Source organism: Leptosomus discolor, chromosome 8, assembly GCF_034619465.1.
Source record: "Leptosomus discolor isolate bLepDis1 chromosome 8, bLepDis1.hap2, whole genome shotgun sequence".
Classification (NCBI taxonomy): Eukaryota; Metazoa; Chordata; class Aves; order Leptosomiformes; family Leptosomidae; genus Leptosomus; species Leptosomus discolor.
The window spans coordinates 40,744,072-41,005,644 of record NC_141398.1 but is presented as its reverse complement, the minus strand read 5'-3'; the positions used below and the strand labels follow the sequence as shown (position 1 = coordinate 41,005,644).

The 261,573-nt window shown below is 49.8% G+C and overlaps 13 protein-coding genes across 19 annotated transcripts; 8 read left to right on the top strand and 5 right to left on the bottom strand.

Annotated features, from left to right (window-relative positions):
• Positions 1-4,510: 4,510 nt before the first annotated feature.
• Positions 4,511-24,432, bottom strand: BBS2 (Bardet-Biedl syndrome 2). The gene is made up of 17 exons (XM_086469078.1): positions 24,316-24,432; positions 22,603-22,830; positions 22,091-22,216; positions 21,838-21,900; positions 18,713-18,790; positions 16,407-16,511; positions 15,381-15,467; positions 13,982-14,117; positions 11,469-11,608; positions 10,545-10,689; positions 9,791-9,962; positions 8,618-8,747; positions 7,655-7,786; positions 6,998-7,135; positions 6,428-6,540; positions 5,544-5,692; positions 4,511-4,880 (listed from the first exon to the last, which is right to left on the bottom strand). The coding sequence occupies exons 1-17, from the start codon at positions 24,430-24,432 to the stop codon at positions 4,774-4,776; spliced, it is 2,166 nt and encodes a 721-aa protein (XP_086325204.1). The 3' UTR covers positions 4,511-4,773.
• Positions 24,433-33,023: 8,591 nt separating this feature from the next.
• LOC147415006 (metallothionein-1) lies at positions 33,024-34,147 on the top strand. The gene is made up of 3 exons (XM_086469290.1): positions 33,024-33,082; positions 33,376-33,441; positions 34,034-34,147. Exons 1-3 carry the CDS (start codon positions 33,052-33,054, stop codon positions 34,126-34,128), a joined length of 192 nt encoding a protein of 63 aa, XP_086325416.1. The 5' UTR covers positions 33,024-33,051; the 3' UTR covers positions 34,129-34,147.
• A 3,328-nt stretch (positions 34,148-37,475) lies between these two features.
• Positions 37,476-38,398, top strand: LOC147415005 (metallothionein-2). Its single transcript, XM_086469237.1, has 3 exons — positions 37,476-37,547; positions 37,631-37,696; positions 38,166-38,398. The coding sequence occupies exons 1-3, from the start codon at positions 37,517-37,519 to the stop codon at positions 38,258-38,260; spliced, it is 192 nt and encodes a 63-aa protein (XP_086325363.1). The 5' UTR covers positions 37,476-37,516; the 3' UTR covers positions 38,261-38,398.
• An 11,294-nt stretch (positions 38,399-49,692) lies between these two features.
• Positions 49,693-126,201, top strand: NUP93 (nucleoporin 93). Of its 2 annotated transcripts, XM_086469641.1 has the most exons (23): positions 49,693-49,881; positions 50,411-50,528; positions 93,572-93,634; positions 95,937-96,065; positions 102,953-103,027; positions 105,131-105,220; positions 106,580-106,719; positions 108,888-109,020; positions 110,024-110,181; positions 111,896-112,061; positions 112,873-112,966; positions 114,054-114,245; positions 114,488-114,614; positions 114,717-114,789; positions 115,117-115,161; positions 116,510-116,626; positions 117,273-117,391; positions 119,375-119,492; positions 119,869-119,952; positions 120,732-120,860; position 121,656; positions 123,833-123,903; positions 126,003-126,201. In XM_086469641.1, the coding sequence occupies exons 1-23, from the start codon at positions 49,703-49,705 to the stop codon at positions 126,111-126,113; spliced, it is 2,532 nt and encodes an 843-aa protein (XP_086325767.1). In that variant the 5' UTR covers positions 49,693-49,702; the 3' UTR covers positions 126,114-126,201. The 2 variants fall into 2 exon arrangements, with proteins under 2 accessions (XP_086325767.1, XP_009948865.1); XM_009950563.2 differs by lacking the exons at position 121,656; positions 123,833-123,903.
• Positions 126,202-132,218: 6,017 nt separating this feature from the next.
• Positions 132,219-140,974, top strand: SLC12A3 (solute carrier family 12 member 3). Of its 3 annotated transcripts, none has more exons than XM_086469491.1 (26): positions 132,219-132,518; positions 132,764-132,910; positions 133,151-133,226; positions 133,428-133,523; positions 133,691-133,830; positions 134,043-134,153; positions 134,345-134,456; positions 134,688-134,818; positions 135,080-135,164; positions 135,547-135,701; positions 136,034-136,141; positions 136,398-136,521; positions 136,614-136,715; positions 136,803-136,958; positions 137,036-137,135; positions 137,539-137,650; positions 138,206-138,346; positions 138,540-138,646; positions 138,813-138,895; positions 139,081-139,152; positions 139,343-139,444; positions 139,641-139,752; positions 140,005-140,091; positions 140,181-140,316; positions 140,428-140,495; positions 140,833-140,974. In XM_086469491.1, the coding sequence occupies exons 1-26, from the start codon at positions 132,219-132,221 to the stop codon at positions 140,972-140,974; spliced, it is 3,105 nt and encodes a 1,034-aa protein (XP_086325617.1). The 3 variants fall into 3 exon arrangements, with proteins under 3 accessions (XP_086325617.1, XP_086325616.1, XP_086325614.1); XM_086469490.1 differs by having other exon boundaries at positions 139,340-139,444; XM_086469488.1 differs by having other exon boundaries at positions 133,428-133,566; positions 133,629-133,830.
• A 678-nt stretch (positions 140,975-141,652) lies between these two features.
• On the bottom strand, positions 141,653-145,927 carry TMEM170A (transmembrane protein 170A). 2 transcript variants are annotated; one of them, XM_086469022.1, is made up of 4 exons: positions 145,804-145,927; positions 145,542-145,717; positions 145,322-145,337; positions 141,653-144,933 (listed from the first exon to the last, which is right to left on the bottom strand). In XM_086469022.1, exons 1-4 carry the CDS (start codon positions 145,925-145,927, stop codon positions 144,803-144,805), a joined length of 447 nt encoding a protein of 148 aa, XP_086325148.1. In that variant the 3' UTR covers positions 141,653-144,802. The 2 variants fall into 2 exon arrangements, with proteins under 2 accessions (XP_086325148.1, XP_086325147.1); XM_086469021.1 differs by lacking the exon at positions 145,322-145,337 and having other exon boundaries at positions 145,547-145,717.
• Positions 145,928-146,385: 458 nt separating this feature from the next.
• CFDP1 (chromatin remodeling protein CFDP1) lies at positions 146,386-212,301 on the top strand. Its single transcript, XM_086469220.1, has 7 exons — positions 146,386-146,440; positions 146,515-146,620; positions 147,236-147,464; positions 149,266-149,384; positions 166,337-166,441; positions 206,539-206,697; positions 212,169-212,301. Exons 1-7 carry the CDS (start codon positions 146,386-146,388, stop codon positions 212,257-212,259), a joined length of 864 nt encoding a protein of 287 aa, XP_086325346.1. The 3' UTR covers positions 212,260-212,301.
• Positions 212,302-220,531: 8,230 nt separating this feature from the next.
• BCAR1 (BCAR1 scaffold protein, Cas family member) lies at positions 220,532-226,894 on the top strand. 3 transcript variants are annotated; one of them, XM_086469252.1, is made up of 8 exons: positions 220,532-220,543; positions 221,615-222,301; positions 223,607-223,768; positions 223,996-224,106; positions 224,144-224,155; positions 224,538-225,686; positions 225,919-226,008; positions 226,379-226,894. In XM_086469252.1, exons 1-8 carry the CDS (start codon positions 220,532-220,534, stop codon positions 226,892-226,894), a joined length of 2,739 nt encoding a protein of 912 aa, XP_086325378.1. The 3 variants fall into 3 exon arrangements, with proteins under 3 accessions (XP_086325378.1, XP_086325379.1, XP_009958391.2); XM_086469253.1 differs by lacking the exon at positions 224,144-224,155 and having other exon boundaries at positions 223,996-224,100; XM_009960089.2 differs by lacking the exons at positions 220,532-220,543; positions 224,144-224,155 and having other exon boundaries at positions 221,555-222,301; positions 223,996-224,100.
• A 1,006-nt stretch (positions 226,895-227,900) lies between these two features.
• LOC147415004 (D-lactate dehydrogenase, mitochondrial-like) lies at positions 227,901-231,545 on the bottom strand. The gene is made up of 11 exons (XM_086469386.1): positions 231,483-231,545; positions 231,203-231,315; positions 230,684-230,825; positions 230,444-230,585; positions 229,756-229,915; positions 229,483-229,682; positions 229,278-229,406; positions 228,508-228,635; positions 228,341-228,431; positions 228,141-228,252; positions 227,901-228,066 (listed from the first exon to the last, which is right to left on the bottom strand). Exons 1-11 carry the CDS (start codon positions 231,543-231,545, stop codon positions 227,901-227,903), a joined length of 1,446 nt encoding a protein of 481 aa, XP_086325512.1.
• Positions 231,546-232,330: 785 nt separating this feature from the next.
• On the bottom strand, positions 232,331-234,336 carry LOC147415003 (chymotrypsinogen B-like). The gene is given in 4 exon segments (XM_086468821.1): positions 232,331-232,493; positions 232,587-232,719; positions 233,154-233,319; positions 234,220-234,336. Coding segments are annotated over 4 exon segments (579 nt in total).
• A 115-nt stretch (positions 234,337-234,451) lies between these two features.
• On the top strand, positions 234,452-236,651 carry LOC147415002 (chymotrypsinogen B-like). Its single transcript, XM_086469487.1, is given in 5 exon segments — positions 234,452-234,651; positions 234,685-234,763; positions 235,664-235,829; positions 236,264-236,396; positions 236,489-236,651. Coding segments are annotated over 5 exon segments (741 nt in total).
• Positions 236,652-237,436: 785 nt separating this feature from the next.
• Positions 237,437-241,075, top strand: LOC147415001 (D-lactate dehydrogenase, mitochondrial-like). Its single transcript, XM_086469385.1, has 11 exons — positions 237,437-237,499; positions 237,667-237,779; positions 238,157-238,298; positions 238,397-238,538; positions 239,061-239,220; positions 239,294-239,493; positions 239,570-239,698; positions 240,341-240,468; positions 240,545-240,635; positions 240,724-240,835; positions 240,910-241,075. Exons 1-11 carry the CDS (start codon positions 237,437-237,439, stop codon positions 241,073-241,075), a joined length of 1,446 nt encoding a protein of 481 aa, XP_086325511.1.
• Positions 241,076-242,196: 1,121 nt separating this feature from the next.
• ZNRF1 (zinc and ring finger 1) lies at positions 242,197-261,351 on the bottom strand. The gene is made up of 5 exons (XM_086469383.1): positions 260,910-261,351; positions 243,943-244,038; positions 243,127-243,232; positions 242,934-243,024; positions 242,197-242,574 (listed from the first exon to the last, which is right to left on the bottom strand). Exons 1-4 carry the CDS (start codon positions 261,349-261,351, stop codon positions 242,967-242,969), a joined length of 702 nt encoding a protein of 233 aa, XP_086325509.1. The 3' UTR covers positions 242,197-242,574; positions 242,934-242,966.
• Positions 261,352-261,573: the final 222 nt, after the last annotated feature.

Below are 261,573 nucleotides of genomic sequence, written 5' to 3'. Positions count from 1 at the left end.
CAGCAGGAAGGTGGAAACTTGCCTCTCCCTGGTGTGTTTGCCACAGGTGGCAGGAGGGTCACCAACAGTGTGGCCTCATGTCATGTTTATTTTGTCCTGCTGGGCTCCAAGGTGGCTTCTGTCACTGGACATCAGCTCTTTCCAGGCAGCAGCCAGCCAAGTCCTTTGGTAAAGAGTCCAAGAAAGGCAGGGGTGTCAGTGTGGTACCTCCCCCCTGCACACACTTTCCAGACTGCTCACCTCCCCCAGGTTCACTGCAAGCATGACTGTGCCAGACTGTCACCTCTGAGGCAGCCGGCCCAGTGAGAGGTGCTGTTTCAGAGCTGTGCTGGTTGCTTTAAGAGGCAGCCAGACTGCAGAACACCCTGCTGGAGGCTCGGCCCTGGCCTGAAGGCTTTCCTGTGCTTGCCTGAAACTTTTTTTTGGCAATGAAGAGCCACAGCTGTACTTCCAGCTCATCCAGGCCAGACAGTGCTGGCCACAGGCTTGCAGTGAGCTAGGGAGAGTGTGCACGTTTCATTCCTCCTGCCTCTCCTGGGCTGGGAGAGGGTAGCTTTGGGTTAGAGGCTGCTGGTCCGCTGGTGTTGAAGACCAGTGCTGGCAGCAGAGGCGCAGTGGGCTCAAAGCAGGGCTAGCTGTGTCGGCACAGTACCCTGCACCCTTCGCAGGGCAGGGTGTCCTTTGGGCTTGCCTTCATGAAGATACAGGAGCAATGATCAGCTGTGATCCCAAAGCACAAGGTCTGAAAAGGGAAGCACTGAAGCGTGAGGCTGCTGCCATTGCTTCCGAAGTGGGAGTCTCAGCCCGCGCTGGCACCACAGCAAGGGGACGGCACAGCCGTGGAGAGCACGATGTGCAGGACTAGGTTCAGCGTCAGTTCAGTCCTGGACTACAAGAGAGGGGCTGCTCGGTTCTAGCTGTTCCCTCCTGCACTGCTGGGCAGGGACAGCAGGTGGTTGTGCCGAGTTGCTATGCGAGATCCACACCATCTTGTTCGCACTCTGACTCGTCTCCCTAAGCTGGCTTCTCTGTGCACTACTGAGACTTTCTTGCCTGGTTTTAATCTTCGTTTGCTGCTGGTTTATGTTACTTACAAAGACAAGGGGATGGAGCTAGAAACAAATCCTGAAGTGAGGCCAGGAATCTCTGCAAATTGCTGGTTTCTGAGGCACTCTGCCTCCTATCAGGGCAGCAGCGAATCTTGGGGAGAAAGTAGTTCTTATTCTGAGCTGCTCCAGTAGAGAGACAAGTAATGGGGGTTGCAAAAGGGGGGGGGGGGAGCAAAATTATTTGGGTAGTTTCAAACAAAGGTGACACATTCACAGCATAGTCAGCTAGGCAAAGTCAGGAGTAAATTAACTAATGAAACAAAGTTACTTATTTTACTGCATGGTGAGCCTAAGAATGTCCTTGGTAGATCTTGGAACAGCCTCCCAGAAGACTGGGAAGAAGCTGGGCTCTCTGAAGCTTGCTGCTTTTTAATAATAAATAATAACACTAGAGGGCATACCAGCCTCTACTTGAGCGAGCCCCTATCTACTGATCACACACAGAACCACCCTTCTGCTTCCAGTGACTGAGATGAAGTAATTTAAGGAGCCAGCCAAATTTGCAGTTAGCATTCACAGATTTGAAAATCAACATGTCTCTGCTCTCCAACATTTCCTACCTGGTCCCAAAGGCCCAAGACTGCCCCACGCATGCGCTGCGGGTACAGGGGAAAGACTCCGCTCACTGAAATTTCAAATAACATGAGCTACTGGGGGAAGAGGGCTCTTCATTTAGACTGTGCCAACAATGACAGCTCTCTCTACAGATGCTCTTGCTGGATACAAATCTATATTTACAATTAGGCGTAGCTGCTTGCAAAGTACTCTGATCATTATGGAAAAGAATATGAATATGAAATATATACATACCCACAAAATGAGTAAGCAGGAAAATATAGAAAACTAGGATTGAGAACAGTAGGCAAACAGAGTGCGAGCAACAGCGAACAGAAACTTCACACCAGGCGAGATGGCCTCGTGCAGACGTCGATCAGCTTGGCTGTACGAGGATGCACATTTCCCACCAGCTGACTGCACCTCCAAAGCCTGGCATTCAATACAGGGCACCAGCAGCTTTCAGTTACTGAGCTGCTGAGTTGTTCAAGTTCTTCACAACAAATATTTTGGCATTTGGCTGTTATCGGTTTGCCAAGTAGCTGAAAACAGGAACAATTCAATATGGAGTGAGATAAAACAGTTTAGGTTAGACCCCAGGCTAAAGAAACGGTTTTGGCATTCCCTAACACACAGTGAGGAAGTTCCGACTGGATATTCAGCAAATTAGTATGAATTAAGATAAGCAGCAATCCCTGGGACTTGGAAAAAGAGGGGCTAAAATCAGATAACCTGTCGTCAAGTGTCAGTTCCAATTGTTTTGGTGTTTCTAAACTCCAAACCAGAGTTAGGACATTGAAAACCACTGCTATATAGATCCTTCTTCAGCAGGCACTGAACCCCTGCAGCATGTTTCCCTGGCAGCGAAGGGGCTGTATGAGGAAGGCTCCAGCCCAAGCAGAAGTTTGAGGCAGGCACTGAAGCGTCCCAGCGGGGCAGGACAGTGCTGTAGACCAAATCCCCAGCGCGCATACCAAGGCATGAAGCCATCTAAGCAGCCTTGCCCATGAATTATTAGCAACACGTAGCTCTACTAGTGTGGTTTCAGAGGTTATTCTGTACTCAACCAGTAGCTTAACCTGCTGTGACCAGTTCTCCTCCCATAACTGAGAAGGGGATCACTAGGCATTAGTCCTGGGCTGAATAGTACCAGCGGGGACCGTTTGCCACTGATCTCCTGGTGGGGGTTCAGCTTATGCCAGCTGGCTGCTGGTACCAGCCAAGGGCAGCTTTATTTCAATTATTTATTTCAACTGCAAACCTGGTATCACTTCAGCTTACAGGATGTGGATTTTACATTTGGCAAAGATAAAAGTTGTTTTTACAGGAAAATAAATGACAAGTTTGTTGTCAGAAACTCAGCCAGGGGAAATCAGCCTTATCAGAAGTCTGGACTGTGACCGAAGGACTGACCTCACTGTCAAGAGCAAAACAGAGCTGGGACTGGAAGTGCCTGGTGTGTAGCCCTGAAAAATCAGGCTGATGGGAATGCTGCTTTCTGATCAAAGCCACTCTCTTATCATTGAACAGACTACATAAACATAAGTAAGCAAGCGTCAGGATTCTGAACATAAAGAGGTTGAAACAGTGGGAACAGGTACAGCAGGTGGCAGAAAGCCCAGCACTTATGCCAGGAGACTGTTCCATAACCAAGTCTCGAAGCTCGCCTGCTTAGAACAGCATGGGTGGCTCACCACCCCTTCACCAAGGAGCTGGATTTGACTAACAACCGGGTTCTTAAAAGCATTCAAATGATCTCCTGCTGCAGACCTGAAGCGACAGGGATCTCTGCTTTCAGCAAGGGGCTGAAGCAGCGGCAAGGGGCCATTTGGGGGACTACAACACATTGCAAGAGCTACATTCCCCATTCAACTCGTCGTATGCTCGCTGGTTGCTCTGTAACAATGGTGGGCTGCTGGCTTTAATTCAGTAGTGGCAAGTGAGAGACAGACTAGTGACAGGATGCGAATACTCCCGACAGCCCTGAGAAGGTGCCCAAGAGCTTCAGAGACAGACTGCCTCCTCCCTGCCTGCGTTGCGAACACCGACCCATGCAGCTGGAGGTGCGACCAGCGGCGCAGGAGCTAAGAGCACTAGGCCCAACCTCTGTCCGTGTGCAAGATATTTTTAGCTTTCTAGAAGAAATTTGCTTTGGCAAAGGTTCTAAAATATCTTTAGATCTCAGATACAGCCTTACTGTAATATTTTAATCCGATTCTAAGAGATCCCACAATTAATAAACAGGTTTGAGCCAGGAGCCAAGACATTTTTCAATACCTTCTTCTTTTGATCCCATTAAGTACCGCCAGCTCTTCATAAGTACGCGCCCAGCTTAGGTGTGCAGTTTGTTTTTGTTGTTCTTGAAATGCACCCTTGCCCATCTCAGTATCTGCAGTTTTTTCCAGCAGCAGCTGGAAGCAAAACTTCCTGCAATCCAGGTGTGGGGAGAGTGTTGGATATGAAACAGACCACTTCCTACCTGCGTGGATCCTGGAACTGGGCGGCTTTCAAAGATCTTCTGGCTTAAAAGCCAGCAAGGAGAGGTTATCCCTTTGGTGCTTCAATCGCACTGAATTGCGGTTGACCTAGAAGGCAGTACACCTCTGCAATGAAACCCAGGGTTCTCCAACACAGACAGTTTAAGTGCTTGGTGTGCATGGAGACTACGCAGCAAAACCAGAAAAGTGGTTTGGGTTTTGGTTCGGTTTGGTTTTTTCCCAACAAAAACTTAACTGTACACATCTCCCCAACTAAATCAGACAAAAGCAGTCAAACTAGTCTATGTTTTAATGAAAAAGGCCAATGCCTTAACTACAAAATGTATTGAAATACATAAATAAGTTACTGTAAGAAAAATAACTGTTCCAATGTTATACCTTTGTCTTGCATAAATACCACATCTGCACTTAAACTCTGATGCTTTCTTCACAAAGCTTTGGCCCGCATAACAACATTTCTCACCCGATGGCTTAACTAAAATGCTACTTTTGTGATTACTTCCACCTACAGTGGGGATGGGGACTGAATTAACCACTGGTCGGGACCAGTCCCGTATCTGCCTGCTGAATGGAAGCTCTGCCTCTGGGCAGCTGCTGCTTCTCCAGCTGCTTCAAGAAGAGGCTGTTCCCACACGCATTATCCTGAACAGCACATTAAAGTTGTTGCTCCTTATCGCATCCCGACAAGCACTGATCACTTGTGTTTTAGGCTTGCCGACTGCAAAGAGAAAAAAACAAAAAGGGAAGAAAAGAAAAACCACTTCAGTTACTAAGGAACTGATAAAAATTCTTATTTTATCCAGTCCCAAAATGTAGGGGTTTCTTTCAAATATTTTTTAAATATGTGGTGAAATGCCACCTTTTTTCTAATAGGTAAATAAAATCCTTTCTTTAAAGAAGAATCGTCTGTAGCTCTATTATAGGAGAGATCAAAGGAATTGTTGAAAGGGGAATGCTATGAATAGGCAAAAAAATACCTCCTTCCCCAAAGACCTACAGAACTAATAATACAAACAGCCCTGCTTAAGTTGATAGGTTTTTTTTTTTAAAGCAGAATTATAAATTAAGCACTGAAACACTACTATAAAAATGTTTTTTAAATTGTTTTCAACAAAACTAGCACTTTCTATACCATCCAGAAAGCTGGAAACTGCTTTGAACTGATCTTTCTAAAACTGCGATCCCAGATTATACTGGACACTCACAGTTGACTGTCACAGGCAATTGGCTATGACTGAAAAATGAGGGATTACTTCTGCTGATTTAGTTTCAGGCCAAAAAGCCTGAAGTCACTTAGCTAATGCAGGTGGCCTCCAAGACACATCTTATCTGCCTCACTGGGGTCCCAGGTTCCCCATTCCCTCCAAACACACATACTTACCACGTAACCGCCCAGCCCTCTGGATTGCCTGATTCACAGCTTTCAGGTTATTCAACAGCTCTGTGTGGTTGTTGCAACGAATTTTGTATTGATTTATTAAATCTCTGTTAAGGTCATACAGCTCGACATACCGTGTCTTCATGTTTTTCCTGGGGGAACAATCAGTCCAGTTATTTGCATCTCTGGGGACAAGAAAGTCATTCCCGGTTTGTCAATATAAATGTGTAGCGATACATGGTTGTGATGGCTACTGCGGCTACCCACAGGTCTGCCAGCTACAAGACAACAGACTTGTCTAGGCATGTTGGTTATACTCATTATTTTACTGAAAAAAAAAAAACCCACACCAAAAAACCTGTTTTCACAGTTACTTTATCCAGCAACCCAAAGAGGAGACACCACTTTCCCCAGCAAGTGTAATGCTGCTTTGCAGTAGCTCAGATCTCTTTACTGCTGCTCTTGGCAGTCAAGATAGGACATTAGCAGAACCCAGCAAATCAGAGTGAAAAGACTGTCACCTAAAATTTCTTTCCTGGTGTTCCCAGAAGTTCACACGCCATAGACAACTTTTACTGCCCTCTTCCCTTAATGTATCTTTTCCAAAATATCTCACTGTCTCAAGGCAGATTCACCCCACTGGCTCCACACTAACCTCTACCCTCATCCCTTTTGCATTCCCCAGACTGGTTTTCCACCTAAAGAACAAGACAAGGCTCAGGGAGAGCTCATGGTGGGACCAGAAAAGGTACCAATTCTACATCAAGGGTTGTAACTAGGCGACCCCTATGTCACACAAAGGTATTTTTTTGTGTTCTTTTCTGCCTGACAAGCAAAGACTGACTGTTCTAAACCCAAACCACACAAGCTAAGCAGCAATTGCTCACATGTCTCCCAGGAGTCGTGCATCTTCTGCCTGAACCAGCATGCTGCGGATGAGGTTGGAGTGTTCAGCCATGTCAGCAGTGAGCTTCTGATTCACCGCGTGGTGTTCATCCACCTGTCCAAGGCAAAGTCATGAGAAAGGGGCCTGCAGCACCCTGAGCATACAGGTAACTGTTCAAGCTAAGTGTAATGGGAAATAACATCCCAACTTAACCGACCAGCATCTCTGGGACCATTCTCCTTCCCCTCACCTGCTGGCTGCCAGAGGAGCACCTTGTCCTCCAGAAGAAGGTGATCAGGCAGAGATACACACCTTACACTCTGACCCAAATCCACACCTCAGTCTCCCAGACAACGTATTCGCATTATTCTAAACAATCAACTGCTGAGGACCAAGGGCCTGTTCTACAGGACAAACAAAATTGAGGGTGTCCCACTGTCCTTTGCGCAGAATATACAGCAAGCCATTGCTACCGATTTCCACGAAGATAAAGCAGTTTAGAGATCCTCTCATATAAATGCCCCCAGTGACTGCTTAGCTGCCAATCCAGAAATGCCCGATGCCTCCTCACCTTGACCAACACTTTTCGCAGCTCCTCAAAATATGCAGGGAAATCTGCTTCCACCTGCAAATCTTCAATGGCCAGAAAGGAGGCCATTGACTGGATAATGTCACCAGCTAGATCAATATCATCCGTGTTGATGGAAATCTGTCAGAAAGGAAAACAAGCACTTCAGTGCTCTTCCGTGCCAAGAAATCTCCCAGAACTGCCCAGCAGGACCGCCTCTCAGTTACGCAGGCTCAAAGCAGTTCATTCTATCAAGAAGCAAAATCGTTTCACGAGCAAGCTCTGGGCTTTCAGTAGATAAGGAGATGCTGATTTCCAAGGGGCTTTTGTTCAGGCCTGGGGCATCTGTGCACACAGGACCAGTGTAAAAGTTACAGGCAGCCTTTGTGTGTCAAATTATGGCTCCCCGAAACCACTCTGTGGGAACAGATACCTTCCTACAGACCTGTAGCCTAAGCAGCTTGCTTCATTAACGGGGCCTGGAATTTTACCCACTAACAGTAAACAGATCCAAAAGATTCCAGAAACATCCATAGAACATGAGTGTTTCCTCTGCCTGTTCAGTCGTTCTTCATTTTTACTGCCTCACATTGGCACAACCCTTGAGTTTCACCAGAGTATAATTAAATGGGTGTTCCCCTTACCCACGAAGGTACTCACCTCTCCGCCAGGCTTGATTTTGATGTAGAGCTGACCTGCATTACGAAGGGAGGTGAAGCAAACCTGAAAGGGAGCGCTCTGAAACTCCACATCCTCAGGTAGCAAGAAGCTCTGATTCAGCCACATAACAATCTTGCAAAAATAAAATGAAGAGCATCAGCTGTGTGGAAACCCTGGAGAACCACACAATGTCCCTGCACGTGGTGCGCACCAGGACACTGTTCAGGGTACCTTGGAAGTTTCATTTACTAAATTTCATCTCCTAAACCCACGTCATGAACTTGTCAGAACGAGGACGGTTGAATCTTTGCTCCAAAGCCAAATATTCCTAAGAAAATCAAATCCAGTAACCAGAGACCACAGCCCAAGGTCAAAACATAAGCCCAGGCCCAGAGAAAGTTGGGAAGCAAGGCTTCGTTCTACTGCAAGAAGTTAAAGGAAAGTTTGACTGCCTCTTGTTTTTTGCCTTGGCCATTTAATGCAGTAAAGGTCACATAAAAATGTCAGAGCCCTACAGTTACAAGGGAAACGACCAGCTTTAATTACAGCCACCCCACAATTTAGATCTTTTAGAACCAGAGCTACAGCGCTGCTGCTCATCTGTTACGGATCTGAGCCATTACCTGGGCACTCTACTGCCTTTTTCCTGTCCTCCACTCATTTACAAAATTCCTCACTCACTACAGGGCTCCTGCACTAGCATTCCATCAGCCCAAACAAGATAATATCTGATTATTAGTTCCTGCAGGAATTCCTCAAGCAGGGAATGCCTCAGTTGAGGCATTTTTTAAGGAAGGAAAAAAAGCACTGAGTCAACTTGTAATGCACAGACTCCAAAGGCCAGCAATGTAGCTCACTGCATAATTTCTCCTTTGCTCTCAGACATCTCCAGCGAATTACAAACCTTCCACTTGCAGTATCTGTATGCAGGACCGGGAAATAGGAAGCAGAGCAGAAACTCACCCTTTGTGGCCTCTCGCTCGTTGTACAGTTAACAAAGCTCAGGGGCTCCGTGGCCGAATCCAGGTTGCTCAGGGCATACATTGAAAAGCGGGGAAGTTGTCTTGTCAGCTCAAATACATGGAACTGTGTGCTAGAAGCAAGCCAAAGAAAAAAAAAAAAAATAGAGACAGTTACTAATGTACCAGGGATTCACCAGGGATTCACCTATTGCAATGGTTCCTGGTTCTTTTTTAGCTGGCTAATGACATCAGCAGCTTCCAGCTATGTAGTCAGCCGCTTACCGTTTCCCAGAAAAAAACACTAGAACTTGGAAATTCCAGGCTTATCCCATCATGAGGTTGAATGATTCTTCCGCATTGCTTATATTTTCCATAATCCTTCAAATGAAATATATTCTCTAGGCTAACACATTTACTGTGTGATTGGTTATTTTCTTTACAGGTTCGGTGAAGTCTTATTAAAAGCAAAACCAAAGACAAATAGAGAAAACAAAAAGGAAATTCAGTCCCATACGTTCTTTCTGCAGTGGCTGGCTAGCTCTCAAAATATGCCTCCCTGGTCAGGGAAAGGATGCTGCTTCCCAGGGCACCACCAGTTCTAGCAGATGTGAGCAGGGAGAAAGTTGTTTTCAAGTGTGCGTGAAGAGACATTTTATTTTTATGGGAAACTGGAAAAGCATTGTCTTGAAATCAGGCATATGCTGCTTCCTACCTACCCTGAAGGCAAACGGGTTCAGGGTTACTTTGTACCTTGAAAGACATCACTGTGCCTCCAGGCTTGCTCAAGTACTTCATCCAGAGCTGCCACTGTTCCAGGCCCTGGAGAGACAGCCACTTAGAGCAGGCAGCCTGGACACAGCCTCCACCTCTCCTCATTCCCTCCGGAGACCCACAATGTGGCATCCTCTGGACAAGAAGTGCTCACTGTTCCCCTAAAGGCAGAGCCACAGCTCAGCAGGTCCCACTGACTCCAGAGCATTTAGACCTTGTCTGGAGGAGAGCTCAGCATCACAGCTGCAACGGTGTTTTTAAGAAAGCATCCAGCTCTCCTTCCAGGGAAGTGGGGCACCAGGGAACTAACGGTGCCCTTCCCAAGGGACAAGCCACATCACTGCTATTTCCTGGTCACACAGTTAGCTCTGGAGACCAGCAGAGATCACAACACAAAACTCACCTGTTCCTGTAACCCACAAAGGCTTTGATGTGCAAATCCACAGGGACATCTTTGGGTGGAGTAAGGGGAACACGAACACAGCCTGAGAGGTTCTGGAGACTGGGGTGTACCACGTGGCTCTCTCCTTCAAATATGCCCTCAGCAAAGATCAGCACAGCACGGATGATTGTGTCTTAGCAACAGGAAGAAAAAGCAGTTCCTAAATTAAACAGCTGTCCTCTGGCAACAAACCACTACTGTTTCCACAATTAAGCACAGTCAACTCTTTACACCCCTCCTCTGAATTGTTAAAATATTCCAGACGACCAGCACTACCCCATCTGGATGTTGACTGCATCCTCAGTCTGCCTGGGGCTACGGCAATTTGCTGTCTCGGGGTAGTTCCAGTTTTGCACGTAAAGCCAGCTGAAGTCCAGCTGCGTTCACACAACACCCTCACTAACACGGCTGTAGGTTAATGTTTAGAGCCGACACAGGGAGCGTTGCAGTGATCACCAAGACTCGTTTCATCCAAGTTAAATGTTAATTGCCTTGGAAAATAACACATAACAAGAAACAAATTCCATCAAACTCCTCTCCCCCGAGACCCATCAAAGGAACACAGCTTGATTCAAAACTCTGTGAAAGGAAAGTAACCACAAAGGGGAAATTACAGACAATAAAGGAGAGACAGGCAAATCCTCAGCTAAATATAACTAAACACTTGCATGGATTTACATTAAATGAATGTCAATGGTTGCAGCTTACCACCCACCATTTGTGGTGGAAATACACAGCTCCACATGGGCAGACTGGCTGTCAGAGCCCAGATTAACCGAGAGGGCTGTCTGGAGTTGGGTATTTGCTGGAATCACACCTCTCTGTCCACCAGCTTCCTTCAACTGAGCGTTCAGTTCAGCCTGTTGCAAAACACATATGCTTCAGCAACAGAATTTCAAAATTTTCATTCAAGCAACCCAGAAAACATGCATGTAAGTCAGTTCTCTTTTCTAGGAGAAGGCTGCTTTACAGCAACCCCCAGACACTTCACATAGCTATGAACAGCAGCTGGATTAGGCATAGAGCTGTGGACACTTGAGCTACATTTGTTCAAGTGCTTTACTGTTGATGGAGATCAGCTCTGTACCCAAGAAAAACACTTAGCATACTCAATTTTAAGCACAAGCATATATAATTCCATGCTTTTGCTATGGTAGGCATTTACTGTTCAAATATGAAGTTACCCTTTCCTCAGACTATTTTTCAAAGCTCTTTATTTCTGCACCTTCACCATCAAGCCACAAGTGTGCTTCCTACACACTGGCAGTGCTCCCAACCCTCACCCAATTTCCTGATCCTCTCACAGAATCCCCTCTTACCCCTGAGTTGGTTTATGCATTGAAAATTACACTTTGCAGTCATAAGCCAAAGCAGAGGGCTGAACAGAATCCAGCTCCAAACACAACTGCTCTGGCAACCTGAAGGAGCAAGGAAAATGTTACTTATTAAAATCCAAAGAGCAAGCTCTGAACTTGCACAAAGAGCAAGCCAGCAGGAAACCCCAGCAGACAATCTCGCTGCATCCTAACAGGTTACAGCTCTGACTTGTCTGGACCGCCCCACAACTGCTTCCCCGATTACTCTGGGTTTACAGCAATAGGAAGGTATGTTTTGGCCCTACACATTGTTTAAGTAGTACCTTTGCATTTTCCTCATAATTTCTTAATTCCAGCAGCAGATTTTGTTTCTTTTGACTAAGTTCTCGGATCAGATCCTGCTCAGCACTTGTATCCATTAGGTTTCCTTTCATCTCCTCACCTCCTGGCAGATAGCCCCGGACTGTACAGAAACAAAACAGCCAATTTCAGCAAAGCCTTTCACAGCCTCTCCAAAACTTTAGCTTCTGTACCAAGACCCCCTTGTACCACCTCAGCAGCAGACACTAGTTCTGGTCTTCAGCTGGTACTATTCAGCTGAAAACCCGAGCATTGATTTAGACCCACAGAGGCTCTGACTTTCCTGGTGTGGGAAGATAACGGAAGATTGGAAAGGATTGCAAACACGCTCAAGTGACTTGCAGCTGGGGTGTTGAAAAACACATGTATCATTCTAGTTGTTGTCTGTTCTTGTGTGTTTGACAAGCAGAACATCTGTGTCCAGATAACACAGGCCTGTGATAGACCCAGAGACACCTTATCGAACATGCTTGAGATTTCTGCCCTGCTGTGGGAAAGATCAAAGCACAGTGGAAAACCACACTGCAAAAATCCCTGATATACAGGTGAAAGCAGGAGGTTTGAAAGTTCTCCATCTAGCAAGGACCGAGCTCCGCAGTGCCTGCGTCCCGCTTGCGTACCTCCGCCCGGGTGCTACTGCGGGGATCCCCCCGTTCACGAGCTAATGAGAATAAATTTACTCTTTGCACTTCATCCATGTTTTTGTGGTTGTTCCTGTGTCAGCTCACACGTCTGGTGATCATGACAAGAGAACTGCACATTTAAAAAAAGACAAAAGGTAAATTTCCAATCTGTCTTTAAGCTGTCTTCACCTGACCAGACAAGCGCAGCACCTGGTCCTTTTGCAAGAGGATTCCCACCGCGATCAGTCTTTCAGGTGCTTAGGCAAGTTTGCAACTGTGCAAAATTAATAAAACATGTACCTGGATTTCTAGAGCTGGTCAGAGGAGTTGTTACTGTCTGCAAGTCACTGTAAATCACTGTCAATCAGCCAAGTAAACAAGATTTAGCCACATTAGTTTTTCCCCAAATCAAGGGAACTTCACTTCAAGGGGTAAGACCTGTTTCCCAGAAGCCCATGAAGCACAGAGTTACAGAAATATCTCCAGCTGCTTGTGGAGACAGAAGATCTGAACAGATAATGAGACAAAGACGCTTGCTATAAACTCCTATTTTGCTCTAGGGCTGTGCGCTCTGATTGCCACTGACAACGAAAGTCAGGGACAAAAATCTTATACCTGCGAAGAATATGCTGCTTGACTGCACAACGTCTGTAAAAAGTTGCAGGGAACTTAAAAAGCATTCAGCATGCATACTGTTCTCTGACAAGAGAGTCCGCTTTATTATCTGTGAGTGAATCATTCACTTAAAATGAGAGCAAGACAGAAAACACACTGAAACACAGGAGAACACCTCACATGAAAGGATGCTGGCCCCAAACAGAACTCTAATGACAAGGCCCACGAGAATGTATTGTCCACATAACCCCAACAACAGGGTTCTTACTACTTAGTAACGACTAAAGGAATGCCCATTGTGCCAAGGTTTGTTTCTAATGGACCCATGAGAAAAGGATGATCACGTTCAGTGATATTAACCTACACAGCTCTGCTAGGACAAGGTGTCTGAGGAACTGTGTACAATGTTCCCCTTCTGTAAGCTTGGGAAAAAGGTTTATACGCTGAAGCCGAAGCACAGCAAATCCCCACAGCCTGTGATTAAGACAGACAGCAAAACACCGTGCTATTTAACAAGGACAGGCTTTTGTTCCAAATGGGTTGTGCCAGACCTGCTTGTCTCAGGCCACTGACGCCAAGCAGTCGGATAATCACACCAGTGTCTTTCCTGGAGCCATCCCTGTAAATTCATGCTGGGCTTATTTAAATCATCTGTGATCATATTTGTTTCCACTCACAGAAACCAGGTCTGACTTCTTGAATGCATGGTGGGATAAATCCACCAGTTCTCCAGTCTCAGGATGACGTTTTCCAGGAAAAAAAGTGCTGTTAACATCTAAAATTTCTAATATAAAAACTACTCATCTTCAGAAGTAAACCAAAACACACACTTCCTTATATCTCTAAACACCTTGACCCACTGTAAAGTGACCAAAGAATTATCACATATAGGAAGAAAGATTTCCTATATGTTCATCTACAATAAAGTTGCCTGAAGAACCAGTCTGTACTGAATATAGTTATCTTTGCATTATTAGGATGGGACTTCTTCCGTTAGGCAAACGAATTTTGATGGCTTCTTGGATCATAATGAAATACACATTGATTATCACAGAGAAGGTGATATTTAAAATCCTGTTTGCAGATAGCGTAACTCAAAATTCCCTTAACTCGCATAAAGCCAAGGGAATTTGGCAGACAAAAATGCCCGTGGAACCGAAACAACGTTTAGCTAATCTGAGACAATGTGATGTGCCTGATATTGTGTATTAAATTAACATCTTGAACAATGCTCTTACCTTCACCGTCAACTGAACAGCAGATTAACTGGGTACTCCCATCCATTCTGTAATCCCCCTCCACCACTCCTGCAATTGAGGAAGCAAAGTTGTCCTTAAAGATGACCTCCCCAGTTCGGTCACTGCGTGCATCAACCTGGAACAACAAAGAGTTCCAAGGCACAGCATGAACCAAACTCCAAAATATGCCATGCCATACTCTGAGCTGTTAACCGAAAGCCACTACCGCTCACAGAGCTGCAGCTGAACTTGCAGCTCTGCTGATCAGAACACCACACATGAAAAAAATACCACCAAGAAACGACCTCTAAACAGACTCAGCTAGCAGGAACTGCTCTTCAGAGATGCTTCCCTAAGTTACAAACAAGAGGAAGGAAAGAAGGGGACTGCAAGTCTGCACTGGGAAGGTTAGGCACACATGAATGCAGCAGTGATGGGACCAAACCAGAAATAACCTTAATGCAGTATTTATAACCTCTCCTCTTAGCTGAGCCCTTGCGTGGTGAGTAATTTCTATACACAAATACCACAACCTTTCATTCTCTATCACTGGAGAAGAACGGTGAGGGGGGCTCAGTTCTGTGCAGTGTCTTTTCCACAGCACAGGACCCAGCATTACTCTTTCTAGGAGCTAAGGACTGTTTCAGACCAACAAGCAGGGTAGAGACTGCCAGTGGAAAACAGAGAAAGGAGTAAAGCAAGGAGAGGTTCTGTCTTTAACTATGTTATACACCTAATACAAGTAAATTACAACATATCTGGGCTCTAGCCTGCCAGCTTGATACAAAGTTAATTAAATTCCCCCAGGCTAATGAGAGTAATGACAGGTGTGAAGAAAAAAAAAGCATAGCTTTACGAAAAAGAAACGGGCAAGCTGTGTCCAGGAGAGATTTGGCAGCTGGAAGAGTCATTTCTGGCAAAGGGGAATACCAAGCAACAGGCTTAAGAGACTAAGGCTGAGATGCATAGAAAGCCTTTACATAAAACTAAATAATGCTTGATTAATCCTGCCACAGTCAAGGCTGACGCTGCTCTCCTGTTACATAACTGCTTTGTCTTCCCTGTAGTTTGAGAACATTCAGGAAACATTGCAGAAGACACAGCTGAAAAGAGACTCTCAAGAGCTTTAGGATGTGGCACATGATCTCTGCTGCCATAGAAACAACTTACCACACCTTAGCAATTGACTCTGAGCTAAGCAGAGGAGCAGGTTTTCCCTGATCTTGCACTTGGCACAGGATTCACCAGCCAAACTAGGTTTACTGCAATAGCTCTTCAGTGCTCAGTTTTCAACAGTCTTTTTAATTTTTTGACTGTTCTCCTTCAGACTATTTAACAGGCTTGTTCAAATACAGCTTCCAGACCTACAGCTCCTCATTTCTCCCCTGTATAAACTCACCTTCCCATTGGACCAGCCAGTGATCAACTCACACACACCATCAGAGTTCAGGTCAAACGCATGTATGCTCATGGCGTGGTTCTTAGACTGAAGAGAGAAAACAAAGAACAAATTAAGAACAAATTAAGCTTGGGTATGTTTTCTAAATTGCACACGCTTGACACATGCAACACATGGAGTACGAGGCGACAGAGATTACAGAAAGGAATACAAAAATGTCTCTTAACAGGAAGTTTAAGCATCACTATCTCTAAGGTCACACACGTCTGAAATCTTAGTCCTTGCATTACAAATCTAGTCCACTGCTCTCAAAGGACCTGGCCTTTCCTTTAAATACATTTTCAGCCAAGCAGATGATTAGAACTCACATAAACAAAGTGTAAAAATCCAAACTCTCTATGAAGAAAGAAAAATCTAGGGTTCAACGTTGTCATGAAATGAGACCACTGAGGAAAGCCGTTAGTCTCCTTCTGCCACCTCATAAGGAATCCTTTCTCTTATTACTATTAAATACTGTTCTAATCTGTGTTATATTAAGAATATTAAAACGAGCACCAGGAAAGGATCTTGCCAATACGATTTGCTGCAGTAAATTGCTCTTGACGCGAAAAATTAGCTTCAAATATAGACAATGCAAGATTCATTCAGTCTCTGAAAAAGAGTTCATTGATTCAACAATACAGCCAGATGCATTTTCTAACAGTGAACTCAAATTTCCCTGTTGCATGTCTGTTGCTTGAACAACCCTGCGAAGCTGAAGCATCCCTAGTCGTACAGTTTATCAGTGCTGTTTAAGCCATCACCAACAGTCCCAAAGGCACTGAAGGAACTGACACAGATATATTGCATGTATCTATAAAAATAGGTAGATTTTGTAAGAACAAAATTACATCCAGTTCTGTGCTCAGCAGAAAATTTCAAATTCATCTAAGGAGTCAGGGTAACATCAGAATGACCTGAGATTAGGTACCAAATCTTGTAGCAGCCTTCAATCTTTCAGTGATGATATTCCAACGTTGGACTAACCTTAATCCTCCAGTAGCGGGCCGTCTTGTCATAAACTCCAACCGTCCCGTTAGAGAGAGCATAGCCAAACCGACTGCCATACATGGGGCTAAGTGCGGTAATCGTCTCGAGGGGGAGGAAAGAGGGAGAGAGAGGATACAGAAGTGAAAACCTCTGCATCTTCAAGCAACAGAGAACAGACTATACAATCTCTCTATCATATGAGCTGCACAACAGTTACGTGGCAAATAAGTCTATTGTAGGAAGCATTAAGTACTGAAGTAACAATTTTTTAAAATGAGTTTGAAATCACCAAAGGCCTTGTAGGATCTTCTCACACAAGGTGCATTGGCAGTGCTGATACACTTCAGCAAAGGTTGCAGAATTGCCCTCAAACTGTGTACTTTGACCAAATGCTTCCTACCACAAGCAGCAACACAACTGCTCATAGGATTCCTGTGGTCATCAGTGCGAACACATTATCATTGAAAACCTACTCCAAACACACAACATTCCTTAAGCTTCAGGAGCTGAGGATGCCAAAGAGTTCAGCTTGACATGGGTTGGGAAAGCCCTAGAGATATTATTGGTAGAAAATCTTTGCCCAAGATTAGTGAGATAAAAACTAACAGCTCCCACAGCTGGGCTTCTGTGGAAGACAATTAGAACACCATGGTAGGTATTACCCGAGTAAGTAAGAGCTCCAGGGAAAGGCCCGAGAGTCATAACTCAGCCTGTTTCTCACTCCTTTTAAGACCCATTACCTTACAAGTCTTCATTGAGCTAAGGCTCTCAGTGCTTGCAAATGCAGGTTTTTCCATGCACTAAGACTAGAGATTTTAATGTCAGGAGGAACAATTGCAATAATCCATCTGGTCTTCTGTACAGCGTAGCACAGGAGACTTCCTTAAATTAAATCCTTCACCAACTTCTTATCTAAATGCAGCTGACTGTGGTCCTTGATTTGTTTACCCTAAAACATGGTTTCCAAACCCTTTATCCTTCCCTCTCACAATCTCCTCCAAAGCATCAAAACCCTCTAAATTACCAGCACCCAGTAAGGACAGAAGACCCCAGCAACAGTCAGAAACTCAGAAAGGCGGCAATACTCCATTTACATCTGATTGTCCATTTACAAATTCAAGAATCACAACCGTCTATGGCTTCAGTTTCACCAGAGTAAGTGATTAAACACAGAAAATGCAAATTGATCCAGTACCCAAAACAAGCACAATGTATAAAGCCAGTGTTCCCTGAATTTACCCTCCTAAAAAGAAAGGTTTAGGTGCAGCTGGGTCCTTTTAAACTAGAGGATTGTAACAAGCCTCCTAAGACTCTGCAGGCATGAATTCAAATAACTCTACTGTGAAAATAAATCACACATGAGAATGATGGGCCTTTAGCTTCCCTTTAACTAGAAATCACAACTCTAGACTGGCTACTGTACAGATAGCAGAACGTATTATAGGCCCAGTTCTAATTCTAGCTATAGCAACAGCTTCCTCCCCTAGAACACTGCCCGGATTTGCCTTTTATAGCTTTTCATAAGTGGTTTAGTAGCTAACTAAGCCTTTTAGTCCCAACTTGGGCAGCAAGGAGACCTCAGATCTTCAAGTACAAAGGTTTGTAAACGTGTCCTTACTCTACCCTGGGCCCAGAAGGATCAAGAGAAGCCTAGAAAACTCCTAAATGCAATTATAAGGGTATTATACCCTTCCAAGCAACCAAAATTTAACAGTGGGGATCCTCTCGCAGTTCTTAAGCTAAAGAGCAACTCCCACACCTTTTCTTTATGCCTCTGTAAACCTATCTGCCCCATACTTTACTTTAAGCACTGCAGCCCTGTTTATATAGCCAGTGTGTAACTCCAAGTGCAATATAAATCTCCAGTTTTGCCTGGGCAACCCCCTCACACTGTCTGGATACACATAGGGGCAAGTTACTTCACCGTGACTGTGTTAATGCATTTGAGGAAAACTGCAGAAGCCATTCTTTCGGTCAGAAGGCACCAAGAGCTTCACAATCCCAGTCCGGTAACCTTAATCACCCTGGGACAGGGCCCTGACTTTCAGTCAAGCAACAGTTACATTTCTTAACCCGGTGAAAGGTTTGTAAACAAACAAAGCAAAAAACCCCACATGCATAATGAAAGACATTATTAAACTCTAACTTTTGCAGTTCTAGCAGAATAGATACTGTGCCAAATAGTTAAGTAACTATTTAACTACACAATAAATTTGAACCAGAGTAATCAGAGAAGCTTTACAGTACATAATACTTTCAGCTCCATCAGCAATTATAATAAGCATTAGCTAGAAGTAATTTACCTCTGTCTCTGACATTTCTGCCACTATCTCATCTTCTTTAAACACCCGGATGTCAAAATCTTCAGAGCCAACAAGAAGCTAGGGAAAAAAAAAAAGTCTACCTTAAAAATAGTTATTCAAGCTAAGGAATTAAAAGGACATACTCCAGGACCCAGAGGGCAAATAAATATTCCAAGTCCAGCAATGAAGAGGTTTGAACAGCTGTTTGAAAAGTTGCCAGTGGAACAAAAGGTACCCTCTGCCAAGACAAGATTTCAGAAGTCTCCCATTGAGTCAAGTTCAACTAATGTTCTACCTTGTTTTGGCAAGCTAGACTCTACAAAAGCATCGTGAAATATCTGGGGTAGGAATGAGAAAAGATACTTTGGAACTCCAGGGCTACGCTCTTTTCTTACTGTAAAAAATTCAGTGTTACAATTTGTAACTGCAGTTACACACATCAAAAATACGTTGCCCATGTTGGAGCAGGAGACCTGCAGATCAGTTCTGACTTGTACTACATGGATCCAGAGAAACAGCAACTCCCAGTTACTAGCCTGTGAGCAAACAGCTGGGGAAAAAAAAGAAGTCATTGCTTAGCACTCAACATCCCTCATTCAAGAAAACTCAAACCAAATGAATCCAAGTATCGAGCCATCACTGCTGCTCCAGCCTAAACAGTGGCTGCCACTACTGCAAAGCATGGGTAAAAGGGGCTTTAACTGGATGTAAATGGATATACAAATAGGACAACAGCACTGAACTGGGTTTTCTGCATTCTCATGCCTTATTGTTTCTTACATCTTAGTTCTCTTCCTGTTTCCTAACTGAGCAGGTAGAAGATATTGAATGAAAAGGAGCCCCATGGAAAAGCACCTTCTAAAGATGGTGACAAGTCGTGGCTTCTGTTTTGCAAACTGAGAAACCAAGAAACAGATCTGTTTAGAGCCTTGCCCATGAAGTCATCCATCAAATCAATGACAAACAGAATTATAAATGAAAGTTTAAAAACTGGTACTACCTTTCCCCACTGGAACCAATGAGTCTTGCATCTTTACTTGGCAGAACAGACACAAATCCATATCAAAGCTGGATTTTTAAAAAGATTAAATGCTTTTTTTCTTCCAAAGTAAAGATGCTAATGCTTCCAATTATGACATACTAAATTTTACTAAGCCTACTGTATCTATTGAAATAATTTATAACACATAACATCTGAAAGAGGTACAGATCTCTTGACAAGTTGCAACTACCAGCAAAAAGGGACCAGCAGCAGAAAGCACAGAATCCTGAAACCATTACTGGTGGTGCTGCATTTCCCAGAGATGCCTAGAAGATGTTTGTTTCATTTAGTTTGATTCAACACGTCCACCTCAGTAACTTTCATTCTACTGGACTGGAATTTGAAAAAGCAAGGAAAAAGTTCCCCCCGCCCTGAAGTCTTTGGCAAGTTGGGAGAAAGTAACCTGAATCAATCTAAAGTCCTGAGGAATACAGAGCATACAACAAATCAGTTTTGTTAGCTACTAAATGACAGGAGTATACCCACGAAGTTTTAGAATCGGTCAATTTTAAATGCAGACATGTTCTTTCTGGGGTGGGAAGAACGGAAACAAAGTTAGCACACCCATTTATCAGATAAGACACAAAGCGATGTTCCTGTGCATCTTCTCAGAACTTCAATTTTAAACCAGAGGCAGTTTCACAAAAGCCACAAATAAAACAACAAAAAACCCTAAAAAAGAATCATCTAGATAATTAAGGTTAAAAAGAACCCTAAAAAAAAATCTCAGCAAATGCATGCTGGGCTAACTGGCAGGGTAAGTTAGTTGGATAACGCATTCAATGCTGCTTAGCTTGAAGTAGCAACAGATTACACCAACTGCTGAGAACGAACCTTTTGCAAGTAAAAAAAAAATAGCAAAACAACAAAAAAACACTCAGAAGCACAAGTGGAAAACATTTACGGTTAGTGCCACAGATCAGTTTCCTGGTTTCCGAATCTTTATACGCTGTCTCCACTTATTATAACCACCTCTCAGCACATTAAAAAAAATATACCCTAAAAGGAGCCATCCAGAAATTGATCGGAAAACTTGAAATTTTTTCACTTCTTGAAGATCCCAATCAAGCAAACGGTCTGCATCAGTTCACCATTTACAAAAACCACCTAAAAGGTGTAGAGGCCCTTTACACACTACTGTAAATATTACATAGCCCAAGGAAGCATTCCAAACAAGGATTTTTGGGGAACTAAACAGAGAAGCTTAAGTAATTATGATTAAAACTGAGAGTCAGATGACAAAATCAAGTATTTTTAGCATGGTGATTTAACATCGTATTTACTAGTATCTGCCGTATACCAGGAAGCCATTACTTTTCTTAAAGATTCATATTTCTAAGCACAATCCTCCAATTCATCCAGGAGGGAAGCACATTTACAAGAGAATGCCATACAAATTCACACCTTCATCCATCCCTTATAGCCTGCATGATCAGAACGGCAGCCTATTGACTCACATCTTATCAGCAAGATGCTTGTGACAAGTTATCTTCATTTTAAACCAGAACAGCAAAGAGTATTTCATTTCCCCATGTCACTATGAAGAAACAGGACGATTGGATGTGAAGACAGATTTCTTGATTTTACCAATCGTAAGTGAAGCTCTCCACAGCACAGCTTTTTAAGGGCTCACTTTTACATCCAAGATGATTGCAAGTTGTTTCTCTGAACTTTACAAAAGTATTTATAACCATATTCAAGAAATACCACTGAAATAAATGCCACGTCACTGATGATCACAGGCATTTCATTGTATTTCTCCCAGTGTAGTTAGGAAAAATGAGAGCAGTTTTCCATTATGGCCAGCAATCGATTGACCACAGCAAGGCAGTAATACCAGCAGGACTCCAGCTATGCCTAGTTTTACACACTCTGAGTAGTGCCAGACACCAGTGCTGCTCCCTATAGTGGGCTGAGCATTTGTGCACGTCTTCACCGGACTGGAGCCTGAAAAAGGCACATGTCCCACGCAGGGATCACTTTAACGGGTGACTCAGTCATATTTGATAACCCATGGGTTTTTATTATCATTTCACTACAAGACCATGAAAACAGCTGAATTCACACATAAATGGTTACAAACCTCATTTTTCCCATCACCATCAAAGTCACAGAGTGCTAATGAACGAACGTTGTCTCCAGTAACCTAAAATGAGAAAGATAGTCCTCAATATTGATGGTAGCCGTCAGAAACTAAACTATTTTATGATGTCAACCGCAACAGAATAATTGGCATAGTCAACAATCAAGCAAGACCTGAGAGCACTGAATCAAGAGGATTTAGTGCCATTGGAAGAATCTTGTAATAACATCAAAAGCATTATGCATAGTCTTACTGTCCAAAAGAGGTCGTTTCCTTCATAATCAAAGCCTTGCAGGGCACAGTTCCCACCAATAATAGCAAGTGGAGATGAAATATCTCCCAGCTTTCCAAGAACTATTGCATTGGCTCCATCTGAAACCTACAGAGAAACATTAAAGGAAAAAGAAACAGCAGACAATGAGACATCAGAGCACACAAACCAAAAAGAGCGCTCCCAACATCATCACTATCAGTTTAGCTCTGAATGCCTATTAAATTTTAAAAATTCTGTCTTGCTAGGTGTTTTCTGTTTGACACATCATGAAAATTTGCTCTCACACGTGCATACACAGACACACATCATATTCATGTTTTTCTTTTGAAACATTCCAGATATTCTAAAGGCAAAATACAGCAATATAACTACTGCAAAGAACAGAAGCATAATTAATCGACAAAGTAATGTAAAAACTGTGATCTTTAGAATGGAACGAAAAAGAAAACAATGAAGACACTAAGAAGCAGCAGATAGTTAAATTAACTTGCCTCTCTGTAAAACAAATCCGAGTTGTTATACACATCATAAGCCAATAAATTAGTCTGTGTTCCCACCAGAATACAATCATAACCAAGCTGAGGGTTCAGCACTCCCGAAGCCAGACAAGTGATCCCTTGATTAATGTTGAGAAGAGAAATGTCTGAATCTTGGTTACTTTGCACCATTCGGTTTGTGCTTGTTCTCTGCCCTCGAGCATGAGGATTATGAATAAAAACCTGTAGAAACAAAGATATAAATATTATCACAAAGTGCATACATGTTTGTATACAAATGTTAAAGACTACTGTTTGGATAACAACTGCCACGGGGAAGGGCGGCATTCACCCAATCAAAGTGAGGGCAAAAGACTGGGGTTTTTGCTGACAATACTGTTTCTAACAGTTATGCTTCAGTTTTAAACTATACCAAAAAAGGTAAATGGGAGGAAAACTCCTGCTCTGGCCAGCGGAGCTGTGCCACCATTGTTCTGTTTCTGAAAAGGACAACTGACATTGGTGAAAAAAGCAAATCAAAGGGAACAACAACAAACTAAACAAATTACATCCAGCTGGTAACAGTGTTACCAAAAAACCCCAAACACTTCAGGTAATTTCCCTGGTACCTATCTGCCACCTCCATCTGCAGGTGAACATGGCTAATTTAAAAAGCGGCCTGTGATAAATAAATTTGCATTCTTACTGACCATTATTCAGTCACTGTAACTGCCCGGAGCAGAGTCATAAGATCACAGGCGAGCATGCTTAACAGCCTTTGCTTTACGGCTGCACAGTCTGTCTCTGGAACAAGCCCTTGTTCTAGGCTGTTCCTAACAGCTGCAAAATAAAATTAATAATAATGCTAGGAAACATCACAGGCGAACCACGTTTGTATTTACAGCCACCCAAATGCCTCTGTAAGTTTATACTTCAACCTGTGTTTTGTTTATTAGTGTGGCTGTATTTAACCCTCTTTTGTTTGTATCTCACACTCCAACAGAGCACTCACGATGCTTTCGGTTCCGCGACGCAGTCTTTGCATCGCCCACAGACACCTCAGCACTGCTCCGTTCATCAGCACCGAGCTTCATCCCTAACAACCCTAAGCTTCACCACTGTGACCGAGAACGGTGCGATAAAACCCGCGGCTTGAAAAAAAATCCCACCCTCCCCTCGAAAATGGGAAAAATTCCTCGGCGACTGGGGTTACCAGCCACTCGTTTTCGCAGACGCCCTGCTGCCACAAAGCAGGGCTTCGAGCGTCGCGGCCCGCCGCCTGCAGACAGCTCCAGCGCCTCCGCCGCAGCTCTGGGCGCAGGGACGGAGGGGAAGGCAGCAAGCCCTCTCCCCCTCGAAGGGCTCCCGCCACGGGAGGCGGGGAAGCCGACGGGCCCTACCAGGGGTTTCTGCTGCGGACTCCACCGCGGCACCGGGGCTGCTCAGCCTAGCCAAAAACCCCAGAGGAACGCTGCGACCTCTGCCACCCCGTGAGCCGCAGGCCCGCTCCCAGCACGGTGTGCAGGACGCCGCGGCCGAGGCGAGCGGGGCCTGCCCCCGGGAGGCGCCCTGGCAGCACCACCACAGCGCCCGCCGGCCCCCAAGAAGAGCCTTTCCCCCTCGGCCCGGCGGCCGCACGGAGCCCCCCGCCCCGCCCCGCCCCGCCCCGCCGCGGCCCGGCCCCGTGAGGGGAGGCGGGCGGGATGAAGGGCCGCGCCGCCCCGTTACCTTGCCCGCTTGCGTGGCGGCCGCCAAGCACGGGTGCGTCCCGTCGTACCGGCCCAGCGCCACCATGCGGGGCAGGATCTTGTGGTTGAGCTTGAGCGTGAACACCGGCACCAGCATAGCGGGGACCGGGCCGGGGGTCCCGCCGCCGGACGCGGGTTCCGCCGGGGCCGGGCACCGCCCGCTCGCGCGCGCCGCCTCTGCGTCGGCGGAGAGGGGCGGGGAGGGGCGGGGCGTGCTGAGGCATCCGGGGCGGCCGCGGGGGGCGCTGTGGGGTGACGAGGGGGGTAAATGGGGGTGAGGGGGGCAGAGAGGCTGAGGCAACTGTGGGAGCTGGGGTGTGGGACTGGGGGCAGCTGGCGGAGCTGGGGTGTGGGACTGAAGAGGCAGTTGCAAAGGTCAGGGGAGCTGGGGGGCAACTGGGGGTACTGGGGAGCAGCTGGGGTGTCAGATTGGGAGGCCAGGAGGGCAAATGCAGACGACAGGAGAGCTGCAGGGTCTGTTTGGGATGCAGGGGGCATTTGGGGGAGCGGGGGGCAACTGGAGGTGTAGGACTACGTGGGGCATTTGCAGATGTCAGGGGAGCTGGGGCAGTAACTGGAGGTACTGGGGGGCAGCTGAGGGGCAGTGGGGGTCAGTGAGGGGAACCAGGAGCAGGGAGGCAGACGCGATTGCCCCCCAGGCAGCAGCCCCTAACACCCACACCGCCATCCCAGTCCTGGCTCCCCCGAAGGGTCAGCACCCAGTTGGGCCAAGGGGCGTCCCCTCCCTGTTCCCAGCCCCCTTGCCTCACCCCTTGCTGCTCCTCCAGCTGCCACGCTCGCTGTTACTCACACTTCACTGGCAGCCCAGTGCTCAGTTGTAAACCGAGAGTATCTGGAACTGAGAAGCAGCAAGGCAGTAAAACCAAATGCGGTGTCAGAACACTCCATGCTGCCTGTGAAAAAGCAACCTCGGAGCATTGATACTGCTGTTTGCTGGTCTTAAGCACTGATTTGTACAGAATCCAGCCATCAGGGAAGAGGTTGGAAACTGGGGGGACGGGGGGCAAACCCTCACCAAGTATAAACTCCAACGCTGTTCCCTGTCCCAGCGTGGGTTTTGGTACCCAGACAGGTCCCCTCTCCCTGCAGCAACCACTCCCTGCCTGTCCGCAGGCTGGATAAGGAAACCCTGGCTCAAGATTACCACTTTAGAAATTCTTAAATTGTGCTGGGTTTAAGAAATAATTTTAACACAGTAACCTCCACAGGTGCTATAAATGCACCCCGCTCTCCAACCAGCACCTGAATCCAGCACCTGCTATCCACTGGCATGTTATCATCCCCATCCCAGCAAGAGGCAGGTTTAGAAAAGGATGCGCTAGGACAACAGCCCTTCCCCGCAGAGGCCACCGGATTGAGGCAAAGATTCATTTATTTCTAGGAAATCTGGCAGGCACATTCCAGTTGGCATTTACTTGTGCATCAGCCAAGCCCCAGCTGGCAGCAGCATCCCTGCCCTGCATGTGAAGGAGGGCTCTCAAAGGCAGCGCTCAAGCGGAGATCATGAGACTCCGAATGTGACAACCGCCTTTTTCTTTTTAATTGTTTTTACGAAGTTTTTCTGGCAGCTGAATCAATGAGCCATTATATTTGTGGATAACGAGGCAGCAATTGCACACGGCATATTAAAGATGGGTTTTTTTTCCCCTTTGTGGATCTGTTTTGGGCAAGCGTGGGTCTCGGTGCCAGCCTTGCAGTGTGTCTCCCCTCCTAGATGACAGTTTGGGTACCAGAGCACAAAGGCAAAGCACCAGCATGAACTCAGGCAATGGCGTGTTGCTCAAGTCCAGCAAATGCTGCTGCCCTCTCAGGGAAAACCCCCAGCAGCGTTGAGCATTGCTTTGTCGGGCTCTACAAACCCAACCAAGTGAAATGGGGAAAAAACTGAGCTCAGAGACCTTTTTAGGCTAGTAAAATTGTAAACAGATGAAAATTCCAACTTATTGCTAAATATGTGTGATCTGGGCTGTAAATATTATTTTGCATCTCTAATTATGGTATTGGGTTTGGTGAGTCTGCAACACAGTTAAATTATGCTGCCTGTTACAGCTGCCACTTTGAATTTGCTGGCTCTGAAACTCTTAAAATTGAAATCATGACTTTCAGTAGTACTAATTTCCCTTCGTTTGAAAGGCATGTCACCTATATTACATATAGCACCCAGTCCTGAGTTCAGCGACCATCCCACTCACGTCACAGCCGCACTCAAGACAGGGGTCCTTCCCTTTCCCCACCTTTATAGGGGGGATAATCCCATATAACCCTCACTGAGCATCCGGGTGTTGCTGCTGCATAGCCGGGGGCTGCTGTACAGCGGGGGTCGGTGTCACTGTACTCGAGGGATGATTCACCTGCATCACCAGAACAGGGGTCTCAATATCCAGCGAGAGATCATCATTGTCCTCCTTCCTGCATGACCCCAGAGCTGCTCTGCACAGCCTTGGCAAGGCAATGCCTTATGACCAGTGTTTGCTCTTTTCTAGCTCCTAGGGGGATACTAACATATATATATAAATCATAATATAATATAGTACCGTATAATATAATGTAATATATTGGAGGTGGACTCAATGATCCTTACGGGTCCCTTACAACTTGAGATATTCTACAATTCTATGAATATAATATAACATAACATAACATAATATAATATAATATAAATAAATCATGCTTGGCACAGATTGCTGGCTTTCTAGGCAGGTTGCACGGAGAAGGTGGCCATGACACCACAACAGGTACAAGGATCATCACCCACCCAAGAGCTGTTTCTTGGCAAAGACTTCAAATCTAGCCAAAAATTCATGACACCTTCATCTGCCTGGCAGGGGATCCTTCTGCTTGCTCTCCCCTGAGACACTAAACCCTGAGGAGCGCTCAGATAGTGAGTTTGGGAAAATGTTGGCAAAACTCACCACCCCAAGCCCTCCAGGAGGGGATAATATGGCTGGAGGGACTGGGGAGGGATGAGCAACTGCATATGCATGCCTAAATACTTCTTAAAATGAAGATGGAGCCTGGCTGAGCAGCAGCAAACCAGCTTTGTTATCTGCAGGGGCTTTTCTGTTTCCCCTTCCCAAGTTTGCTGCCCAAGCTGGAGCAGCATTTCTCCCCCCATCCCATGCACATCCCTGGGATGGTAGATGCCTTTGGATGGGAATGGGAAGAGCCACTGTGCCGGATCCTGCCTCCCCCAAGACGCTGCTCTCGGGGGAGGTAGGATTGAGCACAGTGTCTGCATGAATCATTCCTGGGACAGACAACCACGATCTCTGGATCTCAGGAGCAGGGCTATGAAGACATCAAGGAAAATATCACATCCTTTTATTTCATGCCTTTATACCGGGGGGGTTGGTGTTTTCTTTGCAAGCTCAGGCAAGTGTCTACTCAACATCCTAGGGGATTACTCATCCCCTCTACTCTCGGCTTCTAATTAGCAACTAAAGGGGAATAAAATAATTAAATATGCCCAAGGTAACGATACTTGGAAACTTCAGGTCACGTTTCAGCCAGGGGAGGCGGCGAGTAGTTGGAGCAGGTGAGTTTGAAGTCTGTGGGAACCTGAAAGACACAAAAGGGAAGGGAGGATGTGGGGAAAAAAAAAAAAAAAAAAAAAAAAAAGGAAAAAAAAAACCCAACAAAATCCAAATTGTACACTGGGAAAGCACTAGATTTGTGAGTTAAAATGATGCCTAGAGTTAAGACGATGCTTAAAGCCTGTCTCTGCAAGTGTCAACAGTGTTGGGCAAGGCAGGGGACACCATTTCCCGGGAGAGTTTGCAGGGATGCAGGGCAGCCCTGACCCACCAATACTCTGCTCTCGCAGGTGGGGAACGAGGTAAATCCAAGCTCTTTTATTTCCCAGCCAAAGCTTGGTTGGTCCTCACCCCCTTCCTTCCCTTGGGGGGCTGCAATTCTGCCCTCGTTAGACCTTGAAGTAATTCCCATTAACATTTATGAGAATTTCATGATCAAAAGAGGAATCAGCCCTTTCATCTTCCAGACGTGCCTGAACACACATCGCCCAGCCCCAAAGCCCCATACTGCCAGGCAGGAGCTCCTGCCTTGTGCCAGGGTCCCTCGAGATGTGCACCCCAAAACCGACAGTGACTCTGCAGGGTCAGGCTCACCCTCCCAGCCCCAACTGCACGGCATCGGTTCAGCATTTCTTCCTTTCTCTTCCCCCTAAGAATAAGTAATTAGCAAATCAGCACCCTCCGCACACTGTTTTTTCAAGGGGAAGGTAATATTGATAGCTCAGTTCCAGATAAGAAATATGGAATAAATTTCAAACCCTTGCCTGGAGCCATAGGATGAGCTGGCGGCTGAGCCCGGCTCAGAAACCTGGACTTGGGAGTCCCAGCCCTAGCGCAGCCGGCTGGGTTGCAAGGCGGCTCCCAAGCAGCCCACATCAAAGCACTCTGCAGTGTTGTGAAAGCATTGCAGCATTGCACGCGGTGCAACTCCTGCTTAATGAAAATCTGCTCATCCCCCTCCCTCTGCGAGCAGGCCCTCGCCAAGGGGGTGTTTCTGTTGCTACAGACGTGATCAGGGGCCAGCAAAGCCCACCAAGGAGGCCATTTACCCAGGTAAACAGAGACACGCTATGTTTTGCTGTTAGCCAAGCATCCAGAGAAGCACCGACTGGGACATATTTTCCTGAAGCTGCGATCAAGGTGCAAGCAGGGGTTTGACTCAAAAGCAGGTGATTCCTGGGGAAGGAGCAAGGGGCGAAAGCAGACAATGGGCTTAGCTCACGTCTGCCACTGAGACCAGGACATGTCTTTGCTCCCCGTTTTCTGGGAAAAAGAAAGAAGCCTCCACAACATGAAGTCACCCCACTGATCCGGTTTCAATCCCAAATGGTTTCCAAGGCTTTGCCTATGCACATGGGGAGCGGTTGGGAACGGCTTCCTGGGGCAGGTGAGGGGTGATTCATCCTCTTCCTCCTCTGCCAAAGGGCTGGCAAGCTCTGGCAAAACAAAACGACGTCAGCACCTATTTCCCGTGTTTTAAACACTTGTTTATCATCAGCAAATAATAACCTGAGATACCTGTCAAATAAAAGCCGAGCCTGCTTTCTAAGCAGTGATTGCTCCCATGGCTTCCTGCTGGCTTTCAGCATTTTGAACCTGCTGTGTGTTTGCTGGGTGCTATGGGGGATGCATAAGCCCCCTTGTTTTCTCTATTTTGGTTTGAAAGTCTGGTCCCAGGTGGGTTATGGCTCCTTGTATGCCTGGAAACTTGGCCCTGGCCAGCCATGGCTCTCCTGCCCAGGGTGCAACACAAACAGGCAGCTGGCGTGGAAAGAGCTGAGCTGGCCTCACTGCTACCACAGCATCAGGGGCACCCCTGGGTGCCCTGCACAGCTGGAGTGCCACAGAGCATCAGCACCCTGCACAGCAAGCAGTAGGCAATGGTGGGGAGCAGTGTACCCCTAGGGACTGTCCCCTGGGATCTCTGTGCTGTACTCACACTGGTTTTGTAGCTCCCTGGCTTCCCTGCCCGTGGTCTGTACTGACTTGAGCTGTGGTGCTTTGCCAGCAGAGCCTCACAGCTCCATGGGACATTGTATCTGAGCAAAGGACCAGCCACTGAACCCAGCACTGCTTGAGAGGGGATGACGAGCCCGGAGCGAGTGCTTTGGGGAGACACATGTCCTCGGAGAGGGGAGAGGGATGCCTGTAGCCATCCACAGGGTCCCCTGAAGGCGATGTGTTGGGGTGGCTGTAGAAAATTGCAGGCAACCAGAGGCAGAAGCAGGTTCATCACGTGCCATGGCGTGACCGTGGGTGGCTGGAGCTGCACGTCCTTCGGCAGACAGTCAGGGCAGACCTGTGCCAGGTCACCTCCTCGGGAGCTGGCTGCTGCCCCTTCCTCCTCGCCTGCCTGGCACTGGTCTTGAGTCACTGCCAGTCACCAGCACCAGTCCTGGCACTGTCCCCTGGTTTTGGCAATCAGCCATAGGCTCCCCAGGTGTCACAGGCACCTGTCGCAGGGATGGGTGCCTCCACCACATCTTCCTGAAGGTTGTCAGCCTCCTTCACTCCTTTCCAGGGAGCCCCAACCCTGCCATAACCTTCAGAGCCATTACCCAGCTCAGCCACTGCCATCCCACCAGTGAGCATCATCTCCAGCTCTGCCTGGAGCGCTGGAGTATCCTGCTGACTCACCAGTGTTAATTTGCTCAGCAGTCTTGGGGTGATTGCCACGGATGTGCCTGGGGACAGATCCAGGAATCCCATGAAGGGAACAGAGCCACCAAGGGGTACAGCTCTGGCATGGCAAGGGCTGCTGAATAATTGCCGCACAGAGACCCTGCCCATTTTGCTGCGCTCTGGGGAGCAACATCAGGCTTGTTTCAATGACAGGGAACCCCCAGGCTCTCCCAGCAAATGGAGGGCAGGGGCTGGAATGCAAACTGGGGCTCCAGGGCCTTGTAACAGAGGGTGATTAAGCAGCGGGAAGGTATCCCTGGGGTCCTGGCTCTGCAGCTCATCAACCCAATTACAGGCTGCCTCTGAAGGTGGCCCAGCTGATGCATGTCCAATTGAAAAGCCCCTGCTCCAGCCCTCTCCCAGAGTAATTACAGAATGGGCCAGGAGCAATACAAGACATCTCAGAGCCCTGACCCTCAGTCCTGCATCAAGTGGAAGATGTTTTTTTCCTTCGTGCAAAGACAGGAAAGAAAGAAAGGAAAAAGGGCTGAGGTCCGAGCTGAGAATAGGTGCTGGAGAGCTTTTCCCCTGCTCTGCCCTTTCATGGCATAGATCACACAGCACAGCCAACGTTCTGTTCCCCCAGTGTGGGCTTCGCCTTCCTCTCCCCAGGCTGAAGGAGAGGGACCACTTTGGAGGGGCTGCCTGTCCCTGCATCCCTGGGCCACCATCAGTTGGGGAGAGGGGCACTCTGCCAACACCATGGCTTTGGTGGCCAAGGGTGCCAGATGGTGTGGGAGGACACAGTGGATGCTGTGGTGGCATTGCTGTTCCTTGTGCTTCCACCATGACATGGCTGGAAGCATTTCCCTGGGCATATTCCTGCACTGTGGGAGCACTCAGCTCATTATTTCAGGAGCAGAGCACGTACAGGACCCCGAGGAAGTGTCCCCACTGTGCTGTGACACCCACAGCACAGGGAGCCGTAGCCAGGGCCGGCAGGTGGCCGCTTGCACGTGTATTGCCCAGCACGTTTGTGTTTCCCTGCTCCCGTCAGAGCAACTGACACCCTTGGCACACGCCTGGTGCCTGGCACCATCCCCGCCATCATGCCTCGGTGCATCAGCAGCAGTGTGACGCTCACATGACTGCAGGGCTGGCACGTTGGGGCACCAACAAGCCGCTGCTGGGGCGAGGAAAGGGCCCATCGACTCTGCCTTCCTCAGGCTTTTATATACCGATTTCCCACCCTGGCCTGGCTGGGCTGGAGCAGACATCGAGTCAAAGCGCTGGCACCGCTCCCCACCAGGTCACCCAACAAGCTCCAAACATGCCCAGACAGCTGGGTGGTAAAAATACCCCCTGGCCCACTGTTTTGGCTGGATTAGTATCGCCTCCAACAAACCACTGCAGGCAAAAGCTCAGGCAGCATAAAACGCCAAAGCAAAGGAGTGTCGGAGCATGGGGTGGCCGGGATAGGGTACCACTGACCCTGGGGAGCACATGAAAACCCCAGAGGTGAGGAGGAAGGATGCTCCACGGCTGGCAACACCTCCTGGCCATGGGGCAGTCCCTTCCCACACCCAGAATCTCAGAAAGTATGATTTTTTTGTGCCTTCCACCCCAAACCCTCACTGCTCTTTCGAGTGGGTGGGTAAAACTTGCCGGAGGAGTTGACCAGGGTGATGGCAGCTTGCCCGCCACCCTCCTCCTCTGCACACCCAGCTAATAGCGCGCGGAAATTAATTCAGACGAGTGGGATGAAGAACCGCAGCTGGGAAGGAGACGAGCGCCCCGAGGTGCCATGCGCGGCGCCGAGGGGACGTGGGTGCCGTCATCCTGGGGCGCTGGGAGGGCATGGCAGGCTCCAGCCAGGCCAGTCCAGTTTGTTACTGCTCCCACTCGAGGGGAGGGTGTCGGAACCATGGGACAGGGTCTGGGCCAGGGACCGCATCCCTGTCACCCCGCTGTGCCAGCTCCCCATCACCTCACCGTGCTGGTTCTGGGAGGAGAGAGTTGAGAGTTCCCGGCAGTGGTGACAGCCCCGGGACCAATGCACTCCCCTGAAACATCCTGGGGCTTAGCAGATTGATTTTGGCAAAGGGCTGGGCTGGGGGAGCCTCCCTGGGTGCACCCCCCCCAGCTCCCAGCAGCAGAGCAGCGCTCCCAAGGCAGGTGCCATCTGTGTGATGAGAGCTGGCCGTTCTCTGCACACACACGCCCCACCACCCCACCCCAATATCTCAAGCAGAGAGGGGTGGTCACCCAGACCAGCCTTCCCTGCTGCCTGCCCCCAGCACCCCGGGGAGGCGGGGGACGCGGGAGCCCCAGGTCCTGCCTGGCCGCCCGGTGAGTGAATCAGCAGCAGCGCCCGGGGCAGGAGCCGGGCCGAGCCGTGCGCAGGCTGCGGGGGGCGGAGGTTTTGCACTCGCTCTTGCCTGGCCAAGGATAAATAGGAGGCGGCTGCGAGCCCCGCCAAAGCCGCTCTTCCCATCGCCCAGCGCCTCCGCCAGCCAGCGCCCAGCCCAGCCTCAGCAGACATGGACTCCCAGGACTGCCCTTGTGCCGCCGGTAAGGCAGCGCTACTCTCTACGTCGGTCCCGGGAGCGGGGGCGCTGAGGGAGCCGGAGCATCCCGGCGGGACCACCAACGCTCCCTCCTCCGCCATCCCCGATGCTCTCGTCCTGGCTGAGATCCTCTCCCAGCGTTGCGGTGTCTCACCTGGAGCATCTCACCGAGAATGCCGGGGCCTCCGGTGATGCTCCGGTGATGCTCCGGTGATGCGGCAATGCCCTCCCTGCGGCCCTTACCCCGAGCACCCCCTCCTCTCAACAGGTTTTTTCCTCCTTTTCTCTGTGTTTTAGGTGGCACCTGCACCTGCGGGGACAACTGCAAATGCAAAAACTGCAAATGCACATCGTGCAAAAAAGGTAAGGGGGGTCCCCGAGCCCCACGAGGCGGGGGGGCGGGGCAGAAACACTTGTGGGGGTTTCAGTGTGCATCCCTGGACACACGTAATCGAATCAGGCTCAGCATTGCCAGAGTTGGGTTTATTCCTCTCATATTTTTTTGCCCCTGAAGGAGCACAGGGTGAATTACCACCACCACCACCAGGCAATAAAAGCCACCCAAAAAAACCCCAAAACTCAGTCTACCCCTCACTGGTGCCTCAGGCTCAGCACAGAGGGATGCTCTGGGAAGAAACCGGCACCGGGATTTCTTCCGGCTGCTCCTGATACCGTCAGTGCCAGGCAGAGCTGTGTGCAGGAGGGTTTGCCGAGAGAGGGGCTGGGTGCGGGCCCGGTGAGCCCCTGGGGGTTCCGCACCCTCCCGTGACTCCCCAGTACCGGCCCTGGCTGCAAAACCACCGTGGGAGACACCACTGGGGATGGGGATGCTGCTAAAAGCGGAGCCCACAGGGGTTGGTGGGGGGTCTCCAAACCACACACACCCCACACCCCCCAAACCCCACCCTGACACCACCCCTGGGAACGTCCCTGACTGACTTGTCTCCCTCCACAGGCTGCTGCTCCTGCTGCCCGGCCGGCTGTGCCAAGTGTGCGCAGGGCTGCGTCTGCAAGGGCCCCCCCTCCGCCAAGTGCAGTTGCTGCAAATAGGGACCCCTGGCTGCACATCTGGGGGTGCTGCATATCTGGGGGGCTGAAGAAGAATAACCTTATTGTGTATGTTGTGGGTTTTTTATATGTGTTCAGATATCTTTAGTGTTTGTCACACATGACATGTAATAAGCTACCTAAATAAAGTGATGTGTATATAAAGGTCTATAAGGAACCTGACACTTTTGTTGGATGGGGTAGTTTCCCTGGGGAGTGGGAGGGCAGCACGTTTGGGGGGTCTTGGCAAAGAGCTCTCGTCTTATTTTTGCTCCTTTCTTCCAACCTTGGCTCTGCCACCCCTACCAGCAGCTCTGACTCTTGTTTTAACACTTTCCCTGCATAACAAGGTAATTTATAGGGATTCCACCCCCCCCCCCCATCCCCCGCCCTGTTGTTACCCGAGGGCAAATCCCATGCTCTCTCCTCCACCAAAAATCCCTGGGGCTAGTGAGCAGCTCGTTATTACAAGCCTTCACCGACAGCATAATCACCGCTGCCGCCCTGCCCATTTCCAGGGGTAACGTTCTACAGCAGGTGGGGTGGTGGGGAAACAGGTTTAGTTTTCCTCCCAGCAGTTTAGTTGAACTGGCTGGAAGAACCACCCTGCTTATCCCTCTGCCAGTCTGGCAGGGCATCCAGGTCACCTTGGGCTCCTTGCAGAAGCGCCCTGCAACACCCATGATAGGCTACAGTGCCCACAATGGGATGTGATGCTTATGCCGGGGTGCAATGCCTGTGAAGGGTTGCAACGCCTGTGCCAGGGTGCAATGTCCACAATGGGTTGCGATGCCCGTGCCGGGGTGTGATGCTCACCCTGCCCAGTCACAGCCATGCCATTGCCAGAACGCCGCACCCCAGGTGCCACGTGGCACTGTGCTGCTTCCCAGGACACACGAGGGGTCCTGCCTGTCCCTGCGCTCCCCAAACACAGTTTTTATGACCTCCTCTTAGCTGCAAGACCTTTCCTGACCCGTTCAGCCACTGCTGCCAGGACTCAGTCAGGAGTTTGGCATGGCCAAGGGCACCCCTGCCCACTGGGTGCTCAAAGTGCCAGTCCCCAGGGGATAATCCTTTTCTCCAGAAGGGGTCTTCCCCCAAGGTGTCCCCTGAGATGTCATCATCACCTCATACTTCTGACGGGCGTGAAGCATGTCCCTACACCAGCCAAATGTAGGGCAGGGCAGGCATGGTGTAGGCAAGGTGCAGCACCAGCTCTGGAGCTTCAAACTAAACTCTGTTCTACAAATAGCAGTGTTATCTTTATTCCTGCCTAACCAGAGAGATTTAAGTGCCAACCATGCAAAAACATAGTTGGTGAGCCACAACAAGCATGAAGGAGAGGTTGCTAATCAGATAAATCACCCCAAACGCATGATTTCACCAGCAAGGCTGACAGCATCCTTTCAGCCTCGCTGTCCCTGGTGGCTTTGCATTGGTTCTGCTTTGCCTTGTGCCCATCCCTGTGCTCCACAGCAGCAGCATGATGCAGAGAAGCTACTGGATGCTGTCCGCTGCCTGTGTGGGAAATGGGGGGCAGAAGGGGCTCCCAGCAGCCCAGCTCCGAGCCCTGAGACCTGTGCTGGGCAGCTGTGGTTCCTCTGCTCACTGCACAGCTGCTGTAAGATGAGCGTTGGACCTGGCACTCCTCTTACACGGGCATAGCCTCGGGATTAACTATTCCCAGCCAGCCCCAGGAAATCAGAGCCCCAGCAGTGACATGGGAAAGCCCCCGAGGTCCCCTCTCCCCTGCTGATGCACGCTCCGGAAAGACACGTCTCACCCCTCCCTGTCCTGCTGGAGTATGACTTCATTATTCAGTGGGAATGCCCCAACTGGGAAACAGGGAGTTTTCTGGGCTCTCTTCCTGTCCTGGCTTCACGCACGGTCCTGTGGGGATGTTGTACTGCCCCTTCCCGCTCACAGCGACGGGGGCCCAGAGCCACGTGCCCCAAGATCCAGGACAGCTCCTCTATGGGTGACATGCAGGATTCCCAGAAATCTGGGAATTCTACCTCCCCCATAGCCTTGCCCCTGCACACGCACCCCTCACTTTTGGTATGGCCCCGTGTCGGGGTGCACATCCTTATTTCGGGTGGTGCAGGGGGCTTTCCTTTCTTCAAACAGGGATGTAGCAAAGCCCACCCCTGCTGTAGTGGGGGGCGGCGCCGGCCCGCAGCACCGCGCTGGGGGGTGTCATGGAAGCGATTTCACAACCCATGTTTATGTGCAGTAAAACCACACGTGCACCGTGATTTCACCTCTCCTCCTTTCCCGCTCAGCCAGTGGCGAGCACAGCTCCTGTTGGCTCAGCCTCCTATTTACACTCCCTCGCTGCTGCCTGCAAAACACTGCCGGGAAAAAAAAAAAAAAAAAAAAAAAAAAAAAAGTTTTTGCAAACAAGCACGAGCCGTTCCCTGGCACGATCTCTCAGGGTCACCGACCTCCTCCTTGTCCCAAGGCCCACTGGCCCGGGCTCCAGGGGGACAGACCCCATCCGCAGCGCCAGCTCCGAGCCCAGGCTTGCCCCGTTTGCAACACTGCCACCAAAACCACCGGGCGCAGGCGTGGGGACGGCCCGTCCCTGGCCCAGCCACTGTTTTCCGTGCCGGGTGCCGAGCTGGCCGCGGGCACGAGCGGGGCAGTGGAAGCCAGCTGGCACGTAACCACCATGACAAGGGGGAAACCCCACAGGCACCAGCCGTGCTACGAAGCCGTGATTTCCAGAAGACCCCGGCCAGCCGTGCCACGGTCCCACACTGCATCCTGGTGCTGCACCCCCATGCTCACCCCTTCTAGGCGAGCCAGCCGAGCACCCCAGCCTCACGGGAGCTGCCTTGGGGCTACCCCGGCAGGATGCTGATCCCCGGGGAGAGCCACGTAGATCCCATGGCCTCCCCAAGGGTGGGGGGGCACGGCCGCAACCCAGCGCTGGGTACACGCTGCCCCGAGCGTGCGGGAGCTGGTGGCCAGCGCTGTCACACCCACCACTTTGGCATCTTCCAGCACTTCGGTCCCCCAAGATGCAGCACCCTGCCGGGGGGTGGCAAAAAGGGCTTGCGGGTGGGACCCCCCCGGCTGGTTGGAAGCCGGGGCGGGGGGGGGGGCGGTCAGGGCCGTGACCCGGGGTGAGCACGGCACCGCGGCACCGCCCCGGAGTGAACACGGCCCGGCCCGGCCCGGCCCCCGGCTGAGCACGGCCCCACGGTGAGCACGGCCCCACGGTGAGCACGGCCCGGCTGAGCCCGGTCCCGCCCCGCCGTGCGCAGTGCCGAGCACCGCCCCGCGCCTCCACCCCGTAAATACCGGGCGGCAGGGGCTACTCAGCACCGCTGCCAGCCCAGACGAGCCTAATTGTGCCTAGCCGAGCGGAGCCGAGCCGAGCCGAGCCATGGACCCCCAGGACTGCACGTGTGCCGCCGGTAAGTGTCCCCGGCCCGGTTGTGCCCCGTCCCGTCGGTGCCGTCCCGTCGGGTCCCGGCTGACGGCTGCTCTCCCTCCCCAGGTGACTCCTGCTCCTGCGCCGGGTCCTGCAAGTGCAAGAACTGCCGCTGCCGGAGCTGCCGGAAGAGTGAGTGGAGGGGCTTGGCCCGGCGGGGGGGGGCGTGGCGGGTGGAGGGGCTGCTCTCGCTCGGTTGGACCCTCATGGGAACTTCCCTGCCCCCCAGGGGAAGCCCTCCTTGCCCTGGTCGACCCCAACGTGGACCCCCTGACCCTTGTCCCATAGAGAACCCCTCCCTTGACCTGTAGGACTCCTTGTGGAGACTCTGCTGCTCCCCTGTGGGTGTCCCTGCCCTGTAGGACTCTCATGGGCACCCTTTCCTCTTTCCCTGTCCCCTAGAGACTCCCCCTCGCTCCCCTTTGCAGGGGTGTCCCTGCCCTGTAGGACCCCCAACCACTGCCCCACTGGGATCACAGCCCAGCCTGTGGGGTGGAGGTGTGTGCAAGCGTGTGTTTCCCACTCTCCATAGGGTACCCCAGCCCCATAAGACCCCCACCCCTTCCCACCTCCCCCCCTAACTCTTGTGTCCCCCCCCCAGGCTGCTGCTCCTGCTGTCCCGCGACCTGCAGCAACTGCGCCAAGGGCTGTGTGTGCAAGGAGCCGGCCAGCAGCAAGTGCAGCTGCTGCCACTGAGCCGCTCGCCGCTGCCTGTAAATAGCTGGCATGCTTTGGGGGCAGGGGGGCGGGGGGCACCAAAAAGCCTATTTTTTCATGTTTTGTGTTTTTTGCACCAGTGGTGAAACTGGATGGAAATAAAGGAGTTTGGCTGGAGGTATGAGTGCTGCTGTTGGGCTGGGCTGGAGGCTGAGCCCTGTTGCTGCTCGTGACTCCTGTGTGGGAATTATCACCTTGGGGTGGTGGAGGGGCTGCTCACAAACACCCCCATGGCCTTCCTGGAGTGGGCTCTGTACCTCTCTGGGGGAGAAAAAGCACTTCCTGAGGCTGGGGACAGACCTTAACCTGCATGTGGGGTGGCTCTGAGCATATTTAAGATGTTGGCCCATTGGTGAGGGTGGGGACAGGGGGAACATGCCCAGCCCCCTTTCTCTGGCTTCATGGCAGGTGTCTTTGTACCACCCTGGGCTTCCCCTGTGTGAAAGAGCTTGTGGGAACAAGCGTGGTGGGTGAGCTGCTGCTGGAAGGCACCTGGCCAAACCCCACTGAGGATGTGACTGTCCCATGGGCAGGGACACACCCCCCCTCCAAGAGACTGTGCTTTGCAAACCCCAATCCATTTGCAGAGCAGATCCATCCCCAAAGGGATGCTTTTCCTGGAGCTTCCCCATGCCAGGTACTTCCAGCTATGGTGCCTGGCTCCTCCTGCCCTGGGCATGACCTCCAAGCACTTTTTTCAGCCTGTTTTTGGGGATCACGTTCCCTGGAGCTGTGATGACCTCCAGGCCCAGGAGGCCAGACATCCATAGCTGTGAATAAGCTCTGTGTGTCTTAAATGCAGTGCTTGCCTGTCCTGACAGTGGGTGGCTGGTGGGTGCTGTGAGCATGGCGGGGGAGACAGGAAGGTGTGTGGGCTGTGTTTTGTTTCTGAAAGTCTCTGCCAAGTGAAAGAGTCACTTTTTATGCAGAGGAGCCCCTGCCTGCCTGTACGTGCCCCTGGGTGTGCCCTGCTTCCGAGACAGGTTCCCAGCCCCGCTGCCAGCCCTGGCACCCTGCTGTCATCACCCCTTCCCTGTCTCTCTGGTCAGGGGGACAGCTCAGCCTGGCAGGGATATGTCCCCTCCAGCCCTTGATGGCCAGGCACCAGGGACAGGATGAATTTAAAAAGCAACGTGCTGGGGCAACCCTGAAATGGAGGTGCTTGCATAGGCATGCAGTCCTGTCTGCCAGGCTGGGTAGCACAAGGTGGGGGGTCTGCAAAGTGGAAGCATGACAATACCAGTCCCCATCACCCAGGGATACTCCAGGCACCCAGGGGAGCTGCTCACCCTTTCCCCAAAGGTTACCTTGGCTTTGGCACATGGGTGCCCAGCCTTGCTGGTGAGCAAAGCGACACCCTGCTCAGCAACCATTTGCCTTTTAAATGCGTTGCCTTATTGCATTTGTGTCTGTCTTTTGCCTACGCAGCCTCCCAGCACCGCTTGTTGTAACAGAAGCTTAGTGCTTGAGATGGGGTTTAAGGGCCTGCCTTGTATTTAAAACCCAATAAATCTCATGGAAAGATGATTTGCTGGAGAACAAGAATGATGGGGAGGGTGACGCGGCCCTGGCCGGTGCAGTTGAGGGGCTGCGGGCTGAGCCTCACGGGGGCTGGGTGCCTGCATCCTGCACCAGAAAAAAAGCTGGGGCGCAGATGGGGTTTCCCCTCCCAGGAAGCGCCCCAGGCGTCAACCGCTCCCTGTTCCCACTGGCATGCCAGGGTGGTCCGTAGGCATGCACCTCCATGTACTGCTGCTGCCAGCCTCCCCTACCTGCTCCTGGTTCTGCCTGTGCTCCTTTTTGGCAGCACCAGCTGCCTGAGAGCTGTGGACCCCCAGCCTCTGTGCCTGTTCCAGCCTCCCCAGGTGTGATTTGGGGTGAGGAAAGCCACCAGAGCAGTGGGACGGGTGCAGGCACCCATGGGAAGCACCGGCCTGGGATGTGCCCAGCACCTGGCTTTGACTTGTAGCTGCTCTCGGTGAGGTGGCTGGGGGCTTTCTGGTCCCCTCGGGAGTATTTTCTACGGAAAAAGGCTACTTTTTAATGAAGCAGGAGCTGCTCTCAGCTTGCACACAGCTGTGTGTAGCTGGATGGTGATAGGAATAAAGGCTTGACGCAAGAGGCTGATGTGCTTTATCCAGCCCCTTGAAGAAAAGCACAGCTCAGCTTGCAGAGGTGGTGTGGGGCGACTGCGTGTCTCCTCTGGGCACCCGGGGGAGCCAGGGCAGGGGTGTCCTAGGCGCACAGCCAGCCGGGCAGCCCTGCAGCGCGGTGCAGCACCCCAGGGGCTGCGCTCAGCACCGCTCCTGGTGCTGCATGAGCCCTGCAAGGCTGATGTGCCTCCACGGGGCTGGGTGATGCTGGCGGAGGCGCTGTGCAGAAGGCACGGGCACCGTGCGCAGAGGCAACGTGCGCCCTGTGCAGAGCTGTGCACTGTGTGCAGAGGGGACAGCGCCCTGTGCAGAGGGGACAAGCGCCCTGTGCAGAGGGGACACACGCCCTGTGCAGAGGGGACAAGCGCCGTGCGCAGAGGGGACACACGCCCTCTGCAGAGGGGACGTGCGCCCTTGTGCAGGGAGTAAATACACCCCGAGCAGAGAGGACGTGCCCCGTGCGCAGAGGGGACAGGCACCCTGTCCTCAGGGGACCTGCACCCCGTGCAGAGGGGATTGGCACCCTGCGCACCCTGTGCAGAGGGGACAGGCACCCCGTGCAGCCCACGCGGAGGGGACAGGCACCCATGACAGGGCAACCCGTGCAGAGGGGACAGGCACCCACAGCATGGCGGAGAGCCGCCCGGTGCAGAGGGGCCGGGCCCCGCCGCTCAGGCCCCCCCCGGGGCGGAGCCGGCGCTCGGTGCCGTGAGGGTTTGCTGCCACCTGCCTGCCCGCTCCCGCTCCCGCGCCGCTCCGCACTCCGGCGCCCGGCTGGTCCCGCCGTCCCCGCCCGTGCCCGGTCACCCCGTGTCACCTGACCCCGCCCGGCCTGGGGGGCGCCGCACCTGGCCCCGGGCAGCTCGGGACCCTCCTCCTCCTCCCGCTGGAAAGCTGTCCCGGGAGCCTGGACAGGCTCAGGGAGAGCTGAGGTGGCACGACCACCGTGCCTGGGCACCCGTCCTGCCAGGACATCCACTGCGCTGAGACATCCATCCCACCAGGACACCCATCCCACCATGGCATCCCACCAGAGACCAATGCACTCCTCAAAGTGGCTGCCCCAAGCACTCCAGTGCCACGAGCACTCTCCCCCTGCTAATTTTTGTGATGAAGCTCCACAGAGGGCGTAACTGGGCACCTGGGGCCAAGGCCAAACACAGCAGACCCCAGGGCATGGCTCAGCCCATGGCACAGGGAAAACATGCCTTTTCTGTGCGAGGTCTCAGCACATAGCGCTAAAGACATCAGAAAGAGTTAAAACTACAGATTTACAAAGAACACAGACTCCATGGAGCCAGGCAGGCCACAGCATTTTGGTGATACTAGGCAGTCGCTGAACAACTGGTGAGTGTCACAGCACAGGGAAAGCAACCTAACCACCTGGGTAAATCCAGTGTCTGCACTGGGTATTTTGTTGTTGTTTTGTTTTGTTTTTCTAGGGAAGGTGGCTGAGCTGGAATGACTGCGAGTCACCTTCACCACCTTGGAGACCTGAAGCATGGCCGGTGGAATTGGGGCAGCCCCCGTGGGGCTGTAATTTATAGCAGAGGTGCTTATGGGCTGCCCTACACTCTGATGGGGTCCTACATCTCTGCCAGACGTTAGAGATGCTCCTGCCCTGGAGACACCCTTGGGAAAATCTGGATTTTAGTGTTGGGGTGGGCTGGAATGTAATTTGGCTGAATGCATGCCAGTGGGGGTAGATTTCTACAGAGCTGCTTCGGGGGCCATGAATCGATGGGCAGGGATGCACCCTGCCCCCCCTGCCTGTGCTTAGCAATGAGGGGTAGCGACTGCAGCTCATGCCAGAGCTGCCCCGGGGCTCAGAGCTGCCTTAGGCGTGGGAACTGCTTTTTACATAGGAAATCTTGGAAATAGAGGTTGTATTAATGGGGAAATCTATTCAGCTTTGAAGGGCTGTAGAAAATCTTGGTGCTGCATCTGCTTCCTTTGCTGGATATCACGAAACGGGATCAGAGGGGGTTGCTGCAGTCGGACTGTGGTGCCAGGGGTTTCCTCAGCAGGAATAACTTTTCACTACAGAGAAAGGCAGCAGGATATGGAGAGAGCTGGGCGAAGGGGAGCAGGGGGGTGTTTCTTGCTGCTGTTAAAACAAGCCTGAAGGAAGGCAAAGACATGATCAGAGTTATGAGGGAGGGACTTTGATGGGTGACATTTGAGAGCAGTGCTGAGATCCATCCACCACTTCTCACACAAGCAGCCTGTTGGATGTGCCCTATCGGGGCCCACGAAATTCCCAGTTCCCAGATCTTGCCCTACAAATCCCAGGTCATCGGAAATATCTGCTCTAAGGCTTGTGCTAGCGTCCTGTCTGCGCCCCCCCACCTCCCATACCCGTGTGCCCACAAGGGCACCAAACACAGCATACCACTGTACACCTTCGGGGGACCATTCTGCTGGTGATGGAGAGAGTACCTGCTGGCTGTGGGTTTGTTTGCTGGTGTATTTGGCCATGGGAGGGAAAACCGAGATGAATTCTTTACCCTCATTTTACCTCCCAAGGAATCACCTCTCGGATGGGGTTTGTCAGCATGAGTTAGCAGTGACTATGAAAGGAGAGGGAGGACAGAAAGGAAAAAAACATCATGCACTTTCTTTCTGTATTTCTCTTGTTTGTGGCGACTCGGCCGCGGTGTGGCGTGCGCAGCGCCGAGAGCACGGGGAGGAGGGGCGGGGGGCAGCCTCGAACCTGTGGACTCCGGATCCAGCCGCCGCGCCCCCCCCCCCCCCCCCCCCCCCCCCAACACGCTGTCCGTGTCTGTCTCCGAGTGCCTCAATAAAGTTGTTGTCGCGAGGGGGCGGGAGCCGGCTCTGAGCTGGACCAATAGAAGAGCACGGCGCCGGGAAGCGCCGCGGATCCGCCAATGGCGGCGCGGGAAAGAGCGTGAGGGCGGCCAATAGGGGCGCGCGGCGCGGGGACGGCAGGCGCGGCGGCCGGAGCGGCGGGCAGGTGAGAGCGTCTCGCGGGCGTGTCATGGCTTCGTTTCCCGCCGCCTCCTGTGCTTGCTGCAGTGGGCGGTGCGGGCTTCAAACCCCACTCTCCGCCGGGTCCTGAGCTCTCGGCAGCCTCCCCTCTCCCCGGGCTCCCCCTGCGTGGCCGCCGGGCGGGCCCTGCGGCGGGGCCGCCCCTGAGGAGAGGCCCCTCAGGGAGGCGGCTGCCCGAGGCAGGCCGTGACCGGCCCCGGGCCGCGGCACGGTCTCTGGGGCTTTCTGGCGAGTCCAACGGCCGCTGCGGCGGGAGGCTGCTGGAGAGCGCACGCAGGCCTCTCCGTGAGCCTTTCTGGGGCTCCTCGGGGGGTTCTGTATATATTTGTTAGAAAAACCACCCGCGTTAAAGCAGCAGGGCTGGCCTTGTATGTGCGAGGAGTAGTCGCTTCATTCAAGCTCGTTTGTGCTGGTCGGCAGTGCAAAGCCCAGCTGTAGAAGAGGAGCTTAGCGTTTAACTAAGGTGCTGCGTTGGTGCTTGAGGAAGTAGGAGCTCATTGCTCGAACGGGGAGGTGTCAGGAGAACGGGTGTGTGTATGCGTGTGATTTGACGTCTCTGTTCATTGGGGGCATTCCTTGCCACGGTGGGGTTACTGGTTGGTTCCTGACTGGGGGAAGAGCACCTGCTGCTAGGTATCTGGTGGTAGGAGCTTGTGGAAGGCACAGTTCTCTGCAGTGTCACTGGCTCAACTTCTGTTTCACAGCAGGTTTTGGTAAGCTCATGTGACCTCTTAGTTGCCAAACGTAGCTTTCATATGTGCCTGGCAGGATATAGAAGACTTTTGAATGCAGAAGGTAAACCATATATGGTACTTGAGACTCGTGTTTTTCAGATCAGTAAGTTTGATGCATGACAGGATAGCTTAATGCTTAACATGGACCCTTGAGACTATCCTTGAATGAGAGTAATGACTAGCTCTTTCCCCCTACCCCAGCTCACAAGTTCTTTCTACCAACAGCAGTGCTGGCTTCTTGTGCCAAACAAGTGAAAACAACTATAAGGATTTCTTACAGAGCATCTTGGATGTGGAATTCTATTTCTGAACCTAAAGAATGCCATTTGTTAGTCCCTCCTAGGCAAGATTCACTCTATGTTATGGTTTTGATTTTCCTAGAGTCATCATAAAGTGTACAACGTATACGGAGTAACTTGCTCTCGCTGGTTGGTTCCCATCTGCAGGCAACAGCCAAACATCTGACATGATGTTGAACTGTATTTGTGCTAAAACTTGAGCTGTGGATGCACTGAGTATCAATATTTAATTAGCAACTACTGTGGAGTGCTGGGTGCCACCTGTGTCCCAGCATTATTCTAAACCAGAATATATTAACAGCGGGTGGAAGGGGTTGAGTTAAAGTCCCAAGTGCAAACAAGGGCTACTTCCCTTCTTGAGTTTGGTCAAGTTGTCTTATGGGACAGTAGTTTGGTTACAGAGAACTAAGGTGAGGGTGACAAAGAAAAGCCAGTTCCTGTGTGCTTTTCTGCTGTTCACTTATGTTGTGTCTCTAAAAGGATTTCCTACTCCTTGGGAAAACTTCTAGGAGCTTACAAACAGGAAAAGCCTAAAAATTGGTTGGAGAATGTCTGTGATTCTGTCATCTAAATCCGTAATATTCCTGTGGTGATAATATCACAGGAAATTCAATGAGGGGGGAGGATCTAGGTGTTCACTGCAAGCGATTTCAAATACTGAACTAAATGCTGTGTTTAATGAGAGCCAGTTTGCCACCCTGTGGAAGTTAGTGCCCTGCTGAGTTGGTGCCTAAAATAAGTGCTTGGAAAAGAGGGAGAGGGATAAGATGGTGAAACTGCCAGGTGAGTCAGTTATTCAGGACAGTGGGGACCTGAGACCACTGTGAGGAAGTTTGAAAGTCAGGTGGCAGATAAAAGTCAGTGTTGACAAATCCGTGATAGAATATATTGGAATGGAAGAAATCATTTTATGTGCCTGCTGTTTGGTTCCAGGTTAAATAATGAACAGGATAGAGAAGAGTCGCGTGCCCTTATTTGTCCTTTCTCACAGTGCAAGAGCAAATAACTGAATGTTACTGGCTTTAAAGCTTTGGGAAAAAAAAAAAGTTTTGTTCAACATATGTACTGTAAGAGCTCTTTGAGATCATGAAAAGGTTGGACTTTTGCATGTCTACCTGCAGATGAGATGGAAGAACAAAACACGCAGGACTGAAAGTCTTTATGGGAGGCAAGGGAGGATTAAATGATGGGTGGTAGAAGAAACAATAAGTTTGGATGATTGTTGTGTGGCTTATTCAGGATTTTCCTGCATCAGGCTTTTGTTGCTGGGGGAACGGGTTGTTGTACCAGATGGAGCACGTAGTATAGCTTGGAGCTTTTAGGTATTTATTTTTAGGCTGGACTGTCCTGATTTTGTATGCTTTTACTGTAGTTAGGGTATGGAAGTTTTCCCTTTGCTAGGTTTGATTAAACATTTACTGTTGTGCTTTACATATTAGAGGGTGATCTGCTGAAAGTGGGCAGCAGGTATTTGGGTTGTACTTGGTCACTTCCACTTGTGGAACGTGGAAAATAAGGCAGGAAGTGACCTCAAGATTTGACCCCAATGATGTGTCTCTGCTCCTGGTGAGGGGTCAGTAGGTCTATGCCATTTCTGCTTTATGCCTGTTCTACCCTTAAAAAGCTCCAGTGACAGAGTGTCTGCATCCTTAGAAGGCAACAGCGTCTAACTAATATCCTATAAATGTCACTGTGCTTTCCTTTAAAAACAGACAAACAAAAATTTGGCCACCTGCTCTTTGATTTCCATCTCTGCTTTTCTTAATCACTTCTCCTGGCTGTAACATGGGGATTATGTTGCTGACGACTTCTCTGAAACGTCTGGATGTCTGCTTGTGCAAAGTGCCATGCGAGAGCAAGGTATTGTTACTGCTGTCCACACAGAATTCCTTAGGCTTGCAGGATGGGCCTTTTACTTGCTTAGTAGACATTATCTGTAGCAGCCCAGGCTTGGAGCCTATTGAAAAAGCTCTTTTGCCTCAGATCTCAGCTGCAGCAAGTAAGGCACTGCCTGCTTTCTCTTACTAGTGTGCTCCTGTGTCTTGCTTTCAAAAGAAGCTGATCCAAATTTGTCAGACAGGGTCTCTTGAGTGTTCTGGGGCAGGAGCCTCTGCGAGAGGGCAACGCTGGATTTCTTCCTCTTCATTTCCTATTTTGAAGAAGCTCTTGGCAACTTGTGGAATCATATTGGTCCATCAGCTATTCTGAATGTAGTGGGTGAGGCTTTCCTTCTCCCTTGAGAACTCTTCCTCCTTTCTTTTTTTCAAAGCACTAGAAAAATTAATTTTTTTAGTCTGTTTCTCAGTGTTAATTAATTAGATGATACAAAGCCTGTCAGTATGTGAAATACAGCAGACGCTTGTGCATGCATTGGAGTATTTCAGCTTTGTGTCTTTCTGAAGCTAGTACAGTAAAACAATCATTGTGGCCATATTTGAATTATAATAGCTACAGCATTCTTCATTAGATAGCATTGTAGTGCTCTTGAGGAGTTTTTAGGGGTTTTTTAGGTAATAAATCATCATTTATATTCAGCCTGAATAGACTTAAGAAACCTGTCATCATCTCTTCTAGTTTTTTTGGCTTAAATCCAGGCAACTTGTACAATATATAGCATTTATTTGTGGTTTTAAATGTTGGGGAAGCATTAAACTGGGGTTTAATGGGATAGTAGTCTAATGTAGCAGCTTCTATTGATAAGTCATCAAAGTTGTTTTACAGAAGAACCTTTTCAGTCCTGGCTTTTAGCCCAAGGTCGATCTGGTTTCACCGAAGTTAGTTTAATTTCTGATGTATTTTCTTTCCCTTAGGTGTCAGTTTTTGCTCCTTCCCCAACCAGACATGAAAATCTGCCATCACTCTGCTCGTTACTGTGGTAGCAGTTTCCATCTTGCACAGCAGCATTAAGAGTCAGACTGCAGTCTCTTGAATGCAGTAAATTCTGTCAGGGTGGAGACGAAGTTGTTAGTGCTGTTACTCAGCCTAAGTATTTGGATTCTGTCCCTTAGAAAAAGCTGTTTAGCGTTGGCACTTTAGGTAAGTTTTGAGCTGTCATTTCCAGTGCTTGATTACAATCACAGGTAGTTTAACTTGCTCCAAAATAACTAGTTTATTCTATGTTTGCTGGGTTCAGTTCAGTCTCACAGAGCTGTTGCAGTTGTCCTACATCGGCAGATTTATGGGACAGACCTTGTATGGTACTGACTTGTGGAGTCTACAGCTAAAATATGCAGGTTTGAGAGCAATTTTATAATGCACTGATTCCCCGTGCTTTTGGTTCCAGTGCACTGAGAAGTGTCAGCCTTATGCTCCTGGCTTTCTATCTTGTCGGTAAGAGGAAGTGGACCGGATCGGGTCAAATTGAGCTGAAGCCTGTGCTGGTTTGCAGTCGCTGCTCCCAGAGGATCTGATCAGTTCTTAACGGTGCGGGAGTGCGGCTGTTCTGGTCAGTGCCTGCCAACAGAGGCTGCTTCTGGCAAGGGCGCACCTGAGTTATCGCAAGTAAATACGGGGAAGATGTTCTGTGCTGCATTGCAGGGCATGAAACTGCTTATTTCCGCCCCCCCCCCCCCCCCCCCCGCCCTGTTCCTCTCCATGTTGGTTCAGACAAATCCAGTCTCTGCTGTCTCACCTGATTAACAAGTAGGTGCAAATCTGATCGCTGCCTCCCCCAGCAGCTCCCAGCTTTCCAGAAGTGGGTGGGGAGAGCTTGTGAAATTCTCCATTCCTGGATGCCGGCTGTTAAGGGTTTGTCCTGGCACCCAGGCGGTAGGGATCAGTTTCTTTTTCTAATAGCGTGTGTCTGAATGAATCATCATGCGGTGCTTTTAAATCACTTGTCCAGACAGACGGAAGCAGTGCTATTGCCACTGGTAGTTGTACTTGGGAATGGCAGTGAGACTGAGAACGTGGGGAATATTGAAATTGTGCTGTTAAACTGCTTTGGTATGGTTGAGGGTACCAAGAAATAGTTGAATTGCAGGCTATTTTTGGTCTGTAAGAATGCCCTGTTTTCTTCTTGGTGGGCTCCCTTGAACCAGATAGTCTTCATTGATTTTACTTTTGAATAAATGATAAGGAGCTGGAGTTAATGCTTGAGATCTGGTTTGTCTTACTTGATCCCGGGCACTTTAGATTAGGGTGCAAATGCTGTGAGAGAGATTGTGCTGGTGATTCCCATGTCGGTAGCACCATTCAGCAAGATTAGATTTCTGTGTTGTTCTGTGGCTTTACGGAGGTGCCAGGTGCTCGTAGTGTGTGGCTCATTTAGCTGCAAATCATGGATTTGGTGCATGAAGTTGAGGGTTTGGATTTCATATTTCATTAATGTGGACACCATTGCAGCTATGTGTCGTTTTTTCCACATTGATCCCAAGCATGTACATTTTTGTCCTTTCTGTAAATGTAACAGGCTCCATTCTGAATGTGGAACTGCAGGATGCACTAGAGACCTCATCTGTTGCAGCCCTTGCCTTATGCTGTATAGTCTCTTTAACTCTTCCCTCATTTGGTCTATACAAGCAATTCTCACAAACACTGGTAAAACTCTGCATGCATCAAAGTTCGACACACGTTTTCTACGTTGGAACAACATGTACTTGTTTCTTTTGACTTTGGGGGTTGATGACATACAGATTAACACATTTTAATAGACAGCTAGTTATGGCTGTCTATGTGCATACACTCGTCTGTGTTGCTGTTAATTTAACCTCATGTTTATAAGTTATGTGTTTTCAGCACTCCTATATACCCATGCATGCGTATGTATGTGTCTCCATTTATAATATATAAAAATACAGAGTCTTGGAATATCTTGAGTTGAAAGGCACCCATAAGGATCACTGAGTCCAACTCTCTAAACTACTTATATGTGTATACAAGTAGTTTATAGCTAAATTAACACCAAGTTCTTCACAGGGACTTCTCTGCTTTCCCTCTCCTTTGTATGAAGGCATATATGAATTGCCATATGGCATCTGCATCCCACTTCTGACAGGTCTTTAAGGACATAGTCCTCCAAGGCAAAGCTCTCTGAGACCACTTGAAAGTATTTCCTTGATGTTTAGCACTTGGGGAGGATGGGCAGAAGAGCATCCTGCTCTAGAAGACATGCTCTTGCTGGTCTGTCTGTGCCCCCGTAGGTACAGAAACTGATTATAGCTGAGCACGAATTTCCTCTCTTTCCGTGAAGGTTTCTGTGCATCTTGAGTGAAGCCTGCAACAGAGATGGATACCGAAGGCTTTGGAGAGCTTCTCCAGCAGGCAGAACAGCTTGCAGCTGAGACAGAAGGTATCTCCGAGCTCCCTCACGTAGAACGCAACCTGCAGGAGATCCAGCAGGCTGGGGAGCGTCTGCGTTCCCGCACTCTGACCCGCACCTCCCAGGAGACTGCAGATGTTAAGGCGTAAGTACAGAGCACCGACACTGGAAACTCTATGCAGAGGGTAGAAGCTGTTTATGGGTTTGATTTCTAATGGTGGGGAGTCTTCCTGGGAGGACGTGCCCAGGAGAAACAGAATGATCACAAAACTGGTCCCTGCCCCCTCCCCTTTCTCCTACTTACAAAAAAATAAAAGTAATCGAAGGATTTATCTAGGAGTTACCATTCCTGATTCCAGGCACTAAAGCCAGAAAGTGCAGTACCTTGTTCTGGCTGTTGCTGAAGACATTTACCAACATGCTACGGAATTTTTCTGTCTGGAAGGACTTGGCAGCTGTGCAGTACTGCAGTGGAACAGCAGAAAGAGTTCAGCAGGGCTGAGGTGGTTAGATATACACATAGGGCTGTTCAAAGCTTGTACAGTTTTTATAATGCAGCTGAGGGTACTTGTCTGTACATGGCTAGCTGCTGCCCTAAGTATTGGCAATGATTTGGGTTTAGAGTTCTGTCTGTTCAATACTAACTTCATACCTGTACAATTTCTTCCTTCTAGGTCTGTTCTTCTTGGGTCTAGAGGGCTTGATATCTCTCACATTTCTCAGCGACTAGAGAGTCTAAGTGCAGCCACTACATTTGAGCCTCTTGAACCTGTGAAGGACACTGACATCCAGGTAGGGACATTTCTGACATGTGAATTAGCATGCCCTTGTAACTGCCATTCCTGTGTTGTGGTTTAAAGTTCTTGTAAGGCCATTGTGGGAATAGTCTTGCCCTGTGTTTAATTCACTGGCTAGAGGAATTACAGAGGAGAGATGCTGCTTTCCGTGATGGAAGATGTTTGAGTTAGCCATCAGAAGCAGCATTAAGTACCAGATTGGCAGAAGTACTTTAAGTTCCAAACTCTTGCTGAAGGCAAGAGGAACTAGATTATGTACTTACTTTGTGGACCTGTCTTCGTTGGCTTTGCAAGCGTGAATTGCTCGGGGATACCTCTCCCTCTTAGTGTTGAGATCTCTTTTCTAATCTGGTTGGAAGAACACATGTGGAACCACTTAGCAATTTTGAGGTGTTGGAATAGGGGACATTTAAGTCAACATGCAAAAGAGGTGAGTATAGCTGTTTCTTTCACTGTCTGTCAGATGTTATAACCTTGCCTTGGTGGTACACTGACTTTACCATGTTTTATGTGCTTTACCAGTGTGATTTAATCTTGTAAATTTTGCTGTAGATCATCTCCCCAGGTGTCTTAGAAATTAATGTGACCCATCTGTTTGTGCTTTGTGATAGTTGCCTTGCTATCTTCATGCCGCAGAAATCTGCGGTATTCATTACTCAGTTAAGAGCTGGTTGTGGAATTGATGTTGTGGATTGTACTGAAGATTAACAGTCTGAGTTACTGGTTTATAATTTTGAAGCTTGTGTTCTCTCCCCTTACTGGCAGATGGCTAAGTTAGGAGGGTCAAAAGAGTTGCAAGCTGTTCTTTTTCACAGAAGTAGTATGTCCTGGACTACTTAACTTCAGAAGGGAAAAGGAGGGAAGGGAGGCATGTGAAGCTACCCCATTTTATCTAACGGTGTGTTTTATTTAAGCATTTGGTGCTGTCCATTTGGGTGGATGGGCTCTTAGTCTAGTCTCATCCTAGTGTTAGGAGCCCTGTGGTCTCCTGTCTTCAGGCGAGTTTATGTAATCCCTTGTTCTCGAAGACCGGTTGCCTTTCCAGTGGCTCTGTGTGTGCCCTGGGGCCTGTGGCAAGGAGCTGTTTCCTGGCGGTGCAAGCAGTACTCCTCCGCGTTGAGGCTGCCTTCAGGCCTCTGGGGCTGGCAGTGCAGCCAGCGGGGTGAGTGTGTGTGTCTGAGAACTGACTACTTGGAACATCCAATGTGATTCTCAAAGATGGGATTTATTCTTGTGCTATTGCACCTCTTCACCTTCTGGCAATTCCTAGCATATCTAGCTATCTTCTGTCACCCTCCCCAGATGATCTTCCCCTCGTTTTCACTAAAAAATTAGCACACTGGAGAATTTACCTATTGCATGTTCATAGAGGTCATAGAGTGAGAGGTCTAAACCGCTGGCATTGTTCACTTTCTGTCTATTCTCATTTTATTCCTTTGTTCCAATTTCTAATGTTGTATTTTTAATTGGCGATGTTACACTTGGTACATGTCTTCCTTGACCCCATTGTGTCAAGATTTTTTTCAAGAATTTTTTTTTTTTTAGGTTTACTACTGCTGTTAATTCTTCTTTGATTTCTGGTGTTTTTCCTTTCTGCTTTCAGAGCAATCTCACTGTAGATTCTCAAGCCCAGAAGCAGTGGTGCTCTTGACACTTTGGATCTGAAATCTGTGGTGTATGAGAAAACAGATAGGACTGTATAATATTCACATCTGCTTTATTTTCCTGGTTACCTAACCAAAGCTTTTCTTAATTGTGCCAGATCTCAAGCTCTTATCATTTGGTATGGTGATCCTGGTATAGTCTGGTGATCATCTCAGTATATTTTCTCATCTCCAGTATATATATTTTTTTTATGACCCATGTCAATTTTTGAATGTTTTTCATTAGAATGCATTTATTTTCTTAAAAAAAGGAAGTGTTGAAGTTGAAATTCGTGGCAGTTGATGTTGTGGACTAAGCTTGCTATAAGCTATTAATTGTTTAAATAAAAATAAGTGTATTTATTTCTTAAACAAAAAGTGACAGATGAGTTTTTTCCTTGGAAAAGGTTGAAGGATGTGGGAGGGGATTTTTAAAAAAATGTCTTACCACCTGAAATCAAGGGACTTTCAGCCATGTTTAGACAAATTTGGTATCTGAGACCCATTGATTTCAACTCCAGGTGATTTCACTTACCTTGCATAGGCATTCTTGAAAGTTTAAGTACTGGTCTGTTTGCATGTCTGGGTGCTGAAATGCCGCTGTGTCTAGCCATAATTTTCAATCTGTCTTTTTGCTACTAAAGGTAATGATTTCCTTGGTCTCATAGAGACAATTTGAAATGCAAACATTTTGAAATACAAGCTGGATACTTTTTTCTTTATATAAGGCATTTAAATTGACTGAACATTTTCATATGGTCTATTTCTCACAGTATTCTAGTCCATCCTAGTGGAGCTTGACACAAAGCATGTGTGTAAAAGCATTATAAGTGTCATCTAGTAAATAAGAAATTTCTCATTCATTGTTTTCAAGCTTAATAAAAATGTTTAAGGTTCTGAATAAAAACTGTGCTTTTAAAGTAAGTTTGTATTATGAATATAGATGCAATTGTGTCCTCCTGTTTAGGAAAAGCTTCACATTTAGCATAAAACCAGTGGTTAATTGCAATCAATGTATTTAAATGGCCAAATCGGCCAATAAGATTCCACCCTTCCTTTAAGAAAACAGCTAAAAAGTACAAATGAAAAACAGGATTAAAACCAATCATTTAAATTTCCCTGCCTGCTGTTTGGAATCATGATTAACACTGGTGATTTAATCAGTGATCACTTTAATTTAAATCTGGCTACTCGTGTCTGAGACCTAATACATGTGTACTTTGAATCATAAATTTTTTTGCAGACCACGTGCAGAAAATTCATAGTAAGTTAGCTGAAACTGATTTGCAGTGGGAAGCATGGCAAGGTGCTCCATTTTAGATCATGTTGCAGGCACATGAGTAAAGCATCAGTTTTAAATGTTTTGTCTCCATTTGTTTTGCAGTTACCAGGTGCAAGGATTTCTGTGTTGTTTTGCAGAATATCATCCTCTGCTCTGTCTGAGGATATTTGCAGTTGAATCTCGAGCTGTTTGATGTCGACAGTGGTCTGTTACGTGAAAGTAACTTGCTTCAAGTATGGACAAGTCTCTGCACTCTTCTGTAGGTTCTGATGCGCAGTCATCAACAACAGGATCCTGTCCTTTCAGGGCAGTTTTTTATGAAGGTTTTGTTTGGTTACGTAAGGGGACCTTTGTGTTGTACACTGCTGATTGTCCTTTAATTATGTTTGTTAATCAAGTAGGTCTTAAAATTATTTGATGCTTTAGATAAAGATGTGCTACAAAAGCTTCTTCCTGTGTTGCTTTTTGTTACACCTTCCAATGATTGTTGGGGTTTGTTTTCATTCTTCCTAGCTAATTAGTTTCATGAGGCTTCTTCAGGCTTGCTGTGGTTATTTATTTCAGGCCAGATGTAGCCATCCCTTTACGCTGTGCAGAATTCCACCTCCATGAGCTGCTCCCTCTGTATCCTGGAAGGCGTGATGTAAGGAAGGGATCCGGTTTATTGTTTTACTGGACTTTACTATTCCTCTACTGTTACTTGGTATTTACACAGACGTACTGCTAGGCTTTAATTCTGCCTATTGGGAAGGGCTGTTCTGTTCTGCATCAAGCCTGGAGCCTGTGCTTTCTAGCATTACCATTGCTTGTTTTTTAACTGACAAACACTTCTTCCCAAATACTTAGTGGACTTGGTTCACAGTTTATGGTCAGTATTGTAGGCTCAGCTGTCCTTTATCAGTCCCATCTTTTCCTGATGCTCAACACACAAGTACGCTTGTACTCACAAGCCTGTGTAGTTTCCAGCAAATTTCTTTAGGTAAGTCCTGTCTGAAACTTACTTGTTGTTTGTAGATTCTTTAATGCTTTATTTTTGTGTGTGTGGTGTCCCTCAAGCTTCAGTTTGAGCGGGTAGTGTTATCAGTTCATAAATACTTTACAGCATCATTTGATTAAGAGCTTGAAACTTTTTTTCAGGTGAGCACTTGAAACTGTGAGTCTATGCACTCTTCCTCCCTGTAAAGCTGCGGTGGGACTGTGCGTTGGTACAGCCTGTGTACACCGCAGCCCAGGAGAAGGTGGTGCCTCTGGAGGAGAATGTGGGCACTTGTGCCAGAGGCATAGACCTAATGCTTAGCCTTTGCTGACTGCTGCAGTTATGTGAAGGTTACAAATATAATTAAGTCTTTATTGTATGGATTTTAGGTTTCTGCTGACTTGAATTCTATCAAAGCTCTTGCAGCATGAAAGTACTCCTTAGACTTCCTGCCATGTGTTCCCGTATTGCTCCTTTGCTTCCAGTGATTTCTCTGAGAGTTTGCTTGAGCTTCTCCAGCTTTCTTACCCAATGTATTTACTTGTTCTCTCTGTTCTTCCTTACATTGAGGTCCATTCTAGCAGCATGTGTGTGGGCAGCATAGAGAGATATGCTAGAATCTAATTTCTCAAATGATGGCAGTCAGCACTGCAGAATGAGAATTCCAGAAAATATCCTGGGTTTTATATAGAGACTAAAAACACAGCAAGAAAAGGGCATGAAGCCCTAGGACGCTCATGTGAGACATTGAGAAAGCGTTAAGAGAATCTAGGAATTCACCTTAATAGAAGCCTCAGCTTGGGTTAACAAGCAAGATGGACTTTCTGTACAGAACCTCTTTTAAATGGTACTCTGTAGCGCTGACTAAAAAGTAGTGCACCAAATTGCAGCTCAATTAATTACCTGAATTATTTATCAGTTGTAAAATGTAGATTGCTTGCACATAAAAGGGTTGTGAGTCCAGGAAATGTCTCCCATTAGAGCAGTAGGCCGGGAAGATTATGAAAAAGATTCTAGGCTTGCCATTAAATTATAGGGATTTGTATTTTTCCTCTAATTTCAAAGATTGTGTTCTTAAATTGCATGCAACACAACAAATGTGTCTTGCAGCAAATGCAGTTCATATCAATTCCTATGTCAAGAGTTTATAAAGGTCAAGATTTTTCTAAATTGTCAAAAAGCCCTATTTTGGCAATTTTTTTCCAAGTTGAATACGGTAATCAATCGATTCTTGATGTTATTGATGCCATATTTAGCACATAAATGCATGTTGGATTTTTTGTTTGTTTCTTTGTGGCTTTTAAAAATCCCGGGTAAGGGTTGATCGTGCAAGCTGGTATCTCAAAGGTGAGGTATATGTGTGTAAGCATAATATTGACATTCTGTACAGGAAAGGTATTACTTAACTCATCCAAAGATGCAAACGATGATGTCCTCTTCTGGTGAGCGTTGTTGTAGCAGACTTCTCTGAGGTCACGGTAATGTCAGCCAGAGGAAGATTTACTACAAGTGTATGGGAAGGCTGCGCTGTTGTAACACATGAGCTAGGACCTGACTGTGGCACGTGTGCTGTTTGGTTTCCATATGGGTGTCAGAGGGCGTTCAGTGCTGCTCTGGTAGACTTGTGTGGGGGACCTGTTTGGGGTTAGTTGCAGGATCAAGGCCTGATTTATACCTACTAAGAGAGTTGGACTGATTACAGGCTATGTTATGCTTTACTGTGTGCTTTGTTTTTTGAACATGTCCTGATGGTCTGACACTAGATTTAGGCCCCTGTATGCCTGTTTTGAAACCTCTAAGCCCAAAGTCATGGTGGTAATTTTGAGAAATGGTGTGGTTCGCATTTTTAAGGTTTGGTGCAGATCTGTGAAATGTATGCTAGAAACAGTCATGAGCTCTCCTTGCATACATTGCTTATCTGCTTAGAAAGTTTGAGGTGAAGTCCTGGCTCCATTACACTGAAGAAAAATTTTGTCCAATTGTCTCATTTGTACAACAGTTTCACCTTGGCCTTCTGATCTAGGCAGAAATTAAAGGTTGCATACCAGGGTTTGGTTTTGATTTCTGGGTGTGGATGTTCGGAGTATTGACTGAGTACCTTTCTGGAGGTCCAGATACAGAAACAAGAGTTTTTATCTGAATGAGGGTAGGAGGTTAGACTGCAATCTGTCAAAGTGGCAGCTGAGGCAGACTGAAATTAAGTATCTGGGATATTTTCAAGTTTTCAGACTACTGTAAACAGGCTTTGTATCAAAGGTGGTTTTGACTTCTGTTTTAGTGTTGGTAGACCTTGGGTCCCCTTGTGCTCACCCCTGCTTCTCTGTTCTGTTTGTGTGTAGGTATGCATGTGACTCACGGTTTAAAAATGCTTACTCTGACATCGGGTACTGAAAGGGTGTGTTACCCAACCAGTGAGCTCTTACTGCTATTTTGTGTTACCATTTGTGATCTACTTAGAGGTATCTGCTAGAATAATACCAAAGCCTGTGGTAATCTACTAGAGTGTAACTAAAATCAGAGTTTATAAATGGAAATGCTGACACAACCTTAAAGGGGCAACCTCAAGTGCTGTTCACCATCCATTGTTTGCATTAGCTTAGCCTGAAAATGTATTTCTCCTTTTGCAGATTTTGTCCTTTCCCATTTGCCAAACATTGATTTCTACCCCCCCCCTTCCCCACCCAAGTCCTTCAGTTCTAATGGAGCTTGAAATTAAGGTGGCTTTATTTTTCTGTAGCTTCCTTGTTCACTCTAATCGATGATGCCAGCACAGCTGTGGGGACCTTTTAACCATTGCAGAGCCAGGACAGTGAATGCACGAGGACAACCTTCTACCTTGTTTTTTGTAGGGTTGGTCACTAGCTGTTGGTTTCTTTGCATTGCTGCAGTCTGATTGAAAAATATTTGCGGTCATAGTTGTGAATGCTTCAAAACCTGTAGAAATCTTATGCTCTAAAAATGGCTTCAAAAATACCTCTCTACAAAGGTTCTCAGAAGTAATTTTTTTCATCCCATTTCTAGTGCATGCTGGTATCAAACCCTACTATCTTCTTTGCCAAGATTGTGTGATTGATTTCAGTTAGGGTTTGACCTGTAACGTGTATGTTTAGGCATGTAAATAAAGAATATAAATATCCTGGTAATTAAATGTGTTGATGCAGTTTTAACATACTTGAAGAAAACGGTGATGTGGAATGGATGAGTATTTTGACATGGCAGCAGATGGAGTTAAGGGATGTGGACCTTAGAAATATAAATTACAGAAACTTCCTTATCTCATCTCTGACATGTTTGCAGGTCTCCCTTCTCTTAGGTAACGTGGAATGGTGGAATGATTTTACATAAACTTCTAAAGGAAAACTGCAGCCTATCTGTGTTTCTCTGCTGGGTGACGAGACTTGCAAGGGCTTCTGCAGCACACAGCCTTGGCAAGGCAGCTGGCGATTTGGTGGTCGGTCTGCCACCTTCCTGACACTAGTAGTCCCCAGGGCCCCTCTGAATGAACGAACAGGTTGGCCCCGAGCCCCCTAAGGCCTGTGCTGATCAAAGAATGCCCTGAGGAATGCCAAGGTCTGCTTAGACTGGGATGTGCCTATGGTTTGAGAGTGCAGGCTTCTCTGTTTCATAGCCAGCGTGGGGCTTTTGTTGGGGTTTTTGGGTTTGATTTTTTTTTTTTTAAAGTTTAAAAAAAAATCCCACACCAAAAAAGCTCCTTTTAGTATCAGGTAGGTGAGTGAATAACCCTGTATAAAAAGTGGGGGGAAGAGAAGCCCAAAACATTAGGAAAGTATTTGGGGTTTTGGGTGTTATTTTTTGCTTGTCACTTTTTCCTCTCACATGCTTTCTTTATATCTAAGTAGTGGTTTTTTTCTAGTTTTTGTTACTGGCTTAACAGCAAGATTTAGTAGTGTAGTTTTAAATTACCCTGTCTCTAACCTTAAAAACAAACACATGCACCCCCCCAAGAAACCCAAGCCACGACACATTTAATGTACAATACTTTATGGTGCTTTGTTGGTTGGCTAGATTACAGTCACTCAATAAATGCTGTGTTACTGAATTATTTCAGATTTCTTTTGTTTCCTTGGTTGGATGCTAACTGAAGTAATTATGTGGTGATCTTCTGATTCATCATGGTTCTGATCATGGATTCCTAAGCATAACCCCTAAGGAGTTAGGAACAGGGAGAGAAGACATGGTCTGCCTTTCTTTTTCATCATGGGTAAACAAGAGCATGAAAGGGACATTTCAAAACTTTATGCTAATGCAAGGTCATGAGATGGAAAAATTAAGAACTCTTGTTCTAGTAGCTATGTTTATTGATCTATTTAAATTCTGCTATGTCCTGGCACATTTTATATTTCCTGTCCGCTTAATCCAGATATGTTCTTTGCATCTTAAATAGGTACGACTGTAGACTTTTAATAAACATCTTTGAAGTATCTATCATAGACATCTTTAAACAGAGACCAGATTTTGAGTCATAACACTTGACTTCATTCCTTCCCCTTTTTTCTTCCTTATGCTATGTAGCTCTGCCCTTTGAAAATTGTTCCAATTCCTAATTGAGTGTTAACTCATACTCCTGTGAAGAGGTAAATATGGTATAAAAGGCAGTTTGGAGATCACACATCCAAAGTGCAGCCTCTCCTGTGCTGAGGTGTAGACATCTCTGCCTCTCTCGGTAGCATTGCAGGACCCTTTCAAACACCATGTGTAGCTGAAACTGTAGAGTGAACCTTGACTGGTGGACTGTGATTATCTAAGTCATAATTTCACCAAGACCCTGCTTGGAGCAATGTTACTATTGCAGAACTACTGTGGGATCATTAATGACTTTCAGGATCTGTGGTGCATCTTGCCAGGAGGACAGCACTTCTGGCAACACCGTACTTCTTAATGTCACATTGTTCTGTTAATTTAGTGCTCGCTGAGGTCTTGTATTGACTACTGAACCTAGACAGTGTGTGCTCAGCATGTGCAAATGGACTATTGGAATTAGTGTTTTCATGGTGCTGGAAAAATTTAGCAGAACGGTTTCATCTCTGTGGTTATACAGGTTGGTGAGAAGAAACAGTGCTGAGATGTGAATTCTTGGAACCTGGCTATTTGCTGCCTCCATGTATCTTGTGATAGATCGATTACTTGGGCTGAAGAGATGGCTTTATTTGAGGCTCAAATGTAGCTTTTGCAAAGCACCACTCCATTTTGTTTTGTAATATATTGATATTTCCATCAATTTCGAAACCATTATGAAGAAAGTGTAGACTTTACAGGACAGAATTTGGAGATTTCCAGTACCTTGATTATAGCTCTGAAATACAAGATCTATGGGCTCTGCTGGAATTTAACAGTGGAACTTGTTACAGAGAAGTGAACCCAATTCATCTTTGTTGCATTTAAGGGGAAAAAAGTGTGGAAAAGTAACAAGGAGGAGAATAAGGTTTCTAAAATATTAGCAGTGTTTTGGGTAGTAACAGTGTAAGATCAGTTTGGAGTGGTGCTTTTTTTAATGTACTTATCTTTGAAGTAATCCAATTCTTTCCTGAGTGGACCATGGTATGTGCTTCTAGTGCCTCAGTGGAAACTGGAAATGGAAACACTGGGCTCTGGGAAGCCCTGATCATAGCCACGCAGAGGTCTCTTTGCAGGGACTTTTAACTTTTCACAGCTGGCAGAAACTTTCAGTGCCAGCGTTGCAGTGGGTTAATGGATTGAAAAATTAATGTTTTTCTATTTAAGTCAGTATGGCTTTTCGGTTCTTACTTCTGAAAAGGAGAAATAAAGAAAATTTCTCAACTGCAACAGGAAAAAGAATTCTGATCTTCAGTAAAATTTTCTGAAATGGGACAAAGTGGCTTGGAGCTGACCTATACAGAGAGGTGGGTTTGTTACCTTTCTTCTGAACTATTGTTTTTGCAGGGCTTTTTGTTAGTGTCTTTATTACTTAGGCATTGTCTTGAGCATTTTTCTCAACCAATCCCTCTTGGTGCTGTGAGCTGTACAAAACAAATCACTCTTTCATGAGGAAAGTTTGTAATGTGAGCAGGCCAGACAGTCTCGCCAAACTGCTGTGGTCACAAACAGCAGAAAACCCTGGACAATTTCTCTTCAGCAAGGCTGTTAATCAAATCTATTAGAAAAACCAGCAGCTGCTACAGCTCTTCACTCCCTCCCCTCCTTTCAAGCCCCCCTAATTTACTGAGGCCTCTTGAAAGTGTTGCTCCACTGATAAATTCCATCGGGGTTTATTACTAAACCATTTGCGTAATTTAGCAGTCTGGGAAAGGCCACAGGTACTTTGTTGTGCATGCCCTCCTCTCCACTGTAGTAATTAGTCAGTTTGACTCCACATCTAAAATCTTAATCCTAGGCATTATCAAGCTTTGGTTTAAAATAGTAATGAACTAATAAGTGTGTAAACTGTTTACCAATGCCTGGGTATCAAACTGGATGCACTTAAGCTTCCCCATGCAGAACGGCAGCCTGACAATTTGGCAGTTTGCAGAAGAAATGTTTGGGTGGTGTGTATGGATGTTGTTTAACTTTCTTTTTTGAAGTCAAAATGAATTCTTATTCCTGCCAAGATATGCTCCTGAAAGAAAGTTGCAGCCTTTTGAGGTGGAACTAAGGACACATGCATTTGCTTCACTCATTTAGATTTTTGGCACAACTTCAGTTCTCGCTGCCTCCTTCCTGGTTTTGTTTCCTGTCCTTTATTTCTCATCTTTCTTCCACTCTTTCCACACCCCACACACCCCCCCTTACTCCAGTTGTATTTATTCCATTTATTCCCTTTGCTTCTACTTTGGATTAGTTTATTACCTCCTGCCCACTCTTTACTGAGGTCTATGCTTTGATAATATTTTGGGTACAAGAGCGTTATTTACTTACTTTGAACTAAATCATTAAACTCCTGCTTAAACAAAAAGCAGTTTTTGCAAAGTGTCTCATGTTGGTTTTCTGTGCACATGAAAATGATCAAAAGAAGCTTAGGGAGATGAGTTGTAAATTTTCTATACCATTTCATTATTTGTATCTCAGCAAGCACACAAAATGCTTGGTGCTTCCACCAAAAATGCTCTGCTTGTGCAGCACTTAGAGCCACGGCTAACAGATTATTTTTTAAACCTAATTGGAACAGCATGCTTCATTGTTGCTTGGTAAAAATGTTTTGAGAAGGTTGTAGAGGCTTAGTTTTAAAGTAACTTTATAGAGAATAAAATAGCATGTTGCCAGCTTTTTTGACTGCAGTGCAAGCCTCTGTGGACTGTCCTTTTCAAGCACCAATTTCTGGATTATGATTGGCACTGGATAATTCAGGGGAGAAACACTGACAGAGATGTTTGTGGGGATATCTGCTTGCTGTATTAGGCTTCACCCTGTTCTCTAATGGTTAGAGACTGGTTAAAACTCTGAAGCATAAGGGATAATAATTCTTTCCACAATTTTAGTGTTAAACACAGCTCTAGATATTGTCAATATCCATATATGTACTGAGTCCGTTTTTAATCCCATTATGTTTTTGGCCTTGCCATCTTCCTGTGGTAGTAAGTTCCACAATTCAGTTACAGAGCGTGTTAAAATTTATTTCCTTTTATTGGTTTTGAGCTTGGCATCATTTAAACAGACATCCTTTCCTTGTTGTTCAGACCTGTATGAACTGGATTTCTGGATCTGCCTTTTCTGGATGGTTTATTTCACATGCTTTTAAAGTACCAGCTCTTATTTGGCTCCTTTTTTTTTTTAATGTTGCCCATCCCAAAAGCGTTCCCATCTCGTGTCATGTGAGGGGGTACACGTGCTTTTGCTAATTCCCCAAATCTGTCCTGCAGTTTTTCTTTTGCGGGTGGCTGTCAGCCTTAAACAGTGTTCTTGATAAAGCCACATCTTTGGTTTCGCTGATACTAAAGTTCAGTGTAGCCAAACTCTGTGTGAAAAGGCAGAAAGAAGTAGCAATCTGTGAAGGATTTGATTTTAATCTCAGATAAGTGGGAGTGCACAGGTGGGGATAGTGTACAGTATCATGACAAATCCTTATTTCTAAACGTGTTTGCAAGCCAGCAGGATTCTTTGGGCCAGATTATAATGTATGAGAAGACATTTCTGAAGAGAAGTGGGGGAGGAAATGGAGAGGAAAAAAACAAACACATTTCAAATAGATGAGTGGGAACCTGCATTTTAACTCCAGATCCTCTCAGCAGTAATTGATTTTGCCTGCTATGGTTACCATATAGTAACTCTGAAACATTTGTTATTTCTTTCCTCTCCTGCCCCAAGGCTTGTAACAGAAAGTGGCATGTTTGAACCCTTTTACTCTCTCTGTTAAGTAGATACAAAAACCTAAAGGCTTTAGTGAGCCTGAAGTAAGCACTAATTCAGTAGTCAAAAGACCCACTATTGTCTTGACTAAAAGAGACCATGCTCATCTTGAAGTCCTAGTGGAAGCTAAATGATGGAAGCTGGATGTGAAGACCCGTCTCGCTGAGGGATTACACATTTGGACACTGAACTGCTATGTGGGTGTTTTCATAGAGCTAACCTTGCTGTATTTCTCTTCTTAGTCCCTGCTTAGCTTGATTTAATTTTTCCAAGGTTAAAGATGGCTTATCTCGAAAATTTGCAGCTTGTTTCTAATGGTAAGGAGTTTGATTACTCAACAGATACAGTAAATCAATATCACTTCTCTTATTTTTGTTTTGCTATTTGACCTTGAGGTTAATGTTTTGGCTTCATATTTGCTGGTAGGATGAAGTGCATGATAGTGCTGTACATAATTAGTTAATGCGCTATGCTAAGTGTTTTATTGTTTGTCTGTGGTTTTGTACCCTTAGATGCCTTGTTCTCTGCCTTTTCTAATGTCCTCTTGATTCTACACCCCCGCCCCGAGGAAAAACTTTGTTCTCAATGGTTTCTGTTTTTAATAAGCTTATGATTTAGTGAGTTATGGAAATAGGCAGTCAAGATGGACACCTCTGGCTGGAACGGAAGGAAGCTGAGCTGGGAAGGGATTGCCATCGACTAGTTATGTAAAATCTTTGGCTAAGAGTTGATTTGTAACTTGTAACTCAGTTATATTCCTTTTAGCAGAATTAACTCTGTTCTTCTTTCCTCTGGGTTACTGTATTTGCTGGCTTTTTCCTTGCTTTGACTGAGCCTTTTGCATTTTCTTTCAGAGGAATCTCTCCAGCATGTAAAGTGTGTTATGCTGTGTCATTTGAAAGCTGTCAGAAGGCAGCTAGGAACCTCTAGGCCTTGTCCTGCCCCTTTGTTTATGGTAGGTCCACTATGCCAGTGGGGCAGTCTTCTGCGTGAAAAGAATCCAGGGCTTGTTTTGAAGGCTGGGTGGTTCTTGCTGACATTTAGGGGTACTGGGTTTGGGGAGGAAACGTTACATGTGAGTCCGTCCGTCCCCAGGAATGCCAGAAATGCAAAGCATCACCAGGAAAACAGAAGCAAGTCTTGCTTTTCAGTCTGAAGTTATCCCTATAATAAATACCCAAAGCTAAGCTTTGTGGAGAAATAACGTCCTTTTGCAGCAGAACAGATCTCCTTCCAGCAGTAAAATGAGCATCAGGGGACAGAATCCGCAGTCTGGCTTAAAGGGTGGGATTTAGTTGTTTGTCTCAATAGATCTAGCTTTCCTTGGTTATAGGCTAGCTCCTGCTTGTCTCAAGATTTCTTCCTCAAACTCTTCTGCATTCATTGCCTCTTAAGAAGTGCCTGTAACATTTTTCTCTCAGATGAAATACTAATTCCAGCCAGTATATTACATATTAGCAATGCATCCTGGCAACAAATGTTTCTTGAAACCATGTATTCCGAGAGGAAGGTGGGAAGCACAATTCAAAGACTCACGTTGTTGCAGAGACTGTTCAGCAGAACATGTTGCATGTGGGAAGTGCCCATGGATCCATAGAACGTTCATCTTGCCACCTCAGGGGAGTTGTTAAATCCATTGATTTTTATGCAGACCTCTGAGGCAGATCCTTTGGCCATTAGCACCCCTGGTTGTCATCTACAGGAAAAAACCCACGCTTTGGTACTGGGATACACAAATCCAATGTTTGTCTTGTTGCAAGCATGCTGGATGGTTATGGCTGTCTCATGCCAAGGAAGAGAGTGTAAGCTTTTCCTCTGTTTCTCTAAAGCCTGTACCCTTTACATTAATATACTTTGCAGAAGGTGTTCTTTTCCTGGTCCATGGCTGCATGTATCTCAGTTTGCAGAAGCAAGTGTTTAACTGGTTTCTTGAAACAGAATTTTTCTCTCGTACTTTATATAAACCTTACCATGGAAACTTCGAAATTGGAGTCAGATGCTGAAGCAGGAGAAGGATGGCTACCACTTATAATGGAAATGTTTTTACTGGTACTATTTTATGTGCTGATTAATTGACTTTTAAGCAAGTTAAACAGGCAAAGGGTCACTTTTGCACTGCATCTGGTGCAACAGTTACAATCTGGTTGTACATGCCACTGAGGAGTGTTGGCAGCCGGGCAGGCTGTGCCTTTGCATTAGTGAGGCTCTCTTGCTGATGTCAAAGGCAATGGCTTGCTTGATTTCATCCTTTTTCTAACTGAAGTTCTAGAGTGATAAATTGAAAACTATCATACTGGTATCCTGTCCCTATCTGCCTTAAATAAAATGCATGCAGTAGACAGTGAAATTGAATCACCAACACCTGTGACTGAAGAAAAGGGCTTTTTGTTTCTTTCACAATTTGTTTTTCAGTGAATGTTGCAATTTATTTTTGTAAGCTGAATGTGTAGTTAATGCACTTCCTTTAGAAGCTGAGGAGTTCTGTTTAATGTGTGAATTCATGGAGGCTTTTGTTCTTGGGTAGGGTAGGTAGGACTTCATAGTTTAAATATAATTCTTGAGCTTATTAATCTATTTTACTCCATTTTTTTCTTCCATCTTGAAACAACCCTTTGCCACAGTTGTAGCACCAGATCTTTGGCCTTGCTGTATAGTACCAACTAATTATCTTAAACTAACTTAAAGCTTCCAGAACAAATCAGGAGTGATATATCCTTGGCACCAGGAGTGGCAACCTTTTCCTCTGATAGAGAGGCCACAGTAACGGTGGTCACACAGTAATGCTGCTTAGAGTGATGCTGATGGCACTGAAAAGTGCCAGATGTGAAGGGCTGAAGTATTGGCCTTTCTGGTACTATTTGTGAAAGCAGTGTAGTGTATTAATAAATTTAGCTTTCACTGACGGGCACAGCTTCACAGTCTAAGTCTTGTTTACTCAGACTGACAGTCTCACAGCTGATTCTGTTAGACTCTTCTTGTTTTCCAGGGCCTTCATGAGTGTAAATGACTCAAGTGCAGCGCTACCCTTCAGAGTCTTTGTATGAAAGCAGTGCCTTTTGATACACTGTGGTACATTCAGAAGGAGTAATCTTATCTGTGGAATCACCGGAGCTTCCTTTTGCGTTAATACCAAAGATTTAGTTGCTTGTTACTTCTGGTAGCCCAGCAAAACGAGAACTGTTAAGGAAGAGCTGTCTTTCGTTCCATGTTTTTTTTGGGTTTGGTTTTGGGTTTTTCTTTGTTTACTAGGAGCATCTGCTGAACAAGCTATTGCTACCAGTAGGAGAAACAAAACTCTGCAGATGTCGGATGCTACGTCAAATTTCTGTGGTCAGTAGTTAGATGTGTTTATTCAAAAAAAACTTAGTGACTCTTAGAATGTAAGGGTTATTGAAGTATCTTTTAATAGAGTTTTTAACTTTATATTCAAGAGAAGCTTAAGCTGTTTTGGATCACAGTTACACTGGCAGGCCTAGGATATAGAAGCACAGGGAAATCAAGGCTGAAATAGGAGCAGGTTCTGCTAATCAGTATTGAGTGTAACTGTGGAGATCTTGGGACTGGAATATCCAGCAGAGCTGCAATTCAGTGGATTGAACTGTTAGCGTGTGCAGGCAGGTGGGGGTGTTGGCAGTGCACATCTGCATAGCTTCTACCTCCATTTACAGCAACTTCTGTCTCATTGAATGTTGCGTAGTTTAAAAGCAGGGGTGGGTAGGGCAGCACAGGTAGTGACTATTGATAAGAAAATTTTGCCCTACAATATTGTAATCGTAACTTATATTAATGATTGGTTCTAAGTTTTTTTTTCTAAGTCAAGCTAAAATAATTAAGAGATTCAACTGCACAAGGAATATCAAAATGCATTTGTCACTGTGCTTTGACTACTTGAGGTTTATCTTCAGATCTAAGCAAATATTATGTATCCTCCATAGTTCAGAAGTGTCTAATGACAAAAGGTGTCATATTATTTTATAGCATGCATTGTGAGAACAGCTAAAATGGAGCCCAAGCATTTAGCTTTTGAAGCCAGAGGTTATAAATGATATAAAACTGGAGTGTGTGGTAGAGTTTTAGGTTGGTTATGATGGTTTTGGGTTTTTTTGTTTGTTGGTTGTTTTTTGTTGGGGTTAGTTTAGAACAAGGCCTCAAAGAGCCAAGGATATAGGATTTTAGCACTTTAGATTTATGCATTTGTACTTGCTGACTGAAAGGAGTATATTCAAAACAAACCAGCAAACTGCTGTCAGATGTGCTGTGGACGAGCAGGGAATGGGTTTTTTTCAGAGGTTCCACAGGACAGAAGGAAGAAGGGAATGTCTGTTACAAACTTTGAAAGCAAGCGGCTGAAATATGTTCCAAGAGTATTTTGGAGCCGGAGTGCCAGTTTAAATATTTATGCAGTGTTTTATTGCACTGATTCAAATATTGAATAGCGCCTGACCCTTGAATTTTTGGATCCTTGCCTGACTGGCACCCCATGATGGGTATATTTACTTAGAAAACAGCCTTCTGTGGCAGCTGTTTTTCAGTGCAGGAAATTGGGAAAGCTGGAATTTGATCCAATTTTTGTCTTCATTTTCATGCTTGACTTTGAGATCAAGAAATGCCTTCCCATGCATCAGTATCTTTACCTGAGAAATAGAAGTTACATTTACTACTGGCTCTTACAGGATTGTGATATTCTGTAGTGGAAGCTTATATGGATGTTTTCCTTTTTACTATTTCCTCAGACCTCTTTATTGTTCAGAGTCCTGATCAGTATTCAACAGTGTTTAACTGGCCTCTACCTTCCCTCCCTCAGATACCAGACCTTGTTAAAAAAAAGGTGGTTTTTCTCTATCAGTAGTTGTCAGTTTTGGCAGTGCTGAGAAGCACAGCCCTTGGCTGTCCCTGTGGTACACTGTTAGCAGAGCTCCTTTCCCCACCTGAAACAAGAAACTGAAGCTGTGCTGCGAACACCTGTCTGCTAGCAGCTCTGCTGAAACCACCCTTCTATCGTAGACACCTGCAGGGGCTGTCACCAGTCTGGGCTGGAGTTCTTCAACTTCTCTGAGCTGAAATTGTGCTAAGGCTGCTGTTAGTTGCTGCGCTGAGCTGGAATTGTGGTCACGCAAAAGCCCTTTAAGCTGGCAGTTGATTGGAGTCGTAGGCTAAAACTTCAGTCAATACAGCTACTGCCTGGCACCTGATATAATCGCTTTGTGCAGCAGTATTTTGTAGTGTGACGGACTCTAGCTTGAGATGGATTATTTAGGATGTGCCTGATGGAGAGAGAGAGAGAGATGCAGTAGCAAAACCTGATGATTGGAGGTCTGGCCTACCTATTGCTGGATGTGTACCCAGCTGCTGAGCTTCGATCATGCACCTGCAAGCTGCTTTGTGGCCTGTGAAGACTTGGTTATACCTGTTCCTTGGCTGCTAGACCTGCAGTGTTGGGTCCCTTTGCAGAGCTCAACCTCAAGGTGCAGAGGCCCTGACTTCAAAATAGCAGCAAAAAGTCTTTCCAAATTCCCAGCCTTGCTGTGTGCTTGTTTATAGCTGAAACCCCAGGGATGCAAGATGGTTTTAGCAAATAAATGTAAGGGATCTGTGGAGGGTCTGAAACAATCATTCTCTGTTTCCCTCTGTGTATTTGCACACTCGGAGAAGAAAATGGAGAATTTGGTTGGCTTGTTTACCCAAGCTATTATGCTGGCTTAACTGTTCCATGATGAAGTTCTGTTTCAGTACTGAGCTTACTAAGCTGTGGAGATAAAAATGATCAATCTGATTGTTTTTGTCCTCCTGTTTTTACATTCAGGTTTCAGAGGATTGGATCGATGGCTGCCACCATTTCTTCCTGAGAAACAGGCTTACTCTGAACGTTTCTGCGGACATAGGCAGCTGCTCCAAGTGCCCATAAACCGTGGGGTTTTTCCGCTGTTCAGAAATACAGCAGTGGCTCAGCATTATGGCCATGGCTCAGGATGGGAAGCCAGAGTTAACTACATTTAAAGCATTTGTTCTATTGCAGAGCTGTACTGCCTGATGCTCACGCTTTCCAGAGGGTGTCCAAACCTTGTACTCTGCAGAGCTTGCCTTTGGCTTCATTTGATGAAACCGACAGAATACATTGAGGGGAGGCATACAGGACTGATGCTGTGCAGGCAATTAAAATCTATGAATTGATTAAAACCTAACGTTAGTATGCTTTGATGTGGGTCTTGTTTGTTTTCTTTTGACTGAGATGGTTTTTGGAGATAAAGTTGGAACCAGGCTCCTAATCTGCAGTTGCTTGGGGCTTAGCTATTTGAGGTTTCTTTATTTTGCTGCTTTTACCTATTGACCTGCTTGATTAATTTTGTGTCTGAACTTCTGTCCTTTTTATTCCTGACTTTTCTGCCCTGTTAGTACACAGTTGAAAAAAAAAACCACACCAAAATTTGTACAGTCCAGAGGACCAATAAGGTATAGACTTGAAGATAAATGTTTGGTGGCTGTGAAATAACTTCATTTCTTGCTTCAGAGTCTGGGTTTTGGTTTGTTTGTGGTTTTTTTTTTCTTTTTTTTTTTTTTTCTTAGAGCTGAGCTTGATAAGAAGAGGCCAAGAGGCAGCTTTAAAGGGTACATTGTATTTTTACTGTAATACTGAAGTATTGATTGTTGACTTATTGGTAGGCTTAATGCACAACCATTTCCTTAGTTAGTGTTTGAATGTCCATTAAAATGTTGGCTTAGTGCCAGAATATTGAAATCCTGCATTTTATAATATAATTTGGCTATCCAAAAGTACTAATGTGGTTTGGATTTAAAAAAAAAAAAGGCAAGTCTTGAGTTTCCTTGTTGTTTTGTATTTGTTAACCTTTATATACTGAAATGAAGCTCTGAAGTAGGAGATGCTGAAAAGAAGACAGAGGCAGGCAGGAATCCTGATGTTTTGAGGTTTGTACCTCTTAAAATTTTCCACCTTTTATCTTTGAGATGCCCAGTGCTTGCTGAGCTGCTGACAGACTTTCAGGGATGCAGAGTGATATTTCTGCCTTTAATTTATTAGTTTAAAACTAGTCATTGTTTTTTCTAGAGGAAAGTGGCGTTTCTATTGCTTCACAAGCGTGTTTCACATTGGTAGCACTGCCCGTAAAAACATGCCTGTTGTCATCTTGTGATTCTTCTCAGATGTGAGATAGGGCTTGCTCTCTCTTCCCTCCAGCACCATCAATAATCTGTGCTCAGTTCCCAGAGGTGCTTCCCTGTATTGTTTAAAGGTACATGTTCCACTTGGTCCCCTCTGCTGAAGTCTCAGGGACATGCTACTGACTGGACTGCTTTCCTGCTTGGAGAAGAGGCTGCATCAGGTTTTGAAGAGATGGGTATGGAAGGCGTGATGCGATTGCTCTTGTATAGGAACAGTGTTTGTACAAAGCAGCTGTCCTGATCGTGGTGGTGGCTTGCTTGTATTGGTAAGGTAGACAGGGCTGGAAACTTTACTTGCTATGAACTGTTTGCTGCTGCAGCGAGCCAGCAGTTACCCCAAGCCCTTCCTTTCTAACTGCTCTCTGGAACAGGTACCCAGTGCTCCTTCAGGTACATCTAAAGTTTTCTGTCTGCCATGTCTCCATCCTCTTCTGTATCCCTTTGATAGAAACATAAACCTTCACAAAACAAAAAGGATTAAGCTTGCTTTAGTTTATGCATGTCTCTGGGTTCTGGTGGTGACATGAACACACTTGTGGTTGAAAATGACGTTTTCTGCTATCTGGTTCTATTGGGTAGTGTTGCTGTTTGTTACAGCCTGCTATGAAGAACAGTAATTACATGAAGCATAAATACTTCATTACAGCTAAAAACAACTACTGGAAATTAAGGGAGACTGAAACAGCCTTCTGCTCTACCAAATGTGAGGGGAAATGCTTGAGAAAAGGTAAGGAGCCAAGAGTTTGCCCTCTGGCTACTGTCCTGAGTGTTACTTAATCTTTCTTACTCAAACTTGTAGCCAAGACTTGCTGCAGTCCCTTTTCTGTCACTTCAGCTTTCCATTAAATAGTAAGATTTTGTAAGGTAGGATTATTGCCTGTTAGAGTCTAAATTTTTAAAAGAAATTAGCATGATACTTTTGCCAAAAAAAAAAAAAAGATGGTGTTCTCTCACTGGGAAGTAGCAGCAGTTGCTCCATCTCTGAAGCAAGTCCCACTCTGAGTGGTACAATTACCAAAATGAAGCTTGTGCTGGTATTTGTGTTAAAAATGACTTCTTTTTTTTCTGCCATGGAACACTTTGGGTGCAGTGTTTCTTTCCCCACCTGTCTGACCTTCTACATTCCCCTATTTGAGTAGTCTGCCAGATCTAATCATTCTGTGCAAAGGCAGCCATTGTCATTGTTCAGCTGACTTTCCAAAACATACAAAGATGCTGGAGAAAACCTCTCAGTTTTATTTTGTCTATGCAGTTCATATCCATTGAATTATTGTAGTTGGTCTGTGGAATTTTATGGTGACTTTTCAATATTTTGAGTTTGGGTGATGGATGATGAAGCAATTTGGAAATGAATGTCCTTTTTTTCGTACTACATGAGAGAGAGAGAGAACCTAACAAGCTACTTTAGATTTTTGGCTCATCTTTGTGTGGAGTGCAACACAATTTCTAAGCACTCATACTCGCTTTCCGTGGGCTCTTGCACGGCATGGTACCTGCTTACCTGACTTAATCAGAGTTTAACTTTGAGGTAGAAAAGAAAGGATGTTACCGTATAGCAATTTAACTTACAGTTTGGCATCAACTATTTGCAGACTTTAAATAATTGCAATGCCAATTTAAGTTGGTCTGTTCCACTTTTTCAGATACTAGCAACTGCAAGAGATGATAACTTTCTGTCTACAGGAGGGTGAATTAATAGGTGTCCCAGCAGGCCTGGAAGGGGCAGGATTTGATTGCGTTCCTTGAATGCTTAACACTTAAGGCTCTTGAATTAGATAGCAAAGAGAATCTGTTGAAAGAACATGTGGACTTGCAAGAAAGGCCTTTGCTGGTAATGGAGGACCCTAGGGAAAATGCAACTGGAAGATGTTGTTTGGAACAAATATTAATAAAGTTTTCTTTAAAAAGGAAATCAAGTATTCTTTATCTTTGCCTGCAGCATGTCCTTACTTCCCAGTAAATATACACAGGAATTAACATTACTTGCAAGACCCTAGTTCAGTAATAGTATGTGAATGCTATGTTACATCATAATTGATTAGCAACTAATATTTTAATATAAAAATATGTGTTGGTGTATTTTATCATCGCCATGCTACTGACACTGCTGGTCCCCAAGGAAGTGTTTGCTTAATGAATAGTATGTGGAGAGTGGTTTGACCCCAAACTGCAAGTAAATACATCTGCAGCCTGCATTACTGTGCCAAATAATAGTGAGAAGGAAATTGCTTCACTGGGTGCTTGTATTATACAGCACGGTGCAGTAGTAGAGCTACAATTCCCCATGAAGATGAATGGGAGACACTGAAGTATGATGACCAAAGTTAAAGCAGTTGCATTACTGGATGTACCTCCTGAGTGCTAAACATTCTGTGTTTACTACTTTTCATTAGTGAAATGTATGTTTTGGAATCCTGTCTGCTCTCTTTGGGCGTCTTCTGGAAGGATGTTCTGCAGTAAGGCATCTCGTAATGTGCATTTTGGAGCTTGCAGTGCTGTAAGACCTCTGGTGATAACTGGAGCCTCTTCTGATCAGTGTTGGGGAAAGGATAACTGGTATTTGGTGCGTCTCTTTCATGAACATGTGAGTTATATGATTTTAATGAATCGGCAAAGTAATTTTACAGGAAAATTCACTGACAAAATAATGCCCTCGAAACCTGCGCTGTGATCTTTATGCTTGTTTATAGATGCGAAGTGGATATCTTTAAGTGCAGGAGCTGATTCTATGTATCCAGCAACAAACAGGTAAGCACATTAAGGTAGAGAGTCATAACTGAAAGAAATAGCTTACCTATTTCAAGCAACTGGAGCAGTGCAGCCTTCATACTTCTGCAGTGGCTGTGGGGACACTCTGGGTACCCACCGAAGCCCTGTCTGTCCCTGCAGGGCTGGGACAGAAAGTAAGTTCCATGTTACTTTCTGCAGTGAACTTTCAATATGGGCATATGTGTAGCAGGAGCTGAAGGAAGATGAATAACATGTTTTTAAACCACTAATCAGTGTTTAGATGCTTTAGTCTTGGCCACCACTGATCTGGTTCGTGTTTGAACTAGTGACCTCTATTTGAAAGTCAGTTTATCCTTTTAACAGTTTTCAGAGTCAGCCTCTGTCCCTTCCTGAGAGTCTCTTTATCTATACACTTGAAAAGGTTCTTTTTTTTGTGAAAGACTAATCCCCATTTTGTATGGCTGTACACATTGCATTAAATGAAAGCTGTATGTATTCCCCTCACTCGCCTTGAATAAGTCCTTGCTTCTCTTCTAATCTGACAGTTTGTAACAAGTTTCAGTGGGTTTCTGTTACCTTCAGTTTTGGAGGGTTTGGACAGACAAATGGGGAGAAAGTGGTGGCAAGGGTCTCCTCCTCTGCAGCCCACTGTCTCTAAATACCTACCAAGCTTATGTTCTTGACTTTGACCTTTCCCCAGACATTAGCTTCTACTGGAAGTGTCTGCCTAATCACAGCTAGCTGTCCTTAAGACTTGTAGCATTGTTGATCCTTCATCATCTTGATTGACCTCTAAGATGCGATCCCTCCTAGTTCTTTTCCTCCTAGTTCTTTCCATTCTCTAGCTATCTCAGTACTCGCCACTGTCTTTGCAAGGAATTACTGGATGATAACTTGGAAGCAAAGTGATGTAAGTACTTTTCAACATAAAAAAGATAGACTTGCACAGATGGAGGATCATCGGGAAAGGTGAAAGGCATGTGAGCACAAAAGAAATAAAATCCCTGGCCTCAGTCTCCTAGTTTTGATATTCCAAGTGAAACCTCTGTAGCTTTAAGATATGGGGTGTTTTGGGAGGGATTTAAGGGCAGGATAAGCTGTTCATGCCTTCGTCTTCCTTTTTAGTCAAATTCAAGAGATGGACACTTTTATTTCCTCTGCTGGAAGTTGTATCCTCAATATTGTCTAATGTAAGATGACAAGACAAGGAGAGTCAGGCAGAGAAATGAAGTGATAAAACTCCAAATTACTTGATTTGGTCCGCAAAGGACATATTTTTGTTTGTCTTCCAATTCTGTCAGTCCTGCGTAGACGTGTTACTGGAAGGAGACTTGGTGCTAACACATCTTTTAATATGTCAGCTTCTTAATCATTTTGGTGATAATGGTATTATTAAACCATTAACCAAGCAGGCATGGCCAGCATGCGCTGTGTGTGAGGAGGCTGAGCCAGGGCTGGAGGAAGGTCCCTTCCCAGTTGTTGGCTGTTCTGTGATCCCCTTGAATGCTATGTTTCCACTCCCCCAGGAAACGGAGAAGCGAACAAACAACATGTGACAGATGTTAGTCATGTCACTTAATGCAGGACTGGAAGGCACTTGGATATTAATGTGATGAGCACAGTATAAAGACCTGAATAGAGTAGACCTGACTTCTAATTAAGCCTGCCAAGATGCCAATACTGATTTCAGTTGTACTTTCAGTATGAAAAATACAAGCAAGGTTTGACAAGGCAGGCGTGCACCGCTGTAGTCAATTTTTAACCATTGAGCTTGTGGGTGTTCATTTCCCATGCAGGCCAGTAGTTCTAGTGCCACTTTCTTCAGAGCTGGCAGCTATAATTAAAGGAAAAGCACAAATTTAGCTTCTTTTCGTCTGTCCACTGTTGGTGAGCAGGCTGGGAGCCACAGCTTCTTATGTATATGTGCCCATTGGGCCCTGGGCTGGAAACAGCCTCCACTATGTGATGTAACACGGGAAAGGATGGTTCTGAAACTGCTGGCAGGTTTCTGTGGCTGCATGGGTTGAATTCCTGTGGAAATTAAGAATACTGGGTTGATTCTGCGTGTGTCACTCTTCTTCCAGTGATGCAAGTCCATGTATAATTGCTGTAATGCAGAGGGAAAGACAGAGCTTTCTTTTCTCAGACCATTCACAATTGATAGTGCAACCTTGAAGAAACAGAGGTAAAAGCACAGGATTGTTTCTGCTTTCTTATGTGTGAGTGTGTTTGCCTGCATGGTGCCTTTTGGGCTTTCTGTGATGGAGAATTCACAGACATTTTGTGGGAAGCTGGAGCATTGATAATTGCATTCTGGTTAATCATCATAGAAGGATCATGATTGCCGCTAGCTGATGCTTTGTGGCTTCCGCCAGAGTTAATAATTCATTGCCGGACTATGTCAAAGTGTGCTCTTAAGTCAGGTCCCTCCATGGATTGCAGGTATCAGTAGGAGTCTGAAAGATGGGCTTAGTGTTTGACAGCCATTAAGTTGGTGCGGGCCCCTAGGCAGCATTAGGTTAACTTCCTTGTCCTGTGCTTCCCTGTGTTTGGGAATGTGACAGATGCGGGAATTCAGCTGCTTGTGAAATTGTGTTAAATTCAGTAGCTAGCCAGAAGAATGCTGAAACAAAGGTGTGAGCATCAGCGATCATACGGTTCTGGTTTAATAGGCTGTGGGGTTGAGAGGATTTTGCCTGCCACGATGCTGAGGTGGCAGTTCTATAAAAGAGCTATTTTACTACGGAGTTGAGTTGCTTTCCAATGCATAGTGCCTAACCTCCCAGGGAGAGCGTGCTTTTACCACCGAAAGTTGAATTTGGTCATGTCAGTGCTCACAGTCATCTGTGAGAGGGATTGACATTCAGGGCTTGTATATGAAAAAGGGGTTAGTGTTCTGAATTAAAAATTAACATGTTCTCTGCATAATTACAGACTTGCAGCATGCACTAATGCTGTACAAAAGAGGGCTTTCCAGGCAGAGTTTAATGTCCCAAAAGCAGAGCCATCACTTATTTCCTTTTAAGTTAGTATTGGCATGTTTAAAATACTCTGCAAATTCTGCTGCAAAATAGCTGTTTGGCTTCCAGTTGTGTTTTTTGTAGGTTGTTTTTTTTTAAAGGTGATTATTCTTTTTAATGCTAAAGAGGCTAAGTGGTTTCCATATTCATGGCACATTATAGTTTTGAAAATACTCTCCTAGTAGATATTTAACAATGGCTTTGGGTAAATGGACACTTGTTGCGCTTTGTTTAAACGACTACATCTCAATTATCATTTGATGGTGAGAGCATGGGTAATACCCTCAGTTCTTTGTTAAAAAGGCTCTAATTAAAACTGGTTCCTGCTCTCGCCTCCTGGGTAAATATGGACGTGAGGTAGTTCGGTGACACTCTGTCAAATTGCCGAATTGAGTGCAAGTTCCCCATTCATCCTGACAAATGATACCGTTAATTGGGGTGTGGGGTGCGGATGGGAGGAACAGCACTGCCAGTGTTGGTGTTAATCCTCTCTGCTTGGCTGGGCTTCCCCCTGCCTCTGCCCTGCTTGGGACTGTCACTCTTTTAATTTTACAGGATTTGTGTTTCTCTTCACGTGCACATTCCCCCCCCCCCCCCCCCCCCCCCGAGTCCACCTGGTCACAAAAAGCAGTGCTCCTCAATCGGTGCTGTCAGGGGTCTTTCCCACTCTGTGCAATTACATCCTGCCTCTTGTTTGGTGCAAATTTAGCCCCAGAAAGCTGTGTTGAAACTCGGATCTCCTTTGAGCTCTGTATAAGCCAGCAACTCCCAGTCTGAGTTACTTGGTGGGTTTTCCCCTGCAAAGGGATGGCTTTCTGTGATGATGGTACTAGGTGTTACTGCAGCTGGACACTTCCCAGTTCTAATTTTGTGCTTTGACTCTGGGTAACTCATGTTCTGTTAATCCATGAAAGATAGTCTTTTGCCACAAAGCCCAAATTCCCTGCTAGATAGGCCAGCAGCATAATAATATACTCAGCCCAGCTGACTTTTTGCTCAGCACTGTTTGTGTGTGAATATAACTGTATTGATGTGAAAGTGTTAGCCTGGATTTTCTTCCTGTCCTCCTCAGGGCAACCTGCTTGAATCGGACTCCTGAACACTCCAGCTCCTCTTTCTGCATCCCTCTGACGGGAGAGGATGAGTGTGCAGAGCTGAAAACAGAGGCAGCATGCTGGGTATGAGAGCCCTCCTTCTGAAGAGACCTAGCGTGTCATTAACGCTGGATAATCACCCTGCCAGCCTTGCAGAGAGAAAGGGAGCTAATGCTTTAAGGCGCTCTCCAGACCCAGTATGACAGTGCAGTATTTGCTGCTGCTACAGTGCTGGATTAAGCAGAGAAGAAAAGATTTTTGGGAAGGAGCTATCTATTGCTGTTTTGACTTGCTGCCAGTGATGTCTCTTGCTTTTGCTGGCTAATGCTCACCAAGGATAGCAGGCGTCACAGCTGTAGGACTTCAAAAAAGGAGCGAATACAGGAACAGATCCAGGGATGCTGTTCATATTCTTCCCCTTACTCCTGCCCAGTGTGAAAGAAAGGGAGAAGTGGTTGCAGACTAGTATGTTTATGGGTTTTTATTGAATTTAAGGCAGAGGTGATAGCATCTTTGATTTTTGTAGTTATAGTGAAGGGATCTACTTCACTCCAGAGATGCAGCTATACCTAAGAGGGAAGGAGGTTATTGTGAACACTCAGAGATGGAGAGAGGGAGCAATCCTCACACACAGGAGGATACTCATATTGCAATGGCTTCTGCATGGTCTTTGCATCATCATTCTCTTGGGGATTATATGATGCTTTCTGCTCAGAAGGAAAACTTTTACGTTTTTCCTTAGCTGTGGCCCAGCAGCCCTGAACAGTGGTTTTTTCCCTTCTCCCACAGTCACATTTGAGCACAGAGGTGGTTGATGCATGAGGTGACTGAACACTCCACTAAATTGACTGCCAGTGAAACAGATAGCAGTTCCGACGTCTTAGCTGGGTTACCACTCGGAGGTGTTTACACTAACAGCCATTTGGGGCGAGTAGTGTCTGTTTGTATCCCTCAAAGCTGTTGCTTTAAGAAATCCATAGGTAAGGGGAGACAGTGCTGTGCTGAGCCGCACTGGGAAAGCTTTCCCTGCAACATTGTGAGCTGGCAATGCAATTGTAAAACAAACAAACAAATATATATAAACTGTGCTGATCTATAATGCGTAGCTCTGCAGTTGGGAGTAGCTTCTGCAGTAATATTACATGGCCAGAAAATAACAGAGAATGTCTGCTGATAAAAGTAGTATCTTTAAAGTTGTGGCTAGCAGCTCCAGAGAGATCATCACACTCCTGAAATCCCTGACAACGCTACAGCCTGTCCTGAAAAGCTGACTGTCTCTCCAGGTACCTTTACCTGTTTTAAGGTTTGGCTAGAAAGCAAAAGCTCTCTGTGCTCCTGGCTCTGTACCACTAGTGGGTTATGCAAACTGGAGTTAAGTAGGGGGAAAAGCCATCCAAAAATGGAACAGTGTGTGTGAGGTGAGTGGCAAGTTACTGAGGCGAGCATGGCTGCAGTGACACTGCCAGGCCTGGATGCTCAGAAATGCAGGAGGCATGCCAGAGTTAAATTGTTCCTGCAAATGTATACCCTTGCTCTCCTGAAAGGGACTTTGCTTGCCCTTTTGGGTGTAACTGGTCGTGATCAATGGTTTTCTGTGCAATGCAACTGACTGCAGTTTTCCTCTAAGAATGTCGGTGGGTTTGAACCTGTCTCTGCCCCACATGAGGCTACTGGTATGAGGATTTGGGTATTCAGTACAGTGTTCCTTTGGTCACAAGTAGGAGAGCTTGCTCCTTGCAGTGGTTTGAGGAAAATCACCCTTAGGATCTAGTTTGCTAGTTTCAAAACCAAAATACGCTGTATTTAGGAGACCACTTAGCCACTTGTGAAGCTCTGAATTATGCAGGGTGCCCAGTGATGCCTTTGGGGTAGATGAGCTCAAGTCACAGAGCACCTTCTACAGAAGTAGTGCTGTTAATGAGAGTCACTCCCAAGCAATTGAGAGACTTGTTTTTTTTTTCTCTCTATTATATAAAATATCCTGCACCATTTTTACTGATACTTTGTGTCCAGCTGATACCTCTGCAGTGATGTTTAATTAAAAACAGAAGTGAAAATAATGAATTGGTGGTATTGGTGGTGATTCTGCAGATATGTCAATGTTAACGCACAGTAAAATGCTCTCCTGATAGCTTTCTGTGCTTCATTAGATTAGAGGTAGATATCCCAAGTCTGGATTTTCTTGTGTATGTGTGTTTGCAAATACAAGACGTGCTTTCGGTAATCAGAATTATCAAACTCTGAAATGCAGTACTATTGCAGCAGGGCTGTCGTTCTGGGATTTAAAAAGAAACAACTTTGAGTGTCCCCAGCAGTTTGCAGATGGACGGGAGCTGTGTCGGCACCGTGGGTTAAATGTGCATTTTGGACCTGTGGAGGTAACCGCCTGATAGTGTTACGCTCACGTTTTGTGAAGTGCTTCTTCATGGTTGTACATTTTGCGTATTAGCAAATGCATTCCTTATTTCTTTCTGCTTCTAATTTTTTTCTTTAAGATGGGGGTGGTCCGTTTCTCGATTTTTCTCAGGCTTTCTGCACTGTAATGATGGCACCATCACCTGACTGCTGGAATATACTGGCCTGACTTTAATCATCGGGTGACTGGCTCTTAGCATGGCTTCATCTCTGCTGTTTTACATCCCCTCTTGTAATTGCGTGATTGCTTGCAGCATTGTTTTTCTATTGGTGACAACGAAAGGCACACGTTAGTATTTTACGTAATCTTACACTTTTTGTTTGATGTTTAAAGTGTAGGCGAAGAACTGGTACTTTGCAAATAAAATCCTCTTTATTTGAAAGCAGCATATTTTCACTTGTGTGCAATCACTTGTAAGACACTGTTATATATAAAACCACGTTGGTAAGTGTCATGGGGGAAGAAGTAGTTGGGCTAAGCCTGTATTAGTAACAGGGCTGCATTTCTGTAGTGCTGACAGTTTCATTGAGGTATATATGCTTGCAATTAAATAACCTGTTCAAAGCTACAGAAAAGAGCGATGTTTAATGTAAATCGTATCTAAGTCTTTTAACTCCTAAATAACCAAACACGGGAAAACAATAGAGAATCAAAGCTCTCCTTTAAAGAACATTGACACCAATTAATATGCAGTAAAATTATCTGCCTGTACAAGTTGTTTTAACAGCTCTGCAGGTCTAAAATGGCAGAAGCCTTTCTGTTGCTGTATAAAAATCAAACTACCATTTATTTCAGCCTCATGGTATGTGCAAATTCATGCAGCTCAGTTAAGGGAATAGCTTCACAACTGGTGTTACAATCTGTGGCTGGAGTGCTGCATCACAATGCAGCAAATGCATTTTCCACATTAACCAAACATGACAGCTGAAACGATTATTAACCATGCAATATGTCGGAAGTCATCAAAAATTCACATCAGAGTAATTGCAGTGGCTCGGGGAAAAAAAAAAAAAAACAGTAGCATCTCTCTCCTCTTGCCTGCCTGCTGCCTCACCCCCTCCTAATTCTTACATGGTACAGTCCGTTAACAATAAAATATCCTTCTGTAACCTATAAACTGTTACTCCCATCAGTTACTGGTTTCAGACTGATGCTTTCCCTTAGAATTTGAATAAACCACCACTGGAAAAAAAAATACATAGATTCTTTACAGGCAGTGGTGTTCAGCCGTGGAAAGCAGCTGCTTTCTTATTGTCTTGCTGGACTCTTGACTGTCTCAGCCATTTCGGGACTTACAGGTTTGATTTATATATATATATATTATTTTTTTTTTAAAGATGAGAAAACTTGAGCGTTAATACAGAAAGATACAGCTGTGTAAGCCTAAATACCAGGCAACTGAAGTGTGGCAGTTACAGCCAGCATTAACAGGTTTGTAACTCCTCAGTACTGAGATCTACAGGTAGGAATGCATATATTGAAAAATATATAAAATGAGGGTTAAAATCTTGCTTTGATAAGAGAGTTTTCCTTCAGGTGTCTTCTGTGATGGTTTTTCTTTGTGCTGTTGCTGCAGGTTGTTTAAATTTGTAGGTGAGTAATTAAAGAGAACAGGTGGGTAGTTTTGGAGAAATCATCCTTTGCTCACAGAAGAGAAACCTTAAGGTCTGTGCCTTTACCTTCTAATATTCTTCACTAGAGCAGCTGTTGGGTGGGGCAGTCCAGTGTCTGCTTTGGGTTTTAGTCGTGTTGCCTTTTTAAAGACCCTCTTGACATTGCTGACTTTGCTTTTCGTTTAAGCAGAAATACAGTAGCATAACTTTCTGAATGCCTTTATTCCTGTTTTCTCTTCCCTAGGCTATGAAATGTCTACGGAAGTATCTTAAAAAATAAAGATGCTACTTGATTATATGATTTTTTTTCTCTTAGATTTGTAGTGCAAAGATACCTGTCCACTCGGTTTCCTCTATTCCTACAGATGCAGTTATGATTTATTTAGAAGACATACTAAACTTTCTTTAATTTTATTTTGAAGTAAGGATTTCAAATGTGGGATGAAAATGAAAATAAAATAGAAAATATTTCTACTTTCCCAAAGTAAACGAAGATGCTTGGAGATTTGCTTCTTTTGTTAGTGTCTTAAATGAGGTGGTGAAGTGTATTTGCTTAGTCAATTGGAGTTTGCAGCCTAGACCCCACCTCTCTTTCAAGTGAATAGGATACGTTATGAAAGGGGTTAAGCCAGTAAAATCATAGTAAAGGAAGCAGTCAGGGAATTAACATTTATATAAATGTGGTGGCCGTGACTAGCTGGGTGGGTGGCAGCTGATTTAATACTCTCCTAGATAGGGACTTGGAGGCTGCATGCGAACTGGGAGCTCTGCCTGCCTTGGGTATGGGGACAAAAGTATAGAGTGGGCTGCTTTTTCTTGTTTCTTCTTGGTTCTGTTTCTCTGTATGGAGAAAAGCAGGTTAGTGAAACATGCTGTGCCAGGACGGCACCTGGGCTTTTGCAGCAGAAAATGACTTGCCTCCTTCAGGGCTCCCTTCCCAAATATTAAGGTGCCTCTATGCCGTCTTCTGCACCCTTCCTATTGTCAACTGAGAAATGCTCAGAATGGGAGACGTGGGAACAGTGGCATATAGCATGGCCAAAAAAGTTGCCCCTTTTAAACAAGATTACCTGTGCAAAGGGCAGTCTTGCCCCAAAAGCAGCTCAGGAAGAAATCAGGTAAAAGACAATGATATGTGTAGTTTGCATTATAAAAAGATGGAGGAAGCCATCTCCACTGACCCCATATGGGAGACGGCTCAATTATCCTTGCAGTTGGTACAGTGTGGCAAATTATTTCCTTTGTCTGAAGTGGGTGGGAGACAGAGTTCAACTAAGCTCCATAAATTAATGTATGGAAAAATGGCTGAGCCACTGTAATTAATAATGAGCTGTAGGTCTCTTATAGCAGGGTTTTCCATGATATCTCTTGGCAGCATCTGGACTTGGCATTTCATTTACATTAAAGTCTGAAAGCTTGTGTGCCTTGTTAATGCAACGCGCAAATAAAGGCATGCACTGCTAGAGAGTTCCTTAGCAAGGGTGGAGTACAGCCGGAGGAGAAAAATGGAAACCTTTTGTCTCCGGTGTATCCTCAGCACAGTGGTCTTGTGCCCCAAGTCTGGAAAGTTTAAACCTTAGGTTTATTACACAATAGGAGAAATAAGCTGAAAAAGGATAAAGTGTTTATTATAACATATCATTTTTTGCAGCAGAGAATTTTAATATGTGCCTTTCTCTCCGAGCTTGATAATGTGTAACACTTTTAAATATAAATTGTAAAATTATAACAGGCATATCCCAGACTTCTGTTTTTATTTTAATGATCTGTAATTAATAATTCATAGGTAATTTAAATAATTAACTTTGTGAAATGTATCAGTAATGTAGTAAGGAAACATCATTTCTAAAGACCACATCATGTTTAAATTGAGGATTTAAAGATATCATGATGTGTATGAACTCCAAATTGCTTGCTTTCATTGTCAGTACTATATTTATTCCAAGGGACACGCTGCCATGTTGAAAATTACCTGTTAGGTGAACAAAGTAGCTATGATTTATTTACAAATATTTAGGAGGAATGGGCTGGCTAGTTTGGACTTATTTTTCTGACTCAGGTGGATGATTTTGCCAAATTATCTGACCTTATTTAAGAGGGCTGAACTTCAAATTTGTTAATTTTCTTGAAATTCCAGTGTGTGTTTAAAAAAAAAAAAAAAAACCAAACCAAAAAAACCCCCCCAAAAAACCCAACAAAACCCAAAAGCAACCCAACAAAAAAAAAACAACCCCACAAAAAACCCCCCAGCTTATATTCTTCACACTATAATGCATGTAACCTTGGCTCTTTCTTTGTAGTACAGCCAGCCACTGTGAGCGATATACAGTAGATTTAACTTCGGAAAGGTTTTCTTTCCCCATGTGCGTTTTTCTGGGAGACTTCAAATTGCAGTAGAAATATTATGGGGAAACCCCACTGTGGAGGTGCGGCACTAAGGAAAGCCGCCTATGCTGGGGTTTAGGATTTGCATCCTGGTTAACTTGGTTATCGCATTTACAGTGCTGACAGGATTTTGATGTCTCTGAACCAGGCGTTGTCCCTTCGAGGCAGTGAGCGTTTGCTGCATGCATCACTTTGTGTCTGAAATACAGATGGAGGCTGGAAGATTTTTGCATGGCGCTTTTTTTTTTTTTTTTACCCAAGCAGAAAGAAAAGTAGTGCTCCTGAGGAATGTTCAGGAAGGTGGTACGTGGGCTTTCAGCTGTGGGATGGGGGGCACAGCAGCTGAAATCCTTCTGCTTGAGTCAGCCTGAGAACAGGGAGAGTGTCAGGCTCAGCACTGCCAGGCTTGCTAGTTGCATCCAGAGGAGGTAAAGAGAACCAATTTCATTACTATTTTTTTTAACATACAGTTTCAGACTAACTTGAAGGCATTTAACTGTTTTTATGCATCTGAAATTGTGAAGGAAGAGATAAGCAAATATGAATAATGCTTTTGCTTTCCAAAAGAAGCTGAGAATGTCCCTGTTTCTCGCAAACAGCAAGGTTACGTGTTCCCAGACAGGCAGAAGGATAAAGCCCTTACAGGGGCAGGGGAGACTGAAGGATTGCACTAAAATTTGCAGGTTAGAGAAGACCGGGTTTTAATGACTAGCAAGTTTGTGTGATAATTTGCCCTTCTTGCTGGTGTTCATTCAGAAATGTGCTGTTTTAGGCTGGGGAATACTTCATTGACTGATAGGGGTGGCAGTTTGGCTTTTGGATGGGATCCTGAGAAATTAGTTTTCTGCTGCCAGGTTAAGTGTATCTGCCTATATGTTGATGTTAATGTACAATTAGTCCAGCAACAGACACTGCAAGCTTGTCAGTATGTCTCCTTTATGACTTTTTTCTTTTCAAACTACTCCCTTATTAGCTAGTGTTTTCTTTTGTATTTGGAGAGAAGCCTATGTTCCTGTAACAGGGCTGGACACTCTTCTTTGGCTTTATCAATTTTTCATGTGGTGCTGAGAGATTTCCAGTGGCTGGTTTCTCAGCTTACACCATCTCAGGAGACTCCTCGCCAGCTCTCAGTACAGTAAATTGAGGTGTGGTCTGCAATGGCTACTCTGTGCTTCGTCCCTCCCATGCAAGGACGTGACACGGGCAGAAATTCGATATAGAGGTTTTATTTGTCACTGTGTTATCTGGGCATGGCTGCTTCTTAGAGGGGGGAGAACAGGAAGCTACTTCTCGAGGAAAATATGGAGTAAACCACAATGCTAAAATGGCAGCAAAAGAAACAAGAAAATGGCGTCATCAGTGAAATTAGTTTCGATGGCCTGATTTCAGGGCATCCTGCCTGGTGCGAGGATGTTTTCAGCAAGAGGTATTACATCACAGGTTTACTTATCACTACACAATGAAGATTATAAACTATTAAACTCTGCAGTTTTTTCTCAGTATTCCCTTAAAGTTTGATACCAGAGATGTAGATCCAATGGCTTATTCCAGTGGATGATCAGAAATTATCTTTGCATGCTATAAATATTTTTAATAGAGAGTTGGACTGTGGATCTCAAGCCCATTGGAATTACCTCATAATTTAATTTATTTAAACTCCAAAAAAGAGCCAAAGCCCTGAGTCTTGCTTTGATTGTGAATCTCTTGATGCGTTTATGATCTTTTGTAAGATTGTATATTTTAGTCAGGATGCTAATACAAGGACACTTACAGTGCAGAGTGAGACTGTAGTCACTTGTCATGGCGCTGAGCAAAGCCCCATACCAAGGTCATCCCTCTGCATATAAAAATCTTGAGAAAAACAGATAGCCATCCATTTGGAAACTTGACAAATGAGCTCAGGTTTCACATTGTGTGGTTTGTTTGCTCTATGCTGATGCTATTGCTGATGGTGAAATGCCAGTGCCAAAGAAGGTGGGCTTCCCATGCGTCCTGCCACTGGTGCTGCTGGCCTGATCTGTGTGGAGATCTGCCCTCGCTCAAAAAATTGTATTCCAAGTGAGGTGACGTTGCATTTAATTGTCTTTGTGACATTTTGGTTTCTTTGTCTTTAAGACAATCAGAAATGCTGTCTGAGATGCTTTCAGGTGTGATGTACTAGCATTAGCCAGCTGAACAAGCTCCTTCTGGTGGCTCTTGAGTAACATTTCCTACTGCTGTAACTGGCTGGCAAGACTCTGTCCACCTTCTTTCTCCAGTTCAGATTTTTTTTTCTTGTTATTTTTCTTCCCTCTGTTCTTTGCGTGACCTCTAAGCAGGTGAGTTATTCAAGACTTTCTATTCTGTTATTGCACAGATTTCCTTGGTGCTTTGTAGCTTGGTAGGACCTGGGATTCTTGTTGAACAGCCCCTAGTGTGCATCATAGGGAGAAAGAAAATGAGTATATGCCTGGCAAGGAAGAGAGGATCGCTAGAGAAGGTAGCACTGTTGCTTATGCTATTTTTCTGTTGCATTAAAAATGCTGTCAAAAATTATCTATGCAGTGGAGGCTGGTAATTGTATGTGGAAGAGAACCTCATTCTGAGCAACCACTGTAAAATTTGAGAGTGAAAAAGGTATTGTCTCAGTTTTATGCCAATAAAATGTTTGTGACTTTGAAAAAAGCCTACTAAAACCTCTTCTGTGCTGTGCAGCCCAGCATGACATGGCAAAGATTTTTAAAGCCCAAGAATGAGAGACTAATCTCTGTAATTGAAGTTATTTTGGTTTCACTCTGATGAAGAGGAAAGACACAACAAATAGTATGGGTAATTACTAATATTTTAATAATTAGATACAGTGTATAAGTAATATATAAATTACATATATTGTGATGGTTGATGTACTTGGTGTTTTTTAGAACCAAGTGTCCTACTTCCCTCAATTTAATCATTACGCTTGGGTTTGTTAAATCTTGCAAATTTCTCTGACATACTTCATGAAATCTTAAAAAGCACAGGAACACTGCAGTGAATTTCCGTGTTATGTTAGGAATTAAACCACTTTTACAAGTACAATTTTAAGTGAAATGTTGAGATCTCATAGGGCATGAAAGCCTGAACTCACTGAGCATCCTATGTTGAATTAGAAGAAACTAAAATTGAGCGGAGTCATGTTTCGTGCCAGCAGTGATGATCTTTATATGCAGAACAAGCAGTGGCACATAGCAGAGAGTTTAATTTTGAAGCTGCTGTGTGAGCACCTGGCACAATATTCCAGCAGGAAATCTGAGCAGTGGTGTTTTTCTAGATGTTTCCAGTGTGATAAAGCTGTGCTGCCTGTATATTTCACGGTCGGTGTTGCTTATATTTGCTGCAAACACCTTGCACTCTCCTTGATGGCCGCATGCTGCAAATGCATTTTGGTGGGCTGCAGTTGGGTGTGGGATATGATGATGGTGGCTGTCAGTGCTGGGGGATGGTTTGATATTAACTGATGGTTTGATATTAGTCTTCTGTGCTTAATGGGTGGGTCTCCTGGCTGAAGCAGGCGCTAAGAGGTATTTGTATTTCTTCCCTTGAAGCCTGTATGACTAAGGAGCACTTTCTCAATCTTCGCTTGCCAGATCCACATGGTCCCAGCAAGAGTCAAAGAGCATGCACCATCTGCCCCTGCTTCTGTCAGGAGCTGATCTGTGATTTCCTGAGGAGTGCTTCTTTCGGCAGTTGCAGTTTGTCCTGTCACAGCTAGAAGGAATAATGATATTTATCCAACACAGCAAAATCCAGTGTTCCTGGATACGGTCTGAAGATTACTATGAAAACTGCATGAGTTTCACAGGGCAGTCTAAAACAGTAAAATAATACAAAAGAAAAATTGTACTAGATTTTTGCATTGCCAGCGCTAACCTGCGGCGGAGCGCATTTTGTAAATATTTGCCCAAGTCTTGCTCTGCAACACAGATTAAAGGCTGTATTCAAAACTGAGCACTACATCAAGGGCATGCCAACAGTGGGGCAGGGAAGCCCTGTTCCTGCTCCAGAACTTGTCTCCAGCGAAGGTTGCCACTGTGCACCTTCCATAATGCACGTAACCTGTCGAAGAGGTTTTGTGGGCGAATGGCGGCGCCCCTTCTTCATTCCGCAGTGCCTGCTGCCGCCCACTGAGCATGCACGGGGAGTTGTATGCATTGCCAGCCCAGGCAGGCTCTAGCACGGCATGCATCGACTCTTGCTGCTGCCAGTGAGGACCATGTTGCTGCTTCTCCATCATGAGAGGAGTCAGGATTGCAGCTCTAGAGCAGAAAGCTGCTCTAAAAAAAGTGAAATAATCTTTAAAATCATTGCTAGTCACGCATGGAGCGGAGATCAAGCCAGGGTTTCTATATTTTAATGACTTACTGCCACTGAAACACTATCTGCTTGCAGGGTGGGGAACAGCTCTCTTACCTTGCCTTTCAAAGATGAGTATTAGCTACAAGTGGGGAGCACAGTCATGGTGTGTGGGGGGATGTGTTTGAGACCCCTGTGAAGGCATGTAGTGGAGCAGCAAATCTTCCCCAAGCCCGGTGTTTGGCTATATTAGCACAGTTTTGTGTTACAGCTATTAGTCTGCATGTTTTTCCCTCTTAAGCTTCAACATGGCTGTTGCTTTGAAAGTCTCTGATGCGACAACTGGCTTTTGGGTCTTAGCAAACTGTAGAGCCTTCTGGTTTTCCCTGCTTTTTCTCCTGTTTAGTCAACAGTGAATTGTTTAGAAAAAATATTGCAGGATTTCCCATTCTAAACACAGTGGTAAGGAACTTGAGAAATACGTATTGTAGTTTGACAAGCTCAGCTGTCTTAGGCTAGGAAAATTTTGTATTGCTAAATCCTTGAATTGAATTGAATGAGCCTTGTCAGACCTTCCTTTTCAGTGGACCTTGGTGTCTGCGTACAAGGATTCATTCCTTGTGTCTCATGCAGCTTTGAAGAGATGCTGACTGGTAATTATTCTTCCTTTGGTTCTCTTCCTCTCTGAGGATGTCTGCATTTGGGCCCTTGGTCTGGTTTGGCCCCATAGCAATTTTGCCATCTGAAATCCTCTAAGGAGACAACCAATTTCACAAATGCTCTTAGCTCATTGCATTTGGTAGCTGATCTTTGGGCAGCTGCCATGCTCCTTTGAAGGACACTGTATTGCACAGGCCAAGGTATGTAGTGAAGCTGCTTATCTGCGTATTTTTTAGCAAAAGCTGATTCTTTCTGCAAAATAAATCTTAGGAGATCTACAGAAGCTTCCAAAAGATGCTGGTGTGATGCATGCAAAAGAAGAGTCTGAATAGAGAAAAATACTGCCTGTGCTACGCTGGCATGTCCCCATGCTCAGGAATACATTAGTTGTCCACAGCATTGCTGATGGGCCCATCAGCCTGTCTGTTTAAAGCCACCCAGCAAGCATTGATGCTTTTGTCAGCATAAACAATAATTTGGATTAAAAAAAAGCAATAATATATAATATGATTTTTATCATGGCAGTGGATTCCAGGCAGTTTTGTTTCATTTTCTGTTTCCAGAGAACATGGCCGGGAGGGCTATGCCAGGGTGCACCACCCCAGGAGTGTGCTCAGACATGTACATGTTTGCAGTAGGATTGATTGTCTTTAGCAAATAACTTCTTAAAATTGCTAGTAGAGGTAATAAAATCAGGTGCTACATCTGGAGGTACTGTTCCCAAACGATTGCTGAAGAGTGATGTTTTTTAATTTTTTTTTTTTTGGTTAACTGTAGTCATCATCCCTGCTGGTCCTTTGCAGGATTCACTGAATGTACTGGAAATCCAGCACTTGGAAATATTTTAATCAAAGAGCGATTGACTTGAAATGGCCCCAGATTGTTCATTTCATTTTCTCCTTTCTTCCCCTGCCAGTGAAAAAGTAAGCATTGTTGTCAACATCCAAGGCCTCAGTATACTATTTGGCAACATTCACCTTCTCTTGACAGCTTGAATGCTAACATCAAGTATTAAAAGTATGGCCTGGCTGATGGAAGTAATTAAGAGACTTCTATCAGCCAGGAGAGAGTTTACTAACCTCATTTACTGTGGTAAATGGAAGAGACTTTCAATCTCCTGTCAAGAAGAGACCATCAGTGCATGCATGCCCTTTCCTACCAATAATGAATTAGTTACTGGAACACTTTCTTACTGGAATTCAGTCAGGAGCAAGACAGGTGCTGGTTACTGTTGCATCAGCCTATGTCAGGCAGTGGTTGCCCATGATGAGAAATGACAGTGGAGCAAGGAGCACGGCACGAACAGGGAAGTGGCATGGCCTCCTAGGGGTGCTGCCCTTCTGCTGGTGGGGCCACTTTTACAAACGATTCTAAAGTCAGGCAGAAGGGGGCTGGACTTCAGTAGAGTGGGGAGAATGTGAGAAGATCACACTGGAATCCAAGGGGTAAGAGATCCAAGAGGAACTGGGATATACTGGGGAAAGATGCTGGGAGCCAGTAGATATGCATAAGTGGGACTAGCTGCAAAATGGAAACCTGAAGGTGGGAGAGTGCCTGCGTTCCTGTCTTGCAAACACCATCTCATCAGGTATTGTACAAATTGTGTGTAGGAAAACATTCAGCAGCGAGGTTGCAGAGGACCTGTGATGGAGAAGGGTTGTGCTGTTTCCCTTCCAAACTAAACACAGGAAGAATGTGTGGGAGTCCCACAGTAACAGAGAGGAAAATTAAATGCCACTCACTAAAGCAGGGCAGCGTGATGTGACACTAGGGCTCTGTGAGCTTTTTGCATAGACCTGCCTCAGGGAAATAAGAAAAATTCAAGCAAAATCCAGGCTATTTTGGGATCCCTGCAATGGCAGAGCTTGTGCATGGTGAGCTGCAAGGTGAGGATTTCACCTCTGAGGTTTTAGTGATGCTCGTGTTAGCTATTCCTATCTTTGCCATCTGCTGCTGTGAAATAGCCCTTTGTCTGCTAACAATATCTCTGTTCTCCTGCTTCTCTCTTTGGATACCAAATATGAAGCAATGTCTCATTGCTCGTTGTACAATCAGTAGCATCTCCCCTGAGAGGGCAGCTCCTGTGATATGGGTCGTGTACTCCTTGTGCTTGCTGAATGCCATACCTCCGTATCCTTGTTACAGTCTGCAAGCGTTCGCGGCAAAGTCAAACCTTGCCTCTGGGATTGCAGAAAGCTTTTAGGGCAGATGTAAGTCGGTGAGCACAACCAGCACTGTTCAAGGCCCAGACTTAAGAGATATGTGAACCCTTAAAGCTGTTATGTGGCCTGGGATTTTTGAGGACCAAAATTCTCTAAAGTATATCTCTTCTATCTTTCTGCCCATCCCTGTTCCAGAGAGCTCTGCTTTTTCTTGTAACAGACATATGTGTGCATTTATATACATCCATGAAATCTAAATGTCCAGTGACCAAAGCATGGTGCACCACTAGGTGGCAATGAAATAAACCCAGGGAATAAATACTGTTAGAGCAGCTGGACACTCCTTGCTTTCTTAACCTGTGAAATTTTGGCCACCAAAGCCTAGAGTGGCAACCCCAGGAGCTCTTGTTTGGCCTAACCAAGCAGAAGCTGTCTTGTGAGCAGTAGCAGGAGCCCCAGTGTCAGCTGCTGAAACTCCCTCTTCTGAGGTTTACCAATTAGCCTGTAATTAACTGAAGCAGCAATTGTCATGCTACAGTCATAATGTTTAGCAGAAGGCATAGGGCAACCTTTTTAAAATGTACCTCTCCTCAGTGAGGCATTTGCAGATATTATTTGGAACGTGTGAGGATTTTCATTTGCTAAAGGAGTAGTTTTTGAGATTGAAAAAGACAATTATCATTCCCTAATTGGCATTTGGTGTAATGTAATCCCTTAAACGGACCTAGTGAACTCTCTGGGAGCTGAGACGTTTCATTAAGATACTCAGCCTGGATTTACTGACTTCAAGGGAAGTTCAAGCACATCTTAAATTACTCTGCTGCTTACTAACATTGCTCTGTACCTTTCTAGGCAGGTAGCTGCTCAGCTCAGGGCACATAACCCTCCAAAGAGACAGGAGGATCAAGGGCAGTAAGGTAGGACTTGTTTCTCTCTGGGCTTTCAGGAGCCTAGTGCTCTGAGAGCAAGCAGAGAGCCAGGGCACCCAGGACCTCTGTGAGCTGTGGTGCCTGGCTTGGTGTGCTCAGCACCTCCCGTCACATCCAGAGAGCTGTAGGTCTGTGTCTTCGGGATGGTATGCTATTTTTGCCTGTAAAATTAGCAGCATTGTTGGGATATGGCAGTGTTCTCTGCAACACCAGATCCCTGTGGCTGTCATCTGCTCATATGTTGGTGCATGCTTTGAAGGTCTAGAAGCACTGCTTGTTATAATTCCAGATAATTTTTCTCCAATTTAGGCTGGAGGCAGGGAAATAAAAAATAAAAAAAGCACCTTGCTGCCCTCCCAAAGTCTTCCTGCCCATGCAGACATGAACAAACCTTACAAAGCAGTGTCTTTTCCTGCATGGAGCCAAGACTGGGTCTTGGCCCTGTTAGGTGGCTGCAGCAGCCCTTACCTTGGTGACAGCTGCTGTAATAGTTGGTCCCCAGACATGTGCAAGGATCTCTATTTAGCTTCCCTTTTTACAGATTGTAACTGCACTTTCTCTGCGGGCATTGTCTAAAAATAAAGTGGGACATGGACGATGAAATGAAGAACAGGCTGTGTGGAAGTGGCTGCGCTCTTTCATATGGAACTCAAGGGCTGTTTCTGGGGGGACCTCATTGCATGTCTGTCTCAGAGGGTGGCACTTCATTCTCCGTCTGGTATACAGAAAGGGATCACGTTCCTATTTCCAGCTGAAAGGGGTCACTGGCTGTCCATACCTCAAATGCTTGCCCTATGTATTTCAGAAGGAAATGGTGCAATGCCCTATATTTCACGCACTGGTGCTGGGCAGCAGAAAGGCAGGCAGCACATCTATGTGGCAGTTTCCTGCCAGATTTCTCCAGTTTGGGGAGATTTCAAACCCTCCTCACCTCCTAGAGCTAAGTAGCAATCTGTGGTTCCATGTAGTGCTGCTGCAAGACTAAGACCTACCATAAATACATTTTCCCAAAGGTCTAAATTGCTATGACGGCAAGTTTCTGTCCTGCTACAGGATCAGTGTTCCTCTGGAGATCTTAAGCTCCACCTAGGTTGTATAGATCAATACTCGTACTGTCAGATCACTAGGGCAGCAACCATTTGTTTGCAGGAAGATGGGAGAATGAAGGGCACAAAAGCCTCCCGATTCCTGACAAGTTCGGTCGAATGCTGCTGTAAGTGTGTGTCCTCACTGTAAAAGCATAAACCGTAGTACACTGAATTCCCACTCCCCACATTTGTTAGTGGCTCTTAGTTTTAGAGCTGTGGAGTGAGTGTACAGACTCTTTAAGATATTAGCACTTAATGGAGTTCATAATGTTATAGTTGATTACTTCAGAGGGAGACAAAGGCTTCTTTTCCTTTTTTTATGATTTGAATAATGACGTTGCAGTCTGGGAGTACAAATCAACTTGGTTTGTTTAATTGACAATATAACAGTGAGAATGTAAAATAAAGATGTTCAAGTTAGGGTGTAATAAATATTTCCTGTTTATTGTCTGTGTGTGTTACTGCAGTTTACCCCATGGCTATTTGTTTAAAATTCAAAATGTCGTATGTTTCCTAGTAGGGGTCACAAAAGTAAGCTAAGGAGCCAACGGCTCATCTAACCCAGTCTGTTAATGTACACCTGACCTCTTTGAGATTTACTGATCTACTGAAAATTGAAAATTCAATTCTTACATATTACTTTTTACCCGCTCCAGCTGTATGCATAGAGGCTCTGCAGTAAACTTTTCCTATATGCGTTCCAACTGTTTAGTTATTTCCATCCTTCCTTAACTGACTATTTTTAAAGCTCTTTTTCACAGTTCCTATCGGGCCTCCAAGAGCTCCACTCCTGCCTGAAGCTGCCAAGTCAAAACCTCTTTTATTTTTTTATTTTTTTTTCAACGCACTCAAGTCCAACAATCTTATCTTGGCTTATCGTTCCTACCAGCTTTCATCCTAGCTCCCTCAAACGGAGAGCAAGAGGAAGCAGTTGCTGGGACACAGAGATAAAAGAGAGTAGAAGCAGGACATTTCACTAGGATTTAATGCATATTAAAACAGGGTATTAAGGCATTTTCATTTTCACATTGCTCTGTATGGGCATCTTACTGTACCTCTGGTGAAGCAAAGTGACCTTTAAACTTCTTGGGAGTGGACTGAGGAGAGAGCTCCTAGCACTTCTCAGGTGAAAAAGCGGGGTACTACTCTGTGTATCTGATATTAGTGCAAGGCTGATTTTTTTTTTTTTTTTTTTTCCTTTGACTGAAGTGCTGTTTCTTCTTTTTTGCAGGGATTCCTGAAGAATGAAAAAGATAACGCATTGCTGTCAGCCATTGAAGAGTCTAGGAAGAGGGTAAGTTGGAAGCAAGCACTGTTTTTTCCTTTAAAAAAACAAAGGGGGGGTCCCTAAGGAATTAATAAATTAAATATTTAATAAACTAGTGGAATTTAAGAGGACTGTATTGAGAATACAGAGAAAATAGACATAAGGAAATACTTGCTTAGAATTTCCAGAAGAAATAGTTGTCAGTTGTATTTCAGCTGCAATATTCTGTAGGGTTAGGAGGCTCACAGTGTTGAGTCTGTTTGAACAGAGAAGCTATTGTTCGTAAGGCACAGCACATTTGCTCCAACCCTCTCCGCACAGATCCTGCCTTTTCTAGAGGTGATAATGCCTAGGATGTGGTGGTTTTTTCCTTTTTTTTCTCTGAGAAATGCTTGTGTCCTGACTTCCCATACAGTGATGACTCTCAATTTATTTATTGTAGCTATTTCTCCAGGTTACAGGAGTTGTTGAAGTACATACGGTCACATTCAGGCCTGTGCAGCTGAAGTGCTGCAGGGTTTAATTCTTGTGGCTGTAGAAGAGCCAGTACACCATACTGCATTCCGTTGCCCAAAGGAAGTCTCTCATATAAGAAAAAAAAAGGTTTTTTTTGAAGCAGTGCAAAGGAAAACGCTGTAATAAGAAAGTAAGAGCTGTCATTTAGGCTCGGGGTTTGCCGAGTCCAGTTTTCTTCCCTTGAAAGGGACCAGTACTTAGCCCATAAGAAGAAAAGAGAGAGTTTTCCTTCCCCTGTTCATCACCTGTCTCTTCACCTTCAAGCAAGTAGTTGTTTTGAAGATTTTTGGAGCTGGAAGTTGTTGTCTGATGTAAAATTCATCAGATCCTCTTTCTGAATCTACATATATAGTTTTGGTATCTGTCATGTTCTGGGGCAATGATTTCCACAAGCGAACTATGCAATGTGGAAAAAAGCTTCTTGTTGTTTGCCTTAAAACTGCTGCTTGGAAATATCATTGCATGCTGCCTCGTGCTTATGTTACAATTGTTTCCCTCCATGTACGCTTGGGGCATCAGGTTTAGAACTGAGCCTGTGTTTCTTTCAAGGGATAAGAAATAGTACTTAAGCATTGTCAGATTATTTTAATTACATATAATTGTACTGTCATTAATGAAGTATATTTAACCCCCTATTGAAATGGTTATAGTGAAGGTAAGGATAAGACCTATATTCTACCATGAAAGTATAAAGTGAATTTATGTAACAAAACAAAGAAACACAAATCTTATGCTCTAGTTGCATGCATGTAGCGTAATTAAATATTTGCCAAATGTTACTGCCTCTTATCAATTCATGCATACTGGGAGACGTTTTGCCCCTTAATTGACAATATCCTAACGGTGGTCTGTAATGAGATGAAAAACTTGTTCAGCCAACCAAGATGTTTAGCTATGTACACTGCAGCACAAAGCTATGTGAGACACAGAAGGTTGGGAAAGGGAAAGTGGGAGATCTAGTATAGCTTACTCTCTGTTTTGAATTAGTGAAATACTCTTTATTTCCTGCCCCAGTATACTCGAGGCTGCTAGTTAGCATCACCCCAACAATAACAGGAGATGCAGTAAAGCATCTTCTCTATCCTAATGCTATTGCTGAAATAAGGAATATTGAGGGAAAAGCTGTTTCCTTCCATGAGTTCCGCAGTTGGGTCTGAAGACAATGTAGCACATCAGCCACTTTAAAGGTAAAAGGATGTTTTTTCTTGGGATGTGATTTTCATATGTGCTTTCCTGAGTTACATTCCTAATGAGAGTGACTTTTTGATTCTTTGGCACTGGTTATTTTTTTTTTTATTATTATTTTATCCTATTTCCCATTTAAAAGAAGAATATACTGGTAAAGAACTGAAAATAAAATATGAGCAATAAACCCACACCTCTCTTAAGAATGCAATGAGTCAAACCTTTAGAGCCTCCAGGGAGGTGAAAAGCTGGTTGACATTAGAGAAGTTAGTCTCAACAAACCACGTGGGTCAGTGCTGACCTGGATATTGTGTGCATGCTGCTAAATTATCGATTTCCAGCTTGCTAAGTTTTGAGGTACCATGGAAGTGGTGCAGATTCCCTGTTTTACCAGCTGGGGTTATGTGAGAGGTGTCTTAATTCCACACACACCTACTTTCTGAATCCCCTCGCACCTGAACAGGAAGTCTGTTAAAATAATATGCAGCACATCATTAGCTCTTGAGGGCTGACCTGCTTGATTTACCTGGTTGCTATTTTCTGTTCATTTTTGAGCTGGCCTGTTAATAGCAGAGCTAGGCTGTTTGGTGTTTCTGTATGTTCCTTGGCTCTTGTTCTTCATCAACAGACTTTTGCTATGGCTGAGGAGTATCACCGAGAATCAATGCTTGTTGAATGGGAACAGGTGAAACAAAGGATTCTTCATACTTTGCTTGCATCAGGGGAAGATGCTCTCGATTTCACCCAGGAAAATGAGGTAACTGTCTTTCTAAACACTCTGCATAGTCACACACGGCATGCGCACAGCTGGCACTCCAGCACTGCTGAAACCACCTCTGGATTACTCTGTAGCTACAACTGTGTGAAAATGAGAAATATCAGAGCTCTGTTTAATTCTGGAATGGCTGTGGCCAGCAGAATGCATTGTCTAGTAAATTATCAAACCTTTGTGATTATTTTTATTGACCGATGGGTGCAGGCAGTGGAGCTCCTATTGCTGAAGCTGTGTTTTTTAAGCAACATAGGTGCAAGCTGGAAACTTTGTCACGTTAATGCGTATTAGGTGAATATAGCCAGGGGACAGAAAACACACTGGGGTGAACTTCACCTTCAGGAAACCTTTGCAGCACTAGTGAGACCAGACAGTTTCTCAGGTGCAACTGTGCTCACACATAGGTCTTAGAGTATCTTTTTCTGTTATCACTGTGTGTTAGCCAGGATTTATGGCTTTTCTTAGGAGACTGATGAAGTCTCTCAGGTTTCTTGGTAAAACCAAATGAATATTCAATAACAACAGTAACAACCAAATAAAAAGAGTATGCTTTGCTTTTTACCCTGCTGTCTCGCGCAGTGCGGATGAAAATTTTGTGCTGTTAAGACCTCTAGTGTTCAGCAATTCAAGGTTAATCCAGCAGTAAACAAATCCTTTGGGCAAGACTGACCCCATGTTTAATGTGAAAAGGTATTGACTAGCAGCTTAAAACATTCCTTATCTTCTGTTATAACTGAAAACTTTACAGTTTATTCTCTTAAAGAAAATGCTCCAGTTACATGAGTAAAGAGCAGTTAGGTGCAGAACTGTGGGAACTCCACCCCTCTGAGCTAGAGGGATCAGACATCAGCTGAGATCCCTGGAGCACAAAGTTACATCACAGTCCCTGCGCAATGCTCCATGAAAACTGTAACCTTGAGAGGAGAGGCGATAGAGGGTGGGGGAATGCAAGTTGCTGTGCTTTTAGGCCAGAAAACAGGCCAAATTTGTTACAGTCATGTTGCCCATGCCCCGCTTTAAAAAATAAATAAATAAATTCTTATTCATTGGAATGACTTATACAGCTGCAAAGTACATTAAAATAAAAAAAGCCCTTGGTGTTAATGGGGTATGACCTGTATAGGGATTTGAAAATAATTAAAGTTGTTAATGAAATGTCTCTTTCTGATTACTGTTCTTTTAAATATAGGTTAATCCCAGTTAGCATACATCTTTTTATAGAAGCTGTCTTCCCCAGAAAGTATTTTACTGATACTTTACTGTGACTTCTCAGAAGGTTGTCCAGCTTTCTAATTTTAGATATGCTAAATAATGCAGGCTGAATTAATTTAAAACTAGGAACAGCCATCCCATTATTTTAGGATGTGAGTCTGAAGACTTGGCAGCTATTCTGGTAGCTTCTAACATCTTTGATTTATATGTCAGTTACTGGTGTGGGGTTTTCCTTTCAAAGTGGATATTAACTGCTAGGAGAAGCAATTTAATAATCTACTCTGAAAAGGTAAAACTCCTTTTCTGATGTTTCAGTGTCAAATGGACACTATCCCCAGTCCATGGCACTCGAGATGCCAAGCATCAAATTGGTGGGAGGGAGGAGGGGGAAAAAAAACCCTCTAATGTTTTTCATGAATGATTCAATATACACTATCACTCAGTCATACTCCACTCACCGTTTCAAAGCACTCGTAGTATCTGTATGTCATTTCAAGAGCATTTAAAATCCTTGATATATTCTAGTCTTAGCCTCAAGAAGTCAAAGGTCTGAGAGGTTTGAAGTGCATCTACTGTGTTAAAAGCCTGTTATCTAACCTCCCCACAGCAGGTTGTTCTTCTAAAGCCTTGTTCCAGTCAAATAAGTTTTTTGTGTGTGTGTGACACAAACAGACACAGCCTGTAGAATATAGTAGAGGTTTAATTGATATCCTCTGGAGTTGGAGAATCAACTGAAAAGGCACAGATCCAAACGCAACAGGGGGCTGGTCTGCCTGTGAGCCAATTCTCAAGCTTTGGGCAAGCTAATTTGGGCAGAGTGAAATACCAACACATTATTCATGGAAATAAGACCAATTAACAGGCAAAGCTCATGATTCAAAGAACCTAGCACAGGACTTGCTATTAGGGTTTTCTGCTCCCCCTTGTCCTCCAGCCTGGCGTTCTTCCCGTAAGGGAAAAACAGAGCTAAGAAAAAGGTGCTTCTTGGGGGGGAAGAGGGAGGAAAGCCCAAGTTCTGTTTTCAAGGTAGCAAACACCTATGCTCTCAAGGTGTTTGTTGCGAGTCTTGTTCCACTACGTTCCGAGGCATTTCTTACGTCCTTTTATTCCAGTTTTTTCTTTCTTTCCACCCCACCCGAAGCTCTTCCACTCCGCCTGTCAAGCAGTCCACTCCCACAGTGACGGAGACACTGTCGCTCTCAGTTTCTGTTCTGCCCCTCTGTATCATGGCTTCATATCCCTTAAATCCCAAGGATGCAAGATGCTTTCTGCTGCGCCACAGTGTATTTTCATGGTGCTTCTCCAGCTCAGTCTCCTGCCTAGTTTTTCACTGCATCTATGGCCAAGCCATTTGGAGTGCTGACAAAATGTCTGCCCAGACTTCTGCTGAGGAATGTGCATATGCATATGAGGGTGATGAATAATGCATCTTTAGATGCACGAGGTTTGGTGTGCAAGTGAGGCTGAGTACAAATGAAGGAGGACTCCTTTGAAAAGCAGCATCGTTAGGCTAAATGAATTTAAAAGATAAAAGTGTGACAGCAGCGCAGTATAGCTGCAGCTTTCACGAATGGATAATATTCAGAATTAAGTATTACAGTTCTGAAGAATGTTTTGTAAAGACCTAAATTCAGGGCAGGGAGAAGCAAATGTGGTTGATAAAAACAGCACAAGCTGTTTTAAGCAGTATCAGACTAGAGATGGAGAGAGATGTGTGTGCATGCACTTGTACTTCTGCAGTCCTTTGTACATTACCCGTTTTTCTGTATTTCCTTTTGCTGCTCCAGTTAAGCTTAAGAACCTGACCTGAAACACAATTCATCTTGTATGCACCTTGCTGCTGTTTTAAACACATCTTTTGTAATCTTTTCCTTGCTTGAAAACTTCCTAAGTTCTGACTTGCCACCAAAGGATATCCTCCCCCTTCCCCAAATCCCCCCTTAGCTTGTAGGGGATGTCTCTTCAAACTCTGGTTACCAGCTACAGAAGGATTGCCTGTGCAATTCTCCCTTTCTGCAATTCAGGGTGAAGAGTGGAAACGGCCTTCCCCATGCTGACTCACTGCTTTAGCTTTCCTTTTGAAATTCCCTTTTAGCACAGCCATCAGATAGTTCAGTGAGCTAGTGCTTTTTTTTTTTTAAGTTTAATAATTCAAAGATGAAGCCAGAATGCAAGTGTGAGATGGAAAAACCAGGAAATCAGCTTGCTTCTGTGGCTCTTGGCATAGAAAAGAAAAGCAAAAGAGAAACAAGACAAATTCTGGAGTTCCTGATTTTTTTAAATTTTTTTTTTTTTTCCTGCTGAAGTGCCAAGTCGGTAGTGGGCATTTAAAGGATTTAATTTCAATGTGGCACTTCTTAGCTGGGGCAGATTGTCAATAAGTGATCCTCAAAGCATAATGGTTAGGATAAAATTAAAATTGGAGAAAAGAAAGGAAAACCCAAACCCCAGAGCAGTTGTGTGGTTTTTTGGTTTTTTTGTTTGTTTGGGTGTTGTTTTTTTTTTTGTTTCATGTGTGTACTTTTGAATTCAGATCCTTACCTGTGGGGTTTAACCTGTCAGTCGTACACCGCTTTCAGGAGTGGCAGCCACGTGGATGCTCTTTGGTGCTGCAAAGCGGCAGCAGGAGAAAAAGGAACCAGATTCACAAAACAAAGCCCCAGTCCTTGTTTCTGGTGTTTGGGCACTGGTTGAAAAGTGACACTAAGTCACAATGTACCCTTCTTCACTTGCTTTAGAAGATGAAACCTCATCAGTAATTAATGACAACGTCCATAATTTAGCGTTACTTTAAATAACTGCAATTTATCTGGCACAGCATAGGGGAAGACTGCAAAGCGCTATTTCTGCCATCATGTCTGTTTCCCAGGAAACCTGCTTTAACAGCTTCTTTGTTCTTTAGAACAAAGAATTTGTCGGATTTTAGGTGGGTTTAAAGGAATTTGTGTCAGATGATTTGGCACTGAAAGAAAAATGCAAATGTTTCTGAATATCAGTATCCATTAAGAGTGACTGTAAAGAATATTTTTAGTGTAAGTTCAGTTGGAAAAAGAAAAAGTGGGATTTCTTTTGATTTTTTGCAAGGCATTTTTATACTTCCTAAGGTCTAAATGCATTTGCCTTATTTTATAATCAGGTTGGACATAATTTAAGTAGCACTATTACAGAGTAATTAATGCAATGATAAACTAATTCTAGCAATTTTAAAGGATTGTCCAGGTTCATCTTTGATACCTTAATTCATATATTTTTCACCATATCGGGGACAAACACAACTGAATTTTAATTCTGTAATTAACTGTTGTACGCTACACGAAAAGCGGTGATCACAAATACCACAAAGTTCTTCCAGTTTCTCAATAAATGTCAATGCTCTCACCTTCACATATAAATTCCTGGCTAACTCGGAACAGCTTCTTGGCCGTTGCAATTGTGTCCCTTTATTTGTCTTTGAATTTTCCTGTCCAAAACTCCTGGACGAGGACAGGCTAGCCGTTGTCTTTGCAAGAACATACACTCTTGAGTGTAAGGGAGGTCCTACACAGTAGAAGATAACCTGGGTTAAACTGCTCTCCAATTAAAATTATAAGCATTTGGGAATGACTGAGACTGTTCAGTGCATCAACTGATCAGTAACATGTCTGGAAGTTCATATGTTTGTATTATCTAATTTCAAAGTTGGGATACAGTTCACCAGAAAAGTGAGATTCTTTTGAAGACCCTGTCAGCGTTTCATCCTCATGTGAAACAGGCAACTGAATGATGACACCAGCTGGAGAAAAGCAACCCATTTCTCAGATCTGTTCCTGAAATCCACACAGGCCAGGTCATGGCAGGAACACTGGTCCTGCTGTGCTGTGGCCCGACAGGTCTCAGCAAAGCTGAACTCTAAAGCTGATTAAACCCAAAGTGAAAACAATGATTTTTTTTTTTTTCCATTGCATTTGGGCTTTGTTATTTGTACAGGTAGCAAGTTGGTCACATTTAACTGGACTCCTCCAGAAAAGACTAGAACATGTCCTGAAGCAATACTTAAAGGTGATCCTGCCTATAAAGTGAAGTACTGACATTCTGGCTAACTGTCCTAAGAAGAAGGAAAGCTGTTTGACTGTATTGCTGAGGTGCAGTATAATAGCTAATGAGGATATGCAGCTGGCTGTAACCCCCTTTGATGGGAAAACGTTTTTAAAACTCTGGACGTACCTGCTCTTTCTCAGAAAAAAGTTACTGATTCCGGTTTAGAGGAATACCGATGGATGCGAGTTATATGATAACAAACGAAGGCACCACAATGCCCCTTCTCAGTGTTTGCTCAGCCTCTTTCAGTATTTAGCGTATGTGCTTTGTATCATCTCTCCTGGTGGAAGTAAACAACCATCTTAGATCCTTATAACTGTACCTAAACTAGACGCCTGAAGTAAGTGGAGCAAGTTTGTATGAAGAGGGGACATCTTGTTATCAGACCAGCTACACCTGGGAGAGTCAAATGAGCTTTTGGGTTCAAAGTCTGATATTCAAAGGCTGGTGCTTAAGCTGCAGACCTGAAAACATGCTTGCTTTTCTGAAAGCTTCTCTGTTCCTCTTTGCTTGCCCCAACTATGTCAGTTGGCTTCATAATAAATATGCTTGTCTTGCTTTTATCTTCAGACCATCATTACTGTAGCACTGCTTATGCAACAGCTGATATTAAAGGACTGTTTACCTCAAAGGGATCTGTCTTTAAAATTATTGCACTTTATTTTTCAAACCCAAGACTTGCAATGCTGTTCCTGAAATGAAGAATTACATTTTTAAGAAGCAGGAAACATCAGACAGTATTGAGTACTTAATTGGGAGTATTCTTTCCTCTAGAGTGGTGAGCATCTCTGTTCAGTGGTGGCTATACTGAAAACATAACTGTGACTTGTAGTGACCACTTACAAGAATAGCTTTATACAGCATTTGACTGCACGTTATGGCATGTTATATTTTAAGTTTTACAAAAGAGTACAAATTTTCCATGCCGTCGTTCCTTCAGCTCCCTCACTGCTCTACACTGAAAATATCTCAATCCTAGCATAGTCTCCATGGGTAGAAAGATGATTTTTTCAGGCCAGGATATTGCTAGCATCCTTCTTCCTCCTGCAGCAGACCAGCAGTGGGGCACTTTTCAGCACGTAACTGAATGCTGCAGTCCTGTTTTGTGTCATGGTACTGGGACAAAACCGGAGTGTCATATTTGCTAGACTGGATCCATTTGAGTGGGCCCATTGAATTGTGTCCTTGCTGTGACAAAGGTTCAGACTAGATGCTTTGAAGCAAGACACTGACGTGACAATAAGCAACCTTTCAAGAAACAAAAGGAAAGAATTAAAACTATAAGATGCTATTGAGAGACACTGATGTCCTGATTCTAGAGAGCTAATGGTTGGTTTGTGCACTGAATAAGAAGGATTTCTGTCACTTTAGAAAGTTTAAGCTGTATTGGGAAGGTAATGGGGTATTGCAGTGAGACTGTGCATTTTACTCTGTAGATTGTTCAAAACCTTGTTCTTGGTTCTGTCAGGAGCATGGTTTTGCTGTTCTTTAGGAGCAGACACATTGTGGTATAGATATATATGGTAAAATGCATTGCAATAATTTTATACCTTACACCTTCTTACATGCTTCTCATTAAATAGCCTAGCTACGCTGGGGAGTTGGGTCCTCCAGGTCGCAGCTCTTTGGACAATGTGGAGATGGCGTATGCTCGTCAGGTGAGTGGAAATGAAAAAATGGTTAAACATTGCTCTCTACAGAGGGAGAGAGGTGGGGAAAATAAAGATCTGTGAGCAAGTGTGTAAGAAGGTACAGTAGGTAAAATGTGGAAATACCTACCTGGAGTTAAAATGTAATTAGGAAATACAGAAATTTAGCCTAACTCCTTAGACGTGTACTTGCCTGTCTGCTACAGGATTTATTTTTTTTGTCAAAAGGAGATCCTGAACACCATGTGTGACTGTAGAAATAATTTATGCTTGTACAGTAAACTGCAACTCTTTTAACCTTTCGGAAAAAGTTTTTTAGAACTTGTGTCAATGCGTAATTGTGTGCAAATGAAGACTTTACATACTGAAGTCTTAATCACTTTCTGTGTGTGCATGTAGGAAAAAGCATGCCGAACTCTTAATCCTGATGTTTGTCAAATTATATCCCATTTTAGTGGCATCGCTTATGAGAAGCTTTAGTGCCTCAGCTATGAATTAATGTCTCTGGTAGTATTAGACTCCTTCTGAAAATTTTTAGGGAAAACTGATAAACCTTTATATATACATAACCAATTTGTTACTTTTGTTATTCGAGATGATCTGTTTACCAGCACTGTTGGAAACAAAATGAAAGAGAAGGGCTTGATTTTTCAAATGGAATGTGTGAAACGATAAGGACAAAGCGTTGCCTAATTTGCACACAATTACTGTTATTGTGTGCATTGGCTCAGTCTTTGCTGAGCCAGATAGCAGCTTGTACATCTGTTTTTCTATGTCTGCATTCAGTTATGATAACTGCAAAGGAATGAATTGCAAAGTTAGGTGCGTGTTTATGCTGATAAATTGTGCATTTGATTTAGTGGTTGTTAATAGTACATTAATTTGTTTCATATCTACTGTAATATACCTGCATTAAGGGTCTTCCCTATAGCATAATTATGTCCATACTTTGAAGCTATCAACGTTATTCCCTGATGTTTTGTGAATATGGGAAGCCCAGCCTCTCTAGCAGTGCTGGTGCCCGCGGTAGCTACAGAGCTCTCCTCAGGTTTACAGGCTGCGTGCAGGCTGCTTGCAATGCGCCGTGTAAATGTGGCATTCGTGGCCAGGCTTCTGCTACCAAAATGCTTGGTGCGCTCTCCATGTGCTCCCAGCAAGCCCTCTGGAGAAGCTGGCCTGGCTGACCTGTTCTTATTGTCACCCTACTTGAGTGCAAAAATACCTGGGTTTCAGTACTGGATAGGGGGCTCATGTGGTTTCAGTGGGTAGTTAGGAGTGCTGAAGATCAGGCAGCCCTGTTTCAGTTTATCATCAGCCATGAAATGTGTTTTAATTACACTGAAATGATGTAGTTGTTCTTCATTAATAGTTCAAACTGTTTCACAGAAACACAGTGAAGTCCACATAACGTGATTTCACAGATGCTAGATTCTGGCCTCAGTCCTGAGCTCTGCATCTTGTTGGCACACTGAGCATCTTGGAGAAGTAGTGCGTGCAAAAGGGACTTAAAGTATGATGGCACTGCCTTTCTAGCAGTGAGAATTATTGTTTCCAGACCTAACTGGAAGGTATTTGGGCTGAGAGTAGAATAAATGATAGTAGAAGAAGCTAAATTAAGACCAAGATTTAAAGCAAAACTGGTGCTTGTGCGTGTATATACGTTTAAGGGCAGGTCATTTCCCTATGTAGTACTGCCGCAAACCAGGAAAATTCTGTTTCTTTTCTGTCAGCAGGTAGGAGACTGCCATGCAGGGGAATATCACAGCCATCCAGTTGTCAGGTCTCTTCTGAATCTTTGTCCTCCAACAATTAGCTGTAATTAGTCTAACAGGGCATCCTGCACAGTGCTTTGCCATGCAGAACCCCTGAACAGCTGGATTGCTGCCTGCCTTCAGGCAGCCCTGGGGCTTTGGTGTGTTGTGGAAGCGAGGCTGGTACTGATGCCCCTTCCTCTTGTGTTGGATTAGAAGCAGCTAACATGAGAGGGAAGCAGAAGGGACTTGCTGGGGTTGCTCTGTTTTTTAGCCTGGTCCAGATTCTGCTGCTGTGGCTGGAGAGTAGGAAGGGGAGTCGTATGTATTGTTAAACTTGCTTACTTTCAATGTGTTTCAGATTTATATTTATAACGAGAAGATAGTGAATGGACATCTGCAGCCTAACCTGGTGGACCTTTGTGCTGCTGTTGCAGAACTGGATGATAAGGTACTGCCAGTGAGTTAACATAAGGAAATGTAAAATGTATTTATCTGTTTTCAGCTGTGATTAACAGCCTGCTGACATTGGTGGAAAAATACTGATATTGCCAAAAAAAAAAAAAAGCACGCCTCTGCAGAAATAGAGCCAATACTGGTATTTTCTCTAGTCCAGCAGGGCCCACCTGTGATGAACGTGGTCATGGTGAAAGTTTCTTAACACAATGAGGAAGAAAAGAACCTGGTTTCACTGTTGTGTGCCATCATGAATGATGAGCTGTCGGGGAAGAAAAATTGCTTTTAATTTTAAACGGGTTCTATTGTCTTTGGTTTTCAAAATGTGGTCTCCGAATATCTTTTGAATGTATTTAGCTGTAGGTGAGAGGTTTCTGAATCAGACCCTGCTAGAGCTGAAGTAAGTTTCCATAGCAAAGCATAGAACCCCTAGGATTGACTTGAAGTGAATGATCTGCCTGCTTTTCTTTTTTTCCACTCCTTTAATTGTGTTGCCTTGATCCACCCCAAAAAACCCCAAATGTACAAACCTGGCCACCTTTGAGAAATGCTTGGAGAATGCTGCAGGAGAGTCAAGTCGTGAAAAAAACTTTGCAAATGGGGAGAGCAGAAAGCTGTTCAGAAGCTGAGGGGCAAATGCTTCAGTCAGATCTGAATTACAAGTGTGCATCTTTCCTCTGAACAACTCTGTTCGTTTTGCTAGAGCCAACACGGTGAGTTTGAATGTTCTTGCTGCTTTGAAGCACCAAGATCAAATGCCTGCACTTGCTGGAGCTAACAATGCTGTTACTTCTCAGTGTTCAGCTGTTTCAGCAGGGATATTCTAGTCCTGGAGATAATGATACGATCTTGTCCTTACGAATGAGCAGACCTGGATGGCTTTCAACATTTTTATCAGACCTGAGTCTTTGTCCAAGTCATCAGTGTCATTTAGAATTTCTCATCCCAGCTGATTGCACAGATTTCTAATGGCAGCCAGAGCAGTTGCTTATATGGAAAGGTGATGTTGTTGGGGCATTTATTGAGTGGGATGTACAAGCTGGAAATGGGGAAGCAGTCTGAGCACCAAGTACGCAGCCTAGTTTTGGAAGTCATTGTTGATCCTGGGTTACATCTTCAGGTACAATATTTATAACCATCTTCTTGCACAAGAATCATGTATAGAAGCCTGGGAAATTTGAATTCTGCAGGACAGAAGTGGTTTACCTTTGTGACTGCATCCAGTATCTCCATTACAAATCTAAACAGACATTACTATCCTGGTTTTATGCTTTTCTTAAGCATCAAAACATCAAACAGCGTTGCTTGTTCATCTCTGGACTAATCACTGTTGCATGGGACGGCTTGTTTATAGAACATCTCTGAGATGTGGGCCATGGTGAAGCAAATGACCGATGTTACCCTGGTTCCTGCTAGCGATGCCTTGAAGGTCCGGACCAACATGGAGGTGCGTATGGAGTTCGTGAGGCAGGCTCTGCACTACCTGGAACAAAGGTAAGGTGAATGCTCTGGGTAGCACAGTTTAATAGAGTTCCCTAATAATAAGCCAGAATGATTTTGTAATGCACACAAATGTATTAACAAGTCAGCTACCTCTTGCTGCTTACAGAAGTGTCTGTTGTCTGTCTTTTCTGTTCTACAGGGCTTAGAGCAGCCATTTGAGTATAAAACTGTCTTAGTTAAAAACTTCTAGTTAAAAAGGCCTTGAATCCATGGGGAGGTTGTTTAGAAGATGCAAAGACCTTTATTCTTCCTTCTGTCACCTTTATCATTATGACAGGTACAGAATATTTATGTGAAGATGTGGAAAGAGATCTATTTGCCCTCCACAAAAAAAAATTCCACTTTTTTGTACTCCCTTTCTGGTTGCTGATCACTTAGGAAGTGAGGACAGCACTGGGGACCAACCTGGTGCAGTGAGTCAGGGTCTGATCGTGCTATTTCTACACTGAAAGGTTTTTGTAAAATTTGAAGAGACTGAAGCTGAGACATCTAGCAATGATTTTCAGACTCTGGGAAGTGGTGTACTGTCTGTATCAGCAACCATCAGCTGTATCAGCTCCTTGACCAAGAGAATGCTTGGAGATGTGCAGGCTATGGAGCAGCCCAAAGCTGAATCCCCGGATGGCTGTATTACCTATTCACTGCACATGTGGATGTTGCAGTGTTTCTTATCTAGTAGCTGCAGATATAATGCCAACAGACTAGTTCAGCAGTGGAAAGCAAACAATAGCTGCAGTGTAGTGCATGGGCATTTGTTACAGATACAGATCTGCCATCTGAGCACGGAAAGTGCTGCGCTCTGATCCAGCACACTGGGAAGAGATGTTTTTGCCTCCTGGCACAGCCTCTTCTTGGCCCCTGACAGCTGGTTGACATGCCTCATCAGCACTCGTTGTCACCCAGGGGTGGTGGTGGTGTGCCTGCCTGTGCACACATGAACTGACGCGTTGGAAGGATCCTCTGTTTCCAGTGCTTTGGTCTCATCAGTGTGTGATGAGCCAGTGACTCTTAACCTGATTTGCCAAATATCCAACTTGCTAAATTTTTACAGAGCCATTAACTGCTAAGTGAAATTAGGAATTAGGTACATATAGTTCCTCTGCAACCCTCCCAGTTGTGGAAATTGGGTCCTTCAGGCTTGATTTTTTTTTTTTTTTTTAATTGATTATTTTATTTAAAAAAACCAACCAACCAAAACAAAACAAAAAAAAGAAACAAAATCAAAAACTGTGCCTTGCTTTGTAGCTTTTCTTTCCTAGCAGGAATTGGCTGATTGGCTGGTATGTTTCCATGCCTCACCAGCCCCTCACACGTACGAGGAGGAGACGTAATGCTGCTCACTGCTGTTCTTGCATTAGTTGCTTGGGAGCAACTGTGATCTTAAGCCCTGAGGAGCATGTGGTTAACTCAGCCATAATGTTAGTTAGGAAGATACACTGATACTTGCCCACGTTTAGCATAGCCTTTCAGTTTTGTAGTCTGCTGGTGCACACGTCTGTCATGTGCTGCAGAGAAAAAAAGAGCTTCATGTAATCTATTGCTGCTGCTTATATAGGTATTCCCTCAGTGTACAGACTTCTGAGAATCCTGCTTCTAAACGTGAATATCTGTTAAATCAATCTGCCTTGATTAAAGGCTTTGATGGGTTATTTTAGAAGGTGTTCTCAAAGCTGCCTTACCAGTTGATTTTCTCTAAGTTCCCTTTTTCTTTGTGATTTCCTTCTGGTAAGTCCGTGGCCGTAAGGTTTGTATTTGTCCGTAGTGCAGGGAGGAGACGCAAACACATCTAAGAGGTTTAACTGTTCTTTTGTGGCAGAATTGAGAGTTAAAGCATTAGGATGGAAAGGCTTTTTGCCGGTTATGTAATTGAGTTTAACTTAGTACTAGAAGAACCTAATGAGAGGAACCTCATAATAGGGAGTTGAACCTGGGGCAGTACGCCACAGACTCCAAACATGGTGTCTCTTGAGACTGCTGAGTACAAGGATCTTCCTAAATGGACAGAAGTTTTTCCCTTGTGTTGTTGTAATGATAATGTTCGAACATCAAGGTAATTTGCTTTAAATTGCTAATTCTGTTGGATCTGAAAGGCAGCGGATGTTTTTGTAGTGAGTATTTGTCAGTCTGTTCACGTTTGTTTTGCTTGTGTTGTTTTTCAGTTACAAAAATTACACCTTTGTGACAGTCTTTGGAAACTTGCACCAGGCTCAGCTGGGTGGAGTCCCAGGGACCTACCAACTAGTCCGCAGCTTCTTGAACATCAAACTCCCTGCACCTGTCCCTGGTCTCCAGGTATGTCCATCACTTTCAGCAACTGAGCTAAAATAACACAAATCTGTTTGCTCCAGCACAGCCAGCAAACTAGCGCAGCCTCCAGTGGTTTTTCTATCATTTAAACTGCTTTTAGGGCAGCAGGCTCTTATTCTTCTCTAGAATTTTTCATTAGGAAATGGAAGATAGTAGACAAAATCACTCTGAGTTCAGAGCTAGTCCTGAAGCATGGTGGTGCTCAGTAGTTTGAGTTCTAAGTTGTAGAAATTATGGTCTCTTCTGGTGGTCTTTTTAGAGATCAACAAGCAACTATTAAAATACGTTATGATGTTTCAAAAAAGTAGTACCTTAATCTCGCTGTTTAGCTTTTTCTCTTTTTTTTTATGCTTATTGTAAGATGGTGACACCTGTTGTGGATGACTAAATATGTTATGAATTAATCTGAATTGTAGCCTGAGCTTTTTATTTAGGAGTCTGAATAAAATCCTGCTCATCTGCACATAGTAGAAAGTGCTTAGCTCTGCACCTGCGAAATTACCAGATAAACAGGCAAGCTGGGTTAAAAAATTAAAGTTAAAAATTTAATGTGAAATAATAATAAGTTATAAGATTGGAGACTGCATAGCTGAGTCTAGCTGTCCTTTTTGTACCTACTGAGATCCATGATTAGTTTGGTATCTTTCTGTTTCAATACAAATGTTTGTAATACCTTAGTGGCCTAATCCGAAGCCACCAGCGTGGGGAGGATATCTGTATGGTGGTTCTGGGATTGTCAGAACCTCACTCAGAACTGAAATCTAGGCAAGCAGAAGAAAGTCCCGCCCTTTGCTGCTAGGATGTGCACAGCTTTCACAGGACTTAAGCCTCATGACCTCTGGCTTCTGTAACACAAACAGAATTTTTTACCAAAATCCGTGGGTGGGTATAAAGGCAGAAATAATGAATGAGGCAGATGATAAAGAAAATGAATTGAAATATGCTGCTTTAAAAAAAATAAATAAATTATTTCTTACTTTATTTTCAGGATGGTGAGGTGGAAGGCCATCCTGTCTGGGCACTGATTTACTACTGCATGCGCTGTGGAGACTTGACTGCCGCCATGCATGTGGTGAAACGGGCACAGCACCAGCTGGGAGAGTTTAAAACCTGGTTCCAGGAGTACATGCACAGTAAAGATAAAAGGTAATTGGGAACTAGGAAAGATCTTTGTGAGGGGTGGGAATTGCTGTGGAGTAGGGAAATAATCAGTGGCTTTGTAGAAATATAAGCAGTTCAGGTCTCAGCTGCCGGTGATGGCTGCCTGATGTTTGTATTGCCTAACTAAATTACATGTAAGAAGTTTGCCTATTTTAATTTGTGGCTTTGAAGTCTAGAAATCTGCAGAGAAAGAGTTGTTTGAAAATACACAAAAAATTTACATTTGAAAAATAATACAGTAGTGTAGTTATGTAGGATCTGCCCTGTGTAATGGCAGGATACTGCATACAATAGATCAGATTTAGTGTGCTGTCACGAATCCTGTGTCTTTTTATTGCCCCCATCATTTATTTTAGTTGAAATTCCTTTGGGGAATGCTTTCTACTACACCTGTTTTCGTAAGAATGCCACACAATAAAAGCAAGTAGTGTTTGTTAAACACCTTTAGAGGCATTCACTCACATCTTGTGCATATTCTCCTCTTCCAGTTTTTGCTGTCCATCACTTGACAGAGGTCACTGATTATCTGGTTGCAAGCAGGTCATTTAGTGCATCTTAAAGTGTGCGCTGAACTCTGCTGTGGTGTTTTAGGTTATCTTGTTTATCTTTCAAACAAGCACATGGTCAGCTATTGCATCGTTGCTGTGCTCCCTTCAGGGGAAGGGCACTGTGCTAAGGTACTGGCTGAAATGGGGGGAAACCCAGGTAAGTGCCAGGACGTGAACCTGTAATGTCCCACCTTGGCCTATGACAATTTCATTCATATGTGGGAAGCCCTCATCTTGCAATATGTTGAGTGTATTTGGGCTCCACAGGTATGAAAATGTGAGCAGGAACATGCCGGATTGCACGTCTTTAAAAACAAACAAGCAAACAAAACAACAACCAAAAAACATCACTCAGGGAAAAAAAATTGAAGTGCCACTTACTGAATAGTGTGCACCATGTTATTAGTCTGTAAATTAACCTGGTTTGTAGATAATCTCTAGGAGTCCTCATTATAATAAGATTGTTTCAGAAACCTTAGTGAAGGTACTGTCACTGTTTTCATTACAAACACTTTAATGAGATACAGTATAATTAATTTATTTTGTTTTCATTACAGCTATGAAAAGGTACTCTGCCTACAGATTTGCCAAACAGTTTCTTAGTCTAGGAGAACATTTCATTGATTACGTTTTGTAAAATCTTCTACAAAAGGGTACAAGAAATAGAATGACAAAGAACATTATGACAGTATTTAAGGATAAAGATGAAAGAGTCTCTCCTAAAGGGCTTCCTGGTACAACGACCTGCTCTCTTCTTAGTTACTCACCCAAAGCGTTCCAAAGAGTCTGTGAGCTCTTTTTCTGAAATGATGAAATAGCAGAGTCGGACAAAAATAGCTCATCTACCACAATATTAATGCACCCCTGAAGAGATGATCATCTGATTTGTTGACTTTTTTTTTTATTTATTCCTGCAATGGGTGTTTGAAGATGATCCTCCATAACTTATTAATATGTTTAAATTCACGTGTGCTAAATTTTTACCTACAGATGTAAATAGGAAGTGCAAGAAATACCGGCCAGTGCTTACTGTCATTGGGCCTTTGCTGTGAATATGCACCCATTTACATTGATTTGTATCCGGCTTTCCTCATGCAGGTAAAGAGGGGTTTCATGTCTTTTCCTTCAATCTTTTTTTTTTTCCCTCTTAGACTGTCTCCTGCCACAGAAAATAAACTGCGCCTTCATTACAGACGAGCTCTGAGAAATAACACTGACCCGTACAAAAGGGCTGTTTATTGTATTATTGGCCGTTGTGACATTACAGATAACCAGAGTGAAGTTGCTGATAAAACAGAAGATTATCTTTGGCTAAAAGTAAGTGTGGTATTGGGGTTGTGGTGGTGTTTGTTAGTTTTTCTTTCTTTTTTAAGAACAGGTCTAAATGATATTGCGTCTCCACACTGCTCTGCTAACCTCCCCGCTTCCAGGTCTGGTGTTTTGCATCAGTATGATGCACGTGACTTGACCTTGCACATAGTGAAGGGCTGGGAACCTGAGTCCCAGGGCTGCTCTGTTACCCTCTGTGCTATCCGGTGTTAATTTGGGGACACTTGTCTTTGGAAGTGTCATCTTCATTTGACACTGATCTTTGTCAGCTGTTTTTACAAGTAGTGTTAGCTTGCTACAGTGAGGATCCTTCGAATTTTCCTTTCTGGATAGAATATGGCTGAAATGTTGGTGTCAGTTGGCAGAAGATGACACTGTCAATGTCTCTGTAGTCCAAAGTCCTTACAGTTTTGGTGGGGGCATGATAGATACTGGTCAGTACCCATTTCTATCCTTTACCAGAAAGAGGGAGTAGAATGATGTATTTGTTAAGACCGGGTAAAAAAATACTGCTTTCAATTATTGCTTAGTGAGTATTCAGAGCCCCAGCATCGGAGTTTGATGGCATGGACAGGTACAAAAGGACCCCTGGGTTATGTTTGCGTGGATTTCTGCTGTTGCTCCGTGAGAGATCTTTGATAGCCAGCAGTGGATGGACCTGATAGTGTGACTAGAAGTAGTTTCTAGTCAGTTGGTCAAATCTTACAAGGGGCTTCAGGTGGAATGAATGTCTTCTGGGTGCATCCCTTGTGCAAGGTGAAGTTGAAATAGCTGTGCTTTTTTTGGATGTGTTTTTTAGCTGAACCAAGTGTGTTTCGATGACAGTGGCGCAAGTTCTCCACAAGACCGACTAACATTATCGCAGTTCCAGAAGCAGCTGCTAGAAGACTACGGTAAGAAGCCACGGAGAGATGTGTTATTTGGGGCTCTGCTTTCCTGCTTAGGGCACTTCCCAATTGTTACCACACAAACCCCAGACTCCATGTAAAACCCAATAGCTCTCCACTAGTGACAGGCACCTTCAGGGCATTCATGGACAGCCTGCTTCCCTAGAGTAATGGCAGACTTCAGTAAGACATGATGATTGAGTCCTGTGTGTTCCCAGCAATGCAGAGACTGAATATTCATCTGTGAACAGCACTGCTGCTGTTTGTACTTTATCCATACTAAATTATGGATTGCTTTCTCTCACCATAAATATGCTAAGGTCTTTTAGCAAAACTTCCAGCTTTTGGAATACAGAACAGAAAAGCAATCATTGCTTAATGTAGGCATGTATTTCCAAGGCTTTTCTCTGTGTGCATCCATTGTTCATTGTTTCCCTTAAATTACTGTTTCAAGTAACTTTCTGGGGACCCAAATCACAGTTCCTTCTGCTTCAGAAAGTTTTAGGAACATCCACAGCCCAAGAGAGTACCTTTCCCTGTAATCATCTTCCAATCAATCAAAATTAGGTCACTTGGACTATCCAAAACACAGAATTTCATTTCCACTGCCTTCTAGTTTGTAAGATCGCTCATGCCCAGATAAAAATGCCTGGAAAAGAAAAACAATAATGTACCATTGGTGTCACTGAGTAGGAAAATCCAGGGTTTTAACGTTATGTGTACCACTTGGCATAAGTATAAATGAAGACAAAAAGTTGTGATCTTTAGCATATCTATTGCAGTCTGTCAGAGTTGATGGTTTGTTGTCTGAAAAGAACAAAGCAACTGTTTATTTTCTTTCACTTTCTAAATACGTCTTTATGCTCTGGTCTCTTGTGATATATTTGCAGTGAAACAGATATAGATAAGCCACTGATGTGTGATTAGGTATTCAGTTTTGTCTAGTGTGTTTATTTCTGTTGGGATTGAATAAACAATAGTGATGCACTGTGACAGGAAGCATCTGCTGTCAGTGATCTCTGATTGCAAAATCATTTTCACTTACGCTCTCTGTGTGTGGTGTTGTTTTTGTTTTGGTTTGTTTTTTTTTCAGGTGAATCACATTTTGCAGTGAACCAGCAGCCTTTCCTCTACTTCCAAGTATTGTTCTTGACAGCACAGTTTGAAGCTGCAATTGCTTTTCTCTTCCGGACAGAGCGCTTGCGTTGTCACGCTGTTCATGTTGCATTGGTCCTGTTTGAGTTAAAACTGCTTCTGAAGTCTTCTGGGCAGAGTGCACAGCTATGTGAGTCCTGTGCATTTTACTTTACAATAAAGGAGTATTTTCTGTGCCCTTAGAGTACCCTGTAGACACTGCAGGTCTCTGTCATTGATCAAACAAGCAGCATTTATCAGAACAATCTCCTGAAAGTTAATTGTTTTAGTTGCATTAGAGCTCTGGATCATGCTCTGACTAATTTGAGGTGAAGATCAGAGCAACATTTCCTGGCATTAGATTCTCTGATAATGTTGTTTCTGACGTTGCAGTAAGCCATGAAGCTGGTGACCCTCCTGGTGTCAGGCGTCTAAATTTTGTGCGGCTTTTGATGCTTTACACCCGTAAGTTTGAATCAACAGATCCAAGGGAAGCTCTGCAGTACTTTTACTTTCTCAGGTAGGAGCTAATGTATGTCTTTAGATTTAGATTCCTGCTTAATGGCTTATCTGGGAAGTCCTCAGAAGCAGGAGTACCTTCCTCTTTCCCTTTCTTTTATAGGAATGACAAGGACAGCCAAGGAGAGAATATGTTCTTGCGTTGCGTTAGTGAACTAGTAATTGAAAGCAGAGAGGTATGTTTGGTCATGTTTTGCCTTCCTCACTTAAACTGAAATTCATTTCTTCATTGAAATCTTCATCTTTGTTAGGCAGGATGGTCGTAACAGTTGTTTACTCTTACTGCTTCATAACAGATGCAGGTGAAGGGGGATCTCACAATGACTGTTATGTTTAAGATAGTTAATCGTGTCTTTTTGCCTGTTATTTATATACAAATAATTTTGAAATCAAACACTGATTTTCATTCATCTTTGTACTTGGTAAATATGTTGTGAAATACGTGCAATTCATCTCTCTATTTTTGTTTCCCTTTTTCTTACTGTATGTCTGTGTGCATATAGTTTGATATGATTCTTGGAAAGCTGGAAAATGACGGTAGTCGGAAGGTGAGTTGACAATTTATGTTGATATTTTACATTAAAAGTACAAACCATGAGTGATTTCCAAAGTAGTCATGAGGCTAGCTTGCTTTTCTTTATTTTTCACTAGCCAAATTATTACAGTGTTTAAATACACACAAGTTCTCCAAATATGAGATCCTTCTACAGAATAATCTAAACAGAAGGCAGATCAGGAACTGCAGGATAAACTATGTCCCTGTAGATAGCCAATGTAACTGAAGAAACAAATGGCATCAGTTACCTTCAGTGAGGTCAGAATGTCATCTTTACAGTAGTACACATTAGTAAAAAGCAATTAGTAAAAATAGCTTGCTTCTAAGTGGGTGTGAGATTGTTCTGTTAACTGAGGTGTGCATGTGAAAACTACCTGTATGACATCCTCATTCACCTCAGGGGAGAAATGTATTGCAGCCCATTAAAAATTCTTGTAATTAAGGGAGCAAGGGCTAACAGACCACAGGCATAGCCACAACTGACCTGTCCTCTCCATATAGATAAGGGTAAGTATTGGATCAAAGATCAGCCATTTTTAGTTGTGGTGGATCTTACTTCTGCTGTGAAAGCAGTAACCTAAAAGTAAAATGTAAGCTTGCATGGTAGAAGGGAAGGGAAGCCTTAAGGTTTTACCTGAAAAGAGGAGAGTGCATGCAAATGACTAAAATTTTAGGTAATTTAAGTTGTTAGATTATACCATTAGTGGTGAAGCCTATTTTCTTGTCTTTACTCAATTCCTTTTAAATGTAACTGTATTCTTATGTTTCTTTGGTATGAAACCAGCAATCTTAGTTTTAAAATAATTCTTCTAGATGACATAGTCTTATTTTTACATCCTCAACTACATTAAAATCCTTTCCAGATATCCTTGACTCTTTCTTCTCTTTTATTCTACTTGTGTTTATTGTTTCTTTTAAAATTCTTCTTGCCCTTTCATTTATCCGTGTAAGATTTCACTTGCAGCTTGTCATGCCAATATACACAAACAGTGTCCCTGGAGACCCTGGCACATTTTGTGCTGAAGTCTTTCGTGTTTCTTCTCCTCTGTAATGTGTCATCAGCAATTAAAATAATTTAGAATTTGACCTGTTATCTGGATCATTCTGAATGAATTAGAAACCGCAGATGTCTGAGTGCTGACTCGGTTTTGGAGAAAGTCTCTCTCACAAGAGCTCTTTCTATTTTTAACGTGTCCCTTTTGCACGTTCCCATGGAAATGTACAGGCCATTCTAATCATAATCCAACATGTAAAATATTCGTTGCCTTGACAGAATATTCAGGAGTTTTTAGGCATTCTTATTTCTCTTCTCTCCTTTCGTTTTTGTCTCCCCTCTCTAGCCTGGAGTGATAGACAAGTTTACAAGTGACACAAAACCCATTATTAACAAAGTGGCGTCTGCAGCAGAAAATAAAGGATTGTTTGAAGAAGCTGCAAAACTCTATGACCTTGCAAAGGTAAATATTGTGTATGTGCTGCCTTAAATATGTACCTCGTTCACCATTTTGTTTTCCAAACATTCTCCTTGTGATTAGCAGGTTAAATTTAATCTCGGAGGTTGAATTGCCCTTATTCAAGGTGATTCTTTCTGCTGCTGTTAAAGCAGAGCCATTGGCTGCACAGGGAGGGGTTTGCAGTGAGCAAACCCAAACGGATTGCACTCCAACACGTTCTGATTTAAGACATCCTGGTTCTTGATCAGTGTGGTCTTTTTAAGAGATTGCCCCATGCATGATTTTATTCTGGCTAGTGAAGTTATTTACCTGGAGTATGCTCTTCCAATTTCATAGGTGTTGAATTGATGTCTAAAATGGTTGGGCTTTATAGTGAGTACTCTTGTTTACTTTTGAAATATATTTGAAGTAAAAGTGGATACAACCGTAGCCACTGTTTTAGAGGAAAATTAGGGGAAAATACTTTTTCACATGAGCCAGCAGCATTATGTTGCTTATAGCTAATATGACCTTGGATCTTTATGGGAAAGAGACATCTCTGAGCTTGCACTAGGCACCGCTGCCTGAGACCTTTCTGCTTTTTCAGTGAGTTCAAAACACTGAATCCCGTCATACACCTTTTATTTCTGTGTGATTTTAATACCAACAGAACCCTGACAAAGTTTTAGAACTGATGAACAAGCTCCTTAGTCCCGTTGTTCCCCAGATCGGCACTCCCCAGTCAAACAAAGAGCGGCTGAAGAACATGGCCCATTCCATCGCTGAGAGGTAAGATGAAGGGGCAGGACTGGGTGATTTGCCTGGACCTGTCAGTTCAGTAGGTATTAGTTCCTGGGTTTGTTTCTGCTGGCTAGACCGCAGCATCCACAGCAATGCATTCAGGAAGACAGAGAAGAGGTCAGAATTTCCCCTGTCCTGCTCATGATGGCTTGTAGTACAGAAACCAGAAACGTTGTCTTCAGTGGCAGGTCAGGTAAATTTACCAAGAAGCTTTATCTATAGATGAATCGGGAAAAGGGAATTGCAGGGTTGCCAACCAGAGACAGAGTCTAGTAAGGAGCAATAAATATAATGACTTGTATGTTTTAGATTATTTTTAAAGCAAAATATCGCAACAGGTGCAGAATTATTGAACACAGTTCACTTGTTTGAAATAGTATTGAGAGAGCTACAGAAATAATTGAGTTGTAACAGCAGATCAGCGAGTTCAGTAGCTGTCTGAAAACTTCATTTCACTGCTGCTTTCTTGAAAGCTAAAAAGGGAACATTTAAGAGGAGGTGTGTATATGGCCAGTGTAACCAGTGGACCTCATTTCCACAGCCTGTTACTTTAGGAAAGTACCATGTGTTTAGAAGGAGAAATGCAAGTAGCCAAAAGCAATGTCACCTGCAGTGTTGGTGTGCTAATTAGGGTACATGTTTGAGAGACATCAGTGCTCAGGATTCATTAGCAGCCAGAAGTTAGGAATAACCTGTTTCTGAAAGGCTGTAATTGCAAAATAGCTTTGGGATTTTTTAAATCGTCTTCTTTTGGTGCATCTTGTCACAGTGACTGCCACGGACAATTCCTGTATTTTACTAGAGCAAAATATGGGTGCCTGTGAGAAATGTCTTCCTGGCTTTTCCTCAGCTGTTCTGGTGGGGAGAGAACAAAAATAAACCAAGCACGCTTGCTGGCACTTCAGAATTGGGAAGACAAATACAGAAATTTATTGATTTCAGTCAGAGGTCTTTGCCTTTCTTCTTTTGACAAGCGGCATTTGCCAGTCACTGCTTCGGTCAGCCTTTCCTTCCTTTAGCGAGGCTGCGGACTGAGTGAAAATTGGTGCCTCAGTGACTTCGGGAGAGACTCATTTGGTAGCAGACATGAAGGAGAATTAAACCTATGGCTTGAGTTGAAGCTTTAGCAAAGGCCGTAATGGGCTTTATTTTGCTGCTTGCTTTGATCTGTATGAGAGCGCTAAATATTACTGTTCGGTAATGGCACTGTACAGCTGCAAACCTTCATGATTGCAAAGCCAGAACGGTTCTGATTAGCTCATCTTCTTGCCAATTAAGTGTAATACAGGGCTTTTCCTCAAGTACCGTGCAGCAGACAGTATGTAGCGACGTAGCTTTCCTCCTGTGCGTTCTGGTGATGTTTTAGGAACAGGGGAGACGCCTGACGGAAAAAGCCGAGAGGCTGTCTGGCTTCCCCCTCTGCAGCAGCACAGCGCGTAGTGGGTACCATGCACTTGACCACTCTTACTGTTACCTTGAGGACGGAGATCCTTTCTGACCTTGTGCTGTTAGGAGTGAGAGCAGACAGCCCTCCAGTTCATCTCCTCGCAAGTGTAGCTAGCGAGAGCATGCAGAAACAGCTAATCCTTTTTTAAGTCTTAACTTCTTGCCTGAAGCAGGCAGTTGTGCTGGAGAATTGTCTGCTGTAAAACAGCGTGTTAAACAGGCTTGCACAGCGCTTGCCTTGCAGGTCTCTGGTTCCTGTCAGTGTTTTCCCCATGAATGTGGGAAGCATAAACATTTAAAAGGAAACAAATTCTGGTTTTGATGGAAAACTAGAAGGGAATAAAAGTACTTTTAAAAAGCCACGATGTGTGAAAATTCTGCCTCCTGGTTAAGGAAAAATATAGCTGTCCTTTGTTAGATGCTTTCTGTCCTTGTGCTTGATGTCTCCGCGTCCAGGAATTGCAAGAGCACATTTATAAATGGTTGCTATTTTGTACAATAAAATTGTAAACCAATTTCTTTCAGGTACAAAGCTCAGGGGATAACTGCAAAGAAATCCATTGACTCCACGTTCTACCTTCTGCTAGACTTAATCACTTTTTTTGATGAGTATCACGCTGGTCACATTGACAGGGCCTTTGATGTAAGTTTCAAGAGTTCTGTTTGAAGTGCAGCCTTCCTAATGCCCTTGAAAGCCCAGAATGTCTCAAATAACATCACTTAAACCAAAAAATTATATTTAATGAATTAGAAGGTGCCGCAATACTATAGGAATTTAAAAATATGTTTCTTCCTGGTTGCTTGATAATCAGGAAGATCTTTCTGGAGCTATTTTGTAGACATTGAACAAAATATTCCTGCTGCTCAATGAGGGGAAGTGATAAACCAATAAATAACAATGAAATTATTGCTCTTTAATGGAATTAGGAGCATTTCATTAACACTTCAAAACCAGACTTTATTAATATATGGTACATAGACATCATATCTACCCTGACTCCTGCTTTTTCTTTTTGAAGATTATTGAACGCCTAAAGCTTGTACCTCTTAGCCAAGATTGCATAGAGGAGAGAGTTGCTGCCTTCCGGAATTTCAGTGATGAAGTAAGTAAGGTCTCTTAGTTTTAGCTTCCAGAAGCCTTTTGCTTTCTTAAAAGGATCTTAAAACTTTGGCATCTATCATTCTTGTTCTTTAACGGAGAAATAGGTTGGAATTATTTTGCATTCATACAAGTAGACTCTTGCCTTGCAACTTTTTGTCTGTAGTGCTCCTCTTTGGAGCACTAGAATTCTGTACCCAGAAATCCTGTCTCCATTTTGTAGAAGGCATTTGCCAATCTGAATCTCTGAACTTACAAAGTTCAATTCAAGAATTTGGAATATTGAAAACTTTCAACTGTGCTGCTGACTTAATTCTGTGCTATTAATGGTCACTGAACATTTGTAGGGTCTTTTGTTTATTTCCCTCCAAATTAGAGGAACTCATGTATTTGGGCATTAGCAGATGAAGCATAATGAAGGCTATTATTGCTCTTGAACTGCTATAACTGGAGGGTGACGCTTCTTTTTTTAGACAGTGTTTGTGTGTATTTGGGTGCTTTGGAGTTTTTTGTTTTCAGGCACTTTGGGTTTTATCTGAACTGTTGCTGTCAAACATGAAGGTACAGCCATTATGCACATCTGTCTCAAAACTCTGGTAACTTTTTTTGCCAGATGCTGCAGTCACAGCAAGGGCAATCATTAAATGTGGGACTGTTATATGAGTAAATATCATTACATCAATAGTTATCGTTGCTTGGTTTTCTGATGTCGTATTGCAAGGGTAATGATTCTGTCAACCTGCTCTTCATTGCAACATGTCTTCCCCCCCCTTCTTTGTGTAGATCAGGCACAATTTATCTGAGGTCCTGCTTGCAACCATGAATATTTTATTCACCCAGTATAAAAGGATGAAAGGCACAAGCCCAGCCACTCCTGCCAGACCCCAGCGGGTAATGGAAGACAGAGATTCGGTAAGATTATACTTCTCACTGTCTGACAAGTTTTCCTATTTCCTTTTTTCCCCTGATTTCAAGGGATTTGGCTTCAAATAACTGTGAGTCTCTGATGGTCTTCACTTTTGACTTGCTCAGTTTAAAGTCTTGAGACTAGTCTCTCATAACTTCAGCTTTGTGTAAGGAAAGGATGTTGCTCTAAATGGCATTGAGCTAATTAAGATATATTACACTATATATCCACCTCCTAGCAAGAGAAAACAAGTGTTCAGTTTGCTTCTTGGTGGGACCTTAGTTAACAGATGTGAACAGTGCAGTGTCTTTAGGAAGGCTCATGTTGCTGCCTTGACAACTGAGCTGTTGTTTTTCAAGAACCTGATTTCCACTCCTTTCATTTGAATTAGTGCCCTGATCGTGCAAAGCTGATTTCTGGTGGAAGGGCCTTGCTCGACTCCTCTCCTTGGCCTGCTTCTGTAGTGACGTGGGCTGACGTTTTCAGAGTCTCCTTGGGCAATACACCAAGTTGCTCAAGTACATTTCCTTGATGAATGGATGTAGCAGTTTGCCGGTGTCGTTCTGCTGCCTCTGCAGCAGAGTGGGCAGCTTCCAGATGCGGTGGTGCATGGTCTGGCTGCCTGGTTTAAGTAACTGACAACAGTGGGTTTGACTTAACTGCTGGAGTTGGTGCTGAAACGTTCCCCCTACCCACTGAGAGGAGCCTGCGCCCCCAGCAAGCCTCAGAATAGGTGCCACTTAAAGGACACAGCCGGATTTGCGGGCGCTCACCTGTCAACGTGCTGTGCTGGGCAGAAGGGTTCTCAGCTTAGCTGTCGTCAGGTTTGGTCTTGTAGCTCCTGTTAAGTTAAAGCTGCCACAGGCCCTTGAAAACCAAGGCCAAACCACCCATCCCCTCTTACAGATTAGGAAATGTCTACCAACTCCTTTTGAGAATGAAAACCAACCTGGGCCACAGCCAGCTTTAATCCAGGCTTTAGTCATCTGCAAAAGTGCCTTTGATCTGTAAATTGCAACATCGGTAAAAGCCTTAGTAGCGTTTTTAAATGACATCAGAAAATGAACGGCTCAAGTAATAGTACAGCTTTTGTTTTTGGGGCGCGGGCGCGGTCTGTGTGTGAGCTACAGGATCCTGCCTTGCAACTACACTTGTACTCTAGACAGGCAGAGTGGAGAAGGGTGCGTGCTGCTTAGGCTTCTTAACCGTAAAATCTGCACGTGTGAAGAAGTCCCAGGCTAATGCAATCAGTTACTTGCTCTGTGTGTTCGCGAGGTTGGCACTGAGCAAACAGCCTCAGCTCCTTGCTTTCCAAGTGAGCCATTTGGTTTGGTTTTATGATTTCAGTCCTGTGCCTTATGTAGAAGCATTTACAATCTCCATAGCAGTGTAATGCTGTCAGGTGTCATCTCAGTATGAATATTGTGACCGTGGCCTACCAGAGATGGTTGGGCTGATTGGCAGTGGGATCAGCAGCTTTGCCGGCAGGCGTTTGTGTAGAAGGAAGCCACCGTGACATCGTATCGTATCCATGGCATTGCTGTTATCCGAGTGAGTGCTCAGCGTGAGCGCCCTTCATAAATGTGCTCTGCACTCTCATCTGTTACAGCTGTGGAGATCAGCTGATGATGTACCTTGCCAAAAACCCTTGAAAGTTTTCAGTTTTCAGGCTTCAAGTTTTGTGAATCAAGATTCTGGCCCCGTGGTGGGATCTAATGGCAGCAGGGTATCAGTGGTGCTGGAGACACAGGCCTTCTGAGTCATGGATCTCTGGCTGCCGTGTGCAATAAAAGCTGTGCTTAACTCTCAGAGGGGAGAAGTGCCTGCTGTCTTGGCAGTCAGGGAGGTGATGAGAGCACAGCTATGTGACTGTAGTGTCACAAGGGAGCAGAAATCTGCTAATGGAGGATTAGCTAGAGAGAAAAAAAAGTCTCAGCCCTGTAGCTCCCAGCTGCCTAAAGATTTGCAAGTGCAGAAAAATGCCAGGCATGGGCACGTGGAAGGTAGGGTAAGAATAGCTTTAGCCTGTGATCCTCTTTTTTCTTACCCTGAAGGATTTCCCCCAAGCCTGTGGGAGCAGGGGATCTAGATCACTTGAGTTTCCCTGTCTGGGAAGCGACTTGGGTGATTTTAGTGGTAGGAAGAAACACAGGCATATCAAATGTGAGAGGGAAGAGAGGTGTTTCTTCAGCAAAATCTCCCCATTCACCTGAACAGAGGTGGCAGATACGAGCCTCTGCAGGCTGTGCTTGGCAAGAATTTTTCCGTTGAACTTCCCTGGGAGAAAGACAGCTCTTCCTTTTTTCATGGGGAAGAAAATTTTAGGAGAAATCAGGCTCTTCCAGAAGCTTTAACAATCTCAGCACATTGCCCAGTAGACAGTGCAAGCAAAAAATACCTTTCCTTGAACAGGTCTTTGAAATCCCTGGGTTTTCTCTAGATCCATCAGAGCAGACAGATTCAATTCCCTCTGTTCATCAGAAGAGTTCAAAAACGTGAGATAGTGGCTGCTCGTAAGTCTGAGGTTTATTCCGTGCAGCAGGGAACAGAGTCCCCCAGAGCAAGAACACGTGGCTCTTGAATTTGCCTGCTGGTGCCAAGCACTGCTCTGCTAGCTGCCTAAGCAGGGTCCTGCTGTAATGGGTAGGGAGCAGAGGGGCTGTGGCAGGAACTGTGTGGACCCAGCAGCAGGGGCAGGATGGAGCGGAATAATACCTCTGGAGCCCCCTGAACCCAGTACTGCTCTCTGCTAGAACGCCTCCTGTCCCGCTTCGGAGATGAAATGGGCTTTATTTAGAAATGATCAGGTTTGGAGTCAGAACTGACTTTTTATGCATTTTGTTTATTTCAGAATGAAATTACCTAATCTGTGTTTTGAGTACTTTTTTTTTTTCAATGTATATACATTAATTAGTTTGGGGAACGAAGGAGCGAAGTCCTGTCCCACTTGGCCTGATCCATTTTGTCAGATTTCAAGCAGAGATTGCAGCGAGCCCGGACTGCAGTGCTGAAAACCATGGCTGCGATGACAGCCCTGACCCAGATGCCGTGGGTGCACAACAGCAATGTCATATGCTTCACGCCCCGATCCGGGGTGGCAAACTCTCCGGAGCAGCCCGAGGGCGTTATCTCGGCGGCAAAATTAGGTCATGAAAGGAATGGAATTTTTTTTTTTTTAATTTGTGGTCTTATTTTAAATTGCAAGTGACTCTAACATTCACTAAGTAATTACAGCCAATAGAACATCTAGACCTCCAGGCCGCTCTTAACCTCTGCAAACCTCTGTTCATTCTTCCTGAAGTATTGCAACCTGTCATGTTTTGATTTTTAAAAGTAGACCAGCTCTAGTGTCATTGCTACCGAAAAGGTAAAGGGAACAGTAGCTCACACTGCTCCTAAGCCTTTCCTGGTCACAGTGAGAGTTTTTGCCTCTTAATATTTTAATTCCAGAGTGTCAAACACCTTGACATGCTTTTTCTTTTTTTTTCATCTACCACCTGTTTTGACCTCCACTGAACAGCAGCAGGTCAGACATAATTACGCGACCTCACTGTGTAACAGATTTGGAAGCAGACTAGAAGTGTTGACTGGAACTGGAACTGAACAAGTAATTTTCAGGCTCCCTTGTTAAGAAGCCAGTGCATTAGTGTTAACTGGGTGGTAACTTACAGCTAGGGAAACTGCCCCGGGAGCTGGTAGCAATTGGGTCAGTCTCAGTTTTGCCGCTTTCTCTGCTGATGTGCTGTGCTGGCGATGCTCAGCTGTGGCGCTCGAGGTAGGGAGGAGTGCCTTCCACCGCATCGCTGGCCCTGCCGTCGCTGCTCCGCCTGTTCATCCGTCTGTGCCTGGGCGGGAATACAGCGTGAGGTGGGAACCCTGCTCTGGGCGTCAGCCCAGCCACTGGGCTTTGTACACAGTCATGGCTTTCTTTCAGACAGGATGACGGAAACAGAAAATTATGTGGCTGTGATCTCAGTGCTAAAGAAAACTTATTTTTCTGCCCCATGCGTAAAGTTGAAGGTATTTTGCACAGCTGAAGCAGTAGCCTTCAGACAGTGTCCTCAAACAAACAGATGACCACCCAGCTTTTCCATTATCAGCTTCCAAAGCTCCTCTGTTGCCACTGAGTAACTGACTGGTCTAACATCCCCCTGAAAAAGGGGCAGAATTGCCCAGATGGGCATCGGGGATGGTGTTTGTGGCCGTTCCCAGCCATGTAATGGGCTTCGGTCACTTCTCCATTTGGGGGTTCCTGCTGTCAGATGTACCATCCACATCCCCACAGCAACCAAAGCTGCTTCAGCTATCCCTGCAGTCAGCAGATTAAAGAAAGATTTGAACAGTGGGATCTTCTAGTACAGTAATTTAGAGATGCTTAGTCTTTGAGAAGAAAACACTGTGAGCAATCAAAACGATCAGTCTGCACAGTTTTCCATAAAGATTCGGGCTTTTTGTATTCTTCTGACCGCTACCAGTTACAGGAATTATTTTCCTTTTAATTTACTAACAGTTTCAACAAATGAAACAAGTTATTCCTGAATTCCTTCTGTTGTTTTCTAGCCTTCTGGTACACAAGAAGGGGTTTGGTTACTTTAGGCAAAGGTCTCTGAATGCACTTGGTACATCTGCTTTCCTGGTGTTACGGCATGAAGAGCCTTCAAGGACATTGGTGTGTTGTAGGTTATGTTGGAGGCATCCAGGTGCGTGTGGCACCACCAGTTTGTTTCTGGTGCTTGTGCTTTGAGAATGTTAATGCTGCGTTTCAGCAGGGTCAGCGTTGTATTTCACAAGGTGAGAAAGAAGCCCGTTGCCCTGGGAAAGCCCGCTTCATGTGGAAATTACAAGATTGCTGCAGTACAGCAACGCCCCACATTGTTAAAAACATTTTTTTCTTGGGTAATCTTAAATAAATGGGATTTTTTTTTTTTTTAAGCAAAAAGGTAACTCAACATGCTTTTAATGGTTGGAAAAGGAAATAATTGGATTTCCTTCCAGCTGCAGAGATACATTTTCCGAGAGCAGCTCTGAGAAAAAAAGATTACATTTGCTTGTTTGAAAAGGCAAGTGTTTTAACCCACGTCTAACTCAGCTTTCATTGTGGGATTTTTGATACTAAAGGCACTGCACTTTATTTTTCTGTGTTTTAGCAACTTCGATCTCAAGCTCGTGCACTGATAACGTTTGCTGGAATGATCCCGTACAGGACGTCGGGAGACACCAACGCAAGACTGGTGCAGATGGAGGTCCTTATGAATTAGCAGAGCAGCTTTTGCCGAGGGTTGCAGCAACCTGTGCCTGTCACTAGGACGTTCAGAGGGTGGGACCAGCATCATTTTGTATTCTGTATTTTTGTTGATGGAAATAAATTTCTTTGATTTCTATTTGGTTTTGACATTTTCATTTTCACTGATTTTTGTGTTTTTCTGTTTTTATTTGTTTTGTTTCAAATCTGTTTCTATTTAGAAAAGTCTTCTTGAGTAGTTAATGGGCTGTGCAGAAAAAGAAGTCATAGATTGGCAGTAGGGAGGTGAAGGAGCAATTTATAGCAGAAGAGCAAATGGAGAAGAAAACTTTGATGTAAAGCTTGCTGAACTTACAGCTTCAGATGTTTAGGGGGTTTGGTTATGAATGCATGTTTGGTGTTGGAACTGTGTTTATGGTACACCACGCAGGTGACACGCTGCTGCCAGTCCGTAACGTTGTCTTGCGTGGCCTGCGTGTCCACGCAGTGCAAGTGAGCTTGTGTGCTCCAGAGGCTCCTTTGTGCTTAAACAAGTTTCATCTCTTGGGCCGGTGTCTCAGGTGTGTGTGCAAATCCTCGAGCTCCGCTGAAGCTTTTGCAGGAGCAGCTGGGATTGGAAACAAGTAGATTTTGGTAGGAGAGATTTTTGTGATTGATACATAGGTTTTCAGCCAGTTGCATTCAAAATGATCCCATACCGAGTGTGAAGTAAGGACGCTGACCAGAGAGGTCCAAGTGTGGATGCATTGGGCATGGGTCGATGTTACCGTTGGTTTAGAGGGGAACCTGGGTCCTGTTGAAGCGAGGGGCGTTAAGAAGTGGTTAGCTTTAAATGTTCTGAGCTACAGCTGCATCGGTGTGAAAGCCCGGGGAGCTTGTTGTGTCATAAGCTTTTCTCTTTAGTGTAGCTGCCCATCTTTGAAATGAAATGGGCAGAGTGTTGGTTGCTCTTTCTGCTCGCTGCACACACACACTGCTGTCTTACCCTCACGCCGTTTGTGGGATACGGGAACGTGAGTGGTTCTGGGTACTGAACGGGCAGCAAAACCTAGGGGCTGATCTCAATCTTCGTGTGTTGATGGCTGTTGTGGGAGAGAATTAACCTCCGTTTTGCAATGTCTGAGTGCATAGAGGGATGTTTGACAGACTTGATGACAATTTCCTCATTACTTTTTCCACCAGAAATGTTGTAGCAAAAATTTTGTCAACCGTTTTGGACAGGAAGCAAAGGGATGGCTTCCCAAGCCCCCCAGACCCATGTCTTGTGGCGTTAGAAAACTGGCTGCTGGGGCTCCCAGCCCACAGAGCTAGGGGTTGTGTCTGGCACTGAGCGATCCTGTAGCATGGTCAAGATCGTTTCAACTGAAGGCTGAAAGAGACCTGGACAACACCCTGCAAGGAAAGGAGGTTTGGTGAGTTACCAAGGAGTTACTTGGGGGTGGGAGTTGAATTGCCTAACAAAATGTCAACAGGTGAGTGTGGAAACCTTTATGAGCTCTTAACATTTCTGGCATATTCGTGTGGGAATGCTTCTTGGTATGTCTCAGTTGACAATTCATCCAATCCCCTAGAGAACAGGTTACCAAAAAGTAGGTGGCAGAGCAAGGTGTCTTTCCTGACGCTTGCCGGCAGTCCTGGTTGGGCCAGGGTTGCCCCACGTACGGTCCTGCAGGGTAAACCCCACTCCTGTGGTTGTCTCACTGGCACTCGGCCCCTGTCCTGGGGCTACTCCTAGCATCAAACTGCCTCACATACAGAGAGGCTGGCGAGTCCGTACCTGTCCTCAGGCATCCACTGACCCCAGCAAGAGAGGGACAGCATCTGCCGGAGTCTATTTGGGAAGGGCGAAGGCCGCCTTCCTTGCTGTAATTCCCTCTCCACCCTCCACCTTCGATCAGGGACCAAAGTCCTTTGGGGCTCAGCTCTTGCCGCTGCCATTTGCAGGACCTCGTTCTCCTGTCTTTTGCCCATCCCCTGCTCAGCTGAGCTATCATGCTGCCTCACTGGCATGTTTCTGATGCCAAGCGTTGAGCCTAGGGACCTACAGCAAGTTGCCCTTTCTCTGCCCTTTGAGGACGGCCGTAGCAGATGCTTTCTGGTGCTTCTCAGCCTTCATGGATGTTAGTAAAAGAGAAAATTGATGGCCGTGTGCACTTTACTCCCTTTGTGCTCAGTGATTGTGACTCCAGCCTCTGATCCCTCGTAAGCTAAGCAGAAACGTAAATATTTCATACTTTCAAAAGCCAAGATGGTCTTTCCCTGATGGATGGACAGAGGAAGTAAGCCCCAGGGAGTCAAAGCCCTGAGACTAACCCTGGAAAGGTAAGACCCAGCCCTGTTTCAGACAAGCTGTGAGAGGTGGTGAGTGTAACAGAAGGTGCCTTGGATAGTTGGAATTTAATTATTTCTTGTTGAATGCCTCGTGATTTTTTCTTAGGTCTGTGCAGGTGGTGAACGTTGCAGCCCATCCGTCTTCCCCTGTTCCCAAGAGCGGCAGATTCCAGCTCTGCGCCTAGGCTTGGCTTTGTCAAACCTGGCTCTCCTCCGCACGACTTTGAGGGCTTTGCTGCATTGAGGTAGATGCTGACACATGTACTGGTGCTTTGCTGAATGAGGCACCCCCGTGGTTTTCCAGATGTCACTGTCTTCTCTGCAACCCCACACTTACTCTGCTGGAGAGAACAACCTGGTTCTGTTCCCTCAGAATTTGGGATAATTCCATCTCCTTTTTCCTACTCTGAGACTAATCCTCACCGATAAAGATCCTCCAGGTAGATGAGATGCATCCTAAGGGTCGCACACTAGTTTGAGTCAAGTGCAGCTCATGCTTGTGTCGCTGGAGGAGGTTTGAGGAAGAAGTGAAAAGGAGTGTGTGTGGTATTCTGAACCGGTGTGGATGCAGCAGAGACATGCGGAGTCTCCAGGTCTGTTTTCCAGGGTTTGCGTGGCTCGTTGGTAGTGACATGTCCACAAGTGCTGCGGTGTCAGTGTAGCAGCTCTTAAAGCTTTACAGTCAGCATGTCCTTCGATGACCAAGGTCTGAGCTGATGCGGGCTGGATTTGCAGGGGTATCCAGAAACACTCACTGGAAACTTCTGCCCTATGGTACCTGTCCCGTAGCAGGGGGGGAAAGGTTAAAGTTCTGCACAGAGGTTAACCATGAGCTACTGGTAAAAACTAAACTGAGCTAATGGAAGATGATCAGCTCGTGTGAGGACTAACAAGTTTTCTGCCAACAAGCAGAAAAACTGCTGAAACATGCCTCAAGGCCCCTTCCTAAATGCTGTTGTGGAGCTGGTGTCAGTGAGGCCTGTCTTCTCAGCTCAGTTTCTTTGGTGTTTGTGGTTTGTTATCCCCACAACAACATTCATTCTTGTATTTTCACCGTGGTGCCTGCACTGTTACCCTGGTGTACGCTTGGCTTAGCTGGTTGTACAGTCAGGTTACTGCCTACAGCCTGCGAGATCCGTTCCTACTCCTCTGCCTTTTCTTGGATTTCCCCACTGACTGCACATTCTGCACCTTGATCCTGATTTTTTGTTTTGTTTTCCAGACTCTGTGACTGGAGCAGACCTGCTAAATTAGGTGGCTCCTCTGCTCTCCACCATGGTCTCCCACCACTGCTGCGTTTGTCTAAGACAGTGCTTGGGCCTAGTTGCTTCCAGGAGCTGAAGGAATTGCATTCAGCAAAAATGAATTTAATTAATTTTTTTGTTCTTGTTACTCTTTCAACACTTGTCTCCCCAACCGTAATAAACCCCAGCCTTTGAAGGAAGCAAGCTGTTTTCCTCCCAGCCTGGAGGGAAGAAGGGGATATTGGTAATTCCAGTTCTGTGTCCCTGGGGTGGGACAGTGCTCAAATGCTGCCACTGTTTGTGTCCCTGTACCAGCATTTTTGTCTTGTTTCTGTCTGGGTCTGAAGCTGGAAGGATGGAAATGGTATCTGGAAGAGTAGGTGGGAGATGTCCCCATTGGGTAAGGTTGCCAGCAGTTGCCTGAATAAACACCTGTCTTCTCTTTCCAGGCTTCCTTCCCTGCAGTGCTGAGAAAATGAGTCCTGCCCCGCATGATGGGTTCACTGAGCCTCAGCATTGTTTGTGTGGCCTGTGTCACCCAGGGCAGTAGGTTCCCTCTTCCATGGGAATGGAAGCAGGACAATTAAAACTTCATTAAAGGCCTGTTGCGCTTTGGCAGACTAAGAAGCCATATGTAAAGCATTGCACCATTCTCTGCCTAACTCAATTCAAGTTCATTTGATGTGTTTGATAGACAGAGTGAACTGGGGGATCGGCTGGAGGTGAGGCAAAGCCCTGCAGAAGCAACTTGGCATCTCTTCGCCGTGTAAGCAAAGGGGCTGGAGGGACATGCCACTGAGCTCTCCTCTCCTCGCAGCTCCCAGCGCTGGATGGCCCTGGTATTGTTGCTGCAGCTGGTGTTGTGAATCAGGCCGACGACAAGCGCATCCTACTATCCGGCTATTTCACTACACCAGGGTTGCATCATACCACTTGCTTCGCTCTTCACCCAGCAGCTGGATCCTCCTGCCTCTCCTGGAGCATCTTTGACTGTGCAGTGTTTAACAGAGACACCCCCTCCGTTTAAGAGACTCTGTGATCGGTGCTGGTTTGGGCAAGTAGGCGGTTTTGATGAATTAATGAGGTTCTAAAATAAAGCCATTTCTGCTGGGCATGAGTCTGCTGCTGCCTCTGTTACGAGATAAAGCTGGTGCCCACCTTGCAGGAGGTGCTGGAGCAAGACTTTGTCCTGTCCCCATCTCACCCTTCTCCCTGTTCGCCGGCTGTCCCAGGAATGGCAGTGGCGCAGCCTGTGCCGGTGCATTTCACAGGGCGGTGCCCCGGCGTGCCGAGCTGTGCCGAGGGCCAAGCCATGCCGGTGCAGGCAGGGAAGTGCTGCAGGCAGGGCTGCCTGTCCTCAGCTTCCTGGGTAAGCGGGTGCGCACTGGGGCTTAGGCAATTACGGAGGGCATCTGCTGCCGCACAAACACCACAATGGGGCTGAAGCGAGTCCTCAAAAAGCAGGTGAGAATTTGTGTGTGAGTGCAAAAGACAGCCAAAGGCGGCAGGGCAGGCAGCCCGAATTTTCCATTAAAAGTACTGGGAGCTGAAATTCAAATGGGATCTGGTGCTGCCCTCAAATTTTATTGCCTGTCGTCTTTGGCGATCTTATCTGGAACTGCTTTTAAGGGCGCATGTGACACCGGGCGGCAGAGGTATAAAAGACGCCGGTCCCTCCCCCTGTCCTCGCCTGCTGGTGGCTGTAGGGTGGACGCTGAGCAGCAGCACGGCCTCAGCTGGTGTTTGGTGTCATGTGTTAAGTGGCTTATTAAATCGGGGATGGGGTTTAGGGGAATTTTGAACCCTGAGTACTCAGCCATTCCCCCTGCCTGGGGTGGGGAGCGGAAGGGGGCTGTGGGACCGTGGGTATCTCTGCTGCCCAGCACTGGAGAGCTGCCAGCTCCCAGCCCCGGGCAGTCACGGAGGGACAGTGGCTGCCACTGCTCTGTGTCCCCCAGCCTCTCCAGCCCCCTGGCATCCAAGTCCTGGCAAAGACATCCCTCCCAGCCCTTGATGTCACGCTCTCCCCTTTCCCCTGTTTTCACTGAGACATAAAGGGGCTATTTCCCTCCCCACGTCTGGCATAGCTCGGTGCCACAGGCAGCAACTCGGAGGCTGGCCAAGATGATTTACAAGATTTGCCAGGTCTGGGGCAGTATCTCAGGGAAGGGTGAGGGTACGTGGGAGTCTTGCTCCCATTTTCCATAATAAATCCCAGTGGGAACTGAATGTTCCTGGGTTGGAGCCGGGGGCAAACTCAGCACCGTGTTTCTCTGCGGATCTGTCCTTGGGACTTAATCTCAAATCCGTTATCGCCACTGCCATCGAGCACTGGGAGGCAGCGATACCCATTACAGTGGGTTTGATATCCCTTCCAGCTATTTTTTTCCCCCTGACCAGCTCAGGGTGGTTTGAGCTGATTCCTTTCCCCCATTAGCAATGGTGGTGGGGGGGTGCCAGTTGCCTCGCTCCGGTTTGGCAGGGTATAAAGCTGGTGAGCCCCTCTTAGCCCCGTTCCTCGCCCAGCAGGCACCTGGGCAGGGGCAATGGCTGAGCTGCCCATCCCAGAGCTGCCCACTGCCCTGTCCCGCTGCAGCGGCCGCTTCACCATCAGCACTCTCCTGGGTATGGAGGAGGGTGGCCGGGGTCCCTGCGCACCCACAGAGGGGGCCGGCTGCGACAGCGCCCACCCCACCCACCTCTCCGTCAGCACCCTCTGCACCAGGACCTTCGGTTACAACACGGTGGATGTCGTGCCTGCTTACGAGCACTACGCCAACAGCAAGGGCGTGGGTGATGCTGGGAAGGGCAGGCCCTCGCTGGCGGACCTGCACTCCATCCTTAAGGTAAGGTGGGGTTTGGCTGTGCCACTGGCATCTCTGGCATCCCCTGGCCATGCCACTGGTCCCTGCGGTGTGTCCGTGGTGTGGCACTGGATGTGCACATCCCTGGGATGGCCCCAGGAGAAGCCAGAGGGGTAACCCAGCTGTTCCCAGTCAGCCAGAGCTTTCCCTCCTGCCTGCACCTCCCGGGGGTGGCTGGCTGCCTTGAGCCCTGCCCACCCTCACCCACCTTCCCATTGTCCCTGCAGCCCGAGCCGGCTCGCCTCCACACGCCGGTGTCCGACCCGCAGCAGAGCAATGGCCTGCCGGAGGCTGGGCTGGAGGAGGTGGCAGAAGAGCTGGGCAGAGCCCCTGCACCGGAGCCCGTCCGCTTTGGGTGGGTGAAGGGTGTGATGGTGAGTGCAACTCATCCCACAGGGAGCATCCTCCTGCCCTCCCACCCCCCCAGGTGTTTGCCCCCCATCCTTGTATTTTTCTCAATATATGTATTTTTTGCAAGTGACTGCACTCTGGGAAATTCCCTGCCCTCCTTAGGAGGTTGGTTTTAGCTTGGGGGAGCAGGAGAGCCAGCGTGGCCCCAGCTGTCCCCAGGTGCCTGCATGCTGAGGGCTAGTCCCCCTCTCTGTCCCCCCCAGATTCGCTGCATGCTCAACATCTGGGGAGTCATCCTTTACCTGCGCTTGCCCTGGATCACTGCCCAGGCAGGAATCGGTAGGTGCAACGGCACATTGTGGGCATGACGGCGGCATCGGGCTCACCATCACCCGAACACCTGGTGGGGTGGTGGAGATGCCAGCAGCAGCGAGCATGGAGTGATGTGTAGGGTCCTTGTGGGTCTCCTAGGGAAGGGGGGGGGGGGGTGTCTATGGGGCTGGGGGGATGCAGGAATGAAGTGGTGCCCTCTCCCCGCAGCCCTGACATGGCTCATCATCCTGATGTCCGTCACAGTGACCACCATCACCGGTTTGTCCATCTCTGCCATATCCACCAATGGCAAAGTGAAGTCAGGTAGCATGTCCTCTCATGGCACAGCCTCCGGCCACCCTAGGGGGTTTCGTCCACCCTGGGGCTGCCCCATGGATGTGAACTCCTGGCACGGGCTGCAAAATGCAGGGGGGACCCCAAAAACACGTGGAGGAGGCAGGTAAGGCCATGGGCTGTTCCTTCTGCCTCAGGGGGTACCTACTTCCTCATCTCACGGAGCCTGGGGCCAGAGCTGGGCGGCTCCATCGGGCTGATCTTTGCCTTTGCAAATGCGGTGGCCGTGGCCATGCACACAGTGGGCTTCGCCGAAACCGTCCGGGACCTGCTGCAGGTAAGAAAGCAGCTCTGTGTGTCCTCTGGGTCCTGTTCTCTCCATTTCCTCCCGCCCCACCTCCTCCCTGCACAAGCTGCGTTAATTATCAACATTTGTGTTAATGTTGGGCCACAGATAATCAACCACCAGCTGCTAAAACTCATGGCAATCCTGGTGGTTTGGTAAGGGAAAGGGTTATTTCCATGTTGTGGACGGTTCCCCCTCCCCAGGAGCACAATGCCCTCATCGTGGACCCCACCAACGACATCCGCATCATCGGGGTCATCACTGTGACGGTGCTGCTGGGCATCTCCCTGGCTGGCATGGAGTGGGAGGCCAAGGTAACGCTCACTTCTTCCGCTCACCTTATTCCCTTGGGCTGGTAAGAGCTGTCCCTGCTGCTCGCTGGGCATCCAAGGAGCAGAAGCTGCTCATAGCTCCCCAAAAATGGGCGAGGGTTTCTCCTATCGAGTTTTTCACCCTCTCAGCACCCAAACCCCCACCCCTCAGCTGGCTCTTTCTGTTCTGGCAGGCACAGATACTGTTTTTCCTGGTGATCTTGGTTTCTTTCATAAATTACCTGGTGGGGACAGTGATCCCAGCCACTGCGGAGAAGCAAGCGAAGGGCTTCTTCAGCTATCGAGGTGGGTCCGCCAGGGGTTGGGGTTACACTCAGCAGGTCCAAGTGCATTGCTGGAACCTGGCTCTTTGTTGCCCTTGGGGGAGAAGTTTTCTATGGGAAGGTGCTCTTTGCTGAAAGATGTCATTAAAAGCATGGGGCCTTCCCGTGGGTTACCTACCATCAGTGGTGGGCCTCCATCCAGGAGAAAGGCATTTGGGAGGCCCCAAATGCTTCTCCTCTGCTTCCTCCCTAGCCGAGATCTTTGCCCAGAACTTTGTGCCAAGCTGGCGTGGACCCGACGGCTCCTTCTTCGGCTTGTTTTCCATTTTCTTCCCATCAGCAACTGGCATTCTGGCTGGGGCCAACATTTCGGGTGACCTGAAGGTAGGTTTTGACCATTGCTGCCTGAGATGGTATTTCTCGGGGGTCAAGCCATGTTTTCCCTAGGGCTTTGGTTTTGATCCAACTTTTAGATCCTCTGTTATTTCTTCTGGAAATGTTGGGGTAGGCTCATCCAGGAGATACTCTGCAGCTTTGTGGTGCAATGAATTAAAATTACTCTTGTATGGTGGCTGCAATTAAAATGCCATTTTAGTGGTGCTGCTGGAAAGCTGTCTTATGTCTCTCTGCGACTCCATTGGGCAGGATCCCGCTGTGGCCATCCCCAAGGGCACCTTGATGGCCATTTTCTGGACCACAGTGTCTTACCTGGTGCTTTCTGCTACGATCGGTAAGCAGCACGTCCTCAAGTAAGCTGGGTTGGACACCCCCAAAACGGGTGGCCTAGGAGGATGCAGGTGATGGGAGCCAGGAGCAAGCCACGGGACTCAGGAGCAAGCTGTGGATGCCAGCACCGATACCCCAGGCCAAGTGTTGCCTGAGGTCCCCAGACCTCAATCCTACCCCCATGGGGGGCAAAGTCCTCCTGGTGGGCAACGCAGCTGATGGCATTGCTCACAGCCACCATGCAGGGGGGCAGGCCCATGGCAGGGACTTGGGGCATGTCACAGGCAACAGGACGTGGGGCTGGGTTGCATGAAACCGTGGAGATGCAGCCCAGGAGGCATGCAGGAGGCGAGCGGGCACTGAGCGGACACTGCGTGTCCCCCCAGGTGCCTGCGTGGTCCGGGACGCCTCGGGCAGCCTGAACGACAGCGTGGTGGTGGGCTCGCCAGGCTGCGAGGGACTGGCCTGCGGCTTTGGCTGGAACTTCACTGCCTGTGCCCAGCAGCAGAGCTGCCAATACGGGCTCAGCAACTACTACCAGGTGCTGCTCAGGGCCACCGCCCGCCCCGGTCCCTGCTCCTTACTGGGTTTGTGCTGCAAGGGATGGGTTTCCCAGGGCAGCCCATGCCCCGCATCTCCCCAGCATCCTGGGAGGCACCCGTTCCGTCAAAGCACCCATGTAACGGGGATGCACCAAGGATCGGGTCTTCCTTAGGCTTTTGGTCGCAGCTGGACTTCGCTGCCTGGGTAATGTTGATGGAAAAGCACTGAGGGCAGCAGGATGGGGCTCAGGGGCTGGAACCCCCTTAAGGCCAGGGTGGAGGTTGATGCGCTGTGGGTGCCGGCGTTCCTGACCGCCTGGTTTTTGGGCAGAGCATGAGCATGGTGTCTGGATTTGGCCCCCTCATCACAGCGGGGATCTTTGGTGCTACCCTCTCCTCAGCACTGGCCTGCCTTGTCTCAGCCCCCAAAGTCTTCCAGGTGAGGGCTTGGTGCGTCTGAGTCCCCCAGCTCCTGTCCCCAAGCCCAGCAGCAGGAGCAGGTCGTGGTCCTGGGTGTGTGCTCAGCACCATGGGGCTTTGTGGCCATGAGCAGCCTGGGGGTGAGGAGGATGCTGCCGTCGGCGAAGGCATGAGGCCAGTTTGGCCGTTGCTCTTATGGGTGCAAGAGCCACCATGGCACTGCCATCCTATGTCCTCAGCGAAGACTGCTGTCCCCAACACGCCTCTCCCCACAGTGTCTCTGCAGGGACCAGCTCTACCCTCTCATAGGCTTCTTCGGGAAGGGCTACGGGAAGAACAGTGAGCCCATCCGTGGCTACATGCTCACCTACGTCATCGCCATCGGCTTCATCCTCATCGGTAAGTGCTTGCTGCCCTGGCACCCCCCTGGTGCCCGCTGCCAGCCAGGTGGCTTGGTCTCTGCCACAGACAGCTCGCTCTCCTCCCCACAGCTGAGCTCAACGCCATCGCCCCCATCATCTCCAACTTCTTCCTCTGCTCCTACGCCCTCATCAACTTCAGCTGCTTCCACGCCTCCATCACCAACTCCCCAGGTGGGCTGTGCCGCGCCGTGCTGTGCCATGCTGTGCGGCGGCCAGCTCCCCGTCCCGGCAGCAGCCGCTGTGTGTGTTTACGTGCAGGCTGGCGACCCTCCTTTCGGTATTACAGCAAGTGGGCTGCGCTCTTCGGGGCCACCATCTCAGTGGTGATCATGTTCCTGCTGACCTGGTGGGCGGCCCTCATTGCTTTTAGCATCGTCATCTTCCTCCTGGGATACGTTCTCTACAAAAAGCCGGGTGTGTGGCAGTAACCCAGCACCGGCGATGCCCCAGGAGGTGTCTGGCCCCATTGCTAATCCATCTTCCCTGCATAGACGTCAACTGGGGCTCCTCCATGCAAGCCAGCTCGTACAACATGGCCCTCAACTACTCGGTGGGGCTGAGTGAAGTGGATGAGCACGTCAAGAACTACAGGCAAGGGCGGCTCAACGCAGAGCTGGGCATGGAGGGAGGGGGATGCAGAGCCAGCCACTGCTGCTGGCAAACCCAGGATGGCTTCATTCCCATGGCCATGTCCTCACCATCATCCTCAGTAACTGGGAGCCCTGGCAAAACGTGGCTGTCTTCAAAATCCCATGGTGGAAAGCAGGGCAAACCTTGCCATCCCTGTACAAGGCAGACACGTTAGCCTTACCTGATATAACAAAACCAAAGAGTGAGGCTGAACCCCCAGCCACGTGACTTTTTGTCTCATCCGAAAGATGCTCCCTATAGTTGCCGCTGGCCAGAGATGGCAGAAGAGATGTGGCTTGCTCTGGAGAGGCTCAATGCCTTCTAAATCCCAGCCTGTGCCCCCTTTTTCTCTCCCTGCCGGCAGACCGCAGTGTCTAGTGCTGACTGGCCCTCCCAATTTCCGCCCGGCCCTGGTGGACTTTGTGGGGACGTTCACCAAGAACCTCAGCCTGATGCTTTGCGGCAACGTGCTGATTGTGAGTCACCTGCAAAAGCCAGTTGATTCCTTGTCCTGGGGGCATCGGCCACCTGTGGGTGGTGGGCTGTGAAATCCAGATGCATCCTGGTGGGCTCATGGGGTGGGGACTGAAATATGCTGCTGGATGTTGAAATGTTTTGTCTAGAAGCCTCTCCAGCTTGTTAAGCAATATTGATGAAGCACTGGGATGTCCCTCTGGGCCAATGGCTTCCTCTTGCCAATTAATTGTCAAAGCAAAGACACGGTAGGACGAGATGGTTGCTCAGAGGACAGGAGTGGTCCTGCAGCCCTGAAGGCTCAAGAGCAACTGGGGACATGTGGTGTAGCAAATGCCAGCTCAGCTGCAGCCACAGGACCACTGGCATCGTGTGTGTCAGCCGTTGACTCCCAAAACTCGCTGGTTTTCTTGCTGTGATTGCAACCTCTCACATGTGCAGCAGTTACACCCAGGTCTTCCCAATGACTTGGAAGGAGAGAGGCTGGAAGTCCTTGTTGGCAATCATCAGCTGGAAGGGGCCGTCTGTGCCTCAGCCCCTGCCTCTGCTCCCCCTAGGGACCACGGAAGCAGAAGATGCCAGAGTCCCGGCTGATGGCAGATGGCCACACCAAGTGGCTGACGAAGAGGAAGATCAAGGCTTTCTACACGGATGTGGTGGCTGAGGATCTGAGAAGTGGTGTCCAAATGCTCATCCAGGTGGAGCCACCCTTAGCCATCAACTAAGAGCTGGGGATCCCCCAGGGTCCCCCCTCTTCCATCATGGCTCAGGGGGCTCTGACCCCCATCCCCGACCTCCAGGCACCCCCCTTTGCATTGCTCCCCTGCGGACTGCCATCACCCGTGTCCATCTGTCCCTGCAGAGGGGTCTCATGGGGACATCTATCCATAGGCTGCCGGCCTGGGGAAGATGAGACCAAACATCCTGGTGCTGGGCTACAAGAGGAACTGGCAGAGGGCATCCCCACAGAGCCTGGAGGACTACGTGGGCATCCTGCAGTACGGCCACAGTGGCTCCTCCAGCCCTGGGGACGGTGGCACCCAGCGGTGGCCCCGCAGTTGGGTGCAGAGATGCTGTGGCCACGTGCACGGGGTCCGGCCAGGCTAGCAGTGCTGGCAGACACGAGCCGGCCACCTTTAACTGCCTTCTCCTCCCTCCTTCCAGTGACGCCTTCGATTTCAAGTACGGCATGTGCTTAATGAGGATGAAGGAAGGGCTGAACGTTTCCCGAGTGATGCAGGCTCATGGTAAGCGGTTTTGGGCAGCCAGGGATGCTCAGACATGTGCTGGAGCTGTAAGACGTGCCAGCTGGCACCGTGTCCCCAGGCGAAGATCACAGTCCTGGGTGGATATCATTCCTGGGCTGGGACAGAAGGGGATGGGGAGAGCAGGGTGCTGCCCTGCTGCCTGTGCTCTTCTCCTCCCTCCCCAGTTAACCCCACGTTTGAGGCAGCAGATCACCTCAAGGAGAACGGCACCGGTGGCAGAGCGGCCCCGGGCACAGGTTGGTCCTGGCTCAGGGCCACCCAAAGCATCCCCAGCTCCAAGGATTATTCCCAGGGAGTCAGGTTTGCAGGCAGGGCCGTGGGTTTCAAGCAGTGATGGGGAATAGGGCTGGGACCAGGAGGAAGTGGTGCCTTTAATCCACGACCAGCAGTGCCCCTCGCCAACATCAGGACCCTCTTGCCCAGCAGTGGACCCTGCCGCCTTGACCGGTGAGCAGCAGGCAAGCAGCATCTTCCAGAGCGAGCAGGGCAAGAAGACCATCGACATTTACTGGCTCTTTGACGACGGAGGTAACCTTCACCTTTGGCTGCTGCAGCTCTTCCCTGTCTGTCCAGCTAATGCGAACCCAGCACCTCCATCACGGTGCCCAGGAGGCCCTGGTCCTTGCCGGACGGTGCCAGGGCGACCCTGGCGTCTGGCATCAAGAAAGCGCTGGTGAGCCCACGGGGTCACTGCTGCATCTCCCATCGGGTGTTTTGGGGACAGGTCTCACGCTGCTCATCCCCTACCTCCTGGGGCGCAAGAAGCGGTGGGGAAAGTGCAAAATCCGGGTGTTCGTTGGCGGGCAGATCAACAGGATGGACGAGGAGAGGAAGGCGTAAGTGCTGGCAGCCCCTCAGCCACGCAGCCGCTGCCACTGCCCCCAGCCCCTGGGCTTTGCCGTAACGGGATCTGTGGGCTCCGATGTGGCTGCTTTGCCTTGCTTCTCTGAAAATCAATGTGATTGCAGAGAGGGAGAAACCCAAGCCCAAACCGAGGACGGCAGCAGGGGTTTCTCCCAGGGCAGGTCCCTGCCGGAGCCACTGTGTCCTGCTAATTTTTGGAAAATATGTCCTTTTCCCTCTGGTAGGATTGTCTCTCTGCTGAGCAAGTTCCGCCTCGGCTTCCATGAGGTCCACATCCTCCCCGATATCAACCAGAAACCCCGGCCAGAGCAGTAACCACCCTCTCCCCTTCTCCGCCCACCCAGCACCCCCCAAAACCCACCCGGGCCCCCTTTCCTGGCACCGTCTGTTTGTCTTGTAGCATCAAGAGGTTCGACGACCTGATCGCTCCCTTCAGGCTGAACGATGGCTTCAAAGATGAGGCTACGGTGAATGAGATGAGGCAGGGCTGTCCCTGGAAGATCTCTGACGAGGAGGTCGATAAAAACAGAGCCAAGGTAGTGCTGGTGCCAGGGGGGGCTGCCACAAAGGGTCTCCTGCTTTTCAGACATAATTCAGTCTGTTTGGAAACAATCATTTTGCGTTTGTCAACCCTCTGGGCTCCGCAGTCGCTCCGACAAGTGAGGCTGAACGAGATTTTGCTGGATTACTCGCGGGACGCAGCACTCATAGCCATGTAGGTGCCAGCAACACTCTTGCACCCGTTTCTTTCCCCATGGAAATGGTCCCTCTGGATGTTCACTCCCACCCCCACACAGGGAGATCCTGGACAGACACCCCAATGCTGTGGTGGGACAGGGCTGCACCGCAGGGAAAAGCCCTTGGAAGGCACCAAGGGGTCCAGCCTGGGTCCTAGTGGGAAGGGGAGGACGTGGTGTTGCCCGTTTTTAGGGAAATAACCTGCAAATTAGCACCAGGTTGAGAGAGGGGCTAAGGACAGAGCTTGGCCCAGCGGGGCAGCCGGAGGGGGCTGCGCTGGCTCTGCCTCACCCGGCCCCTCACTGCCGCTGCAGCACACTGCCCATCGGCAGGAAGGGGCGCTGCCCCAGCTCCCTCTACATGGCCTGGCTCGAGACGCTCTCGCAGGACCTGAGACCCCCCGTCATCCTCACCCGAGGAAACCAAGAGAACGTGCTGACCTTTTACTGCCAATAAAACCTCCTGGATCCCTGCCGACTTGGGATGTGAATTTTTCAGGCCAGACCTCAGAGCACTCTCACCTGGGGGCCTGGGGGAGCAGTGTGTGGTCGCCAGCTCTAGGGAAATGCCCACCATGCGCAATGGCCACCCTCTTACAAAGACTCGTTTTGCTGATCTCAGTCTTTGTAGGTTTGATTATCAGTATAAAATCATGCAGGCCCTGGGTTTTGCCAGAGCCATGCAGGTGAGGTGTGGGGTCCCATCCCAAGAGCAGCAAGGGGACAGCAGGGGCCCCACACCTGCTCCCCCAGGACAGTCCGAGTGGTGCACAGGGGCTGAGCCCTGGCAAAGCCACAGCCCCAGGGGGAGAACTGCCCCAGGGGGCCGGGAGCAGGTCAGCACTGAGCCCAGGGGCTGCGGGGACCCTGCACGTCCGTGTGGGGACAGGGACTCAGCCTCAAAACTAGCCGAGCCAGTCCCTGACAGCCAAGCAGCAGCAAGATGTTGTCTTGGGCTGTGGTGCCTGGCTGCAGGCATGGGTCCAGCTCCTGATGGAGACAAAATTAACCACCAGAACCAGGACATTTCCTGGCACAGGCTGCCCAGGGCAGGGCAGGAGCAAGGCTCAATTCCAAAAGCACACCCCAGGCCCCCTTTCGCCCTGCAGGAGAAACACACAACTCCGTTCACCTCGATCGTTACAGAATTTACTGATCATCACCACCAGGATTAAAAGTGTCAGTAGAAAAATAAAATTTACCGAATTTTCTATCATACAAAGATTTGTTCACGACAGCCGCAGCCATTAGCAACAGGAAGCCGGGCGTCACCAGCCCAGCGCAGGGGGTGTGTGCGCACAGAAAGCAGGGCCACCAGTCTCTGCTCCAGCAGCGCCGTTTCTCCAGGGCAGGCGGTTTCCCTCCAAGGTGTTTCCTTGACCGACGCTCCTGGCTGGGAGTTCACCGCACTGCCAAGCCTGGGACACCTTCATGTTGACATTTTTGCAAGCTTTTTACAGCTTTTGGCAAGATGATTGAGCAAAGTCTACCGCCGCCAGCTGAAAACTGAAGGGATCCCTCTGCTCACCTCGCTCGGGACAAGGATCACTAAGGGAAGATGAAACCGATGTGGCGAGAGGGGAGGAAACTGCTGGCAGCGACCGATGTAGTGCGTCGACTCAAAACTACTCCTCCTTCCCATCTGGATCTGGTTTTACCGGAGAGGAGGGCAGGGAGGCAGCCAGGGGAGCGGAGGCTGCTCTGCAAGTACAGAGGTGACATGAAGGACTTGCGCCTAGCGCCAATACCTCTCAAGACAAGTCAGCAGCTGATCATTCATCTTTTATGCAAGAATTCTCTGAAAATATCAGGGCACCTGGGCACAGAGAGGCACGAACCACTCAACTTCCGAACAGTGGCCAAGCTGCCAACTACAGCAGCCCCCCTGGCCTCAAAAATGGACTTTGGGAGATCACGATGGGTAGAAAACAGGAGGTTTGCCATTTGCCCAGCACCAAGTGATTTTATTGAGCAATTTTTTTCATTTGTTCTGAGTTCTTAACAGCCCGGATTTGTGTCCTGCGTGCCTCAGCACCATTACTGCAGAGGAACCATCCCCGTGCTGCGGCACACTGATAAAGTGCTTTCCCAGTTGCAATCAGCTTAGTCCTTGTCACCGAGGTAAGCCAGGCACTGGGGCAGGGGGAAGGGGGAGCGCAGCGGGTGCCCAGGACTCCGGTTTCTAGTGTCACCTGAAAGATAAGGCCAGACCTGACCAGTCTAAGTCCCAGAAGAGACTTTTAATCCATCCAGGAAAACACAGGATAACCCACGGGAATTAAAGCAGGCCCTCTGGACATGCACTGGGTATGCAGCCATCTGAAATAAGAAGTGGGAAGGGGGAAAGACATCTAGAGAGATCACCGATCCTGCTTTTTCACTAGGGGCAGAAGTGGAGAGGGAAGGAGAGGCCCAGCCTTCCCCTGGGGGGCGCGGCGGTAGGAAGACAGGCTCTCTACAAGCAGCACAGCACACGGGGCACTCCGAAGACCCAGGGTTCAGTACACGTTATACCGCTTGGATCTCACCCACCTAAGGAGAAGTGTTCACAATAAAGTCTTCCCTAAGACGCACAGTTTTATTCCCTGAATTAACATGGGCTAAAATTTAAATAAACCTCAGCCAGCAGCTCCTGAAGAATGCCTCTCCCCACAGACCACTCTGGAGAAGTCAGTACATAGAGAGAAATTCTTCTCCGTGACAAACGCAGGGCCCTGTTGAGGGTTGTTTCAACACAGAGGACATAGGGTTCATGGGAAACAACTGGCCTTACAACATGCTGCAGGTACAAAAGGTGAGCTGGTTTGGAAACCAAAGGAGTTCAGTGAAACCACAGATGGGAAGCATGTCCTGCAAGGCCAGACGCAGACGGCACCTTCCCTCGGCAGCCCCCACGAACATCCGCTGGTGACATGCAACCAAGGAGCACAGCGCAGCTACCGAGCTGGCTGCACCACCCAGCCACACCCTTGGGATTCAACCTCAGCTTCCCCAAGGGCCCCCAGAACACCAAGCCCCCCAGAAAGCACCCAGCTGGCTACCCGAGAGCCCCAGCCTCCAGGCGAAAGGACAGATCTAAGAGTTAGTTAAAAGCCACTTAAAACAAAACAAACTAAATCAATTCATTAGGAGAGATCATACTGCCTGCTGGCAAGGGTTGCTTTGGGGCTGTGTTCACACGGCTCTTCCCTGACAGACATGGCAATCACCCAGGCTCCTCCCGGGACCCTCGCAGCATCCCATCCACTGGCACGCTGCGGGCGGGGTGCCAAAAACATGGTGCGCTCACCACCTCCGCGCCCGGGAAGCCCCAAGCCACAACAAGCCAGCGCCGGCCGTGCAGTTCTGACCAGCACAGCCACCGAAGGAGCCACGTGCTGAATTTCACACAAGCTGTCCTGCGGCGCTCACGTATCAGTGAAGACACCCCCATCTGCCACACCAATGTAAACATGATCAGCAAGGAAAAGGAGAACGGGGAAGTTTAAGAACATGAGTCTCCTTCAGAGCCTGAGAAGCAGCAGTGCACGCTCACACGCACGCCCCGGGATTTCTAGGGTGGGCAGCAGAGCGTAGTGCCCATTCGGCTGTGCTTCGCCTCTCAGGCAGAAGGTACATGGTGCCAGAAGAGCTTCACCGTAATAAAATTCACAAAACAGCCCTCCTTTTTACACTGGTTATTTCCCCTGCCGCAGCATAGTCATGGCTCTCAGCCACAAATTTGTACTTTAACCTCTCTAAAATGATTTTTCCTTTTGCTGCTCCCAAACTCACTATGACCAAGATCTGGTATTAGGAAGTTGGGGCAAGGAAGAAAACAAATTAATTTTCTTATTTAAAAAATTCACATTAAAAGAGCTTCAGGTTCACTGCAAACAAAGTAGCAAGAGGTCAAATCATCAAGCGAGCTCCGAAGACATGACATCACTCTGTAGTACTGTTTCTACCCCAGAACAGCCCGTGTCACATCTTAGCTGTGTCCCGTTGCTACAACTCATCACTGGTAAAAGGTACGTGTCCTCCTCCTCCGGAAGCCATTTTCTTGTCCTCCAGAGAAATAAGGTTTCACTTGGCACTTAATGTTACCAAAAAGTAACAAAAATCACAATTTTTAGCTTAATTTGAAGCCACGCTGGAGGCAGGAGCAGGCTTTCACATATCCTTTAACCAGTGGAAGATGCACACGCCTTGAGTTGTCCTCCCTCGTGATTTGTTCCAAAGGTGGCACAGGCAGCAGTTACTTTGCTCTTCCTCCAGTTTGTGAGCTCTAATGCCTGAGGAAGAGCTAGAGAGTGGCTAAAATCCGTAGAAACGAAACCACCACCACGCAGAACGTCTGGCCCACTCCTAAAATGAGGGCTTCAAAGGGAATCATTTTTTTCCCTGCAGCTCTGTAAACTCCAGCAATGGCAGCACCTGTGGAGAGGGAAAAAGGCCGACACGTGAATGCGCGACAGCACACACTGCTATACCACAGGAGGAAGTCTCGGAGGACTGAGACTGGGGCAGAGAACACGGAGGGGTCTGTGGGAAAGGGCCCTGAACACCTGCATGCCGGCTGGCAGAACTGCCAGACTGGGTTTACATGACAGACCTCAGCCAGTAACCAACGCATGCTGGTGGCAACGGGTACCCTGGTGGTGAAGCTCTGCTGAGGCCTCCAGAAGGTGCAGAGGTTGGGGTGATTCTGGATGTGCTCTCGTCACAAGATCCTCTACACCACAGCCCACAAGCTGCAAATATTACCCAGTTTCGTGCACAGACACCAAACCTGTAAGTGTTTTTTCTCCGAGTGCTCAGAAACCTGAAAGCCCACCTGGCTCTGCACCTGACGGGCACGTTTGGTCCCCCTGGCAAAGACACCAGTTGGGATGGTCCAGCTCTTTCAAACATGGGGCAAGGAGGGGAATGTAGCCAAAACTTTAATCTCCTCTCTACCCCGGGAAATGCCGCGGTTCGACGTGCTCCTGAGGGCAGGCTCTGACGGCTGCAGAGCCAGCTGGGGCATATTTTCGAGCATCTACCGTACTTGTCAGGATGCCGGCGGTAATGGGTCCCACGATGCCCATCAGCAGGAGGCTCACGGACATGAACCTGCCGTACTTGTGATGCCTGAGCGTGAAGAGCGCTAGCAAAGCGGCCGGGACGTGGAAGGAGAGGGAGGAGACGAGGGCCCACAGGAAGACGCCATACCACATCTCTGTGGAGAGAAGGGCCGTGAGGCGGGCCCGGGGCCCGCAGGCCGCCAGCGGAGGCGGCGGGAGGGCCCCGCAGCGGAGAGGGTACCTGGGAAGGTGGAGAGCGGGCTGGAGTAGGTGGTGGTGCCGTTGCCGACGCGGGGCACTAGGCGGAGGCTGAGGATCTGCTGCAGGAGCCCCCCGCCGCTGCCGCCCACCTCGCCGCCCTCCATTCCCTCACCGGCCCCGCCGCCGCCATCCGCCGGCTCCCCTTCCGCCTGCCTCCTTCCGCCCGCCCCAGCCAATGGAAAGCGTGGAGCGGTGACAGGCAGGCCTCTCCGCCAACCGCCCACCGCCAGGGAAGGTCCGGGCAGCCGGGCCCCGTCCCCAGCCCCGCGCTGCCATGGGAACGGCTGTCGGCCGCAAAGAGTGCCGGGAGCCCCCTCGAGACGGAAGCCCCCCTCGGCACGCAGGGCGGTGCCATTGGTCGGGGCTGGCAGGGCGCTCTAGCCGGCTGGCTGATCTCTCCTCTCTGCTCCTCGTGCTCGGCGCCGCCTCGGAGGCGCAGCCATCGCCCACCCCGCCAGGGGGCGCCCGGGGCCGGCGGCGACGCTCTAGGCGGCGGCAGCGGGCGCGCGTGAGGAGGAGGAGGCAGCGGCGGCGGGCGTGAGGCGGCGGCGGGGCCGGGAGCATGTCGGGCTCGGAGGAGTACTCTTCGGCCGAGGACGAGGACTACGTGCCCTCAGGTGAGTGGTGGCGGGGTGGGGGGGCGCGGGGTGGCGGTCCCGGCAGTCCTGGCGCTCACCAGCTGTGCTTGCAGGTGCGGAGTACAGCGAGGACGACGTGAGCGAGCTGGTACGGGAGGAGGCGGCGGACAGCCCGCGGCCGCCCCGCGGCAGGAGGAGCCCCCGCCGCCCCGCCAGCAGGTACGGCCGTGGGCGGAGCCACCGGCCCGGGTGGGAGAATCCGCGTTAGCCCGGCCCGGCCCGGCTGGGAGCCGCTTCCGCCGGTAGCCGTTCCTCCAGGCGCAGCGCTGAGGGGCTGAGAAACGAGAATTGCTTTTCTTCGTTCCGGTTTAACGACCGGCAGCGATCCTCAGGCTCTCTTCAGACACCGTGCCTGAAAACCCGCCCCGGGAGCTTGTTGTTTCCCTTTTAATAAGCCTTTTCAAGTATAAAGCATTTTTCGGAGGGAGAAAACCCCCATATATACAGTTTATTTAAGGGTGGTTCCTATCCAGCCCAAGTTCTTCTCCCCTCCTGGTTCCCGCAGTGTCCTAGAGTCCGTTACATACTTACAGCTCCAGGCACACATGTGCCGGTCCACTTCAGGGGGACTGCCAGCTTCAGGCTTGCTGTGTTTTCTGGATAACGTCATCTTTTAATGAAATAGCTTCACCCCCAAGATTAGAGGAAACCTTTCAGGTAGAATGTCTTATCCAGAATATGAATTTCCATGTTGCTTCAGCCATGCTTATGATTCAGCTCTGGAGGAGTGTTGCAGCGCTTCAGTATAATTTTTATTCTGGCATCTGCTTCCAGGAAGAGGAAGAAAGGAGGTCTCTTGCTAGAACCAGATGAGAAAGAGGAAGAAAAGGCCCAACAGAATGAAGAGGAGGAGGAAGAGGAAGTGGATAATGTAGAGCTGGTGGAAAGAAACAGAGAAGAAGAAGAAAAAAAGAAAGAGGATGCTCTCTGGGCCAGTTTCCTTAGTGATGTGGGACAGAAACCCAAAGCGGTGGCTGCCACACAAGTGACTCAAGCAAAGAAGGTAATGGGGGCCTGGGCCTTCACCCAGGGGGTGTGGGAAGGGCCCGAAGCTTTAGAGCACACAGTGTTGGTTCTAGCTGGGACCAGATGTCAGTCAGAGCTGGGAAGAGGCTGGGTTTACCCCTGCCCCATCTGCTTTGTAAGCCTGGAGCCCCATCGTGGGGCAAACTGTAAGCTGCTGGTTTCCTTCCAACTGGGGGGTTCTGGGATCTGGCGGTGCTGCTTTTGGAGCTGCTTGTCAGCATCTCAGAATGTCCCACAGAGCCCCGTTGGCTTCTCTTTCTGGTCCTGGATTCTCCTTGTGACGTAGGAGCAATATGGTGGGGTTCAGTCCAAGTTGTGCTTGTGGGCACAGCTCTCCTCCGAGGCTTGTGCCTTTCGTGGTGCTCAAAAAAAAAAAAGAAAAAAAGGAGATTGTGTGAGTGGGGAAGCAGAAGAGACCTGTGCTGACATCTCTGTGCCTTGCCCTTCGTCCTTGTACAGGGAGGGGTTCTGGAAGCTTTCTGCATGTTGGGATGGACATTTGTAACAAGAATTAATTCAGCTTTCTCTAGTTTCCTTTGTAAGCTCCATTAACATGCTCTCACTGTCTGTGGAGGTTTTCTGTAGAGAGAATTCTGTGTGTAATCAGCTATTTAAAAGGATTTTGTTCTTAAAAAAACCCAAATGCATGTATTTACCTTGTAAAGCCTTTCACACTGCAGGTGGTAGAGGGGAAGAAGAAGGTACCAAAGCTGACCCTCTGTTCCTAGAACTGTCTTTTTTTTTTTTTTTTTTTTTGGGTGGTCAGACAAAGTATTTGGTAACAAAAATCTGGGCTCTTGACTCAGTGCTGCCTGGCGAGTACAGTTCTCGCTGTGTGAAGCTCCTTTCTACAACTGTTGGAAGGTTGCAGAGCAAGTGTAGTTGTGTAATCTTTGCTTGCTGCTTTCAGAAGAGTCCTTTTATCTGAACTCTCCTGCTTCTTTCCACCTCAGTTGTTCCTGGCTGAGATGCTTACAGGTAGAATTAGAGAGAAGGAGAAGGGAAAAGTTCTCTTCTGAACAATTGTACTTTTATGGGCAGATTGCTAAACCATGAGTGGTCTTTGAAGTTCCTCTGTAGCCTGGAGTAATTTATGGAAAGATTCTGTTCCTCTGTTCTCTTTGTAAACTTCTTAATTTGTGCTTGAAGTTGTCTGCAGTGTGTGGTTGATTTAGAGCAAGAATTTTGGGTTTTGTTTTGGTTATTTATAGGGTATGAGCTTTTTTATGTATGCTGTTAAAAGCTGTAGTTGTGACTTGAGTAAATTAAGGGGCGTTAAGACAAATTGCTTAATAAAGGTATTTCCCTCTCAAATTACAGCTGTTATTGACAAATAGCTTAAAATCTTCAGGGCACTCTGTGAAGGTGAGCCTTGCCTTTCCTGCTGATGGTTGTGCTCTTCTGTATTCTTGAGTAAAAAACAACGTATTTCTGTAATCCACCCTGGCAACTTTACTGCCTGGTGGTGCTTCGTTTGGGAGAAGTGAGTCTTCGGGCTTTTGCTTGAACCACAGCAGCGTATTCTTGCTCCTTCCTACATTTAATTACAGTTTCACTTCTCATTTTGGGTCTGTTTTGATCTTTGAGCCCCACTGAGAGCCTGGAACCAGAGTGGGGAGTTTGTTTCCTTTTCTTGTCTGTGGGTGATATGCTTTGACCAGCCATCTTAAACTGCAGTGCTACCTGAGGTCTGTGTTGGGTTCTCAGCCCCTTGGAGTGATAATTTGGCTTCGCTCCCCAAATGCATTGTTTTGCTTCCTCCTTTGTGTGTTTCACAGGCTGAAGAAGAGAAGGGTGGGCAGAAGCTTCAGGAGAAGCCAAAAGAGTCTGAGAAGCCAAAAGATTCAGGAAAAGTGACAATCACCAAAGTGTTCGATTTCGCTGGTGAGGAGGTCAGGTAAGCTGGCAGATATGTCAAAGGTTGGCTCAGAGCAAACTTGGTGCTGCTTTTCTGCTGGAAGGCTGGAGATGTGCTGTGAAGCATGGTGTATCTGCCTCTTTTTCCTTTACCCTTCTTTTTATTATGAGCACATAGAGACCTCAGGGAAAACAAGGCCAAGATTTTTCTGCCTGAAGGCTGCAGAGTATCCTTATATGCAGACCTCAGCCACAGTCTTTGCTCAACTTTAAACACACCTGTAAATTCACTCAGGCTTCCCCACCCAGGCAGCGTTCAAAATGGTTGGCAAAGCTTGCCAGTGGCACTGCCACTGCGAAGGCTGAGACCAGGAGAGAACCATGTATGCCCCACAGGGGTGGCAGTAATGCATTTTATTCCTTCAGTCTAGTCCGAGCCCTGTGCTGGGGGCAGGATGTCTGCTGGCACTTTCCCTGGTGGTGTTCACAGTCTGCTGCAGACACTAAGAGGTGTTTTGTTGAGTGCTTTTACTCCTGAAACAGCTGCAACAAAGGTGATGGGCTGGGTAAAAATCATTGTTCAGGCTGAGTTTGGCTTGCAAGATGCCTCTCCGGATATGCTGCAAGAGGGAGCAGGTGTTTTATAAATGCTAAAGCCCAGAACTGAGGGGCCTGGGTGGACCCAGCTGAAATCTGAATGCCCTGTGACCTCGTGGCTATTGCCACGGTGTATTTTGGTTTTGTTCATCTGCAGCTGTAAACCTGGTTTTGTCAGCTGAGAATTTCGCCTCTATTTCGTGCGACAGCAGAGGGCAGCAGTTCCCGGCAATAACACCCTCGCTGCCTCAAGCTGGAGGAGGAAGCAGAGAGTAGGGGCTTCCGCTGCTCTTGCTTTTCACGTCAGCACTGCTGCCTGGGCTGCTTGAAAACTCTGAGAAGAGCCATGGGCCGTAGTAGCGACTTCCCTATTTCCCTGCCTTTGCCGGGCTGTAGGAATACCCTTCATTGACTGGAGAAATGGCAAAGAACTGTACCACTGCAGCTTTTCTGAGAGAAAGTGTCAGTCATACCTTTTCTGCAAGGGAAAGTCTAAGTCTTTCCTGTGCCCAGATAAATTCTGTCTGTAATTCTGCTACAGATTTTCTTTTCTGATGCACACTCTTCATCTCGGCCACCAGGTAGTTTGTCCCTGATTTTCCTGTGTTTTTTTTTTTCCTGGTTTAAATGCAATGTCCTACCAGGTGAGAATAGCTGAAGCTTACAGGATCGCAGGGCTGTCATACAAAAGCCTTGTAGGGTTCTGACATCAGGTGGCAGAACTGCGTTCCTGGTGCTTTGGGGTTGCATGAAATTCGCGTGCAATCTTATTTGAAGTCTGGATGTTGTGTGTTGTAGGTGAGTGTCATTTCCTAACACGAGCATAGAAGTGTGTCACTTAAAGGAGGGGGGTTGATTTACAGGGAAACTTGTAGGCTTACTTCAGAACATGAGTCTTCCACTTGTGAAAAGGAATTTTTTTTGTGTGCGCAATTTTTGGTGAAGTATAGGACCCTTTAAAGTAAGGAGCGAGTAAAAACGTCTGCCTTGAAGATTCTGTCTCTATGAAAAGAAGCCCCAGATAATTATGATTTAAGCAGAGAATCACTCAGGTGTTGGTCTGATTCTGGCATTTTAGATTTTGCGTGGTGGTTACAGATTAGCTTTACCAGTGCTGCTCTTGCTTTTATTGATAATATTAGTTGGAGCGGTCGGGGAAGCTTTCTCTGTCCATCAAAAAGTGTCTTGCCTTATGTGAGTAGAACTTGTCCAGGGCTCCTAAGACACTGATTTTGTGCTTTTTGACATCAGTATCTTCTCTGTAGTTTTTTAATAACTATAGCTAAGTTAGGTAAAGGCATATTTTTCTGTGTCAGTTGCTTTTCTAATGTCCTTTGTGCTGCTCAGTACTGACTTTAGGGGTCTGTGAAGGACTCGATACAACCTTCTACTCATTTTTGATCAAATGGGCAAAAGCTGGAGCCTGCGTGATAATGAAACTGTAATCCTGCAAACCCCCAAGGCTCACGTATTTTTTATTTGCAGCAGGCATTGTATCAGCGGGTTACAGGGCCAGCAACAGAATGCAGTGAGATCTGGAGAGCTGTGTTCGGCCGGTGCTGGAGTTGCCACATGCTACTTTATTTAGCTCTTCGATAACAGAAAAATCCTTCAATGTTTTTTGCCCCCTTGATTTTTGTGATGTTCAAAGCTGAAGCTTTTGGGTTGTTTGCTACATCTTGCATCTCTAAATGCGTTACGCTGTTAGCTGTGGGTAGGATATTAGGAGTTATCACTGCTTACAGCTACTGGTACTTTCCTGTAACGGCAGTAGGTGTGGGCCAGAGGGCTGCTTTTTCTTTGGAATAGCAGGAGGTTGTCTTTGCGCAGCCCTAACATCTGCAAATGCTCTGAATACCAAACACTAACTTCCTTGCCTGGGGAAGCAGCTGGCAAATTGTTGGTTACAAAGGACAACACACGGTAGTTGGTAGGAGTGTGTGTGCATTTCTGGACTGAAAGAACTGAAATGAGAGTGCTGTCTCTGTTGCTTTCCTTTCTAAATGGTTGGAGGCTACTTTTGAGTGCTGCTGTTTTGAAAGCTTGAGAAGAATTTAGATCAGTATTTAAGCACTGATAGATTCAGGACACAAATTTTGATAGTCTGCTCACTGAAGCTCTTAACAGAAGATCATTTAGCCCTGATCTCGTGTTGCAGAACAATTTATTTTCTCCTGTAAGAAGATGTTATAATCTCTCTTGCGTGATTGGAGTAGCAGAAGTCTCGAAAGAAATCTCCAGCTACAGCGCTGTACTACAATAGTGAAAGACCTTCCTCGTTAAGCTGTCAACTCCCCTGTTGGTTATTGTTGCACTTAATGTCCATTTTGAGTAGTCTGTGCTTGTATCAGTTGCTAAGGTTGAACTTTAGGTTCAGAGTATTACAAATTACCAAATAAAGAATTACATTTAGTGGCATTTAATTTTATATAATACATGATTTAGTATTACCTTGTAAAACTAAAGCTGTTGAATCCTGGAACTAGAAACAATCTTTAACTGATTTCTGTGTTTTCCAGTTGTGACTTTTCTGTCTGCTATTCATTCCTCCCTGGTGTTAGATAGATTAGGAGCAGCAGGTGACCGTCACCCAAGTGGTTGTAATTGTGGGCAGTGGGAGCAATTTGCGAAGGTAGTTCAGCATCTAAATGGAAGTTCAAGTCATTTCTCACTGGCAGAGGAGATTGAAGCTACTTAAAGCCTCTGGTTTATGAATTTGCCTCACGATGGAGGATATGTGGTTGCATTAATAGGGAACCTCATCCCTTGTGCCAGGGTTTGTCTGTTGCAAAATGTAATTGCTGTATGACGAGGCTGGTTTTCTCTTTGACACTCCAAACTACTCTGCCCTGGTGAGACTTCGCCTGGAGTACTGCGTCCAGCTCTGGAGCCCGTGGCACAATAAGGACATGGACCTGTTGGAGCATGTCCAGAGGAGGCCATGAAGGTGATCAGAGGGCTGGACCACCTCTCCTGTGAGGACAGGCTGAGAGGGTTGGGGTTGTTCGGCCTGGAGAAGAGAAGGTTTTGGGGGGGACCTTGAAGTAACCTTCCAGTACCTGAAAGGGTCCTATAAGAAGGCAGGGGAAGAACTATTCACAGGGGTTTGTAGTGATAGGACAAGGGGTAATGGTTTTATTCTAGAAAAGGGTAGATTTAAGTTGGACATTAGGAAAAAGTTCTTTAGTATGAGAGTGGTAGATCACTGGAACAGGTTGCCCAGAGAGGTAGTGGAAGCCCCATCCCTGGAGACATTCAAGGTCAGGCTTGATGGGGCTCTGAGCAACCTGACCCAGTTAGAGATGTCCCTGCTTATTGTAGGGGGGTTGGACTACATGGCCTCTAGAGGTCCCTTCCACAAAACATTCTGTGATTCTATGATTCTGTAAACCGCTGTGGTGCTCAGTGTATCAAAATGGTGGTTCTGTGCTCCTTCCATGAAAGTGAACTCTATGTCCATCCCGGACTGCAGCAGAATGCAGCTCCCATACATGGAGCTGGCCCGGCCCTGTGGTGTCAGTCACAGTCAGCCTAACAACTTGTGAAGGAAGAGCAAAGTCAGGTCATTGAACGCTAGCAGGAGTAGGTTTAGTTTGAGACATCTTCTGCGTACCTTCATCTGGCTTGTGGGAGGCCAAACCAAGTTGAGATGAGTAGTGGTGTCTGGCTTGGGTGCTGATTCAGGAATGGGAAGCCTGCGCTCGCCACCCTGCTTTGTTCATACATTGCAAATTCCAAGTAAAGGACTCAAAACTAGAAGCTTCATGTTTCTGTGCACATGTGCTTTGTTCGTGTGGTTTAAATCCCAAGCTTTACACACTCAGTTTGTTCTTCTGATGGGAATGCTTTCATGGTACTGCTGGGTTGCAGTGCTGTACTGATAGTGTTGTGTCGTGCTGGCAAAACTGGCTTGTGCTGCTTTGGTGACCCTCGGCCACTTCCCCGTGTGTGTGAGCAAAGCAACCAAGTCAAAGCCAAGCCATAGTAGGGCTCCACTCTCCCTCTGTCACTGGGGAGAGCCCTGCTATTTTCCTGAAATCTGGCAATGCATTCCTGTCGCAGCTCCCTTACCCACCAGGCTGTCTTACCCAGGAGTGCCAGTTTTTGGGATCCAGAAAAACTCCCAGCAGGCTGGGTGATGACCTCAGACCTCTGCACTGTGGTCCCTTCCTGCCCAGTCCTCACTGCTGGTAGGTGGCAAATAGCTTAACTTCTCAGAGGCGATTGTTCCTGACCCCTGGAGGACTTGCAGATTAGATTTTGCATTAACCCTTGAGCTTTTTTTCTAGAGCTTCTTCACTGTGCTTGCACACTCTGAACCTATTTCTTGCAGCACTCGCACGTATCTGGCAGGTGTTTCTGTGATGTGAGTACTTCTTGGCTTCTTGCCACATCTGGGGCCAGAATTGTCATGCACGCTGGGCCTGGATCTATGTACAAATGTTTCAGGAAGAGGTTTCAAGATCTCCTCTCTGTGTCTGCAGCTTGAGCTCTCTTCTGCTGTCTAGATGCTGTGAGTGCAAAGATCCAGCCAGGGCTTTCTTGCATGCTGTGTGTCTTCCTCCTGCCGAGCAGCTAAGTGCTGAAGACATCATTCTTACTGCTGTGTTAGAAATTGCCAGACCACGGGGCCCTGAACCTGAAGCAGTTACAGCCAGGGAGCTGGGGGTTTACTGTGGGTAAATGCTTGTCCAGTGAACTCCTTGGTTACTTTCATATTTGAAGGCTGAGCAGATGGGTGAGATTTTGCTGAGTTTGACTGAAGCTCATCTTTTCAGGTTGAGCTCAGTAATCTATCTGCTGCTTAAGTGCCTGTTTCCCAATTAATTCAGGCTGCTTCTGAAAGTATTCTTCAGTGCTTGCCTGATTGAAGCTTACTGTTGCTTTGAAACTCTGTGCTGGAATGCCCATGTTTGGTGGGGCAGCAAGCCCTGTGCAGCGCTCTCGCTGGGAGAGCTCTCGGCTTAAATTCATAGCTGCGGAAATCACCTGACCTATGGTGGTCTTTTTCTCTTGTTCCAAGGGACAGTTGACCCAATTCCATGGATATTGTTTGCTTTTTTAGATTGCTTTTAGGTGGGGTTTAATAAGGCATTTAGTCCAGAGGTATGTACAAAGGAGGAGAAAGCTTTCTGATGTGTTTGAAGTCCTTGAAGGCTTTACAGGTGTAAAGAGGGAAAATCCTTAGCTGTCCTACAGAACTTTCTGTCCATGCCTCTCAAAGCACTTTTTAAAGAAGCATTGTCCCCATTTGGAAATATGGAAACTGAGGCATACTGGAGTTGATGGCATCCACTAATTCACCAGGGCTCCTGGATCACATGGCTCAGGATACTCAGCGATCCAAGCTTCATTCGTGCCTTGTGTGTACCAAATAAAGCTAGGAAGGGCCAGGTGCCAAACATACTGGGCAATAAGTGGTGTCATGCTGAGTGTGGGACTTGCTGCCGGATATAATGAATACTTAAAAGTTCATACAGTCTCGTAGAAGGAACTGAGCAAACTCACGTCAGAAAAATTTGTCTGGGCTTACATGTGAGACGTGAACTCACCTCTGGATAAGGGCTTCCTGCTGTTGACTCTTGTAGGAGACCAGATTTGTGACTTGGAATACCCTCTGGTCTCCCACAATATGGCTGCTTTTATTTGAGTGTCCACCGTGCTGCAAAGAAACAAGTTGTGTTGGCTGTGTGTGCTGAGCAGAGTTGGGAGGCAGCTTGGATTCTGAGTTAGGGAAGATGATGGCTCACAGTGGGGCTGTTTAAAAGGAAAATACAAAGCTTTAAAGAGGTGCGTAAAGCATCTGATTGATAACCGAGTAGTTGTAGCTTAAATCATTGTAGTAGTTATTGGGGTTTATACTGGCTGAGGTTGATATTCCATTTGCCACAGTTGAAGTGTGGGGTGAAAGAGAACCTGATTTTCATCTGTTACTGTTTGTAAATGGTTATCATCTAGGACGTTCCTGGAAAAAAAAAATCATTACTTATTCTGTGTTGCTGCCTCACAGGTTTTCATCCTGCCTTAAGGATTCAATAAAAAAAGATTATTCAAAGGAGATTGTTCTTAAGTTGGAACTTAAGGACCTTAAGTTGGATCAGTGGGTTTTTGTGGTGAAATTCATGGCCTTTTGAGCAGGAGAAGCAAAGGTGAAGTAAGGTGGCTGAGAGCAGGTTCTTGTCCGGAAACTTGCCTGGGACAGTAAAAGCCCTTTGTCGGCCAAGAGTGCAGATCTCCTTTGTACAAGAATGCTGTTGACAATGGGAATTGTGTGGAACGGGCCATGGCCAAAGTTGTTTTTTTTTTTTTTGCTGTCCTATGAAGTCATCGAGGTAAATATATACTTTAACTTGGGCCTGGTTGAGTGGGGTGGTGAGATCTGAGCCTAGCCTATGGTGTTAGGTGTGGTGCTGGATTTTCATCTTGGTGAGCTACTTGGGAGAGCTGTGTGGAGCTGACTAAGGACTCGTTTATTCCTTTGTGGTGAGGAGCTGACCCGTGTCCAGCAAAGCTGAGGCTATAATTCAGTTCTCTGCATTTGTACAGTGCTACTTCTTGGGGATTTCTTGATGCTGCCTCTCGTTACTGAAATACTGAGTTTTCAATCTTGGCTTGTCTGTATGCTTGTTGAATAGACACCCGTGTCCTAGACTGTAGACTGTTTCTAACCCCAGATCTGCTGTCCTCTTCCAGAGCTTCAGCCCCTTGACCCCGACCCTTTTCAGGAGCCAGCAGCTGGAAATGGCTGCAGGAGAAGCAGATCAGACATCTGAGAACAGCCTGAGCTCTCCAAAGTCCTTGTTCAGCCTCTGATTTCCTTCTCAGTGGCTGAGATGTCCTCTCTGCTCCTTACATGACAAGCGAGACTGACCAAATGTGATGAAGTTGGGAAACAAAGGGGATGTAAGACAAGGAGTTTGGGAGAATACCACCTATTTTATTGCTTTGTTTTGAAGACAGTTAAGGTAGCTGTCTGAGCAGCGGCTGCTGCTTCTGCTTCTTCCTGGCAAGCATTGAGCAGGAGTGGGGAGAATACTGAGTCTGATAGAGTTAATGTATTTCAAGGGGAAGGGGGAAAAAGAGCAGGGAATTTACTTCCACAAGCCTCAAGATTTAGAGCTGGCCCAGAAAGAATTTTAAAAATGTGTAATAGTCCATCTGTGTTCTTGCTCTGTGGTCTCAGTGTGGCTCAGTCAGATGTGTTAGGCTAATTAACACTGAGAGAACATGTAATACCGTTAACTCTCTCCCTACCTTGTGATGCTTTTCAGGAAACTCAAAAAATAATAGCAAGGGGTTGGCAGGCAACACGCTCACACTTCTTGCTGGGTGTGAATCTTGGTCATTTGTTTTGTGCTCATGGGATTTTTGGCACAATGCTGAGTGAAGGACAGTTGCTTTTGAGCTCAGGAGAAACATCAGTAGTTTGGGTGTGCTTACTGATGTTGTAGGCAGTGTGGTGCATGTCAAATCAAGACTGATAGGTGTGTGACATGTTCCATATGTGCTTTTTTTTCTTGCAAAGCCTTTGCTGTGTTGCTTGCTTATACATATGAGTGAGAAGGCAGGTGAGCATTACTGGAATCTGTGTCCTGAAGTCTTATATTTGGAAAGCCCTGCCTTTTTTCCAGGTGGATAGCAAGTGATGATACAAAGCTTCCACCAGATGAAGTAGACTGGTGTTGTCAGATTAGGTATGGAAGACAACTGAACTAATAGGGGCAGAGGAAGAAACCACTCACTAATCTGGTGTGCTTTTTGCAAAGGCTTTGACTACAGTAGCAAGGAAGTGTTAGGAAAAGTAAGACAAGAGAATTTCAGTAGCCCCTTGAAAAGCCACTCCGAAGTCCAGCCTCTCTGAGGACTTTTGTTTCATGTTGATGACTGGTGATGCCAGATGTTTGTAGGGTTTATCCTCAGTCCCCCTTGGCTAAGGGGTTCTAGAGAACTAGTGGCTATTCTAGCCACTTTGCAGTGACATACCACTTCCTCGATGAGGCTTGCACAGTGCAAAAACCTGGGCTTTTAAGTTTTTTCCAGAATCTTAATCTGAGCAGTAGGAGCCTGGGGACAGTGCCTTGGTACCATAAGACAACTCAAACCACCCAGAATTACACAGAATATCAATATGACTGCTGTGTAGAGGTAGCAGTCTAAAAAAGTTCTACAAACAAGGACCAAAAGGCTGATCTTGGCCTAATGGAGTGTAGGCAGCAGCCTGCCTGTTCCTGTCCTTACGCTGCTGTTATTAGAGGTCAGAGCATTCCTTGGTTATCCACAGTTTATATTGGCTTTTTCTGATTTAAAAAACAGCTATTGATTTTGGTTTGGTTTTTTTGGAGGCCAGTGGGTGAAAATGTTACCTTTCAAAATATGCTTAAGAACAAAAGGGTCTCAGGGGCATGTTTTGATAACCTTTCCTCTGTGTGCATCCATTCCCTGATGCTTCAGAATTTCCTTGGGGAATCCTAATGTTGTACAATGAGGATTGGCACAATGGTGGCCCAGAGATGAGGTCATTAAGTGTGAGCAGGAGCTATGTTGTGTGCTGGTTCACTCACTAGGCATTCCCCTGTCTCAAAGGCAGTTGCAGAAATCAAAACTTCATAAACAGTGTGACAAACCTAGCCAGAACTCTTTTAAGCCAGAGCACTTATTTCTAAAGTAAATCATGTTATGGTCTGCTTAATGTGCTTTGAGAAGGGGAATGGCCTAATGACCCGCTTCTATTTAAGATTTTTGTTAGTAGATGTGCAGGCAAGGCTCCTGCTTAGCAAAACTGAAGCACAGAGTGTTTGTGACTTGCAAAGTGTTAGACCATAGTGCCAGCTTTGTCCAGTGCATTATCTGGCATTCACCAACGTGCTGACTCCTGTCATCTTCCTTTATCTTACCATGCTTTTGAAAATCCCAAAGTGACTGAGGAGATGTCCACCTGAAAGTCATCTTATGCTTTTGATAGGGCTTGATGCTTTTAAGGAAATAATTGATGTGTGCTGGTTTCACTTGTGCATTTTTGCTGGTAATCAGTGTGATGAAAAAGAAGGCTCAGCTGGGATCTCCAAAGGTGGGAGGAGTCTCAAAGCATCTCTGAAATGATGGCTTGGCCTCCAGATTAACTTGGGCATTTCTAGAGCTTTCAAACATAGGGTATTGGAGTGCTGCATCAGCTTTGGGAACTGGATGACCAACAGTGTTCTCCCGCATTCAGGTTCTTCTGAGTGTTTTCTGCTTGTGTAGTTAGTGTGGAAATACACAAGAAAAAAATCCCACCCTTCCCCAGTAGTTAAAGGAGGAGACTGTTTCTGTACCTGGCTGTCAGACAATTTCCTGACTTTTAAAAATCTGGAAACAGAAAGTGCTTAGTGACCTGTTCAGGTCTCACAGGGGCTCTTTTGCTCTTAGTAGGGGGATCTTGTCCCTCTGTTCATGCCTTCACTGCAGGGGCCTCTGATCCAGTCCCAGCATTTTGCTGCTTGCCATGTTTCCCTTGGTTCCAAGCTGCTGCCTCGTTCCTGATAGCTCCAGGCTTAGAAAGGGGCTTTTGATGTCTGGTGAGATGCTGGCAGAGCCTCCTTTGCAGCCCTTGGGCCTGGGGTTTCCACTGCTGGAAAGTGCAGCTTGTGAAGATTCTGAAGCAGGAGGGTTTCTGTATTAGCCTGAAGGGAAGGCAAAGCTGTTCTCTGCCTTACTATTTCATTAACACATTACAAACCAAGTCAAGCTTAGTCTGGCTTTTTCCCCATGGGAATGCTTGTGTTGTGTAGTGTCTGTGTAACCTTTGTGTCCAGCATTCATAGCTGTAAGGGAATTTTGAACCCCTGGCTCTTGAGACCTGTGATACTCCTTCCTTCAGCAAGAGAAGAGCCCCATAATGCAAACATTGCACCACTTTGCAGGAGTTGTGGGGTTGCAGGCATCTGTCTGGCTTTCCATGTGCTTGCAAGTCGTGGTTAATGGGGTCAGAGGACCCCAGCTGAGCAGCTGCATCTGTTCACCTGGTTTGCTCAACTCAGATGTTTTCCATAATTTGAAGTTAATCCTTTTGTGAGGTACAGATAAAAAGGCTGACTCAAAGGCCGAAATAAACTATATGTTGGATTTTGGGCTGGCCAAGGGAATAGTTACCCAAAGAAGCAAGCAGAGACCTGATGCTTGGAGATACTTAAAACCAGGGTGGATAAAGCTCCATTCAACAAGGAGGTGAAGCCTTGTGCCATGGTTGTGGGTCACCTACTCCAGAGAGCTGTGTTTGATGTGCTCTAGCTATTGCAAGCTCCAGTGGAAGCTCAGTAACTGGAGTGGTACTTCCCTTTGGATCTAGAGAGCCTCTTACAGAAGCAAGCAGAAGCCCAAAAGGGGCCTGACAGCTTGGTCAGCATCTCAGATGGCACCACTTGTCCATATGTTTTCTTTGGATCTGTCACAGAGTCTTTGTCATACAGGAGATGATGGAAAATTGCTTGTTGCCTTCAAGGCTTATAAGGTTAGGACATGGATGTCCAAAAGCACTTTTTATGCATTATTGATGTTAAAATATCATTCATCTCAGCTTGTTTTCAGATGAATTGGTTTGAGATGCAGCCTGGGCTGACTGCTTGGATTAGCAGCACACACCTCCTGCGAGGAGCAGCACCAGGCAGGCAGGTTGGCCCTTGCCTGACTCCAGGAGACCTCTGATCAGATCTGTTTCTTTTTAAAAACCAGCCAACAGCTTCTGTGCAGATAGGCAGCCCACAAAATTATCAGTCGCTCCAGCCTGGTCTTGTCTGTGTTGCTTCAGGGAATCGGCTTAGTTTCCCAGGGAACAGCTTCTCCCACCTGGTTTGAAGAGCAAGGTTTGGAGAATGTTGGGGTTGTTTTCTGAAAGGGAGAAAACAAATGTTTTACTTTGAAATTAGAAAAGCAATGGGGGCCTATTAATTTTAGTTCTCTTTGCTTTACACCAGACAATCCAGCATAAAATAAATACATACACAGTGTGCAGGCAGATGTGGCCTGGAGTTTCAGCTGCGTGAGGACTTGATTCTCTCCTGGAAGGTGCTGAACATGTGCACTCAAGTGGCTTCACGATCTTGCAGGCTGGCGCGCCTGCCTCTCATACAGTGCATCTGTGTGTGGAAGGCACCCAGGACATGGCAGTTTGAGCACAAGAGTCCACCAAAAAAAAAATCAGACAAAATATTCCTTTTGGCTCAGAAGGGATTAGGTTTTTTACAAACCCCTGTAGATAAGTATTGCTTGCTCCTCAAGTGATCCTTCCAGAAGGCTGGAGGACTACTTAATGAGGCTAGACACAGATGGGGAATATTGAAAAAGGATAATTAGCCTCATTTTTCCCCCCTTGGTCTGTGATTCCCCAGAGCTAACAACATTAAGATGGTGTGGAAAGTTTTATAATTGTGTCAGGCCTAAACTGGGCCAGGTTTCCCAAGTGAGAACTGTGTGTCCAGAGTACATGTGGTAAAGAGCTGGCATTTTCCAGACCTTCCACTCTTGCTCTCCCTTTCTCAGCCTGGAGGTCAGGAGAGATGGTACCTTTGTGCTGCTGCGATTAAGGGTCTTAACTACCTTCTCAGCTCCAAGTCCCCTTATACCCCAATACCAGCATGTGCTTTCTCAGCTTGATGTGCACCAGGCATTTTGATTAGAAGAGTGCAATTGTGTTGAGTCACCTGGGGCTAAGTTGGAGGGATTTTTGGCGCTTGGGATGTATAAGGTTGCTATTACACCACAGACTATGGACAGAAGACTGCAAGCCTTCTTGATGTGGCTGTTTGTCTTTCCCAGCTTCCCCTATCCTGCCTCTGAGACCCTGCCTCCTTTTCCTCTCCTTGCAAGGATGTGGCTCTGCTGATGTGCTTCTGTAAGGGCTTGCAGGGCACTTTGCTGTTCGCTGCTGAGCTGGGCACTTCCCTGATACACTGCACCCTTGGCATCCCTTATGCTAGTTCTGTTTCTGCAAACAGGACCAGATTCAGCTGTGCTAGAGTAGGGGCACCTGATCCTTGCACTAGGGTGAGCCTTGGGGTGTAGGTATTGTGTTGTGCCATGGTAGCAGGAGTGGGGTGATGTAATGGATCGGGACCCTTCTCTTCTCACCTGGTATCTCTACACTTGATGTAAAGACCAGAATGCAGGAGAAAAGCTGATGTATTAGACTTACTCTGCTACTGAACTGAAGCATGAAAATTTGGTTTTAAGCCCTTTTTGCAGATTAGCTGGAGCTGTGTGAATGTGGTGCTCATTTTAGCCAGTATTCCTCCTTCCTTTTAGCTGCTTATGTGGCTAAGGGGAGTGCTGGGAGCAGATCAAACACTTGTTCTTAAATTAGGATGCTACAGTTCAGTACTGTAAGTGCATGCTCTGTGGAAGAACTTCTGTGACAGCATGTGGGTTGTCTTCATGTGGTTTGGTGCCCAGCATATGAGACTGGGGCCTTTTTCATGCACGTAAGTTGCAGCAGTTTGGTTGGTAAATGTAAAGGGAAGGGTGAGAAGTTCTTCAGTGGAAGATGCAAGTAACGTACCCACAGCTGGGCACCAAAACAGCAGGCTGGGTAGGTATAGGTACCAGCTCAGGTACCACTTTGAGCTTGGTTCAGAGATGAAGGGTCCTAAGGAGGACACCTGTAAGTGTTAGAGGCACTTGATGATGTAGTTTCTAGCATATATTTTCCCTATAATAACTTTATAATATAGAGGACTTTTCTATTTTACAGTTGCACAGCACCTTGTACAGTAGCATCACCTGTGCTACCAGGCTCCAGCATGGTCCAAAAAATTAATAACTGTTCTGTGTTTCGGAAGTAGTCTTATGCAATTTAATAGCATAGCAGTGTAATGAAATCTTTAGGGGAAATGATGAGAGCGAGTGGTTTTGTGTGTGAATTACAGGGTCTGCAAGTGGGCGAGACACTAGCTACTTGTTTTATTGCTGACAATATACTTATTTTCATGTTTATTCCTGGATTATGATGTGTGAATAGCATCCCAGTAAAGAGTCAGGCAAATAGTTATTTATCAAGTATTTAAAAGTGAAAGGTCTTGTAATTTTCCTTAGTAATGACTGTGATTTCTTCCAGCTGGATTAATGGCTGCTGTTTCTCTCTGTGAAGAACAAGAAGTGTTTTGGTTTCTACATGGAGAGTTATTGTCTCCCATAATAATGCAGACCGGAGGATTTTTTTCCTTCCTGACCCAGGATCTGGGAAAGGTTGAAATGTGCATAACCTGAATTAGTACCTTGTAAAGCACTTTAATATTCTTTCTCTCGTCATCCTTGTTGGAGTGGTGCAGGAGTTGCTGCTGGCATCAGCCCAGCAGCAGCCTGCCTCAAAGCTGCTTTTGTTTCAGTTTGAGGCAATCAGTGGGTCTTGTGGTGGAATCGCCTTGAAAGGTTGCTTTTTGTTACGTTTCTGACACACTCCTCTGTCCCCAGCTGGGCATTCCTGGTGGAACAGGTTGCCTGCAGCTTTGTGGCTCTGTTGCCATAGTGGACAACTTCAAAAATAAGTTCTAGAGCAGCTGCTGACAGGCCAAAGGGGGCAAAAAAAATTGAACAAAGTGTTATATTCTGTGCCCAGCCATTGCTTCTGGTGCCCTGAGGTGGTGGAGGGTGCAAGTATCACAGGCTGAGTAATCCCTTGGTAGGAAGCTGTTTGTGCCTCTGGATAGCAAAGGGATTTCTTTGCTGCTGAACTGTCTGTCATTGAAGGGTTGTGCCAGACCTTCCCTGCACATCGAGTTGAGGGGCCGCAGCAGGTGGAGGTTTCTCCTTTCTCACCCTTTCTGGGACTGACCATCTTCCTGCTCCAAGAGCTGTGGCCTGTTGCACTGGTCCAACCAGCAGCGTGCTAAATCTGTCAGACTCCAAATCCCTGGAGGCATTTTTTATGTGCATATTAGCTTCACACCTTCCTTTACCTCAGCTGGTGAGACAGACATCATTCAGTTTTGTCTCTGGGTTGGAGAAGACTGAATGTAGTCAGGAGGTTAAGACCAAGGAGCCCTATACTTAGATCCCAGCTCTGGCACAGGCTTTGAAGACCTGCCTCCCATTGTGCATGTCTGGATCCTGTAAACTATTTAATTGCTGGATTCGTGTAGGTTTATGGGAACTGGACTGAGCTGTCATCTCAGCGCAGCGAGCAGTTAGTGGCAAGGTGTGCTTTCTGTGATCTCCGCTTCCTTTCCCAACCCCTGCCTCCTCTTGGTCCTATGCTTTTCAAGTCCCAGAAACATGCAGGGTTTAACGGTTGGGATCTAACCCAGGAGCAGGTCCTGTGGCTATGTCGAGGCCAGCAGAGGTGTTTTTTTTCCAGGGTGTGTGGTTACTACACTGCGTCTCTGAAAATCCTGCGTGCTCGGGGCCTGCCTGATGTTTTTCCCAGCGCCTCGCATGCTCCCTGTGCACCAGAGGTGGACCCTGATGGCACAAGAGTGCAGGGGGGTGACAGGAGCAGGGGGACTGTGCCAGGAGCCAGTGCTGCAGAGTGCATGAGAAACAGTGCTACGGTGCTGCTCTCCAGCTGGGCAGGGATCGGAGCTGGCTCTTTGGGCGCTGTGTTTGAAAATAAATGGGCTGCATGATTGTATTAATCTGAACCCAGTGCTGGTGGGGCTCTGTGGGGAGTTCTGGCTAATTGCTGCATGAAGACACCAAGTTTATTCTGTCGAATTAAATTCATGGATGTAGAGTAACCTTGGGTGATGATTGCTGTATGATGTGACTGTCCTTGCTGAGGACTGTGACTGGGTGGTGTGTTTGGAATGCCCTAAATTGTGACAACGCTGTAGCAAGTCTTGTGTTTCTTTCTGAACTGCTTTTCCCCTTTTCCCACTCCTTTCCAATCTGATCAGCAAACGCTTCTAAATATTCATAACTTTGGATTTGTCTCTATCCACATGACTGCCGCCGGTTTGAAAGGCATGTGATAATGCTGAGGGGGAAATGGGGTTAATCTCCTCCAGCACAGGCAGAACAAGGCTGAGCAGGAGGTGTACAGTGCTAGAATTTATTCTTATTTCTGAACATGCCTTTTCCAGTGTATTTGCAGTCTGCAGAGAAGGCGAAATAACAGTTTTCCTTCCCTAACTGCTTCTTCAGATGTGGATTCAGTGTCAGGACAGGGACATGGGTCTGCTAGTTGTGTGCAAGTGGGATTTCGGGGCATCAGTGCCTTCAGGCTTAACAAATAACTCCACAGTGCTTTCCTCCCCACCAACATTTGCAGCTCTGGCTTTCTCCATGTCCATCAGCCAGTTTCTACATGGAAGTTGCAGGGTGAGGTTGGTGGGTAGGAGGCAAGGAGCGATCAGCCTCTCTTGTAACCTGGGCAGATCCTGTGACCGACGAGGCTTTTAGCCTCTCATCCACATGTGCTTTAGACCTGGGCTGAGCCGACCTACCCTTGCTGGCAGCAGATGCAGCCAGAGGCCCAGGCTGCGGAGGGTGAGATGGTGAACTGTGCCTTCTGGGCTGGCCGAGCTGTGGGTGAGGCTGCCTCTGTGCCCACAGAGCTGCAGGGCCCTGGAGAGACTCACAGGCTTGTGCTCAAAGGGAGCAAAATTGTTAGCTTGGCAAACCAGGGCAACCTCATTAAGAGCTACTGAGAGCATGAAAAGCATGTTGCTGGAGGCAGGTCATTGTAAATGAGGGGGCTAAAGTAGCTGGGATTTTCTAACAATTAATTATTGAGTGGTTTGCTAGAGATTCTTTCTCATGTTTGTAATTCATTCCCTGCTGTAGATGCCATATTGATTTATAATTTTTTGAAGTTCAATATTTTGTGCCCTCAGGGCCTCAAACAAAAATTAACTGGAAAATGAGAGTAAATTTCTGCGTTCTGCTTTGTCAGATCTTTCTCTCCCGTTCCCTGTCTCCAGAGCCAGTTTCTGTGCTCTGGTTTGGGTTGCAGATGTTGCCAAGCCTGTGTGCTGTGGGCTCTGAGACATGAGTGGCAGAACAGCTGTGGCAGAAGAGCTGCCTCACTGACCAACAAATGAGGAAATCAAGAGCCCAATTAAGACCCTTGAATTGCCCCCAGTGACCTGAGCAGAGCATTTAGTAGCTGCTAGTGAGACAGGCCTGTTTGAATGAATAAGCATTCCTGTTCATTTGAAGAAAAAAATCCCCTCCTCCCCCAGCTCTAATTAGCTACTCTTTTTTTTCTTTCCTTTTTTTTTTCCTGCCATGAATATAGAGGGTTTGTCACTGGAATGAAACCTTAACAAGGTGCATGTTCTTCAGCTTGCGGCTGGTAGAGGTGATCTCTGTGCAGGTGCTGTGGGGACTCCTGTACCTGTTTTCTGTATTTCCTTGCTGGGTCTTTGTTTTTGCTCTTGTGAGTACAACTCTTCCTCACTCTCTGGTTTGTATCTTTTCCTCCAACAGAGTGACTAAAGAAGTAGACTCTACCTCAAAAGAAGCTAAATCTTTTCTGAAGCAGCAAGAGAAATGGCAGTCAGCAGCTCCAGCTTCCCTCCCTACAGTCTCTGGGTGAGTATGTGGTTTCTCTGCCCTGGTATGGACCCTTAGTGAGAAAGATGGCACTTGATGTGGTATTAAAGCTAATGGGTATTTGTTTTCTGCAGGATTTCAGTAGGAGCAAGACTAGGCCTGGAAGGTGTGATGGTTTGGAGGGGAGGGAAGCGGGGGAAGCAAACCATGAGTCCCAGTGACTCACTTTGTAGGTTCAGGCTTGTATTTCTCAATCCGTATAAATCGTTCATCCTAGTAAGGAAATACTGTTTCAAGTGTTTTGAGCAGCCTGATGAAACTGCAGGTAGCCAAGGAACATGCCTGAGACTGCCTGCAGTTCCTTTGGAAGGTGCTTCTTAGGATCATAAAAAGCCATGACAGGCTGGGCTGTGGCTTCTTAGAAACTTTGGGGGAGCATTTGAATGAGAGATGCTTATGCCTCTTTAATGTTCTTGAATATCATTTTGATGTGGATTTGTCACTTTCTGTTCAAGCTCTAACACCTAGTTCTGAGATTATCATAATGCTTGTCAAAGATACAAAGAGGTCACGTCCCCTGTGCATCTGACATGCCACTCCATGTGGTTCTTGATGAGCTTGGGAGGTCACCCGCTCCTCAGGAATAGATGAGATGCTTCTGTATTCCAACAATGATTTTTAAGTCAGTCACTTGTATTTATATTTGAAAGACATAAACTGCGTACGATTTGGTCACATAGAAACAGCACCCATCAAATAAGTACATTGTCCTTTCCATCTGCTGAAGAGCAATTCTCCAGTGTGAGTTAAGGCTGCCTTTCCCTGAGATAGGCTGTTATTCAGTTGCTGCAGCTGGATTGTCACTCACTTTTCCAGCTAAGTGTTTCATAGCTTGTTGTTAGATCAGGGTAGTGAAAGCATAGTGCGTGTGTGTGACTCTTGACAGCTGCTGTTCCCTGAGATGAATGAATGCATAGATGAGCATAGTCTTGTTGCTGCTGTTCACGCTGCACAAGGGTTCGTCCCTGCAGAGCTCATTAATTGTAACCTAAGTGTTGTGTACGGGGTTTTGTGCTTGGAAGAGCTTGCCTTGAGTTGGACTAATGTTCTTTGTTCAGTATGGGCGGCCACAGAGTTGGTTTGGGTGGCAGCTGAAGCTAGGGCAGCTTCTTGCTGTGCACACTGCTGGTGGTCCCATGTCTTTAAACCTGCCTTCCAGTTCCCCCAGCAAATACCCTGCTGCTCCGAGTACAGGTAGGTGTGGTAGCCCACTGGGAAAGCCCCAAGGGCTGCTCACCTTCCTGCTCTGCTGAGATCCGTATTTCCTCCTTGTCTTACTGGCCCGAGGGAGGAGGTGGATGGCCTGGTCACTACCAAGGTGCATGCGTGCTTGTGCTGAAGCTCTGATCGCTCAGGAGAAACAGCCAGAGCCCGGTTTGAGTTAACGCCGCAGATATCTGAAGTGAAGAATCCACATCAAATGTGGAAAAAATGGAATAAGAATCAATATAAGAAATAACAAGTTCAAGGACTCCTTTAACTTTCCTCCAGTGTGATTGTTTTGGAAGCAGCTTAATTAGGCTGTCATTCAGCTTGCTGATGTGTAATGTCCTACTGACGCTTGCCCAGAGTATGAGATGGCCTGGCTGCGGGGAAGGGAGGGGGGAAAAACACCCTGGGCTTGTACGTCTTGGTTTCCTTCAGAGCAACAAACTCTGATGCAGCGTAGCCCCATGTGCCTTCCCTTTTGCAACCTGCTGTGGAATATCCTGGGTTTGTGCAGCAACACTATGGCAGAGGCGTAGCAGTGGTATTTTGATCAGTGTGTGGAACAGCCTAGCATTCTCGAGGGTTTGAAAGAGACTGTCTGGGGCAGCCTGGCCAGTGTGTGCCCTCTGGTCTGAGAGTGCTCCAGGGAGCCTTCTACCTTGGGACTGTATCAGAGACAGATCCCTGAGACTGCCAGCAAACAGGCTTGCCTTTGGGCTTAGGAGGGTGCTTCCAGCTGGGAAGTCAGCCAGAGTATTTTCAGGTGAGAAAATTACTAACAGGCTTGCAGTGTTCCTTAAAGCCAGAGGCGAGTGCCCTACGTTAAGAAAATTACAAAGGTCAGGTGTAAGATTTGGAGCCAAGCTATTGTCCAAGCCCTGCTTCTCTGGAGCAAAGAGCCACAAGCCTCAGTGACATGTTGGAGCAGTGCCTGGGCACTGACAGAGCCTGTCATCACCTGGTGCTTCTTTGCTGGTGTCCTTTGGCTGCTTAAAATAGAAGTTTTGGGAAAGAGGGTGCATTTCTCCCTGTGCATTACAGGAGAGCCCCAGTCTGGGTCAATATCACTAGAAGGCAGTGAAAAACATGGGATTCAGGATCCTAGATGTGCCTGTGGACACCCACTGTGTTGTGAGCCATTGTCAGCCCCCAGGAGCTTTGTCAGCTATTTCAAAAAAACAAGAGTGAGCTTTGCCTTGTGTGCAGGGGATTTGAGCAGCTAAGAGTGGCCTCTCCATCTGGCTTTTCTTTCTTCACCTTGCAAGCAGCTTGCATTATTTCTGGATGCAGCCAGCGTACCCTGCATTTATTTAATTTCTCTTCTCTAAACAGACAGAAGTAATCCAGGAAAGCAGCAGTCACAAACCCAAACATCCGGTTCCACATCTCCATGTTACAAACCCTTGCAGCCTAACTGGTCCAGGGGAAGGGATGTTTGGGGCTGAAAGTGCATTTCCTGAATGTCTTTAACATCCATACCGGATGTGCTATAAAAAGATAGATTTGTGCTTGTGAGGGACATGGGGGTGGTTGGAAGAGAATAGCTTAAACACTTGGCTGTAATTAAAGCCAGGAGTACAAAACAACCCACCCAATTCTTTCAGCAGGCTTTGCTAGAAAGGTCAGAAGCTCTTTGTTCCCAGGGATGTGATGGTTTCCCAGCCTTCCCACTGTGTCCCCCAGTGACACCCGGCAAGGCAGTGGTCTGTCAGCAGTGGGTATCGGTTTGTTGGAGAGGTTTGGGATCGATACTCTGTTCCAGCCATGTTTCTGTCATGCTTTGGGGTTGTGTTAGGCTCTCACTGATGCTGTCAGAGGTATCAGGTGTGATGAGGGGATCCACTGATCCCTTGTAATTCACTGACACAAAAAATGGGCAGAAGGTTCCTGGCATTCAAAAAAAAAAAAAAAAAAAAGCCCTCCACCCACCCTGCTAAGCCTTCTTGCCTTTCTATGTGTTTTAGGGCTCGTTTCCTATCCTTACCCCTGCTCCAGAGCCTTTTGGGGGCAGCAAGAGTAGCTCCTGGCTGTAAATGCATGACCTGATGGAGGGGTCAGTCAGCTCTTGGGCATGCCTGCTGCTCTGAGAGCTGCTTTCTGCCCCCTCCTTGGGCCAGGCAGGACCTGTGAGCTGGGTGCATCATCCTCTGCACAAGTAATCCTGTTTTGCAACCACCATTTCATATTCAGAGATGTTAAAGCAAATGAAATCCTCCACACAGCTTACTGCAGAATGACTGTGTGCGTATACTTGTGCATGTGTGACTTGAGACACAACGGGGGGGTTGAGCTGCAGGCTGGGAAATACCTGCACAGCCCTTTGGCGTGAGCAGCTGCAATCTGCCTGTCGGTCCCTGACACTTGTCAAAGCACAGCGGCATAGTATAGGGAACAGTGCTGCTGTAGCAGTCCTGAAAATGAAAAAAATGTTGTTGTTGGATCTTATTTGAGAATCTTCTCTAGGCAGCTGTTTCTACACGGCCCGAAGAGGAGCCAGGAAGAAAAAGGGAGGTTTTTCATGGGCTTTGTTCTTGACTTTGCTTATTGCCAAAACTATTTGTAATTAAATGTGGACTTGCATGCTCAGCCCAGCTGTTGCTTTTGTTTGTAATATCTGCCTGAAATTACAGTGGTGGACGTGTGACCTCCTAAGCCTTTTCATGCCATGTAGGCTGATATAAACACAGGGTAAAATTTGCCTTGGAAGCAAGTGGGCACCAATCCCATGGAGTTCAGGAGGTGCGGTGCTTGCTGACCCCTAGGCTGAGTTTGGTCTGTGAGTGTTTGGGCCTCGGTGCAAGACTCATCAGGAAGAGACACTGCAAGAAAGCTGTGACCTGGAGGTACCTACTTGCCCTGAACAAAGAAAGCAAGATGAACTCTTACCTGTTCATCATGGATGCTTTCCTCCCTTAGTCTACAGTAGAGCAGTTCATGTGGATGGACCATTACATGGTGTGAAAAGCTTCAAGCCTTTCCTTTTAGAGGTTATTTACTCTGCACACTAATGTTGGAGTAGAGGGACTCCAGCAGGAAGACATCTGTCCGTGGCTTCTCTCCCACCTTCAATGTGCAATAGGGGAAATGGTGGCAGTCATTGTGGGAGGATATGGATAGTGGGAGCAATGGGAGCCTGTTTGCAGCATCCTGACCTGTTAGTGTGATTTCTAAGCTAACCTTCCCCTCCAGCCTGGCTACTCCTAGGAGCTGCTTTGCATCCAAAGCTTTTTCTTGCAAAAGCTGCTCTTTCTGCATGAGTTGGCTGGAGCTAATTGTATCCCATTGCTATCATGACTGAAACTGAGGTCTTGAGATCTTAAGTGGACACTGGTGAGACGGGCACAGGCTCTCAGCTTCTGTAAACTTCAGATGATCTAGAGCAAGCGCTGCAGCACTCATGTTTCCAGGGAGAAGTTTCATTTCACAGCAATCCCGTGGGCTTTTTTTCTTCATAAAGCAGGAATTTACAGTTCAATTTCAGCTTGGCGTCAACTGTAAGCAGTTATTTAGCTAAAACTCTTGCACATTTTCTTGTGTGGGCTGGACAGGGATACAAATAAAGCAAGTAATCAAGACCTTTGGGGGAGCTGGAGGTGGATTTTCTTTTTTCAGTAGTCGCTTAAGCAATTGAATAGCTATATTCTTGCTAGGGATTTTAGGGCTTCTCAGCTTTCTCCTGCACTTCCTTTACTGTGCTCCAGAGAGTGCTGTTCTGCCAGACTGAGAGATCCAGCCCCTTGCAGCATAGCCAAATGTCTGGGTGTGAGTAGTACATGACATATTTTTCTATGCACAAGATGAACCAGCCAGGGGCAATATTCACGTGCCCTAGAGCTAGTTTTACTTATTTCCTATTCATACACTTTGGTCGTGAAAGATTAAATGTGGTAGTAGCTGTTCCAAGCAAGTAATTTCTCTTCAGGTCTTAGATCCTTTGTTGTTTTTATTTTTGTTTTAATTATTTATTGTTAGTGTCTGTCTACTGGTTTATGCCTGTCCACTCCTTGAATCAATGTGGTAATGAGGCTGGGTGATTTATTTTTTTTTTTTAATATCTTGGTTTTATTTGCTAGGGGGACTCAAATTAATTACCCCATGGGGATAAGCATGGAAAGGTGTTTGCATGTGCTGGGAAGGGGAGGTTTGTCATTAGGAAAAATGATGGCTGGCTCAGTATTGAAGGGTTTCCATCAGCTGTAGTAAATGAGATGCTGATTGCTGCACACTTGTAAAGCATGCCAAACAACCTTATCTTCTGAACATCTGCCTCCCCTCTTGAAGTCAGTGTGGACTGAGGCTTCCAGCATCACACAAAATCAGACCCCTTGCAGAGCCCACAGCAGTGAGCATGCAGACCTCCGGCTGGCGTAGGTTTGGCAGCAGCAAGGGCACTGGCATGGGCTTCACAGCCTGTCTGAGAAGCAAAGTAAGTCGGGCTGCCAGGCTGTGAGCCATGCCCACACTGCCATCGGATCCTGTGCTAGGGAGCTGACAGCTACCTGCAGACAGGCTTATCCAGGGCTGTAGTCACCTCTGAGGCTTAACTGTGGGTGGGAGACCTCTGCCATTTTGGGTCTTTGCCCCTTCTCCAAACAGTTCTTGCTCTTGAGCTTGTGTTAAGTATTTTCCGATAACAAACAGAGCTCTGAGTGTGGGAAGTTTCTTACCCACTGTCCCAGACTCAAAGCAAAACGTGCACTAAACATCCTTCTTTTAAACTAGTCTCTCAGGAGTAATCCTTTCTTGTTCTCAGGCTAAATGAGTCAATGCCTTCTACCCCAGCCTCTATTTTGCAATAGAAATGAATGAGATTTTTTAGCTCCGTTCTGTGCTTTCCTGCAGCCATGCTAGCACGCATGTGGTTGCTTTTGCTTGGGGCAATGGCATCTTATTGGAAAGAAGTTCAGCAGTGCCTGCATGGCTCTGTGCCTTGCTTTAGTCCTCTGTCTTGATGTGGCTAAGCTGGATCCCTGGGCTGGACTAACTGGGATCAGCTGTTTCTTTTTCTAGTCTCATTGGAGGTTCAGCAGAATGGAATCTCAGCTATTTGAGGACTTATATTCTCTAAAGCATCTGTCTTATAAAATACAAACAACCCCCCACCAGTCTGGGGCCTTTGATAATTCCCCAATGAAAGTTGTGGGGCAGTTTTTCCCTTAGGGCAGTACAGGTTTTATGAGGCTTATTTTCATTTGCTTTCATCTCTTAGATCATGAGCATTTCTCTTTCTCCCTCTGTGAAAATGATTGAGGAAATTAACTGCTAATGGGGAACGAAGCCAGCTGTATTTTTATTCCAGACCCCTTGCAAGGTTATGGAGGGAAACCCCTGTATCTTCCCATGTTCGACTTGGTCTGGTTGGAGGAAGAGGTGAGAGGGGCAGCCTTGCTTTATCGTTAAAGCCTGGGATTGGAGGTAGATGTTAAGAGCTCCTGTTCCCAGCTGTGCCATGGCTTGGGGGTGTGTCTACCAAGAAGATTTGTTTCCACTCCTGTCTTATTTTGCTTTTATAGTGCTTCCTTGTGTATTAACTGAGCTGTACCATGTCCCTTGAGTGTCTCCCCCATACCAGATGCTTGTGTTACATCCTCTTGCTTTCCCACACTCGTGTTCCTCCCTTTTTCTCACGTCAAGAAACAAGTTCAGCTGAATCATTCTTCATAAAGTATGAACCAGCCAAGTAAGGCTGGAGTGGCAGTCAGAGCAGAGCAATGCTCCCTGCTTTCAGGCAGTCCTGTTGCCCCAGGCTTTTCACATACTAGTGGCTTCATTCATGGAAAATCACATACTGGTGGCCTCATTCATGGAAAATCAGCATACCAATATTTTCCAGCACATTTGTTAATGAAAACTTTGATCTGTGTGCTAGGTTGTCAGCCTCATGCAGGACTAGGCTTAGAAAATGAGCATGCCCGGGCTGGCTGGCATGATCACAAGATGTAAAGTGAAGCAGTTAGGGTTAGCTACCAACTAAAGTGCTGGCTTTCTCTCTTCCTGTCTTAAAGGAGATGTTGGTGTGACTGAGCTCTTGAAAGGTGCTTGGTCTCTCTTCCAAGCTCCAGCCTCTTTGGTTGGCAGCAGTCTCTGCAACTGCTCTTTCGTTCGTTTCCAGAAAAAGCCTGAGAGAGGCTGAGCAAGTGTCTGCCCCAGCCATGGGGACTTTCTCTGTCAGTTTCTGGCCATGAGGATGGTTAGCATGGCTGGGGTTCCCTTCAGCTGTGGCTGTCCTGGCATGGAGGTGGCAGAGCCTCTCAGTTCTTGCACTCCCCTTACTTATTCCTGCCTGAATCCCAAAGCCTTGAGTGAACTGGTGCATGGGCTGAGCGGAAGGGGCACCTTAAACAAACTCCAGGCTGTCTCAAGCTCTCCAGGGTGCTGTAATCCTGTCTGCCAAACCATGGAATACTTTATTTCCCTATCTGAGGAGTTTCAAAGCCTTCCTGACACATTGTGTTACAGCCCAGTCGGCTTTGCCCCAGAGCACTTGCCGTTGCTCTCTTCAGAGCGAGTGCAGTCCTTGGAGCAGTTGCTGTACCGAGAGACCTTCTGTGGCGGCAGATAACTGGTGTTGCATTGGCAGCAGACATCCCTCCGGGTGTGCAAGGACGTGTGTGAGATGCTCTTGTACCCACTGAGGCAGAGAGTGGAGGCAGCTGATTTATTTGAAGTTTCTGTTGGAGAGCACTTTTTTTTTTCTGGGAGACCCAGGGGAAGATGCGTTTTGTGCCCTCTCTTCTCATAGCATTTACTATTGATTATCAGCAAATAATCATGGATATGAGTTTGATCCAACCTTGTGTGGTAGCTTTGGTACTCTTTCGGGAACTTGTACTTCAGCTCTGTTGCTATAAGCCTCCAGGCAGCCAGTGGACAATACAGATGCCTGTTCATTGCCCGACTGCCTGGCTTGAGAACAGTGATGGCATTTCTTGAAGTAACAAGTCTTGGGCATGTGCAGGGTTGGATTATAGCACTTTTTTTTTTTTTTTCCTCTCCTTTAAGCTGCAGGCTTGAGAGCAGCAGGCTGGATTGCAGCACCCATGAATGCAAGCGCAGAGGAAACTTGTGCCTTTTGGAAAATACAAAAAAAAAAAAAGGCAAATGGCTGTTCTTTAGGTGCTTGCCTCTTTTTGCCTTGTGGCTGAGTATGTGCAAGCTGTGCATCACTGGTAAATGTATGCTGTTAGGAGGTCATTTGAGATGCTTGTTTGGCAGCAAGGAGGGGGTTAAAGTGAACCCGCAAAGGCTGGCTGATTGCAGCTCATGGCTTTCATAATGCAAAGCCGGTGGGAATTCAGCCGAAGGCTTCATCTCCCCCTACCCCCCTTCCCCACTGCTAGAGGCAGGCTAACCTTCCTGACTTCTGGAGCTGCGTCCCTGCCAGAATGGCTCACACAGGGAAGCTCTGCAAAAAAACAGCAGAGGCGTAAGTGCGTGAAAGATGAGATTATTAAACTTTCTTGGGAGAGCACTGAAAGAGTAAATTTCCAGCGTGGTCATGCTGTTTCCTTACACTATGGCTGGTATGCAGCATGCCTGCCTCTTCATCTGTGACCTGCAGACTTCCCATTGCAGGACGGCTGAGGAAGCAGCTGGTATATAAGATATCTCAAACTCTCTGGAGACTGGTATGTGAGGATGTCCTTGGCTTTGCTGTAGGCTCTGGATGATACACAGCAAAGTCACTTAGCCCAGAAAAACATGAAGGTGGTTCAGCAGTGGGCTGTACATCACCCAGCATGCTGACCTGTGCTGCAGCCAGGAACAGTTCCCGTGATGTACACCCTCTACCAGGGTCTCCATCTCACTGTGTAACACACGTTTTGCATTACAGAAGTGCTAAACAGACAATGCAGCCCAGGGCCTTTTGTTGTGCAGTGTTCCCTTTAAGGACAAGCACCATCACAGTATTTTTCCTAATGTGTAAAATCCCTTCTCCCTCCCTGCTGTTTGCAATAACCCTTTGGAAAGCTGGAAGGGCTATCCATTTCCTTTCCCGCTCACATATGTGTACTTGCGAGCCTCGCTAGTACTGTTTGGCTGTTTGTTGGGGGGGGATTTTTTTTTTCTGCTTTCCCAAGTCATAGAAGAGTGTGTAGCATTTGTTTTGGAAACAAAACCACTTCTAGAGAACTACATGGCCTCTGCCAACAGATCAGGACAAAACAGGTCATGTGCTTTGGGCTAACTGAAGACTGTACAAGATAGCAGTCTCCTTCCTCGCTTTATGGTTTCATGGCCATTGCATTTAACAAGGACTCTTAAGAAACCTTTGAAGGAGTAGTATAGCATCAGCTTTACTAGTCCTATGAGACAGTCAAGATGCTTAGTAGCTTTCCCCTGGTCAGTGCTGTGATTGCAGGGCAGGGTTTGAATCTTTTATGGGAGTGGAATATCTGCACTCGGACAAATGGGTAGGATTTTTCATACTGACTTTTCTCCAAAGCCTTTGGGAGTAAAAGTGTGTCGGTGACTATTAGTAAGAGGTTGTTGGTCATAGCTGTTGAGAGACACTACAGAGCTGACTGTCTTTAGTTTCCTTTGTTATAAGCAAATGTCTCCTCGGGGAAAAAAAAATGCCTTCTGCCTCCTTCCTTTAGCACTAGGTGAACTGGGTGGGAAGTAGGTAGCGCTGCTGTTACAAGGAGTGCTTTCCTGTCTCTGCGTGGCATGGTGATCCTTCAGTCAGCTTTGGTGCCTTTGTGCACCATGACCTGCCATGCTCACGTTGTGCCTGGTCAGTAGGCATTCTTGCTGCATTGTCCTTAGCTGCTGAAGTCATCTTTAGCGAGTATGGGACTCAGTGTCAGATCTGGGGGAGTTTGAGAGGGACAGCATTGGCACCATAGACACTTGTAAACAAATGAGTGTTGTCTTTGGCCATGGGATTTCTGGCCACGGTCTTACTTTAGGGAGCAATGAGACCTTATTGACAGGGCTGAGAATATAAATTCATGCAGGCTTTGCTACAGGTTGTGGAAAACCCTGAGCGTGGTGTCCTGGGGCTTAAAACCCAGGCAGAAATTGGTGTATTCCCTACACATGCTCATCTTTGTGCCAGAGCTTCTGCTTTGCTTGATGTACGACAGGCTGGGAAGGGAAGTGGCTGGATATCACCTTTGGAGTTATAAAGTCTTCATTTTCTGCATCAAACTTACAAACCAAGGGACTCTGGGGCGGTCCTGGAAACTGCCAAGTGGTGGTCCGTCTAGGATTCCCGAAGCAAACTGTGCAGTTGTCTCTTCTCCCACTTGCTGCACTTTTCCTCATCCTTCCACACCTCCTGTGTGCATTGCAGTGTTGATTGCCAGTTAACATAACCCAGTCGGTGGTGGGTGTAACTTTACTACAGGGCACAACCCTGAACTAGAGACCTGGCAAGGCAAGCTGGAGCAGCTTTCCAGCAATCCCTTTCTCAGGGTGACTGGGAAAGCTTTGAGGGTGCCTGTAGATTTGTTGGTGGTGGATCAGCTTCATGGTTTACAGCTAAGTACAGTACGCGGCAGGGAAAAATCCTTCGCAATACGCAGACTTATTGCCACTACTTGCTCTGTAGGACAGATGGCTCCTAGAAGAAGAACCAAGCCCCTCATCCCGTTGGAAGCTCCAAGAGCTCAGTACCTGGGGATTCAGTGAGGTGAATCGTAAACCCTGTTTATGTTGGGATGGGGACCTCAATCAGCTCATATATTTTTTAGCCAGTAGAAGGGCAGGGTTCCAAGTCACACTAGAAGACTATTTGGCGTCAGATCTGTTCCTGAAATAAAAGGAGGGCGTTGAGTGCCATCCAGTTTTGTCCATGCTGGCAGACTAAGCCATTGCAAACCTCTCAGCCTGAAGCAGCTTTGGGCAGTATGTACAGCCGCATTGGGAACGCTGCACCTTTACGAGCCCACCCTGGCCTCTTGCTGCTGCTATTTTTTTTTTTTTTTTGAGTAGCAATTTAAAAATGCAAACTCTCAGTTCTGTTTCTTTGCCAGGAGCTGTGCTTTGCAGGAGGGACTCTAGGTTTTAGCGTCGTTCTCTAGGCAATTTGAGTCAAAATAAGTGGGTTCGTGATGTGTGCGGAAGGTATCGAAACCACACTGGAATGAGTGAAAATGTTTGGGACCAACTGTCCTGTTGTGTAAACCCCCCGGAGATGCCCTTTGCCTGGTCCTCATCACTGCGGTGTGGTTAATATCTTCATCCTAATCTTGAGTTGAAGACCTCAGTAAATGAAGAATCCTCCCTTTTCTTTGAGGTTAATTAACTGCGGCAGCTAGTAGTTGAATAAATTGTTTGAAACAGTTACAAATAGGACAGAACTTCCCAGAACATAGCAAATTGCTTGAGCTCTGCTCTTGTGGATTTTATTTAGGTGTCACTAGGACACAGTTCTGTTTATGCCTTTTTAATTCAGAAGAGGCTGCCACATCCCCTCTTGCTCTCCAGCTCTTTCTAGGTGCCTGTCTCTGTGTTTGAGGATGCACAGTGGCTGATTTATGACACTTACCAGCTTGACCATGGGCAAACTCCAGAGCCGTATAGCTGTGAGTGATTCAACTTTCCTCCTCATACATGGAGATGAATGTTAGGATGGATGTCAGCTGTCTGGCTGATGCATGAGTGAATCTGTTTTCACGTGTGCACCTTGAGCCGAGAGTCTGTGTGTGCATTTTTTTTACTGTTTGTGATAAACCTGGGAACGCAGATGGTGTTGGAGGAAGAGAGCCTTTTGATTTTAAATATTGATACCAATATAACAGGGCTGTGGCTGTGACAATCTGGGAGCCCTGAAGCATTAGCTCAGATTATGCTGAATGCTGTAGGGAATTCAGTGTTGTGCAAAATAAAAGAAAGGACTTTGCAAAGTGATAACATGCTTCAGATGCAGAAGTAGTGGACAGGGTCCTCTTGGGTCCACAGGCTGTGGATGCATGGGGCTGAAAATGGGAAAGGAAGGATTCAGATTGACTCTTTGGAAGAGGCCCCTGACAGATTTTTTTTGTTTGTTTATTTATTTATTTACTTTGATTTGTGATGTAACTGAAAAGAAAGCAGCTGCCCAGAAACCCAGGTGCCCGTGGATTAATTGCTGTGGAGGAAAAGATGAAGACCCTGTTCCTTGGAAATGCTCAGGGCATGGTGAGTTGAATGTGGTAGGTTGTCATCTCCAGAGCCTCAGTTCAGAGAGTACCAAGGAGTTCTGCTGAGTGGTTCTTCATCAGCTAATCAAGTTGAGCAGTCATCCAGAAGGCATGATAAGGGCTGAGAAACTTTTAAAAATAACTTTCAGTGTTGTTCTCATCTCTCTGATTGTTATAGGACTTCAAGCCACGTGCAGAGTTAATACACAGTCAGAATACACTGAGTTTCTTGCGTGTGCAGTTGCCCCTTCCCCAGCAAGGCACCCATCATATGGCTTCTGCATAAACTGTGACAGAGAACTGCAGACCCCTGAGCTGGCTCCACGCAGAGCGTACCTGCCGGTTCTTGGAGGGCTTACTAGCAACAGCATAGCTTTGTGCAGGCTGACATGTGCTGCCTCTAAATCCAAGCTGGCTTTGTGCCTTGCTGTGCCTGGTCTAATAAGCTCTTCCGAATGGGGTTTGCTGGGTGGTGCCTGTCGAGGCATGTGGGCTGGCTGTGTAGCAGCGAGAGAGGTCTGATGCGTTGTCTGGGCATTGCAGCCCCCCCTTCCTCCCATGTTGCTGGGAAGATGGGGAGCTGACTGTAGGATGTTTTCTGCATCTCAGCACTGGCTTTTACGTTAACTGGTTGTAATGAGTGTAGTCTACAACATAACTAATAGTCTGTGGCTACTTAATTTTTGCAGGCTGTTCCAGTGTAGAGAGAGATGTTGGGAGAAATGTTCAAAATATGGGGGGGGTGTTGATGAGGGTGGCAGAGAATATCACAGCGCAGCTGGGACTGATCTGGGCAAGGTAAGGCTGTGCAGGGGAGGACTCACCATTTGTTCTGTGCCAGAGGGGTCTCAGCATCTGATGCATCAGGTAGCGGCATGGGAGCACGTTGTCATGAGTTAGTGTGCAGGCTACTTGCATATGCTGCCCTGTAGCATTTGAGCATCTTACAGTGTTTCATTGGTAAAGAAACAGCAAGCTTACAAAACTTTTGGGTAACTTATCTTCATGTAAAAAGCAAACCACACTGAGAGGCTGGGAGGGGGGAACAAGAATCCAGTCTCTTAATTCATCTGAAGTTTCACTCGATGTGGAGAGGGTAAATGAGAGGAAGTGATTTTTCTCTGCCAAGTCCTTTATTTAAATATAAAGGCTTTTCCTAGCTACTTGCAAAAAGATACTGTTAGCGGAGTGGTCCTGTGCATGACACTTCTTTCAGGCTGAGGCTCCACTGCAACATCAGCCAGAAGATCTGGCCACTGGCTGTTGTGTTCCCACTATTCCTCTCACATCCATGCTTGTTGGATCTTTTTGCTGAGCTATTTTGGTGCACTTAGCTGAAACTAGCCTGACTGCTGGCATTGCCTACTAAAACAGCTGTGCAACAGCTGAGTGCTGGAGCCAGTGTCAGGGAAGAGGTGGATGGGATTTAAATTGTGACGGAACTTCAGTCTTAAAGATCCTAATCTTTCCCAAATGAGCTTGATTTCCTGAGGCAGGGAAGGTACACTGAGGAAGGATCACTTTACACTTGAACTTTCATCTTTCACTACATGTGTACTCTTGGACAGTGCTAGAGACAAGGTCCTGGATTAGACACAACCTTTGGACAACAGATGACTTGTAGTATCTGCTGTTCCGAAGCTGCTCTACATGCATGTATGTTAAGGTGACTATCAGGACAACGTCATTTGTTTCATAGAGTTGCAAGAAAAAATATTTCATTCCCAGCAGAGCATCTCTGCAGTCACACGTGCAACTGGTAGTGCCCAAGGTCTTTGCAGTCATAGCTCACTCAGACGTAGACATTGTGATATCGTTTTCTTCAGCTTTTTAATTAAACAGAGGCTTGCATTTGCTATATTTGTTTCCACATTTCTTCAAAGCTCTCATGTTCACCACCTTCCCCCCACTTCAGCTTGCCCTGGTAGATTATAGCCTGCTGGAAAACACAGAGTGCATTGTGAAGCCCAAAGCAAAAGCTGACTCAGCGATCCTTCCTGTTTAGGCTGCCACTGTTCATGGAACAGGAGGTTAGCCTTAAAATACTTCTGCCAAAAAATACTGCTGCTGTAACGGAACTGGTGCCCATTTTATTAGCTGTTGCTGTGTCCTTTGACTTAGGTTTTTAAAGAATGTAGTCTACTAATGCCTTAACACTCTCAGAAAGAGAGTTTTCTTTTCATAGACTGCAATAACTCTGATTTTTCTATAAGACACGTTTGGCATCTCTTTTCCAGATCTCTGGAGAAAGGCACAGCCTCTGTCCTAGGCACAACTCATGTCGCTGCTAGCAGTGGCCCTTGTCCTTAAAGGATTTCAGCTCATGCAAACTGAAGTCCTGGGAGTTGCTTATAATCTGAATGTCAGCACGTGGCTATGTCTTTACAGGTTTGGGCCCTAGTTTCTGCTAGGGGCATCTCTCCAGCTCTTCCACACTGTGTGGAGCTGCAGGGATACATCACTGCTCTTTTGTGCTTCCACTCTTGATGACATGGGGCGTGGACATGGTGCTGGGTGGGTCCCTCCAGAGTAGGCATAGGGCGATATAGGAATAAAAAGCCTTCCTTATCATTCCCATCATCCTTACTACCTGGAGCAGATCCATTCATGACCTTGGAGTAGATGGTTGTCAAGACCTGATCCATGTGCCTGAGTGTGATCTTGCTGATGGGTATAAAACTGGATGCAAACACGGCAGCAATGCAGGACTAGCCAGGAATGAGGTGCTTCTGTAAAAGAAAAGTGAATCTTAGCAAGTTCCTGTGTTCTCCATAAAGCAATCAGTGACAACTTGGGGTCATATTTCAGGGAGAAAGTGGGTTTTGAGGAGGGAGCTGGCCAGAGAGCAGTGCTTCACATGACAATGGTGGGAACTGTGGGTGTCTGTCATTCCCGGAAATATACTCAAGGGCCCTTTTTCCACCAGGGAATTCAGAAGTTATGCAGACTCAGCCTAGTTTCATTAATGGATTTAAAACAGGTTTTGGCAGAAGGCAGCCAAGCACATCAGGAATGGAACAGAAAATATTCTTCCTGAGTCTGAGAGCCTGGAAACTGCCTCTCACCATCTAAAGCAAGTGACAAATGCTGTTCTTGTTGTAATCTGAAATCTTTCTCTTTTTCTCCCTCCCCCACATCCATCGTGTGCATGAGTGCATAGGCTATTTATTAGCAAATTTAAAGCTACAGGCACAAACCTATTGTGGAGTCACCCTAGGACCCCTGCACTGGAGGAGGAGAATGTTGCATGAAAAGGTACTTAGCAGAGCAGCTGAATTCAGTCTCTTGATTGCCTTGGCTACAGCTCCAGGTACCTATTCATATTTTTTCCTTTTAACTCTTATTTCTTCTCTAGTCTAATCTGCATTTTTGACAGGTGATTATTATTGCTGAAATAGCTGACAGCTCTGGTAGTTTCAAGTGCTGCAGAAGTCCTGGTGCTAGTTGTAATGCGTGCAGGTTGTCTGTGAATATTTGGAAAGAAAGACTGTGGAAAACTTGCATGGTATGAAGCTTGTCTGCACTGGTGCAACCAGGAGTGCTGAGCACTGCTCTGTCAGGGAAGGACCTACCCTGGTCCCAGAGCACTCCAAAGATCATAGGGTGTCTTGGACCTCAATGGGGAGCACTTCTAGTCATGAAATCTGGAGCAAAGCGAGGATGACAACAACTAGGCAACTCCTTCTGTAGGTGTTTTCAGCATTTCCCTGGCTCTGTCTTTAGTGCTGTTTTCTAATCCTCTACATTTGAGGTGAGTACCTCTCTTTGCTTGTTCTTCTCCCAGCTGGGCTTCTGCAGTGCCAGTGCACATGGCATCAGTGACCTCAGCTTCTGGGTTTGTTTTTCACAGCGGGTGCCTCATACAAAATTTATCTCATTGGTGGGTAATCTGTGACTTGTCTGAGTCCAAAGGAAAAGTTTATCAGCATCAGACCCGAACCCAGGCTGTTGATATGTGAATACCTCCCTCCTATGCTGAAAGACTGTAGGGGTGCTCAGACTGGTGGCTCAGAGTGTCTCAGTTAAGCTGTGTCCAAAGTTGGGGTAACTCTACTGCACAGACTGTTGTGGTACTTTGAGACCTGGGAGAATATTCCACCACGATGGACAATGGGAGTCCTGATGGAAAGCCCCACGTACAAGGTTTGAACAACTAGCAAAAACTAGGATGGAATTAATTCCATGAAGGGCCCTATTTTTAAGTTCTTAACAAAGTTCTTTGTAGCTGCAGTTTGGCAGGGTCCTAACTCTTGCAACAGGGGTCACTTCCATACAGTGCTAGAGCTGGTTTAACCTATTTTTATAAGCTGCGAAAGTTGTTTTTCTAACATACTATGACTCTGCTTGCTTCCCCACCCTTAGACTCCATCTGTACGCTTCAAAATAGTAGGAGGAAGAGGGCAGAGAAAGAACAAAGGCTCATAATACAAATGGAGGGAAACTAGGGAAATTCAGGAGGAAATGGACAGTGAGAAATACAAAAAGATCCAGCTGAGCTGAATGCATGGGGCATGAGTGCACAGGGATGCTTTCTGCTTGGTATTCAGAGCTGAAGACCTGCGTTGTGGAGCTGAACTTTCCTTTGAGTCAGTGACCTATTCAGACACCTAACAATGTCCATTATGTACAATCAGCTTGTTTATGCCCAGTGCTGGGCTTTCTTACCTTTTTTGAAGTACAATGAAACAATATCCTGCTTGCAAACTGACCAGGCCGAGCTGGATTCTGCTGTGCAAGCGCTTGACTATCGTCTTTCATCAAGCTTGCTTAAGAAAGATTTAAGAGCACAACCTACGATGACAAGATGCTCAAGGAGAACATCTGCTGATGAAAACACTGTTCTTGGTTGACTGATAGCAAATGTCTCCTCTTTGAAGGATGTGGTGGGAAGAGGTAGCAAGAAGTGGGTCCCTGCCTCTCTGGAGTTGCAGTGATTAAAGTGGTGCTGGGAGGCAGCCTGAAGTGGTAAGTCCAGAACGGCGCTGAGGCTTGGTGGCAGCATGGGACCAGCCTGCCAGCAGTGCTTGTGCATCACTGTGGGGCGAGAGCAGTGGAGAGGTGAAACCTGGGAAGCTGAGGGGGAACATCTCTGCTGTGGAGAGGCAAGCAGTGCTGCTGCTGCCTGTGTCCTTGCTGCAGAATAGGTGGGGCTGTCAGCCCACGTGAGAGCTCTGCTTAGATTTGTTGTTCTACAGCTGCAGAGAAACCAGCTGGCCCAGGTATAACATAGGAGGGGATCCCCCAAGAGGTTTTGTATGCTCTCTGGGGAGTTTGGGGCAGCAGCTGCAGAAGTGCCTAAGCATGCTCTGCAGTGGAGATATCCTCTGCGACCTTGAGCAGCTGAAGGTTTTAGCCCTGTTACTTGGAAACAGCTCCCATCTCCACTACAAAACACAATGCGAGTTGTCGTTGGATCACGTGGTGGCTCTGAATAACATGAGAGCTGAAGTACGGCTTTAGGTTAGAAGGAATCATGTACCATATGGCTTGACCTTTGTCTGTAGTTTTCTGCCCAAGGACGTCATTCTCGGTTGAGGGAGGTGCTCTTTTACCCAGCCCACTGAGAAGCCACTGTAAGCAGTGACTGAAAGATCTGGAGCTAGAAATAAGGTACGCGTTTCATGGTGAGAGCAATTTGGGCACGGCAGCAAGTCTGTGCAGGCAATGGTGCTTTCTCCTCCTATTTAAGAAGACAAAGCATTTTGGCAACTTTTTCCATCTTATGCCCTTGTTTAACCACCACTCGTTCAGTTAGAGCCACTTAGCAGCTTTTAAGACACTTCTTTAGGGAAAAATGTGAATTCTACGCATTCAGGGAAACATCTGTCATCATTCGGAGCAGAAACTGTAGTTAATGCAGTCCCTGGAGTGTGTGGCAGAGCTCCAGTTCTTTACTGCCGCTGTGCAGCCACTTGGAGAACAGAGCTGGCTGTGAGAGGTGAAGGTGGTTTAGCACTAGATATAGTTGCCCTATATCTAGAAAAATCAAGCGGTGCCTCTTTGGAACCCCGAATGTGTGCGCAGCACATGATATGCAAGGAGTATGTTTGTTCTTAGGAAATCGTGTTGCTTTGTAAGCTGAACCCTTTTAAGTGTCTTAAGTTTGGCACCCTAAAAGCTGGGCTTTAGCAGGCACTTCTGGAAGATGTCAGCCTGAGCTGTATTTTCCTGACTCGGATCCTTGCAGTAAGAACTGAGGAATGGAGCAATTAAATAGGAAAAAAAAAATAGAAGCTACAGTGCAGCTAGATAATGTCAATCTTGTCATTGCTTTTAATATTCATTGCCAGGCACAGCGATCAAACTTTGTCAGTTTTAAGTTAAGCAACCCTTAGTCCTAGTGAGCTTCTGTCTATGTACATGAAAGGGATGACTGAGCCCACAGCTGCTAAAAGCATCTCTCAATTACTTACATTTCACTAGGTATTTAAAGATTAGGTCAGGGCGTAGAGGATGAAAGGGTTTTTTCTTTATCTTTTAATAAGAAACTTGTATTTGCAGATATGAAAAAGACCAAAGACTGAAGTTTCTAACATGCTTCTCTCTTCTCTCCCACCCACCCCACCCCACCCCCCCCGCCGCTTCCTCCAAGTGGGGTGGGGGTAGGGGAGTGTGTGGAGATCCTACAGGGAATAAAACCGTGTCCCTCTTGGTCTGCTGCTTACCACAGCCCTGCCCCGGTTCCCAAAATTGGTGGGTAAGGATGTGCTGTGTTGCAGTTCTCATGACATAGGCTTGCTTGCAATGCAGGAGACCAGGCAATGTACGTGGGAATTAAATATATGGAGCTTTGTACGCTTTAAACGTGAACAACAAAGGGGAGGATGATCTCTTCTCTCTGCCTGTAATGCAAGGAGCTTTGAAAGATTGCTGTAGTTGCTTGCTTGCTTGCTTTTGCTGTCTCCGCTGACTGCCAAACCCTTTTTGGGGAAAGGAGGTCTTCATTAGCCTTGCGGTGCTCCAGCCCTTCAATTAAAAAATAACCATCCCTGAGATCTCCAGAAAATTATCTGGCAAAATTGGAGAGGACCAAATTAATGTTGTCCTAAACAAAAAAAAAAAGGGATGAAATTGTTTGGAGAAGGGCTTCCAGCTGTCTATATTTTAAAATGTGGGAAGTGGGGAGAAAGGCATGGAACACAGCGTAAAACAAAGCCAGAAGATTTCATGTCCCCCTTAAGGCAGACACATGTGGCAGGAACAAAGATGCTCCCCTTGCTGTAGCTGCGTGGTCATGGAAATGAGTAGTATACAGACTGCGTTCACACCAGCGTGTGCTCGGGAGAAGGGTGTGAACGGTTCCCACACAACCCTCTCAAGAGCAGCCTGACACAGTATTTAACGCTCTCCTGCCAGCCGTTCAGCGTTATGCCGGCAGGTTGAAACAAGCAATGGAGTTGCTTCAAGGGAATTTGATGGTGAGCTGGTTGTGTGTGGCATAACAGACTTCACTGATGTCTTGGGATGCTTGCTTTGCTAATAGCTCACCTGGACATAGAGAGCTTAGACTTCATAATCAGTAGACTTGGGGGGTGTAGGGGGGAGGTGGGCACACCAGACCCGGTACCCTCTGTGTCACCAGATAGCATGTGATGTGGGTGAGGAGGACATGGAAGGCTTCAGCCCAAACTAAGGCACTGTGTCTGCATGGTGGAGGGTGGTTGAAGAGCCAAGCAGCCCAGCTGCTTTGGAGATGTAGAGAGACTCTATGCATCCCACTGTTGATGTGCTCCAGGCCAGCATGGGTTTTCCATGTGGCTCTGGGTGCAGCCACCCCATGAGGGGTGAAGGTCTTGGGGAAACCCCACAGCTAAAAGCGCCCTGTTATTTGTCTGGTTTTTCATTTTGGATTGCACACTACCTGTATGTGCAGCTTGGCTGAGAAAGCCTGGCTGTGCTGTGGAGTGCCAGTAACTCAGCTGCGTGCCTAATCCAGATCAGGGATTTTCGTTGCTGTGCAGTGATTCCTTTTGCTTTTTTAGTTTATCCAGTTGTAACAGCCTCAAGGCCTGAAGGCAAGAAGTGCAAGGTGAAGAGGAGGTGATCCTGTTAGCTTGGTGTAGCTAGGAGCCAGTACATGTTAGCTCTGCTTAGCCCTGCCTCTGAGTTTGCTGTGAGATTTCATCTCTCCATACCACTGTTCTCTCCCCTAGGTCCCAGAGTGTGCCTCATTCACACCTGTGGAGGGCTGAGAGGTTGTGTCTGTTCTCTTCTGAAGTGCAGCAGTTCCTTGTGAACCCTGGGAGTTAATACCTCCGGGTCACCTTGCCTGGTATAAACCAGCATCATCACCTACCTGTAACTTTGGTCCCTCTGCTCACGTGTTTGTGCCCCAGCAGTCCTTTGCTCCTCCTGAGTTTGAAAGAAGTGCTTGGTGCTTCACACCTTCATCTTAACCAAATGTGCAAGGTCAGGAAGCCAGCAGGGAAATTCTGCCTCAAACTCATAAAGCAGAGGATTCGGGTAAAATAAACACTTGCCTTCTGAAGTGGTTACTTGGGATTGTACCAGTGCAGACTTTCCCATCTGCTCTGTTCTCCGTGGAGTTCAGTGTGGCAGGGTCTGCTCAGGTGTGCGCATCACCCCTCGTGGGAGAGGTTCCTGTAGGATTTTGCTATGAGGGAGAAGAAAACTGAAGGGATTTTTTGTTCATAACATAAGAATCCTGCTTCTGAGCTGTGCCTTTAGGCATATATTTAAATGGCAAGAGCTGTCAGGTTTTATTCCATCAGAATTTATTCTTCTTGTTGCCACATTCAAGCGAGGGTGTACTGTGAAAAATGATTGTCTCTAGTGGCAGCTTCACTCCACAACCTTTTGCCATTCGGAATTGGCCTGGTTTAGCTCTGCTGTCAAAAAAGGACATTCAGGGAGTCTTGCTTTGCTGCTGTTACCTCTGTGCTGAGTCAGCATGGCAATGATAAGAGGAGAAAGTAAGCTTTGATTTCTCCTTGCCCATTGTCACCAAACTGTCCATCAGGCTTTGGGCATCTTTGTGTTCTCTGTGCTCTGCAAGGCAGGAGAGTAGATTGGAGTCCCCAGGGTAGGTTTCAGAGATGTTTGTGGTAACCCACAAGCTAGGAAGAACCTTAATTTCATGTGCAGACCCTTTCATATTGCCTCTCTGCTGTGTCCATGAGTTCTTCACGCTGCATTAGAGCATTTTTCTGAAATGTCTGAGGTTTCTGTTGTCAATACTGCTGTGCCAGTACTGACAGGTTTCATACCCTGCTTTTGCTGCTCCTTGGAGGATTGCTCTAGTAACCCTGTTTTTCTGCAGCATGATGTTGCACTGCACCTCCTTCAGCATAGAGGATTTCAGAGGGTCATTCACATGGTCCATGGTCACAACACGGTCGATCAGAGTTGATGGAAGTTTAAGCCTTCAGTCTCTCTGCTGAAACTCTTAAATGGACTCAGTGAAGAACACTGATTTGGTGGCATAAACCTTTCCATCAGACTCTCTGGGCTGGGTTGTGGACAACAGCTCTCCTCTACTCTTAACCAGCTAGCACAAGCCTTTTGTTGCAAATCCCGAGTCACCCAGTGTCGTAGTTGCTTGATTGTGGGAGGGGGCAATGCTAGCTTTGAATGAACCGCCAAGTCCTAAAATCCTTGGCAAATTTTCCACCTAGTGCTTAAGCCCTGGGGGAAAGCAATCAGGTAAAAGCCTCAGCTTTTGAGCAAGGAAAAGAACGTTTCTGCCTGTAATGGCTGGAAGAAAGGACAGTCACTCTGGCTGGCTGGCTTAACCTAAAGCTTAGAAACTCAGAGGCAAATTAATACTGTTTCTAATTTTCTTACTTTTCTGTAATGTCTAGCTTTTAAGTGAACCTCAACTGGAGGGGGTGTGGAGACTGACTCGTGGCTTTTGAACACTGGGGTTGGCAGCTCTAGAGAAGAGCTCCCATGTGCTCTTGGTTACGCTGATGTCCGTGTGCCTATGAAATTTGGGTGTGTGCTCTGGTTTGCAGCGCTGCTTGTTACCAACATGTGGCTGGATGTAGGTGGCCTGCCCTCGTCTGTAATTTGGCTGATGCTGATAGGTCAACACTACGCAAATCTGCCTTTAGTTAGCTGTTTCCTTCTCCCAGATGTATGACACTGCATGCAGGGTTTAGGTATTTGGATCTGCAAGGGGAGTCGCTGTTAGAGGATTGTAATTCACCCTGGTTTAATTACATGCTCAGAGACAAGGCTTTGTATTGAAAAAGTTGGGGGGGTTCTTTTGGCTTCTGAGTCCATCCAGTCCCCCTTTAGTCTGAAAAAATCATTTATTATCAAGAATATTACTGTCCTGGTTGGGATAAAACTGCTGGGTGATTTTTAGGTACATTCTAGTCTTGCCAGTGAATGATGGGCTGAAAGAGTGGATCAGCTGGTTTTATTTAATAGCAGAAGTAGAGGAAAGCCAATGGTGGTGCATTTTTTTTTTTTTGTCTGCAGTGATCTTTAGCTCAGAAGAGCACATCTCTGCTAATTGACTATTAAATGAGATTGCTTGCCGAGGTGCGCTGTCTTGCCGTTTCAATCCTTTGAGGAATAAGTCTCTGAACTGCACATAGGGCTCTTAAATATAATCTGCCTGATGACTGGAGGGCTTTGACCTTCTGGTATTAAGGCGCCAATGTTTTGGGTTACAAACCAAACCTTTAGGGTGGGGGGCTGAGCAGGGGTGTGTTGGGGTTTTTTTCTGAAATGGTAATGTTCCAAACAACAAAGGCTGCTTTTTAATCTCGAAGCAAGACTTGGAAGCAGCACAGAGTCAGTCTAGAGATAAGTCTCTTTTTAGCTCAAGATTTCTAGGATTGCACACATGTTACCACATGCCTGGACCACCAGTTAGACACCTACCTGGCCACAGATCCTTTGTCCCAGTTGCTGTGCATGCAAATAATGTGTGTTTGCATGTGTTTACCCAGTTTGGAAAAAAATCTGAGCCCTGAGGGATTCGAGCTTCCTTTTGTGTTATGAAAGGGCCACGCTGAGAGCCAGCTGAAGCAATGCTCACTGCCTGCTTTGCAGAGACACTGCAGGCTCCGGGAGGGCTTTGGAGCCGATGGGCTCCGTGTTGGAGGAAGGATGGTTAGTCCAGTTGCTTAGCGAGGATTGCCACGGCTATTTTAAAGAGCTCTGCTGACAGACTCCAGAGGGAATCCCAACCCAGGCCTGAAAGATAGCAGCAGCCTGGGGTCAGAGTCAGAAAGGGCTGGGTGAAAGGAGGGATGAGCTGCAAACAGAGGCAGGCTTGCTCTTTCCTTCTCCAAATCCTGCTCTGTCTTGTTTAGCTACGCCAGCCCCTGGCACCATCCTCCACAAGCAGGGATGCAGGGGAGGAATGCTCCTTGTCCTGGGAGGCTCAGGGCACCCACCCCAGGGCGTGGGGAGGGCACAGATTATTTGAATGCTTTCGGGTCCCATTCTTCCCCACTGCAGCCGGTTGATATACATCATCCTGAAGCCTTAAAGCATGGCGATGGAGGCAGAAGGCTAGAAATGGGAAGGGGGACAAGACTCATGCTTGTTCTGCTGTTTCAGAGTAAATGCTGCAGGAGCAGTTGGTATTTCATTGCTGATATTAACCCTGGATGTGGGGAGAAAAGGGAAGATGTGGCTAATGTAGAACACCTGCCTCTGACAAAGGCACAAGCCACTAGAGACCCTGCAGTAATTTTGTAAATCACAAGCAGGTTTTCAGCCTTCCCAGAAACGTGCGCTCCTACATGCTAGCCATCAAATAGCCTAAATTACTGATCCATTGGACCAATCTATAAATTGATGTAGGCTTAGAATAGCCATTGGAGAACAGTGTGTAGTAAATGGTATCTAGTTCAGTGCTCTCTGTGTCTTGTTGTTCTGATCTGACAAATAATACAACCTCTTATTTGTGTTATACTAAAATATATTGTAGGAAGGCCATTTAAATAGAGTCTTTCTGACCTGTCACGCAGCATGTGTCTCTAGGAGAGAGGGCTTCTGCATGCAGCAATGCTGCAAAGTAAGTGGGAAACTGTGGGTAATGAGTGGTGCCTAGAGCCTCAAAATCAACCTGCCTGTTATCCCTGCCTCTCTCTTCTTTCTTGCTCCAGACCCTTGTAATCAGAGAATATTGAAGGTTTGTTGTATTGCTCATAATAAAACCTCAAAGCAAGGATCAAGCGTGGGAGCAGTATATTCCTGTTGTAACCTGAAGTGAAAGTAAAGCTGGTCGGTGCTGCATGTCCCCACTGAGATGAGTCAAGCTGCCACCTCTTTCTAAGGTGACATTACAGGATGTCTGTCTGCAGACTTTGACCTTTTGTTTGGGAGGGGAGAGGAGGGAGATAGTTTCCTTTGAAGCAGCAAGGGCAAAATAGGCTTTTAATAAAGCTTAAATTCTGCAGCTGCTGGCTAAGTTAAAAAAAGAAGTGCTGGCACTCTGTCCTCCTGGAGATGAGCCTTTTCCAGCTCTCTGCTGTGACCCAGGGATGTGAGCCATCCCTTCTGGTCTTTTTCCTTTGTGCCACTTGCTTGGTTGAGAATAATGGGAGAGTTTCTTCCTTGGCAAGGCTTTACCCTGCTTGGGCTTTTCTGCTCATGGAGATGGTTTAGGTTGGTGAATGGAAGGAAAAAGAGTCTCAGAAGAAGTGCTGTAGCAGAGATATCCTGGAGGGGGCTGTCACTTTTTATTGGGTGTAAATAGAGTCCTCAAATCCCTGATTATAGACCCTGAAAAGAACTAGAAATTCAAAAGCCAAGAGATAAGAAAAGGAGGAACAACTTTGTATACAATAAAATAACCCTTTCCACCAGGGTACATGTGTGGATCAGCTTAGCGCTGCTAGAGACCTGAGAGCAGGCCCACTGAAACACCAGATTACAGTCCAGATACAGACAAGGACACTCTATCCAAATATTACTGTAATTGAGGCACATTGAGGAATCTTTTTGTTCCTGCAGAAAGGTTCCTGTTTCTTGCTGTCCCCTGGGATATTCAGCATGACCTTCTTGGTGTTTGCAGAGCCTGGTCCTGATGCTGGAGAGCCCTATAGCATAGTTTGCTGTCAGGAGGGGGCTCAGCACCTGGCTGCTCCAACTTCCTGACAAGCCCAGGCTGGTTTAGGTGGACTTCAGGAAAGCGAAGTGTTGTCACAACTTAAGGGATGAGAGGATATCATGGGCCTGGTTTGTCCAGGGGACCAATGCATCTACCTCTCTCCTCCCTTCAAATGTATTTTTCTGCCCTTTTGCTAACAGTAGCCTCTGAAATACATCGGAATTGTTCACTGGCAGATTCTCCACTGGAAACCACCTAATGTTTTGGAGCAGCTTGAGGCATCTGGTTTGACAAAAGAGGATTCTGAATACACATGGAACTGAGTGCTTAGCATCATTCAGCACATGGCAATATGTGTGTCCAGGTATCCCGAGGCAGCTCCTAGGCCGAGCATGATAGCCTTGACCCTTGATGCTGTTATCACAGATGAAGTTAAAGAAAATGAGGCCTTGTGCTATGGGTGAGACTCAGTCTCTTCTCTCTCTTGCTGGGGAATGCTCTCCAGGAATCAAGGGCAGGCAGGATGGTGAAGGACCTCTCTCTAGCAATGTGGGTACTGCATGCTGTGAAGGCTTTCAGTAGTCCTCGTCTGGGAGTTTCACCAAGAAACTGGTGCTGGGGGAACAGAATCTGAAGCAGAGAGACAGAGAAGCTTTCTCTAGGAGATCTAATTTGTCAATTAAAACCAAACAAAACCATCTAGAGGGGTGACAAGGTTTAGAGGATTGCTCAACAGGTCAGGTCAAAGGGAATTTGGTTGGCCTGGGGCAGATCACAGAAACAGCTAAAAACTGGGCAGGGCAGAGTGAAAAAGGGGCATTGCCAGGAAAAGTCTTGAATTGCCACGGCAAGGTGCAAAGGGCAGGGATTTTGTAGGCTTGTAGCTGAAGGTCAGAAGCAGCTGCTCAGGCGGCCGATCGGAGCTCATGCCTTCACTGGGGTCATGGCGTTTCCCTGAGAGCTCCCTGCGAATGCTTGCGGTTGCACTACAGCCTGCATTTTTAAAAGAGGCATCCACTCGCAGTGGAAAGACTTACAATTTGGGATCCACCACATCCTTTGGGAAGCCGTTCCCATGGTTAATGCGCTCACCACGTAACTGTTACAGTTCCCTGAAGGAGTTTGAATCTACAGCTGGCAGCCTGCCTGCCTTGCTCAGCGCTGCTGCATAGCTTGCTGCCTCCTGAGACAAAAGTCTTGCTACAAAGGGACTAAATGACCTGCCCGGGGTCATGCAGCAGCCTGGAGAGAGCTCTCTCTCTCTGGAAGAGCCAGGGAGCTGAACCTGCTCCCTCCAACCAAGAGTATGGGAGTGAGTTTTGTGAAGCATTTGTCTGTTCATTCATCAGCAGGCTGCTGATCTTGTCTCCTCTCTGGATGATGTATGCCGTGCTGTTTTGCCCTCAGCAGCTGGTAGGTCACGCAGGATTTGAGAAACGGTTCTGGCATCATACCAAGCAGAGGCTGTGGGACGCTCATCAGCAAATTCCAAAGACCATGTGTCATGAAAACCTCAGCCCTGCCACCCCGCTCTGCACGGGGCTGCTGGAGGTAATGGGAGCCCTGCTGGGTTGTGGTCCCCACATTCAGTGAGAGCTTTGGCTTCCCGAGCAGCCTTTGGTAGGTGGATGTTAGCTGTGAAATCTGTTTGGGAGCCTCCTGCTTTGCGTGGGTGGAAGGGAAGCCTTGCTTTTACCCCCTGCCTGCCTCCAGCTGGAAGGTGACAACTGAGCTTGTGGCTGGGAGAAGTCAGCTGTTTCCATGTCCTTCCTCTGGGGACTTGAAATCTATTTCCAGTGAGGTGGGTCCCTGGGAAGAATAAGGGCAGCTCTTCTAAGTGGCTGCTGCCAAAGCTGGAAGGCGCTTGGAGGTAACCTTGCCAGCCTCAGGCATTTAAAACGCTTCAATCAAGCCCTGGAGAAAAACATGGGATAATCTTAGTTTCTCCTCTTACATACATTTTAGGCTCTCTGCGCTGTCCTCTGCTTTGTTACTGAGCTGCTTCTGCAGCCACCAGCCATCAAATGTTGTAGTTGAGAAGAAAAGTGCATCCTTTCCTCAGTTAACTTTTTTTATTGCCCGCTTTCTTGTGGGTTTGACTTCAGGTTTTATATGGCAAACATCTTTAAAGCTTTTAGGGTATTTCCCTCCTTTCCTTAGCTCCTGAAATACCCTCTTTGATCTGGATTGTTTGGCCAGCTCTTAATCTGCAATGGAACAGTTTCAGGGAAGGGAAGGTAATTGTGATGGATACCCTGGTGATGTTACCCTTCCCAAAAGCGATTAAATGTGATCAAACCCTCATTTTTGTTTTATGGCTGCTTGTAGCAGTGCCCAAATGCTTATTGTCCCCCATAGTCTCCCATGCTGCCAGACCAGGCTTTCCACTGGAAGATAATATATTATATTCATGCTGTTTATTAACTTGTATGACACTGAAAAGCAACTGCTCCATTGGGCTCTAGCTTGCTGCTCATTGTAGTCATGCATTTGTGCTAGGGAACCCTGACACTCGTTCACCCTGCATTAAGTTCCTGGGAACTTTCCCCTGCCCTAGGCTGCTGAGCTTTGCAAACATTTGCCAGTGGAAGGCGGTGTATTTGTTTTAATCAAAACTATTCTTAAGCTGTCAGATTAATTGCTGGAGGAGGAGGCAGATCCCTCTCTACTTCTGTCCTGCCTCTCTCACCTTGTTTTGATCAAAGCCTGGCATTGATCTGATACAGTGGGAAGCTAATTGGGACTAAATGCTGGGGGTGCCTGTGAACCACAGGGACAGAGCCAAGGACTCTGCATTGCTGGGGGACGCACTGGGGGTTGTTTTCTCAAGGCTAGGGTGGCTGGGGTGTTAGATCCTCCTTGCATGGCACACTGCGCTGTAAAGAGCAACCTGGGAGTTGCACCAGCTGCTCCGCCATCCGCACTCATTCACTTTGAAATCCCTTTAGCGCTGGAACAATTCCATTAGCAGTACTTCTTAGGCGTGATTCAGGGCGGTTTCGCTGCCGATTAAAACTGAGTCCGCGCACCAATCTGGAGGGCTCATCATAACCAAGACATTCCCCGCGTACCTCAGGGCTGCTCGCAACTGAAATCCTGAACAAAAGATCTGCTGTTAGACAAAGGAGGAAGGAGTGAGCCTCTGAAGAGAGGAAGAATTTCTCTTCTGTTTGCCAGCAATTTTTTTCTAACTGTTCTTTTTTTTTTTTTAAGGATTGGCACCAACTAATCCGTGTTGTTTTGCAGACAAAGCTGTCAACATTTGTAAGGTTGCACAGTGAAATAACTTTAGTGCTGTTGGTTCTAGCAGCTCTGAATGTTCTCAAACAAATGCCTTTTAAGATAAAAATGGTCTGTGCTTGGTCCCAGCCCAGAGTTGTGGTCGTTATTGTTTCATTTGAAACGTCTCAACTGAACCCAATGAAGTCAGTGAGAGCTGCAAGTGTTTAAAAAGCTTATTTCCATGGCTAAATATGGGCGTAATACAGGGTGTTACTCTAAAGTGCTCCAGCATGTGACCAAAGATGTAGCCCAGCAAGCATGCTGTATGCCACACCTGCCAACTTGCAGTAGCTTATGGCAACTTCTTTCAGGTCATCAACCTGTTAGATGTGGATACCAGAATCATCACGCCTTCTCTCTTTTATTTTCTGCTCTTGCCTGGTGTTGGGGTGTGAGATGCCTCACAGCCACATAGGAGTGTAAGCTTGCTGGCAATGTGTGTGTGTGTGCATGCAGTTTTGCTGATTTGGATCAGAAATGAGAATAGTAGAAGCAGGGCACCTTCCCCTTGCCACACACATACACAGTAGACAGTTACAGCTTTATGAAGGGCATTTCTTGCCACTTCTCAGTGGTAGCACTAAGATACCAAGGCCCACCACCTTGAGTGGGGTGAGTGTACTGGTTCTGTGCTGGTGTAGCAAAATCCATCTGAAACTGTTTACAGAACTTAAGAGCAGCATAAAACACACGTGAAAAGCAAGCATGATATTTTTCCATCAGATGAATAAATGCAAGCAGTGCTTTGCAGGTTCAAATTAGTTCATGTGGGAACAGTTTTGGGAGTTCTGGTGCGTGTATGTGGTCCTTCAGTGGCAGGAGCAGGTCTGGTTTGTATTGCGTGGATGCCCTGGGTGGAGGAAAGCTCCTGTTGAGGGGTTACTGCAGCTTCCAGCTAGAAGGGGCAACTCTGTCAGCATTGGGCCGCAGCTGTGGTTCTCTGCTGAGTTAACAGGGGTGTAGCATTGGCTGCAGACCAAGCCCCAGGTTACAGGTCCTTACCTATCAGCCAAGCATCAGACAGGGCTGGTTAGTGCTGGGTTGGAATCGTTAACGTCTTCATAGTATCAAAAGTCATTTGAATGCTACAGCTCTTTCAATTAAGCTCCTGTTGAGCTCCATACGCAGATATTGTAATGTAATTGGCTGGCCCACTGCAAATGCATTAGGAGAGTCTGCTACTGAGACAGCCTCCGTCTGTGCTCCGGGCTGGAGAGGAGCCAGAGCGAACCGTGGTCTCCACACAATGTCATACAGATTAGGAGGGTGCGAGATTTTGTTTTTGCTAAAATAGTTCTGCCAGTACAGGCCGGAGGGCAGCTGCAGTTATACTGGTACAGAGAGGCCTTATGCCACTCTGAATTGTACCCGGCTCTGGGGGCAGGCAGTGATGCTGCTGGGAGTACCTTTATCCTGCAGTAACAGCCTGTGCAGGGTGTGCATTGCCCAGCTCCACAAGTGCCACTTTATTTTGTTGACAACGATACCATAGCAGCTCTGTCTCAGAGGCCCAAGGAAAATATTTTGCTTCCTCTGGCTGTTAGGAAGCAGGTTCTCCATGGCAGCAGTCCCTTCACAAAGGGTTTGGTCCTGAGCAGGAAACCCTAGTCCATTCCCTAATGAGCCCTTCCTGCTTGATAAGGGGACCTGCAGGTCAGGGGCTTTGCCTGAGCCAGCCACCTCCCCAAGAACTGATGTGCTTCTTGATGACCATGTCTTCCAAAGCCTGTAAAATGAAACTCCAGCCCATGCTTCTCCACCAGGCCCTCCAGAGAGGTGAGTGCAGACGTAGGTGCTATGGGATGGGACCTGCTTGAGGAAAGGCCAGCTCTGGCAGAGCTGTGTGCCTGTTACTGCTGCTGCTCTCTGCCATTCCTGAGCCAAAGCATCCCATGTCTCCCCGACTCAGCAAATTTGCCTCTTGGTGTACATGGAGACCTGACTCTGGTTTTATTCCTGGAATAACTATATTTGTGTGTGCAGTAGTACTGTGTATTTACACTTGGGTTGTTCCCCAGTTTGGGGAGCAGACTAGAGAACAAGGTAATACCGCATCTACGCTGTCCTGTTTTGGAGCAAAGCAGCCCTGAGGTCTGTTCTTCCAGCCCTGGACTTTGGAAAGGCCTATCCAGCACAATTCATGACATGAAGATGAGCATGAATATCTTGAGGGTACACCAGAAAAGAAGTCACTGACTAGGATCTCTGTTGGCACCCCATGGCGTGATGCTCTGCCAGCCCCTTCACCATCTGCTGTGTTGGTTTTGCTGTTCATAAGCTGGTACCATGACATTTATTTCCCTCTTGAAGGTGAGGTGCTCTCAGCCAGAGTGAAGCAGCATTGCACAACTTGTGACGTCCCCCAGAAACTCATGTGCTGGATTAATAACAAATCCAGTAATAAAATAGTAGCTGGAATACTGGAGCCTTGCCCTTTGTGAGGCCGTTGCGCATTGACTCTGGGAGGTGGGAGTGACATGTTTTTTCCCCTGTGACAAATCTCTGTTCCCCCCACTGACTATATTTAGACACAAATACATCCAGATTCAACTGTGCCCATGGCAAGCTCTGCCACTGCCTGCAGCAACCCTCACCAAGGCAGCGTCACACATGCATTTAGTCTGTCGCATCTGCCTTTTCCTCTCCACCCTGATGGAAACTGCGTCATTTCAGCCAGACTTCGATTGCTGGGCTGCCGGAGTGTAACAGTCTGGCTGTCCTTGCTTGGCAGTGCCTTTTATCTCCATCTTAAACTCTTTTCCACATAGACCCTGGCTGTAGGAAGGCAATCAGGTGTGTGAGAAGGAGAGCTATTGCTCTTGCTTCTTGAGAGGTTACACTTCTCTTCCTTGTGTCTGACATGTTGCTTATTTTAACAATAGTTCTCCTTTGTGCTGTGATCCTGGATTACCTCCTCAGCTCAGCAGAGTTGGTCTCAAAGACTTCCTATGAGCGCAGAGAAGCTGTGAACATCAGTGTTCATGTAGGGGTCTTCACTGTGAGGCTGTCCTGAGGGCTTGGGGGGTATGGGAAATTACCTGGGGTTTGGCTTAGCTCTTCAGATTTTGCTAGCTTGCATTGCAGCAGCAGTGATGGCAAAGCAGCTTGGGGTTAACTTGGGTTGGCAAAAGCCTGAGGAGAGCTACCTCATGCTGTTGGCTCGAGTTATAGCCCACATTGTTGTAAGTACTTCAGGCCGGCCCTGCTGCAGTCAGAGCAGCCGCCTTCTGTAGGGTAATTGTACTCAGAGTATTTTCACCGGGAGCTGCTGACTGCTCCTGTCAGCAAAGCCCTCCATGCAGTAGAACTAAATTTGCCTCAGTCTGTGGCAGGATCGCAGGCAGGGTAATTGCGTTTTGCCAGTGTACTCATGTCTCTTGCTACCTTTAGACGTGTCCGCCTGTGCTGCCTGCTCCATCGTGCCTCACCACACCACTGAATGGGTTTTGCCCCAGTCATGGCTGCTTTTCCACCATGGTCTGGTGCATGTTGCTCTTCAGAGTGCAAAAAGCTTTATGATCCTCACTATGAAGATAAGGGTTTATAACCCTGCCTTTAAAAAATCACTGCTACGCCTAGAGCATTCCAGGTAGGTTCCTTGGCTCAGTTTATGCGTGCTGTAGGGTATCTGCTACCAGCTCAGCAAGCGGAGCATATGGACGGGCACCACGATCTGAGCTGGCAGTGAGCTCCTCGGCCTGCGCTGCCCTGGCCAAGCCGTGGGAATCAGGCAGTCCTCTCCCTGCCAGCCTGGCCCATGTTTGCTCAGTCCTGGCTGCTTCCATCCAAACAAGATCATCACCACTCTGCCAGCCCTCCAGCAGCATCCACCCTTTTATCTTCATTTCCTCCTCACTTGCTTTTTTTTTTTTTTTTTCCACTTGGGATTTAAATGTTTGTTTGTTCGGCATAGGGGAGGCTTTCTTGTTTGGTTTTTTTTTAAGTACCTGTTGTGACAGGCAGGGCAGAGAATGAGCTGGGCTGCCCTCGACATCCATCTGAGAGCCTCTTTGGGAAATGATGCTAAATGGGAAAATAAAAAAAGAAACACAGTTGGGTTTGGCCTGTGAGATTTTTCTGTCCTCGGCCAGTTATGCAGGATGAGGGATGGGAAGAGCTGGTTGGTTTTAGGGTCTGAAGAGGAAGACCTATTTTATCATTCTGGGGAAGGTTCCTGCAAGCTGGCAGTACTGAGCACTGTCGTTCTGCTGCTGCCTGCTCTGTCCAGCCAGACCATCCTGACCTTGAGGAGCAGATGGCGCCATGCTTCCCTTCCTGCCGTGTGCCCCTCTTCCCTCCCACCAGTGTTTTCACTGTTCCATGGAGAAAGATGGTCTGGAAGGGCTGGGAGTGAACAGCAGAGCTGGCACACAGGCTGCCAGCCAGGTCTCTGCATACATCCTCCTTGTTGCAACATCTTACGCACCCATGCACGTTGTTGATTGAAGGGCGGACAGTGGGGCAGGTGATCCATGGTCTGCTGGGCAGGAATCTTCCACTTTATTAAAATGAAAGTATTTACTGGCTGCATCAGTTGCCCAGCTGTGGTTAGTTTGTATGAGAACCATTTCCTGCCGTTAAGGAAACTATTCAGCTTTACAGCAGTTCGTGGCAGGAATAGATATTACTATTTACAGAATCTGTGCTCTTCTCTTTGCTGAGTGGCAGAGTTTCTCACCTGCATCCCTGCCATTGAAGCGCTTGGGGTGACAGGGACAGAGCTGTTGTCACTGTGCTGCAAGTAAATATCGCAGGCTCCAATGAGGAAGGGAGGTGAGCAGGAGAGGGGCTGCAGGAGACCCAGGCTTCATGATGAATGTGGTACTTTTCAGGGCTGCATGGCCTGAGATGTCATCTTTCTGCACTTGGTGATATTTGCTCACCGGCATCCTGTTCTGATCATGGGCTCTGATGTGCTGCTCTGTGTTGCAGGGAGCCAGCAGGGAAGCAGCTTGTGTTATAGCTTCTCTTTCAGTTGGGCTCTTCTGCTTGGAGATTTGCAAAGCCGTTCAGCCATGCTGAAAAAGACCTGCGAGTGGTTGCCTCCTGCTTGTCCTCTTGTGCCAAACAGTGTAAGTGCCCTTGCCTGTTGCAGTGGTCTCATTGTCTAACACACAACAAAAACTATCCATCCTACTTCTGAACCTTCCTTGAAAGCAGATTTTTTAGGTTGTAGGTGTAACCTGCCTTTTTCAATGGTAAAGGTGATTTCTTTGGTAATATGTGTACAAAGGCCAGGGCAGGAGATACGAGGTCTTTCCTGGCCTCACAAGATTTCCGTCTGATGAAGTCATGTCACCTCTGTGAGTCCAGATTTATTTCTGCAAAAAGAAAGGTTGCTCTGCAGTGCCTCATGGAGAGTCACCAGATGTTTTGGATGTGTGCTGCAAGGTGACAGAGTGCCCAGCACCAAATCGTCTCTGCTCTGGGAGATGCAAAAGCCTGCGATGAGGCCAGAGAAGATGCCCCACTCTCTTGTCTCCTCTACCACATAGCTGCAGGGTGTGCAGGATGCCTTGGTAGAATCAGCATCATCTAAAAAATATGCTTCTTGGTCCAAGTCTTGCAGCAGCCGCTTTGTCACAAAATCCTCATTGGCAAAACAGGTTATTAGCCACTCTGTTTAACAGGGGCTTGGGGGGCTGGATTTCATTAAGGGAGGGAAAACAAGCATCTCGCTCGTGGTTTGTGTACATCAGTGACTGTCCTCTTAAGTGCATTTGCTCACATTATTTCCCCAAGATGTGACATAACAAGAAGGGGAGTGGGGGAGGGTTGGGGCGTCAGCTAAGCATTAGTAACATCCTATTTTGTGTTCAGTGTTCGCTTCTTACAAATTGAGCCCTTCTTAAAAGTATTGATAGTAAACAGAAGCAGGACCTTCCTGCTAGAGAATCTATTGTTGCTGACAGCAGGGAGGATGATACAAGGCGGATGGAGAAGCGGCACAGGGTTTGCGGTCTGCACGCTCACGCAGAGCCAGCAGAAACAGCGGCAGAGGGCTTGTGATCCCCAAGGGTGGAGGTCAGGCTGCAGGCTGGAGCTGGGGACGCTGCTGGTTCCTTGATCAAGTGAGTAGGTGTCCTTTGGGCACCCTTCATTCATCGGAGTTGGACAGCATGAACCATCACAGCTCCTCCTGCAGTCTGACTCTGCTGGTCCCTGCCTGCTGGTCCCCTGGCCATCGGCTTGATCTTGTTCGGCCAACTGGCACTGGTTCAGCTGCTAAATTGTCTCCATTGGTATTTCACAAAGATGGAAGGTGCTTTCCCCAGTGTTGCTCTTCAATGGCTGTGGTATGAGCATTGTGAAAAGGAGAGGCTGATTTGTGAAGACATCTGAGATCCGCTGTGTCAAGGGAAACACGGGGACAAACAGGAGGAACAGCACAGAAGGACCAGTGCAAAGCTCTGCCTTTGAGCAGAAGTAATCATCTACATGGGTTGAGGAAGGAAATAACTGGCTTGGCAGCAGCGGAGCAGACAGAAATCTCAGTGAATCACAGGCTCGACGTGAGTCAATGCTGTCACACGGTTGTGAAAAAGGCACACGTCATAGGAGGCCATGTAAGGAGTTGCATGCTTCGCAAGGCATCTGAAGCATTCCTCCTGCTCCCAGTACTGGTAAAGCCGTGGCTGGAGCCCTCTCTTTCCTGTTTTGGATGCTGCATTTTGAGGAAGATGTGGGCCAATAGCAGAGAGTCCGGGGACGGCAGCGAGAGTGGACAGAGGGCTGGAAACCATAAGGAATGAGAAAAGCTTGAAAGGACTTGGGATTGTTTAGTCTAGGAAAGAGCAAGCTGAGCAGGGAGGGAGATATGAAAAGCTTTCAAAGACATAAAAGGCTGTTGTGAAAAGTGAGAGAATGATCTGTTCTTAGTAGCTATTAGGAATAAGATAGCAAGTCATGGGCTGAGCAAGGAAATTTAGTCATTGGGGAAGACTTACATAAGTGAAAGGCTGATGAAGTACTGAAACCTCTAGTGCGTGTGGGATCAGTGTCAGGAGGCCTTCAGAGCACCTGTCTCTAGGTGGGTGGGAGAGGAACTCATTTTGCTTTGGCTGGCAGGACACACTACGAGACATTTGTAGCCCTGTTTCGCTATTGCTTGACAATTATTTTACAAAGCTTGTGATGAAGGCAGCCTCTCTGCAGGCAGGCACACATTTCCCAGATGCTGCCAACCTTCATGTTACAAGACAGCAGGGTTTACGCGTGACAGTGCCACTTTATCGTTGGTATAGAAGCAGTTCTCCAAGGTACTGGTTGGGCTGCAGGCTCGCACTGAGATGGGAGGAAGCCTCATTGTTAAGGACAGGAATACAGAGCATGTTCACCTGTGGTAGGACAGCAAGGGAGCCCTTGGCTTGCTGTTTGTCCCTGTGTGACAGTGCTGGGTGATGCACAGGCATGGTCCCTGTCCTGAAGACACTAGATGTGTGCAGGGGAATCCCCCTGCCAAGGCAGAGCTCACCAGCACGCTTATTTGCTGGTTCAGGGGCTGATTTGGGCTGTGCTTTTTAATCGTGGAAAGTAAGAGCATGTCTTTGTGTCCTAAATAGGGATTGTCCTAATTCTCATCCCCGGGATCCATTATGTCTTAGCAAATTACTTTCTCTCTTTTAAATGCCTTAGTGATTAAAGATGCCACAGCAGATACCCTTAATGAGTACAAAAAGGGTAATAATTCCTCTTGTTGGCGCTGAATGCAATTAATCAGTCCCCTTTACTTGCTTTTTAAACAGATGAGGCATTTAAGGCCAAGCAAGTTTTTAATTGGACTTTAATGTCTCTCATTTACTTCATTTTGGCACAAGCATAGGAATTCCCACCCCCCAGGTTCACTGTTGGATTTATTCAGGGTGATGAAAGGCTCAGTGCCGTGTGAAGACTCAGCAGCAGACTCGAACATGTCCTTCAGCCTGTGCCTGGCCCCGTCTCATTGCCTGGCCCAGGCTTGGTCCTGCTGCAAACAGCACAGAATTGTCCGGGCAGGAGCAGAGCCAGGTCATCCAGCCCAGGCTCCATCTCTGGCACGGGGCTGACACCAGATATTAGCAGTATTTTTGGAGTAGTCATCAACACGAGGGTGCAGCATAGTCTGCCCTGTTTCGTTAGCTTCCCTTGCCTTGAAGGAACCATTGACTTACAAGTATTCTTGTGGCTATCTGGAAGCCCTTGATAGAGGTCAGTGTTCATAACCTAGACTCTGTACCTTCAAACATGGGGTGATCCTGACATCCATGGCCAAGAGGAGATGCAGAGGCCTTGAGCACTGTTACAGATAGATGGGTGCATGTAGACGTTGTTAATTTATGCCAGGAATTACCATGGGAAAAAAGATGTGTGATGAGTGACCTTCATCTAGCCTGGAGCCCCTGCTCCCTGCTGTGAAGCCAGCACCGCTTCTGCTTCCACCTCTGGCCATGAACCATCTTGCCTTTGGTTCCCTTCCCTCGTGTATATCCTCCATTGTGGTTTGGGGATGGCAGTTGCCTGCCAGCATGTCCCAGTCTGTGTTTCGTGCAGGGACATGTGCAGCAGCCCAGCCTGGCTGACTGGCCCCTGTCCCAACTCAACTTTTCCCCACCGGCAGCTGACAGCCCGAGGTTCAGCCCAAAGGCATCAGTCTCGGCATGTGTGAGCCTGCTTCTGAGCCTGCTTGTCACTCTGCAGCGCAGGCATTCTTCTGACGCCCAGGAGAGATCCTGAGATGGCTCCAAGTGGGTTTTCCAAGTGCATGCTGTCTCTTTTGCACCATCAGGCCTGTCTGTAGGAGAGCTGTACAGTGGCTGTAGGCTCCCACCCACGGAAGAGTTGGCAGACGCAGGTGAGCAGTGAGTGCCCTTGGACAGGTGAGGTGGTTTCTCTGCCATCAGGGTTCTTTGCCCCAAAAACCATTTAGGAGATATCTAGGGACAAGAGACAACACCCTCCATTTCTGCATCTCTGCTTCTCCCACTTCAAAGGTAGGCAAAATTATAAGCACAAGCGAGCCTGGAAAGTTAGGTGTATTCAGAGAAATTAATTATTGGCTACTTTGTGTTAATTTAAACACCTTCTGCCTGCCAGGCTGGGGAAGAGGAGCGTTGCCAACTGGATCAGTCATAGCACTTCTCTCTATCTGTCTCAGAGCATCTTTACTAAGTCCCGTGCTAAAACCCAAGGCCTCCCAGTGCAGCGTAAGGAACTGCTCTGCTGTGCATGAACACCAGGCTCTGCCGTCCAAGCAGTTGCTCAGCAGGGAATGCCATGGGGGATGCTTGCCCAATATTTTGTTTGGTTTTGCCTTCTTACTTGTCCCATCTTCTCTCCTCCTACATCCTCGCAACTTGAACATGCATCTGATACTAGGCTTGGTGATTGTGCAAGGCTCATGCATAGTCCCACATAGCCAGTTGTGGGAACCGAATCTTTCCGATGTTATCTTGTACTAAGACCATTGTTGCACTTTTTGCCTTCTTGCACTACTTTCCTGCTACCTGCAGGTAAGGGTACTTAGAGCCATCATGTCTTGAAAAGTAAGGGAGAATCAGAGGCTGAACGAGGATCAAGGTTTTATTGTGTAATCATGATGTGAAGGGCTGTAGGCGTCTTGATGAGATGTTCAGGGATAAAGGTGAATAAAAGAGCATTCAGCTTGCTCTGTGACCCTTCAGAGTGAAAAGTGCTGCATGCTGGCATGTTCTCCAGCGGTGGGCAGGGACTGAAAGAAAGCCAGGTCCTAGGACATTTCTGCTCCTCTGGCTGGGCAGTATGAGGAGGGGCAGGCAGCTTTGTCCAGTGGCTATGAAGCTTGCCAAGATGCCTTTAATCCAGGGTTTGTAGCCCAAATATGTCTATGTCAGGAAGCTGCAACCCCAAGTGACCATGGCCAGCCATTCTTGCATTGAGAATCTTCTGGCTGAGGCTTGCAAAGATGTCATTTTCTTTGATTTAATTCCATATAAACTGCAGAATTATTTTCCTTTAGAGGCTTGCAAATTATGGAAGCATAAACCACCCTAATGATCCGATAAGGACAGCTTTGGATGTGTTCCCAAGAGTGGCTACCCCTGGGCAGGACTGTGCTTGGAGAGAACTGATGGAGAGCAGTCTGCCACGCTCACCTGGCTGCCTTCCTTACACCACCCCCACCCACCCCACCCCCCCCCACCCCGCCAAATTCCTCCATCTCTCAGGAACGAGAATCATTTCCTCTCTGGCTTCTTTCGAAGGCAAAGGCCCTGCAGACCTGAAGTTATCTCTGGAATGTGGGTAAACACCGAGTTCAATGGGATGCTGTTTGCCCCCCTCTCCTGGGAGGAGTTTAAGAAGGGTTAACAGGCGTTTGTTTTACGGGTTCCTAGCCCTGTGAATTGTCTTCCTCAGAAGTCGACCCGGCTGACCTGAGTCCCTGTGTGTGCATTTCCCAGCATAAAGGGGAGATTCCAGGGCCCCACGATGCGGGTGGGATTTCAGTCCTCTAAGAACAAGGAGATGAAAGATGGAAGTGTCTTCCTGCTGAACAGGGACCTGCGAGATGGTGTGGGATCGCAGTTCATGTGCACTGGGACTCAACGTGTCGTGTGGTGGTGTAGCTGACAGGATTTAGGGGATCCTTGGACAGAAACAGATTCGTGATCAGGAGAAGGGTGGGGGTTACATGTGGTTCTGCTGCCCCTGTCTTCAAAGAGCATTGAAGTGTAAGCAAGGGGATAAACCTTCAGAAATGATGTATGGGCTAGGACAAAATGCATTTCAATGAGAGGCATAAAGAGCTCCATCTGTTTGTCAAAAAAAAAAATTCAGATGTGAGTTCGTTAGGGTGTATGAGTACGTTACTAATGAGACCTGCCTGGGCACCAGCATGCTCTTGGATTTAGAAGAAGCGGCAGCAACCAGAACCTAAAGATAGAGAGAACTGAGTTGAAAACAAGCATGTTGATACCAATGAAATGGTTAATTCCTAGATGTGTTGTCAGCGCTGGTGACGCACTGAGGCTGGATCCCTTCCAGAAAACAACACTTTAAACTGAAGACAAAGAACCGGGCTTAGCACGGAGGTGATCAGTGGAATGGCTTGGCCTGGTATATACAAGGGGTCAGACTAGATGATTTAATGATCTCTTTTGGCCTGAAAGCTTTCTGTTCTCTTAAGAAGATAAATGAAAAAGCCCTTTCACAAAAAGCAAGCACTTGAGATATGTGTGTAATGAACTCTGCTGCTTCCAGGGGAACAGCAGAGCAGGATCTGCAGGAAGCGTGACCTTGCCGCCTGCAGGCTGCCTGAAGTTGGTGGCCATCTGTTTAGTTGTGGTGGCTAACCACCATCAAGGCCACCACTCTCACGCATGTGACGTTTATCGGCTCCGTTTTTAATTGCTCACTGATGCTGTCTCCCTGTATTTAAGTAACATTTGCTCCTTTTTCTCCATCAGGGTGAAGAGGCCAAGCGGTATGAGCAGCCTCCTGGGGAAGATTAGCTCCAAAAAGCAGAAGATGAGCACACTGGAGAAATCTAAACTGGACTGGGAGAACTTCAAGGAGGAGGAAGGGATTGTGGAGGAGCTGGCAATCCATAACCGAGGGAAAGACGGGTAAGAGGGACTTTACCTAATCATAGTCAAGCATTTCCCACTACTTCCCGTACGTGTAGGAACCCCATCACTTGCTACAGAGAGTTCAGCAAACCCATGGGATTTCTTAAGGATTTATCCAAGGGATACATAAGACCAGTAGCTGCGCTAGGTATCATAGGGAGACAGGCAAGTCTGTGAGCACCTATCGCTCTCTGCTAGCGACCTTGTGAGTTCTTCAAGTCCAGCTAAAGTAGAGTCTGGCTGTGCTTTATCTTCTCTCCTGCTAGTGGCACAGATGCAGCGTGAACCAGTCCAATGCAGCACTCCCATGAGGAAACACAATTGCCTTTGCCCTGGTTTCTTTTTTTTTTAAAAAAAAAGTTTCAAATTGGGAGGTATGTTTTTTGTTCCATTCTTCAAATGACATGTTCCAGCTGCATCTGTCCTCCCTCCTGCATAAGGACGTATGCAAACCGAGAACAGCTGGCAAGGTGCGTAAAAGATTATGGCAGCGCTGGGCATTGATTGTGTGCATGAAGCAATGTTCACTCCAATGAAGTTAATGGAAGTATCATAAAAGTAAATGGCAACGCTGTAAATAAAACAGAAAGTTAATAACATGCACTGCAGGGAAGGATAATAAGATCAGAAGTGGCGTTTCCACTACAAGTGCTTTGCTAAGCCCTGGGAAAACGTAACCGGCTTACTGGACAGCTCATAAAATGTGTTTTTATTATAAGCTGTTCTTTTAGTCTGCGGGAAAAACTCAGAGCTTCTGCATTCCAACAGATTGGATTTTGTATTTCAAACAGGTATTTTATAACTGCTGGGTTTTTTTAGTTTGGCCTCGCACCCTTCAACAACACCCTTTCTCCATCACATCTGCTCTGATCTGTTTCTGGACACTTGCCCTTGAACAAGTAGAGCGATTCAATAGGAGTGCTGGAGGGGGACAGGGCGTTCCTCTGAGATCCTTGAAATCCAAGAAGGTGAGCGATTTACATCACGTATAGGTGTGGTGGAGCACACGTGCACCACATCATCACCGATGCCGTCTGCAACACAGTGAATGTCGGGGTCAGAGCCCTGAGGCTCTCCATTGAATGGGCCATGCCGGGAGTCTGGAGGCAGGGCCAGGCCGTGTACCAGACTCTGTCTGAGATGGAGGAGGAGGAGGAGGGTGAGCTTCTCCCATGAAGCCTCATCAGGAGCTGTAGGCCACTTTAGGAGACCCCACCTCCAGGGAAGGGTCCAATTTCTGTCTGTGGCACCTGACTGACTTGTCCTGGTGGGATGCAGAGTGAGAGTTTGCCCTACACAGGTGTCTTCAGTGGCTGCAAGTGCGGTAACAGCTTTGGGCCTTCACGGCTCTGGACTAGGCTGGTGGTGGTAGTGCCACCATTAAAAGCCAGACCATCTCCTGACGATTGACGAGACACACTGTTTCGTTCCACAGCCGGTGGAATCAGCCTGAATCAGGGCCCATCACTCTCAGCTGGACTGGGTACACACCTCAAACAGTCCAGGCTGCCCTGTGTGAATGTTTTGTGCCATCCCTTGCTTGTTCAAACCCAGTATGTCGACCTTTCTTGGCCAGTGCTGTTTCCTTTCCCACCCCATATAAGCAGGACAGCTCACTCTTCACACCTGGCAAACGTTGCCAGAGATGCTAACATAATGGTCCTTGAAGGCTGAAGAAGAGAGCAGTGATTTTAAGAGCATCTGTAAGCTTGGACAGCTTTGGGTTTTGCTGCCTGTCACATCCCAGGATAGAAAATCCACTGGGCCATTGGGAAGCGGGTTTTGTCCTTAAAGAAATGAGAGACATGATGCTGTGATTTTAGACACTCCTTACAAGTCTGTTTGTGCTAGTCAGGCTTGTAACATGAGGGGATCAACCAAGTATCTGCTCGCTGTAAATTACCTCCCCCTTCAAGGTGAAGGAAGGGAGAAGGGAGGAGCACTGATGGACATGCAGCCTGCTGCATTTGTGCTTACAGGCCACCTGTAAAGGCCCGTGGTGCAAAGCATGCTCAGTGGTACAGAGCAGCCAGCCTGCTTGGGGGGCACATCACGCAGACACAGCTGCTGCTGGCTTCAGGTCGTTTTGCAGGAGCCTGTCATCCCTTCTGCAGCCGCCTCTTCTCCTTTAATAATGTAGCCTCTGCTCACCCTTCAGTGGGCAATCATTTACACATCTCTATAAAAAGAGTAATGAGCGGTTGCTAACCCTTCAACCCAGGCAGGAGGGAATGGGGCGTTGCCTTTGTCCCTGGTGCCAACGTGCGTCAGAAACCTCTGCTCCCGACGTGTCCTGCTTTGTGCTTGTAAATGTCCGCCTGACGAGGAGAGCCACGACCCGCTCCTGGAGGTGCCTGCCCAATGCCACGCGCTGCAGACATGGTCCATGCATGGCTCGGGGAAGGCAGGAGGCATTTCTTTTTGCTCGGAAGGGAAGGCAGGCTGATTTTATTTTTTGTGGTAAACTCGCAAAAGTCACTGTTCACAGCCCTGAGCTCCTCACGCCTCGAACCTCCCCGGCCTTTCTCCAACAGCAACACGTGCTCGGCCAGCACGCTGGCGGCCAGCTGAGTGACAGGGCCACAGCATCTTTCTGCTGCTGCTGCCGGTTATCAGCCAGCCACAGCTTGGCCCCAGGATTCCTGAGGCAGAGGGGATGCGTGGTGCCCTGTGGCTGTGTCCACCCTCGCCTCTGATTTTCCACCTCTCCTATCACCAGCCCACGATGCCAATTTGCATTTCCCCAGCAGCAGGATCTGGGCTTGTGCAGCCTCAGATCCTGAGGGCCTGTCCTGGATTTGACAGGAGGGGCTGAAGTAAGGAGCGGAGGAAGCTATGCCCTTCGCTGTTGATCTCTCTGATGTGCTTTATAAATGGAAATAGGTAGCGGCCTCTTAATTGGGCCACCTTTGTAGGGCAGGCCCAGTGGGGGAGCAGCCCTGCTCTGGGTGCGGGGCTGACCCCAGGCGCTCGTGCACGGGGTGTCTGATGGTGACTGGCAGGGGACAGCTGGCACCAATGAAACCCTCCCCAGAGTGGTTTGCAGCTGCCCTCATTAGCAGAAACAGCCTCTTCTCCCAACAAATTTACCTTCCTCTGCTGTGGATCACAGCCACCCTGTTTCCACACGGGCTGATAATTTACAGGAAGGTATTGATTCAGGTACCAAAGGTCATTTAGGCAAGCACAGGACGAGCGTTTGTGCCTTGCTCGTGCACTTTGCACTGCCGTTTGGCAGCGCCTTGCTGTTGGCTGCGTGGAGCCAGGCTGGGAACCGGAGATAGAGCCGCAGCTCAGGCAGAGGGGGCAGGGGGTTTGCATCGACCCTGCAGACCTGCTGCTTCCCCGCTTGTGCCTGTCAGCACCTCCAGCCTCTGTGTTCATGCAGTACAAACCAGCAGGGCTGCCTGCCCCATAAACCCCCGTGTACGCACAGGGGTCTGCTCTGGCCTCTACGGCGCTTTTCCGTGGCCAGCCAAGGACAGCGCCACGGGGTAATGTCACGGTTCCTCCACCATGCAGAGCTGCTGGCTGCAGCCATGAGACTGCATTCCTGGTTCATGATCCGTATCGATCCCCCAGGAGCCAGTCCCTGCCCGCCAGAGAGGCATGGCAGCCACGGAGGAGGAGGAGGAGGAGGAAGTCACTGACCCCTTGCTGGGTTTGGGAGAAGGGGGAAGTTGCAGAGGGGCCAAAGGAGCTTCAAATTTGGTAGCTTAGGCTCTTGCTGCCCAAGCGGTCGGAGTGTTCCCAGGTTAACAGCAGTAACCCCTGTCCCTTGCCTTCCCGGCTGTGGTTGTGGTTGGTGTTTAGCAGCAGAGGGGGAGGAAAACCACACGCCCAGCAATATGACACACTGTAACATACAGCGTGACCCCCCCGACTTCCTTCCCGTGGCCTCTCTGAGCCCAGCCCCAGGAGCGGGTCGCCTTCCCGCTTGCAGGGATGAAGGGAAGCGACACTCCCCTGCCCGCCTTTCCTGAGCCAGTGTGGGGAGGGGGCCTCGGTGCACGGCCCTCCTCCGGCGAGGGGCAGGGGGCCAGAAAAATGCCTCCTCACGGCCACCGCATCATCTGCGTTACACCACACTGGGCCCCTGCCCCTCACAGCCGGCGGAGCTGAGCTGACCCAGTTGTGTCAGCGTGAGAGGGGCTCGGGCTGCGATGGGAATGGCGTGGCAGCAGGGATGCGCGGGGCTGTTCATCCTCTCGGGGGAATCACTCGCTGAAATTAATGTGTATTAATTCGTTTCCAATGACGACTGGGTGGGCAGGAGTGGCAGGGCCGTCCCTTGCAGCAAGGGCGAAGGCACCCTGGTGCTGGGAGCACATTCAGCGCCGGTTCAATAGTTGTAGCATAAAGCAGAGACCACATCACCAAAGGCAGCGCAGCCCCTCTGTCCTAGAGGGGCCAGTGATGCTGGTGGCTTCAGCCTTCCCATGCAGTTGGGTCTTAGACACCTTCGTCCACGCTGACAGCCCCCCAGGAGCCTGGAAAACCCGCAGAGCTGGCAATGCTCATTCTTTCCTGCAGCCTTCGGTCTTGCTTTTGAGCAATGGGCTTCTCTGGTTAGCGGGCACCGGCTGCAGTGCAGGAAAAGCAGTGGCTCCTGCACCTCACAGCAGTTTGGAGCATAATGACCTTGTCACAACAAGCGGAGTACTTGCCACCCGGGAACAAATGCAAAACAATTGTGATGATTCAATTACAGCTCCTGTTTTGAATTGCAATTTCGCTCCCTCTGTAGGTTAATTAGTAGCACAGCCCCGGGCTGTCTGTGGCAAGGGTTTGCAGCAAAGTACATTAAAATTCAGCTGCATGCCATTAATGAGTGGTAAGGTGCTTTTCCAGGCGCAGGCGTGCTTGCCTTCTTCCTTGCAGCACTCGGGTGCCTCGCTGAGAGGGAGAAGTAAATACTCAGCGGTCGTTAGGAGCTGCTCTGTGGCTGGGAAACCCCCGGCCTGAATCCCTGAGCTGCTTCAGGCTTGGTGGGTGATGCTGTTTGCTTCCCTAATGCTCCCTGTGCCTGTTATGAGCTTGTGTGGTGGGTTGTGCTGCTGTGGTTGAGTAAGATGCTTTGCTGGGGGTTGCATGGGCAGGGTCACCAGGGTGGAGCATCTTTCCTGCTGAGGGCCTGCCCTCAGCTGGTTCAAGTTGTTTGTGAAGGTCATTTCTGAGCCGTAAGAGAAGAGCTGGAACCAGAAGCAGCCAGCCCGTATCTCCAGCCTACGGGGACCCTTCACCCCAGACCTCTGCGAGTCCCCCAGGAGACACCCAGCAGGCTACAGAGTGGTTTTGGTGTCCATAGGAGTCACTCGGTGCAGTGATCAGCTCATGGAGAGAGAGAGGGAGGCAGATGAAACCTTCCTTCCCTGCTTGTCCCTTGGGTTCAGCTTTGCCCCAAGCTGGGGGCAGCGCTGGCTGCTATAGGCACTGCTTACAGCCTCTGCCTCTCTGCCTCCCTGCAGGTACATCGAGAGGAAAGCATTCCTGGAGCGTGTGGATCACAGGCAGTTCGAAATCGAACGCGACATCAGACTGAGCAGGATGAAGCCCTGACATGCTGGGGGTGGCTGCGGGGGATCCTGCTCCCTTCTGTGCCCAAGTGTTGACTGGGGGCTGCCAGTCACCACCAGACCACCAAGCACGGAAACCATTCTCTACCCAAGACTCAGCCTGTGTGTCTCAACATACAGGTTTTTCCTTTTACTGTAATAGTTTGGGGAGGGTATTTGTCAGTGGGCAGGGGGCACTTTGAGGGTTAAATGGCCCAGCAGGTGACAGAACCGACCATTGTGATTCCATCAGGCAACTTTCCAAGAAGAGGTGGTAGCACCCATCCTTTGCCAACCCTGGGTGCTTCTGGCGGCAGTAGGAGCCTCCAAGGCTGGGAGGGTGCTGGAGCCTGGGTTAAGGCCTGGCTGGCGTGTTTGGTGGTGAGAGCGGAGCTGTGGGAAGGTGTCATGGCTGCTGTGCCTGCGCAAGCTGTGGGCTGGAGCCCTTCTCCCCGCTCTGCCAGCCCCGCAGCACTCCCTACCCTTCTGTGCTGTGCTCTTGCCTAGACAAAGCCGAACTGTCTGTACTTGTTTGTGGGGTCTGATGGTGCTGTGGGGGTTTTAAGCAAGCCGATGAAGAAATCCTTCCTTGTTCACGCTATCAAGAAATGGGAGCAGCTGCAGCAGGCAGGACGGGCCAGGATCTGAGCATTCACATGAATAAAGTATTCCATCCCAACACTGTTGCATGCTGGCAGTGTGGTTTGTGTGGGAAGCAGAGGACAAAGGGTCGCATACAGTAAGGAGTGTCTGACTGCAACCATGTAAATCCCTGCTCAGAGGTGCCCAGTGTCTACCTTGATGGCAGCCTGAGGGTCAGAGCAAGTACTGGGATCTCTTTCCCTCTGCAGGACTGGGGTTGACAGTGGGATTAAATCCAGAACTGCGGGCTGATGGGGTCAATGTAGGCCTCCTGTAGCAGTGCTGCAGGAGTAAGGAAACCCACCCAAGGCACGGCCACGCAGGGACATTGAGCAAGTGAAGCTGCCTGGGAGGCAGACCGAGGCGCCTGGGCGTGGAGCAAGCAGCTGGAGGCCAGCAACGCACCATCATCTCGGCCGTCCCTTCTGGTTTGACGCTGACAGTTTGGCAGCTCCCAATGTTCGGTCTGTGCGTGTCCCCAGAGCAGAGGGGCTCACCGGTCCTTTTCTCCACGGGATGCTCTGAGCCCACTCGGTGGGGCAGCCCATGCTGGGGGGTAAGCAGCACAAGCCCCATCCTTCCTGCTAACGGGGCAAGCGATGCTGCTGCCACCGCTGGCCCCTTGCCCTTGCAGCTCTGAGCGCGATCTCAGCTTTGGACTCACGTGTCAGCTGCTGAGTCAGCCCTTGCTCTGTGGCCGTGTTGTGGGATAGGCAAGAACAAAACACCACGTGCTCAGGGGAGCTGCAGCCTCTGGCGCCCTGTTATGTACAGAATCAGCTGTTATGGACCTGCTTAAACGAGCCTGAAATTGGACAGAAACAAAACAATGGGGGTGAAGACCTGTTTGCATCTCCAAACCTTTCCGAGCCAGTTGCTGCTTTGCTTTTGGTTGCAAAACCAACTGTCCAGGGCACTGTTGTGGGGGGGGTTCAGCTCGGGCTGCCTGGCTGGCGACGAGCAGCCCCAGGCTGGACCTCGGAGGGGACTTTGGTGTAGGGCAGGAGCTGCTCCGGTAGCTGGGCTGCTGTCCTGCTGAGGGTGGTGGTGCAGGACCCTGTCTGGCCTCCTCTCCTCTCCCCATGCGCTGGGCTGGGGAGGCAACTGGGTCCTGCCCTGCTTGTAGAGTCCCTCCCAGCAGGGACCCCAAGGCAGCCCGGGCTCGTTTCGCAGCAGATCCTTGCTGAGGCAAGATGCACAGGCGGCAGCTCGGCCGGGGGCTGGGAGGGCTGGGCCCCCTGTAAGCGCTGAGCGGGCAGTGGGGGAAATGATATGCCTTTTGCTGCACTTTGCTCTGCTGGGGCTGAGGAGAGGAGAGGATATGGGGTATCTTCTCTGCCCTGTGTCCCTTTGTGACTGTGGTCCTCGGGTCTCACATGTTGGACGGAGGTGGGGAAGGGCCGTGTCACCCCTGCACAGGCGGGGTTCCTGCGGTGTCTGGCTCCCCAGGGACTGCTGACTGAAATCCTTGCTGCGGCACAGGCATCCCAGCTGCTGCTGGGTCCCGCCTGCCATGTTGGGCCTCCACTGTGGCTGCGTTTTAGGGTTCACTCTGCTTCAGCAACCCAGCAGCGTCTTGGGGTGAAAAGTAAGTTAGAAATGGAAGATAATTCTGTGCGTATTATGAGTAAGAGCTGAACAGAGACACAACAGAGATCCTGATGGCCAGAGGCACCAAACCCAGCCCTGCTCTTGAAAGCCTTAAAGAGCTCCAGGCTGTGTCCAGAGAAAGCCCTGCAGCAGCATCGGGCTCTGGGTGGCTTTGAGGGGGTGGTTTTGCGTTTACACACACGCTGACGGTGTGGTAGGGGGATCTGGCCCACACAACCTCCACTGGTGCACTGGTAAACTGGGAAAATCAGTGACCCCCAGTTTACAGGATCCTGCCTGCCAGCCCCAGCTCTGCTCTGTACAAACTCTCTGGCCTCTCTTCTCTGGGGTTTTTCCTTCCCTTCAGCTGAGCACACGTGGAAAATTTTGAAATCTTGGAAGGAACCTGACCTCCTGTAAAAGTGTGGTTTAACAGTGGTGGCCGAGAGCCTCGGCTCCCCTCCACACTGGGCTCCCCAGCTCGCAGCACCGTGACATGCACGGCTCTGCTCCAGGATGCTGGGCCGTGGTGCCAGCTCCCAGCCCAGCAAGCTGGGACAGGCTTGGTGGGACGGCCGGGAGGCAGGCTCCAGCCTGGGGCTGATTCCTGGCTCCCTCCATGCGTGCTCCCAAGCGTCCCGCGTTTTTTCTTGGTTGGATCATGTATTCCTCGCCTCTCTTTCCTGAAGACGAGGAGTGATTTACAGGTCTCCAGAAAACACAGCTTGGCTGCTTAGGAAGGAAAAAACCAAAAAGGCCAAAACTCTACTCCGCTTGTGATTTCCATTGCCCAGCTGCCTTCCCACGAAGGGGGGTGGCCCCCATACCTGACAGCCCCCAGCATCCCCGTCAGCCCTGAGCTTTCTGGAAGGAACAAAGCTCCTGGGAGATGTGGGTCCCTCTTTCAAGACATTCCCACCTTGAGCTGTCTTCTTCAGGAAGCTCACATGTCCTCTGTGGACTAGGACCCACGCAGGGCATTTGCTCAGGATAAGTTTGGCCCTGCAAGGAGTCCCTCATGGCCCAAGCATCGCCTCGCCCCAAGGAGCTCCCCCTTCCCTGGCCGCCTGAAGGGGCCCCTTGTGCGGCTGGGCCCCAAACAAGGCAGCGATTGTATCTGCGTGCCCTGACGGTCGGGACTTCTGCCGCAGCGGCCGTGCTCCAGAGCCACGTTAAAACTGACTGCGCGCACAGGCTCGCCTTTTTATTGAGCTGTTTGGTGGGGTTTGGGGTGGCTGCCCAGGGGAGGCTGTTGCGGGGCCATGGGAATCACGGTCGGGGAGGTAACATGGTGCATTTAAAGCTGCTTCAGTGACAGGCATGTGGGAATAAACGTCCGGCTTTCGGCATGGGAGGAGGTTGAGAGCTGGCTGTCCAGGGGGTGCATCCTACGGGCCCCCGCCGGGCCGACGCAAGGACCACGATGGGATTCAGGGCCAGCCAAGCCACCATGGGGCAAAGCCTGATGGTGTGCTGTGCCACAGCTGGCAGGTGGGAGGAGGAGGGGGCAGAGCATGGGGCTGGACCTGGAAGGCATCTCCCCACAGCTGGAGCTGCAATTCCCTGTGGGGATCAGGGTCAGGAAGGACCAGTGCCCGGGTGGTGATGCTGGGGCACCGCGTCCTCTCCTCCAAGCTGCTGTTTTCAGCCTCTCCCACCTCTTTTCCTTGCAGCAATGTCCTGTCCGGCAGCGCAGTGGGGTTTCTGGCTGTGGTGGGTTCAGGATTGACGGGGAGTAACGGGGCAGCGCGCAGGTCTCCCACCCCATCTGAGTGAGGGTCCTCACCCCAGGGCACCCTTGCACGGGTGGTGGGTGCTGGCACCGGCATTTAAAGTTCAGGCGGTGGCACAGCCAGCCCTTGCTGCTCCCAGCGGCAAGCCCCAGCCAGGGGCGAGGATCAGCGCCAGCTCTCACCGGGGGATGAATGGGGAGATGAACAGAGCCGCTACTGTTGGGGCAGCCCGAGGCCCATGCTCCACCTCGGCTTTTCTGGAGATGAGGGGGCGCCCCGCCATCCTGCTCTCCGGAAAGGCAAGCGGTCTCCCCCACTGTCTCCTCTCCGCAGCTGAAAACTGACCCAGCGCCACGGAAAGGCATGGGGATAAATCCTTCTTGTGATCCTGTTGGGTCCCGTGATAGTACAAGCCAAGAGAAATGTCCTCATTATTTCCAGAATATTGAAGTCTAATAAATCCCATCCTGCCTTACAGGATTTATTTCTCCGTTCATTGCTAGGAGACTCAGTCCCGTGTAATCCTATTGCTGCTCCAGGAGGCAGGAGGCAGCTTTCCAAAGCACGGACCTGGCAGGGCCACAGGCAGGTGCTGCAGGCAGGAGCAGGCAGCTCTGTCCAGAGCTGCTGGTCCCTGCTGGGGATGGCTCCAGCCCCACAAATGTCCCAGTGCCACCCCCTTTCCCAGGGTGTCCCGCTGTCCCAGAGCTGTGCCTCGGTGTGGGTTCACCAAAATACATCCCGTCTGGCGGTTGGGGCATGGCTGGGCCAATGGGCTGTTAATCGGCAATTAGCCAATTAACATGGCACAGCATGGCACAGCCTGCTCCCCGCGGTCCCGTGCATGCCTGCCATGCTCCTCCGAACCCCCTCTTTGGGTCCCTCCGACACCTTCCCATGCCAGGATCCAGTGGGAAGAGCCGGGCCCAGCACAGACAGTGCCCAGCAGACGTGGCGGCAGCCTGCCCGGTGCGGAGCCGGCCGTGCCTGGCTCGCCAGATGCCGAGGACTCTCACGAAGACAATGACGGACACATGAATATGGCTGGAAATTTTGCCACCAAAGTGTTTTCCATAGCAACCGTTGCTGGAGCAACCTGCACCCAAGCAGCATCCATCCCGAAACACTCAGCCCTGGGCCCACTGGATCTGGAACCGGTGAAGACCCACCGTGTGGGACCAGAGGGACCAGAGGGCCCCTGGCTGTACCCCACTGCCAGTGGCACTGGGATGCTGCAGCTGCGCCAACCCGGCTCTGAGCATCCCCAGCGCCGCAGGGCCCCCGTAACGCTCCACTTTTGATCTTTTTGGCATTTCATTTTCTTAGCAGTGGGAGACGCCAAAAGGGGACCTGTCAGTGCCTGTTGCCCCCCCGGCACTTGGCTGCGGAAGTAGGGGGGTGTGGGAGCCGTTGCCAGCTCAGGGTGCACAGAGATGCAAGCAGCAATTTTGGCTCTGATGCACCAAAAATGGTTGGGATCGAGTATCAACAGGAGACACTTTGATCTGAGTGTCACCACGGGGAGGGGGAAAAATAAAGTCCCTGCTGCTTTTAAGTACTAAAGCGGGGAGCTCAGAGCCCCTTGGCACCCACCCGAAGCCGTGTGGTGGCAGGTTCACCCTGGGGACACCCCTGGGATCCCAGGAGAGGTCGTCACTGCTGGCCAGCCAGGCCCTCACTGGGCTCAGGGTCTTCGAAGGAAACACACTGCGGCCTTGTGGGATTGTCTGTGGTGGTAGGAGAGCAGCCAGGGAGTTTGGAGCCCATCCCCGGGGATGTCTGTGGGGCTCAGCCCCTGCGCTGTGACCGCTGTCACCGCTGCCACCGGCAAGAGGAAGCTGCGGTCTTCCAGCTGTGCCTGCCGGGGCGGCTGTGGTTTGCGGGCATGACCGCAGTCCCTGCTGCCAGTTACCTCCTACTGTTGGCTGTGCCTCAGTTTCCCCATCAGCCAGCGATGCACAGGGGAACCCACCTCTGAGCAGGGGACAGTGCGGGAAGGTTGCTGCTGGTGAAAGATGGCGGCGATGGTTCCAAGGGAGCTGAACGAGCCCTGCTTTTTGGGGAAAGGCACGTGTTTGCAATCTGGCCTCAACTCCGCCACTGGGCCAAAGGTAACCCCCAAGGGCGAGCGCGCCCAAGAGGAAATGCCATGGCGGGGGAGCGCAGGCTGGGAGGCACGTGCGCGGGCAGCGGCGCGTTCCTGGCCTGCCTCGGCAAGCGCTGCTGGCTCGCCGGCCCCATGGCTCTCACACAGGCTCGCTCACCACTCGCTCGCACGTGCACCCGCGTGGCTGACGGGCACGCCTCGCGTGCCTTCCCTTGGCTCCCTGCATGGGTGGGGGCCTCGCACACTCGTCGAGCACCCGCGCGTCCCCTCTTTCTGCTCTGGGCACGCTCGCGTGTGGCCCCATGCTCCCCACTGCCTGTGTGCACCCAGCTCTTGCGTGCCACCGCGCTGGGCCACGCTCGCTCGGTGAGCACCGTGTGCGTGCTTGCAGCTTGCGCGTCCTGCAGCTTGTGCAGGTCCAACAGGTCTGGTGTGCCTCTCGCGCAGCTCGCATGTGTCCTGCAGCTCATCCACGCCCACGCAGCTTGCATGTCTGGTAGATTGTGCATGCCCACGCAGCTTGCACATGTCCAGCAGCTCACACGTCCGTGCAGCTCGCACACATGCCTCCCACGAGCTCGCGGGGAGCCCCGCAGCCACCCTCCCAGCCTGCTCCTGGCTCCGTGCAGGTGCCGGCAGCGCCGGAGCTGCGGGCAGGGACTGCGGCTCAGCGTGCAGCGGCATCAAGCCCGGGCTCGCCTGCCATCAGGGTGCTTGTGGGCCACGTGGCTGGGCTGTTGGAACAGGCCGGGCGGGCAGCGAGTCGGCTGCCGCGGCGTGCCGTGTGTGCCGTGGTGTGCCATGATGTGCTACTAGCCCGGAGCAGCACCCAGCCTGGGGCAGGAGGTGCAGCTGAGGGAAAGCAAGGAAGAAGGGAACAGGGTTTAAGCCCAAGGGGTTCCTTTCTGATGCCCCTCGGGAGGGACTGAGGTGACCCCCCTGCCGCCAGCCGGGGAGGGGGGGGCAATGCTGCTGCCCCTCCACCTATGCCACCCCTGCCATGTGCACCCGCCACCCTGGTGTGCGCTGCTCTTGCACACACTGCTCTGTGGCACACATCACCCCCCGCCTTACACACCCATCACACACACAGCCATTGCACCCGCACCTACCCCTTACACCCCCCGTTGCACCCCCCTGCCTGTTGCACACCCATTACTGCCCAGAACACCCCTGTTACACACCCGCTGCGCACCTGTAGCACACTCTCCACACACACCTCCCCTGCGACACACCTGTTACACACACCCATATGTGCCCAAAGCCCATCACATGCCTGTAACGCATGCCCCTGCCTGCAACACCCTTGTAATGCCCCGCTACATCCCAGTAACCTCCCTGTTACAAACCCTGTCCGTAACACCCCTGGGCAACCCCCGCCCGTTACATCCCCCTGCCTGTTACACCCCCGTGCCCGTTCCACGCCCGGAGATGGCCACTTACCCCCGTCACACCCTCGGTGCACACCCCTCCATATCTCTGCTAGACAGCAAATACACCCCAGTACTCTCCCCCTGTGCCCGTTGCACACCCTTTGCACACTTGTTACCCTTTACATACCCATTGCACACCCATTACCCTTCCTACATCCTTTGCACACCCTTTTCATGCACGTTGCACACCCTTTGCACACCCGTTACCCTTTGCGCACCCCCATTGCACGCTTGTTGCGTGCCCTTTGCACGCCCGTTACACATCCTTTGCACACCCCGTTGCACGCCTGTTGTGCTCCCGTCACCCTTTGCACCCCCGTTGCACCCCCGTTACACCCCCACCCCCGTTGCACCCCCGTTACACCCCCACCCCCGTTGCACATCCGTTACACACCCGTTGCACCCTCGTCGCACCCCCGTTACACACCCGTTGCACGGCCGTTACCCTTTGCAACGCCCGCCGCACGCCCGTTGCCCCCCCCGCCGCACGCCCCCCTGCACCCCGGCTGCCCGGCGGCGCACCCCTCGGTGCCGGTCCGCCCTCCCGGTGCCGGTGCCGGTGCCCGCCCCGCCCCGCCCCGGCGCAGCCCCGCCCCCGCCGGGCGGGCGCAGCCAATGGGGGCGGGCGGGGCCGCCGGGCCCGGGCGGGCACCGCGCTATAATGATCCCTACGGCGCCGCCGCCGCCGCGCCGCCCGCCCGCCCCGCCGCCGCCGGCCCGGCCCCGGCCCCCGGCCGACCGGCGCTAGGGCCGGAGCAGCCCCGCGGGAAGATGAACTACCTGGTGAGCGGGGGACGGGCGGGGCGGGGCGGGGGGGCGCCTTCCCGCGGGGCGCCTTCCCGCGGGGCCCAGGGACACGCGTGCCCCCCCCCCTCCCCCCCAGGCAGTACGCGGGATAACGGCGCAGGGCGGGGAGCCCTCGCTTCGATGATGAGGAGGAGGAAGGCCGCAGCCCGTGCCCCCACGGCCAGGCCCGGGCAGAGCCCCCCCCCCCCCGGTTCAGCCAGGCCCCCTCGCGTGACCTGGGCCCGGCCCCGCCGCGGCGGGGCGGTGAGGCCTTGCCCCGAGGCTTCCCTGCCCGGCGGGCGGCGGCGCTCCGGGAGGGACCCCCGGGAGGGACCCCCGGGGAGAGCCCAGCGGGGCCGCAGGCCTCCTCAGGCCGCCGTCTCCCTGCCGAGCGGGGGTGGGCGCTGGCAGCAGGCAGGGAAGCCGGGCGGCAGCAGGTAGGAGCGGGCAGCCCGAGACGCCCCGCCGGGCCGCTGCGGAGAGGCGGGAGAGCCGGCGAGTCCGGTCCCGCCATCCCGGGCGGTGGCGGGAGCCCGCGGCAGGCTGCGGCCTGTCCCACTGCCGCCATGGCACCGGTAAGTGCCGAGGGCTTTGGCAGGTGGGTCCGCTGCCATGGCACGGGCAAGACGACGTGGCACAGCCGGTGTCCGCCGTGGGGACGGCCGGCACCAGGGGCTGGAAGGGGCCTGGGCCCGGCGGTGGCTGGCGTGGGGATGGGGATGGCTACGGCCACGGCTGACTCACCGCCCTGGCACTTCCTCCCCGGCGGCGGCGGGAAGGGGAGGGCAAGGCAGAGGAGGTCCCCCCGAAACCGGGGAGGCAACCGGGGAGGCGGAAGGGCCCGGCCCCTTCTAGCACCACCTCCGGGAAGGATGGGTTGAACTCCAGCGGGGAAGGAAAAGGCGGCTGGAGCGGGGAGGTCCAGCCGGTGGGACCCGCTCAGCAAAGCCACCCACCCCCGGGCCCGCGGGGCTCCGGTCCCGACACTGGGCACCGGCACCCGCCGGAATGACTCCCCGCCGGCCGGCGGGGCCTGGCTCACCGCCCCGGCACGGGGCTCTCTTGCAGAACGTGTTGGCCAAGGCGCTGTACGACAACGTGGCCGAGTCCCCGGACGAGCTCTCCTTCCGCAAGGGCGACATCATGACCGTGCTGGAGCGCAACACACAGGGGCTGGATGGCTGGTGGCTCTGCTCGCTCCACGGCCGGCAGGGCATCGTCCCTGGGAACCGCCTCAAGATCCTGGTGGGCATGTACGACAAGAAGCAGCAGCAGCAAGCGCCCTGCCCGGCGCAGGGGCAAGCACCGCCGCAGCCGCCGGTGGCCCAGCCAGCTCTGCCTTACCACCACCAAGGGGGCTACACCCCGCTGTCGCCCGCCTCGCAGTACACACCCATGCACCCTGCTTATGCCCCCCAAGGGGACAACGTCTACCTAATGCCGGTCCCCAGCAAGGGACAGCAGGGTCTCTACCCGGGCTCAGCACCCACTGGACAGTTCCCGCCTGCCCCGGCTAAGCAGCCGCCCGCCTACCCGAAGCAGACACCTCCCCACGCCTTCCCCAGCCCCAGCCAGGAGATCTACCAGGTGCCCCCCTCCCTGGGCCAAGCGGCAGAGGCGTACCCCGGGGGTTCTGCCAGCCCCCCCCAGGATGTCTACCAGGTTCCTCCCTCAGCTGGTCAGGCTCAAGACATCTACCAGGTGCCCCCTTCATTGGACATGAGGAGCTGGGAAGGGCACAAGCCTCAGGGAAAGGTAGGATTGGGGGTCTGGGGGGGTGGCAGTGTGGTTGTGGGGTGCTCTGTCATCCATGGTGGCGAGTGGATGCCAGGGCTGTGGGGCTTCAGCTTATCCGCCTGCCGCTGTCTCTTGGAGCGGGCAGCCCTTGTGCCCGTCACAGGGGGTGTGTGGGCATCCTTCCCCACGCTGCTGGCAGGAGTGAGCATGCCAAGGGGTGCCTGCGGTGGCTGGGGTGCCCCCAGTTGGTGTGGGCTGCTTGACTTGGGACTGGCACAGCGTTCAGCACTTGGGTCCTTTTGATCTCTCGCATGGGCTCTGCTGGCATCACTGAGGGCATGGCAGCCGTGTCTGGGGTGGGCATGGCGGGGCTGGCAACCCAGGAGCTGCTTGGAGATGCCCCTTGGCCAGGTCCTGCAGCTATGGAGGTAGCTGTGGTACCTGGCTTGGTGCTGTGATGTTTTCTTCCTCCCGGGAGCGTGGGCAGGGGCAGGCAAGCTGGTGTCAGTGTGTCCCAGCCATGCCAGGGAGCCTGCTGGCACTTGCCACTTGGGTTTACCAGTGAGGCGAGGGTGAGCCACCAGCCTGTCCCCAGCATGGGGACCCTGTCCAGGGCAGCCTAACAGCTATATCCCAGACACCGGGCTCCTCCTGGCTCTGCCCCTTCCCTGGTATGTCATCCCAGGGAAGAGGAGCGAGCGTTTTCCGGGAAGGCTACTCTGACTCACACCCCTGGGAATCAGTTGGTGAGGGGGGCGGGGGGCACTGCCAAATCACAGCCAGGGCATTGCGAGCACCCTAAAAGGGAGGACCAACCCCAGCACCTCTGACAGTTGTTCAGCTCTTCTTGTCCCCAGCATCAGCTGGGCAGCGTGCCATGACCCTCTGGCATTGGTTGTTTACTGCTCTCGTGTCCCCATGATACAGCAAGGTGGGCACCAGGCTGTGGGCAGGGATCTGCCAACGCCCACGGGGCGTTGGCAGATCCCTGCCCGCAGCTCAGTGCCCAAATTGGCCGTTCCCTTCTGCACGCCACGGCTGTGCTGGCTGGGCTTTGTCTCTCGCCGAGGCTTGCCGCTATAAATAACCGGTGATATCATCCCCCCGTCCCTGGCGTCGCCACGAAAAAATTGTGCACGCCCAGCCGGGGAGCGCCCTCCTGTGGGCACCGGTTTGCCCGGTGCTGGACAATCTGGTACAGGATCTGGCACCCATCCTCTTTCCAGCCCCATCACTGGGTTTTGGTGGGGGATGATACGGGGGTGGGGGAGGCAGGCTAGGGATGCTTGACGGTGCCCACCTTGTCCTTTTTCCTCTTGCCAGGTGCTGGTGCCCACTCGCGTAGGACAAGTGTACGTCTACGACTCCCCCAAGGGCGAGCAGGATGAGTACGATTTCCCTCGTCACCTCCTCTCTGCGGGCTCCCAGGAGATCTACGATGTGCCGCCTGTCCGAGGGGGGGTCCCAAGCCAGTTCAGCCAGGAGGTGAGGCTAGGTGGGGGTGGGGGACCACAGGCTCCGTCCCACGGCACAGGAGATGCTCTGGCACAGCCTGGGATCCAAACCTGGGCAAATTACACCCAAAGCTGGGCACATTATGGTCCTCGAGGCTGCTTCTGGCACCTCCATCCTTCCCAGATGGTCCTTGGGAGGAGGTGGGTGCACATGCCATCCCTGACACACCGTCCTATGACACCCCACCCCCCCTCCAGGTCTATGACACCCCCCCCATGGCAGTGAAGGGTCCCAATGGGCAGGACCCAGGGCAGGAGATCTACGACGTGCCCCCCAGCGTGGAGAAGAACCTGCACCAAACTGTAAGTGCTGCTGGGAAGCTCCCAGCTTCTCCATATCAGAAAGACACATTTGACAGTGAGAACAATCGTTCGCTGAACAACCTCCCCAGGGATGCGGTGACATCCCGAGCGCTGGAGGCTTTCAAGGTGCGAGGAGACAGGGTGGTTGATGAGATTGGACCAGATGATCTTTTGAGGTCCCTTCCAACCTGGGCTCCACTAGGATTTTTGTGATTACTGCCCCAAAGGGGACATGGGAGGCCAGGGGTGCTGCGGCAGCCTCCCTGGGGGCAGGGGCACCCCTGGGGTGCATGACTCCATCCCGGGGCTCATGCAGCACCATCTTGCGTGCCTGGCGCTGGCACTTACATGCACCCCACAAGCCCACCTGCGCATCCACGCGTGACCCACGCTGGCTCTCCCAGCAGTGCTGATGGTGCCTGCCGCTGCCATTGCAGGTGTATGATGTCCCCCCATCGGTGAGCAAGGATGTGCCAGATGGCCCAGCGCGGGAGGAGACCTATGACGTGCCCCCCGCCTTTGCCAAGCAGAAAGCCTTCGACCCCTCTCGCCACCCCCTCATCCTGGCCCAGCAGGAGCCCTACTTGCCGGAGGATGTCTACGACGTGCCGCCAGCAGCTGGGAAGGGTGCCCCCGAGCCACCGCTCTCCCACGAGATCTATGATGTGCCCCCCAGCCTCAAAAAGCTGGGGGGGTCGGCCTTCCCCTCCCAGGAGGTCTATGATGTTCCCCGGGACCTGCATGCTCCGGGCAAGGGCTCCCTGGACACAGAGGGCGAGTATATCTACGACGTGCCACCGCAAGTGGACCGTGAGGTCAAGGGTGCTGATGCCAAACGCCTCTCGGCCTCCAGCACGGGCAGCACCCGCAGCAACATCTCCACATCCTCACTGGATGTGGTGCCCGTGAAGGAGCCGGCCAAGGGAGCCGGCAAGGAGTTCTCCTTGGACTTGGACGCCGCCATGGAGACACTGGCCAAGCTCCAGCATGGTGTTGGCGGCGCAGTCTCCTACCTCATGTCCTTCATTGGTGCCAACTGGCGCAGCCCTGAGCACATGGAGGCCAATGCTGCCAGCATCCGTGGGGCAGCTGAGGGCGTCCGGACAGCCCTCCGGGACCTGCTGGAGTTTGCCCGGGGGGCGGTGGGCAATGCTGCCCAGGCTTCCGACCGCTCCCTCTACACCAAGCTCAGCAAGCAGCTGCAGAAGATGGAGGACGTCTACCAAGCTCTGGCACGGCATGGCCAAGCGCTGGATGCTTGCCACTGGGCCCCGAGCGCCCTGGTCAGTGGCAAGCTGGGCACGGATGACTTGGAGCACTTCGTCATGCACTCGCGCGGTGTCCCCGATGACACCAAGCAGTTGGCCTCCTTCCTGCATGGTAATGCCTCCCTTCTCTTCAAACGGACAAAGCAGGCGGCGGAGAGTGGTGGCCATGGGCCCACTCACCCCTCTGACAAGGCTAGCAGCATCCAGTCGCGGCCCCTGCCCTCCCCACCCAAGCTGTTGGCCCAGGAGTCACCCGATGGGCCTTACGAGAACAGCGAGAGTGGCTGGATGGAGGATTATGACTACGTCCATCTCCAGGTGGGTGTGGGCAAGGGGGCTGCTCCCCATGGGTGCATTTTGTGCCGGTGGCTCCCCAGCACGGGGACACTGAACAGCTCTGACTGCAGTGGTACTTCTGTCAGCAATATCTTGCTTTTACCCTTCATCTTGAGGACTGTGGGGACCAGGAGTGTCCCAGGGCAGGCAGGGGCTTGCTCTCGGCAAGACTGGTGCTGCTGACCCCCATGTCATGCCTCTTCCTTCCCTGCAGGGCAAGGAGGAGTTTGAGAAGACCCAGAAGGAGCTGCTGGAGAAAGGCAACATCATCCGGCAGAGCAAGGACCAGCTGGAGCACCAGCAGGTAATGGAGCTGGGGTGTGTGGGTGCTGCTGGGCACAGCTTCTGGGGTGGGCAGCAGGGTTTTGGCTCCTGCTCCCCTTGTACCCCCCTGCTGCTGGTCTGGACCACAGTCCCCTGCTGTGTGGCTGCCCCTGTGGTGGGTTCTGGCTCGCCTCTGGTGCCAGTGCTGTGCTGGCAGAGAGGGGCATTGGCGCCTTGCAGAGAGGAGCCTGGCACAGCTGTCTTGGGGCTGACACTGTCCCTTGCTGTTTTCCCCGGGGCACAGCCATTACACGGGGCCAGTGGCCACAGCCACCCATGCTGGTGGCTCCAGGGAGGGGAGCGGGCGCTGGCTTGATGGCCGTCCTGCCTCACGCCCATCCCTCCTGCAGCTGAAGCAGTTTGAGCGGCTGGAGCAGGAGGTGACGCGTCCCATCGATAATGACCTGTCCAACTGGAGCCCTCCACAGCACTACGGCCCGGTGCGAGGCAGCGGGGCCCTGTGTCCTGCTGACCGGCAGCTCCTCCTCTTCTACCTGGAGCAGTGCGAGGCCAACCTCACCACGCTCACCAATGCCGTTGACGCCTTCTTCACTGCTGTCAGCACCAACCAACCCCCCAAGATCTTCGTGGCCCACAGCAAGTTTGTCATCCTCAGCGCCCACAAGCTTGTCTTCATCGGGGACACGCTGTCCCGCCAGGCCAAGGCCCAGGATGTCCAGCACAAGGTGATGCACTACAGCAACCTCCTCTGTGAGATGCTCAAGGAGATTGTGGTGACCACCAAGGCGGCTGCCCTTCACTACCCTTCTCCTACTGCGTCTAAGGACATGGTGGAGCGCGTCAAGGACCTTGCAAACAGCACGCAGCAGTTCAGGATGGTGCTGGGCCAGCTGGCAGCCATGTGATGGCCCCAGGCTGCTGTCCTCTCCCCACGGGCCCCATCCTGTCCCCAGACATGCATCCCCCTCTGCGAGTGCTCTCCCTGCCTGGTGTAAGCAGACATGTACATAGAGACTCCTGTGCACACCGGTGGCCTGGGGCTCTGCAGGTAGAGGGATGAGGGACGGGGGCCATCATCCTCCTTCCTCTTCCTCCTTCCAGCCAAAGGCCAGGATTGGTTTCAGAGCTGTGCCCGTCATGAAGCAAAGCTGGGAGGACAATGCGTGCCCACTCCCTCCCTGCTGTCCTCTCTCTCTGTACAAAACTGGCAGCCAGTCCTGGCCTGGAGGCTATGGGGTCAGGCCCCTGCTGAAGTGAGGCAGGAATACGCCTGGTAGTTTGGGTGATGCTGTGACTAATCCACTTGCCGGGGGGCTCCTGAGCAGTCTCTGGCAGCCAGCAGATTTTAAGGGTGTGGAAGCCACCCCTCAGGGTGGGACAGTGTGGCAGGGATGGGTTCTCCTGTCCCCCTGTGCACCGAGGGCTGTGAATAAGGGGCCCCAGGGGGGTAAGGGGTAATAAGGGGCTGGGTGGGAGGGATATAACATCTCGGGTTTTGCTACTGTACTAGCTGTAACCGAACCGCAAACCAAAATTGGTGCCTTTTAAACACAGGGGAAGCGTCCGCTGGTTCCTGGAGCTACGGAGTTGCAGCCCTCCCAAACTCAGCCCCCTGCCCCCCCTCCCCCAGCAGCATAAAGATTTGCCTAAAAACCCCCCTATCTCCTGGGTGTCTGTGTATGCCTGCTGTGGGGAGGGCCCCCTGGAGAGGGGCTGGGCTCTCCTGTCCCTCCCAAAAGACATCACAAGACATGGAGACTGCAGGTGCAAAGGGGTTTATTGGGGGTCCCTAACCCACAGCTGAGGGGATTTGGGGGATCACGAGGGGTAGCACTGCAGAGCAGCATGGCCACCCTGGACATGACTATGGGGACTGCTGCCCCCCCCACCGGCTCGGTGCCGGTGCCCTCTTCAGAGCACCTTGCCGGGGTTCATGAGGTTGTGGGGGTCCAGTGCGGCCTTGATGCGGCGCAGGGTGTCCAGCCCCTCCTGGCCCAGCTCCTCCAGCAGCAGCTCCTGCTTGCCCAGCCCCACGCCATGCTCCCCGGTGCAGGTGCCCCCCGCTGCCAGTGCCCGCCTGCGGGACAGGGGGTCAGGGGATGGCACGGGGCTGTCCCCCCATCCGTCCCCCTGGCACTTCCCCATCCCCACCTGCCCAAGCGCTGGGTGAAGGCGTGGACACGCTGGGCCTCGGCCGGGTCCTGGGCGTCGAAGATGAGGAGGCAGTGGAAGTTGCCGTCGCCCACGTGTCCCACCATGGGGCCTGTGGGGCCAGGGGTCAGGCGGGGGGCAGTGGGGAGGATGGCAGCCCCCCAACCAACCCCACCCCGGGAGGCCGCAGCCCCACTGACCGGTGAGGCCAGAGTCCTGCAGGTCCTGCTTGGTCTCCACCACCACGTCGGGCAGGCGGGAGATGGGCACGCAGACGTCCGTGGAGTAGCCCTGGGCCGGGCAGGACAGAACCGTGGCACCATGGGGTGCCACCACCATCGTCCCCGTCCCCGTGCCCGGCCCTCACCTGGCAGCCGGGCCGCAGAGCCAGGGCGGCGTACCAGGCACTATGGCGCATGGCCCAGAGGCGCCCACGCTCCTCCGGCTCCTCTGCCCAGGCCAGGCTGGAGCCGCCGTTCAGCCGCACCATCTCCTCTGCCGGCGGCCAGGAGCCCTGGGGTGGGTCAGGGCGGGACCCGCAGCACCCCCGGGCACGCGGCCCTCGCCCCAGGACCCCAGTCCCCATCCTGGGCAGCCATCCCATGCCCCAGGACACCCCTGCTCCCCCCTGGCCCTGGGCACCTCTCCCTTGCCCTGCAGCCCCCAGCAGACCCCCAGCCCACACATCCATTCCTCACCCTGGGGACCTGCCCGTTGTTCCCCAGTCCCCATCCTGGGCACCCATCCCTGCTCCCCCTGACCCTGGTCCTGGGCGCCCATCCCCATCCCCAAGGCCCCCGGACCCTCCCTCCTCCGGTCCCCAGCTCTGGGCACCTCTCCCTCATCCTGGTGGCCCCCAGGTCCCCCGTCCCCTGTCCCTGGGCACCCATCACACACCCCAGAGACACGTCAAGGCCCCCGAGCACCATCCCTCACCCTGGGACAGCCGTGGTCCCCCTGTCCGTAGGGATCCACCTCTTGCCCTGGTGACACCCTGGTGCCCAAGTCCCCAGCTCAGGCCTCCCATCCCCCACCCTGGGGACCCTCCAGGTCCCCCAGACCCCATCCCTGGGCACCCATCCCTCACCCTTGGGTGCCCACCACAGCCCCCTGTCCCCACGTTGGCACCATCCCTACCCGTCTGCTGCTGCTGCTCGGCCAGGCTGTGCCGGGAGCCGTGGAGCTCCAGGAGGAGCGTGGCCGCCGCCGGCAGCTCCAGCCCGCTGAAACGGCTGCAGGCACCCACCATCACCTCGTCCAGGAACTCTGGCCAGGAGGAGGTGGTGCTGAGCCCCGCCGCCAACCTGGGCCCTCGGCCACACCGCCAGCCTCTGGCACCCACCGATGCGGGCCACAGGCACGGCAGCCTGCAGGACCTGGACGGTGCAGGCCACGGCTGCCCGCACACTGGGGAAGGCAGCAGTGGTGCTGGCGACGGCCTCGGGCAGGGGGTGCAGGCGCAGCGTGGCCTGTGTCAGGAAGCCCAGGGTGCCCTCGGAGCCCACGAAGAGCGAGGTCAGGTCGTAGCCGGCCGCCCGCTTCCTGCATGGGGCCAGTGAGAGGGCGCCTGCACGACACCCCCCCCCTTGGCCCGGCCCAGCCCCCTGCTGCCCACCTGGCCTGGCGCCCGGGGCCGGCAGTGTGGAGCAGGCGCCCGTCCGGCAGCACCACACGCAGGTTGAGCACGTTGGGGCGCATGGTGCCATAGCGCACCGCGTTGGTGCCCGAGGCGCCCGTGGCCGCCATGCCGCACAGTGAAGCATCTGCCCCGGGGTCTGCGGGCAGGGGACAGGCAGGGGATGGGGATGGGGATGGGGATGGGGATGGGGATGGGGATGGGGATGGGGATGGGGATGGGGATGGGGATGGGGATGGGACGGCCGGCTGGCTGGCGTGGGGACAGAGCCATGGGACATCCCCGTGGGACCTCACACTGTGCTCAGCTGGCACCCTGGGAGCCCGGCCCCACGGCAGCCCCAGCACGCCACTGGGACCATAGGGACCCCAGCGCCCCTGCAACTGTGGTACTCGCTCCCCTCCATGGACACCCCTGGGACCACAGCACCTCAGTGGGGACCCCCAGCACCCTTGGGAGCACAGAACACTCATGGGCAACCCCAGCACCTCTGGGAGGACAGCATCCCCAGCCCCATGAGGAACCCCTGGGACCACAGCACACCCATGAGGACCCCAGCATCCCCAGTACCACCAGCCCTACACATGTCCCTGGCACTCCCAGTGCCGCCACCCCTAGTGCTGCCACCCCTGGCCCCCCCCCAGCTCCTCCCCAGTGCCCACGGTACCGACGGGGAACCAGAGCCCGGTGCCACGCAGGTGGCTGTTGAGGGCCTTGCGGGTGACACCCGGCTCCACTGCCACCGAGAAGTCCTCAAGGCTCAGCTCCGTGATGGCGTCCATGCGGCTCAGGTCGAAGCAGACACCGCCCTGGCACGGGGGCATCAGCATGGCTGGGCACTGGCGGGCACCAAGAGCCCCCAGGCAGGGGCCAGGGATGCCAGGGGGTGCCGGGGTGTGGCCTGTACCTGCACGGCGTTGACGCCACCCTCGAGGCCAGTGCCGGTGCCGAAGGGCACCATGGGCACGTAGGAGCGGTAGCAAAGCGCCGCCAGCTCCTGCACCTGCCCCACTGCCTGGGGCCACACCACGGCGTCGGGGGGGGCACAGCTGAGGGACAGAGTACACTGCTGCCCCATGGATCTCCCCCTCCACACACCCTTCCCCTCCCCGAGGTCCTACCCCTCCCCAGGACCCTTTCCCTGCCCAGACCCTTCCCTCCCCATGGCCCTTCCCAAACCCTAGACTCTTCCTCTCCCTTGCCTTCCCCAGACCCTTCCCCAATCCAGGGCCCTTCTCCTCCCCATGACCCTTCCCCTCCCTAGATCCTTCCCCTCCCCAAGACCCTTCCCCTCTCCAGATCCTTCCCCTTCCCATAACTCTTCCCTTCCCTGGGATCCCTTCCCTCCCCAGACCCTTTCCCTCCCTAGGATCCCTTCCCCTCCCCAGGCCCTTCCCTTCCTGGGGTCCCAGCCCCGGCCACCCACGGGTGCATGGACTCATCGTGGCCGTGCTGCTCCCGCACCGCCATGGCCGTGGAGACGTTGGGGTCCCCGACCACGGCCCTCAGCGCCTCCACAAAGTCGGGGGGCAGTGGGTGCTGCGGGGGGGCAAGAGCCCCGTCAGGGCAGGAGCAGGGGGGTCCGGCCTGGGCGCCGTGGCCCTGGCACCCTCACCCACGGCCCAGGGCACGGGGACACACCGAGACCCCCGGTCCTCAGAGGCTCCCGGCCCTCCGGGACCCCCCTGCCCCGCCTCCGGCCCCACCTTGGAGCAGCAGCTCCGGCGCCCCAGGGCCGCCCCCAGCCCCAGCCCCCGCCGCAGAGCCATGGTGGGGACGGCCAGCGCCAGCCCAGGCCGAGGCCGGGACCGGGACGGGGACCTGCCCTCCCCGACGCGGTGGCCCGTCCTCTCCCTCCGCCGCCGGCACCGCCACGTTAAGGTGGCTCCGGCTGAGGGGCCGGGGCTGGGACACGGCTGCCCTCCCAGCCGGGGCTGCGCCCCCAGCGCCCCTGCGCGGGTCTCCCGCCCGGCCGGTGTCCCCACGGCTGGCCGCTCTCACCCTGCCTGGCCTTGTCCCCGCACGTCCTCCCAGGTGGCCCCGCGGGAGCCCACCTGTCCCCCACCTGCCCCCCTGTCCCCATGCCCTGTGGACAGCCGGGTGGCCCCGAGCCCGCTCAGGGGTCCTGCCCCAGGCCACGGGTGCCCGCCTCCCGGGGGAGGCCGCGTGTCCCCAGGCCTTCTGCCCTCCTTGGCCGGGGGTCCCCAAGCCCAGCCGAGTGTCCCTGTCACTGCTCGCTGTCTCTGCACTCGGCCACAGGTCCCCGCGCCTGGCTGGGGGCCCTGACCCACGGGAGGCCACGTGTCCCTCTGCCTCCAGCCCTCCTGGCCAGGTGTCCCCACGGCCCCCGGCCTTGTGTCCCCATGCCCAGCCGGATGTTCCCACCCAGCCAGGCACCCTCATGCCTCCAGTAGTGCCGCCCATGTGTCCCCATGCCCGGGGGAGTGTCCCAGAGACCACCGTGTGCCCGACCCCGGGCTGCCGGCTGCCCCGCCCGCCCCGGTGCCGCAACGAGGAGGCAGCACGGTGGGAGCGGCGGCGTTTATTGCCGGCCTCAGTTGGCCGCCACGATGGAGTTGATCCAGTCGCGGAGCTTGGTGACACAGGCGAAGACGTCGGGCACGTTGGGGTCACAGGTGCTGCTGCCCCAGGAGACGATGCCCACCAGGGTCCAGGCGCCGTCCTTCTGGCACACCAGCGGGCCCCCGGAGTCGACCCGCAGGCAGCAAGTGAGGGCAGGGGCCACGGCACTGGGGGGGGGGGGGGGGGCGCGGGGGCGCGGGGGGGGGGGGGGGCCAGGAGCACCTACCATGCAGGAGGAGGCTCCGTCGCCACCGGCGCACACCATCACGTCGGAAATGCGGAAGCTGCAGTACTGCTTGCACTGAGTGTTGGTGAGCAGCGGCAGGGCCACCTGCTGCAGCACCGCCGGCGTCGAGGAGGCTGCAGGCAAGCGGGGCGGCGTCAGCGCCCACATGGCCCCGGGGGGACAGGGGACAGGGATGGGGATGGGGATGAGGAGGAAGAGGAGGATGGGGATTGGGATGAGGGTGGGGATGGGTTAGGTAAAGGGACTGGGATGAGGATGGGGGATGGAGGATTGGGATGGAGATGGGGATGAGGATGGGGATGAGCAGGAAAAGGAGGATGAGGACAGGGATGGGGATTGGAGGGGGATGAAGGCAGCGGTGGAGATGAGCATGGGGATGGGGATGAGCACGGGGATGGGGTTATGGATGAGGATGGGATTAGGATAGGGGTGGGAACAGGGATACGTGGATGAGGACAGGGACAGGGATGAGGATGGGGACAAGGATGGACATAGGATGAGGATGGGGATGGGGACAGGAAGTTGCGGTACCGTTGAGGTCAGTGACCTCCCCAGCCAGTGGTGACACAGGTCAGCCCCCCCGGGAAGTCATCGGTGGCCTATGTCAGGCAGATGGGGGACACGTGGGTCGTCAGGCACGCAGGGGTGGCCAGTTTGAGCAGAGTGATGTTGTTGCCGACGGTCAGCAAGCTGAACTTGGGGTTCTTGAAGACCTTGAGCAGGCGGCACCGCTCCCAGTGCCTGCACCCTTGGCCAGGGCACCGAGCACCAGGGAATCCACAGGGACTGAGGGGGACCCCGAGGACTGTTGGGGACCCCAGGGAACGACCCTGTGGATTCCAGGCTGTCGGGGTCCCCGTAGTGCAGCCCTCGGGGCACAGGGCAGCAGGGACGTGGTGGGGATTCTTGGACATTCCAGGGAGCAGAACCCAAGCCCTGGGCTGAAAGGGACTCGGGGAGTAAACCCCAATTCTGGGGGCAGGTGGGTGGCGGGGACATCCCAGGGACACCGACAGGGAGCAGACCCCAACCCCTGGGGCACTGGGCAACGGGGACTCCCCAGGGACCACGGACACCAACAGAGACCCGGGGGACCCTGGGGCAGAGCAGACCCCAAATCCCCAGCTGAGGTGCCTCCAGGGAGCAGGTGACAGCCCCAGGCACCATTGGGTGCCAGGCACCAGGGGCCAGACCCCAGTCCTCAGGACAACGGGGCCACCAACAAGCCCATGTCCCTCCCGGGGTTGCTGCTGGCTGGGGACTTTGGCGCTGCTCAGGACCTCGCAGGGCAGCCTCCAACCCAGGGGACACCCCACATCACACCACTTGCAGGGGTGAAGGGGATGCTGATCCCTGTCCCTCAGAGGTCCTGGGGACCAGGGACAACCCGGGGACCCGACCTGGGGTGGTGAGGGGGAGCGGTGACACCCCAGGGGATCCCATCCCAGGGATGCGGGGCACCGTGGATACCGCGGGGACCCTGACTCTCAGGACAGGGGGAACCAGGGACCTCCTGGGCACCCAACCCCCAGCACAAGGGGGACCTGGACACCCAGGGCTCCCCATGGTGGCCGTGGGACCCCGCAGGCACATGGCCCTCACCCCAGTGGTACCTTCTCGATGGTCAGCTTCTGCTCATTAGGGGAGGGCAACTCCTGGTCGAACGTGCCCACCACCACGGTGTCAGTTTTCCTGGGCACGGTCAGGTGCTGAGCACTGGGCACAGGCATGGGGGGTCCCCATGCCCATGCCCAGCTCCGGGCCACCCTGGCCCCACGGCCCCCCCCATCGCTGTGGGTATAAGAGGCACTGAGCCCTGGGCATGGTCTGTCCCCACAAGTGCCAATGGCTCTGCAGAGGCTGCTGAGCTGCATGGTGCTGGCGGACTCTGCCTGTGCCACCCTTCCCTGGACAGTGCGTGGGGCCGTGGGGCTCAGCGGGGCAAGCGAGGCGCTCCGGGGGGTGGCAGGAATGGGCTACCACTTCTGCGGTGGGTCACTGATCAGTGAGAACTGGGTGGTCACCACTGCCCACTGCAGCGTCAGGTAGGCACCAGCTCTGCGCCTGACCGTGCCCAGGAAAACTGACACCGTGGTGGTGGGCACGTTCGACCGGGAGTTGCCCTCCCCTAATGAGCAGAAGCTGACCATCGAGAAGGTACCACTGGGGTGAGGGCCATGTGCCTGCGGGGTCCCACGGCCACCATGGGGAGCCCTGGGTGTCCAGGTCCCCCTTGTGCTGGGGGTTGGGTGCCCAGGAGGTCCCTGGTTCCCCCTGTCCTGAGAGTCAGGGTCCCCGCGGTATCCACGGTGCCCCGCATCCCTGGGATGGGATCCCCTGGGGTGTCACCGCTCCCCCTCACCACCCCAGGTCGGGTCCCCGGGTTGTCCCTGGTCCCCAGGACCTCTGAGGGACAGGGATCAGCATCCCCTTCACCCCTGCAAGTGGTGTGATGTGGGGTGTCCCCTGGGTTGGAGGCTGCCCTGCGAGGTCCTGAGCAGCGCCAAAGTCCCCAGCCAGCAGCAACCCCGGGAGGGACATGGGCTTGTTGGTGGCCCCGTTGTCCTGAGGACTGGGGTCTGGCCCCTGGTGCCTGGCACCCAATGGTGCCTGGGGCTGTCACCTGCTCCCTGGAGGCACCTCAGCTGGGGATTTGGGGTCTGCTCTGCCCCAGGGTCCCCCGGGTCTCTGTTGGTGTCCGTGGTCCCTGGGGAGTCCCCGTTGCCCAGTGCCCCAGGGGTTGGGGTCTGCTCCCTGTCGGTGTCCCTGGGATGTCCCCGCCACCCACCTGCCCCCAGAATTGGGGTTTACTCCCCGAGTCCCTTTCAGCCCAGGGCTTGGGTTCTGCTCCCTGGAATGTCCAAGAATCCCCACCACGTCCCTGCTGCCCTGTGCCCCGAGGGCTGCACTACGGGGACCCCGACAGCCTGGAATCCACAGGGTCGTTCCCTGGGGTCCCCAACAGTCCTCGGGGTCCCCCTCAGTCCCTGTGGATTCCCTGGTGCTCGGTGCCCTGGCCAAGGGTGCAGGCACTGGGAGCGGTGCCGCCTGCTCAAGGTCTTCAAGAACCCCAAGTTCAGCTTGCTGACCGTCGGCAACAACATCACTCTGCTCAAACTGGCCACCCCTGCGTGCCTGACGACCCACGTGTCCCCCATCTGCCTGACATAGGCCACCGATGACTTCCCGGGGGGGCTGACCTGTGTCACCACTGGCTGGGGAGGTCACTGACCTCAACGGTACCGCAACTTCCTGTCCCCATCCCCATCCTCATCCTATGTCCATCCTTGTCCCCATCCTCATCCCTGTCCCTGTCCTCATCCACGTATCCCTGTTCCCACCCCTATCCTAATCCCATCCTCATCCATAACCCCATCCCCGTGCTCATCCCCATCCCCATGCTCATCTCCACCGCTGCCTTCATCCCCCTCCAATCCCCATCCCTGTCCTCATCCTCCTTTTCCTGCTCATCCCCATCCTCATCCCCATCTCCATCCCAATCCTCCATCCCCCATCCTCATCCCAGTCCCTTTACCTAACCCATCCCCACCCTCATCCCAATCCCCATCCTCCTCTTCCTCCTCATCCCCATCCCCATCCCTGTCCCCTGTCCCCCCGGGGCCATGTGGGCGCTGACGCCGCCCCGCTTGCCTGCAGCCTCCTCGACGCCGGCGGTGCTGCAGCAGGTGGCCCTGCCGCTGCTCACCAACACTCAGTGCAAGCAGTACTGCAGCTTCCGCATTTCCGACGTGATGGTGTGCGCCGGTGGCGACGGAGCCTCCTCCTGCATGGTAGGTGCTCCTGGCCCCCCCCCCCCCCGCGCCCCCGCGCCCCCCCCCCCCCCCCCAGTGCCGTGGCCCCTGCCCTCACTTGCTGCCTGCGGGTCGACTCCGGGGGCCCGCTGGTGTGCCAGAAGGACGGCGCCTGGACCCTGGTGGGCATCGTCTCCTGGGGCAGCAGCACCTGTGACCCCAACGTGCCCGACGTCTTCGCCTGTGTCACCAAGCTCCGCGACTGGATCAACTCCATCGTGGCGGCCAACTGAGGCCGGCAATAAACGCCGCCGCTCCCACCGTGCTGCCTCCTCGTTGCGGCACCGGGGCGGGCGGGGCAGCCGGCAGCCCGGGGTCGGGCACACGGTGGTCTCTGGGACACTCCCCCGGGCATGGGGACACATGGGCGGCACTACTGGAGGCATGAGGGTGCCTGGCTGGGTGGGAACATCCGGCTGGGCATGGGGACACAAGGCCGGGGGCCGTGGGGACACCTGGCCAGGAGGGCTGGAGGCAGAGGGACACGTGGCCTCCCGTGGGTCAGGGCCCCCAGCCAGGCGCGGGGACCTGTGGCCGAGTGCAGAGACAGCGAGCAGTGACAGGGACACTCGGCTGGGCTTGGGGACCCCCGGCCAAGGAGGGCAGAAGGCCTGGGGACACGCGGCCTCCCCCGGGAGGCGGGCACCCGTGGCCTGGGGCAGGACCCCTGAGCGGGCTCGGGGCCACCCGGCTGTCCACAGGGCATGGGGACAGGGGGGCAGGTGGGGGACAGGTGGGCTCCCGCGGGGCCACCTGGGAGGACGTGCGGGGACAAGGCCAGGCAGGGTGAGAGCGGCCAGCCGTGGGGACACCGGCCGGGCGGGAGACCCGCGCAGGGGCGCTGGGGGCGCAGCCCCGGCTGGGAGGGCAGCCGTGTCCCAGCCCCGGCCCCTCAGCCGGAGCCACCTTAACGTGGCGGTGCCGGCGGCGGAGGGAGAGGACGGGCCACCGCGTCGGGGAGGGCAGGTCCCCGTCCCGGTCCCGGCCTCGGCCTGGGCTGGCGCTGGCCGTCCCCACCATGGCTCTGCGGCGGGGGCTGGGGCTGGGGGCGGCCCTGGGGCGCCGGAGCTGCTGCTCCAAGGTGGGGCCGGAGGCGGGGCAGGGGGGTCCCGGAGGGCCGGGAGCCTCTGAGGACCGGGGGTCTCGGTGTGTCCCCGTGCCCTGGGCCGTGGGTGAGGGTGCCAGGGCCACGGCGCCCAGGCCGGACCCCCCTGCTCCTGCCCTGACGGGGCTCTTGCCCCCCCGCAGCACCCACTGCCCCCCGACTTTGTGGAGGCGCTGAGGGCCGTGGTCGGGGACCCCAACGTCTCCACGGCCATGGCGGTGCGGGAGCAGCACGGCCACGATGAGTCCATGCACCCGTGGGTGGCCGGGGCTGGGACCCCAGGAAGGGAAGGGCCTGGGGAGGGGAAGGGATCCTAGGGAGGGAAAGGGTCTGGGGAGGGAAGGGATCCCAGGGAAGGGAAGAGTTATGGGAAGGGGAAGGATCTGGAGAGGGGAAGGGTCTTGGGGAGGGGAAGGATCTAGGGAGGGGAAGGGTCATGGGGAGGAGAAGGGCCCTGGATTGGGGAAGGGTCTGGGGAAGGCAAGGGAGAGGAAGAGTCTAGGGTTTGGGAAGGGCCATGGGGAGGGAAGGGTCTGGGCAGGGAAAGGGTCCTGGGGAGGGGTAGGACCTCGGGGAGGGGAAGGGTGTGTGGAGGGGGAGATCCATGGGGCAGCAGTGTACTCTGTCCCTCAGCTGTGCCCCCCCCGACGCCGTGGTGTGGCCCCAGGCAGTGGGGCAGGTGCAGGAGCTGGCGGCGCTTTGCTACCGCTCCTACGTGCCCATGGTGCCCTTCGGCACCGGCACTGGCCTCGAGGGTGGCGTCAACGCCGTGCAGGTACAGGCCACACCCCGGCACCCCCTGGCATCCCTGGCCCCTGCCTGGGGGCTCTTGGTGCCCGCCAGTGCCCAGCCATGCTGATGCCCCCGTGCCAGGGCGGTGTCTGCTTCGACCTGAGCCGCATGGACGCCATCACGGAGCTGAGCCTTGAGGACTTCTCGGTGGCAGTGGAGCCGGGTGTCACCCGCAAGGCCCTCAACAGCCACCTGCGTGGCACCGGGCTCTGGTTCCCCGTCGGTACCGTGGGCACTGGGGAGGAGCTGGGGGGGGGCCAGGGGTGGCAGCACTAGGGGTGGCGGCACTGGGAGTGCCAGGGACATGTGTAGGGCTGGTGGTACTGGGGATGCTGGGGTCCTCATGGGTGTGCTGTGGTCCCAGGGGTTCCTCATGGGGCTGGGGATGCTGTCCTCCCAGAGGTGCTGGGGTTGCCCATGAGTGTTCTGTGCTCCCAAGGGTGCTGGGGGTCCCCACTGAGGTGCTGTGGTCCCAGGGGTGTCCATGGAGGGGAGCGAGTACCACAGTTGCAGGGGCGCTGGGGTCCCTATGGTCCCAGTGGCGTGCTGGGGCTGCCGTGGGGCCGGGCTCCCAGGGTGCCAGCTGAGCACAGTGTGAGGTCCCACGGGGATGTCCCATGGCTCTGTCCCCACGCCAGCCAGCCGGCCGTCCCATCCCCATCCCCATCCCCATCCCCATCCCCATCCCCATCCCCATCCCCATCCCCATCCCCATCCCCATCCCCTGCCTGTCCCCTGCCCGCAGACCCCGGGGCAGATGCTTCACTGTGCGGCATGGCGGCCACGGGCGCCTCGGGCACCAACGCGGTGCGCTATGGCACCATGCGCCCCAACGTGCTCAACCTGCGTGTGGTGCTGCCGGACGGGCGCCTGCTCCACACTGCCGGCCCCGGGCGCCAGGCCAGGTGGGCAGCAGGGGGCTGGGCCGGGCCAAGGGGGGGGGTGTCGTGCAGGCGCCCTCTCACTGGCCCCATGCAGGAAGCGGGCGGCCGGCTACGACCTGACCTCGCTCTTCGTGGGCTCCGAGGGCACCCTGGGCTTCCTGACACAGGCCACGCTGCGCCTGCACCCCCTGCCCGAGGCCGTCGCCAGCACCACTGCTGCCTTCCCCAGTGTGCGGGCAGCCGTGGCCTGCACCGTCCAGGTCCTGCAGGCTGCCGTGCCTGTGGCCCGCATCGGTGGGTGCCAGAGGCTGGCGGTGTGGCCGAGGGCCCAGGTTGGCGGCGGGGCTCAGCACCACCTCCTCCTGGCCAGAGTTCCTGGACGAGGTGATGGTGGGTGCCTGCAGCCGTTTCAGCGGGCTGGAGCTGCCGGCGGCGGCCACGCTCCTCCTGGAGCTCCACGGCTCCCGGCACAGCCTGGCCGAGCAGCAGCAGCAGACGGGTAGGGATGGTGCCAACGTGGGGACAGGGGGCTGTGGTGGGCACCCAAGGGTGAGGGATGGGTGCCCAGGGATGGGGTCTGGGGGACCTGGAGGGTCCCCAGGGTGGGGGATGGGAGGCCTGAGCTGGGGACTTGGGCACCAGGGTGTCACCAGGGCAAGAGGTGGATCCCTACGGACAGGGGGACCACGGCTGTCCCAGGGTGAGGGATGGTGCTCGGGGGCCTTGACGTGTCTCTGGGGTGTGTGATGGGTGCCCAGGGACAGGGGACGGGGGACCTGGGGGCCACCAGGATGAGGGAGAGGTGCCCAGAGCTGGGGACCGGAGGAGGGAGGGTCCGGGGGCCTTGGGGATGGGGATGGGCGCCCAGGACCAGGGTCAGGGGGAGCAGGGATGGGTGCCCAGGATGGGGACTGGGGAACAACGGGCAGGTCCCCAGGGTGAGGAATGGATGTGTGGGCTGGGGGTCTGCTGGGGGCTGCAGGGCAAGGGAGAGGTGCCCAGGGCCAGGGGGGAGCAGGGGTGTCCTGGGGCATGGGATGGCTGCCCAGGATGGGGACTGGGGTCCTGGGGCGAGGGCCGCGTGCCCGGGGGTGCTGCGGGTCCCGCCCTGACCCACCCCAGGGCTCCTGGCCGCCGGCAGAGGAGATGGTGCGGCTGAACGGCGGCTCCAGCCTGGCCTGGGCAGAGGAGCCGGAGGAGCGTGGGCGCCTCTGGGCCATGCGCCATAGTGCCTGGTACGCCGCCCTGGCTCTGCGGCCCGGCTGCCAGGTGAGGGCCGGGCACGGGGACGGGGACGATGGTGGTGGCACCCCATGGTGCCACGGTTCTGTCCTGCCCGGCCCAGGGCTACTCCACGGACGTCTGCGTGCCCATCTCCCGCCTGCCCGACGTGGTGGTGGAGACCAAGCAGGACCTGCAGGACTCTGGCCTCACCGGTCAGTGGGGCTGCGGCCTCCCGGGGTGGGGTTGGTTGGGGGGCTGCCATCCTCCCCACTGCCCCCCGCCTGACCCCTGGCCCCACAGGCCCCATGGTGGGACACGTGGGCGACGGCAACTTCCACTGCCTCCTCATCTTCGACGCCCAGGACCCGGCCGAGGCCCAGCGTGTCCACGCCTTCACCCAGCGCTTGGGCAGGTGGGGATGGGGAAGTGCCAGGGGGACGGATGGGGGGACAGCCCCGTGCCATCCCCTGACCCCCTGTCCCGCAGGCGGGCACTGGCAGCGGGGGGCACCTGCACCGGGGAGCATGGCGTGGGGCTGGGCAAGCAGGAGCTGCTGCTGGAGGAGCTGGGCCAGGAGGGGCTGGACACCCTGCGCCGCATCAAGGCCGCACTGGACCCCCACAACCTCATGAACCCCGGCAAGGTGCTCTGAAGAGGGCACCGGCACCGAGCTGGTGGGGGGCAGCAGTCCCCATAGTCATGTCCAGGGTGGCCATGCTGCTCTGCAGTGCCACCCCTCGTGATCTCCCAAATCCCCTCAGCTGTGGGTTGGGGACCCCCAATAAACCCCTTTGCACCTGCAGTCTCCATGTTTTGTGATGTCTTTTGGGAGGGATAGGACAGCCCAGCCCCTCCCCAGCGGGGCCCTGTCCCAAGCAATGCATACACAGACACCCTCAGGGTCCCCCCTTAATCCGCTTCCCCAGAGCTGCGGTGCCAGTGGTGCCGGGCTGGCCATCCCCACACCAAGGCAGACACGGGGAAGGAGCATCGGCATGGGCAGGGGGGCTCCAGCACCCCACAGGCATCGTCTGCTTCACCAAGAAGGCCAGTGAAATAAAATAACAGTGAATATTTTATTGAACATTGTTTTAATACCATATCAAAACACCTTGACTAATGAAGGAAGCTCCCCCCAAGCTCTGAACTCTTTAAGTTTTTTCCCCCGTTTTTTTTTAATATATAAATACAGAAAGGTTTCCTGCAGGGGCACGGCCACCGGCAGGGGAGGTCTCACCAACGAAAATGTGCCCGCCGCACCGGGAGGGGAAAGGGATGGGCTGGGGGGGGTGGGGTGGGGTGTCACTGCCATGAAACGACTCCATCTTGGCACCTCTGGCAAAGCCACCACCGTGGCCAGGCATGGCTGGGGGCATCCAGGGAGCCATCAGGGGGCCTTCCCCTGTACCCTCCTCGAAAGGGTTTGACTCCAAGGTGACAGAAAGAAAGGCGGGGGGGGGGGGGGCGATTTTGGCAAGAGGAGCCTGGCGAGTGGACGGTGGGAGGGGGCGGCGGGGATGCTGTGGCTCTCCAGTCTCTGAGTGGTTATAGCTGAGTTAAAGAGTGACCAGTCTGTAAACATCACCGGGGCAGGGAAGCTCAAATCGAAGAACACGCCAGTCAACACGAAGCTTCAGTTGTATTTTTTTTTTTAAACCGGTTTTCTCTTTTTTTTTTTTCTTCTTTTTTTTTTTTCCTTTTTTTTTTTTTTCTCGTTGTAAACACTTGAAATACAGACCCCCGCAGCTCTGCAGGGGGGGGAGCAGTGGCCCCGCTCCCGGCGTGGGGCAGAGTCCCCGTCTCACGTTGCCGGGGCCAGGGTGGAGATCTCCAAAAGGGAGAGAGGAGAAAATTCCCGTTTAGTCAGTGCAAAAAAACCGAGCAGAGCCCCCGGGCGAGTCCAGGTGGGAGGTTGGGGGGTTGCCGGTGAGAAATGCCGTGTGCTCCGTTTGGCCGGCTGTCCCCCCGGCAGCTTTCCCCTTCGTTTTGGGGAGAAAAGCCAAACATCATGGCAGGGTTTCGGCTGAGGGCGTCCCTGGGGCCTCCCTGGTGGGCAGAGCTCTCCTGGTGACCAGCGGCTGTGGAGGGGAGAGCGGGTCGCTCTGCTTTTCTCACACTGTCTTCTCCTCGATGTTTCTTTTTTTTTAAAATCTTTTAAATTAAAAAAAAAAACAAAATAACCAAAAACCCCCATCAAAACCAATAAAAATAATAAAATAAAATTAAAAAAAAATAATTCGCTGTTGTCCCAAGTGGATTCAAGTTTCTGGGTTTTATTTTTGTCTTCTCGAGGAATTTAAAGTCAGCCCAAAACTCCAGGCGGGGCAGGGGGGACAGGGAGAGGAGGTACAGCAGGTATAGCAAGGTGCCCTGCAAAGGCAGAGAGAGATGATCCCAGGTGAGGAGCAGGAGCCACAGCCACTCCATCCCCCCCCATCCTCTCCTCCTGGCCCAGGATTTAAACCCAGCATGGGAAAAACTACATTTGAAGCAGCCCGCCGCAGGCTCACCTTAGAGAGAAGTCAGCAAGCACGCCCGGCGGGTCAATCAGAAGGATGCTCCGGGCAAGATCTGTTCACTTCAAACCATGAGTCTATACAGCTACAGAGAGGAGAGTGTGTCACCACTGTGCTGCTGAGCCTCGGGATGTCCCCCTGCCACCCCCCTTGCTGTGTCCCCTCACTCCCAGTGCCCGCGCAGTACCTTTTGTGATAAATGCAGAGGCAGGGCAGCCTGGCTATCGTGTCCCCCTGCAGCAGCTCCTCCAGGCAGATCACGCACTCGCCGGCATCCTTGGTCAGCACGTCATCTGGGAGGGGAGGCGAGGGCAGGGGTGAGACATGCTCCACTGCAGCGTTCCCTTTCCTGGGATGGAGGGGAGCCCACGGCCACTTCCGTGGAGGCAGCTGGGATGGGGCAGCCCAGCAGCAGCAGCACCGGCAAACACTGGCAGGAGGCTCAGGTGGAAGGAAGCATGGCGTCAGGGGCAGATGGGGCTGGGGCAGCTGCAGCAAACGCACCCCTACCCCTGGCTTCCAAAAAAGCATCACTGAGGAGGGGGTGAGCATCGCTTCTCCAGGAGTGGTCAGGAGAGAGGATGAGAGATGCAGGAGGTTGCAGACCAGTGCTCAGCCCCATAAGACTTGCTGCCAGCGAGGAGGGGAGGAAGGCAACAGCCCTTCAGAGGCGCAGCCCAGGAGGACACATGTCCCCTACCCTAGCCAGGCAGGACACCTGGCCAGGACGGCTCCCTCCAGCACATCACACCGTGGTGACAACACAGGGAGGGGGCTGTGTTACAAAGGGTCCCAAAGGCAAAAGCAGCAGGGTTGAGCCATGCTGGGGGAGCGGAGCAGGGACCATGAGCTACACCGGTCCGCTGGATCACAGCCCTCTTGGCAAGCCCAGCCGAGCTGCTCGCCTGTGCAGCCTGCGGCAAGCGTCTCTCCAGCCTACCCGCAGCCATCCTAAGCTGGCAGGACGCCGTGTCCCCCGCACAGCCTGGCCACCGGCCCTTACCGTTGTAGGAGAGGCGAGGTTTGCTCAGACACATGATAAAGTGCATTTCCATCTCGTCAGAAGCCACAGATTTGGAGCAAATGGGGCACTTGAAACCTGGAAGGAAAGCAGAGAGATAAACCCTTAGTGAGGGGAGCAGGAGAACAGTCCATCCCGCATCCTGGGGAGTCCCTGAGGCCATGGTGGGGCATGGCAGTGGGCAGTCCCTCACCTGCCGCCTGCATGGTGGCACGCACCCCACGCAGCGCCCGCCGGGCACCCGCTCATCCTGTGCTGGCCGCCAGCAGCGCCGGCGTGGGGGACAGCCACCCGACAGGGGATGGCCGCCTGAGCCAGCGTGCCGGTCGTCCCCGTGCCCGCCGCGCAGAGGGCACGGAGAGCGTGCCAAGGCAGCGCACACGTGGCCATCAGCTGCTGCTGGGCCTTAAAGGGCGAGGAGCAGGCCGGGGCATGCAGCACCCTGTGGCTGGCAAGTACAGGGGCATGTCCCCGTGCCAGGACAGTGCTGTCCCTGCTGCCATAGCTCAGCCCCTCACAGCTCAGCCAGAAAAGCTGCAAGGAAGGAGGTTTTTCTGTAGGGCCGTAGCAGAGGACTGGCAGGTGAGCCCAAATTGCTGCTTTCTCCAGCTTTTTGCAGGAGTGAGGTGGGTGCTCGCACCCCCAATGTCTGCCAGCTCCCAGGAGCAAGGGGACCCTGCAGGCTGATGTTCCAGCTTGACTGCGGCCCTGCCTTGTCACCCAGACCTGCCTGGTGACTTGGACTCTTGGATGAAGCTGTCTGGGATGACCAGATCTGATCTGTGTCCTTGCTTGGGCAGAGGATGGGGCCCAGCTGGTGCCAGGGTATCACACCAGTGCCACCACCTGCCTGAGCCATGCTGACCACCATGGCATTGTCCCCAGCGCTGCCAAGAGAGACTGCTCCAAACCCAGGTTTCTAAGCCCCAAACTCCCAGGGAGCAAATCACCAACCAGCCCTGCAGCTCGCCTGCCTGGAACTCCCTGCCCTCCCACTGCAGCCAGCCCAAGGCCTTGCGGTTTGTCACTGTCCAGTGCGGCAGGGCTCAAGCCGACGCAGCCAAACTTGTGCGTGCCACCACCGCCACCATGGGTTTGCACCAGAATATCTAGCAATTCCCTGCCTGCAGAGAGGGAGAGGGTAATTTAAGGACCTGTCTTCTAAAAGCAGATCAGGTTTGACTGCAGTGCTGCTTAAGAGCTTTCTTCATATATATGCAAAGGCTGCTCAGGAAAGAAGAGAAAAGGAACATACACAAATTATCTAAGGATGAATCAGGTTCTTGTTTGCCACCATGTGGACGTGGTGAGGGCACTTTTTTGCTTCTTGGAAAGGAGAAAATGCAGGTGGCTTTAACAGGAGGCTCCTCAGACCTCTGCTGTGCAAACAGCAGGACAACCACATCTGAGCACCCTCTTATTAGCAGTGGTGATAAATACCGATTACTTCCCAGCTCCCCAGATAAATGCCTAGGACAGGGATACTGACTTCTGCCCCTCTGGAGGGTGGTTGTTTCCCAGGAGGGCACAGCAAGGATGAGCGTCATGGATGGTGGGGGGACTGGACCTGCTAAAACAAGGAGCCCTTGAGCCCAGGGGCCCCTCCAGCAGGGTGTCAGGCTGGCCCGCAGCATGCCACCACAGGGACACATCCCTGCCCCAGCCAGGCTGAGGCTTGGAGTATCCGCTGCGACTCCAGCCACATTTGCACCAATCCCCGGCTGAAAGGGCAGCGCCAGCAGCCGGAGCCTTGTGGGCAGCAGCACTGATCTGCCTTCTCCTCCCAGCCTAACTTTACTCCTGACCGATTTATACCTTGTGGCAGCAGTGCCCATTAGCTGAAATAGCTGTGTTTTTTTTTCTCCTCCCAAGTGTTTACCCGCCTGGTGTATTTATAGAGCAGGCTCAGATAGCCTCCCAGCCTGCCTTCTGCAAGACCCAACTAGCCTCCCCTTGCAAGACACCTGCCCTGTCCCCCGGCTCCCCTGGCAGCCCGCCTGCCCCTGTCCCCGGCTGAACTGATCCTGCTTGGACACGGACAGTCTGCCAGCACTGCAGGCACCACTCCCCACCGGGGAAGCTCCGGGGACTGGTTTCCAGCAGCGAGCCCCTGGCGCAGGGCAGCTGCAAAGGGGTCGCTTTGGAAAAGATGTTTTGGCTGCGAACTTGGTGCCAGGGTGAGGCATTTGCAGAGGTTAGGTACCATCCCCTGTGCACTGCATGGGAAGACCTCGTTTTCTCCGGTCCCCCCTTTTTCTGTGCCAATGTGTTATTTTAAACAACTGCCCCAGATCTGCCAGCTCCGGCAGCACCCGAAGGGATCTTACGAGATCAGCAACCGGGGCAAAGGGAGAGGGCCCCGGATGAGAATGCCTGGCCTGTGGCTGCCCAGCAAAGCAGCAGGAGTTGGGGAAAAAGCAGGGCCCTTTGCAGGCTCCGGTAAGCAGCTGTTGCTGTATCTTCAGGCCTCTTTTCTGGCTGGGGGAGCTTTAGTACATTTATAAATAGCCAGCACAAACACCCGTCACGCTCCTTGGTGCTCCCTGGGCAGCTGGCCAGGGGACAGGGACCCCCAGTGCTGCCACAGCACCGTGGCAAGGACGCAGGGATGTTGCACAGACAGAGGGGCCCGGGCTCAAACCCCAGCACGTGCATAGTGTGCTCCAGCCACAGACGCTGGCTGCCGCATGGGCCCAGGGGCTGAGCCAAGCGCCGAAGAACACAGACCTTCCTGGCTCCGCATTTCACAAGATGGAGGCAGGGGGGGAGGAATATAAAATGAAGAAAAAGCAATTGCATAAATTCCTGGGTCTTAGTGGGAGCGAGGAGCCAGCGTGGAAGGGCCCGCAGGGCGGGGGTCCACACTGCACCCCAGCTGTCAGCACAAATACTTGGCATTGCAAGAGCAACTGCTGGCATCTCCCTCCCGGCAGGCACCGGGAGCTGCAGGGGGCCCACCACTAGTGGGAAAGGGGACGCAGAGAAGGGAGTCGGGCTCCTAGCCCCTTCTCCAGGTGACTTTTGGGGGAAGGTGGTGGATGGAAAACCACTGAAGCCAGAGGACAGGCAGCGCCCAACAGTGGCAGGCGTCGAGCCCAGCGCCTCAGAGCACCCCTCCATGGTTCAGGCAGGTGCTGGGGCCCGGATCCGGTCCCGCAGATGAAAGGGCTGCTCCCCACATGGCCAGCCCCCTCCGGGCCATGGTATTTTCCACGTTCCCTGAAATCCCCGTTAATTTATCCTGCCTAAGCTGCCAGCCGAAGCGATGCAGGAGATTACATTTTGACAGCTGCTCATGGAAAATTCAGCTCCCTCCCTCCTCCTCCTCCTCGAGCCCTTTCCACCCTCCTCCCACATGCCTAAAAAAAAATGAAAGCGTGGAAAGGCCCAGCTATTCCTCCTCGCCTGGGCCTCCCACACACATGGGGAGGCTCAGACGATGCTCTGGGGAAAGGCCATGGACCCTTCCACCCTCCCAAGGTACCAGGGGCAGCTGGTGATGCTCCTGCCTGTGGCACATTAAACCTGAAGCTGGCACTGTGAGCGCAGGCAGAGATGTGCAGGCAGGCACCAACTCTCACCAGGAGCAACCGAGGAAGAGGAGGGTGTTGCAGGAAGCAGGCTGGCCCAGAAAGGCAGGTTTGGATCCAGACCTGGACTCTTGTATCCTGCAGGGGACTTTGTAAAAACCAAGGGCTTTCCAGGGCTGTGAGACACATGTTGGCAGGTGATCTCATCTCTCCGATGGCTTGGTCTAGAAACCAGGTGCATGCAGTCCTGGTACTCTCTGGGGGCTACTGCCCTCTGAGTATTTTTAGGAAGGTTACATGGTTAAATTTAGAGAGCTGGGCAAAGGAGAGCTGGGGACCTCTGAAAACCTCCAGCACGTCCTATGCAAGCTGAAAAAGCCCCTTGGTTAACCCTCACAGTGCCAAAAGCACCGCCACACAGGCTGCTGGGCCAGCTTTGGTGGTCGCAGGAGGATCAAGGCACATTTCCAGCCCATCTGTAATCACGGCCTCAAACACAGCCATGGCCATACCCATTAGGTATTCATTCTGAAGCTGGGATAGGAAACTCGCATTACTTGTGTCTATGAGTGATGTTCACAGCAAACTGAGTGGGGCTTGGGGAAACCACCGAGCACTACCACAGGGTCAACCACACCATGTCCTGGGTGTGGAAACAGCTGCTCCCCTTGACGATGGGCAAAATGGCACCCATGGGAGCTGCAACTCTGTCCTTGACCTCAGGGAAAGGCACGTACCACATCTGCATTCACTCACCAAATTGTCTGCTAGCTCGGTGTGCCTCCACACATATCACTTAAAGGCTACAGTGCCACCAGGAGTCGCGGCATCGCCCTAGCGGTAGGAGACCCCAGCTCTGTTGCTAGCAGACAGAGAGGGAGCAGCAGCTTCACTGCTATGTGGCAGCTCCAGTGATGGGAGGAAGACGCTGGTGGGGGATGACATCCCCTGAAGGCAGAGGGAAGCAGCAGCCCAGGCACAAGCAAGCAGGTGCAACCCCCAGCAACCCACCCCACACAGAGTAGCGTTCACTAAAGGGACCCCTGGCTGCCCAGGACCCCAATAAACCAGGAGCCCTGCATGTGGGAGCAGCTACACAAACTCCCCAAAACGCACCCACCCCAAGAGGGGTCCCTCGCTCAGTGCGCAGCCACCCCACGGGACACTGAGCACCAGGGAGCTCAGGGGTAAGCCCCAGACCGCCTCATGTGCATGGAAGATCTGGAAACCCCAGCTGCACAGCCCATCTCTGTGTCTCCAGAGAGCATCGTGGGCCCTTGGCCAAGGGAGCTGGCTTACACCAGGTAAGGATGTGTTCAAGCATGAGATAAAGGCAGGGAATTTTGGTCCATGCACACAGCTGAGTCCTGGTGCCTCCTTCCTGCTGAGCAAACCCTGAGCATCCCACCTCCTCCCACAGCTTCCCCGGCATCACCAGCTGAACTGGCACCAGGTGGAAGCTGGAAGATATGGATCACCTTTAAAAAAACCCATGCTGGTGATCGAAGAGGAGGGAAAGACTGGAGCCCAGTCAGTCAATCTGAAGCAGAAGCACATGGAACTGGGTGAGGCAAAGGGACTCCAAGTCCTCCCCTCCCCTTACCCCTTGTGGGCTTCAGCGCAGCCCCAGGAGGGAAGGGATCACAGAGGAGTTGTCATCCTCACCAGCCAAGTGAAGGAAACCTGCAGAGCCAAGATACTCAGACCTGACATCTCCTGGAAAATAAATTCCCTACTGGCTTAAAGCAGCCTCATTTTTTGAAAGCAACGGTCACAGGACAGCACATTGGAGATGGCATGTGGGGTGCACAGAGCACATCTCTGGGTACCGCAGGGACCTGCTAGCCGAGGACCTCCACGGGTGTCCTCTGCCAAGAGCATCACCCACTGGGGAAGTGACGTTCTACCAGCCTCTGAGCAATGCAGCGGGTGATGCCACCTCCCACCTGGGTCAGGAGGCAGCTTGACCACCAAGTACCACGCTTCCTCTGCCAGCGAAGCGCTTGCTTTGAGCGCGTGGAGGCCAAGGTGCCCAGGAGGACCAAGTCCGAACACACTTCCCCTTGCAGAAGGAAACAGCATCAGCTGCACGGGCAGATGCAGGAGCCGGAGCCCAACACACCCCTGCTGCCTGCTGCCCCAGCAGGATACAAGGTGCCGGGTGAATGCCGCGACTGTGCTCAGCTATTGTGCAGCACAAGGGGTGACACGAGCAGGGACACGTAGGCAGGAAGGAGTAAAGCACTTAAGCAGCCTCATTTGCCAGCTCCAAAAAAGTGCCATACGAGCATCCTTCCTCTTGATTCAAGGCTGCAGGGAGATGGGGAGAGCATAAAGGACGGGTCCAGGGTGGGAACAAGACATCCCAGCTTCCTGGGGGCGGAAGGGAGGCAAGGCTTGGGGACACCAGCAGGCCAGCCCCAGACGATGACCCAGGCAGCAGGGATGTGGCTGGGCCAGGACATCCCTGGATGGCAGTGCCTGGAGAGAAACGTAATGGTGCAGGCTGCTGACTCAGCAAAGGGACGGTCCTGCTCCATCCCAATCCCATTCCACCATTTCCTTGATGATCAAGTCAGTTTGTCTGGCTGAGCTGGGAGAACGTAAACTCCTGTAATGTGAAGCAGCAGCCCCACAAGAAGCCACTCCTGTGCAACGTCTAAGAAAAGCTGTCCCTGGTTCACGCTGGCTCCTGGCAAAGCCCCGACTACAGGTATTTGCTGTCAGGCCAACCACATGCCAGCCAAGGGTGGCAGGGATGTGCCATGGACCACAAAGCTGGCCAAGGCCACCACTGCTGTAACACTCAAGGTATTGCGTTTTGGAGATGCCTCTGCCCACTCCCACCTGACTCAAAGCCATGAAGAGGAGATGCAGCAGCAAGGAAAAGGCATCGGTGCTTCAGGTGGGATGTGGAGAAGGTACTGCATCCTAGGGATGCAGGACACGGAGCAGAGGGGCTGGGCGGCATCACAGCAGCTGAGGGCTGGCTTGCTGCAAGCCAGGAGGCGAAGATATTTTTTTTTTAGCCAGCTGGTTTCTTATGGGGGTGGTGGGGGAGGACGGGAAGAAGCAGAACAGATTTCAATACCAGGTCTGAGGAAAGCCGGAGAGTTGGGAAAGGGCAGGAGACATGAGAGAGGGAGCCCCACAAGGACATTTGCGCCGGAGCACCCAAAGCCTCAGCAGACAGACATACCAAAGCCCTACAAGACACCTCCAGCATGGCCTGCAGACATCAAGAAGCGGGAGGAGAAAAAGGCCAGGCTATACAGCTGCAGGACATCTAGAGCCACCCTCCTGGGACACACATCCTCAGAGAAGATGTGCAAACAACCTCTGCACCCCAAGCACCCTCCCTGCCTGTTGCTGTTTGAGTATTGCCCCTTTCACAGCTACAATTGCAAATTTTGAACAAAAGTACCTATGCTACAGGTAGAGAGCATGTCCCTCCTATAGCTGAGGCTATGCTGCAGGATCAGTTCCCCCAGACCTGGATGACAAAGGCAACCTCCTGGGCTCACCCTGCCTTCCAGCTAGTCTTAGTTCACTGCAGAAACACTCCCCAGCTGCTGGGTACAGGCTTCATAAGGAAGAGTGTGTAGTCCAAAGCTAATTTTAGCATCCTGGGGAACAGCAAAGGTAAGCAGAGAGGTCCTGAGTGACAGCCCAGCAAAGGCATTAATACCTTAGACTCCTGCCATTGGTCTGCAGGGCTTGAATCTACTGAGTTATAAGCTCATTCAGGGCTCTTGCTAGTCACAAAACCGGCCTGGAGCCATCTCATTGCGCAGAAGACCTGCAGGGATGCCCCGACACTGCCTCCCCATCTCTCAAGGGATGCTTGGGGTTTCAGATTCACTGCCTGGAGAGGGATCCTGCAGGCACACCTGGGAATTTCTGAACTGTTTGCCTGCACACCTGCTATTTTCCTCCCAAATATTTCTTGTGTGAAGGAGGAAGCCCAACTGCAAGCCCTGCTGCAGGCAGCAATCACCCACAAGATGCACAACAGTGCAATGGGGGGGTCCCTGGTGCCGAAAAGGAGTGTAGAAGATCCCCCGACAGCACAATGGGACACAGTGACTTGGAAACTGGAGCAGGAAGGGAAAAAGTCGGACGTTTGTACTTGGCAGAGGCTGGGAGGGAGCAGCAAGGCAACGTCACGCGGGGACTGGCAGGGTGAGTCACTTCTGACTAAGCCATCCGTTCAGGAGGCACCCACGGAGTCCCCGCTGCTGGGATCCAGCCACTGCTGAGCTGCCAGAGGAACTCCCGCTTTCAGAAAGCCTGACCTGAGCCACTCCCAAATGCAACTGGATCCGACCCGGTGGGGTGAAGCAGCAGTTCCCTGGCTGCCTCCCTCCTGACCCCTGGGGTTTTCCAAAGCAGAGAACTCATGCCTTGATGCTGCTGAGGCTCTGTCACACCTCAGCTGATCTCACTGGGAGGATGAAGGGACACTCGAGACACATGATGACATGCCCTGGCTTTGTGATGCTGGCAGAGGGAGCAGAGCTTAGCATTGATCTCACCCACGTACCTGCTCCTGCTGAGAAGCAATCCCATCCGGCCCCTGGGACGCCTCCTCCCTGGGGAATCCCATGGCAGGAGTTACTAGGGGTGTGAGACCCCCAGCCCCTCGGGTGCATGGGAAGGATGCTTGTTAGGGTAGAGAAAGAGCAATTTGTATGTAGCGGGCAGCAACCAGAGAACGAAAGGCACACACAGCTACACCCACAGGCAATGCATGGCTGTGAAATGCTTACAGCAAATTAACACTGGTTGTTTCTGCAGGGAAAAAAAGACAATGTTGGAAAAAAATCCTAGGGAGGAGCACACTGCAGAGCAAGCCCTAACCTCACCTGCCCCCAGCTCCTCGTGCGGTAGGAAGAAATGCATGGCAGAGAGCATCTCCCTGTTCCTCAGGAGCATCTGCAACTGCTGAGGGATGCCGGGTGAATGCCCCAGGCTACCAGGACCTCAGGAAGGGAAAAAGTGGGGTGCAGACCTGCAGGATGGTCACACACCTCTGCTGTGCATGGTGCAGGAGGGGAGGGATGCTCGACAGCACCCAGCTGCCCGGCCAGGCAGCATGAGCTCCCCTTCTCAGGCTAGAGGCTGGGGATTTGGGAGATATCCCTGTGCCAGGGATGGGGCCACACCGCATGACTTGCTCTCGCGGCTCTGCCCTGTGTGCCCCCTGGCTGCCTTTGCAGCATGGAGGTGGCTGGCAGACAGAGCTGGCTTTCTGCAGCTCCGGGAGCCAAAGCTTGAAACACAAAGCATGACATCTCGGAAGAACAAACCCCTCGGTGAGCGGCAGGGTCTGCCCACAGTGGATCCTGCTAGCCGTGGCAGGAGGGGCTGCACACTGTGCCACAGGCAGAAACAACCCTGCCTGGCTGTCCCACCTTCTCTGCACCTGCCTCCCCTTCACTTCAATACGCGCCACCCTCGAACACGGGAAGGGCCAAGCTGTCCCGCAGCCAGCGGCCACAGGGAGTGGGAGGGAGATAGTGGGGCTGCAGGTGACAAAAATCCAGCTGCGGGATTTCAAGCTTTCTCTTCCCCAGGAGAAATGAAAAACACCACGGCAACCAGAGGAGCACAGCGCACCCCCACTTCCACAGCTGGGCAGGGTGTTGGGAAGCAGAGCTCCTCCGTGAAACACTCACCCAGGACTGGCTGCAGGGTGCTGTCTGCTTTGTACCTGTCTACAGCCAGCAAAAAGAAATCAAAGGCATCTACAACCACCCTCGGAAAGGTAAGGTCCAGGCAAATAGCAGACTTTAGCATTGCAACAAATAAGCAGATGGACAATAGCTTCAAAACAGCAACATCTGGGTGGGGATAACCCAAAATGCCAAGGCAGCTCAGGCAGGGTGCTCAGCCCCACCCCGTCCCACTCAGCACCAGCTTAACAGATGGCTGGCCCCAAAACTGACCTCCACCCATATTGACTCGACGTCCCTGCAGAAGGTAATTTGGCTACAGCCAAGCCCCTGCCCATTTTCCCCAGCTACAAATGTACAGGCCTTGGATGGATGGATGGATTGAAGAGCAGATCTAATTCCCTTGCAGCACTTCTGACAAAACACAGCTCCATCGCCTTGCAGGGAGAGCTCTCAAATGAGTTATTGCAATTACCCCAGCCGCAGGAGAAACTGCAGGTTTCCCCTCAATGGCGACAAAGACTTCTCCAAAAAACATTCCTCAAAATGCCCACTGCACCAAGCTGTAATGCAATCGTCTGGGATGTGAAGAACAGAGCCCTCGACATTACCCTCGAGCTGCTGAGCTGTGATCGGAGAAACACACAGCCATAGCAAAAGCCAAGGGGAGAACGAAGCCAGCTGCCTTTCAAGGCAGCAACAGGCAAAGAGGCACAGAGGATGTGGGAACTCCTTAACGCCAGCAGCCCCGTCCTGAGAGGACATAAAATGCAGGGCAGGGATGCGGGACAGGGGAATCATCGCTTCGTTCTCCTGCCTGACTGCTGCTTTCCTTCTCTTGCATTGCAGGCAGCTGGCCTCTAAAAATACCCGCTGTTGTCACGCCGTCCTGCCTGCTAGGGCCAGGAAACAGCTCTGAGCGGCTTTCAGTTCAATTCTTCATCTGTGCTGTTGTGCTTCCCTCACCAGGTCCTGTTCCAGCCCCATTTCTGTGCCTGGTAGGTGACAAGTCTCTCAGGAATCGTGGCCATAGCCTGACACAGCCTCAGTGAGCCAAGGGTGCTCACTGGGAATATACAGCCCCGGGAAATTTCTGTTAGCATTGCTAAAACCAGCAAAAGGGTAAATATTTCCACTGCATCTCTCTGCTCCTCTACAAAGCACCACAAGACCATTGCACAAGGTCTTGTTTCCACACCACTGATGGGAGGCCCACAGCTGCACAAGCATGCATGAGTGCAGAGAGCCAGGAATTTCCCAAGCTAATTCAGCCCAAGCCCTCCCAAGCAGCACAACACCGCAGCTCTCCCAGGGACCGACCTGCTGCTGACACTGGCCGGCGCAGCTCAGCGCTGTGGGGAAGGAGGGGAGAAAAGAGTCAGCTCCACCTTGGAGGTACACTGCAGCCTCTCCAAAAGCAAGGCACCATCCCCACTGGCAAAACTAAACATGTCCAGCTGCCCTTAGACTCACCACTGGGGCCCGGGGAAGGATGATGCCAGTGCTGAGCGATGCATCTGCTCGAGCTCAGCTGGCCGCATGCAGCACAAACCTGGCAGCGTGCAGGCACAGGGACCACCAATGGACTGAGCTCCATGCTGGCAGCACAGAGACCAGCCGGGAGGACCTGCCTGCTGGCTCCCCAGCTCTCCCCACTGCCCTCCTTAAACTCCAGGCTGTGTGGGACCTGCAGCACGCTGGAAAGCTAAACCATACCAAGAGAAAAGCAGGCCCTGAACCCTGCCGCAGGCACTTGCCTCCCCTGGCCGCAGCCTGACAGGGCAGGAAACCTGCCGGCAGCTGGGCTCTGCCCACGGAAACGCTGAGCAGGGGCACGAGAAGAGGCCCAGGCCAGCAGAGCTTCCTGCAGCTGCACCTCCCAATGGCTTCCCACCAGAAAGCACTGAGCAAAGGCATTTGGCCAAGGAACAGTGGGAGAATCCCTGGGGGAGCCCCAAGGCCCCAGTGGGTTCACCTGCATTTGAAATCTGCCCAGTGGGACCAGTGCAGACAAGATATCTAAGGCCCAACTTCAAATACTCCTGCTCTACCTGAAATCAAATCAGTCTGCCTCTACAGAGAGAGGCTTGCTGTACCCCAATGCACAGCCACGCCAGAGCACGCAGGTAAAACACTCTGCAACAGGACCCGCTGCTTTACAGCATCACTCAGATGCTAGTGTAAATCACTCACAAGCCCTTATGATTTCAATTTTCAAAAGAACCGGGAGAAAGCCAGGTCACATTTACTCAAACACAAGTATCTGACACATCTAGGGTTTCGGCGTACCAGCATCAGAGGCAACGATACATGCCTCGTGGTTGCCCACCAGCTGGCCAGAGTGCCATGGGACTAGTTCCCGCAGAGGGAATTCATTCAAAGAGCTCTTTGCTGACTGTCTGATTTGTCACACAGGAGATTACATCGGAGGAAAAAAAGCTTTTCTTCCCCCGCCCCCCCACCCAAAGTGGGTTTTTCTCCCTCCCTGTGTTTCTCTCGAAATTAATTTTCGGCATTTAGCAGCATTTTCCCATGACTCTCCACGGCTCCCTTGGCCGGGTGCCAGCCCTGGTACCACTCCTCCACCAAAGATGTCTGCATCTGATTGATCCTCCGGCCAGTGAGAGAGAGAGAGAGAGAGAGGAGAGGAGCCCTAATAGTACATTAATAAATAAGAGAAGCCTTTACAGTTATTCCAGTCACTGGAACAAACATCTCAGTAAAACAAACCAGCATGGGATGAACTTACGTCACGGGCCGGGAACACAATCCTGGCTGGGAAGTGGGTCAGCCCAGGGAGCACGAGAGCATCATTCTCAGCATCTTTGGAAGCGTACATGTGCGGAGGGGGGATGCACAGAGGGGGGAAAGGGTGCCCAGCTCCCCTGCAATGATTCACGCACCGTTTTAGAGAGGAGTGAGCCCAGCCAAGCCAGTTAGCACACACAGCAATCGGTGCCTTGGCCCCAGGCAAGGCGGCTGAGAGATTTCGGAGGGCACCAGAGTGGCAAGGCAGCACAGCGACAGCCTGCGCTAGCTCTTGCTGCGGAGACTGAAGATAACTGCCGCCGGCTTCTCACGCATAACGCCAACGTTGACACACTTAAACTTCATCTCTAGGCTGCGGGTCTGGTATGCATTAAAGCTGCCTTTGAGTCTCCTATCTTCTGGTACTCGGTGCCTCGTGCTTCCAAGGTAGCTGCTGCCTCTTCCCCCAGCCCCAGGCACATGCTGCCCTGCAGCTGGTTCAGAAAAGGCAGAAGTGGAAGAGCAACCCCTCTGGATCCAGGCAGTTCAACAGCTGAGTATCTCCAGCCTGGGGAGTCATCGGGACCATTCCTGTACCACTTCCCAAACAATACGCAGGTCTGGCAATGCCACAGGTGCCTGACCTGGCTGCCAGGCAGTCACCAGCACCAAACCCACAAAAAGATGGTTTGAGGACAGTCTCCTTTGGAAATTTCCACTGGCAAAAATAGATTCACAATGGCAGGTTCCTGCAGACCTTGGAGCACCCTTCCCCTAGCCCCTGTAAGCAGGGAGGGAAGCACATATGATGTCTGCATGTTGAGAAGCTTGTGGCAGGAAAGTCAGGGCTGAAGGTGGACTCTCTCCAGCAGCTCACTGACTAGCCAGCTAGAATTAAGCCTTCTGGTTTTGGTGGGGAGACTGCCATGCCAGGACTAGCTCAGGAGTGAGGATTGCCAAGTAGCAGCGAGAAAAAGCTCAAGACTCAAAGCTGTCAGAGCACAGCAAGGGTACACCATAGACATGCCTCTTCCCAGCTAGGCAGAGACCCAAAGCAGGTATTCACATGCACCTCCAGCTCATCCTCCAAGCGGTCCCTGTTTCACATCCCTTACTCCAGAGCCAGATTAAAGAGCACTTCCAGCTTGGTTCACTCTCTAGCCCTGCCTGGGAAAGGACCTAGCCTAGCCATCTGTGTGCTGGACACCTAAGCTGGGCCCTCCTGCTCTGGGCAAGGTGCTGCTGAGAACACAGCAGCTCACTCAGTAAAGGAGACCTCCCAGCCTTGCTGCTGTCAGCATCCAGGACAAACAGCTTGTTTTGTCGGTGCACAGAAAGCCTGTGACATTCCCAATGGCACCGCACAGAAGGATGAGCTAGGCATTTCCTTGGGCTAGCCAGTAGACAAGGAGATATGGATTTACTGGGGCCTCAAACACTCAAGGGCTTTGGGTGATGAGGGGGATTTCCAGATAAACTTTAAGCTACTTACAGCCTCTGCAAACTCCCCAAGATCCTCTGATGAAAATGAACAACATGAGCAATACTAAGAGAACCACACAAAGCTGGAGACATGCAGTATTAAACCACACATCTCCTTTTTCTCTCTTCTTCCCGCTAGCCTTGGCTTTGCTGAGAAGTCCTAATGGTCATGAAGCTACAGCAACAGGGTCAAGTGCTACAAGCAAACTCCAAAGTTGCAAAACATGTTTTGTCATCTTCTACCCGTGTAGGTCAGGAAGCGGATCTCAGAAATCCTGGGCAGACAGGGAAATTCCAGAGCGGTTGCAGGTGGAGCTGGAGCAGTGACGTTGCTCACGTGGATGGCAGACGCGCCTTGGAAAATCCTGTCAGGAAACGGGATTCACTTACCCAGGGAGATGCTGTCCCCTTAGAGGGAGGGACAAGCTCCACCACAAAGGTCAGAGCCCCCTCACCCATTTGAAAGCTGCATTTAGGCTTTGCTGTTCATAAGAGCAGCAGCTTTCCTCCCCTGGCCCTGGAAGGGCTAGAGGCCATCAGTACATAACCGCTCCTGCCGTCCCTGCACCCCAGCAGCCATGGCAGAGCCTGGAGGAATTCAGCAGTGGGCTCTTCTTGCCAACTGTCATGATGCACAGCACCCTACAGTGATGCTGCAGCATATGCTGGCCCTGGGGACCACTTCACAACCGCCCTCTGCACAGGCTTCCTAGTGCAGCTCTCCTCTCTCCGTCCCTGGGCACACCTGGCTCTTCTGCAAGCCTTTGACTGCAGAGAGGGGAAGGAGTGACACCAGCGAGGGCAAAGAGAGCTCAGCCCACCCCAGCTCACTCCTTGGGGTCCCTGCTGATGGGCCAGATGAGCCATGAAGCAGCCAGAGAGGTGCACAAGATCAGCATGGCAGATAAAGGGAGTGGCGAGGCACCAAGCCTGTCTGCATGCTCCCGTTATCGCAGATGTGCCGCCACAATGACAGCACCTTATCACCAGCATTAAGCCAGGGCTCCTTGCTGTCCCACTGAGGTCCCCACAGAGCCCAGGCTGCACTTTGAGGCTCCCAGCTCTTCCCCCAAACCCAAGTACTCCTGGAAGAGCAAGCCTATGAACACAACTCTCCCTATGTGCCGAGATCAGTACCATCCAGGTCTCCAGCCTGTGCAGAGGCAGGAGGAGAGAGCAGGCAGGGCAAGGATCCACTCTGCAGACCTGTTACCCACAGAGTTTGGGGGGCTCCTCTCCTTGCAGCAGTACAGCAACTCAGGCAGATCCCTGAGACCCCCAGGCACACATGCTCCTGAGTGGGTTGGGTGCGTTCGCAGGTCCTTTCATCCCCACCCTCAAGTCATCCTTCCAAAAGAGCAGGGACAGTCATGCGCAACAATGTCAAAGCTCCTCTCCATTTACCGGAACGCTGCTGCTTCAGCACTTTCCAGTAGCTAGTGGAGTGGCTCAGTGCTGCAAGAGGAGCGGGTCGATGGGGAGGCAGGGGGGGGAAGAAGCGAGTAGCTCCTGACTGCCCTGCTGTAGGTTAACCAGCTGCAATGGGAGATTAGCAGGAGTTTTATCAGTCTTGAAGTGGCTTACTTCCCCTTCCCCTTGGTCTCTAAGTCCTCCATTAACCTCTTACACTAAGAGGAAGAACACAAAAGTTTAATGAGCTCTGACAAGTTTTCAGAACAGTTTTTAAGCATCCCCTGCTCCTTTTGCTATTAATTAGCGATGAGGAACAACCACCACCGGGAGAGGCTTTGGCACGGACTGAACAGCTCGCTGCTGCCCGCGCATGCTTCGGCACAGCTCAAATGTTCTCAGAGGGCCCCAAAAGAGGCACCAGAGAAACCCAGTTCTTGCAGCACTTCCCACAGCTTGTGCTGCAATCTTCCAAGGGCATCGGCTTTAACTTACCAGCATCGCACTAACTCGCTCGAGCAGCCAGAAAAAGCTTACTCCATTTTGCACCTGGTTTATTTTTATGAACAGTTTTTTGCCTCTCAGTGCAGCAGTTTGAGAACGATCATTTAGTGCAACTGATATTCTCTGACTGACCAGCTCTACGTACAGATTAGCTACAGGGTGTTTCTGTAACAAAACCCTCCTCGCTCCAGCACCAAACACAGCAGAAGGCCCTGTGGCACCCATTTGCTTGCAGAATACCTGGAAGGATGCCGCACCTTCCTTTCCTTCTGTGTTTAAAAAACAGAGCAGCGGCACAGTCTGCGCGAGGTCACAGAGTAAGAAAGTTTGCCGAAGCGCTCGGTCTCAGCTCCAGCGCCACATGCCAGCCATCCGTCTCCATCTGCCAGGAAAGATTGCAAGTGCATGGCCTACCCAGATCAATAGGAACGGGGCCCGGGGCGCTCTGCCACTGAGGACGCAATGCAAGACATCCAGCTTTGATCTAACTGAGAAGAGCAGCCCTTGGAAACTGGGTAAAAGGGAAAAATCCCAACATGGAAGCAGGAAAATGGGCCCCATGAGCCTCGTTTTGCACTTTGTTCTTGTCCACTGTTTCAGTTTCAAGCCTTCCTAAAAATGAGGCATTGTCCCAAGGCAGATTATGAAATTCCCAGACCACGTCATGCAAGGAGAACGCTTACAGCGTTTGCAAGGGGGCTGGGTGGGAGAGAAAACCCAGACTATTCCAGGAAACACAAGAAGACATCCCTGAAATGACTTCCCCTCTAGCCAGGAGGGGAAGGGAGGACCTCCCACCTCACTCCCTGCACCCAGCCAAAACTAGGTCAGTGACACAGCTCGCAGCCAGAGCTCCTCTCCAGACACCAGGATGCACTGAAAGGTCCAACCAGGAGGGTGAGGATGGGGGCAACTTTGCCTCCTCCCTTAGCCCTACACATTTCCTGCAAGAGATCCCAGCCTTGTTGAAGAGGCAGGCAGCTCCTCCTCTGCTTCCTCCCCAGCACCACAATGGTGCCAGTTGGCTTGAAAGAGAAAACCCACTTTGGCCTCTCCCTGGCCCTTTATCAGACAAAACAAAGGAAAAAAATTCCCACACCTTACTTTCAAAGGCTTCCTCTCCCCCTTTCCCAGTTTCTAAGGCATGGGAATGGCTATACCTGACCAGCACCCCCCAAACACCTTCCAAAGAGGCATGAGGAGCCCCTTCAAAACCAAGGGCTTGACCTACAGCACTCTCAGCCCACTTTCCTCCAGGTCCAAAGGGGAGGGTGCCACATCTACTGCTTTGCATCCCAGAGCCAAAACACCTCCCTCCTAGCAAGCCTCCTCCCCAGCCCCTTCCTCCCTTGACCTTGACACAGATGCCAGCCCCGGTGCTCACCCACCCTGTCCATGCCGGGGAGGGGATGGAAGGGGTTCTTCCTTCAGGCTTGGCACGACAGAGCTTGACCAGCCGGCCAAGTGGGGACAGCCCGCCCCAGCCCCCCCTTCCCAGCACTCCCTTGCCGGGTGAACTGTGCGCACCGCCGCCCCCGGGCCCGGGTACCCACCGAGGGAAGGGGAAGCCGGGGGAAGGCTCCGGGGAGCCGGCACTCACCGCTGTGCGAGCTGAACCACCGCGGTGCGATGTGGAGGGGCAGCGCGTCGGCCAGCGAGGCCCTGGCGCCCAGGTACAGCATCCCGTCTCTATGGTGACCGCCTCCCGTCTCCTGGTAACCGTTGCCATGGGCGTACGTGGAGTCGGAGCCTGGACCGCCGCCGCCGCCCGGGGCCCGTTCGGCCTCCCCCGCCGCCCGCGCCGCCGCCGCGTACAGCCCGAAGGGGACGGCGCCGGCCGCCGCGGGGTCCATACCCATACCGGCCACCGAGCTGACGGAGCGGCTGCGCAGCCCCATGGCGCCTCCGCCGCCGCCCGCCCGGTAATGGCCGAAGGGGGGCGGCCCCCCACCTCCTCCCGGCGGCGGCACGGCGCTGTCATCCGTCGACACCCCCGGGAAGGGGCCCCGCGAACGGGTCGCCGTGCTCTGCTTTCCCCCCATATGGGCGCCGCCGGGCCGGAGGGAGCCGAGCGACAGCCCCCCGCGGGGAACGGGGCCGCGCCGCCCCCGCCGCCGCTGGGAGGCGAGAGGGGGCGGAAGGAAGCGGGGGGGCGCGGGGAGCTACGAGCGAAAACCCATCCCCGCCCCAGGCATCCTCCCCCCGCCGGGCCCGCAGGGGCGAGGGCGCCCCGAGTCCGCCGCCGCCGTCACCCCCGGCGGGGG

Excerpts from the sequence above, each read along its gene's own strand:
- BBS2 (XM_086469078.1), bottom strand. The coding sequence starts at position 24,432 with ATGCTGGTGCCGGTGTTCACGCTCAAGCTCAACCACAAGATCCTGCCC. Across the intron at positions 11,609-13,981 it reads CTGTTCAGTTGACGGTGAAG|TCCGGGGCTATCTGCCAGGA; the intron begins GTAAGAGCATTG and ends GTTTCTGTACAG. Across the intron at positions 9,963-10,544 it reads GTGTATTTCCACCACAAATG|ACACAATCATCCGTGCTGTG; the intron begins GTGGGTGGTAAG and ends CCTGTTGCTAAG.
- LOC147415006 (XM_086469290.1), top strand. The coding sequence starts at position 33,052 with ATGGACTCCCAGGACTGCCCTTGTGCCGCCG. Across the intron at positions 33,083-33,375 it reads GGACTGCCCTTGTGCCGCCG|GTGGCACCTGCACCTGCGGG; the intron begins GTAAGGCAGCGC and ends TCTGTGTTTTAG. Across the intron at positions 33,442-34,033 it reads ATGCACATCGTGCAAAAAAG|GCTGCTGCTCCTGCTGCCCG; the intron begins GTAAGGGGGGTC and ends CTCCCTCCACAG.
- LOC147415005 (XM_086469237.1), top strand. The coding sequence starts at position 37,517 with ATGGACCCCCAGGACTGCACGTGTGCCGCCG. Across the intron at positions 37,548-37,630 it reads GGACTGCACGTGTGCCGCCG|GTGACTCCTGCTCCTGCGCC; the intron begins GTAAGTGTCCCC and ends CTCCCTCCCCAG. Across the intron at positions 37,697-38,165 it reads CTGCCGGAGCTGCCGGAAGA|GCTGCTGCTCCTGCTGTCCC; the intron begins GTGAGTGGAGGG and ends TCCCCCCCCCAG.
- NUP93 (XM_086469641.1), top strand. The coding sequence starts at position 49,703 with ATGGATACCGAAGGCTTTGGAGAGCTTCTCCAGCAGGCAGAACAGCTT. Across the intron at positions 115,162-116,509 it reads AAAATGACGGTAGTCGGAAG|CCTGGAGTGATAGACAAGTT; the intron begins GTGAGTTGACAA and ends TCCCCTCTCTAG. Across the intron at positions 123,904-126,002 it reads ACAGCCCTGACCCAGATGCC|CAACTTCGATCTCAAGCTCG; the intron begins GTGGGTGCACAA and ends TCTGTGTTTTAG.
- SLC12A3 (XM_086469488.1), top strand. The coding sequence starts at position 132,219 with ATGGCTGAGCTGCCCATCCCAGAGCTGCCCACTGCCCTGTCCCGCTGC. Across the intron at positions 136,716-136,802 it reads CTCCATCACCAACTCCCCAG|GCTGGCGACCCTCCTTTCGG; the intron begins GTGGGCTGTGCC and ends GTTTACGTGCAG. Across the intron at positions 136,959-137,035 it reads CGTTCTCTACAAAAAGCCGG|ACGTCAACTGGGGCTCCTCC; the intron begins GTGTGTGGCAGT and ends TTCCCTGCATAG.
- TMEM170A (XM_086469022.1), bottom strand. The coding sequence starts at position 145,927 with ATGGAGGGCGGCGAGGTGGGCGGCAGCGGCGGGGGGCTCCTGCAGCAG. Across the intron at positions 145,718-145,803 it reads CCCGCTCTCCACCTTCCCAG|AGATGTGGTATGGCGTCTTC; the intron begins GTACCCTCTCCG and ends TTCTCTCCACAG.
- CFDP1 (XM_086469220.1), top strand. The coding sequence starts at position 146,386 with ATGTCGGGCTCGGAGGAGTACTCTTCGGCCGAGGACGAGGACTACGTG. Across the intron at positions 146,621-147,235 it reads CCCCGCCGCCCCGCCAGCAG|GAAGAGGAAGAAAGGAGGTC; the intron begins GTACGGCCGTGG and ends ATCTGCTTCCAG. Across the intron at positions 147,465-149,265 it reads AAGTGACTCAAGCAAAGAAG|GCTGAAGAAGAGAAGGGTGG; the intron begins GTAATGGGGGCC and ends TGTGTTTCACAG.
- BCAR1 (XM_009960089.2), top strand. The coding sequence starts at position 221,555 with ATGACTCCCCGCCGGCCGGCGGGGCCTGGCTCACCGCCCCGGCACGGG. Across the intron at positions 223,769-223,995 it reads CAAGCCAGTTCAGCCAGGAG|GTCTATGACACCCCCCCCAT; the intron begins GTGAGGCTAGGT and ends CCCCCCCTCCAG. Across the intron at positions 225,687-225,918 it reads ATGACTACGTCCATCTCCAG|GGCAAGGAGGAGTTTGAGAA; the intron begins GTGGGTGTGGGC and ends CCTTCCCTGCAG.
- LOC147415004 (XM_086469386.1), bottom strand. The coding sequence starts at position 231,545 with ATGGCTCTGCGGCGGGGGCTGGGGCTGGGGGCGGCCCTGGGGCGCCGG. Across the intron at positions 229,916-230,443 it reads CGGGCTCTGGTTCCCCGTCG|ACCCCGGGGCAGATGCTTCA; the intron begins GTACCGTGGGCA and ends CCCTGCCCGCAG. Across the intron at positions 228,067-228,140 it reads TTCACCCAGCGCTTGGGCAG|GCGGGCACTGGCAGCGGGGG; the intron begins GTGGGGATGGGG and ends CCTGTCCCGCAG.
- LOC147415001 (XM_086469385.1), top strand. The coding sequence starts at position 237,437 with ATGGCTCTGCGGCGGGGGCTGGGGCTGGGGGCGGCCCTGGGGCGCCGG. Across the intron at positions 237,500-237,666 it reads GCCGGAGCTGCTGCTCCAAG|CACCCACTGCCCCCCGACTT; the intron begins GTGGGGCCGGAG and ends GCCCCCCCGCAG. Across the intron at positions 238,539-239,060 it reads CGGGCTCTGGTTCCCCGTCG|ACCCCGGGGCAGATGCTTCA; the intron begins GTACCGTGGGCA and ends CCCTGCCCGCAG.
- ZNRF1 (XM_086469383.1), bottom strand. The coding sequence starts at position 261,351 with ATGGGGGGAAAGCAGAGCACGGCGACCCGTTCGCGGGGCCCCTTCCCG. Across the intron at positions 243,233-243,942 it reads ACCTCGCCTCTCCTACAACG|ATGACGTGCTGACCAAGGAT; the intron begins GTAAGGGCCGGT and ends CTCCCCTCCCAG. Across the intron at positions 243,025-243,126 it reads CTCTGCATTTATCACAAAAG|CTGTATAGACTCATGGTTTG; the intron begins GTACTGCGCGGG and ends TCCTCTCTGTAG.